Source organism: Sorex araneus, chromosome 4 (assembly GCF_027595985.1).
Source record: "Sorex araneus isolate mSorAra2 chromosome 4, mSorAra2.pri, whole genome shotgun sequence".
NCBI lineage: Eukaryota > Metazoa > Chordata > Mammalia > Eulipotyphla > Soricidae > Sorex > Sorex araneus.
The window spans coordinates 217,335,278-217,610,549 of record NC_073305.1 but is presented as its reverse complement, the minus strand read 5'-3'; the positions used below and the strand labels follow the sequence as shown (position 1 = coordinate 217,610,549).

Below are 275,272 nucleotides of genomic sequence, written 5' to 3'. Positions count from 1 at the left end.
CTGGAGGAGCGTAAACTTCTCATTTGGGGTGGGGAGTTTCTAGTGCATGCAACCGAGCCTAACTCTAAGGGAGGTGTTGCTTGAAGCCAACGCATCGTCCACAAATCCCTTTTGGTCATTGTTGCCATCAGCCGCTGTTGGGGATGAGACCAGGTGAGTGGCTCCTGGCGTGGCCCTGGAGGTTCGAGGAGAGGAGCTGGAGAAGGGGGACTCAGGCCGCTCGCTCTGCTGAGCACGCCGAGCCCCGGGCCCACGCCCATGTGGCTGACTCTGTGATGAAACTTGGTGGGGGTCTGAGCCCTGTGCTGCGGGGGCTGGCAGCAGCCCCGCCCTCTCACCCAGAAACACCTCCTCCCCCCGCGCCGAGACACCGGCAGCATCTCCACGCAGAGCCAGCTGCTCCCCGGGCTGCGGGGTGGTGGCGACATCGCCCCCGGCTTCAGGAAACCCCCTGAGACGAGGCCAATGGGAACCCAAGACACCTCCCTTAGCAACTGCGCCGAAAACAGACAGAGACACTTGGGTGCCAAGCACAAAACGCAGGGGCCACGTGCCTGGGACGCAGGGTGCAAGACAAAGATGGAAGGTGAACGGGCAAAGCCGGGGGTACAAGGGCCCCCCGGGCACGAGCTTCCCGTCGGGGCTGATGAAAATGTTTGTTTGCGCATGGCTAGAAAGGGAGCAGGTTGTGGGGGGTATCTCCTAGAGACAGTTGGGGGGGTATCTCCTAGTCCCCGTAATCAAGGTTCTTTTGCTGACTTCCCTCTCTAGATCCACCTCCCCACCCCCTACTGCCGACAATCAGACAGGGAGCCTCTGAGCCTCTGTGCAGGGTGTCTTAGGAACCCCAGGCATGCACGAGTCCATCCACCACCCATCCACCCACCGATCCATCCACTCATCCATCCACTCATCCATGCATCCATCCATCCATCCATCTACCCATCCACCCTTCCATTCATCCATCCACCCACCCACCCATCCATCCATCCAACCACCCACTAATTTACTTATTCATTCACCATCCATCCACCCATCCACCCATCCATCCATCCATCTATCCATCCATCCATCCATACATCCATCCACCCACCCATCCACCTATCTATCCATCCATCCATCCATCCATCCATCCATCCACTCATTTACCCACCCACTCATTAACCATCCATCCACCCACCCATTCATCCATCCATCTACCCATCTACTCATTTACCCACCCACTCATTCACCATCCATCCACCCACCCATCCACCCATCCATCCATGCATCCAATCCTTCAATCCATCCCTCCATCCACGATGTATCCATCCATCCATCTATCCACGTTCCTCTGTGTGTCCCCCCACCCTATACCCACCCGTGCACTAGTGCATCTATCCGTCCACCTGTGTGTCTATTCCTTCACCCCTCAGCTATCCCCCCAGCCAGCCATCCTTGCCTCCACCCATCCCTCCACACATCTGCTATGAGCACCACCAGGAATGAGCCTTTGGGCACCACCAGGTCTGACTTAAGACCTCCCAACGAAACCAAAGATGAAACAAATAAAACTCAAACCTCAACGCCAAGAAAGCAGGACTTCTTGGCCCCCGTGCTGTTGACATTGGCGCTGGCTGGCTATGGTGAGGCCCCGGGCTCTGGAGGAGGTTTAGCCACATTCCTGGTCTTACCCACTAGATTATTATCGCCCCAGTCCCCACCTGCCACGGTGTAACTCAAACGTCCCGTGGAAGGGGCTGGGGCTCATGGCTGTGCTCCAGCCCACTGTTACTCGGTTATCTGGTGGGAGGGGGGCACAGGTTCCCCTAATCAGAACAAGACCCCCGGCCCCTGAGATTCAAATACTGGTTCTTCCATTGGCTGGCCTGGGGAGGGCTATTTATTTATTTATTTGCTTTTTGGGTCACACCCAGCCGTGCTCAGGGGTGACTCCTGGCTCTATCTACACTCAGGAATTACTCCTGGCGGTACTTGGGGGATATATGGGATGCTGGGGATTGAACTCTGGTTGGCTGCGTGCAAGGCAAATGCCCTACCCACTGTACTATCGCTCCAGCCCTGGGGAGGACTGTTTAGATCAATCCCTGTCCCTTATTTTCCCATCTGTAAAATGGGACTATTGAGGCACACACACACACACCCCACTCACAGGGCTGGAGAAGAAAAAGATGATTTTAGCGAGAAAAGGACTTTGAAATCAAGCCCCTGGATCCTTGGTGCTTAAGATAGTTTGCCTCTTCCTCCTTCTCCCTGTGACAGATTGGCAGCCCAAGGCACGACCTACGCCCTCACAGCTTCGGGACACAGCAGAGGGCAAACCGCAGGCCCCCAGAGCGGGCGAAGGGCGCGACCCTCACTTGAAATATCTCGGGGCCGTACTCGGGGAGTGGAAAGGCGTGTTCCAGGGCTGCCTTGGATCCAAGCGCCCCGACTCAGCGGAAAAGTGGCCCAAACTTCCATTTCAATCCAAAGGCTTTCTGGAGGGGCTGTGCTGGCTGGGCGGGGGGGGGGGTTGGGGTGGGGGGGTGGGAGGGGCGGTGGGGGGTGGTTTGCCCTGGAAAGTTCTGCCCGCGTCTCGTCTTGTGACACCGAGCGCCTCCCAGGCCAGGAAACTATTTTTGATGTGGAGGGGAAAACGGACTTAGCAGTTCCAGGGGACTGATTTTTGGCTTCTGAACGCTTTGTGCAACTTTGCAAACGTATTGTTTTCCAGAGCGCCCGCAGCCAGGGGTTTCCAAGGCGACGTGGGGCTCTGAGCAGTTTTCGGGAAGGGAGAAGGCCGCCTGGAATCCTTTTTCTGGTCAAGGGGTGGAAGACTTTCAAGTGTGAAGTGGTTTTCGGGAGCTCTGGGCCAGCAGCAAGGAGGGGGAGGCGGGGGCAAAGTGGGGGGGGCGCGGGGGTGGGACCTGGTGAGACCTGCAGGGAATGTTCCGGAGTGGGTGCTCCCAGCTGCACTCTCCCCCCTGGGCACGGACCCCACGGCTTCCCGCAGCCTCTGCGGATTCCACCCACTCCCCGGTCCCGACCACCAAAACATCTCCACACAGTGCAGACCCGCTCCTGCAGCGGAGTGACGCGGGGGGAAGCCAGCTCCTGGGTTCGAGGACACCCAGGAAACAATAAATGGGGCCAGAGCGGTAGTACAGTGGGGAGGGCACCCGCCTGCCTGCCAGGAGCGAGCCCCCAGGGCCTGAGCACGGCTGGATGTGGCCCAACAAACACACCAAACAGAAGACACCACAGCCGGTGCAACCTCGAGGGATGAGAAGCCCTGGGGGGGGGTCTCCGGATGGGAGGGGGCGGCTAGAGGTGGGGTCCCCTCTGCTAAAGGGCGCTTCTGCGGTCCTGGGGAAACTCACGGTCCTCCTCTGGGTTTTGTGGGTCCCCTCCTTAACTCTTCACAATCCTTTGTTTGTTTAGGGGGCCACACCCGGCAGTGCTCAGGACTTACTCCTGCCCTGTGCTCAGGGATCCCTCCCGGCGGGTCTGGGGGACCCCATGGAGGGGTGCTGGGGGTGGAAACGGGTCGGCTCTGTGCAGAGCAGGCGCCCTCCCCGCGGTGCTACCCGCCAGCCCCTGTGACAAGACCCCCGCGAAGCATCGTGTCTCTGCTTCCTTTTAGAAATGGCTCCCCCTGCCCCCGTGGAACGGGGACGCCCCGAGAGGGTCTCACCCTAACCCAGAGGCTAAGGGTCCTCTGTCTCAGTGAGGGGAGGGAGCGGGCGAATGTCTGGTGCCCCCTGAGCCCAAACACCTCTGGTGCGCTTGTACCCCCCTAACCACCACCACCGCCAGAGCTGAAGATGTAGACAACCTCGGAGGGGCCTGGACGGGTGTTGGGGGACGGGGCACAGAATCCCGGGTGTGGACTTCTGCTCCTCAGTCCTGGCCGCCCATGGGGACCATCTGGGGAGCTTCTCAAAGGCGTGTGGCCCTGACAACTTGTGCATCTGACAAATTAGGAAACAGATTGAGGGGAGTTTGCTGCTTCCCCCAAGATCCCTGGGGGGAGGGGCCTGGATCCCACCCAGATACCTGGGTCCCGGGGAGGGCGGGGCTTGTTCTTCCTGTCTCGTTTCCCCCTCTTCCTAGCTCACTCATTCAACTGGGCATCAGTGGCTAGTGAGCTCAATCTAGATAGACAGGGTGTCACCACAAATCTTTGCCCCTTTCGACAGACGGGGAAACAGAGGCACAAGCGGTGGGCAGGCAGACAGCCGCGGAGAAGCCGGACACGGGGGCGCCTGGATTGAACCCAGACACCTGCGCAGCTCAGGCCCCGGGTGCGTGTGGTGGGGGTGGGGGGGTGAGGACGGGGTTCGGATGGAAGGGTCTGAATCGGGCTGAAGCCCAAGGGCCAGAGAAGGAGCAATGTCCAGCGTCAGTAAGACCCACGCTGGCCAGCAGCTCCAGAGCCAAAGATGGACACATGGCAATGAAGGAGAAGTTAGGAGACGAAGAAGCTGGACCCGGCCTCGGACTCCCACCCGCAACCAAGAGATGCCGACTGCCTGGCCAGGCTGCAACTTACACACAAGAACGGCCCAATCCCAGTGATCGCCCCGCCCTCTGCTTCCAACTAGGGCATTCTATTGGCTAATGTTGCAGAGTGACAGCTTTACTCCAACCCAGCGCCAACAGCCTCACCGATGCTCAGGCCGCCCGTACCAGCGGGCCACGCGGACGCTGGACATCGCTCCTTCCCCCTCTCCTGTCCAGCCCTCCAGCTGCTTGTCCTGCTCTGGCCCTTGGCTCGGCTTTTCTGCGTCCAGCAGCCCTCTAAGTTTGCGTCCGCTGGACAGAGCAGCACGCAGCCCCCACATCCCTCCGCCCAGCCTGGGGGCAGCACTGCCCGCGTCGGAGCCCTGGCAGACCCAGCCCGGGACACCCCTGCCCCCGGGTATAGCGGGATTTACCCACCGGGGCTCGGATTCCCGGGGTGACCGAGGTGAACGTCAGGATCAGAGGCGCATGAGGGAGGGTTCACCTGCCCGTAAGCCAGGCACCGTTGGTACAGCTACTCAACATGGTCTTCCAACGAAACCCCCGTAAGTGAAAAAACGAGGCTTCCTTGCCACTAACAGGAGGCAGCGAGCTTCCTGCCTCGGGGGAATCCGGAGGAGTGAGGCTGAACGGGAGCCTGGTCCCTCGGGTAGCACAGCAGGGAGGGCGTTTGCCTTGCATGCAGCCAACCCAGGTTCGATTCCCGGCATCCCATAGGGTCCCCGGAGCACCGCCAGGAGTAATTCCTGAGTGCAGAGCCAGGAGTAACCCTTGTGCATCGCCGTGTGTAACCCCAAAAAAAAGCAAAAAAAAAAAAAAAAAAAAGAGCCTGGCCTCTCAACAGTGCCCCACCGGCTCTGGGATTGGTGGCTAGAGGGGACAGTGCAAAAGAGAGGCCAGGGATGGGGCTGGAGTGATAGCACAGTGGGGGGCATTTGCCTTGCACGCGGCTGACCCGGGTTCGATTCCCAGCATCCCATATGGTCCCCTGAGCACCGCCAGGGATAATTCCTGAGTGCAGAACCAGGAATAACCCCTGTGCATCGCCGGGTGTGACCCAAAAAGCAAAAAAAAAAAAAAAGAGAGGCCAGGGAGCCTGGACTGGACACTGGCACCATTGCTGGGGCCAGACGGATGACGACAAGGACCTTCCATGGATATGCTAGACTGCCCGCTGCCCCCTGCCCGCCCACGGCTGTGGCCAGCTGGGCCCGTTTAAGAAACCCAGGCTGTGGCCGGAAGACGTCCTGCTGCTTGCCAGACAGGAAGCATTTCCGGCCGCACAATGGGGTCCAGGCCCGGCGGGGCAGACACCCGCTTCTGGCCAGGCCTGGCCTGCAGGGAAATGGGGGTTCTGCTGGCGCCCGCAGGCCCCCCACTGTGTGTATGGGGGGTGGAGCTCTCGGGCTGCGCCCAGGCGCTCACCTTGGCCAGCTGTATCTGCAGCTTGTTCTTCATGTCCATCACCTCGGCGATGCGCGCGCTGAAGGCCAGGTTGGTGTTGGTGAACTGCTTCCAGAGCTGATCCGACAGGCTCTCGAAGAGGTTCTCGGCCTCCTCGCGCACCCGGATGGAGTTGGCCCGCATGTTCTGAGCGTGCCTGATGTTGTCGTTGCTGAACTTGGCCCAGGTCTCGGGCACGGAGACCCTGCAAGGGGGCCGGTGTCCTGAGCACCCCTGGGAGGGCGGTGTGGGGTGGGAGTTGGGGGGGGGGGCTGGGAAGGAACCGCAGTTCCCGTGCCGCCCACCAGATGGCAGCAGCGCCGCCCTCCAAAGTGTTGGCGGACGTTGGCCCCAAGACCCTTGCAGGGCCGTGCACGGTGGCCCCCTCACCTCGTCCTTCCAGCGAGAATGTCCGACTGATCAACCCATTCCAGGTAAACTGTGGTAGGCCGAGACCACGTGGGGAGAGGTGGGCGGGGCTCTCTCTAAAGGCTCTGTGCCGCCACCAGCAGAGACCACGCAAGCATCAGCCAGGGCTGGCTGCACTGATCGGGGAGGTCCCCCTGGCTCCCCCACGGGCACGCGCGCGCCCAGGCCCCTCGCCCTGTCTCATTGGTTCTTTGAACGCTGACTGCCAGGCACGCAAGCTAGCGCCCGCCCTAGGGAGGAGCAGACGTCGCTGTCTTATGGCCACTCAATCCCCACTGAGGGGGAGAGAGCGCAGGAGAGAGCCACACCGGGTGTGCCTTGGGAACCCCCCCCCCCAGAAGCTGGGGGAAGGGGGAGTTGATGAGAGCTGAGAGGACAGCTGAACCCGGGGACCCAGCCTGGGGAGGGAGAGAGGGCAGGAAAAGTAAACACAACATCTTTCTCCTCCTGCTGGCTCCGTTGTGATCCCAACTGGCAACTAGATATGACAAGCCAGAGGGTAGCCTTGGAGCAGCCTCCCCCATCAGACCCGCAGTAGGGCAGCTGCAAAAGACTCTTTTAAGCTGCGGAATGGGGGCGGGAGATGAGCCATACTCAGCACTGCTCAGAGCTGACTCCTGGCTCTGTGCTCAGGGGTCACTCCCGGAGGTGCTCCAGGGACCCTATTCCATGCTCAGGATTGAACCCGTGTCAGCCTCGGGCAAGGCCAGCGCCTTGACTCCCACGCAGCCCCCGCCCCTCCGCCTGGTGGGAATCCCGTCTAAGCTGCCAGCGGCGCTGGTGGACGGACGTGAGTTGGCTCTGAGTGGCCACACACCTCTGGACACTGAGTCCTGAGCCCCAGATGATGGTGGTGAGCATGAGGTTGAGAGTGATGCTAGCCCGGTCCTCGGGGGTCCCTCGCTAAGCCCACCCATCACCTTCTCCTGCTGGACCTTAAGCAAAATGAATGATCTGATGACACAGCTGATTCGCACCCCCGAGCCCTGGCTCCTCCGAGGGGCCGGTGCTGGACTCACATGCCGTCCATTTTCTCCATGCCGTGGAAGTAGCTGATGCAGTCTGACGTGTTCCTCAGGTTGAAGCATTTCTCGTCGATGCACTGCGCCGACTGCTTGTCCTCGATGTCCTTCTCCAGAGCGTGTTGAGCGTCTCTGTTATCCCTGTGCGGGGCCAGGATTTGTCTCTGATGGTGCCCTTGGGCAGGGCCATGGCTGAAAGCCAGGCTCAGCTCTTGTCCCACCTCATGGCCCCATGACTAGTGCCGGGCCCCCACCCCTCCACCCTGAGCAGACCCCCGAGGCTTTGTGGGTCAGACTGTCTCAGTGTCAGGGACACAACTATGCCCGGAAGTACTCACAGATACTATGTAATTAATGGGTGGGTGGCGTTTCAATAAAACTTTATTAAAAAAAAAAGTGGTGGGCCAGGTTTGACCCTCTAGCTGTAGCTTGTCAACCCGACTTAAAAGATAGCAATGTACACTTTGGATAAAGCCTGCTAGGAATTTAAATCAGTTCGCAAACCTTTGTGTCTGACCCCATAGACCAGAGGGAAAGGGCAAGGGGAGAACCTGGTCTCTACTTTCAAGTTGCTTACAACGCTGAGTAAAGAATGGTGTAAAAATACAAATAAGCAAGGGTTTGAAAGGGAACCGAGTGACGGGAGGGAATGGCAGGGGAGGGCGGGCTCCTGAGCTGGGTTTCCACAATAATACAAGCATGAATTAGGAATAGAGATGGGTGGGAAAGAATGTATAGCGGAGGATACATGCCACAAGTGCTACAGCCGCCTGGCGTAGGGGCTGTAAGCAGATCACTAAGTCTAGACAGGTAAGATACCAGACCGGGTCAGCAATTGCATCCGATAGCCAGGGGCTGGGAGGAGTCCGCAACAGGGTAGGGTCGGGATTGGCTGGAGCCAGGGGCTGGGAGGAGTCAGAAATAGGGTAGGGTCGGGGATTGGCTGGAGCCAGGGGATGGCCGGAGTCCGCAACAGGGTAGGGTCAGGGATTGGCTGGAGCCAGGGGCTGGGCGGAGTCTGTAACAGGGTAGGGTCGGGGATTGGCTGGAGCCAGGGGCTGGGCGGAGTCCGCAACAGGGCCCGGTCAGGGTCGAGTGCATGAATGTAAGGTTCATACAGTGGGTGGGTGCCCGGGCTGGAGCCAGCACGAGATACCTGCAGGGCCGATAAATTGGCTAAGAAGCCTAAGACCTAAACACCTCTGCCAAACTTCAGACACTTGAGAACCACTTTCATGATTCTTGGTGTCTTCCCAGAGTACCGAAAATACTACATCACTTTCAAGATAGACGGAAATGTATTCTCCGAGGAAACTCTCGTTGTCTTTAAAGAAAATTCAGCGATCCTTGCATTAATAAAGTCATCCCATTGATAATCTGCGGAGTAAACAGCAACAGAATCCCAGCTAGAATCTTTGGTCTCTGGAAGCTTCGGAGTCTGAGCTTCTGTTTTCTTGACAGCTCAAAGGAGATTAGCAGATTCGAGAGACAGCCCTAGGCTGAGACTTTGGAAGTGCGTAGAAGAATTAAGAGCGGAAGAGGCAAGAGGGAATGCCGTGGAGCTAGCTCGAGTCCGGACACCCGCTAGAGTTCCTGCTGCACGGTGTCACTGGGCTCTTGCCCCCGTCCTGTGTCCCCCGGTCTCTGTCCCTCTCACTGGCGTGGTTTCTCTCTGTCTTGGGGTCTCAGCGAGTGCATCTCATTTTGCCTCTTCCTTTTCCTGCCCCGGACACTGGGGAGCCCGTGAGGGTTTGCAGCTGGCTGGGAGTGTGGGAATGAGATCCTGATGGCCAGCTCCCACCCACTGCAGTGACCCACTGCAGCCAGAGGAAGCATCCGGAAGCCCTGGGGGTCTTCTGAACGGTCAGAGCCACAGAGAACAGAAGACCCCACCCAGGTGTGTGACTTCCCAAAACGCAGAAAAGAAAGAAGCTTTAAAAGAAGGGAATGGGGGGGGGGGTTGGGTGGGTCTCGAAGTCCCCGCTCAGTTGGCCCAACCACTTGGCCCTTGCTAATGCAGTCCCAGGGAAGGAGGGGTCATCTGTCCCCGCTTCCTGGGTCCAGGACAGAGACTGGTCGGCCAAGGCTTCCCGACTGTCCTGCACCCGCAACAGTGTCAGTCTCCACACAGGAAGAGGCTTTTCTTCCCTGCCCGGTTGGGTGCCTCGTCAGGTGAGCACGTGCTTGTTTAGAAAACTCCAGACCAGCCGCTGAGTTTCTGGACACCTGGACAGGCCAGCGGCAGGCAGAGGCCAGCCGGAGCCATAGCACAGCGGGGAGGGCACTTGCCTTGCACGTGGCCGACGCAGGTTCAGATCCCGGCATCCCATAAGGTCCCTCGAGCACTGCCAGGAGTGATTCATGGAGCACAGAGCCAGGAGTAACCCCTGAGCATCACTGGGTGTGTCCCAAAAAGCCAAAAAAGAAAAAAAAAAGTAGGACAGAGCCCTGCCTGGCGACTGGGACTCCGGCCGGCTGTGGGTTCCGCTGGGCTCAGTGGCGTCGCCTGCGCCTCGGGAACAGTCTTCCCTGATAATCGGGCCGCTGCACGGTCCAGCCGCCTCTCTGGGTGGTCTGTGGGCAGAGGGGCAGCTGTCCGCCTGCCCGATCCTCTCTGCCTCGGCCTCAGCTCTGGCCCTGCTGCGAGGCCCGCAGCCCCTTCTCTCTCGCCTCTCTCCGCTCCCCACCCCTCCATCCTGCTCCCGGCTCTCCCTCAGGGCCCCTGCCCGTGCCTCTGCCTCCCCCGCCTCCTGCTTCAGCCCCGGGGGCGGCTCACGGCCCGACTCTCACCCCGCCCCAGTCTCCAAACCTGGGCTCTGCTCCCGCCAGCCAGTTTCCGGCAGACAGCAGAGCCAACCGGGGTGGTGGCCGTGGGGGTGAAACGGTTGCCAGCCGGGAAACAATCTCCTGGGACCAAGATGCAGAAACCCCCAACACCACCCACTTTCGTCACCCAGCTGCCGCACCCTGCAGATGGCCCCAGTCCCCACATCCCGCATCCCCAGGGTCTCCCCGGCTTTGAGCTACAGACCCGACCCTGGTGCTGTGGTCTCCAAGTCCTGTTTGTTTACCCATGGTACAGCAGGGTGGAGGGGCTGCCGTGTCTGTGTGTGTGCGTGTGTCTGTGTGTGTGTTTGTGTGTATATGTGTATGTGCATATCTCTATTTGTATGTATGCATATGTGTGTGTCTGTGTGCATGTCTGTGTGTATGTGTGTATGTGTGTGGGTGTCTGTCTGTGTGTATGTGTGTATGTGTGTGTCTATGTGTGTATGTGTATGTGCGTGTCTGTGTGTGTTGTGTGTGTGTCTGTGTGTCTGCGTGTATATGTGTGTGTGCGTGTCTGTGTGTATGTGTGTGGGTGTATGTGTGTGCATGTCTATGTGTGTGTGCGTGTCTGTATGTGTCTGTGTGTCTGTGTGTGCATGTCTATGTGTGTGTGCGTGTCTGTGTGTGTCTGTGTGTATGTGTCTGTATACGTGTCTGTGTGTCTGTGTGTGTGCATGTCTATGTGTGTGTGCGTGTCTGTGTGTGTCTGTGTGTACGTGTCTGTATGTGTGTGTGTGTATGTGTGTGTGTGTGTGTGTGTATCTCTGTGTGTGTGTGGTACTGGAAGCCAGGGTACCATGTACCACAAACCTATTTGCAAGCTCTGATCCCTTAAGCATCCCATTCAGGGCCCAGTAAGATAGCACAGCAGGGAGGGCGTTTGCCTTGCACACAGCTGACCTGGGTTCAATCCCTGGCATCCCATAGGATCCCCCGAGCACCGCCAGGAGTAATTGCTGAGTGCAGAGCCAGGAGAAACCCCTGAGCACCGCCGGGTGTGGCCCAAAAAGCAAAAGGAAGAAAACCCATCCAGGACACCCTCTTGCACCCCCCACGCCCCCACACCCCCGAGGTGAGCGGTGGCGGCCGGTCAGCCTCTCGCTGAGTCAGTGAGGTGGAACAGTGCTCTGCAGACGCTTACGGCGGACGCCCGGCTCAGGGGCCAGGCAGGGCGGCTGTGTCCCGGGCACCGCCAGGCACGAGGGCCTCGCTGCGGGCTCCAAGCTCCGTAAAACCCAGGCTCCCTTTAATTAGGAAGGGGCCTCCCGGCCCGGTGGGGGCTCAGTTGCACAATCCCAGAAAGCCGCTTCCTTTTGAAGCCTCCGGGTGGAAGGCGCGCCCTGGGCCCCAGGGAGCTCCCCGGCGCCACCCACCCTGCCGGTCCTCTCAAGGCCCGACCACGGGACATGCTCGAGGCTTGGGTGCAAATCAAAGCCACCAGTGGAGAACAGGGGAGAGACTTGGTCAGCTGTGCTGGTCTCGGACGCGCCCCCCCCCCCCCCGCCCCACCATGCAGGAAACGTTTAAAGCACAAGAACTAGGAAGCGCTCAGCAAGTCAGGGTTGGTCCTTTTTTTCTTTTTCTTTTTGGGTCACACCCGGCGATGCTCAGGGGTTACTCCTGGCTCTGCACTCAGGAATTACCCCTGGCAGTGCTCAGGGGATCGTATGGGATGCTGGGACTCGAACCCGGGTCAGCCGCGTGCAAGACCAGCGCCCTCCCCGCTGTGCTATCGCTCCAGCCCTGGGCTGGTCCTTTCTTAACCTCTCCTGTTTCTGGGAGCGCCCCCTCCGCCCTCCCCCAGCGCTTACCAGTATCCCCCAGGCCCCAAGAACCATCTAGGGGCATGGGGACCCATTTGGAATCTGGGAGCCCTCCACGGGCACGTTACCGTATCTGAGTCTCCATCCTTTGGGCCAGTTTTCTCATTTGTTCTTGGCAACATTTTAGCAAATCTACTTCCTGCAACCAACAACGGCACAGAGAGTCCCCTTAGGAGCCCACCTCCTCTCGCCTCCCAGATCAAGCCCCCCAGCCCCACCCCCCGTCCACTAAAGTGTCACAGTGTGGGGGGGTGGTTCGTCTCCTGTCCCAGCCTGCGGTGGCTGGGCTAGGTAGCTAAGCCTGGGCTGAGGCACCCGATCCTGGTCCTCCCTCCGCTCCTCGTCACATGCTCCCAGACGGCGATGCGGCCATGTACCCGCTTCCCTGGGCCAGGGAGGCCACGGGCGGGAAGTGGCACAAGGCACACAGAGGACCTACTTGGTGCCTGACACGTGTGAGCCTGACTGCGGGCGGGCGGGGAAGGCTGATGCACCTGTGCCTGTTTTTTCTTCCTATTCCTGCATCTCCCGCCCCCCCTGCCCCCCACCCGCGGTCGTCTGAGTCTCGGCTCCGCCTGGGATGGCGTGTGTGACCATAGAAACTCTCCCCGCTGCCCCCTTGCCTGGGCGCTGGGCAGCCCACCCCGTACCTGGATCAGGTTCTTCTCCACGCTGTCGTGGACCAGATCCGTCTCAATCCTCTTCTCTCGCTGGTATAGACACTCCAGGGCCACCTGGCGGGGCAGAGAAAAAGGCGTGTTCTCGCCGCCGCTGCTGCTAGTGTCCCCCCCCCCCCAGTGATGGGCTACCGCAGGGGGCCAGGCCACTGCACTGGGGCGGGGCTCTGCCCCCTCCCCCGCGGGGCCTGCGGGCCAGGGCCCTGGCGGGGAAGCAGGATGCAGCCGTGTTCTGGAGGCTGACGTGGCGTTCAGGGTCCTTCTTGGCGAGCGGCGATGGGGCTGGGACAGACACCTGCCCCCTCACAGACGCTATGACGGATAGGCAGAGAGGGCCCCCGAGAGGTGAGGTCCCTGAGCCCTTGTACGTGCCTCAAAACCCGGCCCCACCTTTGCCCCCTGAGCACCGCCAGGGGTCACTCGCGAGCACAGAGCCCGGAGTAGTGCCTGAGCAGAGTTGGGTGTGCCCCAATCCCCCAAGAAGAACCGTCCACAATCACTTCTGTGCAGAGGGCACTGGCTCGGGCTGGAGCGATAGTACAGTGGGGAGGGCGTTTGCCTTGCATGCGGCCGACCCGGGTTCGATCCCCAGCATCCCATAGGGTCCCCCAAGCACTGCCAGGAGTAATTCCTGAGTGCAGAGCCAGGAGCAAACCCTGTGTATCGCCGGGTGTGACCCAAAAAGCAAAAAAAGGAGCTGGAGGGGCTGGAGTGATAGCACAGCGGGGAGGGCGTTTGCCTTGCACACAGCTGATCCGGGTTCGAATTCCAGCATCCCATATGGTCCCCTGAGCACCGCCAGGGGTGATTCCTGAGTGCAGAGCCAGGAGTGACCCTGTGCATCGCCGGGTGTGACTCAAAAAGCAAAAAAAAAAAAATAATAAAACAGAGAGCATTAGCTCTTGTCCCCAAATGCCCCATCCTGGATCCGACGGGTCGCCCAGAACAGTCCCCTGTGCATGATACTGACAACTACCACCAGGGGGCGGCAAACCCACATGGACCTGGAAGAATCTGAAAGAGGCCGTGCCGGGTCCTTCCCGCTTCCCAGCCAGCACTGGGGGGTGAGGCTGGAGGGAGGGAAACGGTTGCAGCCCCCAAGCCCTGAGGGGCTGGCTACACTGACAGACACTCCGGGCAAGCCTTTGCTCTCCTTTTGCGAGCACAGCAACCAGTTTGGAATGATTTGCTAGTATGTTTATCATAGAATCTAATCTCATCTCCACAATGTTGGTTTTTAATTATTATTTTTTATTCCGAATACATTTTTCCAGCTGAGGAAGGTGACAGAGAGACGGTTTATGGAGACTAGACCTCCAGACCCGTGTGCTAGAGACGCGGGACTCGTGTCGCAGGACTGGGCTGGTGAGGGGACGCAGTCTCAAGACGAGCTCCCCCCAGCCCTCTGCTTAGCAGCGGCCCCAGCCTCCTTGTAGCTTATTCTGGGGGCCACATCTGACAGTGCTCGGGGGTGACTCCTGGCTGTGCGCTCAGGAAGTAGTCCCGGTGATGCCCAGGGGAGGGACGCCAGGGATGGGTCCCGGGAAGAGATGGGGACACCTTCGGGTCGCACTGTCACTCCGGCTCCCTCCGCGTCCACTGTGTGTAGAAACTCGCACCCGCAGCTCCTTTGGCGGAGAGCGCCTCCAGCTCTGAGCCCCCGGTGGACTCAGCGGCGCAGTTTGCTCTGCGTCCTGGGCGGCCCCTCCTGGCCTCCTGCCCAGGGGAATCACGGCGTGGTCCTGCAGGTCGGCCGTGGCCAACGGCTTCTTGGCGAACCTGGCGAGAGCCCCCGGGACTCACCGCTCACACGGGAGGCGGCTGGAGCTCGGCGGCTTGTTCTGTCCGGGTCGGCGCCTCCAGCTGAGTCGATGCCTGGGCTGGTGGGACCCCTCGGGGGTGACTGCAGTGACCGCGGCGAGGTCGGCCGCCCGGATCAGACCCGCCTCCCCGCTCGCTGCCCTGAGGGCCGAGACACGAGGACCACCCAGACCCGACCCGCTGTTTCCTCTTCTGGGGGTGTGGCGCTGGTGCCCCTCCCTGGCCAGGGCTGCTGGGGGTGGGGGTGGGGTGGCGGTGAAGCCTCTGATCTCGGCAGAGAGCACTTGGCACAGAGTCAGCGAATATTCGGCCCGAAATGCCCCCACTCAGGGGCGTCTTTAAATGGGTGCTGTGTGGCATGGGGAGGTGAGCAGAGCCAAGGAAGGCCGGAGCCTGGAACCTTCCGCTGTTTAGGGAATGTGAGCAGCAGGCCCAGGCTAGAGAACCAGGAGCGGTGGTGAGTGGTGATTGGGCCACTGGCCTTCGATGTCACAATGAGCCTCGGGAGCCGCTGGGAGCAGGGCCCTTGGGTCTTGTGTTAGGATGAAGACGCCTCGGGGAACTGAGATTCTTCCCAAGCATGGCGGGTGCCCCTTCTCCGCGTCAGGCCTTGTTGAGGTCGAGGGAGGCCCGGGGGAACTGATGAGGAGGGGATAAAGCAAAGTCCCCATTTCTGATTTTGATGGGAAGCACTTGGGACGGGCGAAGCTGCAGGGTGCTGGCCAGCACCTCTCTAAGGAGGTGACAGGGTTGTGAGTTATACCCAGGTACCAGAGAACTGAGACGAGGGCTCTGAGAGATGGCAGAGCATGTGCAAGGGCCCTGTGGTCAGGAGCAGCAGCCAGGCAGCCATAGGAACTGGGGTGGGGAGTAGGCCGGAGGGTGGATGGTCCAGGATAGAATGGGGGCTGTGACCAGGGATCTAGGTGCTGACTCGGGGCATTAGGAAGCCACGGTGGGTGTGGGGAGCATCCAGCACCGTATTTAAAACTTCCTCTCCTGACTGCGGTTTGGAAATGGCTCAGAGGGGAGCGGGCTGAGGAGGGCGGGAGGGAGGGAGGAGCCCCTGGTCTTGGTGAGAGGCAGCGTGTGGTAAGGGGAGCCGGGGTGGGGACATGGCAGGCTGGTGGCACCATTCATGGCACCGTAGGGTGTCCCAGCGGCCGTGGGAGTTGGCAGGGCAGAGTGTCGTAGAGAGTTCTAGACGCCCTCCTGCTGCTGCCCCATCTGGAGACGGAGGTCCCCGAGCCAGGCCGTGTCCAGCCGCAGGCTCTGGGTCCCCAGGGCTCCAGCCGGAGCAGCATGGGGAGCAGCATGGGGGCGGGGGTCAGGATGTAGGTCAGGGCAGGTGTGAGGCCCTGGGTTCGATCCCCAGCACAGCAACACAAGAGTCTCGTGTGGCCCCTTCGCAGTCCTGCACAGCCTCAGCCTCGGGCAGCCCCGGGACAGCCGCAGCCCCGCCCCCCTCAGTCCCCCTCAGACCACTGAGCTTCCCTCCCCCGCGCCCTGCTTTCCCCTCCACCAAGGGCCTGAGTCCCTGGGCACCAGCCAGAGGTGGCCGCCGTGTCCTCGTCCCTCTGGAATCCTCACTGGGACTGGTGAGGCCGCACTGGACCGTCCGGCGTCCCTGGCAGACGCAGAGACTCGGGCCCGACGGCCCCGGAGACAGGGACCCCCGTCCCACAGGGTGACCAACACACCCACACACTCCTCCCTGGAAGGGGACGGCAGCTGCTCGGGTCACTCCCCGCGGTGCCCGGGGACCATGCAGCGCTGGGCTTTGGGCCCAGGCCAGCTGCACGCGAGGCCAGTAACCGCCCCCCCACCCACCCCCGCCCTGTACCGCCTCTCTGCACGCCCCGTTTCCCCGGGATCACATCCAGCTCATTATCTATTGTACCATCATGTCGCTTCTCACTTGGGACTTCGGGCTTTTTATTCGGGGGCCACACCTGACGGTGTTCAGGGTGCCTGAGCCCTGCGGGGGCCAGTCCTGGGGGGCTCAGGGGACTCCCCCGGGAGGCCAAGGATGGAACTTGGTCAGCGTGTACACGGCAAGTGCCCTGGCTGTTGTCCTGTCGCTCCTGCCCCTCCTTTCCCGAGCAAAGTGGGTGTCCAGGCCCCTCCCCCCCGCACCCGCCCAGCCCCCGCCCTGGGCCATACTCAGTTGGTGTTTGGGGTTTTTTCCTTAAACACTGATCACCGATGATGATGCAGTACCCACCCCCGCCCTGTGGGTGCCCTCCCCTTGCCCAGGCCTCCTGGTGGATGTGAGCCCCCCGCCCACGCCCCCCAGCACCTGCAGCGGGCAGTTCATCTCCTGCGCCGCGTTCTCCAGCCGCCGCCGGGTGCTCTCCATGCTGTGGTTCTCGTTGAGCAGCCGCTCGAGCTCGTGGCTGAGCTCGGCCTTCCAGAAGCCGATGTCCATCAGCCTCTGGCCCAGGTTCCGGGTGGTGCCCTCCTGCGTCTGGCGCGTCAGCTGGGCCTTGTCCTGCATGAGCCGCCCGGTGTCGCCCCCCATGCGGCCGGCCCACAGGCGCGAGGCGTCGTTGGCGCGCAGCTGCAGCTGGCTGGACTGCTCCCAGTCCCTGGCGTCCGAGCGGCTGAAGAGCGTGGAGCGGAGCATGGGCAGGCTGACGGGCGGCGGCGGGCCGCCCTGGCACTCCCCGGGGCACTGCGCGCCCGAGACCCGGTACAGCACGCTGGGCCTCCAGGAGGCGGCGTCGTGGCGCCCCGGCAGGGAGAAGGGCTGGTAGCACTCCTGGGTCACCAGGGGCGGCGTGCCCACCTGCGGCGGGGGCCAGGCGGCCACGGGGGCCAGCGCGCTGAGGCCGCAGTACCTCCTGGGCCTGCAGTAGCTGGCCGTCTGGGTGGTGCCAAGGAACTCCATCGCTTGCCACCAGCCCAGCAAGGACAAGAGTCAGCCCGGAGCTGGGGCCTCCCTCAGGGACCTCTGTGACTCGGCTCTGTTGTCACAAAGCTCAGGGCCAGGGCCAGAGCTCGCTCCCATCCAGGCTGCCCGGGGCTGAGTTGGCCAAGGGACACACAGACATGCAGGCACACACATGTACACATGCGCACACACGCACACACACACAGCACACACAACACACAACATGCATGAGCACACACGTGCACACACATGCACGCACATGCACGCACACACGTGCACATGCACGCACACATGTGCACAACACGCACACATGCACATGCAAGGCATGTACACATGCACACACGTGTGCACATGTGTGTGCATGCACACACACATGCGTGAACAGACACACACGTGTGAACATGCACACACAAACACACACATGCACACAAACACATACACGCAGTCACACACACCACGCATGCACACATGCACTCGTGCACACACGTGTGCAGGCACACACAACACACATGTGCACACACGTGCACACACATGTATGTGCACAGGCACACGCACACGGAGTGAATCTGACTTTCTCCTTTCCCCTTGGTTTTGGGGCCACATCCGGCAGTGCTCAGGACGTCCCCCTGGCTCTGCGTGCAGGACTCCTGGCGGTGCTCAGGAGGGAGCCCAGGGGACCCCACGTGAAGCTGCCCGCCTTACCCCCGTGCTACCGCGCTAGCCCCAGGAGGCACTCATGTTCTAAAATGTACTGTTCCACTGAAAGGAGAGACAGTCCATTGCTCCGTTCGTGCGGGGTCTGCTCCCTTTCCCAGCGGCCGTGGAGAGCCGCTGCACGGAGCTGCACAAACAAGGCCTTACGTGGGCTTACGTGGACGGGCGTTCCCAGCCTCCCGAGCAGAGCCCTGGGGCAGCTCTGCGGGGTTTCTGCGGGTCTCCTGAGTCTCCAAGGGCCGCTCCGAGTCCCTTACTGTTAAGGCTGGCGCTGATTCTGGAGACCCCCAGCCTGCTGGAGCAGACGGCTGGACTTCAGGGTGCCGTCTTTGGGGGGCTACTGCCTCCTCTGCCCACTTCCTGTTACTGTGGGGTGTTTTTATTTGTGTCTAGACTACAAAACAGCCGGCGCAGCATTTGAGTGGTGAGCTGTGATGTTTAGCTTGGAAAGCGGGCATCTGGGTTAATGCAAGTAATCTTTAACCGAACCCGGCTTCTAAACTTGAACTAGGATCTCCGTATCGGTCGAGTGGACCGGAACGGCAAAGCTAGCCGGGAGCATCATCATCCTCAGACATTTTTGGTGGAGATTAAAGAAAAGAGTTCAAAATGATCTCTTGAGGTCATCATCCTGGCCCCTTTAGAGACCCTCCAGGGGCTGGAGCCATAGCACAGCGGTAGGGCGTTTGCCTCACACGCAGCCGACCCAGGTTCGAATCCCAGAATCCCATATGGTCCTCTGAGCCCCACCAGGGGTAATTCCTGAGTGTAGAGCCAGGAGTAACCCCTGTGCATCAGCAGGTGTGACCCAAAAAGCAAAAAAAAAAAAAAAAAGAGAGACCCTCCAGCTACTAAAAGATTCTTATTTTCCATCTCTTTTTTTTTTTTTCTTTTTGGGTCACACCCGGCGGTGCACAGGGGTTCCTCCTGGCTCTGCACTCAGGAATTACTCCTGGCGGTGCTTGGAGGACCCTATGGGATGCTGGGATTTGAACCCGGGTTGGCCGTGTGCAAGGCAAACGCCCGACCCACTGTGCTATCACTCCAGCCCCTTTCCATCTCTTAAAACATGCTAATGGAGGGCCAAAGAGAAAGTACAGGGCTAGGGCACTTGTCTTGCACCAAGTTGGTCTCCAGTATACTATATATGGTCTTCTAAGCACCACACCAGAGTGACCCCCAAATACAGAGCCAAGAATAAACCCTCAGCCCCGCCAGGTGTGACCCCAAAATGAACCCCCAAATAAACAAAAATAAAACCCATGAATGGAAAACTTCTCTTTCTGAGTTCTCTGTGGGAGGGGTATAAGCGGTGCTAGGGGTGTGTGTGTGCACATTGCCTTCCCCAGCACCCAGACTGTCCCCGGAGCACCACCAGGTGGCCCCCAAGCCCTACTGGGGTGACCTGGGGACTCTACGGCCTCTGAGGCATGCCTAACGCTTAACGATGTGTGCTGTATGCTGACGGGTAAAAATTAAACTTTGGGTTTTTTTGGGGGGGAGGAGAGGGATTGGCTTTGGGTTCACACCTGGTGAATTTGGAATGCTCAGGGGTTACTCCTGGCTCTGCTCTCAGGAATTACTCCTGGTGGTGCCAAGGGGACCCCATGGGATGGCGGGATTCGAACCCTGGCTGGCCGTGTGCAAGACCAACGCCCTCCCCGCTGTACTGTTGCTCTGGCCCCGAAAAATAAACCTTTGTATCACATTGCAAAGGTGCCAAGTCATAATGTCATATACCTGAAATTTACTTCAGTTATAAATGAAGAAGAGGGGGACGGAGAGAGGGTGCCGTGGGTAGGGAGTTCGCCGTGTACCCCGGGCTCTGCAAAGGATCCTCAGCACCACCAGGAGTGACCCTTGAGCACAGAGCTGGGAGTAATCCCTGAGCACAGATAGGTGTGTGTGCCTGCCCTCCAAAAAACTTGTCACTTGTCACTTGTCATCCCGTTGATCTGTTGATCTTTGTTTTGCTTGAGCGGGCGCCAGGAACGTCTCCCTTCATCCCGTGCTAGTGTAGCCCAATGGCATCTGCTTGCTCCAGGAACACGAAGAGCCTCAATCCGTTTGTTCAGGGTTTTGAGGAAGAAGCCTGACCATCTCGTAGGTGGGCGGCCAAAAAACTATTTTTAGGAAAGGGAAGATTTTCTACTGCTGATCTTATTTTCCACTTCCGCCTATTTGTGGTCATAAATTGGGGAAGAGTGCCACCTATGGGCAGAAGGCGGGAAATACCGGCGCCCCTGGCAGGGGCATGGAGGTCTTATTTATTTATTTATTTATTTATTTTTTTGCTTTTTTGGGTCACACCCAGCGATGCACAGGGGTCACTCCTGGCTCATGCACTCAGGAATTACTCCTGGCGGTGCTCGGGGGACCATATGGGATGCTGGGATTCGAACCCGGGTCGGCCGCGTGCAAGGCAAACGCCCTACCCGCTGTGCTATCACTCCAGCCCCGCATGGAGGTCTTAGACGTGGGTGTTGTACCGCATCTTGTGCCCTCCACCCCCAAAGGGAAGGTGATGCCTGCAACCTGAGTCCCTGGCCCCTGCAGCTGCCGTGGAAACTGTAACTCTGCCTCTGTGTCCTGCCCAGACACCCAGCCCCAGGCAGACAGGACGGAAAGACTGTGGATCAGCGATTTTTCTTTTCTTTTCTTTTTTTCTTTTCTTTTTTTTTTTTTGCTATCAGGTCCAGCCTGCTCACATTCCTTCATCCTTTCTTTCCCTAAGCTGACCCTGCCTTTGTCCCCTTGTCCCTTGATTTTCCCTGTATCATCAGGACATCAGCAGCGCAGGCGGGACTCTGCTCGTGTCTGCCTGCATGGGGCAACATCCGTGGAAGGGAGAGCTGTGTCCGGGGCAGCAGCGGTCTCCAGGGATGGCGTCTGGCGTATGTGGGTGAGATGGATGGCGGGCAAGTCCCACCAGGAATGGGGAGGGGGCGGCCGTCCCGCGCCCATTATTGTCCAGCTCTGCTTGCAGCCAGCAGCCAGACCCCTGTGCTGTGGGTGAGTGTGGACACTGGAGCTGGACAGCTCCAGCTTGTCCACCCACCGTCCTGTTCCTGCTGTCTGAGCCCTTGAGAGGGGAGCCTAGACATCAAACAGGGCAGAGCTGGCCAGTAGGACAGCTCACCAGGGAAACAAACGAGATCCTAGTTTTTTTTTTTTTTCCTTTTGGGTCACACCTGGCGATGCACAGGGGTTACTCCTAACTCAGCACTCAGGAATCATTCCTGGCCATGCTCGGGGGACCCTATCTATGGGATGCTGGAAATCGCACCCATGTCAGCTGCGTCCAAGGCAAACGCCCCACTGGCTGTGCTGGAAACGAGAGCCTTCACCCACCAAGCGAGAGCGAGAGGTTGACGGAGACCAGGACGCTCACGTGACCTCAGTCTACCACCGCAGCAATCCAGATCAATTTCCCATGAACGGAGGTGTTCTTTGGAGTCATGCTCAGGACTCTGCACTCAGGGGTCCCGCCTGGCAGGCTCGGGGAAACCATGTGAGGTGTTGAATTGAGTCTGGGTCAGCTGTGTGCAAGGCAAGAGCTTTCCCCGCCAGACTCATGCCCAAAGGTGTGATTCTTCCCTCTTGCCCTCCAACCAAGCGCTCCCGCCCCGCCGCAGATCAGCGACTCTGGAATCGGTTGGTAATCCACGCCTCAGGGCGGTAAAATTGCTCTGCGCTTTAACTCAATGGTGTTTTGCTAAAAATTTAACTTGAATCTAGTATCGGTCAGGGGGCGGGGTAGGGGTGTGGGGAAATTACAGTCAAGATAAGAAAAAGTTGGGGCCTGAGCCTAGTACAGTGGGGAGGGCGCTTGCTTTGTACACGGCTCACCCAAACTGGATTGGTGGCAGCCCATCTGGACCCCAGAGTCCCAATGAGGAGTGAGCCCTGAGCATCGCCAGGTGTGGCCCACAACCCCCAAAAAGGATTTTAAAATATTATAAAAGCCAATCGGCCTGAAGCACTTAGTTATTAATATCAATGAAAGACAAGAGGGGGCGAGGGGCAGAAAAAAAAAAAGGAGGGGAGGGGGCTTTTTTGCCCTGAGCGGTACACGTTTGCTCTACGTGCGGAATCGACATCAAGAGATGTCAGAAGCGTAATTGTTTGGCAGTAGGACCGAAAAAAAGAAATACAGGGAAGGGATGAGGAGGAGACAAGGGCTGTTCTGGGTGGAGGGAGAATAGAGAGAAGGAACGGAGGGACCAGGACTGCAGTCCTGTCTCGGACAGTTGGCTGAGCCTGAATGTAAAGCGCATATCGAGCATTTTGCATCCGCAGTGAACGTCCTGGGCCCGGAAACGGTCTTGGAGTCGCGGGGATCTGGGAGACGCTCCAGCAGCTGCGCTAGAAAGCGCTCAGAGCGCCACCCCCGCCCCTCCCAACGCGGCTCCCTGCAGGCACCGGGCTCGCGCGTGCGCAGAGCGCTCGGCCGCCGAGACTTATTCCGCGCCGCCACCGGCGCTACCCCGCGGAGCGGAAGTGCGTAAGGGCGGCTTCCGGTTGCCCGCGTCGGCGGCCTCGGCGGCGGGATGGAGGAGGTGCCGCAGGGTGAGCGTGCGGCGAGGGGGGCGTGGGTGGCGGGGCCCGGAGCCCGAGAGCTACTCTAACTGTGATCTCGCCCCCGCGCAGACTGTCCCGGGGCCGGCAGCGCCCAGGCGGGCCGGGGAACCTCCTGCCAGGGCTGCCCCAACCAGCGGCTCTGCGCCTCGGGAGCCGGCGCCGCGCCGGACCCAGGTGAGGCCTCGCGGAAGTGAAAGGCGCGGAGCCGGAAGGGGCGGGGACTGCCGCGGAAGGGGCGGGACGGGGCGGGGCCTGGCTGGCGGAGAGGGTGGAGTCTCCGGGGCGGGCAGGGGTGATGCTAGCGCGGCAGGTGTGGTGACCCGTGACCCGCGGTCGTCTCGGGGGAGGCCACCAGGGGAGGGGTCGGCACTGAGGTCTGGGACCCGGACTCTGCCGCCTTCTTTGGACACGCTTGTCCTCATGCGGCAGCCGCCAGTTACCATTGCCCGGCGCTGGGACAGGTGGCGGGCGGGTTAGCAGGGGGCACCCGCAGGACGTGGGGGTGACACGGAGGGACACGGGCCCGAGCGAGAGTACATAGGGGTGTCGGGAGCTTGCCTTGCACACAGCCGACCCTGGTTCCCAGCCCGGCATTTTCTGTGACCCCTGAGCTGGCCCAGAAACAGGATAAAAAAAAAGCCAAAACAAAACAGGAGAGGGGGCTGGAATGTGGGTCCAAGGTCATGGTTCAGCCCCTGGCACCCCATACACTCACCGTACTCCACACTCAGAATCCCCACTGTGGCCCGTGCAATAGTAGCAACCAGGAAAAAAGAGTGGGTTTTTTTGTTTTTGTTTTTTTATTATTTTTTATTTTTGCTTTTTGGGTCACGCCCGGCGATGCACAGGGGTTATTCCTGGCTTTGCACTCAGGAATTACTCCTGGGATGCTGGTATTCGAACCCGGGTTGGCCGCGTGCAAGGCAAATGCCCTCCCTGCTGTGTTATCGTTCCAGCCCCTGTTTTTGATTTTTAAAGAAATCACTGAAGACTGGGCAAGAGCTTATTTGTTAGTCTGGGGGCCAGGCCTGGCACTGTCCGGCGGTCACTGGAACTGCTCAGGGTTCATTCCTAGTCATGCCCAGGTACGAGGGCTGCCAAGATCGAGCTCAGTCTTGTGCATGCCAGGCAGGCGTGGAACTGTCCCACTGGCCCTGGGAGAGTAATTTTGAAGTTCAGGAGAGAGCAGGGCTTGGTTCCCGAGTCCGCTGTAAACAGTGTGACCGTGAGCAAGAGTTTTTACCCTGTGTGACCCTCTGTTCTCTCCCAGAATGGGGGAGGGGCTGGAGAGAGCAGGCCTAAGGCAGTTAGTTGACCTGCAGCTGGCCCAGCTTTTGTTTCCTCCTACCCCCCCACCCCCCAAAATCTGGGCACCACATATGGTCCCCCAGACAGGTGTCGTCTCTGAGCAGAGCAGGACTAACCCCGAGTACTGCCAGGTGTGGCAGGAGGCACCTGACCCACCACGGCTTGTTTCAGGGATTTGAAGGAAGATGCACGTTGGAGGGACCGCGCTTGTGTAGTAGATGTCCAGTGACTCTCTGTCCGCCTCAGCTTTGTGGACGGTTGGGCCCGGGTGCTTCTTAGCCTTGGGGACGGCCCACCTTGTGCCTTCGTGCCCCATCCGGTGGCGGCTGACAGTGTCCCCAGACCTTGCCAGGTGTCTCCTGGTTGGCGGGGATCTGTTGCCCAGCACAAAGCTCTGCCTTCGAGCGACGACGCTACCGAGACCACCAGAGCCCAGCTCGGTGGAACTCTGGCTCTGGGGGGGAGGAGAGATGGTCCCGTCACTGAGAAGGCCGCCGTGGTGGCCGTGGTCACGCAGGAGCCCCTGAGATGTCTCCCGGGACCTTGCTCCTCCCGGCCATTGGTGGCGTGCCGTGGGGCTGTGGGGTGCGGGGCCAAGGGAAGGCAGGGGGGGGGCGGGGGAGCGGGGCGGGGTGGGGGGGGCGGGGCGGGGTGGGGGGGCGGGTCATGGCCCTGGGGACATTCTCACCTGCCCCGTTTCTTCTGCAGCCATAGAGGAAATCAGAGAGAAAATGAAGACGGTGAAACACAAAATCTTGGTGCTGTCCGGCAAGGGCGGCGTGGGCAAGAGCACCTTCAGCGCCCACCTGGCCCACGGCCTGGCGGAGGACGAGAACACGCAGGTGGGGAGCGGCTGCGGCCGGGGTGTGTGGCAGCCCCTCGGGCTGAGTTGGGCAGGGCGTGGGTGCCCCTTCCCTGCAGGGCTGTTTCCGGTCTCGCCCCCGGAGCTGGGGGCCTGCACAGACTCCCCGCGTGCTGCCGTCTCTCCCGCCAGGCCCCCACTCCTCTCTCCTCCTTCACCCCGTCGGGACTTTCTCTAGGCTCAGGCCTGTGGCCAGAGCCTGCCCCTGGGGCGCAGGGAAGGGTTGGGGGCGCACACAGCCTCGGTGGGGCTTCCTCACTCCTGGGGGGCTCAGATTGGGAACATAGGTGGAGCCGAGGATCTGGTCTGAGTCCGGTGCGTGTAGGACAGACTCCCTAGCTCATGCCGTCTCCCCGCCCGGGCACTCTGCTGCTCACGTGATGAAGGTTGTTCTATGTTTCCTCCATGGAAAAGGCGGACAGTTGTGTGTGGCAAGGATCCAGCCTACATTCTTGACATGTTCTCAGTATTCTCTCTCTCTCTCTCTCTCTCTCTCTCTCTCTCTCTTTCTCTCTCTCTCTCTCTCTCTCTCACACACACACACACACACACACACACACGAAGTGGGCCCACAGAAATCTCCCCATTATTCAAGGATTCCAGGCATCCATTTGATGTTTTAAAAAGTATAAGCACCTGGCACGCTACCCGTGGCGTACTTGATATGTCAAAAACAGTAACAACGACAGTCCTCGTTCCCTGATCCTGAAAGAGCCCCCAATACGCCATCGGCTACAGTAGCAGGCGACAGGGATGAATGGAGTCGTTACTGGTGCCCGCTGGAGCAAATCAACAAACTATGGGATGATAGTGATGATGATAAACATCTTAAGTTTTTCAGTTTAGTGCACATGGAGTATCGTGTAAATGTCAGGTGTGCACTGTCTTACTGATACTCTTGTGTATATGATTGCCAGCCTTTTTTTTTTTTTTTTTTGGCTTTTTGGGTCATACCCGGCAATGCTCAGGGCTGACTCCTGGCTCTGCACTCAGGAATCAATCCTGGCGGTGCATGGGGGACCATATGGGATGCTGGGAATCAAACCCGGGTCGGCTGCGTGCAAGGCAAACGCCCTCCCCGCTGTGCTGTTGCTCCAGCCCCATGATTGCCAGTCTTACCTAAAGCATTGTGCTGGGCATAAGATCCCTAGTATTCTTTGTTTTGGTTTTGGGGCTACATCTGGTGATGCTCAGGGCTTACTCCTGGCTCTGTGCTCAAGGATCACTCCGGGGGGCTTCAGGGGGCCATAAGGGGTGCCAGAGGTGCAGCCTGGGTTGGCCACGTGCAAGGCGAGTGCCCTCCCTGCTGTCCTATCTCTTCAGCCCAAGGGTGGGCTGCAACAGTAAATCCTTCCAATTGTGCGGGTTCTGGTTTGTAGCAGGAGCCTGGTCTGGGGCCAGACAGAGTCCAGATGCGGGGCCCTGGCCTCACATCCCGGCCGGCTGCACACGGCCACTGGGAGGGGCCTGGGAGCAGGGTCGGGGGTCAGGCAGCCTGAAGGGATGGGTCCCCAGGCTGCCACGGGGTGGCCCCCATGAGCCTGTCTCCCCACCTTCCACAGCAGGCGCCCCCCTCTTACCTCTTAGCACGGGCTGTGCAGGGCCTCGGAAACGTGGATCTGGGGCAGGAGCGAGAATGCCACAGGTAGAGCACGTGCCTTGCACGCGGCTGACCTGGGGTTCGGTCCCCGGCATCCCGTACGGCCCCCTGCGCACCACCAGGGGTGATTTCCGAGCATCGCTGGGTGTGACCCAAAAACAGGAGAAAAAGAGTGGATCTAGTCCGCCAGCGGGAGGCCCTGGGAAGTGTGGCCAGGCCCAGGCTGGGGGCATCGGGGTGGGCGCCGGCCTGCCCGAGGTTGGAGAGGCGCTGGCCGGGGTCAGTGGGTCAGTGCTCCCTGTGCCGTCGGGCCCGGGCGGCCGGCTGGGTGCTCCGCGCGGGCTCCGGCTGCGGGCAGTGGGCCCAGGTGGCCGGGAGGGCCGGGAGGGCCGAGAGGGAAGCCAGTAGGGCCGGTTCCCAAGTTCCCTGGGGGTGTCAGCGTGCAGGGGTGCGGCCGGTCCTCAGAGGGCTCCTGCAGGGTCGGAGGGAGGGCCCGGGGCTGCCTGGGCACGAGAACAGGTTTTCTAGTGTCCTCGGTTTCCGTTTCTTCCCTGGGGCTGAGCCTCAGCACTGTGAACTTTGGGGCTGCAGGAAGAGGGTCCACCCTTGGCCTCCTCCCCGGGCCCTGGGGGTGGGGTTTGGGGACTGCAAGGGGGTTGCCCTGCCCCCTCCCTTCCAACCAGCAAGAGGTACGACCTGCCCTGGCACGAGGAAGGGGCCTGACCGGAGCCACCACGTGGCCCACGTCCCCAGGGTGGACCTGCGCCCAGCCACATGCCTGAGAGCCCGCCGGGTCCTGTCTGACCCGGAATCTTTTTTTTGGGGGGAGGGGGCCGTGCTCCCAAGTGGTGCTCAGGGGACCTGGGGTCACTCCTCGCTGATCAGGCTGCTGGTTCAGTGTGAGGCTCCCAGGGTGTAGTGCAACAGGGGCCTGGTGGTCCCGGGGCTGACCCAGGGGCCTCGAGCCTGCACCCAGCCACGCTCGGCGGGCCCTGTGGTTCGGGGTGCCGGGTCGGGCCTGCGCGTACGTGGATTAGCTGCTGGCCCGGCCCGGCCTCGCCCCCAGAGCTGCGTCTCTGAGCCATCACGTCAGAGGGTCCCTCCCGTCTCACTGTCCCTCCCCTCCGCAGGTGGCCCTTCTCGACATTGACATCTGCGGCCCGTCCATCCCCCGCATCATGGGACTGGAAGGAGAGCAGGTGAGGCCGCCGGCCCGGCTCGAGGCCAGAGCAGCGTCGGTTCCGTCGGTTCCGAGGCCGCCGGAGCGGGATGCAGAAGCCCGAGCCCTGGGCCACACTCCGGCGGGGGCTGGCCAGTGACTGCTCCCCACGCGGCTGCCAGGCGTGGGGACGTGGAGCCCGGGGGCCGCTCGCCCAAAGGCCCGGGGCTCCCCCGTCTCTCTCTGGGCCGGGGTGGACGGGCGGCGTCTGGAGAGAGTGAGTCTCGGATTAGCGTCCGGTGCTCGGGGACAGCAGGCCAGAACTGACCCTTGGCCACCGGCCGGGTGGCTGTGTCCACTGCACGCCCCCTGCCCCTCCTGGCCCCGGGTTAAAATGTCTCAGACCCCGAACACAGGGGGGCTGGGGGGCCGGGGCAGGGCCGCCCTCCCGTGACGCCTCACTCCGTCCTGCAGGTGCACCAGAGCGGCTCGGGCTGGTCCCCCGTGGTGAGTGCATGTGCGCAGGGCGGGGGGGGGGGGGGGTGCGACCTTCCCTCCCCCTCCCCACTGTTCAGCCCCCAGACACAGCCAGGCGGCTGTGGGGCGCGTGGGCCCGAGTCAGACCGGGGAGGGCAGACGTGTCCCCTCGGGGCTGCGGCCGTGTCCCAGTGAAATGGGAGGGGGCAGAGGGACGACACCTGCCGTGGCAGGCCACGGGGCTCGGACCCCAGACAGGGCCGGGCGGTCGCTGTGCTCACCAGGACCCCCTGCTGCCCCCTGCAGTTCCTGGAAGACAACCTGGGGGTGATGTCGGTGGGCTTCCTGCTCGGCAGCCCCGACGACGCCGTCATCTGGAGGGGCCCGAAGAAGAACGGTGCGTCCCCCCGGGTGCCCCGTGCCCCGGCCTGCCTGCAGCGCCTTTGCTCCCGCGCCTGGGGACGCCTGAGGGGCGGGGCCTGTGGGCTGCCCCTCGCACGGTTTCCAGGGGGCGGGGCCTGTGGGCTGCCCCTCGCACGGTTTCCAGGGGGCGGGGCCTGTGGGCTGCCCCTCGCACGGTTTCCAGGGGGCGGGGTGGGGGGTGGTGGGCGCCGGGCGGGAACGGGCACAGCCACGGCTACTGTTCCCCCCTCCCAGGCATGATCAAGCAGTTTTTGCGCGACGTGGACTGGGGGGACCTCGACTACCTCGTCGTGGACACGCCGCCGGGGACATCCGACGAGCACCTCTCGGTCGTCCAGTACCTGGCGGCGGCGAACATCGACGGGGCAGTGGTCATCACCACGCCGCAGGTGCGGGGCCGGCGGGCGCGTCGTGGGGCGTCTGTGCCAAGGAGCCGGGGGAAGTGGCGGGCGGGCGGGCGGCCTGCTCGGACTTTCCCCTCGGCTTCGCTGTGACCTAATCTGCCCCCGAGTCTGTTCGGAACGGGCAGAAATGGAAGTGGCCTGAGCCCATCCCCGGAGCGCTGGGGAAGAGGAAGTGGCCAGGAGCTCCCCCGGCTCCCTGCCGGGGCCCTCGCCCGCCGGGGCCCCTGGGGGACGGCTTCAGGCCAGGTGCCCCCAGCCCCGGCAGCCCCCCGGGGCCTTGGCTGAGGAGCAGGGATCAGCCTGTGATTTGCTCGGGTGCCGTTGGTGCCCGGAGCGTGTGAGGCGGGGCCGAGCAAGGGAGAGGAGAGGGACGCCGGCGAGCCCCTCCTCTGTCCACCGAGGCTGCCTTCAGCTGGCCGGGGCGGGGCCGGAGCAACAGCACAGCGGGGAGGGCGTTTGCCTGTCAACCCATCAGCCAACCTGGGTTTGATCCCCGGCATCCCATATGGTCCCCTGAGCACTGCCAGGAGTGATTCCTGAGCACCACTGGGTGTGACCCAAAAGCCAAAAACTCCCCCCAGAAGACCAGGGGTGGTGGGCGTCCAGGAGGGCCGCCAGTCCCTGTGTTCACCGAGGCACGGAGCGCCCCGGGGCGTAAGGGCCGCCCAGGCCGGGCCCAGGACTGTGGCCGTCGGGGCGTGGAAGGACACCCCTGGCGCCCGGGCTTGTCCGTCGGGGCTTTGTGGGGTGCAGATGCGGCCCCCGGCCCCCCTGAGACGAGGCTCCCTGCACTCCAGGAGGTGTCGCTGCAGGACGTCCGCAAGGAGATCAGCTTCTGCCGCAAGGTGAGGCTGCCCGTCATCGGCGTGGTGGAGAACATGAGCGGCTTCGTCTGCCCCAAGTGCCAGGTGCGCTCGTGTGTGTGTGTGTGTGTGTGTGTGTGTGTGTGTGTGTGTGTGTGTGTGTGTGTGTGTGTGTGTGTGTCCACCCCGCCGGATCCTGCCTGGACTCACGCCTCCCCCCTTGTGATCTGCCTCACAGAAGGAGTCTCAGATATTCCCGCCCACGACGGGGGGCGCAGAGCCCATGTGCCAGGACCTGCAGGTGCCCTTCCTGGGCAGAGTGCCCCTGGACCCACACATAGGTGCGCGCCGGTCCACAGTGGGGGGGGTGCCTTGGCCGAGCTCACCCTGCAGAGGAAGGGGACAGGACGGGGTGGGGTGGAGGAGGCTGGGGGGATGGGATGGGGGAGGCTGGGGGCACAGGAGGGGGGGCAGGAGGGTGTGGGGGAGGCAGGTGGAGGGGGGGACAGGCGGGGCCGGGGAGGCTGGTGGTTCAGTGTCTGGCCCCCACATCCAGACCCCATGGCCTCGGCCTCCCACCCACCCTGGTCCTCTCTGCTCCTCTCAGGGAAGAGCTGTGACAAGGGCCAGTCCTTCATGGCGGACGCCCCCGACTCCCCGGCCACACTGGCCTACAGAAGCATCATTCAGAGTGAGTGTCTGGGGGGCCACAGTGGGGAGGGCAGGAGGGCGGGAGGAGAGTGCGGGGGGCCGGGCACACACCCCACTGAGAAGCCCCCACCCGAGACAGGCCCACCGCAGGGCTGAGGAGCCAAGCAACGCTGGGAGCGATCTCCAGAAGAAATGAGAACGTTCCGGAAAACGGCTTCAGGGAGCGAAGCAGACTCCAGGCGGCCTGCGGGGGCAGCCCCGGGTCCCAGCCGGCACCTCTGCCGGGAAAGCCCGTTGATGGGGGGGCGAGGGTTCAGGACTGGTGGCTGGGCGACCCGGCACGCTCACGGATACGCTCAGGAGCACCGTTGTCTTCCAGGAATCCGGGAGCACCTGACTCCACAGCTGGCCGGGGCGAGCCCCCCCGGGTCCTGAAGCAGGGCGCAGGCCAGGCGGCAGGGGCGCGGGCGGCCAGAGACGCCATGGTCATCTGCTGGCACTGGATGGACGCGCTTCCTCCAGCCTGGCCCGCGGCCGCCACGTGCCGACCCGCTGCGGGCGGCGACAGGACGGTCTGAGGCGGGTCTCGGGGTCTGCGGGAGAAGCGAGGGCCGGGGGTGCCGCGCCTTCCCCCCCCTCGGTGCCCCAACAGTGGTCTCCAGCTGAGGGTGGGGCCGAGAAGACATTCAGGCAGGGAGGGAGCCGGCACCTCCGGGTGCCCGTCCTCACCTGGTGAGCCACGGGGAGGGGGGCGTGCCCGCCCTTGGGACGCTGCCTTGGGAGATGCTGTGAGCTGGGCAGAGCAGCTGGGCACAGCCCCCGTCCTTCCCTCCCGCACCCCCGAGTGCAGGGGGACTCCCAGCACTGCTCACTCCTTCCTGCGTCTCACCTAAGGCCTCCGGACCTCCAGCCCCTCCAGGCCAGCCTTCCGGAAGGTGCTGGGGCAGGCCTGCAGGGGGCCTGCAGGGGTTGCCACCACTCCCGGGAGTGACCCCCGTTCTGCCCACTCAGGCCCAGGCAGGCCCAGAAGCCGAGGAGCTGGTTGCTCGGGTGACGGGAAGCTGCCTGGTCCCACTCGGAGATGGGGCCACCGTGCCGGGGGGGCGGAGGGGGGTGTCTGGTCCCTCCTGAAATGCCTTTGCACACCGTTGGGCCGGGTCTGAGAGAGTTCTGTGGTTCTTGATTCTGGAGCTTTTATAAAGTCATTGAAAAAAATACGATGGCCAGTCACGGGGCTTCTGACCCGCGTTGCAAATGCTGCGTCCTGGGTTTGGTCCCGGCAAGGCCGAGGGGAGAACGATGCAGGGAACAGAGACGGGCACCGAAGGGCAGAGCACGAGGGCTGACTCCACTGATGGGCCGGGGGCGGGCCCCAGGGGTCCCTGGACAGAGATACCGGGAGGTAGCGTGGGGCTGGACCCCGGGCCGGGGATAGCACGGAGCACACGGAGGCCGGCTTGGCCCCCAGCACCCCACGGCACCCACGGCGCAGGTAAAGCAACGGGTTCGAGAGTCACGATTTTGCAGATATTTAGAGAGATGGGAGATGCCCGGGTGGGTGGTCAGCCACGGGCACGCAGGGACGAAGCCCGTGCAGGCTGCGGGTCGGGGACGTGCTCAGGGGGTCGCCGTGCGGAACACTGTCGGGGACAGCAGGGCGGCTGTGACCCGGCCGACGTCGCTGTCGTCCCCCAGCTTGCAGAGGACGTAGCCGTAGAGGTTCGCAGCCTGCAGGGAGATCCCGGCGATCACCAGCGCCTGCGTCGGGAAGAGCAGAGGGTCGTGTTCCGGGGGGGGGGGGCGCGTCAGAGCCCCCTCCCCAGGCAGCCGCAGCAGCGGGGCCTCCGTGAGCCCCCACGGTCACACCCCCCAGTCCCAGAGCCTGTCTTCCTGCCCCCGACGGCAGGGAAGGCTCCCAGCTGCTCTCGGAACCACCCAGATCGCGGCCACAGTGGGAGAGAACCGCAGAACACGGGCCGGCCTCGCCCTGCGCGCACGGAGTTCCCCGTCTGAGCCAGTGCGTCCTGTGCGCGGTGAAAAACAACCTCTCGGGCCACGGGGCTGGGCGCACGCTCGTGGGACCCCCGAGGGTCCCTCTACAGCGTGGCCCGTGGGTGTGTGGGGTGGGACCCCGCTGCACCACTGCGGCCCGAGCAGACAGACACACAACCCCTCGCAGTGACCTTACTCCCGGGGGCCAAAGGCAACAGCGCCGGCTGTTCAGCGGGTGAGTGGGGAAGTGGCGGGGCGGAGCCCCAGCCCGGAGGGCCAGACCCGCAGCCCCCAGGGTGCCCACTGGGATGTGGGAGCCCCGAACAGCAGGTCCTGAGACACCCGGCCCGGGATTCTACCAACCTAGGGAGTGGACACAGGGCTGCGGGTGACCCTAAAGGGCCCTTTGGCAGGCGGGAAGATGACCTAAAGCCAGGGTGGTCACTTGAGTGAGTCCTCTCCAGGGAGGACAGGCCGGGGTCAAGGTAGCCGATGCAGTCTGATCCCCGAGCACTGCCAGGAGTGAGTCACCTCTGAGCACTGCTGGCCATGGCCCACACTGCAAGAGCACACACACACACACACACACACACACACCCCACACGGGCCCTGGGACGCCGTCAGCCTGCTGGCTGTGGCCCACACTGCAAGAGCGCATACACACACATGCACACGCACACGCGCACACGCACACACGGGCTGGGTGAGGCCTTACCAGCCACTTGAGCCGCAGGGAGAACAGGGTGCTGAAGAAGAAGACCACCCAGATGAGCGGGCAGATGACGAGGCCGAGCCAGAAGACGCGCACCTCGGCCTCGGTGGGGGCCGAGTGGTGTGGAGAGGCCTGGGTGGGGCACGAGAGCGGCTGCAGAGGGTGGGGGTCTCCTGGGGCTTGTCCCGTGCCACGCGTGCACTGAGTCCCCCCTGTCCCAGAACCACCCACGTGGCTCCTGGGCCGCCGTCCTGCCCCCCACAGCCCCCCGCGAGGCAGGTACCTTCCTGGCCTCGAAGACCCAGTGGCTCTTGCCGTCTTCGTCGATCTGGTTCCACCAGCGGAGCCCCACCAGGACCCTCCCGGTGACGTTCTGAGGAAACGGCGAGAGCGGCCCCGGCCCTGTCACGGAGAGCACCAGCCACCACGCCACACCTGGCGGGGCCCAAAGTCAGCGTGGAGCCTCGCGACCCTTCACCGTGGCGGGCGTGTGCCCTCCTGCACGGCCCATATTCTTTTCATTTCTTTTTTTTTCAATTTTACTTATTTAGTCTTTTGGGGTCACAGCCGGCAATGCTCAGGGGGCTTACTCCTGGCTCTGCCCTCAGTAATTACACAGGGCGGTGCTTGGGGGACCTTATGGGATGCCGGGAATCGAACCCTGGTGGGCCGCATGCAAGGCAAGCGCCCTCCCCGCTGCTCTATCGCTCCAGCCCAGCCGCGGGCCACATTCAAAGCTTCCATAGCCCCAGATTAAGCACCGGGGCAGATGTCGGCGTTCCCCAGAACCCTCAGCCCCTGGGGTCCGGACACGCAAGAGGCAGATCAATCCCGGCCGTTTTTTCACACCCGGCTGTGTTTTGCCTGCAACTGGCTTGGTTTGAGGCCACAGGGGCCACTCCCGGTGGTGTTTGGGGTTTTTCCCTGTGGTGTCGGGGTGGAATCGGGGTCGGGCTGGTGTGGGGGCGGCGGGGGGGGGACGGGGACAGCCTGCAGAGCCAGTGCTCCGACGCCTCCCCCGAGCCCCCAGCTCAGCCCTGAAGAGCCCCAGACTCACCTTCACGGACCAGAAGTCGAGGGAGAGGAGGAGCAGCACGGTGACGAAGCAGCCCACGAAGCTCCTGCTGAGCCAGTCGCAGCCCACGTAGGTGACGGTGGCGCTCACGCGGAAGAACAGGTGGAAGAAGGCGGCCAGCGGGTGCCTAGGCAGGGGCCAGGGGGCCCGGTCGCCCGGCGGCTGCGGCTCCCGCGCCCCTTCGAAGAACCCAGTACTTCCCCCCCGCGAGAGTCCCGGTGTCCGAGTATCAGGATGTCCTTTGGCGTGGTCGCGCCGAGGTGGAAGTGGCTCCCCCCAGCGGCCCCCAGCGGCCTCCGCGCCCGGCCAGTTCCCCAAAGGCAAAGGTTGGGTCATTCCGCCCGTAACCGACGGCGCGGCCGCAGGCAGAGGGGACCCACCAGCAGCCAGCCGGGGAAGGGCCCCTGACCTCGAAGAATCCGACACCCCGGGGGCTAAGGCACTGGCCTTCCGCCACGGCCCCACGGCATCCCCGGCACTGCCAGGAGTCGCCCACGTCCGGAGCCCGGGGGAAGCCAGACGCGCAGCCCCGGCCGAGGCCTCCTGAGCGCCCCCACCCAAAAGGACTTAGAGGGACCACAGACAACCTGCCAACCTAGAACGTTCCAGAAGGAAGGGGTCTGGGAGTCTGTGCCATAGCCTGACTCTTCATCCAGTGCTCCGAGGGCTAGAGACCGTGTCCGGGCAAGTCTGGGCCCGGGGCTGCGGGTTCCCGGGAAGCGTCCGTCACATCCAGCCTCGGCCTGAGTGGGTGGGGGGTGACCGGAAGCTGGCGTCCTCTTTGCCGGGGAAGTCGTGAGAGGCCCAAGCGGGGTGACCAGCACCGGGCTGGGAGTGACCACCCGACTAACCTCCCCACACACTTGTCGGGGCTGTGGCTCCCAGATACGATGCTGACAATCCCCGTTGCTGGAAGGTTCCACACGGGTCCCGGCTAACGGGGCAGAGGCCTGACGCCACCCAGTGGAACTGTGCCACGAAGACCACCAGGCCGGGCCCGAGGGGAGGAGACTGGGCAAGGGCAGCATCTCTCAGCCCCTCTGGACGCCCACCTGCCCACCCACTGGGCACCGTACGGGCCCCGAGACCCTCCTCCCACGCCTCCTCTCCGGGCACCCACCCTCGAGACCTCCCTGCTGGCTGCCTCCGTTTCCCCTTCTGTGCCCCGGGAACGCCACGGGCTGCTGCTGCTGACAGACCCCCGGCCCCGGCCCTGTGAGCAGCTGTGACTCCCGGGAAACTTCCACTCCCAAGCGTCCCCGAGGCCGAATTCCCCCTCTGAGCACGACTTTCCCCCATGCCCAGGGATCCCCCCGCTGCACGCCTGAGCCTTCCTCTTCCTCCTCCTCCTGTTTCCCTGTCTCCCTCGAGTGCCCCCCTCCCCCGAGCAGCACGGAGTGACACAGCGTAAGGAACATGCCAGAAAGTCCTTTCCTCTGGGCTTACTAGTTCTAATGCCAAAGCACGAATAAAAGCGGGCGGGGGTGCCTCCATCCTTGCCTTGCACCCAGGCCCTGACGGGCTTCTAAACTGCTCAGAGCCTCAGTTTTACCATCTCTAAAGTGGGAGAGTAACAATGCTGTCAGCCCCCTGAGGCCACCCCGAGTCGGCCCATGCAGGACCCCAGGCCCACTCCTCCTTGGCCCCCATTTCTGAGGGTGGCGTTGGACCATGGGGCTCTCTGGGGGTGTCCTCCACTGGACAGAGGGCTCCCGCCATTGTTAAGACCTCTGGCCAGCGGGTTCACTTGTCCAGGCAATACTCACCCTACCCCGGGACAGGGTGAGCACACATACACACACACATGCACACACATGCATAGCCACACATTCCTGCACATATCCACACACATTCATGTGCAAGCTCATGCCCCGCACACCCATATACATACACACGTGCTCTCAGGCACACAAACATACGGACACGGATAGAGGGCAGCCCGCACCCCTGGGGTAACGGGGGGGGGGGTAGGGCACTCTGGCTGCACCCACCCCTGCCCACGGGCTGCCTGCTAGGGAACATCCAGGGCGCTCGTGGCAGGAAGGGCCCCCGAGCCTGCAACTCGTTCCCCCGCCCTCTGGGGAGCCGCCGGGCGCCCCGGTTTATGTAATCCCACTCACGTCAACGAGAAATGGAAACGGGAAGTGAAGACGCCGGCAGGGGCGGCTGTCAAGCCCCGAGACCCGGGAGCCCGAGCAGAGAGAACCGAAATTCGGCTGGTTCCTGGATTCTGCGGGCACCTTTCCTGGGTAATCAAGAACTTTCCCTCAAGCGAAGTGCGGGCCTGGGAGTGGGCCCGGCTTCCGCTCCCCACGGCTGCACCCCCCCAGGGCCTCCCGCGTGGGGAGGGGGCGCGGGGAGGGGCCCGGAGCCTACGGGAACAGACTCTGGGGGAACAAAGGGAACCCGGAGCGGGTCTCCCGGGGTGGGAGGTGTCTGTGCCCTCGCGGCCTCTGGGGTGCTGTCAGGCGAGGGGGTGGGAGGGCCGGGGACCCCCAAGTGCAGACCCACAGCCAAACCCCTGACAAAGAACGGTGGAAGCCAGAGGTGGCGCCGTGAGCAGGGCGTCTGCCTGGCGTGTGGCTGGCCTGGGTTTGATCCCCAGCATTGTCCCCGAGCCCCTCCCGGAGTGGCCCCTGGGTTCCCAGCCAGGAGAAAACTCCGAGCACTGGCGGGTGAGGCCCCCAAACAAGAGAAACCAGGACTTCTCAACCAGGGGACATTCGGCCCTGGATGAAGACAATTTTGTTTTGTTTTGTTTTCAGTCACACCTCGAGATGCCGGGAGCTACTCCAGGCACAGTGCTCAGAGACCCTGTGGTGCCAGGGATGGAGCCTGGGCTGTGGCAGAGTCAGTGCTCCAGCCCAGTGCTCCCCTTCGCCGGCCACCGGAGAGACCATTTTGTCACAGGGTGGGGTGCTACTGGCACCTCAAGGGTGGAGCCTGGACAGAGCACAGATACCAACAGATCCCGGCTCTCAGCCGTGGGGCAATTTTGCTCCCACAGGCCTCTGGGGGGGTGCAAAGTGCTCCCCAGGGCACCCACACAGTGGTCCCTGCAGGGGGTCTCTCCGGGAGGCTCCTGCTTTGACTTTTGTTTCTTTGTTTTGTTTTGGGGACCGCAGCTGGCAATGCTCGGGCTGACTCCTGGCTCTGCACTCAGGACTTACTCTTGGGGGTGCTGGGGGGCCCCATGGGGTGCCTGGAATGAACCTGGGCAGTGTACAAGGTAAACAACCCACGTGCTGTCCTGTCCTCTGGCCCCCGGGGGGCCCGCTGTGGGTCAGTCACTGGCACGAAGCACAGTGTCTTGAAGGTGCAGGCTGGGGCTGGGAGGGGTGGGCACAGGGTCAGGCTCGTGCCCTGCGGGTGGCCCGTTCTGGCCCCGAGCCCAGCCCCACTGAGCACTCAGCTCGAAGCCAAGCCCTGAGCACCACCGGGCTTGGCTCCCAAACCAAAAAGTCAAGGCTGGGGCGATCGTATGTACTTCGGGGAGGGGGCCTGCCTGGCATCTGGCTGACCCGGGTTCAAGCCCCACACTGCGTAGGGTCCCCTGGGCACCAGCAGGAGTGACCTGAGCCCAGAGCTAGGATGAACCCTGAACATCGCCAGATGTGACCCCGCCCCCCCCATAAACCAAGATGGAACTAGGATGATTTCAGGTGACCCTAGGTTCCTCTTCCTGGGATCCTGGGGTTCTTTCAATGTGTTTTTTTTTTTTTTTTTTGCTTTGTGGGTCACACCTGGAGATGCACAAGGGTTACTCTATGGTCGCTCATGAATGGGTCCCCAACATCCTGGGGATGGGCAAAGGTCACATTAAAGCGCCAAAGAGGGGGCTGGAGCGATAGCACAGCAGGTAGGGTGTTTGCCTTACATGTAGCCGACCCAGGTTCGATTCCCAGCATCCCATATGGACCCCTGAGCACTGCCAGGAGTAATTCCTGAGTGCAGAGCCAGGAGGAACCCCTGTGCATCGCCAGGTGTGACCCAAAAAGAAAAAAAAAGGGGGGGCCAAAGGGACTTTGCAGGTGCAACTCAGCTGCAGGTACCGAGGCTGGAGGTTGACTTTCCATTGTGTGAAGCAGTAAGTTCAGGTCAGGGGGTTCAGCAGCGCTGGGATGGACACAGGGTCCCCGGGGGAATGGGGGCCCAGTAGAGGGTCTGCGCACTCCAGCCTCTGCGCCTGCGCGCTGGTTCTGGGGTTGCCCCCAGCCCATGCTGTGTGTCGGGGGCGGATGGCTGACTTGACCCAGGACACCAAGGCGGTCTGTCTGTGCGTCCGGAGCTGAAAGGGGGAGCTGAGTACAAACCCCTTCCCGGGCGCTCCCGCGGCCCCCTCCACCAAGCTCAGTGACCGCCCAGCCAGCAGCGGGCAGGGCCTGTCTGCGGGCTGGGGGCCTGGAAGCCGGCGCCTGTCTAGTGGGTGAATGAATGAATGAATGAATGAATGAAGCAGCCAGCGAGAGGGTGGGCGGGGAAGGGCGAATCTGCGGCTCTGGGGGCTGCGCGCCCCCCAAAGCGCTCACGTACCTGATCCTGGCTTTCTGGAACGCCTGCTCCTCCTCGTTGCCGAAGTCCAGGGACACATCCTCGGTGTCGTCCACCAGGGCCTGCGGGGACACCCCCGGGCAGCATCCCGGCCCGTGCCCCGCCCCGCCCCCAGGCGCGCTCCACCCTGCAGTCCCGCGGGGGTCAGCCTGGCCCCGCACCCCCCCCCCGCAGCCCCTCCCGCGGCCCTACCTGCTTCATCCTCTCCCGCAGCGCACCTGGCGGCCTCCCTGTCCGCGGGGGGCTCCGCCCGGGCTGGGCTGCAGCGGGCGCGCGGGGCGGGGCCTGCGTCCTGCGCGCAGGTGCGGGGTGCGGCGGGTGCGCGCACGGCGCAGGCGCGCGCGGAGGGGGAGGAGGGGAGGGTCGCGGGGACCCCTGGGCGCGCTCAGGACCGAGCAGCGGCTGGAGGGGCCCGGCGTGCGGGGAGCAGCGGTCCCCGGGAGGAAGGGAGAAGGTGGTGGGTGGCCAGTGTTGGACTCGGCCGGGGTCCCCCCAAATCTCACAGCCCAGGAGTCCTACCAGCTGCGCCAGGAAAAGAGCTCAAGGGCTGAGCACTGCCCTGCTCCCCACCCAGCCCCCGTGAGGGAGGCCGGGGGTCGAGCCCCAGCACCCGCATGGTCCCCAGTTGGGCGAGTCACTGGCCCGCCCGCGATGACCCAGGGTGCCCTGGTGCGTTCAGGGCTGATCACCATCCCCCCCGCCAGCCGACAGCCATGGACAAACCAAGGGACAAGGGACACTAGGCTGGTTGGTGAGCATGGGCCGTTTTCAAGTCTCACAGTGTTAGTTCTAGAGAAAATCACGAAGGGCTGGGGTAGCAGTTGCACATAGGTGTGGGTGAGCGGTATAAATAGTGAACAGAGGTAAAGCCCTTCCTTTGGGGCATTTACTCCAGGGCAAAATCTCATGTAAGAGCCCAGCGCTCACGGCTAGAGCAGTAACACAGCGCGGAGGGCGTTTGCCTTGCATGTGACCGGCCCAGTTCCATCCCCAGCATCCCATAGGGTCCCCCTAGCACCGCCAGGGGTAATTCCTGAGTGCAGAGCCAGGAGTGACCCCTGTGCATCGCTGGGTGTGACCCAAAAAGAAAAAAAAAAGTTGGAAAAAAAATGGAGCTCAGCACTCTAGATTCCTGCCAGGAGATCCGCCCAAGGGCAGGGTTCCATCTAGGGGTGCACTGCTTTCCTTAGCTGGGATCCATTTAAACTTGTATCACTTGTATCACTTGTCATCCCGCTGATCTTCAATTTGCTCAAGCGGGTGCCAGTAACGTTTCCATTTGTCCCTGTCGCGTGCTAGTGTAGCTCAATGATATCTGCTCGCTCCTGGCACAGGAAGAGCCTCAAACCGTTCATTCAGGGTTTTGACGAAGAAATCTGACCATCTCATTGGTGGGTGACCACGCGATCTTTTGACGTCTTGTGGAATCCAGTCGGTAACAGCTCTAGTCCAGCGGTCGTCTCTGAATCGCATTACATGTCCGGCCCATCTGGGTTTTGATGTCTTGGCAAACGAGACAGCGTCCCTGATTCTTGACCGTCGACGGAGGTCAGAACTCCAGATTCCTTCTGTCACTTGAGTGAGATGTGATACTCCAGCATAACTCTTTCTATTCCTCTTTGGGAGACCCTAATAGCGTTCTCATCTTTTTGCGTAGGGCCCAGGTCTCTGAGGCATATGTTAGTGCAAGAAGAATGGTGGAATTGAAAAGGTGTGTCCGGAGTCAGAGGTTCTTCGTCCTCTTAACCACTTCTTCGACGCTCTTTTTTTTTTTTTCTTTTTGGGTCACACCTGGCGATGCTCAGGGGTTACTCCTGGCTCTGCACTCAGGAATGACTCCTGGCAGTGCTCAGGGGACCATATGGGAAGCTGGGAATAGAACCCGGGTCAGCCGCGTGCAAGGCAAACGCCCTACCCGCTGTGCTATCACTCCAGCCCCTTCTTTGACGCTCTTGAAGGCGTTCCACGCTGCTCTCTTCCTCCTGCGCAGTTCTGGTGCCAAGTCATTCCTCATGTTGAGTTCTCGACCCGGGTACACGTAGTTGCTGCATTCGGAGATGTTCGTTCCATTGAGAGCAAATGGAGCTTCAGGGACCAGTTAGTTTTTCATGAGCATCGTCTTGTTGAGGTTCAGATGCAATCTGACCTTTCCACACTCGCAGTCCAAGTTGGCCAGCATTTGTGCCACTTGGCTAATGTTTGGCATTATGAGAACGATGTCATCAGCAAAGCGGAGGTGGTGTAGTTGCCGACCGTCTATCTTCACTCCCATTCCTTCCCATTCCAGTTGTCACATGATGTTCTCAAGGGTGGCACTGAAGAGTTTCAGTGAAATGGTATCACCCTGCCGAACCCCTCTCTTTACGTCAATGATCACTTCCTTGAAGAATGGTGAGATCCTGGTGGTGAATCCATAGTACAGCTTGCGGAGGATCTTGATGTACTAAGTTTGAACACCCTGTTTGCTTAGGGCTTCGATGACTGCTTCAGTCTCAGCAGAATCGAAGGCCTTCTTTAAGTCGATGAACGTTAGACAGAGCGGCATCTTGAACTCTCACGAAACTTCAATGAGTTTGGTCACTGTGTGGATATGGTCAATCATGCTGAATCCTTTTCGGAACCCGGCTTGCTCGCATGGTTGTCCTTTGTCTAGTGTTCTGCCTATTCCATTCAGGATGACATGAGTGAACAACTTGTAGACAACAGATAGCAGGCAGATTGGGCGATAGTTGCCGATGTCGTGGGTGTCTCCCTTGTACAACAGAACGGTCCTACTGGTTTTCCACTGGGACGGAACCTTGCATTCAGACAGGTAGTGTGTGAAGAGCCGAGCCAGTGTATTGATGAGTACTGGCGGCAGATTCTTCAGGTGTTCGGGTCTAACCTTGTCCGGACTGGGTGCTGTATGCGTCTTTACCAATGAAATGGTGGATTTCAGAAGAGAGGACGTTGGGAACGATAAATCCATCTTGTGAAATTTGGTATGTGGGCAGGTAGGCATGGCTGTGAAAGAGATCCAAGCAGAAGTCATGAATAATCCTCTCCTTTGTTTTTTTTTAACTTTTTATTAAATCACCATGTGGAAAGTTACAAAGTTCTCAGGTTTATGTCTCAGTTATACAATATTCAAACACCCATCCCTTCACCAATGCCCATATTCCACCACCAAAAACCCCAGTATCTCCCCCCACCCCCAATCCCCACCCCCTACTGTATAACTAATGAATTTCACTTCATTTTCTCTTTACTTTGATTAAGTTCCATATTTCAACACAAAACTCACTATTGTTGTTGGAGTTTCCACCCAAGAAAGACAGCCCTACTACCAAGGAAGCATTTGATAGTTAGTTTTCCATTGCTGGGAATGAAGAGATATGGAGCCCCACTGCTCCAAGTACATAACTCTTTTTTTTTCTTTTCCTTTTTTTTTTTTTCCCTTCATCCCCCTTCCCATGCCTCATAGTATGGTGTACGCCACGCTCCCTGAAAATGGGAAACAACCTGGAAAGAGGGATATTTCCTCTTCTCGGCCGGTGTGGGGTTTTGCTTAGTTCACAGTCCATAGAGGTGGCTGCTACATTAATAACCTTCAATATTTCAACAAAAACTTACTGTTATTATTTGGAGTTTCCCCCCTAAGTCAGACCTGTTCAAAACGAACCGTTTCACATTGTTGACAATTATAGATGTTAAGTCGGTTTGGGATTTCTGTATAAAGTCCAGGGGAAATTCTGCCAGAAATTGCATAGCCCAGCTCATAGTCCCAGTGCATTGCTATAAGACTATAAATCAAAGTCTTTAGGCGCAGAGGGTCCGCTTCACTCTCAGCAGCTCCGAATTTATTTGGGCCGAGGGCGTGCTGGTTACACCCCCTTCCCATCATAATCCTCTCCTTTGCCTTTCTGGAAGATGTGATAGATCCATCAGGACGTCGGAGGGCAGTAATCTTGGTCTTGTAGTTGACGAAGGACAGGCGAGCATTGCAAGTATTTTTCCTGACTTCTGCCACATTGGCCAACACTACTGCTCTTCTTTCTTTGAGGTCTTCCTTTACTGCTTCTCTGCACATCTTTGCAAGCTCAGACATTAGCTTGTGATTGCCTGAGGCTCACGCCAAACCACGTTGACGAATGAGCTCGAGAGTTTCCAAAGACAGGCATCTCTTTGTGGCTTTCGCACTCTCGGCATTCTTTGCGTAGTCATGGAGGTGCTGAACCAGTCGATCGATCGTATTCCTTATCAATGTTATCAAGGACGGCATCTTCCCACGTTGCCGCAATAGTGCCAAAGAGCTCCCAGTTGGTGGTCATTCTGGGAGTTTGTTGGGGGCCGAAACCCTAAACAAAGATTAGCCACCAGGATATTATGAAAATATATGCGTTGCAAGATAATAGCTGAACCATTACAGAGACAGACATCCTGTGCTGGGGACAAAAAAGCACAGACAAATCATGCTCCGGCCTGTCATGTCCCCTTATGCAAATACCCCTGGTGACCCCCTCTGGACCCCTGTTCCGGCCTGCCCTACAGCTTATATATTCTGTATACTTTCCTTCAATAAACAAGACCTTGACAACAGTTCCTTGCTTGGTCTCCCTCTTCTTTCTCACCCTTGCTATTTCAGGTAGCGCCTCTTCAGACCCTGGAATAACTTGGTCCCTCGGGACGGGACAAGTGGCGCCCAGAACAGGGACCTGAAGCACGGCCATCTACTGGACGGCGCCAGCAACGGATTGGAGGCCCCCGAAGGATCAGTGCTGCCCGAGTGATCTTTGGAGGCCGGAACATAAAAGGTATACCTATTCATATGCCGTCCCATTCAGCATGGGCCATTTGTTATTTAAGGAACAGAGCTTTATTAAGGAGTTCAAGAATTCATTCAGGGAAAGAGGAGTACGGGTTAAGAAAAAAGATCTGGTAAAATTTTTTAGTTATATTGATGCTTGTTAATATAAGGACGAAACGGTCACTGGCGGAAAGGCTTGAATTCCCTTGTCTTGTGTGTGTGTGTGTGTGTGTGTGTGTGTGTGTGTGTGTGTGTGTGTGAGTGATTGTGCAGTCTTGGACGTCCTTGTCCTTGTACTGAGTCTGTGGCTCCACGACTTGGCATCCTTAAGATCCCTGTAAGGTTACGGAGTCCAATTGGGCTGTCTGCAATTCCACGAGGAACATATGGCCTAGGGTGGTGCTGGTTTAGACACTGGTCGCAAGTCACCTCTCAGGCTGATCCACCATGGCTAAGTTCCTCACCGGCCAGACATGCATCTGAGTGATTTGTTATGAGTGTCCCTGTCACCCCCATCCTTCTTGTTTATTTCCGTCGAGTTAGAGAAACAGCCTACCAGTGACCCTTTCCTTTCTGTGTTCTCATTTCTGTCGAGTTGGCAGAAACAGCCTCCCAGTGAAGACAGTCACTGGTGGAAGGTTGAATCCCTTTGTCCTGTGTTTTCATTTCTGTGTCCCCAAGTCTGATAAGAAGATACTAGTTCCCCGCCTCAGAACTAGTCTTGACCAAGAAAGAAAAATGCTAGCATCTGACCACTTTAGGTTTCAACAATTTTGAAGAGGTTTTGCCGGCTTATATCAACAAAAGTGCTTTCTTGACCCATTTTTAATAAGCAGGAGACTGGCTGGTCAGGCAGGGAAACGGGGAGCAATATTCCCAATCGGCCGACAGGGCTTAACTTTGCCCTGGGGACTGCTCCTTCCTATCTCAGTCTGTCAGTTTTCTCCCTGCCTTTTCTGAAGGGTCAGATCGAGAGATCAACTACAGACGTGTGCACATGTACGTGTGATGTTTTTAGTGAACTAATTTTTAGTGAACTTATTGTCTGTCAGTCTGTCTGTCTGTGGAACACTCGAGTGTTAGAGCTAGTTTGAAGTCAGTAATTCTTAGACCTGGGCAAACAAAATCAAGGGAGATCAGAGTGATATGAAGCCCAGCAATTTAAAAGATCTAGGTATCTTTGGAACTTGTTAGATCAGGTTTAAACAAAGATTTCTAATTAGAATGTGGTGCCTACAATGAAATTGAAAGGTTTTTTGTTTTTGTTTTTGTTTTTGGGTCACACCTGGCGATGCACAGGGGTTACTCCTGGCTCTTCACTCAGGAATTACCCCTGGTGGTGCTCAGGGGACCATATGGGATGCTGGGATTAGAACCTGGGTTGGCCGCGTGCAAGGCAAACGCCCTCCCCGCTGTGCTATTGCTCCAGCCCCCGAAATTGAAAGTTTTAATCTAAATTTCTTATTGGAAGAACATTAATAGTTATTAACAGTTGAAATTCTTTTGAATTCCAGTATCTGTACTATCTAGATACAGAACTAGAGCCAGAAAACTAAAAAGTGAAATAAGAATTCAGAAAGTGCAAGGCTTTATCTTACAAGCCTCAGCCAATTTTAATGAGGAATTTAGCTGTTTTTCAAGCAACAGAGGTACAGAAACCCTCAAAATAAACAAAGTTTTCTTATGTTTCCATAAACATTGACAGTCCAAATGTTTTTTTTTCTATGCTATTATCTAAGTTTGGTTAAAATATATATACCCAAAGGGCTCTTTCTGTATTTGAAAGCATGTTTGTATTGTAGAATTGTTAAAGTTAGAAAGCTCATGATTTGAACTAAAGTACAAAAACTATCAAAATTAAGTCAAAGAAGGTTTTACCGTGTTTCACAAAAATTGATGGTCCAAAGGTCTTATGCTATTATACCAATGTATATATTTGTATCTGCACTGGATTAGAATTATTTGACCTAGAGAATCTTGTGAGTCGAAATAATTGTGATCTATGAAAACAGGTTCAAAGAGTAATGCTTCAGTTTAAAATATTATTTTCTAGAGTTGCAAAATTGGTTGAAAAACTTATTGTACCTGTGTTTTATTTGATCTCCAAGACTTCTGGTAACTAAAATTTTTAAAGCTACTTAGCTTAGGGTTATAAGGGGTTAATCTCAGATGTCAGCTTGGGAGTTTTTAAAGATTTTCCCTGGATCCACCCATCCCCCTGCATTCCCAGCTCAGCAAGCTCTGCCTCAGTCAGACTGGATATGAAGACCCTCCCTACCCTCAACAGTGAATTCTAATCACACTTTTGCCCGGCAGATAAGACTTGCTAATTTAGTTTCTCAACTCTTCCAGGTATCTGGTTCTTGCAACTTTGTAAATGAGAAAGGGCTTGGGAAACAACTGATCCTTATATTTGCATTAAAATCTGACGAACACACAAAAAAAGAAATGGTGGGAAACCTCCTTGTAAGAGGAAAAGTCTCTGCTTATATTTTAACAGACGACAGACCTACTAATACATTCTGGATCCTGCTATGGCCTCATCTGGAGTAAAATTCATCCTCCTGGCTCAGTCTCCAGACCACCTGAGACTCCAACCCTCCAAACTTCAGCCCAGAGCAGATCTCAGCTGGAAGTCACAAGAAAATCTGAAGAAGACTCAGCAAAACAAAACCCGCATGGGGAAGCACAGGCTGAATTGGCCTGAGGACTTAGTCTGGGATTTACGGTACCAACCTAATCCTGAACCTCAGAGAACTTTGTACACTAGTATAGAATCCTTACTGTTCCATTGTAATCTATGAGTGTTTTAATCCTTAAAAAGTGTTCCTAGAAATCAGAACTCTAAAGATGTCTCCAGGTTAATATATGTTGTAAGAACTTTAGTTGTGAGTATCTTTAAAACTTTTTGAAAATCTATAAGAACTGATATAATGTTTGTGACTGCAGAATAGTTTTGCCATGTTAAATAAGATGATTGTCAACTTGTGTCCAAACTTGTGAGATCATGTTGTACCAATTTCAGTGAGTTTAAACTTGTGGAATGACTATAGATGTATGTCTTAAGTCAGAAAGATAATGTATGGAGATATCATCAGTGAAAATTAGAAAAGCAAAGTGTAGTTGGTTTGGAAATGGAAAAGTTACAGGATGTAATGGATGTAAAGGAAGTTTGAGGTTGTGTTTTGAGGAAAAGAAACTAATCAAACTATATTGTTGTAAAACTCTTTAAATATATCTGCAGAATTGCTCTAGTATCCAGACTCCTGTTACAGTGCTCTTAGATCATGGAAAAATCAATGTTTTCAACATGGAACTATATAAATTTTATGTGATGGTCACTGTGCTTCCCTGAATCCTATACTATGAAGGAGACTCTATCCCCACAGGTAACCCATCATCCCATTCAGAAGAGGAAGGTGATATCCACTCTGACCATAGCCATGCTGTTTGGAACTGGACTGGCAGCTGTTTGGAACTGGAATCAATTCGCTTGCAACTCAGTGGAGCGGACTCTCATCCCTTCGAACAGCTACTGATGAGGACCTGGAGAGGATCGAAACCTCCATCAGTCATCTGAGACATGCCCCAGTTCCTGTCTGAAGTGGTGCTGCAGAACAGGAGAGGACTGGACTTATTATTGTTACAAAAGAGGGCGGACTCTGTGTAGCCCTTAAAGAGGAATGCTGTTTTTATGCAGACAAAACAGGTCTAGTACAGGATAGCATCAACAAGGTCAAAAAGAGCCTGGAAGAAAGGAAAAGGGCTAGAGAAAAACAGGAGTCATGGTATCAAAATTGGTTTTCCACTTCACCCTGGCCGTCCACGTTACTGCCCAGCCTTTTGGGACCTCTCGTGGGTCTCCTGCTACTACTGTCCTTCAGCCCCTGGGCCTTTAGTCGCTTAACCTCTTTAATTAAGTCGCAGATCGACTCGGCTACCAGAAGCACGGTTGCTGTTCATTATCATCGCCTTGGGCCGATTCCGCCTCCTGAAGAGGGAGTTCCCGACCAAGTCCCAGAGACCGACCGGCTCAACTTCTCCCCATTAGCTGAGAGATTAGGGTCCCCTTGGTACCATAGGCTCTGGGCTCATTTCCCAGGAACACGGCACCCTGACATCCCCTCTCCCACTCCGGGTCAGCTGTGAGGTTAGCCTATGACGGGATATAGTGCAACGCCAGACCCGAGTAGGAGCAGCAAGGGGTCTCCATGACGGGAGTGGTGTGAGGCCTTACCTCTTGGGTCCCCATCACATTCTCAGTAAGCGCTTACTCTGTGCAACCTCCCCTTAGCTTCACCTCGGGGGCGGCTGGCAGGAGAGTAACCAAGTGCCACATATGGAAGCACAGTGATGGCGAGAGTAAGAATCCCCTCACATAGCCCAAGACAGAGCCCCTGCCCCCTCGGGTCTGGAGGCACGTTACACAGCCTAAGACACGGCGCCTCACCAACCCAGGCGGCTCTCAGTAGCCCTCAATTTTTCATATATAAACACACAGGGGGAGATGTTGGGGGCCGAAACCTTGGAAAAGAGAACTTGGCCTTTCCCTAAACAAAGATTAGCCACCAGGATATTATGAAAATATATGCGTCACAAGACAATAGCTGAACTGTTACAGAGACAGACATCCTGTGCTGGGGACAAAAAAGCACAGACAAATCATGCTCCGGCCCGTCATGTTCCCTTACGCAAACACCCCTCGTGACCCCCTCCGGACCCCTGTTCCGGCCTGCCCTACAGCCTCTATATTCTGTATACTTTCCTTCAATAAATGAGACCTTGACAACAGTTCCTTGCTTGGTCTCCCTCTTCTTTCTCGCCCTTGCTATTTCAGGTAGCGCCTCTGCAGACCCTGGAATAACTTGGTCCCGCGGGACGGGACAGGAGTTGCCTTCTTAAACTTAAACTTTGCAGACCTTTCTCCCTGCTCTGTGAAGTAGAATTTTGCATGAAGGAGACGGTGGTCCAATCCCATTTGGAATTTTGGGCCAATAGCGACATCAGTCAGGCAAAACCGTCAATTGAATATGATGTGGTCAGTTTCATTGTGGAACTGTCCACCGGGAGACTCCCATGTCCAGCGTTTAGATTCGGCCTTCTAGAACCATGAGTTACCATGGGTGGTCTTGGTAGACATGATGAATTCAGACAGTCTCTCACCCTGATCATTCCATTCTAGGCCGTGGGTCCCAATGTGGAGTTCTTCAGCGGCCTTCTCGGTCCTATCTTGGCATTAAAATCACCAACAATGATCTTGTAGAAGGTGTGGTCTTCTTTATAGAACCTTTCCAGTTCCATGTAGAACTTCTCAATTTCTTCTTCATCGTAGCTGGATGTTGGTGTGTAGATGACGAAGATAGAAACTGCCAGCAGTGAGCCACATCTATTCAAGCGTAATCGTCCGATTCGGGTTGTTAGGCATTCAGATGAATCAATGCTCATGGCCAAGTTCATGTTGACAAGGACACCGACACCACTGACACCTCTGTTGCCGAATGTTCCAAGGAACAATTCTTCTCCGGTGTCGAAAATGGCGTGATGTGATCGATGTCTTCTCGTTTCAGTCAGACCAATGACATCGTACTTGATCTTCTGTATTTGCACCATCAGGTCCTTGATGGATGTTTCCAATGCCAGCGTATGTGCGCTGAAAGTACAGACAGTCATTTTAGTCTTTCTCTGTTTTGGCAGTCTAGTTCATCCCTGAGATTTTTTTCAGCCAGCCTCTCCTTGCTCATCTTTCTTCACGCTGCCGTCTTGGGGGCTCTTTCGTTGTCAGGTGAATGAAGCCCCTTGTTGTTACTGTTTTTGGCATATCGAATACACCACGGGGAGCTTGCCAGGCTCTGCCATGCGGGCGGGGTACTCTCGGTAGCTTGCTGGGCTCTCCGAGAGGGATGGAGGCTTTTAGGGCGACCTTCAATCACCCTTAGAGGTGTTCCCATGGTTCATTTAAACAGTCACCTTATATTTACTTAATATTTCTCGTCATTTTTGTACGGACACAGTAAGAGCTATATTAAGCTTACAGGTCGGCCCTTCCTGGGGATGGCTCACTGTATATCCCAGACCACAGTCCTCAGGGCAGGTCAGTCTTTCCTGCCCCCAGCAGCGTCCTTATTCAGTTACTTCCTTTTGGGTCATGACAGAGTTTGTTCCATGACTGTGCTCCTAACTTATTCTACTTCTTACGGCGCTTGGCCTGTCCTTTTCCATGCCAGGGTAGCTTACGCTTTGCCCTGGGTCCATCCAAGGCCCTTGCCAAGACCCTCCTTTTATTAGGCAGTAACAGCAACTGAGGCTTCAGTAAATACGAGATTGCCCAGGAGTAATTTTTTTTTTTTTTTGCTTTTTGGGTCACACCCAGCAATGCACAGGTGTCACTCCTGGCTTATGCACTCAGGAATCACCCTTGGCGGTGCGCAGGGGACCCTATGGGATGCTGGGATTTGAACCCGGGTCGGCCTCGTGCAAGGCAAACGCCCTACCCGCTGTGCTATCACTCCAGCGCCCCAGGAGTAAATATTATTCAGAGTCAACTGACTCCATGTTACACGGCATAGCAGCAACTGCCTTCCTGCATCTATACACAAAGGACATTACTAAACCACGTGAAGGACATAGAGGAAAGAGGAAAACAGTTATTTCACTTTCAGGTACAAATCCAGAGCCCTCAGAAGAAGAATTCGACTTTACAAATGACAGGGCCTGATTTAGGGATGTTAGTGATTACCAGATAGGTGAAGAGGAGCACCAGGGAGATATAAAAGGTAAACACAGAGGAATGGGTGTGCCAGATGGAATTGCCTGTGCCTTGGGAGCACTGTGGTGGGAGTAACTCAGTAAACCTAAGCTCCCTGCAGGGGAAGAAAGGACAAACCAAAGCAATCCAACAGTCCCCCTGCAATGAGGCGGGGGCAGCCCTGGAACTTCCGGGGATGGATTCACACACCCCTAGGGACCCCTCCCCGCTTCGGATTTCAGGGCCCAGAGATTCAGAGAGTGGGAGTGACCAGTGACCTGTAGTGCAGAACAGTCTACACTGCAAGTAGCCGATCCGCAGTGTTACTGTCGGGGGCTCCTGCCTCACCCTGGTGACCAGAGAAGGGCTTCTGGTCCCCAGGTCCCTGCCTGCAGTGTGCCCAGGAGCGGAGCTGCCCGGCCCCTGAGTGCAGACCCTCGTCCTTCCCTAAACTCAGCCTCCAAAGGGACCCCAGTGTCCGACATACTCGGGGTCTGGGGAGTCCCGGGTGGCCGCCTCGTCCCGCTCCCCATTTCCACTCTCAGGGTTACCTGGCGAGACCCAGAGGGGCTCCCCGCACACGCTCAGAGGCTGGGGAGCCCCCCTCCAGCTTCTGAGGGGCGGAGGAAGAGTCCCCGCGGAGGCCAGGTGAGGTGAGCATCCAGGGGCTTCCCCCCAGAATCAGCAGCGGTGGCAGGTTAAATCGGGGTTCAAAGAATCCCCAAAGCTGTGAGGCAGGAAAGCCCCCCACCCCCCCGTGAGAGCCCCAGCGGGGACCAACAGTTATTCTCAGCCCTGGAGGTGGCGGGCGTGCTCGAGGGAGTCACAGCTCCTGCCTTCCGGGGGATGTGGGCTCCCATCCGTCCCACCACCTGGCCTGGAGGCCCCCTCCAGGAGCAGGAGCCCCCTCCCTCACACCAGGGGGCACTGGCTCAGGCCTGATGCTGGGGCCCGTGTTTACCGTCTCTGAGCCCCTGGGGCGGGGCCAGTGAGTTCGCCTCCTTAGGGGCCATGGAGGCAATTCTTGGCATCAAGGGAGTGGGGGGGAGTCACTGAGCTCCCCTCAGACTGCCACTGGGATGGCCCCAGGTGACAGGGACACAGGTTATCACGGGCTGGTCTTGGCATGGCGGGGGCGGGGGACGGGCCACTGGGGAGCGGAACCAGGAGCATCCTTGATTCAAACCCTGCTTCCAGACCCCCGGGCCCCGGCCCAGGATGGCCACTGGCCTGGCTGGACCTTCTCTCTCCTGTGGGGAAGCAGCTGGCGGGGGTGATGAGACGCAGAACTGGGGAAGATCTGAGCCCCTCCCCAGCGCCCCCGCCAGCAGCCACGCCTGGCCCTCACTCAGCCTGGCACGGGTGGGTCCCTGCGACCCTTCCACCTGGCACCTGGCGGCGGGCCTACCGTTCCCCAAGTAGGGGCCTGGTGGAGCAGGTGAAAATGTGGGTGCCCGTTCCGGTGAACCTTCAGAAAGCAAAAACGTTCCTTTGTGTGTCACCACTTCGCGGGAGTGTTTGCAGCTGCAAGGCCGGGGGCTCCCAGCCTGGCGTCTGCGCAGAGACCCTGACCTCCTACCCTTCCTCCTCACCGCACCCTAGTCCTGTCCCCCCAGCCAGGAAGTAGTGTTGTGTGTGTGTGTGTGGGGGGGGTCTCCTGTGGGCTGACCCGGCGGCCCCTCCGCCTTGGGGGCGTGTGAAAGTGGGGCTCATCTGGGCCTGCGCCTCCGTCCCCCGCACTGTCTGATAGGGGACAGCGTCGTCCTGCACATTCTGGGGTGTTGCATCCCGCACCCCGCCCCCCCTCCCCTGGGCGCCTGTGAGGTTCTGGGCACAGGGATCCTGCAGCTGATGCATCCAGGAGCGGGAGGCGCTGACTGTCCTGAGCTGGGAGCCTGCAGGGTTGTGAGGTGCCGTCTGCCTTGGCTGCAGGCGGCAGCTGGCGGAGGCTTGGGGTGTTTACCTGGGCCAAGTCCTCCAAAGCCCCGCCCCATCCGCGGCCCCGCCCATTCATGGCCACGCCCACTCGCGCACCGCCCTTCTGCAGCCCCGCCCACCCATGGCCACACCCACCACGCTGCCCCGCCCCGCCCCTGTGGCCCCACCCACCGGTGACCACACCCACCCGTACCCGCCCCTCCCATAGTCCCGCCCCTCCACAGCCCCAGCTTTCCCCCCCTGCGGGGGGGCGGGAGGGTCGCTCCTGGCAGTCCCAGCCCTCTCTTAAGCCGTGCTCACTTCTCTGTGCTCCATGAGGTTCTGCCCAGGCCAAGGGTCAGGGGTAGACTGGGTGAGGCCAGCGGGGAGACACGTGAGGTTGCAATCCGACTCCCAAACAGGGGTACCATGTCCCCCAGAAATGGTGCCCCCTGCCAGGGTGGAGGGTTGGCAACGCCTGGCGAGGGAAGGAGAGGTGGACCAGGAGGTCGGGCAGCGCGGGCGGCCCACCTGCGCCCTCCGTGCACAGCTCCTGGTGGGGACTCAGGCAGGACGGGCTGTTTGGAGCCCCGGATCTGCGCTGCAGGACCCTCAGCCCGCGGCCTCCGGCAGTGGTTCTCAGTGGCCCGGGCTGGCCAGAAGGAGGAGGCCAGCGTGTGCTGGCCACTGGCCCTGTGGCTCGGGCAGCGGCTCCCGTGACTCAGGCTGGCCCAGGTATGTCCTGACTTTGTATGTCTCAGCCAGCAGGCGATGCCAGCAGGGACCCATGGCTTACGGGAAATGGCCCGCTTCGCAGAAAGGGCGCCGGCCGTGCCCCGTGCTGGACGGGGGCCAGATGGGTGAGGAAGTCTGAGCCTCCCGGGCCTGCAGCTGGGTGCCCGGCCAGCCCCGGAGAAGCCCTGTGTATACAGTCTCGCTGCTCCCCGGGGCTGACGGAGCCCCTGACCTGCAGGGGGACGACTGCAGTGTGTCCCCCCCCCCCCCCCCCCCGCACAGGGCCAGTGGCCAGCACACGCTGGCCTCCCCCTTCTGGCCAGCCCGGGTCACTGAGAGCTGCTGCCAGAGGCCGGGGCTGAGGGTCCTGCAGCGGCAGATGCTGGGCTCCAAACAGCCCGTCCCACCTGAGTCACTTGTCTCCTGTGACCCGGGCCGTTATGGCCCCTGGCCCCGAGTTCAGGACTCGGCTTGCACTCTGGGGCGCGGGAGGTTGCGATTTAGAAGACAAAATCCACTCGGCGAGGCCGAGTCCTCTCCAGATCCAGGAGCACGGGACGCCGAGCCGGCCCCTCGGCTCCCACTGAGGGGGCTGACCCCAGGGACCCCGGAAAGGGCATCTGCACGTTGCAGACCAAGTTACACAACACTGGTGTAGGGACCAGAGAGACACAGCACAGCGGGGAGGGCGCCTGCCTTGCACCGGGCCATCACCCCATAGGGTCCCCCAGCACCGCTTGGTGTGTTTCCCGAAGGCCGAGTCAGCAGGAATCCCTGAGCATCGCCAGGTGTGGCCCCCAAACAAAAATAGCATTGAAAAAAAAAAAGAAGAAGTGCTGGTTTAGGGTACAGAGCCCTAAGCCAGTGGCTGAGGGGCTGGCCTTGCATGCGGCTGACCTGGGTTTGATTCCGGGGACCACATGTGGCTCTCTAGGACCGAGCCCTGAGTGCAGAGCCTGGAGTAGGCCCTGAGCACAGCCGGGCGTGGCCCAAAGCCAAACCAAACCAAAAGCAATCCCGGGGTAGGCAGAAGTGGGGGGGGGGAGAGGGATTTAGGGCTCAGGCCAGCTCAGCGTGGCAGGCGGTGTGGGACCAAGACCAGCCCAGGAAGCCCAGGAAGTGGGCAGTACCTCCCGGAGAGATGTCCAGGGCCAGGGTGAGAGGTCCTGGGTGTCAGAAAAAGGGGGCAGGGTGGCAGTTGGGGCGCAGGGCTGGGTCAGCTGCTGGGGGCGGAGAGGCCGTCTCCTGGCACGGGAGGTCCGAGTCTACGGAGGAGCCGGGTTTTCTCACGCGGCTTGTGGGCATGGCAGATTCATTGTGAGAGTCTTTGGGGTCAGAAGCCGTTTGTCTCCTTTCCCAGGGCCTCCCAAGGCCTGCAGGAGCCCGGTGATCAAACACGGGTTGGAGACATCACGGCGTGCAGGGAACAGACCGCTCCCGCGGGGAACAGCAGGCGTCACCAGCGCCCCCAGAAAGCCTGCCACGCTCCGGCAGGCCGCCCCATGAATGCCTGGGGTGGGGGGTGTGCTTGCTGACGGACCAGGGGAAAACGCGCCGACAGCTTCTCCGAGGGAAGGGAGATGTCGACAAGGGAAATGGTGATCGTTTCTCCCCCACCCCCACCCCAGGGTCTTTTCAATTCCGGGGCCAGCCGGTGGGAGTTTGGAGGGGTATAGAGAAATACACCGGAGAATTTTCTGTTGGTGTCTGCCCTGTTAGTCAGCTAAACACTGCCTGTAGGGGCTGGAGTGATAGCACAGCAGGTAGGGCATTTGCTTTTGCACGCAAGCCAACCCAGGTTCGATTCCCAGCATCCCATAGGGTCCCCCAAGCACTGCCAAGAGTAATTCCTGAGTGCGTGAGCCAGGAATAACCCCTGTGCATCGCAAGGTGTGACCCAAAAACCGGAAAAAAAAAACCCTAAAGACTGCCTTTAGAGGTCTATTCTGCAGGGAGGAGATGGTCATATGACCAAGTTGGTACACGTCATGTGTGCTCCTCCGGGGCCACAGCTTTCTCTCTGGGGATGTGATTATAATGGCTGGAGCTGGAGCAGCTATTTTGAGTCATGAAGTGGAAGCCACAGGTGACTGTAGAGGAACCATTGAAAAGACCCTGGGTCCCCACACCCAGGAGTCTCCTGGACAGTTCCGCAGGGCTTGTGCTGTGACAGGAGAGACATAGATTTGTTCCGGCAGCCCCAGCTACGCCACCTCTTACCATCCAGCAGTGCGGGGAGCGTCACGCATCCACCGTGGAGGTGGTGTTCGGCTTTAAATATCGGTTCCCTAGCCCAGGCTAGGGGGCCGCCCACCCTCAAGTCGCTTGGTCTGCAGGGGAAGCAGGTGATGGGGGGTCTCGGACAGCCAGTGAGCGAAGGGGCAGGACCTGCGTCCTCCCCAGGGCCACCGGCCGTGCTGTCAGACTCAGTCCCTGGCTCGGCGCCTCAGAAGCAAACACTGGCCCACTCACGAGCCACTTCCCAGTCAAGCCAGGAGGTCAAGTGGCTTGGCACTGGCCCCGGGCAGGTGGCAGAGCGGGGCTCAGTCCATGCACTGGGGTCCAGTCCCAGCCCGGGGGCTTCGGCTGCCCCTGCCCAAGGGTTTCTCATCTCGTTCGTGGGCCTCATGGGGCAGTGCTGTGGGGACCATTTTGGGGGCCATGCAGTGCCAGGCGCCACCCCCCCAGCCTGCTCTCCAGCCCTGCATGCACACCTGAGTCACACAGGGAGACCCAGTGTCCTGGGGGTCCGGGCAGAGAGGGGTGAGCCAGCGGGTCCTAGAGAGACCCCGGGGACTCGGGACGGAGTGGACCAGGGGCAGGTGTGTCCAGCTGCAGATCCTTCAGCACCCCACCCCCGGCCCAACTCCGGGTTTCTCAGCCCAGATGTTGGCAGACGAGCACTTCGGTGGTGGTGAAATGAGGCGACCCTGAGCCCCAGAATCATCATTGCAGGGCCCGGGGGGAGAGCGCAGGGGTGAGGGAGCTGGCCCTGGAGGACATGCCCCACCCAGCTTCTATCCCCGGCAATCCCTAGGGTCGCCCCAGCCCTGAAGGAATGAGTGGTCCCTGAGCTCAGAGCCAGGCCTAAGCCCTGAGCCCCCAGATGGAAATTAAGGGAGCTGGAGCGATGGCACAGCGGGGAGGGCGTTTGCCTTGCACGCGGCCGACCCGGGTTCAAGGCCGACCAGCGTCCCCTGTGGTCCCCCGAGCACCGCCAGGAGCAATTCCTGAGTGCAGGGCCTGGAGTAACCCCTGAGCATCACCGGGTGTGACCCAAAAAGCCAAAAAACCAATTTTTTTTTAAATGGAAACTAAAACTAAAAACAAAACCAAAAACAAACGGTTGGTGCCAATGAACAAAGGGGGAGCGGGGGAGAGAGGATGAAGAGGGGCCCAGAGGGGCCCAGGACAGGGAGGAGGGGCCTGGGCACGTCGTGCTCTGGGGACGGTGACTGGGGACACTGATGCGAGAAACTCCAGCAGTGACCAGAGCCCAGGTCACAGGCGCAGCAGCAGCAGCATCCCCGCTGGGCGCAGGCCTTGCCCGTCCCCGCAGCCTGCCCCGTTCACGGCCAGGGGTGACTCTGGTGGCCCCAGTGCCCTCGCATTGCTCCGTCGACCGTGTGGGCTGAGAGTCACCAGGAGAAGCCCCGGGTCCCTGAGCAGCGCTTGGGAATCCCCTGCCAAAAAAAGAGAAAGAAATAAAACAGGCATTTCCAGCCCTGGCCCCCGGAAGACACCCCCTCCCCAGCCTGGGCCGGGGGAACTTGGCCCTCCTGCCCTTGGCCACACTTTCATTTTCCTTTCTGGGTTCCCTGTTCCATCTCCCCCGTCCATGGGGGGAGGGGGCGTCTGTTTGTCCAAGTGCTTGGCCGCCCCCCCACACACCAGGGTTGAGAGCCCACCCTACCTCACCTGCCTGCAGTTCCTGCCCGTGGTTCTCCAGCTTTCCGGTGGGAAGCTTCTAGAAGGACATGCATTGCCTGTGTCCTGGTAAGAAGCCTGCAGGGGGGTGGGTGGGGGGCGGGCCCAGGTGGGGATCACACCTGCTGACACGTGGAGAGTCACCTGGGGGCCGGGGGTCTCCTTCTTGCAGCCCCTTGAGCCTCACCCCCTTGCCTGGTAGGAGAGTTGGGGGGTTTCCAGAGGTTGCAAAATGACTGGGGCGGCCTCGCACTCAGGCGGAAACCGGAAGTGGGGCCTGCTGGCGGCGTCTCTGGGCCAGGGTCAGGTCCAGCCTGACGCCGTCGATCCAGAACTGAACCGGGGCGAGGAGGGGGTGTTCGGAGGTGCACCTGTGTGACGGCACCCCCTCCCCCTGCTCTCCTCCTCCCCTTCCCCTCTTCCTCCTTCCCCTCATCCCCCTTCCCTCCTTCTCCCTCCCCCTCCCCTTCCCATGCCCTCGCCCCCCTTTCCCTCCTCCTTTCCTTTCCCTCTTTCTCTCTCCTCCTCCTCCTTCCCCTTCCCTCCTTCTCCCTCCTCCTCCTCCTCCCCTTCCCTGCCCTCATCTCCCTTTCCCTCCTTTCCTTTCCCTCCTCCTCTCTCCTCCTCCTCCTTCCCTCCTTCTCCATCCTCCCCCTCCCCTTCCCCGCCCTTGCCCCCCTTTCCCTCCTCCTTTCCTTTCCCTCTTTCTTCTCCTCCTCCTTCCCCTTCCCTCCTTCTCCATCCTCCCCCTCCCCTTCCCCGCCCTTGCCCCCCTTTCCCTCCTCCTTTCCTTTCCCTCTTTCTCTCTCCTCCTCCTTCCCTCCTTCTCCATCCTCGCCCTCCCCTTCCCCGCCCTTGCCCCCCTTTCCCTCCTCCTTTCCTTTCCCTCTTTCTGTCTCCTCCTCCTTCCCCTTCCCTCCTTCTCCCTCCTCCTCCTCCCCTTCCCTGCCCTCGCCTCCCTTTCCCTCCTTTCCTTTCCCTCCTCCTCTCTCCTCCTCCTCCTTCCCCTTCCCTCCTTCTCCCTCCTCCTCCTCCCCTTCCCTGCCCTCGCCTCCCTTTCCCTCCTCCTCTCTCCTCCTCCTCCTTCCCCTTTCCTCTTCCTCTTCCTCCTCCTCCTCCTCCCCCTCCATCCCCCCCCCCCACACACGAGATGGCGGTGACGGGCAGAGCAGGGCAAGAGCACCCCGGGAGCTGGCAATGAGCGATGCCAGCAGGCCAGAAGGTGTGCACGGAAGGGGGAGCATGAGAACAGGAGCAGGAGCCCCCAGACACCAAGAGCACTCCCAGGCGGGCAACGGGATCCCAGTGCTGAGAGAAGCTCGCTCTGGGCACGCAGGGATTCCCGAAGGTCTGGCATCGGGGGGGGGGGGGGGGGAGACGCCGTCCTTCCCCGCATCATGGGGCACGGCTAGAGTGGAACCAAGGGGGCCTTTCTGGCTATAAACGCTTGCGTCAGGGAAAGAGAGACGAGAGCGGGAGGAGAGTTCAGCAGGGCGGCTGAGTCAGGAGAAAGCCCCAAGCATTGCAGAGTGTTTTTTTTTTTTAATTCTTTTATTAATTCACCATGTGGAAAGTTACAAAGCGTTCAGGTTAAAGTCTCAGTTATACAATGCTCAAACACCCATCCCTTCACCAGTGCACATATTCCACCACCAAGAATCACGATATACCTCCCCCCTCCTCCCACCTCCCCAGTCCCCCACCTTGCATGTGTAACTGGTAAATTTCACTTTACTTTCACTTTACTTTGATTACATTCAATATTTAAACAAAAAAAATTCACTATTATTGATTTGGAGTTTCTCCCCCCTAAAGTCGATCTGCTGAAAAGAAAGCATTTGGTAATTTGTTTTCCATTGCTGAGAAGCATGGCAGAGTGTTTTGGACCAAGGACCCAAACACAACTGTCGCACTGTCACTGTCGCACTGTCACTGTCACACTGTCACTGTAGCACTGCACTGTAGCACTGTCATCCCGTTGTTCATCGATTTGCTCGAGCGGGCACCAGTCACGTCTCCATGGTGAGACTTGTTGTTACTGTTTTTGGCATATCGGATACGCCACAGGGAGCTTGCCAGGCTCTGCCGTGTGGGCGGGATGCTCTCGGTAGCTTGCCGGGCTCTCTGAGAGGGATGGAGGAACTGAACCCGGGTCGGTCACGTGCAAGGCAAACGCCCTACCCGCCGTGCTATCTCTCCAGTCCACCCAAACAAAACAAGACAGAAAACGAAAAGAAGTGAAAATTAAAGAAGAAGGGGCCGGAACGATAGTACAGTGGGGAGGGCGTTTGCCTTGCACACATCCAACCCGGGTTCAATCCCCGGCATCCCAGAGGGTCCCACAAGCAAAAATAAATAAATAAATAAATAAATAAATAAATAAATAAAAATAAAAGAAGGATCTCAACAGGCCGATTTTCTGATTTAGGGAACGAGCACGAAAGAAGAGAAAACTGAAGCGAGAGCTGGCAGAAAGGAGGTCCGGGGCGCAAAGGTGAGAGAGAAGAGGGAGGCCGCGGAGGCCATCTGCTGCGGTGGAGCTTTCTGTCTGAAATGGGACTGGCCCGGGATGCCCGCAGTGCCCTTGAGACCCCCCCAAGGCCACCACTCCCGCTACCGCGGGGTAGACGCGCCAATGGAACTATCAGGTGGGAAGAAGAAGGAAACCATTCGCAGGAAAGGAAGAAGTAAAGAATCTCTGTATGGAGCCCGCGCGGCAGAGCCTGGCAAGCTCCCCGTGCCTATTGGAGATGCCAAAAACAGCAACAATAAGTCTCTCAATGAGAGACGTTACTGGTGCCCGCTCAAACAAATCGATGAGCAACGGGATGACAGTGACAGTGACAGTCTCAGATGATACCATCCTCTTCTTTTTTTTGCTTTTCGGGTCACATTCAGTGATGCTCAGGCACTACTCCTGGCAGTGGTGCTTCAGGAACCGTAGGGAAGGCCGAGGATTGAACCCGGGCCAGCTGCGAGCAAGGCAAATGCCCTCCCCACTGTGCTATCGCTTCTGCCCCCCTCTTCTTATTTTCCTTTTTTCATTTGGGGGCCAAAGCCTGCGATGCCCAGGGGTTGCTCCTCACTCTGTGCTCAGGAATCACCCCTGGGGGTGTGGAGGTCGATGTGGAGGTCTCGTCCTGTTCAGCAGGGAGAACCCTTCGTGGGGCTGAGAAGGGGACGCAGCCAAATGAACAGACACAGAGCCAGAAGGAGGAGGAGAGAGAAAGAGCGTCTATTCTATGGCAGTTACAGCATGTATACCTCCCTGCCGGGAGGAGGTGGTATGGTATGCATGCCGGGACCCCCAATAGAAATGCAGGGTGTGGCATGGGCATTAGTGAGTGATAAACAAATGGTGATAGGATAAGATCAGTAAGGTAAAATGGCTCCCAACATGGGGGTGCTCAGAGGACCCTACAGGATGCCGAGGATTCAACCCAGGTCAGCCACAAGCGAGACAGGCACCCTCCCCGTCGTACCATCTCTCTATCCCCACGTGATATGATCTTCTACGGAGAAAATCCTGACATTTCCACCATGAAACTTGGGATTAGAAATGGTTCCAGCCAAGGAGCAGGACCCAAAGTTAACTAAAGAGAATCAATTGTATTGTTCGGGGCAGAGAAGGCATTTGCCTTGCACAAGGCAGACCTGGGTTCGATCCCTGGGATCCCATAGGGTTTCCTGGGTCTGTCAGGAGTGATCCCTGAGCACACAGCAAGGAGTAAGCCCTGAGCACCGCCAGGTATGGCCCCAAACCTCAGCCCACACACACACAAAAAAAATCAGTTTTATTGCTATACAATAACAATGAGAACCCTGAAAGGGAAATGAAAAGAAAAAGGCTCCGTTTACATAGGAGCAGAGGAACAAAATACGTAGGAATTAACGCAGCCAAACGGAGGCGAAGGGCTTCTACAATGAGAACTACGTAACCTGGCTGGAAGAGATCAGAGGAGACGTGAGTCATTGGAAATACATCCCGTGTTGGTGGATGGTGTCACTCAAGTCGGTGAGACATCGAATGGTCCCAAAGCATCTACAGATGCCATCAATCTCCGTCAAGAGACCCGTAGTTCTTCTTTTTCTTCGGCAATAGAAACATTGCATCTTAAAGGTCATATGGGACCACAAGGAGCCCAAACAATCTTGAAAAAGGAGAACAGAGTTGGAGAACTCACACTTCCTAGTTTCAGAAGTTCCTATGAGCCAACAGCAAGCCTAAGTGGACGCTGACCTAAAGGCAAGATGTGCAGCCTTGTGGGTACAACAGATGCCGAGAAAGAGAGCTTCACACGAACGGTCAAGTGACTTCTGGCAGGGGACCAAGGCTCGTCCAAGGGAGAAAGAAGCGTCAAGGAGCACAGCGTCCTGGCCTTGCTCCCGTTCTCAGGGGGAAAGTTCTTACCAAATAAACAATCTCTGTTACTTTCCTCTTCTTTATTGCTTTCACTTTAATCTTTAGCCTGACCTCCTTTTCTGCCAGTTTTCGGTTTAATTTCCTCTTCTTGTGTTCCTAGTTCCTTAAGTTGTTCTTAAGGAATATTGACCGTGCCGAGAAAGCTGGATGTCCATGAGGGAAAGAAGAGCCAGCCCTGACCTCACCCCATAGACCAAAAAAAAAAAAAAAAAAAATTCAAGTGGAGCAAAGAGCCAGATGGAAGAACTAAACTTACGGCATTCGGGGCTGGAGCCATAGCACAGCGGGGAGGGCGTTTGCCTTGCACCCAGCCCACCCAGGTTCGATTCCCAGCATCCCATATGGTCCCCCAGCACCACCAGGAGTTATTCCTGAGTGCAGAGCCAGGAGGAACCCCTGAGCATCTCTGATGTGACCTGAAAAGTAAACTTACGACATTCTTGGAAGGAAACATAGGGGGAAAAGCTTCATAGCACTGAATCTGGAAATGATTTTCTGATTTGACACTAAAGGACAATGGCCAAAATACAGACCATTGGATTTCGTGGAAAAAAACTTTATTTTTTGGGGGGGCTTTTTGGGTCACACCCAGCGATGCTCAGGGGTTACTGCTTGCTCTGCACTCAGGAATGACTCCTGGTGGTGCTCGGGGGACCGTATGGGATACTGGGAATCAAACCTGCGTCGGCCGCGTGCAAGGTAAACGCCCTATCCACTGTACTGTCGCTCCGGCCCCAACTTTTTTTTTTTTTTAATGTGCCACAAAATAAACTACCAACTAAGACAACCCATGAATGGGAGGAAATACTTGTAAATCATGTGTTTGGAAAGGGATTATTGGAAAGCTCTTAATACTCAGCAATGAGGAAGCAACATCTTAATCCAAAATGAGCAGAGGATTTGGACATCTCTGAAGAATACCTACAAAGGGCCTCGAAAGGAAATGCAAATGAAGGAAATGCAAGTTCAAATGATACTGAGAGGTCACCTGAACCTATTAGGATGATTCCTATCAAAACAGAAGAAGCCCGGCAGGGGATGAGAGTGGAGCCCGAGGGAATGTCCAGTGGAACCCGCCTGTAGAAAGCAATATAAACATTAAGCCTGTCAGGGAAGCAGAAAGAGCCAGAGCGGTGGAGAGAGGAAGCTCGCCATGCTCCCTGTTGCTCTGAGTTCCATCCCCGGCACCGCTTATGGTCCCCTGAGCTCACAGGGTCACAGGTGTGATCCCTGAACACAGAGCCAGGAGGAAGGCCTGAGCCTAGCCAGTGTGGCTCCACAGCCATAAAAAAAAAAAAAGAAAACAGGGAACGGAGCGATAGCACAGTGGGTAGGGCGTTTGCCTTGCACGCGGCCGACCCGGGTTCAATTCCCAGCATCCCAGATGGCCCCCCAAGCACCGCCAGGAGTAATTCCCGAGTGCAGAGCCAGGAGTAACCCCTGAGCATTGCTGGGTATGACCCAAAAAGCCAAAAAATAAAAAATAAATTAAAAAAAAATGAAAACATAAAACTCCGAAGCAATCCGGCAATTCCCCTGACTCCCCTTCTGCTACAGAAGGGCTGAAATCCAGCTCTGAGGAGGTATTTCCAGCTACTGTCCATGGAAGGAGAAGAAGACCACCAAAATGTGGCACAGGTCTATCGTAGAATAGCATTCCAGTGTCAGGAGTTAAGTCAAGGGTGACCTCAGGGGACCCAAGTGTTTCAACCCACTCCCGTTTGACCTCTGTCATTCCCACAAGCCTCTCCAAGGGCCCCATCTCAGAACACTGTCACCCCCTGAAGAACAGGGGCTGGAGTGATAGCACAGCGGGTAGGGCGTTTGCCTTGCATGCGGCTGACCCAGGTTCAATTCCCAGCATCCCAGATGGCCCCCTGAGCACTGCAAGGGGTAATTCCTGAGTGCAGAGCCAGGAGTGACCCCTGTGCATTGCCAGGTGTGACCTAAAAATCAAAAATAAAATAAAATAAAATAAAGAACAGGGCCTTTGCACTTCTGTGTGGGAGCGAGGGAGATGGGGGGAGGCCTGGCCTCCCTCGGCCTCTACCGACCGCACATCCTGGGTCACGGGCCCCAGGTCCCTTCCTGACCACCACCTCAGCCTCACAGAATGGCCGTGCGGTGCCTCTGACCCCAGGGAGGGGTGTGGAGAGAGGAGCGGGGGGGGTGGGAGCCGGGCTGCGCTCTGCATGGACGAGGCCGGCTGGGCGGGAGCGACGCGGAGGCTTTGGAGAAGCTGGTGCACGTGTCTGTTCGGAAAGGAGAACTCGGGGCTGCGGTTTCTGCACCATGGCAGGAAGTTCCGTGAAAACGCAGAACACGCCAAGACCCAACTCGGCTCCAAGACATTCTTTCTCCCCAGACGTGTTCAGTGCTTCGAATGCATGCTTGGAGGGGTCACATCGGGGCTCGGGGACCGGGCCGGGCCGGGCCGAGCGCATCTAGCATGGCCACTTAGCCGCTCTGGACGCAACGGCTTCAAAGATGCACTAATTGTGCTCCTGCTGAATGCAGGATCCCGGGCAGAGGCGGGACAGGGGGATTCTGTGAGGGCTTCAGAGAAGCATTAATTGTGCTCCTGCTGTATGCAGAGTCCTGGACAGAGGTGGGAGAGGGGGATGGAGAGGCCTGGGAGGTCTGAGAGAGGAAACGGGGTGGGGCTGGGGTCCCTGAATTGCATGCTGGGAGCCCCTGAGCCAGGGGCTTGGCCTCCTCTGGGAGCCTCAGTTTACCCCCTATGCAAGGAGGAAGCGAGAAGCTAGAAAGAAGCTGGCGAGGCTCATCCCAATTGAGGGGATTCGGGGGTGCATTGTCCCTGAACCCAAGGCTGATTCAGCTGAGTCAGGCCAGAGTGATGCCCTTCCCCTCACCTGAGGCTCATCGCCTGCTGAGTGCAAACAGAAATGGGATCCCTGGGGGGCCTGGAGTGATAGCACAGCGGGGAGGGCGTTTGCCTTGCACGTGGCCGACCCAGGTTCGATTCCCAGCATCCCATATGGTCCCCCTGAGCACCGCCAGGGGTGATTCCTGAGTGCAGAGTCAGGAGTAACCCCTGAGCATCGCTGGGTGTGACCCAAAAACCAAAAAAAAAAGAAAAAAGAAAATGGGATCCCTGGGAGATGCGTGAAATGGGGCAGAAAAGCAGGAGATGGCAGGGGGGCGGGGGCACCCCGAGTTCTCCCTCCACCTGTAAGCTCCCCAAATCCTCCTCCTCCTCCTCTTTCTTTTTCTCCTCCTCCTCCTCTTCCCCCTCCTCCTCCTCCTCCTCCTCCACTTTCCCGAGTGGCTGCCTTGCCCCTTCCCAGACAATAGCAACAGCAACATTAACAACGAGACTAAATTGTGTCAGACCCTTCCCAGCCTCCCGGGTGCCCCAGACCCAGGTGCTGATTCTCCCGGAGCCCGCGAGCCCAGCTCACAGGTAAGGGCGCCCGCATGTGGGAGCCGGGCTGCAGCCACAGCAGAGCCGGGGGTGTGGGGGGGTGTGGAAGTGGGGAGCGGGGGTGGCTGAGCCCAGACGCCTCCCTGGCCCAGGCGGATGTGAAATCAGCAGGACGCGGGCAGGCAGCCAGCAGGTAGGGCGGCATACATAGGCACGCGTCGGTGACTGTGCAGGGGGGCGTGGGAGAGGGACAGGCAGGGACACAGAATCCGCCAGCTTCAGGGGCCAGAAAGAAGCCAAGGACGGTGTAAAAACGGACATTCCCCACTGTGCCGAGGGGCCCCCGCCACCCCTCACCTCCCCTCCCAAGCCCGAGACTCGGCTGTGCAGAGGTGCTGGCTGCAGGTGACCCACGGGGCCGTGGAGGTGGCTTCGCCACCAGCTGGACTTTCCCGAGCACACCAGCCCTGAAATCCCCCCAGCCTTGCTCACTGACCCGAGAGTGGGGGGCAGGGAGGGGCTTTGGGTCCCCACCAGCTCCCAGAAGCCAGAGTGTCCTGCAGACAGACTCCACCACCTGTGGCAACGGAAATGCAAAGTGAGTCGCCTCCAGAGGGGGCCTGTGGGCATGGCCCTTCCCAGAACCCGGCTCGGCCCAAACCCACCTGCTCTGTCTCCCATCACAGCTTCCTCCGCCCACTGTGATTCAGTCAGAGACTTCCAGGGTGGAAACCAAGTGGACAATCCGTCCCCAGGCCTTAGGGCACTGACAGTGATTTATTTTGGTGTTTTTCCTGTTTTTGTTTTTGTTTTTGCGTTTTGGGTCATACCCGGCAATGCACAGGGGTTACTCCTGGCTCTGCACTCAGGAGTTATTCCTGGCGGTGCTCAGAGGACCCTATGGGATGCTGGGAATCGAACTAGGGTTGGCCGCATGCAAGGCAAATGCCCTACCCGCTGTGCTATCCCTCCAGTCCCACTGACAGTGATTTAAATAAATCACTATCAATCAAAAAAGGGGGGGAAATAATAATAAACTAATAAAATTAACATTCAGAATAAAAATTTTAAAATAATGTGTTCATGCGCAATTCAATCAGCTTAATCAATGGCTGAATAAATAGCAGCACTTCTACATTATCACTGTATCACTGTCGTCCCATTGCTCATCGATTTCGAGTGGGCGCCAGTAACATCTCATTAATCCCTGTTGTGCTCAGGATGGGGGAATGTTACTGTTACTGTTACTGTTACCATTATTGTTACTGTTTTTGGTATATCGAAAATGCCATGGGTAGCTTGCAGGCTCTGTTGTGGGAGATTCTGCATCACTCTCTTCCAGGAGCTTTGTTTTATAATCTCTGGATTTGGGCCGTTGATGAGATTACATGGCGCCAGGGTCAGTTTGTGGGTGTGGCTGCCAAGCTACTGGAAAATGGGGGATCTGGGTGGAGGAGGTCCAGTCCCAGTCCGAGCAGGCTTGGAGATCTCAGCCATGGGTCCCGCATACCTGGGTTCCTCTGACTGTTCCTTCATGGGTGAGGCTTGTCCAAGCATGTGGAGAGTGGCCTTGAGCATGGTGTGGCTGGGTTCTGGAGGTTTTCGGCTGCCAGAGCTCTGCTTGGGGCAGGGAGGGAAACTCAACCCACCCCCCTCCAAGGTGCCCTGGTGAAGACAGCCTGGTGCGGGAGCAGGAGATTCTGCTTACATTATAAATAAATAAATCACTATAATTTTGTCCAAGGATTTAGGAAAAGATTCCCCCATTCCCAGCCAACGGTGAGATTTGTGCTTGCCTCTGGAAGTAAATGGCATCATGATAAGAACATCACAAAGGAGTCACTAGCCACTTGTAAACTCCAGTTCTGATTTAAAAATTTTTTCCACTTTATTTAAACATGGTTTCCATAAAATGGAGAGTTGCAAGGTTTCCATGACGCGGTTATTCATCATGCATGCATTTGTTACAGGCATTCAGTATTCCATCACCAATCCCACCACTCATGTCACCTTCCCGCCACCACTGTCCAAACCACCCCCTCAGTCCTGCTCCCTTAGCGGGTCCAAATAATTTCTTTTATATTGCTTATTGTTACTGAATGACTAATGGAATTATCAAAAAGAATACTTCAATAAAAGAAAATATGTGAAAGTTGGTATATCTCACCGTGGGGACATTAACTCCTTGTCTGAGGCGTTTTCTAAGTTGTTGTTTCTAGTTGAGCCTTTTGTGTTAATGCTTTTTATGAATATTAAGCTTAATTGGCATCTATGTTGCTTTGCCATCTGATTGGCTGTGCTCCACTGGGCTGTCAGTCTCTTAGAGTTTGGAAATATTACATGGCTGTCAGTACAGCCGCACTCTCCAGAAACTCCAGAATATTGAACTGAGCAGTGAGCCTGCATGCTGGTGGTGGTTGGGTTGTGAGTGGCTGTTGGCATTTCTGGGAGTAGGGTGGGGGAGACTTCCCCACTCTGAGAAGACCCCAGAGTTCTCAGCCCCAAAACTGGTGTACCTGAGATTTTCAGCAACTTGGCATCTCCGCAGGACAAAGCTGTGAGTCGTGGAGTCTGACCGTTGGCGTGGCAACGGCTGTTGGGGTGTGAGTGCAGCTGCCGGGCCTTCAGCAGGGTGTGGACTCAGCCTCCCATCCTCCGAGGGCGCCCCAAAGTTTTCACCGTTTAAAATTTAATCTGGGGGCTGGAGCGATAGCACAGTGGGCAGGGTGTTTGCCTTGCACGCGGCTAAATTGGGTTCGATTCCCAGCATCCCATAGGGTCCCCTGAGCACCACCAGGAGTAATTCCTGAGTGCAGAGCCAGGAGTAACCCCAGTGCATTGCCGGGTGACCCAAAAAGAAAAAAATTAATTAAAAAATAAAATAAAATTTAATCTGTAAGTTTAATTTTCATGTACACAGCCTCTGTGTTACTTCAGACTCCTATTAGCTGTGAATTACTTCTGTGACCCAGGAAACAAACATTGGCCCAACTCAGTATCTGGTGCACGGAACTTCTCAAGGTGGTCCGACTCTGTCCACTGCGTTTACTTCATCTTTCTTGGTCTTAGTCCATCTCTGTATTTGCTACTATTTGCAAAATAGAATTGTCATCCTTGCACAGTCACAGAAGGTCCTAAATTGTCAGAAGGGATGTTGGAGAATTACAACGTTCCCTCCAAAGGCAGCAACAAATGAGCACCTGGCTGACTCGATGCCAGGTGAGACCCATGCCCCCACCCCATGGGGAAAAAAAAGGAATAAAATGCTACCATCAGATGTCCTCGGTGTCACAGCTCTTTATTCCCAGCTCTCGTAGGTATATCTCTGTGGGCTGACTCTTCAACGGATTTTTCAGCATTAGCAGTAACAGCAAACTCCACATTCGAGACAGCAGCCCCAGAAACTGTTTCTCTCCTGCTTCTTCCGTCTTTCCTCTTCTTCCTCTCCTCATACAGTGATCTATCGATCATCTATATCAGACATATCTCTTATACAGTGATATATTTATTACTATCTCCGCTGATTGGTTATGTCCGATGTGGTTATCTGATTGGAAAGACCAGTTGGATCACATATATGTAAATGAGGGCACGTGGGATGATTGTGGGATGACCAATCAGATTGCACTCTCCCTAATAAGGGTTTCTAAGGTGAGTAGCATATGCCTTTATGCAAATGAGGATTTGTCAGATGGCCAATCAGATTGCAGATGCCTTAATAAGGGTTTGTAAAACAACGAATTGCATCATGAATACATGTAAGGGACCAATCAAAGGTCTTGATTGTCTGGTCCTTCCCTCCTCCTTTCACTCAGATGAAGGCTGTGTAGGAGACTAGATAAGATATGAGGAGGATTTAAAGAAGGGGTATAATTTCCCTGGAGGAAGGTGGATGATGGACTCTAGAACCCCTTGACCATATAAACAAATATGAACACACTGTAAAGAGGGGGTTGCACGTGGAAGAAGGTGAACTCCAGGTTTTTGACCAGGAGGCGGGTTGCGGGAGGATCATTCATTACAGGGCACCAGGCAGGAGGGGCAGTTTGAAGCTGCGAGTGGGGCTGGCTTGGAGCATGAGTAGAAGAATTCAATGCCACGTAGTAGTTAGCAGCTTTATCTTTAGGTCATAAGGGTTTTCTTAGTGCAGGTTTGTCATAAATAGCTGCAGAAGGAACCCTCGTAACAAGAGCCACGATCGCAGTGCGGGAAAGTATGCCAGTGTTTTATGATCGGAGGGACGATGAACCCTGTTCGAGGAGAACGACAACTGAGATAAACACTCTGAATAAACGCCACCGCCTTGAAGTCCCGTATGTATTAGAAGTATTAAAGAGACTTCTGGGGCTGGAGCGATAGCACAGTGGGGAGGGCGTTTGCCTTGCACGTGGCCGACCTGGGTTCGAATCCCAGCATCCCATAGGGTCCCCTGAGCACCGCCAGGCGTCATTCCTGAGTGTAGAACCAGGAGTAACCACTGTGCATCGCTGGGTGTGACCCAAAAAGAAAAAAAAAAAAAGACTTCTAATAAAAAGTAGCAGAATGGGACACTAACACCCAGGAATAGTAGAGATAAGAACCAGGAGGTCTGCCCCACAGCTTGGAAACTGGCCTCACATGCTGGGGGGAAAGGAAGGCAGCAGAGACAGAGAAGGGAACACCTAGAACACCTAGTAGAGAATGTTGGGAGGACCCTCTCGGGTTGGAAGCTGCGTGCCGCAAAGTAGACTATAGACTGAACATGATGGCCACTCAATAACTCTATTGCAAACTACAACACCCAAAAGGAGAGAGAACAAAAGGGAAGGCCCTGCTGCCGCAGAGGCAGGGTGGGGTGGTGGGGGTGGGGGTGGGAGGGTGGGAGGGATACTGGGAACATTGGTGGGGGAGAATGGGCACTGGTGGAGGCATGTAAACCAAATGAAAACATGAAAGTTCATAAGTTTGTAACTGTACCTCACGGTGATTCACTGATAAAATAATAATAATAATAATAATAATAATAATAATAATAATAATAAACACCCAGAAAATCTTCCGAGAGGGAATAAAAGATTTTCAGGAATGTCTTAAAATACCTGCCCCACCTTGAGGTAAAGGCAAGAGAAGAAAAAGCAAAACCCAGTCCACAGACAGGTTTGGTCTCCCCAAACCAAAGTTTGGACTCATGAGGAAGACAAAGAAAGAGGCGGGATTTTAAACAAAACCTGACATGAATCATGAAAAAATTAAAAATAAATAAATAAATAAATAAATAAAAAATAAAGAGACTCCTAATTACCGCCCTTGGGAGGATTAGATACCCTAATTTCCTGCGCACTAGAGCTGCTAAACTACTAGGCAGAATACTTGCTGGTGTCTGTTAGATACAGCGTGTGGAAGTACAAAAGGCTCAGAGAACTGGGCGGCAGGGAGACAGCACAGCGGGGAGCTGACCCGGGTTCAATCCCTGGAATCCCAAGTGGCCCCCCCAGTACGGCCAGGAGTGATTCCTGAGTGCAGAGCCAGGAGTGACCTTTGAGCATTGCTGGGTGTGACCCAAGACAAACAAAAGAAGTCTAAACACTTGATAAAGAAGGGGGGGGGTGGGAGAGCCAGGTGGTGAGTGCTCGCCTGGGCCAGCTCCCTCCACCCCACACACTTTCTACCAAACTCTGGGGAGCTTGAAACTCCCTTTTTATTTATTTTTTATTAAATCACCATGAGATAAACAGTTACAAAGTTGTTTATGATTGGGTTTGTCATACAATGTTCCAACACCCACCCTTTCACCAGTGTATGTTTCCCACCACCAATGCCTCAGTTTCCAGTTTCCCTCCTGCCACCCCTCACCCCATCTGCCTCTATGGCAGACGCTTCTCTCTCTCCCTCTCTCTCTCTCTTTCTCTCTCTCCCTCCCTCCCTCCCTCTCTCCCTCTCTTTCTTTCCCTCCCTCCCTCTCTCTCTCCCTCCCACTCTCCCTTCTCTTTCCCTCCCTCTCTCTCTCTTTCTCTCTCTCCCTCCCTCTCTCCCTCTCTTTCTTTCCCTCCCTCCCTCTCTCCCTCTCTTTCTTTCCCTCCCTCCCTCTCTCTCTCCCTCCCACTCTCCCTCTCTTTCCCTCCCTCTCTCTCTCTCTCCCTCTCTCCCTCTCCCTCTCTCCCTCCCACTCTCCTTCTCTTTCCCTCCCTCCCTCCCTCCCTCCCTCTCTCTCTCTCTCTCTCTCTCCCCCTCCTTCCCCTCCACCCCTCTTTTGGGCATTGTGGTTTGTGATCATTTCCAACTGTCATTGTCATCATTGTCATAATGGTCTCTTCTCTATCCCAACTGCCCTCTCCCCCTCCCCCTACTTGTGACAAGCTTCCAGCTGTGGACCAGTCCTCCTGGCCTTCATTTCTATTTCTGTGGGTAATAATAGTCTCATACTGTGTTTTTTATATATTAAAAAAAAGAACTTCCTGGAGCTGGAGCGATAGCACAGAGGGTAAGGCATTTGCCTTGCACGCGGCCAACCCGGGTTCGAATCCCAGCATCCCATATGGTCCCCCCCTCCCCAGCACCGCCAGGAGTAATTCCTGAGTGCATGAGCCAGGAGTAACCCCTGTGCATCGCCGGGTGTGACCCAAAAACAAAACAAAACAAAACAAAACAAAAAAAAGAACTTCCTGCTTCAAAGGTGGCAAAGGGTGTGGGACAGGAGATAAGTCTGGGGCATGCACAGGGGAAGATCTAAGAATTTATCCCTTTATGGGGGCTGGAGTGATAGCACAGCGGGGAGGGTGTTCGCCTTGCATGCAGCTGACCTGGGTTCGATTCCCAGCATCCCATATGGACCCCTGAGCACGCCACGAGTGGTTCCTGAGTGCAGAGCCAGGAGTAATCCTTGTGCATTGCCAGGTGTGACCCAAAATTTAAAAAAAAAAAAATGTATCCCTTTACAGAGGGGGTTTCTGCAGTTCTGCAGGACCATCTCCTGCCCGCCGGGCTGAGCAGAAACAGAGCAGGCCAGGCGGGTGTCAACTCTGGACCATGCTTGTTCCAGCCTTTGGAAAGAAAAAGAGTCTTATCTGTGATTGCACAGGGTTGGGCCCCAGACTCACGGTACCTCAGCAGAAAAAAAAAAAAAACACACACTCACGTAATTTAATTGAGAGATGTTGGAAGTTGCGGCCGCAGGGACCAACAGAAGTGCTGTGACTGTCAGCTCTCCCTAATGGAGCTCTGCTCCACACCGGGACCCGAAGCTCATGTTCAACAACGTTCTAAAGGAGCAGACGGCCGCTTTGAAAGCGTATCACACCTGGGCGGAGAGCCCAGGGTAGCAGGGTTTATTCTGCCGCCTCCCCACGGTTGGCTTCCCACGCACGGCTCCTCCCAGCCTCCCCCCCTCCCCCCCTCCCCCCTCCCCCCGCCCCCCCGTGAAGACCAGGTGTGGCCCCGGTGGCCCCAACGTGCTGCTGAGTGGCCAGGTGTTGCTGCGAGGGGGCCTCCAGGTCCCCCTGAGCACTGCTTGAGAGCCCTTCTCTGCCCCCCCCCCCCAAAAAAAAATTACAGGGAAAAAGAAAGCATGGCCCGGTGAGTAGAAGCCAACAGAAACAGCAGACTGTGGAGACAGACCCGGGCTTCGGCTGCTGTAACGTGAATGCCAACATGTCTGACGGAAGCATGAGCTCAAGAGAGCAAGCGGGGAGCAACCTTCCCTAACTCCGTCACTGCTGATGCTTTGTTAGAACCAGCCACGGCAGGGGTTGGCAAGTGGCTCAAGGTATCTGTTCATTTATTTGTTTGGGAAAGAAAACCAGTTGTTACTCAGTAAAAGGTCACTGAATATATATATATATATATATATATATATTCTTTTTGGGTCACACCCAGCGATGCACAGGGGTTACTCCTAGCTCTGCACTCAGGAATTACCTCTGGCGGTGCTCAGGGGACCATATGGGATGCTGGGAATCGAACCTGGGTCGGCTGCATGCAAGGCAAACGCCCTACCCACTGGGCTATTGCTCCAGCCCCACTGAATATATTTAAAGCTTAAAAAGAAGTGGGGCTTGCAGCACTATTTACAATAGCCAGAATCTGGGGGGAAAAAAAGACTGAGTGCCTGAGAACAGATGACTGGTTAAAGATACTTTGGTACATCTACCCAGTGGAATACTATGCAGCTGTTAGAAAGGATGGAATCATGAAATTTGCCTATGTGTGGATCAACATGGAGAATATCATGCTAAGTGAAGTGAGTCAGAGAAAGAGGGACAGACAGAGAATGACTGCACTCATTTGTGGAATATAAAGTGACAGAATGGGAGACTAACACCCAAGAATAGTAGAGGTAAGGGCCAGGAGGATGGCTCCATGGCTTGAAAGCCGGCCTCACATGCTGTGGGAAAAGGCAGCTGGGATAGAGAAGGGACCACCAAGTCAAGGATGCTTGGAGACCTTTCAGCATTGCATGATTTGACTCTGGCAGCTGCAGAGCACTTTGGGCCCGAGCACTAAAGTCCAAATGATCAGGCTGAGTATTGCCAAGAAATGGCCCTAGGTCCTAAGCAGAGCTTGGGGTCCTCTGAAAAAAAAAAGTTAAAATTGAAAAATGCATCTAAGGGTGGAAACTTAATAGGCAAACAACCCATTAGCATATTTTTTAAAAAATATTTTTTATTGGGGCTGGAGCGATAGCACAGCGGGGAGGGCGTTTGTCTTGCACGTGGCCGACCTGGGTTTGATTCCCAGCATCCCATATGGTCCCTTCAGCACCGCCAGGGGTGATTCCTGAGTGCAGAGCCAGGAGGAACCCCTGTGCATTGCCAGGTGTGACCCAAAAAGCAAAAAAAAAAAAAAAAATTGAGGTACTGTAATTTACAAAGTTATTCATAGCTCCCACCTTTACAATCAGCCAAGATCAAATTCCGTATGTATGGTTCACCCGACCTCAGATCTCAACCTCATCACACCAGTACCAGAAATCACACCCGCCTGGGCTCTGGGGCCATCTGGGGTGCCAGGGACCGAACCCGGATCAGCCGCATTGCAAGGCAAACGCCGTAACCGCTGTCCTATCACTCTGGCTCCATTAGCATTTTTTTTTTGGCTCATTCTGACAAGATGTGATAAGATTCCCACACCCTGACACTTTCTAATAGACTAGAGTCCCAGAATCAACAGTGGAAAGAGGAAATGTAAGAAATACAAGGGCGAGAGCAATTCCAGGATTGTTGAAAGATGCCAAACCTGTAGGGAGCTCTTTGATTCGGGGCTGGAGCGAGAGCACAGCGGGTAGGGCATTTGCCTTGCACATGGCCGACCCGGGTTCGAATCCCAGCATCCCATATGGTCCTCCGAGCACCGCCAGGAGTAATTCCTGAGTGCATGAGCCAGGAGTAACCCCTGTGCATCGCCGGGTGTGACCCAAAAACAAAAAAAAAAAGAAAGCTCATTGATTCCTCACAGGGTGAATGGGAGAGAAATATAGATCCACAAACATAAGAAGGAATCTTGAAGTCAGAAACAAAAGACAGGGGCCAGAGCCATAGGACGGCAGGGAGGGCACTTGCCTTGCATGCAGCCAAACTGAGCTCCATTCCCGGCATCCCAAATGGTCCCCCGAACCCATCCTGGAGTGATCCTTGAGTACAGAGCCAGGAGTAAGCCCCGAGCATCACAGGACGTGGCCCCGAAACAAATAAACAAACAAAAAGAAAGAAAGGTCATGTTTGCCAAGGCCAGCGATTAGTCTGACAACTTTTTTTTTTTTTTTTTTTTTTGCTTTTTGGGTCACACCTGGCGATGCACAGGGGTTACTCCTGGCTCTGCACTCAGGAATCACTCCTGGCGGTGCTCAGGGGACCCTATGGGATGCTGGGAATTGAACCCGGGTCGGCTGCGTGCAAGGCAAATGCCCTACCTGCTGTGCTATCACTCCAGTCCGACAACTTTTTATTCAATAGTGATATGGAGACCAGAAAAAAAAAAACACACACACACAGTGAGGGATTAGTTGGGAGAGAAAGAAAAGGGTTAGGCAGGTCACCCCTCCCCCACATGGCTGTGGCGCCCTCAGATCAACAGGGGCCTGGAGAGACAGCCCAGCCCGTGTCAGGTCCCCAGGGTCTAGAGCTGTGTGATACCAGCATCGGTCATTACCTGAGATGACCTGGAAAACACCTGGCATTGTCCCCAACGAGCAGGCAGCACATGGCTGACCGCGGGCGCCGGCCGCTCCCTGTGCCAGGTTCTTTTGAAGGGAGCTGGGTGACTCGTGCCCCGGGCCCCCAGCCTCTGTGTGTGTGAAGGGCGTGTGCTCCCCTGACCTTGTGATGGACTTGGCGGCAGAGACGTTGATCACCTCCTGCCACGTACTCGGGTGGGACCCTGCGGGGACACGGGCCTCAGGAGCCCTCCGGAGCGCGAGGCCTGTCGAGAGCTGTTTGGCTCCTTCTTCCTCCACGGCACTGACTTGCTGAGAGAAACAGACGCTGTTCCCAGGTGGGACCAGGCTCCACATCAACCCTGAGACCCCGTTAAAGGTATCAGCAGGTCGGACCCGAGTGATAGCCCAGCAGGGAAAACGGTGATTGCCTGGCACACGACTGACCCGGGTTCGAACCCCGGCATGCCGTAGAGTCCCCCGAGCACCGTCAGGAGTGATTCCTGAGTACAGAGCCAGGAGTCCCCCCGGAGCATCGCCGGGTGTGACCCCCCCCAAAAAAAAGCCTCCAACAATTGCAAAGTGTTTCGAGGAATCCCCGAGGCATGGCTGGCCTCTGTTTCGGGCTTCACGGGTCATGGCGGGAGTGAGAGCACTCAGCAGAAGTGCAAAAGTAGATGGCATTTGGCGGGATAATGCTCAGAGGAAGTAATGATGCTAAGGGGGTGGTCAGGCTTCCCTTGGCGGAGGTGAAGCCGTGGAGGTGATGGTGGCGGTGAAAATGTGAAAGCAGGAGCTGGCGGCTGGGAGAAGCAACAGAGCTGGGAGAGAGGAGGGGGAGGGGAAGGCGACAGAGACCGTGGAAATAACAAGGGGACGATGGAGGGATGGAGTGGGTAGGACTGCAGGGGAACGGGAGGAGAAGGGGAGAGGGCGGTGGTGGTCCGGACTCCAGACGGACGGGGGCGGGGCGAGGGGGGGAGGTGCTGGGATGGTGCGGGGCAGGGGGTCAGGACGGCAGCGATGGGTTGGAGATGGCGGTGGCTGTGGTCCTGGGGGTCGTGGTAACGGTGGTGGTTCCGCCAACGGTGTGGGTGCCGTGCAGGTGGTCGTGGGCGCGGGGGGAGACCAGTAGTGGTGGTGTTGGCTGCAGGGGTGACACTGGTGGCTGTGAGGATGGTGGCGGGGGTGTGGAGGTGGGAGACGGAGGTGGCGCGGGAGGTGACGGTGACGGTGGATGATGAAGGAGACACCGAGTGACTGTGTCAGGGCGCGGGGCTGGTGGCCGAGCCTTCCTGGCGCCATTTCCGGCCACATGAGTGGTGCTGAGTCAGGGCACCAGCCCCTGGACGTGCCAGCCCCTCCCTGCGCCCCCTGGGACCCGCACGGCCACCCGTCGGGCACAAACTCCACGGGTCCTGGGGAAAACCCAAGACGCCAAGGCAGGACTCCACAGCCCCGAGCGGTGCTCAGGTGACTAAGCTGAGACGCAGAGGGACCGGGCTCGGGGGCGAGCACGGAGCCCAGCCCGCGTCCCCACTCCCAGGCCCGCCCGGAGTGCTCCCTCCGCCACTCGGTGTGGTGCTCCCGCGCGAGCTGCTGAGGGCTCGTCTGCAAAGTGAGACGGCGAAGGCATCCCTGGCGGCCCCGGGACAGACGGACAGACCGTCAGAGCAAGCGCCCGGCTCCCCGCTCTTCTCGCCCAAGCGCGGCCGAGTGGGTGTTCTGACACGGCCTGGTGGTCGTCATCCTCGGCCCCTTGGGCACTGACTGTTGTCACTGACGCAGCCCCGGGGGGAGAAGGACAGGGAGAAGGTGGCTCCAGCCCCCTCGCAGGTAAGGACCCCCAGGGCCACTCGAGTGCTGACCTTGCTGCTGAGGTCGAGGATATTTTGTCTCTTCTCTCTGCACCAGCCCCCACCTTTCGCTTCATTTGACTGTGTCCAGAAGCGTCACCCAGGACGGGGAACCCCTCAGGCATTGCCTGAGGCCGGTGCGGGCCTGCCGGTGCGTCTGTCCTCTCTCCGAGAGGCGTGCAGGAGCCCCAGGCACCGTCCCTGGGCAGTGGCTATCGAGAGTGACCCGTCAGCTCTGTAACAAAGCTCGGGTCAGCTCCGGGGACACGGCCTGCAGGGGCCGGAAGGCAAACTCTCCCGTCACCTGGCTCGGCTCCTTCTGCCGGGGCACCCTGATTTGGCGCCTTTACCAAACAGACAGTATTGAAAGATGACGCTGTTCAAGACATAAGGACAGTAGTTTTCTCTACAATTACTTTTTTTTTTTTTTTTTTTTGCTTTTTGCTTTTTGGGTCACACCCAGCGATGCTTAGGGGTCACTCCTAGCTCTGCACTCAGGAATCACTCCTGGCGGTGCTCGGGGGACCCTATGGGATGCTGGGAATCGAACCTGGGTCGGCTGCATGCAAAGCAAACGCCCTCCCCGCTGTGCTCTCGCTCCAGCCCCTACAATTACTAAGTTCTTTGCTGGGGGGTGGGAGGAGCCTCCCAGGTGCTTCCCGGAAGGACCAGGGGCCCCACCAGTGGGTCTCAGCCAATGGGGTTGTTGGTTCCATGCCAGAGCCCGAGGATGCAGCAGCTGGGCTGGAACCTGGGTCAGGCTCATGCTCGGTTTGTCCCCTAAGGACTGCAGCACTGCCCGGCCCCCAAAACGATTCATTTTTTTTTTTCCATGGGAGTGCACTTAGAAAACCCGGGGATCACGTTCCTTGTGATGATTCTGGAAAGAACTGCAGGAGGCCCCCATGAGTGACTGGGCCCCGGGGGTGAAGGAGGCTCCAGCAGCCGAGCTCAGGACCGTTGCTGGGAGTTCAGAGTCTAAATTCAGAACCTCGGGAGCCTGCCTTGAGGGTCATGGGTGAAAGTAGAACCATCTCGAGATCTCTCAGCTTCCGGTTCCCTTTCACACGTAGCCCCCTGGGGCAGGGAACCCGGAGAACACCAGAAACGCAGCCATTACGCTCGACCTTATCCCAGTGGGCCCCTGATTGGGCGAAGTCCATCTCCTCCCTGTTACCCTCCCCCTTGACTGTGACGATGACATTGAATCCGTGAAAGCCACAGTTTGGGTGACGGGGCGGCTGAAGAGAGGGTACAGCAGGTCGGGCGCTTGCTTTGTACGTGGCTGACCCAGGTTCAGTCCCCAGTGCCCCAAATGGTCCCCTGAGCACCACCAGGAGTGATCCCTGGGCACCACTGAGTGTGGCCCCTGCAAAATAAAATAACAAATAAAGCCACAGGACTACAGAAAGTTGATAAAGATGTGCGCATGTGTCCCGGTGTTGATTTTTCTCTCTGGGGGCTTTTTTAAATCTTGCCATCACAGCACTGTATCACTGTCATCCCGTTGTTCATTGATTTGCTCGAGGTGGCACCAGTAACGTCTCTATTGTGAGACTTGTTGTGACTGTTTTTGGCATATCGAATACGCCATGGGGAGCTTGCCAGGCTCTGCCGTGTGGACGAGATACTCTCAGTAGCTTGCCAGGCTCTTTGAGAGGGATGGAGGAATTGAAACCGGGTCAGCTGTGTGCAAGGCAAATGCCCTACCCACTGTGCTACCAATAAGAAACCTTCCTTCAGCACCCTGCCCCGGGCATGAGCTCCGAGGGTTCTGTGTTCTTCCAAATTGCTAATCCAGGGGTCTGCTCCGGGCTCCATGAGCCCCAGGATGGCAGGCCCCTCCCCTCCTGCCAGCTCTCTATGCTGCTATGAGGGTTTCAGGACCACTTCCTCACCCTCAGCCCCTCCTCATCCTCGCTGACTGCCCCTCCCTGCAGTTTTGGGATTAGACACGTCACCAAGTTCAAGAACTGAATTAATTCAGTGTTTCTCAAATGGGAGGGGGTGTGCTATATCCCCTCCCCAAGAGTCCCTGGATATTCCAAGGGGCTACAGGTGAAAAAAAAATCACATAAGGAGGGTTATGGCAGGAGACTAGGGTACCACGAGCAGAAAAGGGCTGAGAAACCCCAATCTAAACGTCCACGCTCGCCCAGTGGCACCCAAATGATCCCTGAGCACCACCAGGAGTAATTCCTGAGGACAGAGCCAGGAGGAACCCCTGAGCATCGCTGGGTGCAGCCCCCCCCAATATCCTCCCCAAATGGTCCATACTCTCCTTCTGCCTTCCTGGTGCTGGCGGCCCAGTTGCCAACTTGACCTGATCTGACTCTGCCACAGTGACGAGCACCCCGTTTGTGAGCAACGGCGTGAACGCGCCCAGTGAGAGCCAAACCTCGGAGGCGGCAGAGAGCCGCGTGCCTGTGACTCTGAGTGCTCGAAGCCTGCCCGGGCCCCCACAAAGGAAGCTGGGGGTCGGGGTAAGGGGTGGGGGGAGCGGCACAGGGGACAGACCCCCGGGGACGGTGACCGTGCAGGGAAATCTCAGCGTTCTGCAGCCGTCGGCATCCCCGGAGTGAGCCGCTCCCACCGCTGAAGGAAGCGCCAGCCCCGCTGAGCTGTCTGCTCTCACAGGGGCAGAAGCGGGGCCCAGAGGAAGGAAGGAAACGCTTTGCCCACGGCGGTTCGGTGACTCAGCGACGGGTGCAGGCTGCCACCGAGGTTTTCCCCCTGGGTCAGGGACCAGCTGGCAGCGGATTCCCAGGAAAGAGGAAGGGAGGGAGCGAGGACTCGGAGAATCCGGCCGATGTCCAGAGCCGCTGTTGTTGCTTCATCTCCGCAGCCCTGCTAGGGCTCGGGACTGCCCCGGCCACCCGCGCCTCCGCCTGGGATACGTGATGGTTCTCTTTTGTTTCATCTGGCGGTGCTTAGGGGTTGCTCCTGGCTCTGCGCTCAGGCGTCACCCCTCCCGGAGCTCAGGCAGGTGTGCGGGAGGCCAGCCCCTCCCCTGCCAGCCCACCTCTCCGGCCCAGCCCAGACGTCTGACGGCTCTCATGGCTGTGCTGCCCCTCTGACGCCAAGCACCGCACGCTGGACCATGGAAGAGGCCGAGAGAACCCATGACACACGCAAGAAGCAGCGTTGAGGACCCGGCCAGATGCAACCCTGCTTGCACGTATCATGGATTCTCTTGGCCTCTTCCGTGGGCCAATGTGCCCTGCATCTGGCCAACACAGGTTCGATCCCCGGCACCCTGTATGGCTCCCTGAGCACTGCCAGGAGTCATCCCTAATTGCACAGCCAGGAGTAACTTTTTTTTTTTATTTAAATTTTATTGAATCAGGAGTAACTTCTGAGCATCACTGGGTGTGGCCCCCAAACGAACAAAAATTGCTGTACTTGAGAACACATTTTCCTTACCATATATCCCTCCAAGCAAAATCCTGCCGACGTGGGCTGGGGGAGACTGTCCGCCAGGCAGAAGTCTGCATGCCAGCTATGGCGTCTGCTAAAACTCTCTCTGGGTCCCTCCTTCCCTAAATTCAAAGTTCTCCAAATTTCTTTTCTTTCAGGGATAATTGACAGCCTTACTTCCTTGTTCAAGAAATTGATGGGGAGGGGGGGCTGGAGGGATAGCACAGCGGGGAGGGTGTTAGCTTTGCATGCGGCCAACCCGGGTTTGATTCCCAGCATCCCATATGGTCTCCTGAGCACCGCCAGGGGTAATTCCTGAGTGCAGAGCCAGGAGTGACCCCTGTGCATCGCTGGGTGTGACCCAAAAAAGAAAAAAAATTGATGGGGGGTCCTGAGCAAACTAGCACAAAGGGGAGGGTGTTTGCCTTGCACGTGGCTGACCCGGGTTCAATCCCCGGCATCCCACAGGGTCCCCCGAGCACCACCAGGAGTCATTCCCGAGTGCAGAGCCAGGAGTAATCCCTGCGCATCACCAGGTGTGACCCACAAAAGAAAAAAAAAGCGTTGTCTTCGTCTGAGCGTCGGCTGTCAGACCTGGCAGGAATCGAAGACTGTCTTTGAGCAAAACCTTGACAAATCCCGAAGCTCTGTTCTGGGAATTCACCAGCGACATCCACGTCCTCTGCTGACCGGGATCCGTCCTTCTCCCTGCTTGGCTCACTCTCCGGGGTCTCTGCCTTGTGGCTTCCGGAGCCCGGAGATAGTACAATGGTCACGGCGTGTGCTAGGCACGCACCTGGCCCAGGTTTGATTCCTGGCACCACCTGGTCCCCTGGACATCCTCAGGTGCATCCCTGGAGGCCCCCAGGCACCACTGAGGTAACCCAGGGAATCCACTGCACCGCAGGGTCCAAAGAGACCAGGTCTCGGGTCCTTGTATTGAACTTCCGGTCTGGTTGGTTGAACATGGCCAGCAGGCGCCCAGGTCCCCTGAGTACCTCCTGGAGCACTGGACCCCCCAAAAAAAAACCAAACAGTAGTTCTTTTCTGTCTCTGCGACCAGGTCTATGTCTGTCCTCTGTGGAAGAGTTGGTTGTTTAGTTCATTTCTGAGCCACCCCTGGCATTGTTCAGGAGTTACTCCTGGCTCTGTGCTCAAGGATCACTTCCGGTCGGACCATATGCGTGGTACCAGGGATCGAACCTGGGTTGGCCATGTTTATTGCCTGCTGTTGTTTTAATATGAGAATGTCTGTTTTTCCTGTATTCCTAAAGGATAGTTTCACTGGATTTAAGACTGGGTTCATACAGACACACACACACACACACACACACACACACACACGTTATATAATATATATTATATATATCATATTATATATTTATATTATGTGTAATGGACTAGAGTGATAGCACAGCGGGTAGGACATTTGTCCCTCTCAGAGAGCCTGGCAAGCTACCGAGAGTATTTCACCTGCACGGCAGAGCCTGGCAAGCTCCCCATGGTGTATTCAATATGCCAAAAACAGTAACCACAAGTCTCACAATGGAGAAGTTACTGGTACCCGCTCGAGCAAATCGATGAACAATGGGACGACAGTGCTACAGTGCTATTATGTGTAATATAATATATATTATGTGTGTATGTATGTATTGTGTGTATATATATACATATATATATATACATATATATATATATATGCATCTGTGGGGACCCAGTGCCCTCTCCGCTATATCACTGCTCTGGCCTCAGAGTTGGCTGTTTTGGGCTGTCAGCCTGCTTGGGGTGGAGATCTCTATTTGACTCCTTGAATTAGCACCTCCAGGGGGTGCCTCTGAGGGGCCCCCGCTGGGGGGGGGGGGAGGCAGAAGGCAGCTCCTGGTTTTCAGAGGAAGGGCAGCCAGCTGTGAGTTTGTTTTTTCACTGGGGCTAGGATTTTTTTTTTCTTTTTGGGTCACACCGGGTGATGCTCAGGGGTTCCTCCTGGCTCTGCACTCAGGAATTACTCCTGGCGGTGCTCGGGGGACCCTATGGGAATCTGGGAATCGAACCTGGGTTGGCTGTGTGCAAGGCAAACGCCCTCCCCGCTGTGCAGTCGCTCCAGCCCCGGGGCTGGAAATTTTTACAATAGATTTAAAAAACAAACCCAAACAGGTTCCTTCCAAGTGCATACAAAGCACTGGGAAATTGGGGGTACAATTAATAATCAGGCGTGTTCACCCACCCCTGCCTGCACCTACATTCTTTCATTCATTCTTTCTCTCATTCTTCCTTTTTTTTTTGCTTTTTGGGTCACACTCAGTGATGCACTGTGGTTACTCCTGGCGGTGGTGCTCAGAGGACCCTATGGGATGCTGGGACTCAAACCCAGGTCAGCCGCGTGCAAGGCAAACGCCCTCTCCACTGTGCTGTCACTCCAGCCCCTTTTCCTTCTTTCTTTTGGGTCCCACTGGCTACGCTCAGAAGTCACTCCCGACTCTGCACTCAGAAATTGCTCCTGGCAGTGCTCAGGGGGACCATATGGGATGCCGGGAATTGAACCCAGGTGGGCTGCATGTAAGACAAGCGCCCTCCCTGCTGTGCTATGGCCCCAGCACCTGCCTATGTCCTTTTCTTTTCTTTTTTTTTGCTTTTTGGGTCACACCCGGCGATGCACAGGGGTTACTCCTGACCTTCACTAAGGAATTACTCCTGGCGGTGCTCAGGGGACCATATGGGATGCTGGGAATTGAACCCGGGTCGGCCGTGTGCAAGGCAAACGCCCTCCCCGCTGTGCTCTCGCTCAGCCCCATGTCCTTTCGAGCATCCTCACTCTCAGTACCCGAGACGACTCCCATGGGGCAGTTTATCAGGAGGCCTCGTGGGCTTCAACCCACCGAGTCTGCGAGGAGCGTGACCCCTCGATAATAACAGTGATGCGGCCAGAGAGGAAGCACCGGGGCGAGGCACTGACCCCACGTGTGGCCGACCCGGGTTCGATCCCTGGCACCCCACCTGGTCTCCCAAGCACCACCAGAGGGGCCGGAGCGATAGCACAGAGGAAAGGGCGTTTGCCCTGCACATGGCGGACCCGAGTTCGATTCCCAGCATCCCATAGGGTCCCCTGAGCACCGCCAGGAGTCATTCCTGAGTGCAGAGCCAGGAGTGACCCCTGTGCATCGCCGGGTGTGACCCAAAATACCAAGCACCACCAGGAGTGATCCCTGAATGCCGAGCCAGGAGTCAGCCCTGACCACTGCCAGGGGCGCTGCCCTCCCAAATGCCAACCATTCCTGAGCCCTGGGGTCCCCACTCTGGCTCTTCACCCCCCTTCACCCTCCAGTACCCCAGGGGAGCATCGCCCTGATCCTGGCTCCACTTTTTCAAGAGGAGAAACTGAGGCGGGGATGGGGGACGCTTTGTGATGTGCCTGGAGGCAGGTGATAGATCTGGGGGGTGTGAACCCGGGTATGTGACCTTCATTCTCACCCCCACACTGCAAGGCCTTCCCGAGAAGCCCCGAGGACCACACGACCCCACGGACAGGCCGCCTCCCTCTCGGCGCATGCGCGGTAGGCCGGGCCCGCGATGGGCCAGCCAGGCCGGGCGTGGGGTCCCAGCCAGCCGCGGTGCATCCCGACCAGCCCAGCCCCCGCTCGCAGCCCTGCGCCAGGAGCCCCGGCCGCCCTGGGCCAATGAGGGAAGCAGGAATCGGCGTCCCCCAAACCCAGCGGTTCCTGCATCCCAGTTCTCACTTCATGTTTTAGATGCTGCAGGCCAGAGGCGCGCAGAGATTCCGGGCTGCGCGGCCATGGACCGCTTCCAGGCCATCCTGCCCCTGGTGCGGGCGCTGCTGTCGGGGCCCGAGCCCAGCCCGGCGCGGACCCTCCTGGACCGGCTGCTGGAGGAGCACCTGCTGTCCAGGGAGTACCACCGCACGCTGACGCAGGAGCGCGACCGCGAGGCGCTGGCCAGGAAGATCGCCCTGACCCTGCTGGACGAGCCTGACCCCGACGTGGCCCTCCTGGGGTGGGCCTGCAGCGAGGGGCAGCAGGCTCCCGGCGCGGAGCGGGACCCGGGCGACCAGGGCCAGGCTGGTGAGTTGGCATCCCCTGGGCTCTGACCGTCTGCGGCCACTGAAGGGCCAGCCCAGCCATCACCGAGGTCCCCGGTGGGGGGGACACCTGGCTGGGAACCGGGGAGTGGCAAGTGCATGAAGGACTGGGGGGGCAGGAGGCCGGCACCCCTCACTTGCCAGATTGGCCAGGGAGGCGCTGCCCCATGCCGAGGGGGCTGGTGGTCCGAGCTGCCCCCAACGCCAGCCCTGTTCGAGGCGCTGGCTTGCAGGGTAGCGTGGGGACCGATGACAGGGGTGTGCCTGTCTGCGGGGACGACGGAGGACCCAGGCACAGTGCGCAGGACTTCACGGTGGGAAAAGCAGGGGTAGGGAGGCGGCTGGGGGGGGGGCAGAGCACCCACCCCGCGCGTCTGAGGCCTGGGCTGGTTGGGGCCCCGGCAGTGCACCCCAATAACAACAACAAAAGTAAAATGGAGAAATTGGGTGCAGCTGGGAGGCGGGGCAGAGCCGCAGAGAGGAAGAGGCAGCAAGTACACATGTGTGTGTGTGTGCACAGGCGTGTGCATGCAAGGGCATGTGTGCATGTGTGTGCATGGAGACGGTGCGGGGGGAGAATGGAGGGAGGGAGAGGAAGCGGGTGAGAGCAGGAGCAGGGGGGCAGGGAGAAGGTGGCTGCCTGCCTGTCCCTGCACACACCTGGCAGTGCTCAGGGCTGACTCCTGGCTCTGTGCTCGGGGATCCTGGCGGGCTCAGGGGATCTTACAGGGTCGGGGATTGAGCTTGGGTCAGCCAGGTGCAAGGCAAAGGCCCTCCCCGCGCCCCGGGGCTTTCTGAGTGGCATCGGTGAGGCGCCTCGATGGCATCTGCCCCCAGACACGCGGGTGAGGGTCCCCCCGTTCCCACCCACGCTCCCGACTCCCCCCGCACTGCCCCCCCTTCCCTCCCCACGCACAGGGGGCAGGTCTCGCTCTGGTGCGGAAGCTCTTCCCAGAGACGGGACCCGTCCCAGCCAGCGCGTCCTGGGGGCCTGAGCTGGCCTCCCCGCCCCTGCCCTCGGGCCCTGGACGGTGTCCGGCCACTTCAGAAAAGTGGAACAGGAAACCGAGCGAGCCTTCAGCACACTCGCTTTGCACACGGCCGCCGGGCTCAGTGCCCCGCACCCCAGATGGCCCCCCTGGGCCCCCCCAAGAGTGCTCTCGGGGCCTAGAGCCAGCACCCCTGACACCCCCCTCCCCAAATTTAAAAAAAGCGAGACAGTCACCTGGAAAAGCTCTACCTGAGGGCTGTGTGTGTGTCACACCCTGAGACACCCGCCCGCAGCTTGCAGGAGGGGGACACCCAGTTCTCCCCCAATTCTCCCCCGTGCAGGCCACAGCGACCCCGGAGCAGCAATGGCGCTTTCAGCCTCAAGGGGGCGTTAAAGGGGACGACAGTCTGCATGGGCTCTTCTGCACCCCAAGGGCAGGGGGCTATTTCTAGAGCTTCCTGCCAGACTCCTGTGGGTGGGGTCTGCATTCCGCCCAAGGCTCCGTTCTCAGGGGGTGCGCCGGGGACCCCTCAGGCTCCTCGAGCAGCCCCCTCCCTGCAGACCTGGGCTGGGGCAGGTACATGCCCCCACCCAGCCACCCCCGCGCCCCCCTCCCCGTCTCCCCGACTTCTCCCAGGTGTGCCAGTGCAAGCCAGGGCACGGGCCAGCCAGGGCCAGCGGGAGACCCTCGGGCTTCCTCTCTCCGCTGGCCCACCCGCGGGCAGGCGCCCTCCCCCCTCGCATCATCCGCGCCCCTCCTTTCTCTCCGCGAGTGTGGGTTCCTGTTATTGCGCCCCGTTTCCTCCCTGGGGATGCCGTGTATTTATTTCTGACCCCTGCGATGGTAAAAGGGAACTGGGGGTGAGGTGTGGTCCCTGGGGGGCAGGGCGCTGGGCATCTTTGAGGCCCCGCCCCTCGCTTCTCCTGGGACCTCCGGGTCAGCTGCCCTGGGCTGCGTGAGCCAGGCCCAGAGCAGGGCAGGGGTGTGGAGCTGCGAGGGGAGGGGGGTTGAGGGGGGGCAGGTGTGAGCCCAGAAGCACTCAGGATGGCGGGGGGGCAGGGAAACTTCCTGAGACACCCCCACTCCGCGGGTCTCGGCCTCGCATCAGATCCATGCCTCTCAGAGAAGGGACCCCCCCAAGTTATTTATTTACCACAAATCAATGCGGGCAGTGGCCCGAAGCCCTGCCCCTCTCCTGGAGCTCCTGGGCAGGTCCCGTGGCCCTCGGGGGTCTCAGCGTTGCCTCCACCCTGCCCAGAGACCCCCGAGCCAACCTCCGCATGCCCTGGCTCAGCCCAGAGGTCAGCCCAGAGGTCAATGTCTCCCTGACACGCCCCCAGGGGTCCCGTGAGAATAACCAGCCCGGGGGCACACACTGACAGGCCCCGCTGGCCTCCTCCCCTGCACACAGGTCACAGCCGTGTGTGGGGCCGGCTGTCCCCCACCAGGGAAGGGATCTGTGGGTGGCCAAGGAGGCGTCCCCGCAACCCCCCTGGTGATGGCAAAGAGGGAGTGTGAGGCCTGGGCACCAGGGTGGAGGGGGGGAGGAGGGAGGGAGGAGGGAGGGAGGGAGAGGAAGGGAGGGAGAGAAGGAAGGCGGGAGGGAGGGAGAAAGGGAGGGAGGGAGAGAGTAGGAAGGAGGGAGGGAGGGAGGGAGGGAGATATGGAGAGAGGGAGGGAGGGAGGGAGGCAGAGGGGGGAGGGAGAGAGGGAGGGAGATATGGAGAGAGGGAGGGAGGGAGGTAGAGGGGGGAGGGAGAGAGAAGGAAGGAGGGAGGGAGGGAGGGAGAAAGGAAGGAGAGAAGGAGAGAGGGAGAGAGGGAGGGAGGGAGAGAGTAGGAAGGAGGGAGGGAGGGAGGGAGGGAGAAAGAGAGGGAGGGAGGGAGAGAGGGAGGGAGGGAGAGAGGGAGGGAGGCAGAGGGAGGGAGGGACAAAGGGAGGGAGATATGGAGAGAGGGAGGGAGGGAGGGAGGGAGGGAGGACGATGGGCAGGAGGGTAGAGGGAGGGTGGGATGAGGAGGGAGGAGGAGAGGTGGAGGAGGAGGGAGGGGAGAGTGGAAGGGGGTGGGCCATGGTTGGTCCACGTGCTCCGTTATTCTCTCCTCGAGCGGAGGCGGCGGAGACCCAGAGAGGGTCAGTGATGTGCTTCCGGGTCACGGCCCGTGAGCAGCCGAGCCCCTGAGTCCAGGCCTGGCCGCAGTTTCTGCCCAGCCCCGAGGGACTCTGCCGGGCTCTGCGCGCTGCAGGGTGGCCGGTGGCTCCACACTGCCATAGCAGGATGACTCACCTCCAGGTGCTCCGAGATTCTGCAGAATCACCGCCCCTGAGGCAGCTCGGGGAGTTTCACGGCACCCGCAGCCCTGGCCAGCTGGCCCGGAGCTGGGCAGCCTCGAGGGGCCCCGGAGCACGTGCCCAGCAGCCTGGGCTCTGGGCAGCCCCAAACTGCCGCTGACAGATGGCGGGGCCGGGCCGACGGGCCTCCCTGACCCTCAGTCTCCTCTTCTCGAACACGGGCTGTGTGTGTGTGTGTGCAGGGGGAGGCGGGCTGGCCTCCAGGGAACATGGGCAGGGAAGGACAGGGCAGGGACCGGGTGCTGAGTCAGTACCTGGCCAGGTGCTCCCCGCCAGCTGGGTGCTCTGGGCCCGAGAGCAGAGTCCTGGCCCCCGTCGCCAAAGGCGGCCCCCTGACTCCAAGGGGGCTGCGAGCACGGCCTGCGACCCTTGGGGGCCTCAGTTTCCCCTTCGAGAGCACCGAGGCATCTAGAGAGTCTTCTGAGGTCCCGGCAGGGGTGGGTGAGGTGAGCAGAGCCGGGGGCAGCCCCCGCGGCCTCGGGTTTGTGCTGGGAACGAGGTACATCTGCTAGCTGCAGCCCTCCTCCGTGCCCCGCTAGGAGGTGTGCGGGTTGGACCACACGTGTGGGTGCTCAGGGGCTACTCTTGGCTCAGTGCTCAGGAGAGACCCTCGGAGCATGGCGGGTGTCAGGGGTGGAACCGGGCGAGCCCCTTGCGAGGTGGCATCTGCCCAGTCCTGCGCCCGCCTGTTTGGGCACGTGGGTCTCTGCCGGGAGGACTCTGAGGACCCCAAGGGACCCTGGGCGCAAAGGCTGATGTCAGCGGCTCAGGCCGGCCGCGTGGGAGGCTCAGGCTGCAGACCTCCCGCCCCGCCCCGCCCCGCCCCCTCCTTCCCGGGCTCGGCCCCCCTCAGGGCTCAGCCCAGGGCGGGCAAACACTCACCTTCACACCCAGCCGCGGGCACGCACCTGCACCCGGAACTTGGCACTTCCTCGTGGGTTTTCCCAGCCTGCTGCCACTTGGCCGGACTCCAGTCCCAGTGCCCAGCCCGGCCCGGCCCGCCGGGGCAGTTTCTGTTCACTGCTGTTATTATTTTTTCCTTGAGCAACTCTCGGGCGTCCTTCTGCCCTTCTCCCCCACCCGCCCCGTCCACCTACCCCCTGCCCTCTCTCTCCTCCCCTCCCCTCATCTCTCTTATTTTTATTGTCTATTTTATTATTGACAGTGCTCAGGGATCACTCCCGGCAGTGTTTGGGGGACCAAGCGCCTTAAGCCTCCACCCATTTCCCCCAGCCCCAAAACCCAGACCATCTCCCCCCCCAACCCATCCCTACTTCTTGATCACCTACTTTGGGTCTATTAGCAGGTGATTCGAACACGAAACACCCTAAGAAAAAGCAACTTACAACTTACACGTCCTTCCAGGAGAAACTTGCTTTGGCCACACTCTTGTTCCAATTATTCATTCAAACATGCTTGGAGTCGTGTGTGTGTGTGTGTGTGTGTGTGTGTGTGTGTGTGTGTGTTTGGAGCCAGACCCAGCGGTGCTCAGGGCTTACTCCTAGCTCTGCACTCAGGCGGGCTCTTCTGGCAGTGCTCGGGAGACCGTATGTGGTGCTGGGGATGGAACCCAGGTTGGCCGTGTGCAAAGCAGGCGCCCTCCCTGCCGTCCCGGGGCTCTGGCCCTGGTGTGTCTTTTATTTTATTCTAGGGGACCCTCGGGGGTGCTCAGGGGCTCCTCCTGGCTCTGCGCTCAGGAATCACTCCTGGCGGTGCTCGGGGGACCCTATGGGATGCCGGGAACTGAACCCGGGTCGGCCACCCACCAGGCAAGCGCCCTCCCCGCGGTACTGTCGCTCCAGCCCCCGGCGTGTCGTTTGTAAGCCAGAGAGTAGAGCACCAACACTACACGGGCATGAATGAAATAGGAAGTTCGGGGGGGCTAGAGCGATAGCACAGTGGGGAGGGCGTTTGCCTTGCACGCGGCCGACCCGGGGTTCAAATCCCAGCATCCCATATGGTCCCCTGAGCACGGCCAGGGGTAATTCCTGAGTGCAGAGCCAGGAGTAACCCCTGTGCATCGCCGCCAGGTGTGACCCAAAAAAGCAAAAAAAAAAAAGAAAGAAATAGGAAGTTCAGTGCGTGTTACCAAATACGGAGCCACACGTTTTTCTGAAAGTGAGTAGGACATGAGGTGGCAGTTTGCCGGCTGGCGGCAGGCGGTGGAGGCGAAAGCGCAGTGGGGAGGGAGGTGGGTGGGCTGGGGTGGGGGGGCAGGCGCAGATCCCCAGCGGGGAAGGTCAGGGGAGCCAGAGGTGGGGCCGGAAGTGTCATGTGCCTTTTGAGCCCTCTCCGGGCTGGGGCGTTAGGTGGGTCCCTGGTGCTCTCCCGGGAAATTTGGGGAAACGGGGGGTGGGGGGACAGCTGTTGGCGGCCGCTGGCCCCAGCCCCGTGCCGTGGCCACCCCCCACCACACACCCCCGCCACTGTCGCTGTGCAGGATGTCTGCCCCCACCCTGCCCCCGTGAAGTTGTCCTGCAGACAACCCAGAGCTTCTGTGGCCAACCCATCCGCTCACAACAAGGAACTGAGATCGACACCGGAGGGAGGGCGAAAGGGAGCGCGAGCAAATAAAACTCCTCCAGGCGACAGCGACAGCGGCCGAGCGAGCGGCTCGGGGCCACCCCGTGGGGAGGGCTTGTCGCTGTCGCGGCTGCTCCTGGCTCGGGGGCCGGGTCCTGGCGGGCAGCCTGCCTTCCATGCGTGCGTGCCAGGCTCTGTGATGCCGGCGCCTGCTCCCCAGCCTGGCGCTCCTGAGCCTCCTCGGACGGGCTGAGGACACCCGGAGCGGCCACGGACCTGGGGACGCCCCTTCCCCTGCCATGCGCTGCCTGGTCCCACGTGCCGCGGGCACCTGCCGGCCAGAGCCCCAAGGTAAAAGGGAAGGGCTGGAGCCACAGCACAGCGGGGAGGGCGCCTGCCTTGCACGCCGCTCACTCAGGTGTTCGACCCCCGAACCCCCGTAGGGTCCCCCGGGGACCGCCAGGAGTGTGATTCCTGAGCACAGAGCCAGGAGTCAGCCTTGAGCATCGAGCACAGAGCCAGGAGTCAGCCCTGAGCATCGCCGCCGGGTGTGACCCAAAACAAAGCAAAAGAAAGGGCAGGGCGGCGGGCTGAGCGTGTGGGTGCGGTTGGTCCTGTGCCGCTCGGAGAGGTGGGGGGCAGAGCAGAGGGGGCCCCTGTCCCGCAGGAAGGAGGGAGCTGACTGGCCAGCTGCGGCCGGGCGGGGCAGTGGACCTGGAAAGCCACAGGTCTCACCAGCGCTGGAAGGTTCTAGAAGCGGAGTGTGGTGGTCGTGGTGGGGGGAGCGACTGCTCTCCCAGTGCTCACTGCCTGGCCAGCTGGACCACGAGGGTCTCTCACTAGAGGGCAGGGCCCCCTCCCCCGGGCAGCAGGGCACCGCAGGGGGGCCGGTCCCCTGAGCACACACCGCCCCCTCCCCAGCTTCCAAATAGGGTTTATTTACATTTTTTTTGTTTTGGTTTGGGGACCACATCCAGGGGTGCTCAGGGATCACTCCTGGTGAGGGTCAGGGGTGCTGGGGGCCAAACGGGGGTCAGCTGCATCCCAGGCAGGCAACTTAATACCTGTGCACACCCCCCCATAGTTTTGTGAAGAAGCGGGGGGGGGGGGCGAGTGTGGGGGAGGGGGTGCAGCACAGAAGCAGATCGGGACCCCGCCGGGCGGAACCCTCGGCTGCTGGGTCCTGAATGAGATTTGAGACCAAACTTGGGGACCAGGGGGGGCACAGGGAGGGCTCAAAGCCATCAGATCCAGGGCGGCTCAGGCTGAGCCATGTTGCCATGGTTACGGAGAGGGGAGGGTGAAGCTGCTCCTCTGCACCCCCAGATCCGGGTCAAATTTCTAGCCCTGTGGGGGGCGGCAGGGGGGCTCCTGAGGGTGAGGGAGGGGTCCAAAACGTGAGACCCCAACCCTTAACTCTGCTTTGGGCCACAGCCGGCAGTGCTCAGGGCTGGCTCCTGGGTCTGCGCTGGGGGAGCGAGGGGGGGCCTGTGGGCTGCCGGAGTTGAACTGGTATCAGTCACATGCCAGCGAGCCCCACCCCCTATACCTTCGACTCCCCAGGGGGAGCTCACGGAGCTGGGGGTTCCCCCCCTCATGCCCCCACCCACCCAGGTGGATGAAGGGCAGCCGGTGGCCCCGGGGCTCTGGGGAAGGGCCCCAGGAATGCCTGTTCCCCAGGGAGCCAGTGGCTCCTCCTGGCATCGCCCGGGGGCTTTGTCACCTTCCCGGTCTGGCGGGAGCCACCAGGAGGACGTCCGGCCCGCGCGGGAACTCGGGGTGCTTCTAAGAAAGCACGAGGTGGGCGGGGGCACTGCTCACCCCCTCCCCGACTTGCGCCCAGAGAAAGTGAAAGAGATAAAGTGCCACGGGCGGCGAGGCGAGGTGGGGGTTCCCGAGGGCCCGCGGCCGAGCACCCAGGGCGCGGGGAGCCGGCGGGAGAAGGAGAGGACCGTGCACCCCGGGAGCAGCGGTAAGGGACGGGGCTTCTCCCGGCACCCCCGGGGCAGAGCTGGCCCGGACGCCACAGGGGGCACCTAAGGGCGGGGGTGGGGGCTGAGCGAGCCCCCTCGTGGCCTGAGCAGCTGAACAGGGACTATTTGGGGGGTGTCGGAGTCATGGGCAGGGGCAGCCTGCAAGGACGCGGGGTGCCGGGGTGGGGGGCAGTGCGTGCTCACCTCTCACCTGGGACCCCAGTCTCCCTAACATCTCATCCCAGCTTGCCGCGGCTCTGGGGCTGGGGGGGGGGCGTCGTGGGGGGAGGGTCCTCTGCACAGGAAGTGCTTTGTGGAGCTGACCTGTTAGCGAACGTATTGGAGAAATTCTGGCTTCTCCTTGGCCGCGGCGGGGGTGTGGGGGCTCCCTGGTAGCAGCCCCCCTGCCTCTGGGGTCGGAGGGGCGCCAGCTGCATCCTGCAGGGAGAGGCACTAAGTGTCCCGAGACTCGTGCGCGCGGGAACCCCAGAGCGCGGGGGTTGCAGGGGCCGCGGCCGGCTCTGTCTGCAGCGATGCTCACTTTGGGGGCGATGCTCACTTTGGGGGCGTCCTCCGGCGCCCCGCAGCCAGGAAGAAGCCGTCAGAAGGGGGCGCGCTCCTCGCTCCAGTGGTGCCAATCACAGCCCTCCCTGGCAGGCGCTGGGACTCCCGCAGCGGGAGGAAGGGGGTCCTCGAGAAGGACCGGCCAGGCGGGAAGCCCCTCTGCAGGTCGGCGGGCCACGCCCCCTGCTTTGACTGAGCCTGGGCGGGGCGCCGGCGGCCTTCCAGGGAGGGGTCCAGAGGTCACCGCCGCCCGGCCGCGCGCAGCGGCACCTGTGTCGGCTCAGTGTTGCCAAACCTCCGAGGACTTCCCCGAGGCGGCGGTTTTTCCCTCCCCCTGTGTGCTGCAGCCGCTGGGCCTGGCCGGCCCCCGGCAGGCATGGGCCAGGGGGTTGCTGAGCTGGAGGACCCTGGCGGCCGGGCACGTGGGCACCGTGGGCGCCCAGCTCAGAGCCCTGCGTGTGCTCCCAGCCGCTGAGCCGCCCCAGCGCCCAGTGGAGTCAGATTAATTTCTTTTTTCCAGACAGAGTTAAAAAACGGGTTTTTCTTTTCCTGCTGCTGCGGATCGGATCAAGCCCTGCGCCTCACACATGCGAGGCAGCTACCTAGCCATGGAGTCGCGCCCCGGCTCCCGGCTCGGCTAGTCAAAGGTCACACAACAGAGGTGACAGCAGTCAGGATTAAAGCCAGGTCCCTTAAGAGCCCAGTCTACACTGAGGGTTAGTGCATGAGTGCGTGCATGTGTGTGCATATGTGTGCATGCATGTGTGTGCACAAGAGTACATGCATGCATGTGTGTGCACAAGAATATGTGCATGCCTGTGTGTGCACGAATGTGTGCATAGGTGTGCGTGCATGAGTGTGTGCATGTGTGTGCATGTATGTGTGTGCGTGTCTGGGAGTAATGCACTCATGTGTGTGCATGAGTGTACGCATATATGTGTGTGCATGTGTACGTGGATGTGTGCGTGTGACCCTCTCCAGCACAGGGAAGGTCTTGGCTAGTCAGTAGACTTACTGATTTTTTTGTTTTGGGGCCACACCCAGCGATGCTCAGGGCTGACTCCTGGCTCTGTGCTCAGGAATCTCTCCTGCCAGTGCTCAGGGGACCATACAGGGTATCAGGGATTGAACCCGGGTTGGTCACACGCGAAGCAAGTGCCCTCGCCACTGTCCGGGCCTGCTCCTGAGGGTCACCGGGTCAGCAGGCCCGGGTCTTGCACGAGTCCTTTGCAAACTGTGGATCAGGAAAACTCCCCGTCCCGTCCCGGTGAGCTGGGCAGGGAGTCGTCAGAGAGGGCGGGGAAAGCGGCTGGCTTGGCCTTCAGCCTTTCTGTCTCCCTGGACAAGCGGCGCCTCTCAAGAGCGGCTCTTTGGGTGACTCACGGAGCACTTTGCCAAAACCCACCCAGGCTCTGCCTCAGGCCAGCAGGAGCCGGGTGGGGGAGAGAAACGGCTTCAGCCTGCAGCTGAAACCGTTCCCGCCGGTCCCTGAGAAAGTTTGGCAGCCACTCCTCGATCCGGCAGATGGGCGGTAAGCGACCGTCCCTTTGGAGGACACGCCGGGCGTTTCTGCGGGCCCAGCCTGGCGGTTCTCAGGGCCTGGCTGCCGGGGCAGGGGGGCGGGGGGCGGGGGGCAGGTGGAGCACAGACCTTCCTTCGTCCTGTCACCCGTGGACGGATACTCGGGCCACGGCGCCTGTGCGCTGTCCTAAGCACTGCCGCATCCGTCCCTACTTTTACTTTCACGTTCTCTTGTTTTCCCTTCGCCCTTTGGGCCGGCCGCAGAGGACCCTCCGGTGCAGGGGACCGAGCCCAGCCCCCGCCAAGCCCCCCTCTGAAGGCAAAGCCTGTGTTCGACCCTCAGAGCCATCTCTCTGGCCCGAGGACGTTTTCTTACGGAAGAAATAGGGCGCTGGAGTGGTGGGACGCGGGGAAGGCGCTTGCCTCGCACACGGCAGACCTGGGCTCCAAACCCCGACAGCCCGGGTGGTCCCCCAAGCACTGCCAGGAGTAATTCCTGAGCACAGAACCAGGAGTGACCCCGAGCATCATCAGTGTGGCCCCGAAACAAAGAAAAGAAGGGAAAAAAAGAAATATATGATGGCGCTAAAGAGACAGTGCAGGGTTAGGCCCTTGCCTCGCCTGTGGCTGACCCCCGTCAGACTCCCGGCACCGCTAAGACACGTTTGTTTTAGTTTGCGGTTCACACCCTCAAGGATCAGGGGTTCGTCCTGGCTTTGCGCTTAGGAATAACTCCTGGCGGTGATAGGGGGACCCTATGGGATTCCAGGGATCGAATCCTGGATGGGAACTTACAAGGCAAACCCCTCCCCTCTGTGCTATGGCCCCACCCCCTCTAGGGGCCAGTCCTGAGCACAGAGCCCAGAGTGGAGCCTGTCGCGCTGGAGGGGCCCCGGGCCCCACCCCAGTATGCAGGGGCCGGGGAGAGAGTACCGGGAGCAAGCGCGTGCGGGCACTCGGCCCAGCCCCTCTCCCTGCGAGCACACCCCGAGCACTCTGGGTGCAGCCCCCAAGGCCTTGAGCACTGCGGGTTGCCCTGTGAGCCTCGGCACGGCAGGACACTGCACCCGCACTTAACTGAGCGTCACCAGGAGTGGCCCCGCACCCCCCCCCCCCCGTCCCCAATGCGGAGATTCCTCACCCCCACCCACCAAAAAAAGGAAGTATAAGTCGATTTTTCAGAAGTCCATTTAAGGAAAATGCTTCGGTGAATCCTGGGCCAGTGAGTGGGTAGAGACGACCAAAGGAGGCAGAGGAGAGCCTGGGGTGGGGTGGGGGACCCACCGCGGGGGAGACCTGGGCCCTATCTAGTCCCCGGTGGGCTGGGGGCTGGCGCTGCGAGGCCAGGCGGCGGCAGCAGGGGGCAGCAGAGAGCCTGGGAAGGGAAACCGGCAGCGCTTACTGCAGAGGGGAGGGCGGCAGGAATGAGGGTCTGGGGGCTCTATTGGGGGGGACACGTATCCCCCCACCCCACCCTCGTGCTCTCAGCGCTGCTTCTTAGCCTCTTTCCCAGCAGGGCTCCCTTGGAATGTTCCAGGTGGCCATGTGACCCGTAGTTAAAAAAGGCTGGTCTAAGGGCCACTTCCCTGGGGGGGGCGGGGGGGCACACGGGGGGCGCACAGAGGGGGCGCACAGGACTCCCAGCTCTGCCAGAGATTGCTCCCTGCGGTGCTCAGGGCCCATCTGGTGCCGGGGCTCGACCTGAGTCATCTCCCCAGCAAGCCCACTCCCCTCTTTGCTTTATTCTGTTGGGGGGTGGGGGGGTGAGGCTCCGGACTCACTCACCCGCCGAGGCTCCAGACTCACTCCCAGCTCTGCTCTCCGGGTCACTCCGGGTGGTGATCAGGGGACCATAGAGAGTGGGCGGGGGGGGTCACGCGGAGCCAGCCATGTGCAAGCGTGTGTGTCCCAGGCTCTCTTTTGCATGAGCTTCTTAAACCGGAGGTCCTGGAGCGTGGCAGAGAGGGGCTTGGGGAAAATGTGGCCACAGCGAAATGTGTCTGAACAGGCGGGGACCAAAACTGAATACAAAAGCCACCGCGCCACGAATCTGGGCGTGTTGGCAATGCTCGTCCGGGGAACATTTGAGTATTTCAGAGTATGTGTGTGTGTGTGTGTGTGTGTGTGTGTGTGTGTGTGTGTGTGTGTGTGTGTGTGGTGTGTTGGGTAGCAAATTCCAGTGCGGGGGGCAGGGTTGTGTGTGGGACGAGTTGCAGCCCCGAGCGTTACAGGGGCGACGGTCTGCTCGGAGCTGGACCCGGGAGGGCCCTGGGCGTCAGTGTGGTCTCCATTCTCAGGCCTGGACAAGGTTGGGTGTCAGCCGGGGTGCCGGGAACTGCTCATCCAGACATCCAGATTCCCGAAATGCTGGGGGGGTGGGGGTGGATATTGGGGTGTGGGGGGGCTGCTGCCCAAGCCACAACATCCTCATTCCCCTCCATCCTCAGCAAAAAAAAAAAAAAAAAAGAAGAGATTCAAATTCCCTTCCTGGAAAAGCCGAGAGACTCTGTTCCAGGCGGCTGGACGTGGCTGTCCACGTTGGAGCTTGCAGGGACACTCCGGGCGGGCGGAAGCAGGGGCTCTGAGGGTGAGCCGTGTCTAGACCCGCCCCGAGGCCCCCACCCCCTCCCCGGGGCAGCCTGTGCGTTATTCCTCCCCGCCCCCTCGTGTTCTCGGGGCTTGGACGCACACGCCAAGGTCCTGGGGCTGAAGACCAAGATGCTGGGAGACGCCGTGCAGACGGGTCACGGTCTGAGGCTCACGCCTGGCCTCGGTGTGTGTGTGGGGGGGGTCTTCAGAGGGTTCTGGGAGGGTTTCCTGCTTGGGGAGAAGTAGAACGAGGGGCTCTCAGGAGCAGAGACTCGCCTGCAGGTGTGTGTGCGGGGTTGGGGGGGGCAGAGACGCGGCCGGGCCCTGAGCTGCCGCGCTGGCCGGGGATGGCGGGGGACCGGGACCCCCGCACGGCCCCCGCACACCCAGAGCCCGGCTGCAGCACTGGGGTTGTCAGGGTGGGCGCGGGCCCCACCCCACCGCCCTCTGGAGCTGTGTCCCGGGTGCTGGTGGGGGTCACGCGTGTGAAGTGCTGCTCCCTTGGGGGGAGGGGGCAGGGTGTGGCCCCCGGAGCAGCACTCGGGACCCCTGAGTGAGAGCCGCGCCTTAGACCCGCCGAGAACCAGAGAGGGAAGGGGCTTCCCGGCTCACACAGCCCGGCCCGGCCACCCACAGCAGGGCTCAGGGCTCCTGCCCGCACGGCGGGGCCTTCACGCCCTCGCCACAGTGCTCAAGAAGCCCTCCGTGGGGCGGGGGGAGGCCCCTTGTTTTCATGTCCCTCGTGCCTGCTCGGAGGGGCAGGAGTGGGGGAGGTGGGGGATACTTTGGGGACCCAGGTAGTACCCCCCCAGACACTCTCCCTCTCCTCTCTCCCTCTCTCCCTTTCCTTCTCTCTCCCCTTTCTCTCTCTCCCTTTCCCTCTCTCTCTCCCTCTTTCTCTCTCCTCTCTCCCTTTCGCTCTTTCTCTCCCTTTCCTCTCTCCCTCTCCCTCTCTCTCCCTTTCTCTCTCTCTCCCTCTCCCTCTCCCCCCTCTCTCCCTTTCTCTCTCCCTCTCCCCCCCCTCTCTCCCCCTCTCTGTCTCTCTCCCCCCCCTCTCTCCCACTCCCAACAGTGCTTCTGGCTCTGCAGTCCCGGGGGACCCACGGATGCCGTGGCAAAGGGACGGTGGGGCACACAGGGCAGCCCCCTTTCACTGTGGGGCAGGAGAGAGTAGAAGCGTCTTTCCCCGCACCCCTGCCCCATCACTCACCCCCCTGCACCATCGCCTCTGATCAGGCAGAGGAGACATGTAGAGGGTCCTTGAGCTTATTCCTGAGGGCCGTGGACAGTGGGCGGGGGGCGGGCCGTGGGGAGCAGCCGGTGGGGCGGGGCTGAAACACTCCCAGGGGGCTCGGGACGCTGGGGCCCATGGCCTGACCTGCCTCGTCTCTGAGCCCAGAGCCCCACCAACGCCTTGTTGGTCAGATGGGGCAGCTGAGGTCAGAGTCGGTGCCGAGGCCAGAAAAATTCCCACACGGGGCCGGAGAGATAGTACAGCGGGGGAAGGCGTTTGCCTTGCACAGGGCTGACCTGGGTTGGATCCCCGGCATCCCATAAGGCTCCCCCAAGCTTGTCAGGAGTGATCCCTGAGTGCAGAGCAGGAGTAACCTGCCGGTGTGGCCCAAAACCAAAAATAAACCAAAAAACTCCTATAGACCTCCAGATCTAAAGCCTGATGCCCCATGTCAAAAGCACACGCACACACACACATACACACACATGCACTCATATATACATACACACATGCACATAAGTACACATATGCACACATACACATACACACATGCACACTTACACACACTGCATATCTGTTCATACAGATGCACACACAAACACTGCACACATACACATTTGCACATGTACAGAAATGGATATGCACACCATGTGCATGCATGTGCACACAGCATGGAGTCTCACACACACACACACACACACACACACACACACACACCCTCTCTGCCTTGATGTGTCCCCTTGACATGTCCACCTTCCAGCCCTCCCCCCTCGCTGGGTCCCTCTGTCTCCGCTGCCTCTGTGACAAGCCCAGCAGGAAGTGAGAGTGTCGAGTTCCCCTGACGCTCGGCGTCCTCTCGTCATCTGTCTGTCTGTCCGGGACGCCCACGCCGGCCGGAGCTCTGCTGTGGGCGCAAGGCCTGGCCCTCTCCTGCCCGCTGGGCCCCGTGTCCCCTCTGAGCTCAGCTCTGCTCGCCCCCAGCCCTCCCTGCCCTCAGCTGGTGGCAGCAGACGCGGGACCCTGGAGGTGGCCCCGTGGAGTCTGGGGGGACCTGGTGGGAAAGTGCGGCCTCCGCAGGGCAGCGGCCAGTCCACAGGGCCCTGCTCCTCTCGCTGGAAGCTGCAGGCGCTAGTCGGGCGCCCTGGGCTGTGTCCGTCTGTCTGTCCGCAGGAGCCCTGTCTCCGTTCCTTCCCGTTCCAGCCCGTCCAAGGTGCAGGGGCTCTCGGCTCCGGGAGCCTGCCCTGTCGCCAACAGCCCCGTGGCCCCCCTTGCCCCACCCACCCCCTTAGCAAGCCTGCCCTCACGCTTCCAGGGAACTGGGTCTGCAGTGGTCCGGACACCGCCACTTCCTGTTCTGCGAATGTTAGCAACCACTTCCTGTTTGGTGTTGATTTGGGGGGGGCCCACCGGGGTTAGCTCCCGGCAGTGCTGGGGACACCAGGTAGTGCAAGGGATTCGCCCCCGACCCTCGACTCTGCTCAGGGTCCACCCCTCCCCCCAGGGTCTGCCCCGCAGCCTCCACCCGCATCCCCCCTGGGCACCTGGGGGGGGGGGCTGGCCGCAGCCCCAGGGCACTTCGTGGTGCTCCCGAGGACTGAGCCACTGGCCTGGTGGGAGGGTCACGGTGCCCGGCGCTCTGTGCATGGCCCCTCCCCCCGGGACTCCTCCCCCCCCGCCCCCATCTTCATTCTCACCTGGGGGACCAGTGCCAAGTGCGGTTGGCGCTTTCCCTTGGGGCAACGGGGTTATGATGCCACTCCCGGCAGATACCACGATAGGCAAGGTGTGGTGAGGTCAGTGCCCACCGCCAGACCCGCAGATGACACCGCCCCAGGCAGCCGAGAGGCTCAGGTGGGCTCACCCAGGCGAGGTCGGGACTTGGCCCTACAGCTGCAGCTCCGCCCGGCGAGCCGTGAGGGTGGGTGTTTGTCCTTGTCCTGCGACGTTCTTCGACAGCGGGGAGGCCCTGCCCGCGGCTGAGCCAGGTTGGACCCTTGGCATCCCCGTAGGGTCCCCCCACCCCGAGCACCACAGGAGGGATCCCTGAGCACAGAGCCAGGAGTCAGCCCTGAGCACCGCGGGGTGTGGTCCAAAAACCACAAAAAAGAAAGAGAGAAAGACAAAAAAAAAAAAAAAGAAAAGAAATCTCAGCTGTGGTCAATCAGAGCAGCGCCAGCCGGAGAAGTCAGTTGCCAGCCGGCAGCATCTGGGCCCCGACTTCAGTGGTGGCACTCTGGGTGCCCCTCGCCCCTGCTGTGCAGATGTTCCTTGGAGGAGGAGGAGGAGGAGGAGGAGGAGGAGGAGGAGGAGGAGGAGGAGAGGAAGAGGAGGAGGAGGAGGAGGAGGAGGAGGAAGAGGAGGAGGATGAGGAGGAGGAGGAGGAGGAGGGGAGGAGGAGGAGGAGGGGGGGAGGGGAGGAGGAGGAGGAGAGGAGGAGGAGGGGAGGAGGAGGAGGAGGAGGAGGAGGAGGAGGAGGAGGAGGAGGAGGGGAGGAGGAGGAGGAGGAGGAGGAGGAGGAGGAGGGGAGGAGGAGGAGGAGGAGGAGGGGGAGGAGGAGGGGAGGAGGAGGAGGAGGAGGAGGAGGAGGAGGAGAAGGAGGAGGCATCCTTTCCCTCTCCCCGCTGCCCCGAGCACAGGCGAGGGCAGAGACGGGCTCCGGCGCTGCCCCAGGGCCCTGCCCTCCCAGCTAGGAGCTGGGGGAGGGGGTGCTCGTCGCCTGCGTCTTCCCGGCCCCGGAGATGACAGGAAACCGTTTCCTCCCAGGCTCTGGGCAGTGCAACCGCCATGGAGCTGGGGGCCCTGGAAGCGGCTACCTGGAGCTCCTCAACAGCAACGCCGACCCCCTGCAGCTGTACCACCTCTGTGACTACTGGACCTGGCGGGAGAGGAGACCGACGTCTGCTCAGGTGGGCTTGCTCCCCTCCCCTGCCCCCCTCTCGCGGTGGGGCCAGGAAGCAGGGCGATCCCCGCCCAGCACCATGGACAGCTCCGAGGTCCCAGCCTGTCCTTCCGCGGGCAGTTTCTCACTGTCCCCTCCTCCCCCAGAGCCCGACAAGGACACCATCAACTGTGAACAGCTCCACAGGCTCTTCTGTGACATAGAGGATGACGAAGAGACCAGGAAGCTCTATAACAGTATCGGTGAGGAGATGTTCGGGTCGGGAAGGGGTGGGCAAGGCTTTATTCTGTTTTCTCTCTTTCGCTGACGGCATCCCCTCTCAGCAGACCCCCCTCGCTCAGGAATCAGGGCAGTGGGCCAGAACAATGGTCCAGTGGGGAGGGCGTTGGCAAGGCACACGGCTGACCCGCGCTCAATCCCCGGCATCCCATAGGGTCCCCCGAGCACTGCCAGGAGTAATTCCTGAGTGCAGAGCCAGGAGGAAGCCCTGTGCATCGCTGGTGTGACCCAAAAAGAAAAAAGAAAGAGAGAAATCAGGGCAAGGTGATGCAGAGCAAGTGCCCAAGGCTTGGAGGTGCCAGGGGAGAATCCACCCATCCAGTGACATGGGCACGAGGGGAGGCTGGCAGCTCCTTTGACAGGAAGTGGTGGTTTAGAGGGTGAAGGTGGCACCAAGGCCACGTCAGACGGCAGTGGCAGGTCCGAAATGCCAGCGAGATCCTTCTCGTTTCAGTCTTATTTTCAGCCACAAAAAGGAAGTCTAGGGAAGGCCACGTGCTGCAGTGCTCCGAGGGGTCCTGCCAACAGTGCTCAGGCCTCACGGGGGATGGGCACACACTCCAGCCCCTTGAGCGCTCTCTTTCTCTGGCCCCAAAAGGAAAGCACTGGAACGGGAGGTTTGCTAAGGCTGGGTAACAGCTTTAAAGATTGCCCTGGGAGGGCCGAGGGCGGGAGCCATAGCACCGCAGGAGGGCATTTGTCTTGCATGCGGTTGACACGGGTTCGGGTTCAATTCCTGGCACCCCATCTGGCCCCCTGAGCCCTCCAGGAGTGGCCCCTGAGCTCAGAGTCAGGAGGAAGCCCTGAGTATCACCAGAATTCCTGGCACCCCAAAACCAAATAAAATAAATAAAATAGTTATGGGGGGGCTGATGAGCTAGTACAGGGGTTAAGGCACTTTCTGGTTGCCTGTGGTCAATCCCAACACAATCTCTGACACCCACATGGTCCCCTGAACACTGCCAGGCATGATCCCTGAGCACAGAATCACAAGTAAGTCCTGAGCACTGCTGGGGAGTCTCATAGAGGGGAGGAACTGGTCCAACATCACACAGTCAGTTCGGGTGAAGGTGTGGGGGTTGGTCCAGCCTGACCCTGGGTGTAGCGCCACCCCTTGATGCACATGTTTCTATGTGTGTCTGTGTGCATGCACATGTGTGTGCGAATGTGCATGGATGTGCATGTGTGTTTGCATGTGTGTATGAGTATGTGTGTGCATTCCTATCTGTGTGTGTGCATGTGGTGTGTGAATGTACATGTGTGTGCATTCCTATCTGTGTGCTGTGTGTATGCATGTGTGAGTGTGCAGGAGTGTGCATGTGTGTACATGTGCGCATGTGTGTGCATGAGTGTGCATAAGTGCACGTGTATGCATGCATGTGTGCATTTCTATCTGTGTGCATTTGTTTGTGCATATGTGTGCATGTGTGTGCATGCTTGTGTGCATTTCTATCTGTGTGCATTTGTTTGTGCATGTATGTGCATGTGTATGCATGCATGTGTGCACTCCTATGAGTGTGCATAGAGTGTCCATGTATGTATGTGTGCATGTGTATGCATATGCGTGTGTGCACATGTGTGTGCATTCCTATCTGTGTGTGCATGAGCATACATGTGTGTGCATGTATGCATGCATATGCACGTGTGTGCATGTGTGTGCATGAGTGTGTGCATGTGTGCATACGTACATGTGCACATGTGTGTGCACGAGTGTGCATGCATTCCTATCTGTGTGCATGTGTGTGCATGCATGTGTGTGTATTTCTATCTGTGTGCGTGCGTGTGAGTGTGCATGTGTGTGCATGTGTGAGCCCGCACACCCTCTCACAAAAAGAAGCATCCCTGAGGTTGGCATCCCCTCCTTGTCCGAGCCTTCCTTGTTCCACAGACATCCACTGGGCACTACTGTGTGCCAGGCCACCTGGGGCCCGTCCAGGCCGAGGCCACACACGGGGTCCCTGCTCACAGCTTCCCTTTGTTGTGCACAGCGGACCTGGATTCCTACGTCTTCCAGGACTCCCAGCCGGACAGCTGGAGCAGAGACGCTTTCAGTGAGTTGGGAGCTCCACCACCCTGTTTCCTCCTCTGCCCCTGGGGGGCCCACCCTGACCCTCCCCCATGGGCACAGGCCAAGGGGGCTCTCCAGGGGCGTCCACTCAGAGTGAGCACCGTTGTCTGGCTTTGCTCCCAAGGCAAACACATGGGCATGGAAGACAGCCTGGGAGAGAGCGGGAAGGCCCCGGAGGAGGCCGGGCAGAGGGGCCCAAAGAGACGTAAGTGACCTCCCCGGCTGACCCCCCACTTCCATGAAGTCTGGTCTGCCCTGTCTGGGGTTTGCCCCGCCCCCTTCCTGGTGACCCGAAGCCCACCCGCATTTCCTGGCTCCTCTCACCCCCACCCCCCACGTGGGCAGCAGCTGAGTAGGGCCGAGCTGGGCTCTGCTGGCAGTGCTCCGTGTGACGGTGGCGCCACCTGTCCAGCCCACCCCCCCACCTCACCCCCTCACTGCACAGACAGCAGACTCCCCGTGGACACCAGACCCGTGCCCGGTCTAGGGCCCCTCCAGGGGGATGGGATCCACTCCCGGGGCCTGCTGACAGGATGTTCTCTCTGCAGCCTGCCCCGAGGAAGCGCTGCCCGAAGACCCCAAGCACCGGAAGCTGGGTGAGGAGGGGGCGGGGCAGGAGGGATGCAGAGGGCAGCTAGGCGGGGTGGGGGCAGGGCTGCACTGCCTGGGCGGGGGAGACTTCAGGGCAGGAAAGAGCCCCCTTCATATGTGCATAAACTGGCCTTTGGAAGAGTGAGTAAGGCACAGACAGTGACATTTGTCCCAGGTCACACAGCAGCACCAAGAGATTTGAAAGCAAGACCAGGAATCCCTTACAGGCTCCTCGGGGAGATTCTACTTCTTTTATCCCCCAACCAAAAAAAAAAAAAAAAATAGCTAGCCCTTCCCACCTTTATTTTGAGGGTTTTTTTGGTTGAATGTGAGGCCCGAATCCCGTTCCTTTCACCTCCACGCGCACTGGCCCTTAGGTGTCCAGGTCCGGAGTCCTAGACCTTCCTGCAGCCTCTCCCCCCAACTCACCCCCCCATCCCATCCCAGGGGTTGTTACTGTAACGGCAGGGAGACCGCCAGCCAGGTGAGAAAAGGCAGTCTGCTGGAGGAAGTCCCTGACTGATGGCAATCCCACGGCCCTCACCTTGAAGACCCCAGGGAGGGAGGGAGGGGGTTCCTGTTTGTCTGATGGGTGGCTCTGCCCATGAAGACCCCAGTGGGAGGAAAAGGGAATCTCTGACTCCCCAAAGCCTGGAGTTAGCAGCGGCTAGACTGAGAGCCTCAGTTCCGGGAAGCCCCCCTCCTGCTTGGGCCTCAGAGCCCAGGGCCAAGCTGCAGAGGGTGGGCGAGGCTGTAGCCAACACGCCCCGCCCCGCCGCCCCATCCTGCCCCCCAGCTCTCCATACAGAAAGCTCAGGGCGGCAGTGCAGGAGAGGGCTGGGGGCCAGGGGTCTGCTGGGGTCAGGTCTGATCAACCCACCTTATCAGGCAGAGGAGAGGCCACGCCCCAGGCCCCGCCTCCCTGAGCCTCCCTCGGGCCCCGCCTCTCCAGGCCCAGCCTCTCCAACTCTCCCCAGACTCCGCCTCCCCTGACCCCGCCTCCCAAACCCTCCCTAGGCCCCGCCTCCCTAGGCCCCGCCTCCCCGAGCCTCCGCCGGCCCCGCCTCCCCGGCCCTCCCCCAGGCAGGCCGGCCTGTCTCATGCAGAGATGTCTCTGACCCCCCTCACAGCTGAGCCACCCGCGGTGCCAGTCCCCGAGCTCCTGCCCCAGCCCCCCCTGGTCCCGCCCGGCCTGCTGAGCGAGGAGCCCACATCTCGCCAGAGCCCGCAGGAGGCCGTCCTGGTGCCAGGTGAGGGGGGTAGGGGGGCGGGGCGGGTGAGGACCCCCAGAGACAGGACCCCGCAGCCCCCGCCACCCCCTGCCACCACCGCTGCCCCCGCTAGAGCCATTCTCAGGGTCCCTTGGCGCCCGGGAGGAGCAAGACCCCGTGGCAGGGCCGGGCCACCTCCTGCAGCGGGCGCCCAGCCCCGCGCCCTCCTACATGGCACTTCCCCTGCCGCCTCTGGGGGGACACCGAGGTCCTCACAGCCGGGGAGAGCAGGAGAGAATCAGGGTGACTGGGAAAGGGGCAGGGACTGAGCCCTGGCCTGGCATTGCGTATTCTCCCAGCCCCCCTGGACACTGGCCTGGGCACGGTCCTAGGTGCGAATCTGGACTCAGTCCTGGTGGCCCCCGAGCTCAAGCAGCACCCGCAAGCCTGTCCCCTGGGCGGAGAGGCACTGGGGTGATGCTGGCAGGGCCGGAGGGAGGGGGCGGCCTCCAGGCCCACCATGGAGGCCAGAGCGTCACACCCTCCTCGCCCGCCCTCCCTCCCTCCGCAGTGCTCCCACTCCCCACTGACCCCCAGACGTGCCTGCACCTCCCAGCCGGACCCCTTCAGCTCATCCCCGCGATGCCCCAGACGCTCTGGCAGATCTCCGCGCCCGGAGCAGGCACCCCCGGCATCCTCATCTACCAGAGTGAGTGCCCGCCCCCGCCCGCCCCGCCGGGCCCTCCTCAGGACCTCCCCGCCCCAGAATCCCCCCAAGCCAAAGTGAGCATCAGAGCCCCCCAAGATGGTCCGGGTGAGTGACCCGCCCCAGGGCTGAGTCTCCCCAGCTCCCCACCCCCAACCCTGGTACTCCAGAGCCGAGTTTCTCTTTCAGAATAAACTGCCTTTAAAAAGGAGGGGACCGGGGCTGGAGCGATAGCACAGTGGGGAGGGCGTTTGCCTTGCACGCGGCTGACCCGGGTTCTAATCCCAGCATCCCATAGGGTCCCCTGAGCACCGCCAGGGGTAATTCCTGAGTGAAGAGCCAGGAGTAACCCCTGTGCATCGCTGGGTGTGACCCAAAAATCAAAAAAAAAAAAAAATAAGAGGGGCCCAGTGGGGCTGGAGCAATAGCACAGCAGCGTTTGCCTTGCACACGGCCCACCCGGGTTCGATTCCCAGCATCCCATAGCATCCCCCGAGTACCGCCAGGAGTAATTCCTGAGTCCAGAGCCAGGAGGAACCCCTGAGTGTCGCCGGGTGTGACCCAAAAAGCCAAAAAAAAAAATTAAAAAAAGAAAGAAAATCCCCTCTCTGGCCCAGGTGTTCCCAAGCCCCCTCTCTGCTCTGACTCCCCGTGGCCCGAGACGGCCCTGGAGGGGGGTCCTCCTCACGGCCCTCTCCCTCGCGGTGTAGGTCAGGTGCCCCCGGCGGGCGGCAGAGCCCCTCCCTGCAGCCCCGGAGTCCAGAGCCTCCCCCAGTCTCCGGGCCGGCCGGGCTCCACCAGCCCCTTCGCTCCATCTGCCTCTGACCTCCCGGGCCTGCCCGAGCCCACCCTGACGTCGCGGGCCCCCACGGCAGGTATGTCACAGGCCGCGCCCTCGGGTGCTGGGGGGTCAGAGAGCCCAGACGGCACGGCCTGGGGCCAGACCTGGAGCCTGACCGGGGAGGCCCCAGCCCGCGGAGGGAGGAGTCGGCAGCCCTGCCTCGCTCCGACAGACGCTGCTTCTCCAGAGGACTCGGCCACCCCCAGCCCCGGCCCGGCAGAGGCCAGCAAGCCCCCAGCATGGCCCGGTGAGTTGGGGCAGGGACCCAGCTGCGTGCCCGGGAGGACTCCATTCACTCATTCATTCATTCATTCATTCATTCACTCAATGCTTACCTATCTTCCCTCCCTCCCTCTCTCCCTCCTCCACTTTCTCTCCTCTCCCTCATCTCCCTCCCTTCTTCCCTCCCTTTCTCTTTCCCTCCCTTCCTCCCTCCCCATTCCTTCCTTCCTTCCTTCCTTCCTTCCTTCCTTCCTTCCTTCCTTCCTTCCTTCCTTCCTCCCTCCCCATTCCTTCCTCCCTCCCCATTCCTTCCTTCCTTCCTTCCTTCCTTCCTTCCTTCCTTCCTTCCTTCCTTCCTTCCTTCCTTCCCTCCCTCCCTCCCTCCCTCCCTCCCTCCCTCCTTCCTTCCTTCCTTCCTTCCTTCCTTCCTTCCTTCCTTCCTCCCTTCCTCCCTTCCTCCCTTCCTCCCTTCTTCCCTTCTTTCTTTCTTTCTTTCTTTCTTTCTTTCTTTCTTTCTTTCTTTCTTTCTTTCTTTCTTTCTTTCTTTCTTTCTTTCTCTCTCTTTCTTTCTTTCTTTTTTCTTTCTCTTTCTTACTTTCTTTATTCTTTTCCTTTTTTGACTTTTGGGCCACACCTGGCAATACTCAGGGGTAACTCCTGGCTCTGCACTCAGGAATAGCTTCTAGCAGTGCTCAGGGGGCCCTATGGGCGATGGAACCCGAGCCTTACCCACTGTGCTATCTCTTTGGCCCCGTTCTTTATTTTCAAGCTGATTAGGGCTGTGATTTACAAAGCGACTGATAGATGAGTCCCAGGCACACATTATTCCAACAGCAACCCCACCACCAGTGTCAGCTTCCCTCCCCCAGTGTTCCCTGATCCCTCCTGCACCCTCCCCCCTTCTTTCCCCTGCCCGTTCCTCCCCCTCCCCCACCACCTTGACAGGCATGTTTTAAAGATTAGGTGTTTGTGGTTTGAGCGTCTTGGTTTCAGTTGAGTCTGTGCTTTGGGTCTAGAAATGCACCATTTCCACATCCCGGGTGTAACGAGCCCTGGACCCCCCACCCCTATTTTCCCTTTCTCTCCTTGCCTCCTCTCTCAATTTCTTTCCTTCTCTCTCCTCCTCCCTATGCTCTGAGGTCAAGGGTGGTCTAGTGACCCTCCTGTGCTCTGTGTCATTTCCTTGTCCGTTTATTTTTTTTCTTTTTGGGTCACACCCAGCAATGCTCAGGGGTTCCTCCTGACTCTGCACTCAGGAATCACTCCTGGTGGTGCTCAGGGGACCCTATGGGATGCTGGGATTTGAACCTGGGTCGGCCACGTGCAAGGCAAACGCCCTCCCCGCCGTGCTATGGCTCCAGCCCCCCTGGTTATTTCTTAACTTCTTTCAACAGCACCCTGCTTCCTTAGCTCTCTCTGCTGTTCATTTACTTACTCGATTCTAACACCCACTCGGCCTCTCTCCCTTGGGAAATGTTTATGAGGGGCTGGAAAGAGTTTGTGGTCTGGGTGTTCGCCTCGAAAGCAGCTGCCCGGCTCAGTCCCGGGCACCGCCAGGGGTCACCCCTGCCCAGAGCACAGAGCACAGAGCCAAGAAGAGCCTCTGAGCATGGCTGGGCACGACCCAGTCCCCCTGCGAAAAAGACAAATGTTTCCACTATGGGCACGTTTCTCCAGAACCCCGGGAGGTGTTTGCTAGAAAGGACCGAGGAGTAGGGGGGGGGAGGGAGGGACTGGCAGGCGGGAGCCAGCATGAGAGAAGGGGAGAGCGCGGAGAAATGAGGCTGCGGAGAAGAGTGACCCAAAGGACGCCCTGCTCCGCCCCAGGGGACTCCTGAGCACTTTCACCATCTCCAGTCACTGGCATTGCAGCCAGCCCTGCTTTGACTCACAGGAGGAAACTGAGGCATGGGGGGTGTACTCAGACCCACCCGTGGCAGGACTAGGACTCGAACCCAGACACACGGGTTCTGCTCCCCTATGATCCTTGGTGGGGTGCAATTGAGCACCCGCGCGCCACTCCCAGGGATATCTGGCCACCTGGACCTTGCATGGACTTGGGGGGGCCCTCCAGGGCGACCCCCTGTGGTGCTGGGGGCGGGGCGTAGGCCCTCAGCAATCAGACTGGGGGCCTTGTGCACGCTCGGCGGGTCTCCCAGCACCCCCGATCTCAACTCACTGCATCCCTGCAGACGGACAGCGGGCTTGGGAGCGAAGGCAGGGGTGGAGGGTGGAGGAAAAGATGAGTGAGCGTGCTGATGGGTGGATGGACGGATGGACAAATGGACCAGCAGATGGAAAGGTGAGTGGACGGATGGGTGGATGGATGAGCCTGTGAATGGGCAGGTGGATGGATGGACAGATGGATGACTGGATGGATAGATGAGCTGGTGGGTGGACAGACGGATGGATGGTTGGGTGGTGGACGGACAGACGGATGGATGCCTGGCTAAGCGAATGAGGCTGCTGGTAAAGACGGCTCCCAGGGTCCGAGCAATAGCACAGTGGGCAGGGCATTTGCCTTGCTCACGGCTGACCCGGGTTCGATTCCCAGCATCCCATAGGGTCCCCCCAGCACCGCCAGGAGTAATTCCTGAGTGCAGAGCCAGGAGTCACCCCTGTGCATCTCCAGGTGTGACCCAAAAAGCAAAAAGCAACAACAGAAAAGGTCTCTGGTGGACGCCATATAAGTAGATGAAAAAGCTGGACAGGCCCCCAGGTGCCCTCCTGGTGGCCGGTCCTGCCGCGCGTAACCTCCCCCACCCCCTTGACCTCTGCAGAGAGTGTGGAGCGGTTCCAGCGCTCACTGCGGGACAAGTACCAGGCCGAGCCCCTGGGCCCGGAGGACTTCCTGGTGGAGGTGGACCTGGTGAGGGCACAGCTGGAGAGGAGCAGCATCAAGAGCCAGGAGCGGGAGCTGGCCGTCCTGGACTGGACAGAGCGGCGGCCGGCCCGCGGGGGGCTGGCGGCTATCCTGCTGGCCCCCGGGGCCCGCCGGCGGCCCCAGGACACGCAGGTCATCGCCGTGCTGGGCAGGGCCGGCCAGGGGAAGAGCCTGTGGGTGCGGAGCGTGGCCCGCGCCTGGGCCGGCGGCCAGCTGCCCCAGTACGACTTCGTCTTCCTCCTCCGTGGCCACTGCGTGGATCGTCTGGGGGACCCCTGCCGCCTGCAGGACCTGCTGTCCCTCGCGGCCGCGGGGCCGCTGGACGCCGAGGTCCTGGCCCACGTCCTGAGGCAGCCGCACCGCGTCCTGCTCATCTTGGACGCGTTCGAAGAGCTGGAAGCCCAGGACGGGACCCCCCCACGGGGCGGGCGGACACGCGTGGGACGGAGCCCTGCTCCCCGCGGGCCCTGCTGGCCGGCCTCTTCCAGCGCAAGCTGCTGCGCGGCTGCACCGTGCTCCTGGCCGCCCGGCCCCCGCGGCCGCCTGGCCCTCAGCCTCGGCAAGGCCGACGCCCTGTTCGAGGTGGCCGGCTTCTCGGCCCGGCAGGCCGAGGCCTATGTGCGGCGCCACTGGGAGCGCCTGGACAGGCCCGAGCTCCAGGACGAGGCCCTGCGGCTCCTTCACGCTCACCCCTTCCTGCTCGGCCACTGCCGCACCCCTGCGGCGTGCCGGGCCGTGTGCCGGCTTGCGGAGACCTGCGTGGGGCGGGCGGGGGAGGCCGGCCCACTGCCGTCCACGCTCACTGGACTCTTCGTGGGGCTGCTGGGCCCGGCGGCCCGCGGCAGCCCGCCAAGGGCCCTGGAGGACCTGGCCAGGCTGGCCTGGGAGCTGGGCCGCCAGCATCACAGCACCCTGCAGGCCGGCCAGGTCCCGTCCGCCGAGCTGAGGGCCTGGGCGGGGGCCGCGGGGCTGCTGCGGCCCGTGCCGGACTCCGGGGAGGCCGAGCTGGCCTTCCCCAGCTTCCTCCTGCAGTGCTTCCTGGCGGCCGTGTGGCTGGCCCGGAGCCCCCAGGTCAAGGACAAGGAGCTGCCGCAGTACCTGGCCCTGACCCCGAGGAAGAAACGGCCCTACGACAACTGGCTGGAGGCCGTGCCCCGATTCCTGGCCGGGCTGGTCTTCCGGCCGCCCGCCCTGGCGGCCCTGGTGGGGCCCGTGGCGGCCGCCGTGAGCAGCCGGAAGCAGAAGATGCTGAGCCGGTACCTGAGGCGGCTGCAGCCGGGCCTGCTGCCTGCCGGGCGGCTCCTGGAGCTGCTGCACTGTGCCCACGAGGCCGAGGACCCCGGCATCTGGCAGCACGCGCTGCACGGGCTCCCCGCCCGCCTCTGCTTCCCGGGCACCCGCCTCGCGCCCCCCGACGTGCACGTGCTGGCCCGCGCCCTGGAGGCCGCCGGCCGCGACTTCGCCCTGGACGTCCGCAGCACGGGCATCGACCCCCCCGGCCTGGCCACCCTCGTGGGACTCAGCTGCGTCTCCTCCGTCAGGTGGGGGCAGGAGCCCGGGCAGAGGGTCTCAGGGCCCTCGGGGGCTGATGAGGCGGGCGAGGCTCAGAGAGGGGGACGGCGGCTGGTCCCGGGGCCCACAGGCGGGGCGGGGCAGCCTCTTCCTGTCCACCCCTGGTCAAGGGCGAGAGACCCGGATTTGAATTTGTTTTCCATCTTCTTCTCATCAAGCCCCAGTTTCCTTCCTTCTTTTCTTCCTTTTTCCTTCCTTTCTTCCTTCCTTCCTTCCTTCCTTCCTTCCTTCCTTCCTTCCTTCCTTCCTTCCTTCCTCCCTTCCTTCCTTCTTTCCTTCCTTCCTTCCTCCTTTCCTTCCTTCCTTCCTTCCTTCCTTCCTTCCTTCCTTCCTTCCTTCCTTCCTTCCTTCCTTCCTTCCTTTCTTCCTTCCTCCCTTCCTTCCTTCCTTCTCTTCTTCCCTTCCTTTCTTTCTCTCTTTCCTTCTTTTTTTTTTTCTTTTGCTTTTTGGGTCACACCCAGCGATACTCAGTGGTTGCTCCTGGCTCATGCACTCAGGAATCACCCCTGGCGGTGCTCTGGGGACCCTATGGGATGCTGGGAATCAAACCTGGGTTGGCCACGTGCAAGGCAAACGCCCTCCCCGCTGTGCTATTGCTCCAGCCTCCCCCCCCCCCTTTTTTTCATGGTTAGATCCAGGCCGCCCGGCCACTGTCCCAAAGGACTGAGCTTTCGTGCCAGGGCTCTGGTGATTGCCGGCACCTCAGGGTCTCCAGGTGCTGCTGGAGCACAGAGCCAGGAGTAGCCGCGAGCACTGTTGGGCTTGGCACACACAAAACTTTCTTAAAGAAAATAGATCGGGCCAGAGGGACAGTACGGTGCTTAAGGCGCTGGCCTTGCACGCGGCTGACCTGGGTTCAATCTTCGGCATCCCACAGGGTCCCCTGAGCCCAGACCTTGACTCTGACCCTATCCCAGCCCCTCTTGACCCTCCAGGGCCTCTTCCTGCTCCCATCCTTCACCTGCTGGGTTCAGTGAAGCCCCACAACCCGCTCGGTCCCTTCACCCCCACCTTTATTATTTTTTTTGGGGGGGGGGGTTTGGGTCACACCCGGCGATGCACAGGGATTACTCCTGGCTCATGAACTCAGGAATTACTCTTGGTGGTGCTCAGGGGACCATATGGGATGCTGGGAATCATATGGGATGCTGGGAATCATATGGGATGCTGGGAATCGAACCAGGGTCGGCCGGGTGCAAGGCAAACGCCCTACCTGCTGTGCTATTGCTCCAGCCCCTTCACCCCCACCTTTAAAGTAGAGGCGGGTGGACCTGCCCCGGGACCCGCCTTACCCAGGCCGGGGGACCCGACACCACCACCACGGTGGCTCCATCAAGGCTCAGCAGCGAGGGCCGGAGAGATGGTCCAGTGGGGAGGGCGCTGGCCTTGCACACGGCCCACCCCGCTTCCATCCCCCTGAGGCCCCTTGAGCCCCACCAGGAGTGATTCCGGAGACAGAGAGCACAGAGCCAGGAGTAAGCTCTGAGCACTCCTGGGTGTGCCACAACAACAGCAACAACAACAACAACAAAAGAATTTAGCTCTGAGATAGATTCCTGGTAGCCAAGGAAAAAAAAAAGGAAAGTCAGTCTTTGGGGAGCAGGAGGGTGAGAGGGGTGCAGGGAAAGAAGGGATGGAGACGGGAGTGGTCCGGGAGGGCTTCCTGCAGGAGGCACGCATGGCCCGCCCTCCACCACCCCCGCTCTGAGGCCCTCCCCCCGCCCCCCAGGGCTGCCTTGAGCGACGCGGTGGGGCTGTGGCGGTCGCTGTGGCCGAAGGGGCAGTCGGGGCTGCTGCAGGCGGCTAAGGACAAGCTCACCATCCAGCCCTTCAAGGCCGAGTCCCAGAAGGACGTGGAGGACCTGAGGGACCTGGTGCAGCTGCAGAGGTGAGGGGGGAGGGGAGGGAGGGGAGGGGAGAGAGGGGCGGGTGTCCCCACCTGTAGCTCGTCCTCCCGCCCCCGCCGCCCCCTGGGGCTTGGTCCGGCCTTGGCCTCAGGGAGAGGGTCTGGGGGGGGGGCGGTCGGGCTCAGAGACGGCAGGACCCCAACCCCCGCTAACACCGCCGTTCCCTGCAGGGCCAGGGGGACCCCCGGGGACGCCGTGTTCGGGGAGCTCCCGGCCGTCCGGGACCTGAGGAAGCTGGAGTTTGCGTAAGTCGGGGCGGGGGTGCTTGCTGGGGTGCCACACGCTGTTGTCTCCAGCAGCACGGGGCGGGCACCCCCGGAGCCATCCCTACCCTGTCCTCCCCCAGCTCAGGGGCGGGGAGAGGGCAGCTGCGGGCAGGCGGGGGGAGCCTCCCGGAGGAGGTGACGGAGGAGTCGAGAGGCACAGAAGGCATCAGCCTGGAGGGAGTGGGAGGCTGAGGAGGGAGAAGGTTCTCCGAGGGGGCGGGGGGCTGTCTTTGGAGGACGCCCCCCTGCGCACCCCACGGGGGCTTCCCCAACGCACCACGGATGCAGCACCTGTCCCCGTGCCCGCTCGTGTGTGTGTCCACAGCTGGCCTGAGGATTTCCCCACGTAACTCCCCCTCCAGGCCGCCTCAGACCCCCAGAGCAGGGGTGCCCAGGCCCCTCCCACCTGAGGCTCAGAACAGGGACTCCCCCCACCGGGGGGGCGCTCCAGGAGCTACCTAGCAGGGCAGCGCAGAGCCGAGCACCCTCCGCCGAGTACCCTCGGGCTGGGGAGGGTCCGATTCTGCCCCGAGAGTCTGATGCGCAGGCAGAGCCCCAGCCCCAGGCTGACAGGGGCCATCGGCACCCGGGTGTGGCCAGAGCTGCCAGAGATGGGGGCGGGGGACAGCGGCGGGGCCTGGGGGCCCAGCTGGGCCATGACCAAGAGGCGCAGCACCGGCCTGGGTGCCCCGGGGGGACAGCAGCGAGGCTCAGCACACGGGCGGGACACCCACACCCCGGGAGCCTGGGGAGTCCCTCTGGGGGTCACCACCAGCTCCCCCAACAGGTGCAGGCACTCAGGCGGCATGTCTGTCTGTCCGTCCATCTGTCTGTCTGTCCGTCCATCTGTCTGTCCATCTGTCTGTCTGTCCATCTGTCCGTCTATCTGTCTGTCTGTCTGTCCATCTGTCTGTTCGTCTGTCTGTCTGTCCGTCTATCTGTCCGTCTGTCTGTCCCTCTGTCCGTCTGTCTGTCCGTCCACCTGTCCACTATCTGTCTGTCTGTCCATCCATCTGTCCATCTGTCCGTCTGTCTGTCTGTCTGTCCGACTGTCCGTCTGTCTGTTCGTCTGTCTGTCCGTCCGTCTGTCCATCCGTCTGTCCGTCTGTCTGATCGACTGTCCGTCCGTCTGTCTGTCCGTCCATCTGTCTGTCTGTCTGTTCGTCCAGCCGTCTGTCTGTCCATCTGTCTGCCCATCTGTCTGTCTGTCTGTCCATCTGTCTGCCCATCTGTCTGTCTGTCTGTCCGTCTGTCTGTCCGTCTGTCTGTCTGTCCGGCTGTCCGCTGAGCCCAGCTCTGCCCCCAGACAAAGACACAGGTTGAATCTGTGCGTGGAGCTTCTCGGGGCTTTGAAACCCCCTGGGGAGGCGGAGCCGGTGCCTGCCGGGCCCAGGATCACCCCCAGTTTACACTCGGGGGAACCGGGGGGCTCTGGGAGGCCCCAGGCCCACAGCTCGCCACCCACTGCTGTCTGGCCCTCCCGATCCGACGCTCCCCCCACCCCCTCCCACCCCCGTGTGACCCCGCAGAACCCACAGGTTTCTTATTCGGGATGGAAACCGGCGTGCAGGGGCGAAGGGGAAGCGGGCGGGGACAGTCAGGCCTCGCCGGAACCTCAGGCCCGGGAGTATTTTCAGCCTGAAAAGCCCCGAGCCCAGGGTGGGAGCAGCTCTGGGGAACAGCACCTGTGGGGTGGAACAGCCCGGAACGGGGTGGGGGGGCAGGAAGGGCCCGGGCAGTGCTCTGGGGGGGCTGGAAGCGGGGGCTGCCAGGCCCGGCCGCTCACACCGTGCAGGGGCTCGGCTGGTCATCGGGGACCCCCTGCTCGGGGCCCACCCGCTTCCTGCTCCGTCCTGGCCGCGTTCCAGGCTCAGGCACACGGCGGGGACGCAGGGGCTCGGCCTTGTGCCCACGGTGCTGCTGCCCAGCTCTGTGCCCCCCGCCCCGCGCCCTCGCATCCCCCGACGGTGCTCACGGGGACCCTCTCAGCCGCAGCCCCCGCGGCCCTTAGCTCCTGCCAGTTTCTTGGGTCTCAGGCGTGTCCACTGGCGCCTGGGCTCTGCCAAGGCCACGCGCCTCCTTCATTTCCGTTAGATCCGCCCCCACGGTGGCACGTGGGGACCCGGCGCCTCTCCCCAGGTCCCTCAGTTGGCACTTGGGGCCTGATGGCCCAATGGTCAGGCACAGTCGGGGCCCACTGGCGCCGCCCTGGGTGGTGCTGGAGGTGGCAGGGCGGTGGCGGGGACCCATCTCAGGCCAGACCCGCCTCCCCCCTTCAGGCCTCCCCACCCCTGAGCCCGGAAAGACCAGAGCAGCAGGTTTCTGGACAGAGAAGGCAGCTCAGGGGGCGTCGCCAACCCCCACTCCAGAGCCCACCAGCCCTCCCCCGTCTGTGCACTCTCAGCCCGGATGGCTGGTGCCCTGTGCCTCAGTTTCCCCTCCTCTCGGAGGGCTCTGAGCTCAGATCCCTGGAGCTCTGCCCCCTGGGTCACGGGGACGGGGGCCAGCCTCCGGACCCACTTTTCTGGGGTGTCAGAGTGAGGATCAGCCCCCCACTGGAGATGAAGCTGGTTTGTCTGGGGGCTTCGGGGGCCCAGGGGGAGAGGGCGGGTGGGCAGGCACCCAGGGGTGGAAAGGGGCCTCGGCCTCTGTGCCCCACCCGCCCCTCCCGGGGTCTTGACTGTTTCCTCTTTGTCTCCCAGGCTGGGCCCCGTGCTGGGCCCCCGGGCCTTCCCCACGCTGGCCGGGATCCTGGAGGCCTTCTCCTCCCTGCAGCACCTGGAGTGAGTAGGGGGCCCGGGACCCCCGCCCTGCTGCTGGCCTCTGCCCTCTGCCCTCTGCCCTCCCCATCTCTGCCGCCTGCCGGGGACCCCCATAGTGAAAACACTGATCCTTCCTATGGCAACTTTGAGCTCTCCCCATCCAGGGGGCATCCCAGCCGCCCCCCCAGCAGACCCCCGAGGCACAGGGAGGCAGGAACCCCCGGGCAGTTGGTCCTCAGGGGCTCAGGAAGTTGTCCGAATTCCTGGAACTCTCCAGAAACAGTACCGGGAGACGCGAGTCCCTTGGGAGTCTGAGCCTGGTGTCCTAGTTGGCCTTTGGGGACCGTGTGTGGGAGGAGTTGGGGGGAGGGGAGACTGTCTCGGGGGTACTGGCTGATGTGTCCGCTCTCCCCCGCCCCCGCGCACCCCTGCACCGTCTGATTCAAACCACAGCCTGGACTCGCTGAGTGAGAACAAGATCGGGGACAATGGTGTCACTCTGCTCTCGGCCACCTTCCCCCAGCTGAAGGCCCTGGAGACGCTCAAGTGAGTGGGCCCACCCTCCCACTCCCCCCTCTCGTTCACACGCTCGCTCGTCCACTCCGCCACTGACCCAGTCATGGCCTAGGTAATCACTCCTCATCCGGTCATCCCTGCCGCCCTTCACTCACTCCTGTCACCCATTCAGTCATCCATCCATCCACTCACCTGTCCGCTCAGCCATCACTCATTCATTGATCTTTCTACTCCATTATTTCTATCCAGTTGGCCAGCCATTCACCCAATCATCCAACTGTTAATCGCCCATCCATCGACCCAATCATTCACCAAGTTATCCATCTGCTCATTCATTCATTCATTCACCCAAACATCCACCCATCCATCCATGCATAGATCCATCAATGCATCCATCTACCCATCTATGCTTCCACCCATCCACCCACCCACCCATCCATCCATCCATCCATCCATCCATCCATCCATCCATCCATCCATCCATCCATCCATCCACCCAATTAATTCATTTACTCACTCATTTTTTGGGGGGGTCACACCCAGCGATCCTCAGGGGTTCCTCCTGGATCTGCACTCAGAAATTACTCCTGGCGGTACTTGGGGGACCTTATGGGATGCTGGGGATCGAACCCTGGTTGGCCGCTTACAAGGCAAAAGCCCTCCCCGCTGTGCTATCGCTCCAGCCCTTACTCATTTCTTTACCATCTATTCTACCAGTCATTTCTTTGTTTTTCTTTTTTTTCTTTTTGGGTCACATCTGGCGATGCACAGGGGTTACTCCTGGCTTTGCACTCAGGAATTACCTCTGGTGGTGCTCAGGGGACCATATGGGATGCTAGGAATCGAACCCGGGTCAGCCGCATGCAAGGCAAATGCCCTACCCGCTGTGCTATTGCTCCAGCCCCTCTACAAGTCTTTTTTTTTTTTTTTTTTTTTTTGCTTTTTGGGTCACACCTGGCTCTGCACAGGGGTTACTCCTGGCTCTGCACTCAGGAATTATCCCTGGTGGTGCTCAGGGGACCCTATGGGATGCTGGGAATCGAACCTGGATCGGCCGCATGCAAGGCAAACGCCCTCCCCGATGTGCTATTGCTCCAGACCCTCTACAAGTCATTTCTTAATTAATATTTAAGAATCATGTACCAAGAGAAGACACCATTTTTAGGCCTGAAGACCCAGATTTTAGGACATATCCCAGTTCTTGGGCATCTTCTAGCAAAAAGACACAGTCAAAAAGTGAACTCACACATAACCCCTTTGCTGCAAAGGAGGCAGCAGTGAGAGCCAGCGATGCTCACTGAGAGGTTACAGACACGTGGGTAGCACTGTCGCACTGTCATCCCGTTGTTCATATTTGCTCGAGCGGGCACCAGTAACGTCTCCATTGTGAGACTTATTGTTACTGTTTTGGCATATCGAATATGCCACGGGGAGCTTGCCAGGCTCTGCCGTGCAGGCAGGACACTCTTGGTAGCTTGCCGGGCTCTCCGAGAGGGACGGAGGAATCAAACCTGGGTTGGCCACGTGCAAGGCAAACGCGTAGGGGTGGGAAATAGTAGATTAAGATTTATCAGTAAAACATGATTGTCAATATAGGACATTTTATTTTATTTTATATATATATATATTTTTGCTTTTTGGGTCACACCCGGCAATGCACAGGGGTTACTCCTGGCTCTGCACTCAGGAATTACTCCTGGTGGTGCTCAGGGGACCATATGGGATGCTGGGAATCGAACCTGGGTCGACCGCGTGCAAAGCAAACGCCCTACCCGCTATGCTATTGCTCCAGCCCCAAAAATGGGACATTTTAAACATTTAATTGCTTGAGGTTTTGAGAAAGAGATATAATATTATGCATAATACATAATTATTATAGGACTGGAGCGATAGTACAGAGGGTAGGGCGTTTGCCTTGCACGCAGCCGACCCAGGTTCGATTCCCCCGTCCCTCTCGGAGAGCCCGGCAAGCTACCGAGAGTATCCCGCCGGCACGGCAGAGCCTGGCAAGCTACTCGTGGCATATTCGATATGCCAAAAACAGTAACAAGTTTCACAATGGAGACGTGACTGGTGCCCGCTCGAGCAAATCGATGAACAACGGGACGACAGTGCTACATAATTATTATATATAATATATATATTAGATATACCCCAACGAGCAGCGACGTGCTCGTCTGCTCAGCCAGGCGATGCTGTCAGAATCTGCCCACGTTTCTCTGTGGCGCGGCTGAAACAGCCCCTGGATTGGCCACGACTCACTTAGGGATCCTCCCTGGCATTCGTCTCGCTCTGGGCAGTTTCTCCCCCTTTCCCCTACCCCGGCCCCATCCTGACCTTATTTCTTTCCTGTGACCCACTGGTGCGATTTGCACCCACGTCCCCTCGGTCCTGGCTTGGGGTGTTGCTGCTCCAGTCACCACTGGACACACTAGGTTTGCCTCCCTCCCCGGCCCCCTCCGGCTCTGCCTCCCCCTGTCCTTCCCTCCGCTCTCCTTCCCCTCCCTTCCTTGTTCACGGCCATGTTTATTGAGCTCTGGGGCCCGAGTGATAGCACGGTGGGGAGGGCATTTGCCTTGCACGTGGCCGACCCGGGTTCAATCCCCGGCATCCCATAGGGTCCCCCCCAGCACCATCAGGAGTAATTCCTGAGTGCATAAGCCAGGAGGAACCCCTGTGCGTCATTGAGTGTGACCCAAAAAGCAAAAAAAAAAACAAAAAAAACCCCACGTTTATTGAGCACCTACTGTGCATTTAACACTGCACCCCAGTGCTAGCACAGGGGTTCCCGGATTCCCAGCTCCTGTCAAAGGAGTGTTTCCTAGCTGGCTGCGGGGGCAGGAGGTGTGGGTAGGGAAGGAACAGTCCCCTCACCGTGCTCCCCTCACCGTGCTCCCCCAACCATGCTCCCCTCAGCATGTCCCCTCACTGTACTCCCATCGCCATGCTCCCCTTACTGTGCTCCCCTCGCTGTGCTCCCCTCACCATGCCTCCTCCCCGTGACCCCACAGCCTGTCCCAGAACAGCATCACTGACGTGGGCGCCTGCAAGCTGGCCGAGGCGCTGCCCGCCCTGGCCACCTCCCTTCTCAGACTGAGGTGAGCGGGGCTCAGGCGGGTGGTGGGGGGCTGAGGCTAGCTGGGGGGTGCACCTCCCACCCCCCAGGGTTGGTGATGCCCCGACAAGAGGCCGATAGCAGGACCTGGGGGGGACACTTAGCCAAGTCGCTCGGTCATCCTGAGAACATTGAGTCATCTGGAAAATGTGAAAAAACTCCCCAGGGACTGGCCGGATGAGCTTTTTCCGGGGTCCCCTGCGCTGGGTTCTCAGCTGACCCTGCCGGGTCTACACTGCCACCTCCTGGCGAGTTTCGGCATAGCACCTCTTGCCTTCCAGGGCTTCCCGCCCTGTTTTACCATTGGGGCACTGGTAGGGGCCGAGAACTTGGAGCCTACGGGGCCTGAATCCTCTTGGCTGCAGTGTAGACCCTCTGCGTTCCCACCGGCCCTGGCTTGGGCCTGGAATGGAGTCACGGCCAACGGCCAAGCCGCAGCCCTGAAATTAGAGCCAGCTTGGCCGGAGGGCACCCAGGGGCCCCTGAGCCCGGCTCTGGCTTCCACGCAGCCTGGCCCTGCGGACTCTGGGCGCCTCTGCCCCCTCGACGCCACGGACCGGCCCCCAGCCCCCATAGCCACAGCTCAGCCCTGGCACTGCATGACCCCCAAAGCACCGCCAGGCGTGCCCGCCCCGCAGAGCCCGCGTGAGAAGGACCCCGCCCCCCACGGGCCCCTCCCCACAGTGTCCCAGTGCCCCACGTGGCGGGAACGTGGCTCGTGAAGGCACCAGGGCTGGAGCCTGAGCCAGAGTGTCCCTTCCTCTGGGGCCAGCTGCCCTCCCCACGCCCAGGCCCTGGCCCGGGAGAAGCAGCGGCACAGAGGCGGGGCCGGTGAGCCCGGCTGACCCCTCTTTCCCGCAGCTTGTACAACAACTGCATCAGCGACAAGGGCGCCCAGAGCCTGGCCCACGTGCTGCCCGAGATGGGGACCCTGCAGGAGCTGGAGTGAGTTAGAGGGGGGAGGGCCGGGGGGGGGCCTGCGGGGTGGTGCCGGGTCTCCTTCCGGCCTCCGGCTAGCACTGGCGGGTCCTGAGCGCCGACCTCTGTCCTCAGCGTCCAGTACAACAAGTTCACGGCGTCGGGCGCGCAGCGGCTGGCCGCCAGCCTGAGGAAGAGCCCGCAGGTGAAGAGGCTGGCGTAAGTCCCGGCCACCAGGGGGCGCGCGCGCGGGCGGGCCAGCACCCCGCATCACCTGAAACTACTTAGCCTCCTTCCTTTTGGTCTTCCCCCCTTCGCCCCTGTTTGTTTTGGCCATGCCAGAGAGCGAGCCCAGGTCTCCTGCACGCATGCCCGGGGCTTTGCCGCCTGAGCCCGCAACCCAGCCCCTCCCTCAACACGTTTTAATGACAAAACTGGCAATTTTCTTTTTTTTTTTGCTTTTTGGGTCACACCCGGCGATGCACAGGGGTTACTCCTGGCTCTGCACTCAGGAATCACCCCTGGCGGTGCTCAGGGGACCCTATGGGATGCTGGGAATCAAACCGGGGTCGGTCGCGTGCAAGACAAACGCCCTCCCCGCTGTGCTATCGCTCCAGCCCCAAAATTGGCAATTGCAGATGTTTCACGTTTACCCGTTTTTCCTATCACCATGAGTCTGAGGCCTAATACACTTTACTCTGTTCCAAAGCACTTTTTTTTTTTTTTTTTGCTTTTTGGGTCACACCCAGAAATGCACAGGGGTTACTCCAGGCCTTACACTCAGGAATGGGCTCAGGGGACCATATGGCTGCTGGGAATCGAACCCGGGTTGGCCACGTGTAAGGCAAACGCCCTCCCTGCTGTACTATCACTCCAGCCCTGCCAAAGTACTTCCACATACCGAATCCTTGGATTCTTCTAAGGGCCTGGCTCTCAATTAGCCCTTTTCACAGATGAGGAGAATGAAGCACTGAGAGGTTGGTTAATCTTTTTTGAGGTCACACAGCCAAAGTCAGCAGCGGGGGCCGGAGAGATAGAACCAGTGGGTCAGGCATTGGCCTTGCATGCGGTCTATCTGGATTCACTGCCCAGCACGCCACGCCCTGCTGGGTGTGCCCCACCCCCCAAAAAAGTAAACGGCAGACGCAGGCCTCAGGACCCGAGTCCCGCGTGGCGTGAACCCACTCCCCACGGCCCTCCCCCTGCAGGCTGTGGACCCCCACCATCCCCTTCGGCGTCCAGGAGCACTTGCAGCTGCTCGACTCCCGGATCAGCCTGAGGTGACCCCGGTAGGACAGGGACGAGGTGAGTGGCGCCGGAGAGGGGAGGCCGTGGGGGCCTGGGGCCTCACACCCAGAGACAGTGGCGGGGGCAGCAGGTAGAAACTGGGGGACCCTCCCCGCCCCCGTGCTGTGTGGGCCTGATGGTCCCCACTTAGGGGGGCCTGGAGTGGGGACTCGGGGGTTGCACACACCCCGGCCCTCCACTCTGGGCAGCTCTCCCCTGGAGGGCTGGAGGCCGTTCCCGTGGCCACTTCCGCCCGGGGCCCCCTGCTGGTGGGCAGGGCAGGAGCTGGGCCCCCCAGCCTCCCTCCAGGGGCCCAGACACTGTCCCCCAAACTCTGTGCCGCTGCCTCCCTCCTCCCAGCCCTTCCCTACTTAGCCTCAGCCCCACCGTCAGGGGACGTCCAGCTGCCCCCACCCCCTCATGACCACCCCTCTCTCCCCGCCCCCCCAGCATCTTCTCTGGAGCACGCGGGCCCTTGGCTGGCTGTTGGCTGACTCAGCACCGCCCGGTCAGGGCACCTGCCGGAAGCAGGAAGGGCCCAGTCTGGTTCCGTCGCCTGCGGCCCAGATGGACAGACGGAAGGATGGACAGATGGATGGACGGACAGCTGCTCCCCTGGTGGCCAAGGCCACCCCTTCCCAGGCGCCCCGAGGCATTGCCTGGAGCTTGGGGACGAGGCAGGAGCTGGCCAGGGACGGAGCCAGCCTGACTGGGCGCGCTCGGCTAAGGGGACCCCCGGGGACTCCCCCCGTCTGCGACCTGCTAGTGCAGCTGCCTCTGTCCACAGACTCACGATTTGCAAGGCCGGCCGGCCGGCCGGGTGCCCAGGACACCCGTGTCCCGCGGGGCCTGTATCTCAGCACTACATCTCTGACGCCTTCGGGCGTCTCGCAGCTCTGTGTCTGAGTCTGATTCCCGCCCCGACTCCCGCCGGCTTCCTGGGGCCCCGCCGACCGCAGGCACCAGAGCCCACCCAGACAGCGCCCGTGCCGGGGCCACGGTTACTGCCTGCCCGCACCCGGGGTCAGCAGGACAGGCTCTGCCTGTGCCTCGGGGTCCAGCAGGCGGCTGCGGGCGGCGGCTCAGAGGTAGAGTCTGTGCCCTGCATGCACGCGGCCCTGGGTTCGATACCCGGCATTGCATCGGGTCTCCTGAGCTCTGCCACAAATCACTCCTGAGCACAGAACAGTGTGACCCCAAACACACACACACACACAGAAATATACACACACAGACATATACACAGAAATACAGACATATATGCACATGTACAGACACACACAGACACACGACATACAGACATACAGACATGCACACATACAGCCACACAGACATACAGACATACACACAGACACACGGACACATAGACATAGACATGAACGCATACAGGCACACAGACATACAGACACACAGATACACACATAGGCACAGTCATACAGACACACACAGACATACAGACACGTAGACACACAGATGTACACATACACAGACATACACAGACACATACACAGACACACAGACATCAGACATACGAACACAGACAGACACACAGATACACACGCACACACACAGACGCACAGACATCAGCCCTCAGGTTCCCGGTGCATCTGGCAGGGCCTTGGGCCCCGTAGCGCCCTCAGGGGTGACGCAGCGGGTCCGTCACCTCACGGAGCGGCCTGTGGCGTCCCACACCGTCACCGCTGGCCTCTCTGGCCTTTGGGGCATTGCTCCTCCCTGCACTGCGCACACACGTACACACACACACACACACACACACACACACACACACAAACACGCTCGCGCACACTCACAGGAACACGTGTGTGCACGTTGATCTACATGCACCCGGAGGGTCTCCCCTGGGCTTCCCGGGGGGTCCCTGGGACGGCCCCCACCTGGGTCAGTGAGGCCGGAGCCTGGAGCTCATTGTGGGCCCCCCGCTGTCCTGTCAGCAGGAGGGGCTGGGCCCCCGCAGAGCTGCCCGCTGGGCCCCTCGCGTGAGGCCCCAGAGCCGGGGGCGGGGGTCTCCTTGCCTCGGCGCCCCCCCCTCGGAGAGGCTGCAGCCCGAGTTCGTCCCGAGTCCCGGGCACCCCACACCACGGCCCCTCTCAGGCCGACTCTGACAGCTGCTGCCCGGCAGTGGGGGACGGGCCAAAACAGGCCGCTTGGGGGCCACCGGGGGAAGAAGGTGGTTTCAGCCAGTTGGCCGTGCCCCTACTCCCCTCCCCACCCTCCGCTGCTGGCACGAGGTGACAGCGGCTGCTGTATGCCCAGCGCGCTCCTCAGCAAACGCCTCTAAGGGCTGGCTGGGGCCAGCGAGAGCACGTCCTCGGGCACACGGCTTCCCTGGACCTCAGCCTCCCGGCCTGTGGGATGGGCCTGGACACGGCCCTGCTCCAGGGTGGCCTGGAGGGAGCTGGGTCACTCTCGCTCTCCCTGGATACTTCTCCCAGGCCCCCGAAGGGCGACCCCCTGAGGTTAAAGGTCAGCTCCTGGGGAGGTCCGCCAGCCCCCCTGGTGATCCCAGCACCCCCCGGCCGCCCTCCCTTCCCGGCCTTTGGCCACTCGGCTGACATGTCTCGTCCTGGGCGGTCAGGCGCGTCGCTGCGTCCCTGCGGCCAGTGGGTGTCCGGCAAGGCCCTGAAGGCGCAGCCCCCACATGGCGCCCCAGGGAAGAGGCTTCTGGGCAAGGTCGGGCCACACCGGGAGCTCTGGGCAGCGCAGGGAAAGGGAGAGGGCGGGAGGGCGCTGCGGACACGGGCAGGGAAGTGGACACTCGCGTCTGAAACTCGGTCGACACTCCGGAGATGGCGACGCTTCCGTTGAAAAACACGGAGAGAGGAAAGGAAAGAGGAGGAGGAGAGGAGGGGGAGAGAGCCCGGCTCCCTGGGCACCTGGGCGGCGGCACAGTCTGGGCACTGCACGGAGGCCCCGAGGCCACACGCAGTCGCCTGGCACCGTGCCCCGTCACAGAGCTGACCTGTGTGTGTCTGGCCGCCCAGGAGGGGGGCGAGGTGACGGGACCTGGAGATGCCGGGTCCAGGGCGGCCCTGGTGTAGGGAGGGAGAAGCCGCGAGGGGCGGGGTCGGGACCCCCGGCCTGAAGTCAGTGGGGGGAGTCTCAGCGCCTCCCTGGGGGCTGGCGCGAGGGCCCCGGGGGCCCCCCTCCCGCAGGCCCAGGCAGGACGGGTGTTGCATATGCTCTTTAATGGGAGAGGCGCCCCTCAGTATTGCTTTACAGAGTCAAGTATCTGCGCCCCTGGTCTCCCGACCCTCCCGGGCAGAGGGGCGGCGGCCGGGGAGGAGGACCAGAGGCGACACGAGGTCTGAAGTGAAGGGGGCTGGCTGGGCCCACCCCCCAGACGCCCACCCTCCTTCTCAGCGGCCCCCTGGGTCTCGAGGCTGGCGGGGCAGGCGGGGGGGGGGGCACTAGCTCAGGCTGGCCCTGGCGTCAGGCATGGCGGGGAGGGGCTTGGCGTGGGGGGAGGCGGCCCCGAGCTCGGCAAGTCCTCTCCGGGGCGAGTGCAGGGGGGCGAGGAGCCGGGCGGCCTGTAAACATCCCTGCGGGCGGCGGGGGCGGTCTCGGGGCGGCCCGGAGAGGGTCTGGCCACCCCGGCGAAAGCTCAGTCTCTGCGTCTCTGTCCCCAGCTCCGGACAGGAGCCCCTCTGTTGGCACGAAGCTTTTGAGGAGAGCAGGCCTGGGGGGAGGAAGAGAGGGGGCGTTACTGGGATGGACACGCTGACCGGCCGCTTTCCGCTGGCGGGGGTGGGGGCAGGCCTCAGCACGCTCTACAGGGGGACTCTGCCTCTTGGGGACCCCAGACCCAGGCTGGAGACAGTCCTATCATTTCTATTCACGACCCCTCGTCTCTTCTTTCTTTTTTTGGGGGGTTCACACCTGGCGATGCTCAGGGGTTACTCCCGGCTCTGCACTCAGGAATTACCCCTGGCGGTACTCAGGGGGCTATATGGGATGCTGGGAATCGGACCCGGGTCGGCCGCGTCAGAGGCAAACGCCCTACCCGCTGTGCTATCGCTCCAGCCCCGACTCTTCTTATTTTTTAACTCAATTTGTCGTATTCCTTAAGGCCCTGGGCTGGCTGAGCGGCTTCCCTGGCGGGGACAGCTGCCCACCGAGAGGGGACAGGGAGAAGCACTCAGGGGTCTCCCGTGCTCACCCAGAACAGGCGCCACAGCCACCTAGGAAGCCTCGGCCAGAGCGCCCCCTGGTTCAGACACCAGGACCCCCAGTTCCCGTCTCTGTGCAGGCGGGTGGGGGCGGGGTGTCTGCCCCGGTGAGCCTCTTCCTGGCCCAGGGTCTGCTCTCTGCCAGGCCTCCCTGTGCACCCGAGCAGGTCCCACCCACCCGGGACAACCTCTGACGTGTGGGAGCTGCCACCAGCCGGGAACACCCGGCCCCCTGTCCCACTGCCCAGGGCACACCCAGGACCCCCGTCCCCACCAGCGGGTGCCCGGCTGCTTCTGTCCCAAGTGCTGGTCTGGGGGGCCAGCTTCTTCTTTTTTTTTTTTTTGCTATTTGGGTCACACCTGGTGATGCACAGGGGTTCCTCCTGGCTCTGCACTCAGGAATCACACCTGGCGGTGCTCGGGGGACCCTCTGGGGTGCTGGGGCTCGAACCCGGGTCGGCCGCGTGCAAGGCAAACGCCCTCCCCGCCATGCTGTCGCTCTGGCCTGGGTGGGGGGGGGGAAGCTTCTAATGGGGGCCCCGGAGCTGGTTTTCCTTAGGGCGGGAACAGATGAACCCCCGGCCCCGTCCCCATGGTCTCCGGAAAGCAGCCAGGCGAGGAGCCGTACAGCACGGAGACGCGTCATGGTCGGGGAGGCCGGGACAGGCGTGAGAGGGGAGGGCCCGGGAGGGCCTCAAGCCGCCCTGTCCCACAGCAAGCCAGAGACACGGCTGAGGGCCGGGCCTGGGGCCTCCCCTCCGAGCTGTCCCCCGAGCTCGTCTCACGGCAAGTCCAGCCTGGGGGAGAAGCCGGGGCAGCCAGTGTGAGACTCTCCAGCCTGTCATCTCCACAGGGACCCATCTCGGGGGCCCAGGAGGGCTCAGGGGGGCTCAGCACGGGTACAAGGCCACGGAGCTCACGCAGGCCAAGTGGCACCGACCAGGTCTGGGCCCAAAGTTTTAAGATCTGCCCCCACTGCTGCAGTTCATCCCCGTCCGCGGGGGCGTCCGAAGCCCCCAGGGCTGAGAAGCGTCTGGGGGGGGGGCCTGGGGCACCAGTATGGGTCCTCCGCCCCCCCACCCCCTTCCTGTCTCTGGGTGGGACTGCGGGCCGCGCCCTGGAGCTGGACAGGGTAGCTGGGCTGTCCCCAAGAGGCAGAGGTGGCTGGGAAGGAAGCAGCTGCCCGTGGGGGTGTGGGGGCAGCGCTGGCGGGGGGGGTGGTCTCTGGATAAAGCTGAGTTCCCTCTGGGCTCCTCCTGCAAGCGCGGGGCCGGCCCGGGCCCAGGCTCCGTGAGGCCCGACCTGGCCGGGCTGTGTGGGGGTGTGGACAGGCCTGGTGCCCGGGACCTGCAGAGGTGGGGGGTGGGGGTGGGGGGGGTGCCTCGGCTCCCGCCTGCTTCCTGGGGTGACGCTCAGGGGAAGCCAGGGCGATGCCGGGCGGGGCGGCTGTTTCTGACACCCCGCCAGGCAGGAATCCCAGGAATGGGGCCCGCCCTGTGTGGGGGGGGGCGGAAACAGTCCCTGGCACCCCGGGCTGGGGCTGCGGCATCCCAGAGGGAGGACTCCGGGAGGACTCGGCGTCAGCCTCTGGGACGCTGCCCGAGTAGACGCCCCCAGGACAGCGGCTCCGGGGAGGAGGAGGAGGAAGGCTGCCTCCCCCATCTGACCGGCCCTCAGCGTCACAGCCGCTCCCCAGAAGGGCTGAGTCCACCTGCCTTCCCGTCACGGGCTGGCACCAGGCTCCCAGAGAGGAAACTGAGGCTGGGGGCGGGGCCTCCTGCCCAAGGTGTGGGCACAGCCGGCACTGAGGGTCACGGCGGGCGACTAGCAGGCCTGGGGGCGGCAGGCGCAGGGGCCCGGCAGAGTCTTAAACACTGGGGCTGGGGGGGACGGAGCCAGAGTGGGGGCACTTCCGGTCCTCGGTGATGCGGTGTGTCGGGCGGGGGGGGCACCCCGAGGCCCTCAGGGCTGACTCCTGGCTCTGTGCTCAGGGCTGACTCCTGGCTCTGTGCTCAGGGCTCACTCTTGGCAGGGCTTGGGGGATCCTCCCGGTGTCAGGGATCAAACCCAGGCCCGTCACATGCCAGGCAGATGCCCTCGGCGTACCGTCACTCTGGCCCTCGGCACCCGTGTGAGCTGGGGTCCGGCCGCCCAAGCCCCTGTGCTTCAGTGGTCAGCGGAGCTAACGGCTTTGGCGGTCACTATTTTTATCCCCGCCCAGGCATGCGGGCTTACCTTTCCAGACCCTAAGACCCTAAGACCCGCGTCCACAGGGCTCGGGGAGACGGGGCCGGGGGGGAACGGGGGGCTTGCCCTGCAGGCAGCTGGCCCTACTGGGTTTCACCCCCACGCCACGGACGGTCCCCTGAGCACTGCTGGATGTGGCGCCCTCCCTCCCCCTCCTGAAAATAAAAACTGCATTTCAGAGAGCAAAACGCTCAAGCCAGCGGCCCTACCTCTGAAGGGAGAGGGGGCAAGTAACTGCCCGGTGGGAGACGGGCAGAAACCCTGCCAGCTGCCCCCACGCTCCCGAAGCCGTCCCCAGCCCTCCCACGGCCCCCCTCTGTGGCCCCCCTGCCAAAGGCTCCCCCTCTGACCCTCCTCTCAGAGGAAATGCCAGCCCAGCTGAGGGCCATGCTCCAAAGTTCTGGACTTGAACTCTTGGGAAAATTTTGGCCAGTGTGTGTGTGTGTGTGTGTGTGTGTGTGTGTGTGTGTGTGTGTGTGTGTGTGTGTGTGTGTGTGTGTGTGTGTGTGTGTGTGATGTGTGTGTGTGTGTGTGTGTGTGTGATGTGTGTCTGTGTCTGTGTGTGCAGACGCCCACAGCCTGCACCCCTGAAGTTCAGTGGGGGTCCCCAGGCCTAAACACCCCCTCTGGGTCTGGGCATCTCTGTTTTTGAGGGCGCTGATGGGACCTGCCCCAACAGTCACCTTGAGAGCAGCCCTCTGGGTCCTACCCACAGACGCCACCCCAGAGTTGCGGAGGGGGTCTCCAGGAAGCAGCCTCCAGTTTGGGAGTGGGGCTGAGACCCAGTCAGGGGTCACCTTTCAGAGGGGCAGCCAGGGCTGGAGCGACAGCACAGCGGGGAGGCATTTATTGCACACAGCCGAACCGAGTTTGATTCCCAGCATCCCATAGGGTCCCCCAAGCACCGCCAGGAGTGATTCCTGAGAGCAGAGCCAGGAGGAACCCCTGAGCATCACTGGGTGACCCAAAAAGAGAAAAAAAAGTGGCAGCCATGGCCTGTGGAGGTCACCTGATTCTCACCTGGATGACGCCCCCCCACTTCCACAGCCAACCTGCCCCCCGAGCCCATGAAGGTCTGGAGCAGGGCAGGGACACGTCCAGCTGACGACACGGGTGACCTGGGAAGGTGGGTCTGGGGACGGCGGTGCCGCAGGGGGCTCTGGGGACCCTTAGGTCCACACACCCGGTCCCCCCCGGCCACGCCAACACTGCGGTGCCACCCGCCGTCTCCTGTCTCCGGCCCGGCGGAGCCCGGCTCCCTGCGCCCGGCCCCATGCCAGGGGAAGCTGGCAGGCGGCGCCCGCCTGAGGCACTGGGACAAATCAATCTGGCCGAGCGACCTGCCTGGCTTAAGGCTCCCTGGCTCCGGGGCTGGTACCGCGACCTGCACCCCGAGAAGGGGACAGCCGGGCCCCACTCCTGCTCCCGGAAACAGTGACCAGAAAAGCTCGGAGCCGGGGCTCTGCAAGGACCCAGCACGTGAGTGTTTGGGGGGGGGCCTTTAAGGAGGGGGACACCTGGGGCTGGAGCAATAGCAGAGGGGAGGGCGCTTGCCTTGCACGCGGCTGACCCGGGTTCGATCCCCAGACATCCCCGAGGGTCCCCCGAGCACCGCCAGGAGAGATTCCTGAGTGCAGAGCCAGGAGTAACCCCTGAGCATCGCCGGGTGTGGCCCCCAAACAAAACAAACCCCCAGGCAGGGAGACAGAAGCGCAGGGAGGCCCAGGCCCGGGTCAGCCTGGGACAGGGCCTGCCCCAGGCCACTGGGAACGAGGGTCCCTGCTCGGCACGACACGAATCAGTCTTGCCTCCGCGAGGAACTGAATCACGCGGTGGGAGCTGGCGCTGTCCCCTGCGCCGCCCTGCCCACAGCCAGGGGCACCCCACCCCCTCTGAGCAGGCAGGCGCTTCCTGGCCCGGCTTTGTGGGGCGCACGAGCGTGTCACATGAGCGTGTGTGCGGGAGAAGGAGGGGAGAAGAGCGTGACCCGCCGACCCGCCCCGGGCATCCGTGGCAGGCGCGCCCTGAGGCGGGGCCGGGTTCCGGGGGCCCAGACTTTCCTCCCGCTGGTTTGGGCCCAGGGTGGCCAGCGGTGGCCGGTGGCTTCCCAGCCACAGCCCCGTCCCCCTGAACCGTGCCAGGGTGTCCCCGAGACACAGCTCCTGTGTGTGCTCAGTGCTCGCGGCCAGTGTGGGCCTCGCTGGAGGGGGAGTGTCGGTGTGAGGGAAGAAGGAGCAGCCGCCCTGCCCCGTCCTGCTCTGCGGGCAGGGACTGGCCTCACAGGGACTCGGTCTCCAGGGCGGGAGCCGGGATTGAGACCCGGGACGGGCTCTGAAGGGCCCGCAGGGGCCTGGGGGCTCAGAAGGGGCTTCTCCCTCTGGGCGAACCCAGCCTCCAGCTGGCCTCGGGTCCCGCTGGACGGGGCAAATGAACAGTCCCGAGCCGGCATGGCCCCAGGACTCTGCTCACAGCCGTCTCCACCGAGGGGGACATGAACAGGGCTTCCCCGGCCTCAAACCGTGGCCTCCAACCACCCTTGGGGTCTGCCCAGCCCCCTCCCCCAACCGGCCACTCCGTCTGAGGCTGGGGTGACCGTCTCTGACCACCCAGCTGAAGCACCGGCCCCTTCCTCTCTTCTGCTCACTCCAAGCCCTTCACCAGGCCCCTCCGGGGCTCGGGGCGCTGCTCAGGGAACAGACTGGGGGGCGCCCCGTCCTTCTTTGGGGTCTTCACAGCACCCCGGACTCTGTGGTCCTTCCCGGTCAGTGCTCCCGTCTCTCGGGCTCTGCCGGCATCCTTCCCCCCGCGCCCGTGGCAGACAGAGCTGGCTCGGGGCGGGCTGCAGCCTGGCCCATGCGTGGCTCTGGCCAAAGCTCTGGTTCTCCTTACGGGAACCCCTCTGTCGGCCCCTCCGCGGGCCACCCGCCCCCAAGCGCCCGGCCAGCAGGTCCTGCCCTGCCCCACCTGGCCCTGACTGTGCCCCTCTTGGCAGCGAAGGACAGGGGTGTGCTTGGGCAGATGGATCAGAGCCTGTTTTCCAACAGGGGCCCTTAGCCATCACTGCCTCAGCGGGGGGGTGGGGGGCTCAGCCCAGGAGCCCCTCTCAGCCCTCCCTCCCTCCCTGTTTCTCTTCTTGGCAAGTTTCTCTCCTGCCTGGACCTTCCTATCCCAGCTCCGGCCCGGCTCCGACAGCAGTGGGGCTGGGCCCAAAGCTCCCAGCCAGCAACCCCTGGGTTGGGGGGTGGGGGGAAGGGGCATAAATACGGTGCCACCCTGGGGGGCTGAGGGCAGCCCCCACGCCCCACCGCAGGCTGGAGCTGCCCAGGGTACCCGACCTCCCGCCCCGCACCCTGGCAGCGGCCAGCACAGGCCCGGAGGAGTTTTTGCCCATCACTGCCTGGGCGGGAGCCCTCACTCCCTGCGCCCACCGGGCCCCCCGGGCACGGGCCAAAGGGAGGGGGTCCGTGCCTGGCTCCCTGCCCCCCGGGATCCCTCCCAGCCCGGCTCCTTCCAACCACCCCCCAAATGCCAAGGTCACCACCGAGCCCGGCTGAGGATGGGGGAGGAGCTGCAGGCTTCGCCTTAAAAGGATCCGGGGCGCGAAGGCTTTTTCCATTAGCCGTGGCCGGAGGCGCAGCCCACGGCCCCCAAGGGCCCGCGCCGGCCTGCCCCCTCCCCTGGTCGGTGCCCCGGCAGGGGGAAAACTTTTCCGCGCCCCCCTGCTAAAAACCTGAAACAGGTCGGGCTCTTCCTGGCGGCCGGCCGGGCCGCAAGGACCTGCAAGGGGGTGGCCGGAAGGAGGAGGGGGTCCCCATCTCCGGCAGCCCCTAACCCAGCCCGCCCGGGGGGACGCGCGCACTTACAGGCCTGGGGGCGGGGGGCCGGAGAGGGCTTCGCCTGGGGGGTCCCATTCCGGGCGCGGCGGCGCCCCCCCCGCGGCGGCGGCCGGGGCTACTCCAGGTAGCCGTCGAGGACGTCCAGCTCCGAGTCGGTCTCGTAGAGGCCCGAGCCGGGGTCCGAGAGCACGCCGAGGTCCACGAGCGCCTGGTCCATGTCCTCGGGCAGGAAGACGAGGCCCACGTTGAGGACGATGTACTCCATGAGGAAGGCGTAGTAGAGGATGAGCACGTTGACGAAGAACAGCCCCACGTAGAACATAGAGGGCGGCGGCGCGGAGGGGACCAGGGGGCCCAGCGCGTCCAGGTGGGCCGCGACCCGGGCGCCGGGCATGCGGGGGGCGGCGGCGGCGGCGGCGACCCCGGCCCCGCGCTCCGGCCCGGCTCAGCCGCTGCGGCGCCCGGGCGGCCGGCGACGGCGGGGCCACTCGGCCATCCAGGGCCGCCCGCGCTGGCCCCCGGCGCTGGCCGCTCGGCCCCCCGCCACCCCCGGCTGCAGATGGCGCTCCGGAGTCCCCCGAGCCGCCGCCCGCTCCGACGGGTCCCCGCTGTCGAGTGACCGGCGGCTGCCCGGCTGCCCGGGGCTCCCGGCTCGCACTCGCGGGCCCCCGGCTGCTCCGGCGGGGAGCGCGGCGCCGCTCAGCGTCGAGGGTCCGTCCAGGCGGCGGCGGCGGCGGCGGCGTCGCCCGCCCGGTGCGGTCGGTCCTCGAGCCCCCTCCGCAGCCCCGCAGGCCCAGCGCCCATCGCTGCGGCCGCCGCGTCGCCCTCGGGGCGGTGCTCCCGGCCCCGCCCCCGGGGCCGCCCAGCGCTCATTGGTCCGCTCGGCGTCCGCGCTCATTGGCCCGAGCCCTCCGGGCGGGGGGAAGGGGGGCGGGGCGGGAACCGCCTCGCCGCCATTGGCCCGAGCCCCAGGGGAGGTGGGGGGGCGGGGCCCTGAACGCCCCCATTGGCCCGAGCCTTCCCAGGGGCGGGGCCCGGCTCGTCGCCATTGGCCCGAGCCTTCCTGGGGGGCGGGCCTCGGAGCCGCTTTCCGGGTTTGGAGCTCCGCCCCTCTTCAAATCTAATTGGCTCTGGGGAAACCGCCCCCTTCCCGAGCCGGAGTCGGCTGCGTGGAAAACTACTCCCGAAACCGCCGGGGTCACTGCACCTCCCAGCCGGGAGTTGAGGTGAGGGTCTCGCGCTACCGTCTTGGGACTCAGTTTACCAGTAAAAAAATTAAATAAAAAGGTGAGGGGGGACTGGAAAGTAGAAATGTTTCGTAGTGGGTGGTCGGGGAAGATCGGCGTTGATTCACCTCTAAATTCCGGCTGCCCGTTGGAAACTGTAGGTCTTTTTTTTTTTCTTTTTCTTTTGTTTTGGGTCACACCCGGCGATGCACAGGGGTCACTCCTGGCTCAGGGGACCCTATGGGATGCTGGGAATCGAACCCGGGTCGGCCGCGTGCAAGGCAAACGCCCAGAAACTGTAGGTATTGAATGAAGAGTTCCACCTAAGCCGGACGGTCAGCCCTAGACTGCGTTTTGTTTCCCTTTTCTTCGTCATTATTATTATTATTATCAAGTACTGCAGCGTAGGGATCCAACCCAGAACACAAGGAAGATAAATGCTCTACCACTGAATTATACCCCAAGTATTAAAAACAAGACAAAACCAACAAAACAAAACAAAAACAAAAACAACTCTAAGTCATGTTTTAAAGGAATAAAACTGCATGCAGTCAAACAAACAACTAAGAGGTATGCGGAGAAGTGTGTTTCCCTTCCTCTTCTCCCTTCTTTCCGGGCTACCCTAGAACATCTTTCTGGAGGCTGATCCTACCCAAAGCACTTTCTAAAGCAGTTGAACAAACTTTAAACCTCAGACCACACAACATTGGGAGCGTTACCCATTTTGCTTTAGTGGAGTGCCACGGAGTGTTGATTTTATAGATGGAAAAAAAGAGACTGAGACCAATGGAAAAAGTCTAGCCGCTGATGGACCTGTGTATATATATATTCCCAGGCTAGAACCTTTCTCTTTTGTCACTGTAACTAAATTTTAGGACAAGCCATTAAGTTCTACTAAGCTCTCTCTCTCCCATCTGCTGATGGTGAGGCAGGCTGGAGTTCATTCATTCACTTTGTCAGTGTTTGCTGAACACCCTTAGGCACAAGCCCTGGACTAGGCACTAGGGCACATTGGCACCTGTTCTGTCCTGAGCCCAGGTAACAGGACTCAGCATTCTTGGATAACTATGAGATAGAGAAATGAATGAGCGAATAAATGATGAACAGGTAGTTTTTACCACCGCAGTTTTCTTCTCCTAATCTAGGAAAGAAATGTACATGAATCTTCTTGACTTATATAAGAAACTTTGGGTATATTAAGATGTTTCCTTCCTTCCTTCCTTCCTTCCTTCCTTCCTTCCTTCCTTCTTCCCTCCCTCCCCTTCATCCCTTCCTCCCTCCCTTCCTTCCTTCCTCCCTCCCTCCTTACCTCCCTCCCTCCTTACCTCCCTCCCTCTCTCCCTTCCTTCCTTCCTTCCTTCCTTCCTTCCTTCCTTCCTTCCTTCCTTCCTTCCTTCCTTCCTTCCTTCCTTCCTTCCTTCCTTCCTTCCTTCCTTCTCTTCCTTCCTCCCTCTTCTCTCCTTCCTTCCTTCCTTCCTTCCTTCCTTCCTTCCTTCCTTCCTTCCTTCCTTCCTTCCTTCCTTCTTTCCTTCCTTCCTTCCTTCCTCTTAGAAGTGACAGGCATTGGGGCTGGAGTCATACTATAGTGGGTTTTACCTTGCACGTGGCCAACCTGGGTTCAATCCCTGGTACCCCATATCATCCGAGTCCTCCCATAATCCCCAAGCTCAGAGCCAGGGGTAAGCCCTGAGCACACCGGGTATAGCCCAAAAACAAAACATCAACATCATCATCATCATCATCATCATCATCATTCTGTTGATCGTCGATTTTCTCGAGCGGTCTCAGTAACGTCTCCATTCGTCCTAGCCTTGAGATTTTCTATTCTTTTTTCTTTTTCTTTTGCTTTTTGGGTCACACCCGGCGATGCACAGGGGCTACTCCTGGCTCCTCCACACTCAGGAATTACTCCTGGCGGTGCTCAGGGGACCATATGGGATTCTGGGAATCGAACCCAGGTTGCTCGGGTGCAAGGCAAACGCCCTACCCTCTGTGCTATCGCTTCAGCCCCCTAGCCCTGAGATTTTAGAAGCCTCTCTTTACTCGTCCTTTCCAATGGTGCCACACTGGAGGCTCTTTCAGGGTCACAGGAATGAGACCAAAACAAAACAAGCAAAAAACAAAAATGGTGGTGGCCTGGGCTTGGGGTGAAGACTGTCCCTGAGAGAAAAATCCCTTGGGAGAACAGAATATACCTTTGGGGACATTGTTGCTTGAAGGTTTTTTTAATATTTACTTATTGATAAGAATCAAACCCTGGGCCTCACATATCCCTGTCCCAATATTTATTTTTTAATGGGGGAAAAAATAGAGCACGAGGACAAATAAGTCTGATTTGGTGCAGTGTGGCATATCGAGGGATAAAAGTAAGGGTGCTGGAGTGTGAACCTTGGTCCCGCTGCTTCTGCAGTGCAAGACCTTGAACAACTCAATCTCAGTGTGATTCAGTCTGGGAAATGGGGATAATAGCAATACTCAACTCCTAAGTCAGTGTGAATTCTGTAGCCTTATATATAAAGTGCTTAGGTCAGAGTCACATAGTAATGCGTCCTACAAAAGCTCTATTTTTTCAGCTTATAAAATAAAAATGCTTTCTATTTATTATAAATAATACATATTTTGGGCTGGAGCAATAGCACAGCAGGTAGGGTGTTCGCCTTGCACGCGGCCGACCCAGGTTCGATTCCCAGCATCCCAAATGGCAGTGGTCCCCTGAGCACAGCCAGGAATAATTCCTGAGTGCAGAGCCAGGAGTAGCCCCTGTGTATCGCCAGGTGTGACCCAAAAAGATAAATAAATAAATAAATAATACACATTTTTATTTATTTATTTGATTTTGGGGCTGCTCCCAGCAGTGCTTAGGGCTTACTTCTGGCTCTGCGCTCGGGGATCACCCCTGCAACGCGTACGTACGTCCTACTCGCTTTCCTATCTTACCGGCCCCAGCAAAAGCTAATTTTCAAGTTGAGGGAGGTGGCCCCCCGGTACTCCCGGGTCCCGAGGACCGTCCCCTGCATCGCTCGCAAGACTGCTGAGGCAGGGATCCAACCCCGGGTTCCGTGGACGCCAGGAATGCGCCCCAGCGCTCTGAGCTAGCTCCCAGACCCAACAAGCGTTCGTCTTCGTTTGCATTCTTCAAACTAAGAATTGCTAGCGTGGGGCTGGGGGGTGACTCGCCTCCGCCCCTCCCTCTGCCCCCTGCGGCCGGCGCTCCGCCCCCTGAAGTTCCCGGGACTGCGGGGCTCGCCGCCTCCCGCCCCGCCTCCCCGCGGGGCACGCCGGGGCCTGTAGTTCCTGCGCGGAGTCCCGCGGGCCGGCGCCTCGCGGCCAGACTCCAACTCCCGGCGTCCCCCGCGGCGGCGGCCGTAAAGCGCGGCGGCGAAACGGCCGGTTCCGGCTGAATGTCAGTGCGGGGCCGCGGGCCCGGGAGGTCGGTGCTGCTCGGCGCTGCCTGGGCGCCCCCACGGCCGCTGCCTGCTGGGCTGGTGCCGTCGCCGCGGGCCCCGGGCCGCCCGGGCATGAGGCCGTGAGGCGATCGCCGGCACGGGGCCGCCGACATGTTTGGCCGCTCGCGGAGCTGGGTGGGCGGGGGCCCCGGGAAGTCCGCCCGCAACATCCACTCCCTGGACCACCTCAAGTGAGTGCGGGGGGCGCGCGCGCGCGCGGGCGGGGGCTCGGGCGGCGCCGGGCTCGGACCCCTGACCCCGGCGCCCGGCGCTGTGTGACCTTGGACCGGTCGCTTGGCCTCTCGGAGTCGCGGTGTCCCCGGGCAGCTCCGGGCTCGGGGACGGGCATTCCCCCCCGCCGCCTCCACCCCCGCCCCGGGGGTCTCGGGTGCGGTTGCGGCGGGTGTGTGGCTCGGGGGGGCGGGGGGGCCACTGCTGTCCCGGCGGTGTTTGCGGGGAGCCGGGCAGGTGCCTGGAGTCGGGCTGGAGTTTAAAAATAAGCAGCTTTCGGGGCCAGGGGGCGGAGTCTCCGCGGGGAGCCCCAGAAACGGAGCCGGGGGGCGGGGACCACCGGGGTCCCCCGGAGCGCCCGGCAGAGCGACTTTTCCCGCAGACCCGCTTGCAAGCCCCCCGCGCGCCGGCCCGCGGCTTGGGGCCCGGGGCGGGAATCTTCGCCTCCCGGGCTGCTGCCGTGGGCTGCAGCGTGTCCCCCCCCGCGCCCCCCAGCCAGGGTCGTTAGTGGGGCCGGGCCTCCCCCACCCCACGGCCGCGCCGCCCCCGTGCGTCTCCCGGGGCTTCCCCTTGCGCCCGGCCGTGCCTCCCCAGGGCCGGCCGCTCCGCCCTCGCGTCTCCGCGGGCAGGGGCGCGGGCACCTGTGCCCCCCACCGCCCCCCGCTCTGGGCCCGCCGCTCAGCGGGTCCCCGGGGAGCTCAGGGGGTGGCCGAAGGGGGGCGGGGTGCAGCGCCTGCACGCGGGGGTCCGGCGGGGCCCGGGACGGGAAGGTGGGGAAAGGCTTCGGAGGGGCGGAGAATGCGGGCCCCTGGGGGTGTGGAGGGCCGGGGAAGGGGCCGGAGGCCGGCCAGGGATGCCGAGAAGTAGGCCGGCTCGGGGAGGGGGCTCCTGACATGCCCGGCGGGCGGTGGGGGGGACCGAGCCCCCCTCGGAGCGGTCTTGGGGGTGTTGCATCTGCCCCAGGCCTTACTCCAGGTGGGAGCGTCTCGGCGAGTGGGGGCTGGTGATGTGTGAGGGGTGGTTCGGGGGTACAGGTGAAAGGGATGGTTTGGGGGTACAGGCGAGAGTCTCCGGCCAGAGGGCTGCCCAGGGCCCGGGTGGGTGTGTGGGCAGCTGGAATGTGCGAGGCAGGCAGGCGGGAAAGGGAGCGGCAGGCGGGTGTCAGTCCCCTCCCTCCCCCCGGGGTCAGGCCTGGGGCCAGCCTCTGGCCACCTGCCACTTCCTCCCGGGCCCTTTTCATTCCTTGGGTATCTCCTGAGCCCGCGTCCCGCCTCCCCGCGGGGCGTCGGAGAGACTCTTGACTGTTCCTTTCCAGACACTGAGCTTCCGGGTCAGACTCGCGTGTCCCGAGGGGGACACTGCTGAAAGTGGGGACCCCCGGGTGTGACTTCAGACCGTGCGCTCGGTACCCCGGCCTCCCCAGCCCGGGAAGACCGGTGGGGGCATCTCTGCCTCGGAGCTGCCGAGGGCCCATCGTGTCCTGTGCCAGTGGCCGTGGGGCCTTGGCGGAACCCCGGCTGCGTCTGTGGGTCAGGCAGAGCAGCCTCTAGAGCCCCGGGAACCCGGCGATGCGTGTGTCGGTGTGGGGGGAGGCCCTGGGCAGCGCGTGGCCGCAGCCCTGCCGTCACCGTCGCGGGCCCTGGGTCTGCGGGTGCAGGACGGCCCCTGCCCCAGGGAGTGTGCAGGTGGTACAGGAGCTGTGGCTGTGCGGTGAGACCACCTGTGTGCCCACACAGCCCCCGCTGCTGTGGCGGCCTTGGCAGTGTTCCTGGCAGGCGGTGGGGGCGGGGGCGGGGGAGGGACACGGTGACTGTCCAGTGCGCCTGGGACTCAGGGGCTGTCAGTGCTGGACCTCGAGAGCCCTGGGCTGTGGGTACGAGTTGTGAGGGAGTCGCGGTTCTGGTGCCACCGTGCCTGTGCCACTGTTTTGATGCCACGGTCCCGGGGCCACAGTTCTGGGACCAGAGTTCCGGTACGTTCTGCCCTTGACCCACGGCGTTGTGGGGCGTGAGGAGTGATCGAGGTATTTCACAGGATTGAGAAGCACCGTGTGTGTGTGTGTGTGTGTGTGTGTGTGTGTGTGTGTGTGTGTGTGTGTGTAGCGCACAAAAGGATCTGGGAACCCTGGAACCTCCCCCCCCCCTTTTAAAAATAGACACATTTTTTTTTAAAAAAGCACAGTTCGAGAGTCATAGAATAATGAGAAGATAATGAGGTGCCGGGGAGCCCGTTTGGAACCGCAGGATCCCGCATCTCATTTCAGCTGTCAGCCAGGGAGCTGTCTTCCTGCCTGGCACGCCTGCAGCCGGGCCGCGGGGGCCGGTGCCCCCCAGCTCCTGAGCTCCGGGAGCGAGTTGGTGACGTGGCTGAGCAGAGGGAAGCGGGCCCCCCCCCCCCCCGACGAGGCAGCCCCGGGCACCCACACCCCTGGGCAGCTGGAGTGTGCGGATGGGTGGCCTCTACCCGGACCTGCGCCCCCTGGACCGCTGCTGCCAGCTCCCGCTGTGCCCGGGGTTCTGTTGCGTTTCCCCCGGGCAGGCGAGGGCCAGAGAAGACCCACCTGGGCCGGCCTGAGCCCCGGGCGGAAGCGCTGGCCCCGTCCTGGAGGTCTGCCCTGGCTCTGCTCTTGGGTGCCGGGGGCCTCCAGCTGCCCCCCCACGCCCTCCCCCACCAGCTCTAGGGAACAGAGGGTGGGGGAGAGTGGGCTCCCCGGGACCCTCCAGCGACAGACCCCAGTGTCAGCGTTGGCATCGGCGGCCACCTGCTCCCAGAGTGGGGGCACGGAGTGGCGCCACCTCGCCACCCGCCAGCTGCTTCTCGGCTCTGCCCCCCACCCCACCCCTCCTGCCTCTTCCTACCCGTGGTGCCCGCCTGGGCCCTTGAGGCACGGCTCTGCCCTGAGACGGCCCTGCTGTTGTCACTGCCCTTGGCGTGACTCACGGGTCCCTGCGTGCGCCCGCCCCGTCAGCGCCCACGGCCCCCTCTCTCCCCGTCAGACCGGCTCCGGGCCCTGGCACCCTGCCCCGCCCGCTCTGCCCCGCGTGGGGTGACGGCACAGGCGCGTCCTCATGCTGTGCCTGTGGTCCGACTGCGTCACGTGTTCCCGCGTCTCCCAGCACGCACGTGGCCTGGGGGGGCCTGGCGGGGTCAGGGGTGAAGAAGCAACTGTCCCCGGAAGACGGGACAGAGCAGCCGCTTCTGGGGCGGGAGCCCGGGACTCCCTCTTGGCTCGGGAGTGCTGAGGGCCCCGAGCACTGGCGTCACACTGGCGTCATACTCGAGTCCTAGGAGCAGCCCCGCCGGGAGCACCTCCCTCGCCCTGATCTGGGGTTCCTCCCCCCCATCCTCCCGTCCCACAGTTCCTCATCCTGCCCGCCGGGCTGGCCGCTGGCCAAGGGAGGTTTCTGCGGTGCAAAATGAGGTGCCTGGGGGAAGTTCTGGGGAGTGGCGGCCCCTCGGACCTACCCCTCGGGCACTGTTAATATATTTTTTTGTAACTTTACTAAGCCATCAGTTTGGTTATGGACATTCAATATTCCTACACCAATCCCACCACCATTATTTCCAATTTCCCAGCCACCCCTTAAGCCTGCCCCCTTAGCAGGCCGTCAGTAATTTGTTATATGTTGCTTGTTATCTATAATTTGTTAGAGGGTGATCGGAAAAGATTTCTGTAGAAGAAAGTTAGTGAAGATTGTTGGGCCTCACCACGGATGGCGCCTTTAACCCTCGTGTAAGAGCGTACTAAGATGCGAGAGGGTAAGCCAGCTGTGCTGATACCCGTGGTGGAGATTGGTTGCTTCTGCGTCACAGCCCACCCTGTCCGGTGTGCTGCGCCTGGTTTATCAGTGTTGTAGAGTTGAGATCCAGGGTGTCCAAAAATTTTAACGGGGACATGCCCGTGATATAGCTGGAGTTAAGTTTCTAAGGGTGGTGGCTCTGGGGTGTGGCTGTGAATGCGGGGGCTTCGGGAAGCACAGGGAGATGGGGTGGGGGGAGGTAGCCCATCCCCGACTCCGTGAAGGCCTGGAGATTTCAGTCACAAAACCCGCATCCCTGAATTTTTCAACAAATTGGTTTGGGATGAGGCTCATCTGAGCCCTGGGGCCCTGCCCGGAGCAGGGCGGCGGCTGTGGACTGTGGAGAGTTTTCAGCCTCCGCCGGGGTTCTGTTTGGATGGGCGCAGAACACTGTGATTTGGGGGGTGATTTGAGAGGACGGATGGATGGTCCCCTGGTCTCATCACTGCTCTCTTCCCCTGACTCTGGCCTGCCTGCGGAGGAGCTTCGGGGTCTTCCCGCGGGGGGTGGGGGGGGCGCCCTGCGAGTTTACACTCTGTCCCTCTGTCCTCGGAGGAGGGGCGTATCTCGGGGGAGGGGCGTGACTCCCAGAGGAGGGGCGTGTCTCCTGGAGGGGGTCTTGTCTCCAGGAGGGGCGTGACACCCGGGGGAAGGGGCGTGTCTCCGGAGGAGGGGCGTGTCTCCGGAGAAGGGGCGTGTCTCCCGGCGAAGAGGCGTGTCTCCGGAGAAGGGGCATGTCTCCCAGAGGAGGGGCGTGTCTCCCGAGAAGGGGCGTGTCTCCGGAGGAGGGCGTGTCTCCCGGCGAAGAGGCGTGTCTCCCGAGAAGGGGCGTGTCTCCGGAGATGGGGGTGTGTCTCCCAGAGGAGGGATGTGCTGGCATGGAAAAATCTGTCGCTCAGTGATGATCCTCCAGGGGCTTCAAGGCTCCGGGTTCCGCCCGCGGGCATTTCCGATAAGGGATTAAGGGACCAAGTGCCAAGAGCCGCGTGTTTCCCAGGGAAGGACCTGGGGCCCGCTGCAGGGTCCCCTGCGGCTCAGGTCGTTGTGGCTGTGTGTTTCCTTACAGGCTGGGCCTGCCGAGCCTTAGGCCAGTGTGTGGCCATCAGTGGCGTGGGCCACATTGTTTGCACTTCTTTCATTTTCTTCTTCTTCTTTTTGGGTCACACCCTGCGATGCACAGGGGTTACTCTTGGCTCTGCACTCAGGAATTGCTCCTGGTGGTGCTCAGGGGACTCTATGGGATGCTGGGGATCGAACCCAGGTCAGTCGTGTACAAGGCAAATGCCCTCCTTGCTGTGCTTTCGCTCTGGGCTCCCGCGTTTTTGTTTTTGTTTTTGTCTGGGGGTGGCTCTAATCCTGGGATGGGGGTTAGAGGCCGCGAGGTGTGGGACGCTGGGCAGGGCCCTGCCTCTGGAACCCCAGAGCACCCACCTTCTAGGGAGCCTGGAGACTCTTGGGTGGGGAGTTGTTCTGAAGGCGCTGCCCAGGTGCTCACAGCCGGGCCCTGCAGCTGTCCTAGGAGGGTATAAAAATATGCACCCCCGGCCCTGGGAGGTGGTACAAGTGGTCACGCCCTTGCCTGGTATGTGTGACCCCTGAGTTCCATCCCTGAACACACACACACACACACACACACACACACACACACACTGAAGTGAACTGTGCCTCCTTGACAGTTCAGAGACAGGCCCCGCTTTGCATGCGGGATGGCCCCGTAGCAGTGCCCACCCTCTGCTGCTTTATTTAACTTCCATTTTTTGGTGTGTGGGTGTTTTTTTTTTTTTTTGCTTTTTGGGTCACACCCGGTGATGCACAGGGGTCACTCCTGGCTCATGCACTCAGGAATCACCCCTGGTGGTGCTCAGGGGACCATATGGGATGCTGGGATTCGAACCCGGGTCGGCCGCGTGTAAGGCAAACGCCCTACCCGCTGTGCTATCACTCCAGCCCCGGGGTGTGTTTTTTAGGCCACACCTGGCCATGCTCAGGGCTTACTCCTGGCTCTGCGATCAGGAATCGCTCCTGGCAGTGCCTCAGGGCAGGAGGGGGGGAGGGGCACACACCCTGCGTCATGTTGGGGATCGGACACCTTACTAACCCCCTAAACCAGAGTGTCCTGGAGTGTTTGGCCACCCACCCGCATCTTAAAAATGACCCAACTCTGGGGACCGGAGCGATAGCACAGCGGGGAGGGCATCTGCCTTGCACGTGGCCAGCCCAGGTTCGATTCCCAGCATCCCATAGGGTCCCCCGAGCACTGCCAGGAGTCATTCCTGAGTGCAGAGCCAGGAGGAACCCCTGAGCATCGCCAGGTGTGACCCAAAAAGCAAAACAACAACAACAACAACAAAACCCAGCACTGCCCTGGCAATCTGCTTACTCTAAGCCAACAAGCAGGTGTCCCGCCCCTCCCCTGGGTCATTCTCGAGGCTGTGACACTCTCCCACCAGGGTTCCAGCAGCCCCCGGGGGACATCACCTGCTTTGGGAAACCCTGCGCTCCCCGGGGACGCTGTCAGCAGAGCAGACCTCTGCAGTTTCCCCTCGCGGTGGCCGTGCAGGCACCTGGAACTGGGGAACAGGAGCAACAGCTGCTTTGGTTCCATCTGGACGTGGGGCAGAATGTGGGCCTTCCTTTGTCCACGGTGGCATTTATTTTTGGAGCATTGTCTTGATCCGGAAGTTCTGGAGTCTTTTTGGGGCTGAATCACTAAAGTTAATTGCACTTTCGAGGGTTTTCGAGGAGAGGAACTCCGTGGGCAGGGGTCCAACCTCCTCAGGGTCTACTGAAGGTCTTATCAGGTCTGTTGTTTTCCGTATCCGCAGAGTGGATCAGTCTTAAAATTTTTCTTTCCAGAAGTTTTGTGGACCTAAGTTTCATTGCCGAGGGCCTTTCCCTGTCTGCCTGCCTACATCACAGGCAACCAGCGCGGGGCTTCGGGCAGCGGGCACTTCCGGGCAGGCGTGGTACACCGTTGCCGTTGCTCTTGGCTGTTGAAATGTCCAGCCTCCCTTCAATGAGTGTTCGGTTACCATCGGGACATGGTCAGGGTCTCTCCGGGCAGCTGCGTTTCTGACCCTCGCGGAGCCCAGGATCGGGCGCAGCGTCAGACCTTGACCGTGACTCCGTCCGGTCTTCTTTCCTGGGCCCTACCAGAGCCGGGCGTTGTGGGGCCCCAGTGAGGAGCCAGCCCCCAGGGGAGCAGGGCAGACCCGGAGAGCGCGCGTGGGGTCTCTGCGGAATATCTAGGCCCCCCACCCCGTGCAGCCAGGAGATGGGGACCACACGTGCTCCCTAGGAACCAGCCGCACCCCTCCCCGCTGTGTCACTCCTCCTGAGTGAGGGCAGTCCGGGGAACTCCCCGCCAGCGTCTCTCTGGGGACGCAGAAGGTGATTTTTTTTTTTTTTTTGGTTTTTGGGTCACACCCGGCGATGCACAGGGGTTACTCCTGGCTCTTCACTCAGGAATTACCCCTGGCGGTGCTCAGGGGACCCTATGGGATGCCAGGATTAGAACCCGGGTCGGCCGCGTGCAGGGCAAACGCCCTCCCCTCTGTGCTATCGCTCCAGCCCCAAGAAGGTGATTTTTAAATCGATATAGAAATGCGAAGGGTTCAATGCAGCCAGTGTGATGAGGAGAGAACTGGAAGGAAGGGCTAGGGGGCTCGCGTGTTCCGACGGCTGCGCCCAGCTGACGGCACGGGGCTGTCACACGCAGGCGGGTCAGAGACCACCTACAACCAGGGTGACACTGATGGGCACTGGGGAAACGGCCTTGTCGGTCCCTAGGTGGGGTCCCCTGGCAGAGTTTGGGCCAGTGCCTCAGACCGAATGAAAGCCAGGTGCCGGGACAGTCTGGGTCACGCGAAGGGAAAAGCAGTTGATGCTTTAAAATAAGAAAACTGGGGCCGGAGTGATAGCACAGCAGAGAAGGTGATTGTCTTTCACGTGTGCGACCTGGGTTCGATCCCCAGCATCCCATAGGATCCCTTGAGCACCACCAGGAGTAATTCCCGAGCACAGAGCCAGGAGTAACCCCTGAGCATTGCCAGGTGTGACCCGAAAAAAAAAAATAAATCAAATAAGAAAACAGCCTTTCTTCGAGACCTTGGCAGTAGGGATTTCTTACACGTGAACTAAACGACGCTCTCCGAGGGGAAGACAGACTGAGAACCTGGATGGCATCGCCGTTGGGGCCCGGGTGTCAGAGGCCAGCGCTGGATGGAGAGACCGAGCGAGCCGGGTGTGCCTCCCCCCAGGGGGAGCGGGAAGGGCTCGTGCTCAGATCCCGAGGCCCAGACAGCTGCCTAGACAGTGCTGCCCCGCCAAAGGCCCCGAGCCACTCGGGCCGAGCTACTGCCTTGCACGGTGGAGCCTCTGCTTAGACCCAAGCACGGCCCGGAGCGACCCCCGAGCACTGTGGGGTGTGGCCCCCAAACAGAAGGGAGTCCCTCAGCCGCGCCAGCCCCAATGCAGACCCGTGTGCGGGACGGCCGCGTTCCCAGCCGCCGAGCAAAGGGAGCTGGGAGACCGCAGGACAGTGGGACCCCGCAGGCGGCGCCTCCCAGCCCCTGGGGGTTCTGAAGAGCCCCCGGCCCGAATCCCGAGAGACTGACTCTCAGCAGGGATGGGTGGTCTCTGTCAGCCTGCTTCCTGGGAACCCTCAGTGCCGGTGGGCGCTGGCGTTGGTGGGTGGCGGGAGCCCCAGCTGCTGCCTTGGGGCCCCGCCCACCTGCCCCATCCCTGCCTGCGCCTCTGCTCCCGAGGCCTGCGCTCTGCAGCCAGCCGTCCTGCCCCGCCAATAGTGGGGAGATATGACAGGGGCGGGGGGGGGGGGCAGGCACGGCTCCCCAGGTGATCTTCCTGCACGCCGGGGTTCGAGGATGGCTGGTGGCCTGCAAGGGGCCGACGAAGCTCTTGCTTCCGTCTGGGGGGCTTCCGGGCCCCCTTCATGGCCCAGGCATCGTCTGCTCTCGTTTGGCCCCTGAGGCGCGTCTCGCCCGCCTGGGAGACGGAGGGATCTGAAGTGTCCGGACTGTGCTGACCCCTTAAACGGCACCCAGGGCCGCTGGGCCCGCCCCCCACCCTGGCCTCCGCTGACCCCTCTGCTCTCCCGCCCCGCAGGTACCTGTACCACGTTCTGACCAAGAACACGACCGTGACGGAGCAGAACCGGAACCTGCTGGTGGAGACCATCCGCTCCATCACCGAGATCCTGATCTGGGGCGACCAGAATGACAGCTCCGTGTTTGAGTAAGGGCCGGGCCTGGCCCCCGCGCCCCGCGTCTCTGCCTGCCAGGATCCCCGGGGAAGGCAGCCGAGGAGGAGGGAGTTAGGGCAGGGAGTGCGGGGACAAAAATCTGAAAATAGCCGAGATTGTTTTTCCTGGGGTGGGGGCGCGGGGGGGGCGTCTCTGACCCTCCCCAAGGAGGGAGGAGCGGCCGTGGTGGGGGCAGGTTCTGGGGTGCAGGAAGGGTGCCCCAGCTGTGCCACTGAGGCCCACAGCAGACTCTCGCTGAGCCTGGGGCCAGGGGGCCTGCTGGGTCACCCCGTGCCAGAGCGGGGGGACAGTGCTCAGGCCCCAAGCCCCGGGGGGCGGGTTTCTTCCTCTGCCCTGCATCCGAGGTGAGCTGAGTGCGGCCAGGTGCTCTCTCCGGAATGCCCGAGCACAGAGCCAGGAGCAAGGCCAGAGCGACATTGGGTGTAATCCCCAAACCACAGTAACAAAGTGTGTCACTAGGGGACTGTCCCGTGAAGCCCATTCCTGGAGCCCCGCAGGTCTCTGCCAGGTGGTTTGGGTTTTGACAACCCCTAGATGTTGTTTTTAGATAATGCCATAATGCCAACAAGTTTGCGTTGACTTTTTTTTGCTGAGTATTGAGGCTCTCGACAAAGCCCATCTAGGGGGTCAGGGAGGTGGCCTTGCCTGAGGGGAGCCTGGAGGGGGGCCGGGGCCGTGGTCGGGATAACGCTTTTCCTGACCATCCGTGTTTTCCTTGGCTCTGGAGGTAAAGAGCGGGCGCGTGCTCCGGGGCAGCCTGCACTCATGCTTTCAGCTCCCGGGCATCCCTGGGGCCCCTCGCGGGTGGGTTTTACGGCATCTGTTTTGGGATGGGAACAGCCACTGGACTTAAAAATGAGAAACTCGGGGCTGGAGAGAGAGCACAGCAGGTAGGGGGGCTTGCCTTGCACGTGGCCCACCTGGGCTCCATCGTGAGCCCCGCATATGGTCCCCAGGGCCCCGCCCGGACTGGCGCTGGGCCCAGCTGTGGTGCTGGGGTCACTCCCAGGTTGGCGCAGGCACACTTGCACCCGACCTCTGCGTTACCTCGTGTTGCCCCGCCCCTGCCCCGGAGTCAGCCGTTTCCCCACCGAGTTCCCGAGTCCCTGGGTGTGTTTTAAAATCCAGGCTCCACTGTACCTCACGGTGATTCACTAATAAAGATTAAAAATAAAATGGAATAAAATAATAAAATAAAATAAAATCCAGGCTCCTGGATTTTGCATTTAATTTCCATCGATCCCGCGCAGGACCCAGGGACTGGCACTTCCGCAGGCTCCCGAGTTGGCGGTGTGGGTGCTGTGGGCAGCCCAGGTCACTGGACACAACTCAGGGGGCGGCAGGGGGAAGGACTCCCAGAGCTGGACTAGATGAGGGAGGTTCTGTTAGGTCATTTCTCTTCATTTCCCCGCCTGGAGTCACACGGAAGTTTGCAGGTGCCAGTTGTGAGCAAGTGCCAGACCCATGACCCTGCCCTGGGCGCCGGCAGACCCGCTCAGATGCGTGCCCCAGTCGGGCAGTGCCCGAGGGCTGACCTCAGCCTGCCCACGAGCCCGTGGGAGCAGGAACAGGGACGGTTTCCTATGAGGAAGGGCATAAGGGACGGCCTCCTCCTGTTCACAGTGCAGATATGGCTGCACCCCCGAAGTACAGTCCCCCAGACCGGAGAGCAGCGCATCCTGGGCGCCAGCCACGCCCACCCTGCCGGCTCCGCCTCTTTCCTTCTAGCCCGGCAGCTACAAACCTGGCAGTTAGGGAACCGGCGCCCTTTCAGCAGGTCCAGGTGTTAAGAGTTTGGGCTTTAGGGGCCTGGAGCGATAGCACAGCGGGGAGGGCGTTTGCCTTGCACGCGGCCGACCCGGGTTCGATTTCCAGCATCCCATAGGGTCCCCTGAGCACGGCCAGGGGTAATTCCTGAGTGCAGAGCCAGGAGTGACCCCTGAGCATCGCTGGGTGTGACCCAAAAAGCAAAAAAAAAAAAAAAAAGTTTGCGCTTTTGTGGCCACACCCAGACCTGGGCAGGTCCCTGGGGGCTCCCGCCGTGTGGGGGGCCATGCGGATGGAGGTGGGGCCACCTGCACCCAAGCACATGGTGGGCAGAGGTGGGGTGCGCTCCTGGGCGGGGAAAGCCCGCTCACCCGGCCCTGATCTGGATGGCCCGTGGAGCAAGGCGGGGGACCAGTGCCATGGGGGACAAGCGGTCCGGCCGATGGGTGGGCTCGGGGTCGCCAGCGCTCAGCAGGAGCCCCCTCCCCGGCCCCACGGCGCTCGGGGCTTCCTCGTGGGGAAGGAAGACGCCCACTGACGCCGCCCCGTTCCGTCCCCAGCTTCTTCCTGGAGAAGAACATGTTCGTCTTCTTCCTGAACATCCTGCGGCAGAAGTCGGGCCGCTACGTGTGCGTGCAGCTGCTGCAGACCCTGAACATCCTCTTCGAGAACATCAGCCACGAGACCTCCCTCTGTAAGCAGCGGCCCTCTGCGGGGGCGGGGGCGTGGCCGACAGGGTGGGCGTGGCTCATAGATGGGTGTGTCAGACACGATGGGCGTGACCTCCATCTGGTGGGCGTGGCTTATCGATGGGCGTGCCGTGGCCTCTGAGTGGGCGTGCTCTCCATGCCTCGGCTCAGGAGTGGCCTACCTGGATCCGAGGGGGTGGGCGTGCCGACCATAATGGGCGTGCCCTCCATTTAGTGGGCGTGGCTTCTATATGGGCGTGTCATCCTCGATGGGCGCGGCCTTTCCGAGTGGGCGTGGCCTCTGAGTGCTTGTATTCTCCATGCCGCGGCTCAGGAGTCGCCTACCCGGGTCTCCATGTACTGGGCTGCGAACCCTCCATCAGGGTGCATTTGGGAGGCTCCCCCTCTCGCCCCCCTATTGCTGGCCTCTCTTCTCCTGGCCCTCAGCAGGGAGCCTGCCACCCTCTTTCTTGGGCGTCAGGCCCTGCCATGGCCGTGTGGGCCCTTAACCTGTCCCAGCCACCTTGGGGTTGTAGGCTTTTCAGCATCTGAGTTTGGGGGGTCACAGTTTGGTCCACGGCACCCTGTGCGGTCCGGGAAGGGGGACTCTCCTGGCTTCGAGATCGAGGGGTTGCAGCCCTTCTTTGCAAACGGGGTTGTGAAAGACTTGGGGTCGCAGAGTAAGCATTGGGACTGGCAGGGGGTGGGATGGGGGCTGCCCCGCCTGCCCCAGCCCCCAGGCTCCCCTGGCTAGTGGTTCTGCCGCGGGGGGCAGCGACCCCAGGAGGCCTGCTCCCATGCTTAAGCCCCTGGTGTTCGGGTTTGTGGCCCACGGGAGCAGCTCTGGCCTGGCTGCTGTCGTCAGGGCTCAGCCCTCGTGCTGGGGTTCACAGGGCATTGCCAGCATCCGGAGGCATTTGGGTGGCAGTCATGGGGCTGGCGGAGGGCACAGGAGCGGGGAGGGGGCCCACCCCAAAGGATGGTCGATCCCCAGCCCCCGCAGGGCCGGGGGGAGAAGCCCCAGCTGGGCTCCCGGCCCCAGCCTCTCGCAGGAAGTGGGCATACAGCACAGAGCCCGGAATGTCTGTGTCAGAGCAAGTGGGGGTCCCGGGTGCGGTTTCTGGTGACTGGTGGGTGTCGGCCCCTCTGGAGGAAGGAGCTGCTGGCAGCTCTGGGGAGTGGCCACTAGAGGGCGCTGTGGGCCCAGGTGTCCCCCGCCAGCCTCTGCTGCTGGCGTCCGGGCCCGGGTGCCTGATTTCCTGTCGCTGGCTTTTGCTAGGTTGGCTCTGAGTGACCTGAGGTCTGAGAAGACCCAGCCAGGGGTGTAGGGACTGGCCCGAGACCCCGCCAGGTCCACCCATGCTTGTACTTAGGGAGCAGACTCCCCACACAGCACAGTCCCTGAGGCGGAGAGAGCACCAGTTCCGGGGGGCAGGGGGGAGGGGGAGCGTGCTGAGCCCGGGGCTGGCAGGGGGTATTACCCCGTGCTCCTGGGGGCTCCCTGGGTCCACACTCCCCCAGACCCTGGCTCGAGTTACCCTCGCCAAGTTGTGCCGGACACAGGGCTGCTTCCGCCGTCTGGAATCACTGCCCGCTCGCAGAGCCCGGGCTGGTGCCGGCGAGGGGGAACCAGGACCTTTGGTTTCTCCCTCCATCAGGGGCGAGAGAGACCCGATTGTAAAGCAACGGCAGCCACTCAAGGGTTAAAACCCGCTGCGACTGGAATGAACAGCAGCGGTGAGGGCACTTGCCTTATACACGGCTGGCTTGGGATCAACCCCAGCATCCCATAGGACCCCCTGAACCCCGCCAGGAGTGAGCCCGAGCATCGCGGGATGTGCCCCCTCCCCCATGCTAAAAATAGGGCCCAGGTTTCTCCAGCCGGGTCCTGCCACCCGGGAGCCCCTCCCCAGCCCCCCAGTTGGTTTAGGACTTTGGGGTGCCGGGAGAGCTCATGCCACTCAGCTGTGGGCATCGCCGTGGCCTCCAAGCTTCTGCCCTGGCCAGCCACCTCCTCCCCAGTGTGCCCACAGCCCCTGGGCCGGTGGCCTGCATGACAGGCCTGAGGGGTCGAGGACACTTCCAGATGCTGGGGCTGGCGTGGAAGGGGAACCACAGATAGTGGGTCACACCAGGAGGGCAGTCGGGAACCCCGGCTGCTCCCTCACGCCCCAGGGCCAGAGCTGGAAGGCCACCGTTGGTCTTCAGCTGACCGCGGTTTCTGGGCCCCAGTCCCCTGCTTGCTGTTACTGGTCCCGACTCGTGATGCTGATAGGCCGGTGGCTGAAACCCGGCTTTGACAGCAGACTGCAGTTCGAATCCCACCGTCCCGCCGCTCACCTGCAGGCCGGGCCGGGCCGGGCGTGCTCTGTGCTCTCGTCCCCCGTGTGGGCGCTGGTGCCACAGGGGAGGTGGCAGAGCCACCGCCAGCCCCGCCTCCTGCCAGGGCGGAGGGCTTGTTCTCGGTGTGGGCGGGACTCTCGCCAGGCCCGGCTCTGGCCTCGCGTGGGGTTCCTGGTGGTGGCGCCCAGGGGCCCCTCTCCCCGATGGCTCGTCGGACTCCAGCAGCCCTGGAAGTGACTGCTGGTGCTCGCGTGTCTCCCCACACGCGTGTCTCTCTCCTCTCCCGCCCGCCTCCCCTCCAGACTACCTGCTCTCCAATAACTACGTGAATTCCATCATCGTCCACAAGTTCGACTTTTCCGATGAGGAGATCATGGCGTATTATATATCCTTCCTGAAGACGCTGTCGCTGAAGCTCAACAACCACACCGTCCACTTCTTTTACAACGAGGTGAGTCCTGCCAGAGGCAGGGCCGGGGAGAGGAGCCTAGTGGTCAGGGCGGCTCCGTCCAGTGGGGCAGTGCATCTGCTTGTAGGCCTGCTGTGCCTCGTTTCCACAGCAACGCCGTTCACCCTGCGCCTGCTTCATCAGTGATTTTAACGTGTTAACTAGTCCGTTATTCTCCTCAGCTGTAATTGTGCTGCCTGAGTCTGTCGTGCGTGGCAAGACCCAGTGCTCAGACTGTTAACTTGGGGGGCTGGAGCGATAGCATGGTGAGGAGGGCGTTTGCCTTGCATGAAGCTGACCCGGGTTCAAGTCCCAGCATCCCATCGGGGTCCCTGAGCACCACCAGGAGTAATTCCTGAGTGCAGAGCCAGGAGTGACCCCTGAGCATCACCAGGTGTGACCCAAGAAGCAAAAAAAAAAAAAAAAGATAAAAGAAAAAAGAATATGAGTCGGGGGTCTTATTTCTCGGTGAGGGGAGAGAGAGGCTGCAGTTATTCCCGGCTGGCCACTTCCTGCCGCCCGGCCTTGGGAGAGCCCAGCGCTCTGAGCCTCAGTGGCCTCCTCACCTGCAGGAAGGTGTTGGGTCTTCCAGAGATGAAGTAGATGACGGTCCCATCCTCCTGGCCCATCCCCTGGCTCCCTAGAATTGTCACCACGCGGTTTTGCTTTGTTTTTTCATAAGCTGACGTCCCCGGTGCTTCTCCGGGAGCTTCTCCCGCCACTTGAGTAACCCATGCTGCTCTCACGATGGGCGGGAGCCCGGGGCCTGCGGGATCCTCGGCACCGTGAACCCCCCGCAGCGCAGTGACCCCCAAGCCCTGAGCCAGGCGTAGCAGCCTCTGGCACTGCCGGGTGTGGGCCCCAGACGCAAACCAAAAGCGGCCCCCAGCGTGGAGCCCGGACAGCAGGGCCGAGTTGTGTGCAGACCGGAAGGGATGGAGGGTGCCGGCTGCCCCCGGCCGGGCTCGTTGGTGGCACCACCTTTACTGGGGACCCCGGCCCCAGGCTCAGCCCCTCTCGACCTCAGGCTGGTCCCCCAGCCGTGGTTCCAGCCATCACATACTCATGCAGGGACGTCTCCTGAGGTCACCTCCCTTCTCTGTCCCGGCTCCCCGACGCCCCCTTCCCCAGAAGCCTCCCGGCCCAGCCCCTGGGACAGAGCAGGCCATGCTTTGGAAGTGACCGCCACAGGTCCAGGTCAGGGCAGGAGGACCCATTGGCAGGCCTGTGGTGTCCTAAGAAAGGATGCAGGGGGGCTGGAGCGATAGCACAGCGGGGAGGGCGTTTGCCTTGCACGCTGCCGACCCGGGTTCGATGGCCAGCATCCCATATGGTCCCCTGAGCACCGCCAGGGGTAATTCCTGAGTGCAGAGCCAGGAGTGACCCACGAGCATCGCTGGGTGTGACCCAAAAATAAAAAAAAAAAAATTCAGGAAGCCAAGGCAGTCAGCCCCGCCCCCGCCCACATGCATCGCCCCTGCCAGGCTACACGGGCTGCGGGGACCCCTGGGGGAGAGGGAGCCCAGGGGGTGGACCCAGGAGAAAAGGGACATCGGGCCAGGCTGTCCTTTGGGTTTTTTCTACTTCTTCTTCTTCTTCTTTTTTTTTTTTTTGCTTCTTTGGGTCACACCAGGCCATGCTCAGGGGTTACTCCTGGCTCTGTTCTCAGGAACAGGAATTACTCCCGGCGGTGCTCAGGGGACCCTTATGGGATGCCGGGGATCGAACCGGGTCAGCCGCATGCAAGGCAAACACCCCCTCCCCACTGTGCTGTTGCTCCAGCCTCCCATCCTGTGGGTTCCGACTGGCACCACGGCCTGTGTCCGGAGCCCGCCCAGTCCCTGCTGTGCTGGGTTTCGTCACTGTCCCCCCAGTTGTCCCCGGGCCTGAGCTGGGGAGGGCTGGCCATCTCCCACGTTCGGTAGCCGTGGTCGGGCCCTGGGGGGCGACGTCGAGTCCCCCAGGCCTCTCCCACCTTACGGTGGCCGCCTGCTGGGTGCCGGCCTCCTGTCCCTCCAGGGGCAGCCGGGCCCGAGGCGGAACCTGGAGTGTCCCCCAGGGGACTGGCTCGTGCTCCCGGGGCCGGGTCCAGGTGATGGTGGCTTCTCCCCTCACCTTGTGGCTGTGAGGGCCGGAGGGACGCTCGCCAGAAGGGGGCAGCAGAGGAACCCCGTGGGGCCCAGGCCTGGGCTCTTCCCCTCCAGCCTGATGAAATGTATCCAATTTTTAATGGTTTTTGTTTGTTTTGTTTGGGGGGGGTCATCCCCAGCGGTGCTCAGGCCTGACTCCCGTCTCTGTGCTCAGGGACCGCGCCTGCTAGGCCTGGGGGGCCATATGGGATGCTGGGGCTCACACCCAGGTAGGCCGCACGCAAGGCAAACGCCCTCCCCGCTGTACCATCACTCGGGGCCCCCGGTGGTCTCTTTTTAGTGGGAGAAGACCCCCAGCACCCTCGGCCTTCTGGGGTAATGTTGGCAGTTTCAGTATTTATACATCGAGAAGTGGAGCCGGGAGTGTTTCGGTGAGAGCCTGGTATAGTGGGACTCTGGGAACAGTAAAACCTGTCCCTTGGGTCTCAGCGGTGGAAGCCACAGCTGATAACTGTGGGGTGGATGGGGGGCACCTGGCCTCCAGGCCCGAAACCGTCTCATTTAAAGAGAAAAACGTTGAGAACGCTGGAGGGTCTGTGATGTCCAATATTGTTAATGATGATCGTTTCCCCACCCCACTCACCAGTGCTCCCCACTCCCTCTGCCCAAAGCCTCTCCCCTTCCACAGACACATCGCCTTTGCTTTGCTCTTTTGGTTTGGGGGCCACACGCACCCCAAAAGTTCCAGGTTCGGGCCAGAGGATAGTCCAGCGGGGAGGGCGTTTGCCTTGTATGCAGCCAACCCGAGTTCAATCCCGGCATCCCATAGGGTCCCCCAAGTACCGCCAGGAGTAAGTCCTGACTGCAGAGCCAGGATGAACCCCTGAGCATCGCCAGGTGGGACCCAACAAGCAAAAATGAATAAATAAATACATCATCATCATCATCATCCCGTTGATCGTCGATTTTCTCGAGCGGTCTCGGTAACATCTCCATTTGTCCTAGCCCTGAGATTTTAGAAGCCTCTCTTTACTTGTCCTTCCCAATGATGCCGCATTGGATGCTATTTCAGGGTCGGGGGAATGAGACCCAGCATTGTTACGGGTTTGGGCATATGAATACGCCACAGGGAGCTTGCCAGGCTCTCCCATGAGGGCAGGAAACTCTCGGTAGCTTGCCAGGTTCTCCAGGAGGGAGAATTAGGCTTCCAGAAGCTTGGTTTTATAGTCTCTGGGTGTTGGCCCTTGATGGGATTACACGGCTCCAGGGGCAGTTTCTGGGTGTGACTGTCTAGTTACTGGAAAATGAGGAATCTGGGCGGAGGAGGCCCAGTCCTGATCCAAGCAGGCTTGGAGGTCTCAGCCCCGGGTCCTGCACACCTGGGTTCCTCTGCCAGTTCCTTCATGTGTGAGGCTCGTCCAAACGTGTGGAGAGGGACCTTGAGAATGGCTGTGGCTGGGTTCCAAAGGTCTTTGGCTGCCGGGGCTCTGCTCAGGGTCAGGGGGGGGGCAGGGAAACTCAACCCACCCCCTCCGAGGGGCCCCGGTGAAGACAGCCGGGTGCAGGGTCAAGAGACTCTGTATTTAGCATACCCTCAGAAAATCCACTCTAAAGTCCCAGAATGTGAGCATACAGAGCAGGATGAGAGAGCAGGGCAAGACCTGCACGTGTCTGTCGCCTGTTGGGGACCAGAACCCAGAATGCTGGAGTCCAGGTGTGGAATGCTGCCAGGGAAAGCTGCCCCCCAATGGGTGTCCTGTTCTCTGCTCTGTCTCTGCTTCCCTTCCTGAAAGAATTTCTCCTCAAAAAAGCTCTTCACATCTACATTCGCTCCAATAAACTGAGACCCTCATGTGTGTAAACGTCTCCCCAGATAGATCAAGAGAGTGAGGCACCTGACCGGAAAATATTAACCTTCTTTCGGTAATCACTGGTTCCAAGAAATAAATACTGTACATGGAGAACAGTCGGGGCTCTCAGTCCACAGGTCCTTAGGCCCCTGACCCCCTGCTTTTTCTTTTTTTTTTTTTTTTTTGCTTTTTGGGTCACACCTGGCTCTGCACAGGGGTCACTCCTGGCTCTGCACTCAGGAATTATCCCTGGCAGTGCTCAGGGGACCATATGGGATGCTGGGAATTGAACCCGGGTCGGCCGAGTGCAAGGCAAATGCCCTACCCGCTGTGCTATCTCTCCAGCCCCTCCTGTCTCTTTTCTTGACACTTACACTGACCTGCTCCGAGCCTGTTACCAAAGAGAGTCACGGCAGGTACAAAAGCAGTGCTCAGCAATTGGAATGTGTGAGAAACGTGCTAGACCCAAAAACTGTGACAGGACTCAAGGCATAAGAAGTAAAGGCCAATAAAAAGGCACCAAAGGCAAAAATACAACTGCGGCAGATAAAAGCACACCAGGCGTGCCCAAAATGTAAACTTCAAAATAACGATTCAGAAAAATCTATGACAGACACAAGTACCACAAACAGCCGAAGTCAGATAGCCTCACAGATGCACGCGCACCCATCTTTCTACCAGCATAAGGGAGGGCAGGAGAAATTCAAAGGTCACGAAGTGGAGCGAGGAATGAAAGAATATGACTTTACAAAAGAAAGTCAAGGAACATGTCGACTTGTATGATCCTTGTAGCTGTTACGTGGACTGATAGGAGAAAGAGAAACACACGATACTGAGGCATGTCGAGTTGACTCATCGGGAGTCAGGAAGCAACACAGGAAAATAAAATCACAGGTCATGATGGATCAGTATGCACCATCTCAATGCAGTCAGTAACAGTGAAAATGCAAAAGAAAGTAAAAGCACTTCTACCCACCAGGGCTCAGGAAAATCACCCAGATATGTGCTCTGCATCATACATTAAGTGCCAAGAATACTGGACCTTGGGGCTGGAGCGATAGCACAGTGGGGAGGGCGTTTGCCTTGCACGCGGCCAACCCAGGTTCGATTCCCTGCATCCCATAGGGTCCCCTGAGCACCGCCAGGGGTAATTCCTGAGTGCAGAGCCAGGAGTAATCCCTGAGCATTGCTGGGTGTGACCCACAAAGAAAAAAAAATTAAAAGAATACTGGAACTTCTAAACTGAAAGCATGAGCTATAGGTCAGTCAGATATACCTCTGGGCCTTCACTTATTTGAATTTTAAAAAACCACCAGCGTCGGGGCTGGAGTGATAGCACAGTGGGTAGGACGTTTGCCTTGCACGCGGCCGACTCGGGTTCAAATCCCAGCATCCCATATGGTCCCCTGAGCACCGCCAGGGGTGATTCCTGAGTGCATGAGCCAGGAGTGACCCCTGTGCATTGCTGGGTGTGACCCAAAAAGCAAAAAAAAAAAAAAAGCCACCAGCGTCTGGGTATAGCAGGTCAGGCATCATGAAGGCTACGGGGCAGCAGCTGCACATAGCTGTGGTGGAACATTTACATAAATAAATAAAAAAAAAGTTCTAGGTTCATTCCTGGCTCTGCGGTCCCCTAGCTGGCTCAGGGGACCGTGTGGGGTGTCAGGGATCAAACCAGGAACCCTCCCCGCTGCCCTACCACTCTGATCTCCCAAGACATCTCATTGGCCCAAAAGGACCCTGGAGGGGCTGGAGCAATAGCACAGCGGGTTGGGCATTTGCTTTGCACCCGGCTGACCCGGGTTCAGCCGGGTGCAAGGCACCTGAGCACTGCACTCAGGGGTAATTCCTGAGTGAAGAGCCAGGACTGACCCCTGTGCATCGCCAGGTGTGACCCAGAGAAAAACCAAAAACCAAAAAACAGAAGGACCCTGGAGAAGGGAAGTGATTCCATCGTTGGGGTGAGGAACAGGGGTAGGAGCCACTCGGGAAGGAGGGGTTGGTCCCAGCCTTGGCTCTTGCCCTGTCTCCTCCTTCCCGGCCCCCGTCCTGCTGGGCCCAGAGGGTCCCTCCTGGCGCTCTTCCTCCGTTACTGTCTTTATTTAAACTGAATTCTGATTCCTTGGGGCTCGGGGTGGGGGGTCGCCCAGTCCTGGGGTCTGGAGCTGACTTGGGGGGGACTCGCCCCTTCTGTCCCAGCACACCAATGACTTCGCCCTGTACACGGAAGCCATCAAGTTCTTCAACCACCCCGAAAGCATGGTCCGCATCGCCGTGAGGACCATCACGCTGAACGTCTACAAAGGTGCGTGTCCCCGCGGGCGCGGCCGGCTCTCAGGTGCAGGAATGGGGCAGGGGGGCCTCGGGGACCCTGCATGCCGTCCTCGGGGGCCCCCAGGGGCCTCCCAGGGTCCCACCGGCTGGCTCAGCTCACGCCAGACCTTTAGCCCGCCGCCCCACCTTCCTCCCACCCACTCAGCCCTCGGCGTGTGAAGACACCCCAAGAATTCTCCTCGGGGCCCCGGTAACTGGTCCCAGCCCCGTGGGGTGGGACTCTGGGCTCCCGGCGGGCGCTGAGGGGTACACGGGTCTTTAGCACTTCCTGGCCAGCAGGGGGCAGCATTGTATGCTCCACCTGCCGGCTGGCTCGCTCCGACGGAGGCCGCTGGACGCCTGAGCCGGAGATGCACCCTCCCCCCCTCCCCTCCCCCCCCGCCCCTCCCCCCTCCCTTCCCCCCCTCCCCGGGAAGCGTTCTCTGGCCCTGGCCACCTCCTCAGCCCCAGCCTCTGCCCACTGGCATGGGCCCGTTTTCTCCACGCCAGGCAGCTCTGCCCTCCAGTGTCCGTGTCCCGGGTGTGGGGGGTCCCCCGTAGCGGGGGGGAGGTGGGTGCTCAGGGGCTCCCTGCAGCCCCCCCATCCCCGCCCAGAACCCCTGGAACCCAAGAAGAGCATTTCTCTGAGAGCGGGTCCCGCCTCCCGCGGGGCCTCCCGAGCTGGGGTCCTTGGGGGCGGGGGAGAATTCCGGTCGGGAGAGCTCGGCTCCTGCGCGCATGATCGATCGGGGAAGGTGGGTTTCGCTCCCCTGAGGTCCTAGGGCAGCCCAGCGCTGCCCACTGAGCCGCGTGGGCGCCAGCAGCCTCGGCGTGTGCGGCCGGGCCCAGCCCCAGCCCCGCTGCCCTCTGTGCTCTGTCCTTTCTGTCTCCTCTCACCTGATCCCCCCCGGAGCGGGCCCCGGGCCCGGCTCCCCGCCCCGCGAGCCTCCCGCCCCGCTCGGGTCCGACCCTGTTAACTGCTGTCTGTTTTTGCCTTTCCTTCACTGCCGATTCCCGCCTTCCTTATTCCAGTGTCATGTAAGTCACTCTCCTCTGATTTTCCGCTTTCTAATCTCCCCCTTCCGTGTGAACCCGGTGGCCTCGCGTGCACGCGGGGCCTCCTCCTGGTGGCCGAGCTGCCCGCGCCGCCAGCCCCCCGGGCTCTCGGGCCCGCTGTTAACCCGTTGCCCGAGTCGCCGGCCGTCCCGGGCCCCCGGCAGCCCAGACCGTCTGGGTCCTGTGAGCGAGGCCGCCCCGGCCCGTCTTCCTGGGAGAGACAGGAGGCTCAGCCCACGCGGGCCTTTGCCTGTGCTTGCGGGGGTGGGTGCGTGTTCCCCCCCGCCCGCGGCCAACACGCGCCCTCTCCCCCCTGCACGCCCGCCCAGTGGACAACCAGGCGATGCTGCACTACATCCGCGACAAGACGGCCGTCCCCTACTTCTCCAACCTGGTCTGGTTCATTGGGAGCCACGTGATCGAGCTGGACAACTGCGTGCAGACGGACGAGGAGTGAGTGGCTGGGGCCGCGCGATAGGGGCGGGCCTCTTCCTCCCAAGGTCCCTCTGCTGGGTTTTGATGGCGGGGGGGGGGGTGCCAGCCACACACACAGACGCCTCCCGAGGTTGTGGGGAGGGCGTGAGCTCCAGGTGGGGGGCAGCAGACAAGAGGGAGCCTGCGGCGCGGAAGGACACACGTGGTGTGAGTAAGCGAGGCACGTCTTGGAAAAGAGCACAGAGGCCAGCTGAGGCCAGGGAGCCAGCTGAGGGCCTGGAGCCAGCTGGGGTGATGGAGCCAGCTGGGGCGGTGGAGCCAGCTGGGTGATAGAGCCAGCTGAGGGCCTGGAGCCAGCTGGGGTGATGGAGCCAACTGGGTGATGGAGCCAGTTGAGGTGATGGAGCCAGCTGAGGTGATGGAGCCAGCTGAGGTGATGGAGCCAGTTGAGGTGGTGGAGCCAGCTGAGGTGGTGGAGCCAGCTGAGGTGGTGGAGCCAGCTGGCTGATGGAGCCAGCTGAGGGCCTGGAGTCAGCTGGGGCAGTGGAGCCAGCTGAGGTGATGGAGCCAGCTGGGGTGATGGAGCCAGCTGGGGTGGTGGAACCAGCTGAGGCGATGGAGCCAGCTGAAGCGATGGAGCCAGCTGAGGGCCTGGAGCCAGCTGAGGCAATGAAGCCAGCTGAGGTGATGGAGCCAGCTGGGTGATGGAGCCAGCTGAGGGCCTGGAGCCAGCTGGGGTGACGGAGCCAGCTGAGGTGGTGAAGCTAGCTGGGGTGACGGAGCTGCTGAGGCCATGGAGCCAGCTGGGGCGATGGAGCCACTGAGGTGATGGAGCCAGCTAGGGCAGTGGAGCCAGCTGAGGTGGCGGAGCTGCTGAGGCCGTGTGTCTGGCTGGGGATCAGTCGAGGCTGTGGCGCCCCTGCGCGGCCGCCAGCAGGTTCCGTGGAAGCTGGGGGGCTGCCGTGGAGGCCACGCCACAGAGGGGGGCGAGAGGGGGTGTGGCGGGCACTGGCGCTGCTGAGTTCCGTCAGGGACACACAGGTGACCCCGTGTCGGGGCCGTGGCCGGCCCCTCTGACCTCTGCGCTCCTTTAGTTCCTGCCCCGCTGGAGCAGCGGCAGGGCCCAGCGCCAGCGTCTTCCTCCCACAGTGCTCCTCACAGCCGAGCTCTGGGGAGGGGACGCCGGCCCCCAGCGGCTGGGGGTCTTGACCTTGGGGAGGGTGGGACCCACCTGCCTGGCCGGATGCTGACAGCTCCCGGGGTGGGGGCGGGGGCCCGTCCTGGCCAGAGGCCATGGGCCTGGCCTGGTCACTGGCCGGGGGTCGCTGTCCCGTCACCCCGCTTGGAGCTCGGCCTCTCACCGCGTCAGCCGGGGCCCTGGGCTGGGCTGCTCGGAGCCCAGGTGGGTTTGTTCTGGGCCAGGGGCGTCCCGAGGAGCTTGTAGGGCCCTGCTGTCGGGGGGGGGCTGATGGGAGTGAGCCCACCCTGCCTGGGGGCGCTCACTCTCCCTCCCTCCCTCCCTCTCTCCCTCTGTCTCTCTCCCTCCCTCTCTCTCTCCCTCCTTCTCTCTCTGCCTCCCTCTCTCTCTCCCTCCCTCTCTCTCCCTCTCTCTCTCCCTCCTTCTCTCTCTCTGCCTCCCTCTCTCTCTCCCTCCCTCTCTCTCCCTCTCTCTCTCCCTCCTTCTGTCTCTCTCCCTCCCTCTCTCCTCTCCCTCTCTCTCTCCCTCCCTCTCTCTCTCCCTCTCTCTCCCCCCTCTCTCTCTCCCTCCCTCTCTCCCTCTGTCTCTCTCTCCCTCTCTCCCTCCCTCTCTCTCTCCCTCTCTCTCTCCCTCTCTCTCTCCCTCTCTCTCTCCCTCTCTCTCTCCCTCTCCCTCTCTCCCTCCCTTTCTCTCTCCCTCTCTCCCTTACTCTCTCCCTCTCCTTCTCTCTGTCCCTCTCTCTGTCCCTCTCTCTCTCCCTCTGTCTCTGTCTCCCTCTCTCTCTCCCTTTCTCTCTCTCCCTCTATCTCCCTCCCTCTCTCTCTCTCCCTCTCTCTCTCTCCCTCTCTTTCCCTCTCTCTCTCTCTCTCTCTCTCTCCCTCTCTCCCTCTCTCCCCCCCGCCCTCCCCCCCACAGGCACCGGAACCGGGGGAAGCTGAGCGACCTGGTGGCCGAGCACCTGGACCACCTGCACTACCTCAACGACATCCTCATCATCAACTGCGAGTTCCTCAATGACGTGCTCACGGACCACCTGCTCAACCGGCTCTTCCTGCCCCTCTACGTGTCCTCGCTGGAGAACCAGGGCAAGGTGGGCGCGGCCGAGACCGCAGCGGGAGGGCGGGGCGGGCCGGCACCCCGGAACAGTGCCCACGAGGCCCCGCGTCCCACCCAGCGGCGGGCCCCGGGTCCGCGGCTCCCAGGGGGTGGGGTGGGGGTCTCTCCGCTCCCCGGGGCAGCGCGGGGCCACCCCCTGCCTCTCCCTCCGGGCGTCCACTGCGGATCTGCCCCAACGTCCTTCCAGCCTGGAGCGCGCGGGAGCGCCTCGGCGCCCGGGACAGACACGGGGGTTCCCCGAGGCCGAGTGCCCAGGCCCGTCACTGCAGGCGGCCCTGCTGGCGGGCAGAGCCTCGTGGGTGACGTCTCAGGCGAAGCGAGGCCCGCGCGGGTGCTGAGCGAGTCCGGCTGGGGGTTGATTTGCAGCAGGATGACCTGTGTTGGGAGCGTCGGTGGGAGGGGCCCATTGATGCAGGGCCCCAGGGCCAGCCACGGGGTCCCAGCACCAGCCACGGGGTCCCAGCATCAGCCGTGGGATCTCAGTGCGTGTGGGGGGAGGGGCCCTCAGCCTCCCCCTCTGGCTTCGTGCCGCTCACTCTGCCTCTCCCTAGGGAGGGGAGCGGCCGAAGATCAGCCTGCCTGTGTCCCTCTACCTGCTGTCCCAGGTACGTCTGGGCTCTGGGGCGGGGGGCGTGGCCGGGTCGCCCCGAGGTGCTCTCACACGCTCAGGGCTGGGCCTCTGAAGACTCGTGGAAGGGGCTGGAGCAATAGCACTGGGGGTGGGGGGAGGGCATTTGCCTTGCACGCAACCGACCCGGGTTCGATCCCCAGCATCCCATAGGGTCCCCGAGCACCGCCAGGAGTGATCCCTGAGCATCGCCGGGGGTGGCCCCGAAAGCAAAACAAAACAAACAAAAACAAACATAAAGACACATGGAAAATGCATTCGGGCACAGTGAGGGCTGGGCGGTTCTAGAACCTTCCTCACACCCTGGGCGACAAACTGCAGGGGTCCCCATTTGGGGCCCCAGACTGCGGGTGCCCCGCGTGCATCCGTCAGCCCCGCTCCGTCCGGGCCCTGTCCCTGGAGGGCTTCTCGGCGGCTGCGCCTCTGGCAGGGGGCTGCGCTTCCTCCTCAGGACTAATATTTACCGGAGGGGAAAAGCTCCATGGCGACCCGCTTACATAACTCGGCAAGTATTTTCACTGCGCGCAGCCCCGGCCTGCGCTGCCCCCGCGGGGACACGCAGACACCGCGGCCCCTCCCGCCAGTCCCGGCCCTCGCACCCAGACAGTGCTCCTCCCCCGGGGCCCCGCCAGGGGTCTCGTCCCCTCGGCCCCCTGCGGCTCCTTCCAGCCCCTTCCCCATGGGGCAGGCCGGGCAGGGGCGAGGGGACCCCCAGTCTCCCTCTGAGGCGCGTCCCCTGGTCACGGGCCCAGCTCGGCCCCCGCAGTTTCGGCCGCGGCAGCTCACAGAGGCGCCAGCTTGTCGGACGCTCCCCCGGGCTCGAGTGCGAGCACTGAGACTCGAGCTTCCCTGGAGCTTTAGTGCAGCCTCCGGGCTGGCACGGGGTCCTCTCGCCCGACATCTGCGTGTTTGGGCCCCGAGACCCAGCCCTCGTCCGACTGAGACAGGCTTTGGCCTGTGGCCCGCGCCCACTGCCGTGTCCCCGCAGAGTGTGTGTGTGTATGTGTTGTGTGCACATGTATGTGTGTATGTGTGTATGTCTGTATATGTGTGTATGTCTGTGTGTGCGTGCATGTTAATGTATGTGTGTACGCATGTGTATATGTATGTGTATGTCTATGTGCATATGTATATATATGTGTGTATGCATGTGCATGTGTGCATGTATGTGTGTATGCACATGTATATGTTTATATGTGTGTCTGTGTGTATGTATGTGTATGTGTGTATATATGTATACATGTGTGTATGTATATATGTGTGCATGTATGTATGTGTGTATGTATGTGTGTATATGTATATGTGTGTGTATGTTTGTGTATATGTGTATGTGTATATGTATGTGTGTATGTTTGTGTATGTATGTGTGTGTATATATTTATATATGTATGCATGTATGTATGTGTGTATGTATGTGTGTGTTTGTGTATGTGTGTATGTGTGTGTGTGTGTGTCCGTGTGTCTCTGTCCGCCACTCCCCACCCCAGCCTAGGGGTGACCCCCACGTACTGCATCTGTCCACAGTCGAGAGTCGGGGCCCCCCGTGCCGGATTCTCGGCAGGTGCTCCGTGAGCACAGGAAGGAAGAAGAGGCGCGTCCAGGCCTGGCCCAGACACGGCACGGGAGGCTGCGTGACGGCTGCAGGCTCCATGGCCGGGTTGTTGGTGGGCTCCGTGTGGGCCAGTCCCACCCCCGTCCCCCTCACTGTGTCACCGTCTGCGCCAGCAGGACCCCGCCCAGGCCTCTGTCTGGGCCCCCCACACCTGGTCTCACGCTGGCTCTCGGGGTTCCTTCTTGTCTCAATGGAACTTTTGTTTTTGTTTAATTTGGGGCCACATGGCGATGCTTGGGGCCTACTGCTGGCTCAGTGCTCAGGGGTCACTCCTGGCGGGCTCGGGGGACCCTATGGATGCCGGGGTTGAACCCAGGTAAGCTGTGTGCAAGGCAAGTGCCCTCCCTGCCGTGCCGTCTCCGGGCATTTCCGGACAGAGTGGCAGGGTGGGGGTGGGGGTGAGGCCCCAGCTGGCGGGCCGGGCCCTTCTCCCGAGGGGCGCCGGCTCCCAGGTGCTGACGGGCCCGCGTCCTCCTTTCCCTGCGGCTGGAGCGTCCGCTTGGTGACGCTGTCGTGGGGGGTGGGGGCCGGGGGGCGCCGCTGGCCTCCCTCCACGTGGCCACACGCCCCATTCGCTGTCAGGCAGACACGAGGGACAGTCTGGCTTTGCCGCCCTTCCTGCCGCCCGCTGGCCAGGCGCCTGCCTCCACAGAGGGGCCTGGCCCCGGAAGGGGTGTCAGGGACCCCGGGAGGGCCCCGCTTATGCCCGCCCTCGCCTCCCCCAGGTCTTCCTCATCATCCACCACGCGCCGCTGGTGAACTCGCTGGCGGAGGTCATCCTCAATGGGGACCCGTCGGAGCTGCCCGCCGAGGCCGAGCAGGACGTCCCGAGAAGCGTAAGTGGCCGGGGCCGGGGCCCTTTCTGCGCCGTGACCCGCGGTCACTGCTGCTGCTGCTGGACCCCGGGGCCTCCGGAGCAGCAGCGCGGCCGGGGCTCAGCTGCCACGACGGTGCCGGCCTCCAGGTGGGAGCTGGACGCGGGAGCAGGGCCCGCCCCGCCTGGCCCTCGGGCTCTGCGGCGGGTGGACACGGGCACCGGGACGGGGCACAGGTCAGACTGGGTGGGCCAGAGGACGCGCGGGTGACAGCGGCCCCTGTGGGAGGCAGGAGGGTGGGGAGGCAGCAGGGGCATGGGGGGGCGGGGGCACGTGGCATCAGTAGAGGCAGTGGGGGGCGGGGGGGCAGGGGCGGTGGGGAGCAGTAGGGGCATTGGGGGGGCGGGGGTGGGGGGGCGGGGAGCACAGTGCGTGTGAGTAGCTGCAGGCTGGACACGGGCCGGCTGCAGTTCTGCCTGGCCCCTGCACCGTCTCCGGACACGCTTGTCGCCCGACTGCGGTGGGAGGGCAACCCTAGGGGCTGCGTGTGTCGCCCAAAGCCTGGCCCGGCCCAGCTCCCAGCCTGCCCCCGGGTCCTGGGCTCGAGGCCGCCCTTCCGCTCCTCCTGGCTCCTTCCCTGCACGCGGGTCTCAGCTGGCCCTGAGCTGCTGGCGGAGGGAACAGGCGGGGCAGGGGTGGGGGGGGCAGGCGGCTGCCCTGCGCGGGGTCTGCTGCTGGCTCTGGGGCAGGACTGGTAAATAAGGCGCATGGGACGGGCACGGCCTCGCCCCCACCCCCCACCGCCCACCGTGCCCTCTGGTCGTAGCTGTGGCCTGCGCGGGGCTGGCCCCTCTGCTCTCCGGGACGGCAGAGCCCAGGGCCTTGAAAAGGCTGCCAGGCCCGTGATCCTGGGTGGCGGCAGCATGAGATGGGCTGGGGGGATCGGGGGGAGGCCGCCACCAGCCCAGGGGACACGCCCTGCCGGTGTCTCTCTCTCTGCCTGCTGTGCCCCCGGTTCTGCTTCGCTCTGTCACCCCTGTCCTCATTGTGCTGTTCTGGGTGTTCTGGGCACGTGCAAGACCCCTCTGGGCACGTGCAAGACCCCTCTGGGCACGTGCAAGACCCCTCTGGGCACGTGCAAGGCCCCTCTGGGCACGTGCAAGACCCTCTGGGCACGTGCAAGACCCCTCTGGGCACGTGCAAGACCCTCTGGGCACGTGCAAGACCCCTCTGGGCACGTGCAAGACCCCTCTGGGCACGTGCAAGGCCCCTCTGACAGTCCCGGTGATGCTGGAACTCGCCCTGTGACACTGGAGCCAGGACCCCCCCAGGCTCCGCAGACAGTGCTCGACCTAGGAAACCTCCACCCTCCTGGGTTCTGCAGGAGGAAGCTGGACTCGGTGACCAGGGCTGACCACATTCTCTTTACAAGGAAATGGCTAGAAAATGGGTTGTGATTTGATGTTTTGGGAACCGCTGATTTTTAATTTATTTACTTACTTTTTGCTTTTTGGGTCACACCTGGCGATGCTCAGGGGTTCCTCCTGGCTCTGCACTCAGGAATTACCCCTGGTGGTGCTCGAGGGACCCTATGGGATGCTGGGAATCGAACCCGAGTCGGCCGCATGCAAGGCAAACGCCCTCCCCGCTGTGCTCTCACTCCAGCCCCACCACTGATACTTCTGGCAGGGGTGGTGGTGGGGCTGGCCCCAGCCTAGTGCCAGGGGAGCACTCCTAGCAGTGCTCAGGGGACCTTGAGGTGCCAGGATTGAACCCGGGGCCCCCCTTCGCATGCAGAGTCCCCATTCTCGCCCTTGAGCATCTCCTCGGCCCTTCCTTTTTTTTCCTTCCTTTCTCTTTGCAATGCCCTGAAGCTTTTCTTGAGTGGAGGCGGGGGGGGGGGGTGAGGAGCTTCCCAGGGGCCCTGGCACGCCTCGTTCCCCCCTGCTGGACAGTCCAGCCGGGTGCCCGCCCCGCAGGGCACAGCCCGGCTCCGCAAGCTTCTGGTTTGCTTTTCAGCACGTTCGAAAGGGACATTCAGAAGCCGTGGGCTCTAACGCTTTGGGCGTTTCTCCCCCGATGCTGTCTTGGAGCCTGTCCCGAGCCGGTCCAGGGCCTGTGTGCGGGCCGAGGCTCAGCTCGGGGGCGCGTGCCGAGGTGCTGCTCGCCTGCCCGTGCCGTGTCCCGGAGCTCAGGCCCCCAGAGCGCCACCCCCCAGAGGACAGGCCCCGCCGAGGTCAGCCCGGGAGGTGTGCACTCCAGACGCTGCCCCGCCCCCACCCCCGCCGGCACGTTCACGTATTTGCCTTTTGGTTGAAGTGGACAGGCGTGTGGTCACCAGGACGGGCCCAGAGCGGTGCCAGCTGACCGCAGATGTGTCATGGTCCCTGAGTTTGCGAGTCACAGAAAGCGCCACTTCCCAGCGTCAGACGCCCCTGTTGCCGCTTCCCTCTAATTAGGGGTCCTGCAGGGTGGGGGGCGGGGAGAGGCCGGGAGAGGCCGGGAGAGGCGCAGCAGCGGAGAGGAGACTCTGAACGGGGAAAGGAGCCGCCAGCCCAAGCGAAAGTGTCAGCTTTCTGCTTCCGGTGGGGGCCGCCTCTGCCCGCGTGGGAAGCCGGGGTTTGTTGTGTTCTGCTCTGAGCCCCTCTGGGGTCCGGGAGGGGCGTGGGGCCCTGGCGGTGGGCGCCGCCCTCCCCTCCAGGGGCGCCGGCTCCTATTGTTTCCTGCCGAACTCGGATGTGGTTTGGTCATACTTGTTCTGAGTGTCTTGGTCTTTTTTAACCTACTTTCTCCTTCCCGTAATTCGTAGATAAGTTCCTGGTACTGCTCCGTTCTCTTTACCAGCAGACCTTTCACCAAACCAAACCAAAATTGGAGAGCGAGAGGCCGGGGGAGAAGAGAGTTATTTGGAAAGTCTGTAATTTAGGGTTAAATTTAAAGTGCGGCGGCGAGGTCAGATAAGCGTCTCTGCAGACCCTCTGCTGCCCGCTCGGGGCCGCGCCTTCTCGCGGGGAGGCAGAGAACCCGGTTCCGAAGCTGTGCCGGGCTGGGGGTCCGGTCGCGGAACATGCATGTGCGAGCCCGTGTTTAAGGGGCCTTTCCACCCTTGGCCTCTGCGCTCCATCCTCCATGTCTCCCAGCGCAGGGCGGTGTTCTGGAGAAGCTGCGTCTCTGTGCTCGCCCCACCCCGAGACAGAGTCTGGGAGCTGCCTGCGCCCCCTGAGCTGTCGGGTCTGGCCAGCAATATGGGGGGTGCTCCCTGCAGGAGTGCAAGGTGCTCCCTGCAGGAGCATGGGGTGCTCCCTACAGAGCATAGGGATGCTCCCTGCAGGAGTGTGAGGTGCTCCCTGCAGGAGTGCTCTCTGCAGGAGTGTGGGGTGCTCTCTGCAGGAGTGTGAGGTGCTCCCTGCAGGAGTGCAGGAGTGCTCTCTGCAGGAGTGGGGGGTGCTCCCTACAGAGCATAGGGATGCTCCCTGCAGGAGTGTGAGGTGCTCCCTGCAGGAGTGCAGGAGTGCTCTCTGCAGGAGTTCGGGGTGCTCTCTGCAGAGCATAGGGGTGCTCCCTGCAGGAGTGTAGGGGTGCTCACAGCAGGAGTGTAGGGGTACTCCCTGCAGGAGTGTGGGGTGCTCTCTGCAGGAGTGTGGGGTGCTCCCTACAGAGCGTAGGGGTGCTTCCTGCAGGAGTGTAGGGGTGCTCCCTGCAGAGTGTAGGGGTGCTCCCTACAGAGTGTAGGGGTGCTCCCTGCAGAGTGTAGGGGTGCTCCCTGCAGGAGCATGGGGTGCTCCCTGCAGGAGCGTGGGGTGCTCTCTGCAGGAGTGTGGGGTGCTCTCCGCAGGAGTGTGGATTGCTCTCTGCAGGAGTGTGGGGTGCTCCCTACAGAGTGTAGGGGTGCTCCCTGCAGGAGTGTGGAGTGTAGGGGTGCTCCCTACAGAGTGTAGGGGTGCTCCTTGCAGAGTGTAGGGGTGCTCCCTGCAGGAGCATGGGGTGCTCCCTGCAGGAGTGTGGATTGCTCTCTGCAGGAGTGTGGGGTGCTCCCTACAGAGTGTAGGGGTGCTCCCTGCAGGAGTGTGGGGTGCTCTCCGCAGGAGTGTGGAGTGTAGGGGTGCTCCCTACAGAGTGTAGGGGTGCTCCCTGCAGAGTGTAGGGGTGCTCCCTGCAGGAGCATGGGGTGCTCTCTGCAGGAGCATGGGGTGCTCCCTGCAGGAGCGTGGGGTGCTCTCCGCAGGAGTGTGGATTGCTCTCTGCAGGAGTGTGGGGTGCTCCCTACAGAGTGTAGGGGTGCTCCCTGCAGGAGTGTGGGGTGCTCTCTGCAGGAGTGTGGAGTGTAGGGGTGCTCCCTACAGAGTGTAGGGGTGCTCCCTGCAGAGTGTAGGGGTGCTCCCTGCAGGAGCATGGGGTGCTCCCTGCAGGAATGTGGATTGCTCTCTGCAGGAGTGTGGGGTGCTCCCTACAGAGTGTAGGGGTGCTCCCTGCAGGAGTGTGGGGTGCTCTCCGCAGGAGTGTGGAGTGTAGGGGTGCTCCCTACAGAGTGTAGGGGTGCTCCCTGCAGAGTGTAGGGGTGCTCCCTGCAGGAGCGTGGGGTGCTCTCTGCAGGAGTGTGGGGTGCTCTCCGCAGGAGTGTGGATTGCTCTCTGCAGGAGTGTGGGGTGCTCCCTACAGAGTGTAGGGGTGCTCCCTGCAGGAGTGTGGGGTGCTCTCCGCAGGAGTGTGGAGTGTAGGGGTGCTCTCTGCAGGAATGTGACGTGCTCCCTGCAGGAGTGTAGGAGTGCTCCCTGCAGGAGCATGGGGTGCTTCCTGAAGAAGTGTGGGGTGTTCCCCGCGGGAGTATAGAGTGCTCCCCGCAGTCAGGGACGTAGGTGCTCTCTGCAGGAGCGTGAGGTGCTCCCCGCAGGACTGTAGAGTCCTCCCCGCAGGAGCGTGTCCGGCGGGGGTGTGGGTGCTCCCTGCTCCTCCTGAATGTCCTTTACGACTCTGGGGGGGCAGAGGCCAAGTCTGCCCCCCGGGACCCCTCCTCTGCCCAGAAGCCGGCTCAGGGAGGGCTGCGGCAGGCTGACCCGGCCAGTTGGTGCCCCTGCCCAGGCCCCGCTTCCTGCTGCTCCCAGGGGGAGACCTACGCGGGCGCGAAGAAGGCGCCCGGAGCACAGCACCCACGGGCTGCGGGTCGGAGCTTCCGTCTTTCTGTGCGCCATGAGGCCGCACTCCTGGCGCTGTGCTCAGGGCTCCTCCCGGCGGGCCCGGGGCCACCACGCCTGGTGCCTGGGGTCCGACCCAGGCCGTCCTGTGTCACAGGGTGTGTCTGTCCCTGGACGCTGCCTGAGCTGACCGGCACCCGGACCCGGACACGGGCCCCGGCTCACGGGGGTCGCAGTGACAGGCTCACGGCAGGGGCTGCCCGCAGATCCTGCGCAGGGACCAAGACCCCTGGCCCTGGTGTTGCAGGAAGTGACCGGGTGGGGACGGGGGCGTCTGCGGCTGATTCCTTGAGAGTGAGGCTCTGCGGACCCCGTGCCTCCAGGGCCGGACCCTCTGCCAGGCCGGGGCGGGGTCAGTGTGGAGGGCACCATGGCCCGGCGCCTTGGAGCTCAGGCTTTGGGCCACTGCCAATGCCCGGGTGGAGGAAGAGGCTTCTGGACACCCAGGGTCTCGCTGCCCGGCGGCCTTCCAGGACTCACGCTGCGTCCCCCATCTGGGGGTGCAGGGGGTGGGCCTCGGGGGCCTCGGGGGGAGCCCCTGTGTGAGGCAGTTCTCGCTCATGGCGAGGGTCGGGCAGACCGTGCTCCAGTGGCGTGGAGGGTCCCGGGGAAGCTGACCCCGTCGTGCAGAGACAGGCCAGCGCTGAGGGGAGCCCCGGGGGCCGGGCTGGTGGCGTCAGCCAGGAGTGGGACGGGGGGGGGGGGGCGGGCGAGGAGCTCCCAGGGCACTCTGGGTGGACAGGCGGGCAGGCAAGGGACAGAGACCCAGAGACGGCTCCGCGGGCAGGGGTGGGAGTGTCGCTGAGGGGCCGCAGTGGGCACCTTTGGCTTCTGTCCTGGCGGCACTGCCCCTTCTGCCCTCAGCCCGTGTCCAGCATCAACCCGCACTCCTCCCTGGACGTTGAGGGCTTTCTGGTGTTTTTTGTTTTTGTTTTTGTTTTTTTTTGTTTTTGCTTTTTGGGTCACCCCCGGCGATGCTCAGGGGTTCCTCCTGGCTCTGCACTCAGGAATCACTCCTGGCGGTGCTCGGGGGACCCTATGGGATGCCAGGGATCGAATCCAGCTCGGCTGCGTGCAAGGCAAACGCCCTCCCTGCTGTGCTAGAGCTCCAGCCCCCTTACTGATGTTTTTTTTTTTGTTTGTTTCTTTTTGGTCACACCCGGTGATGCACAGGGGTTCCTCCTGGCTCTGCACTCAGGAATTACCCCTGGGAGTGCTCAGGGGACCATGTGGGATGCTGGGAATCGAACCCAGATCGGCCGTGTCCAAGGCAAACGCCCTCCCCGCTGTGCTATCACTCCAGCACCCCCAACTAATGTTTTTAAGTGACTTTTTAAACACTGGGAGTGGGGGCGCGCCTGGTGCTGAGTTTGGAGACAGGATAGTTGTTGTTTGGGGCCACTCCTGGCGGTGCTCAGGGATCTCGCCTGACTCTGCACTCGGGGTGGCCCTGGGAGGTGGGGTGCGGGGTGTGTGTTTGAGTCTGGGTCGGCCTTGTGCTAGGCACACGACCTGCCCCTTAGACTGTTGCTCCGGGCCCCCCCCCACCGGGGCCGTCTGATTACTGGGGGTCAGACCCCAGCTCCGGTGCTCGCTCCTGCCCCGGCGCCGGAGGTCTGTGAGCAGACGTCTCGGTCCTGGCCGCTGTGTCGGTGTGGTCCGGTCGCCTCTGCAGGTGGCTCCCAGGTGGACGCTTTCCCCGGCGCTGCAAGGACTCGACCCGTAGTTTAGGGGGCCCGGAACCAGAGGGTCCCCAGCCCCCGGGTCTGGCATTCCGGGCCGGAGACAGCCAGCGACGGCGACGGGGATCTGGGGAGGGGCACGCGGTGGGGAGCGGAGGGGCGACGGGTGCCCTGGGGGGCTGGCGGTGGCCCTCAGGACTCAGCGGAGGCTCAGCTCGGGGCGGGGGTCGGAGTCTCGGGCGGGAGGGGCTGGACGGGGCCGGGAGCAGGGGCTGCTGAGGCCAGCGAGGGGCCCGGGCACGGTCCCGTCCGCTCTCATTCACCGGCTTGCACCCAGCCCCGGACGCCCGCGCCCCGTCTCCATCAACACCGCTCGCCCTGCCCGCTGAGCTGCAGACGGAGCACTGTCCCCCCCGGGCAGAGGGAGTCCCCGAGCCCTCCCAGCTGAGAAGGAGAAGCAAGGCTGTTCCCTAGAGAAACGCCCCTGTGCCCCGCCCCCACCCCCGTGCCTGGGGTAGGCGAGGAACTCGGGCCCTGGGCACAGGGCAGGGGCACCCTGGCAGCTCGGCCTGCTGCTGGTCACCTGGTGGCCGGCCCCATCCCGGCCCCTCCCTCCACACCCGCTGGGGTCCTCCCAGTCTTGGGGTGGCGCCGTGAGCGGTCTGTGTCCTCCGAGGCCTAAGGCACCGGGGCTCTCTTGTTTGGGTTGAGCTGGACGGGGTCTCTGGCCCCAGGGCCGTGGGCTCCTTCACCGCGAGGAAACACACAGGACGTGGCTCCCGTGGCAGGTCCACGGTCCATCTGCGTCCCGTGCAGTGGCTGGGCACTGACCTGTGGCAGCTGACCTCTGGGTGGGAGCAGGGCCACACAGCCGGCCGCGGCCTCAGCACGCAGCTCCCGGGCCTCACGGGGCGGGGGGGGCGCTCCGGGGGCCACAGGTGGTCCAGGGCTGAATGTGGGCCGGCTGCGTGCAGGGCAGGTGCCTCCCCCCGAGTCCTGTCCCTGCCTGCTGTCCCACTCTGCATCCCGGGCTCGTCCTGCGTTCGCCCGTCACTCGGAGAAGGACGCAGGAGAGCACAGGCGTTTAGGCACTGGCCTCGCACACGGCCAACCTTGGCTGGGTCCTCAGCACCCCGGAGGGTCCCCTGAGCACTGCCAGGAGTGATCCCTGAGCACAGAGCCAGGACTCAGCCCTGAGCACTGCCGGGAGTGAGCCCTGAGCACTGTTGGGAGTAATCTCTAAGCACAGAGCCAGGACCTAGCCCTGAGTACTGCCAGGAGTGATCCCTGAGCACAGAGCCAGGAGTCAGCCCTGAGCACTGCCGGGAGTGATCCCTGAGCACAGAGCCAGGAGTCAGCCCTGAGCACTGCCGGGAGTGATCCCTGAGCACAGAGCCATGAGTCAGCCCTGAGCGCCGCCGGGAGTGGCCCCCAATCAGATCAGACCAGTGAGAATCTGGCCCCTGAGACATCCGCGTGGCTTCCCACGCTGACCAGCTGGAACCACCCACCGCTCCCCGTTGACGGGCATTTAGGGTATTTCCGCGGCTCCCCGCATGGTTGCGTTTTAAGTGTCTGAAGTTCCCCGGTGGGCACCTCCCCTGCCCCTGCGACTCCCTTGGCACGTTGCTGCTGCCAGCGGCTCACGCCCCACTGCTCTGGGGACCCTGGCCTGCCGTGGGCCGGGCACGCGCCCCCGACCCTCCCCCTGTGCTCTCGCTGCAGCCCCCCCCCGAAGGAACTGTGTCTCGGGGCCCGTGTCCATGCCTGCGTCTGTGCCTGGACGTCCCCGAGCTAGGAGACGGCTGTGGTGCGTGGCTGCGGGGACCCGTCTCAAAGGGCCCCCTGCCCCCCTGGTGCGCGGCGGGTATGAGCCCGCGGCTTCCTCGCGAGAGCCTCTGGCGGGCGGCGTCTCCCGGCGTCGCGCTCGGCCTTCTCCCCTGCCGGCTTGATGGACGGCGGCACGTGGCCCGCTCCCCGCGAGGAAGGGGCCGCAGCGGCCGGCCGCTCCATCTTCATCTTCTCCCTCCCCGAGGGTCCTTCCAGGAGGTGGGGGGGGCGCCAGGCCGCGTCCCTCTCCCCAGGTCAGGCGGGGCCCAACCCCCCCTCCCCCCTCCCCCCCACAGGCCGCTGCCAGCTCTGGGCTCCGGGCTGTCGGCCTCGTAATGAATCTCTGGTTTCCGGGGCCTTCGGAGTAGAGCTCAATTTACCTGTCATTTTTTTTTTCCCTGTGTGTGTGCGTGCATGAACGAATTCATGGCGGGCGAATAAAAATGAATGTTTGGATTTGGATGCTAATTTAGCTTTCAATTAGGTTTCATTTTGAGCGTTATTGAAATTAATCTGTGTTCCCGAGACCATCTGCTTATTGGCAAGGGCTGTGGGGCGGGGGGGGAGGGGGGGCGAGTCGCCGGGGCGGGGGGTGGATTCAGAAGATGGATCGCCGGCATCAGGGGGACGGAGACGTCCGCTTCCAGACGGGCTCCTCTCTGTGCCGATGAAGTCACGACTGGGCGGCCCCTGGGCCCCGGGCGGGAAGGTTCGGCTTCCGCCTCGGGCCTGGCGCGTCCTGGCACCTCTCCGCGCCTGGGCACCTGGGGTCTCCCCCCCCCCCCCCCCGAGGGAGAGCTGGAGCCGTGGGATGGGCGCTCGCCTCGCACGCGGCAGACCCGGCTTTGGTCCCCGGCACCCCACACGCCCCCTGGGCCCCCCCAGGAAGGATCCCCAAGTGCAGAGCCAGGAGGGAGCCTTGAGCACCCCGGGTGTGGCGCCCAAACTAAAGAACAAGCTCCCCCACATCCCACCTCTGCGTCACTGCCAGGTGACCCTGGGCGGGTCACTTCTGGGTGGGCACGTCCAGCCCCCCCCCCACCCCCGTCTCATCCACTGTGGGTTTTTATTTATTTTTATTTATTTATTTATTTTGCTTTTTGGGTCACACCCGGCGATGCCCAGGGGTTCCTCCTGGCTCTGTACTCAGGAATTACCCTCTGGCAGTGCTCAGGGGACCCTGTGGGATGCTGGGAATCGAACCCTAGTGTCGGCCGTTTGTAAGGCAAACGCCCTCCCCTCTGTGCTGTCGCTCTGGCCCCTTTTCTGCCATTTTCATAAGCAGAGGGTACTAGTGTTCCACGGGTAGGCAGGTTCTTTTGAAATAAAATTAAAGATTTTGTTGGGGGGGAGGTGGGAGCCACACCCAGCAGTGTTCAGAGCCGAGTTGTGGGTCTGTGCTCAGGGCTCAGTCCTGGTGGGCTCGGGGACCGTACGGGGTGCTGGAGATGGAACCTGGGTCTGCTGCGTGTCAGGCAGGCGCCTTATCCCTTGTACCTGTCCCTTCCTCCAGTCCCTTCAACAATTTTTTTTTTCTGCATCACACCTGGCGATGTCCAGGGGTTCCTCCTGACTCTGCACTCAGGAATTACTCCTGGCGGTGCTCGGGGGACCCTATGGAATGCTGGGAATCGAACCTGGGTTGGCTGCATGCAAGGCAAACGCCCTCCCTGATGCTCAGGGCTTCCTCCTGGCCCTGCACTCAGGAATCACTCCTGGCAGTGCTTGGAGAACGCTATGAGATGCTGGGAATCGAACCCAGGTCGGGCGCGTGCAAGGCAAGCACCCTACTTGCTGTACTATCGTTCCAGCCCTCAACAAAATTCATTTAAGGAGTTGGGGTGGGGGGACAGCTCAGGGGGCTAGCACACCTGCTTTACATGTGGGAGCCTGGTTGGGTCCCGGGCACGACATGGTCCCCCCCGAGCACCGTCTAGGGAGCAGCCATTGAGCACCGCCGTGTATGACCCACGTCTCCTGCCCCCCAGAGTCACAGAATAGGTGTCTCAGGGGGCTGTGGGGCTCGGGAGGGAGCACACGTGGTCGAGCTCGATCCTAGCACGTGCAGAGCCCAGAGCGAGCCGCCTGGCACCGTGTGTTCAGGGGGGCTGCCTGGTGGGCCCGAGCACTGTGGGAGCTTGCCCAGGCCCCCGCCGCCCCGGCACGTTGGCTGAGCTGTAGCAGCAGTCGGCTCATCTCGCTGGACGTTACGGGCACCCAGGAGCAGCTGGAGGACCCCGCTCTGCCCCCTCCGGGCCGGCGCCCAGCCCTCCTCGGGAGAGACCGAGCGTCACGGCGGAGGGAGAGGCTCAGGGCGGGGGCGCCGGCGGGAGCCCCCGGGTGCCGTCCCCAGGACCCCGTGGGCCCCCCAAAAGAGACCTGAGAATGCACCATGGTCAGGGTCCCCAGAAGGGCCTCTCACCCAGATGCTCGCCCTTCGGTGCTCACAGCGGCGTGGGCCCACTCGGGGTCAGACCGTGGTGGCTGGAGGCTCAGCCTCCCGCCCGCTCCTGTCCCCCCCGCAGGCCGCGCCCAGCATCCGGTGCTTCACCAAGCCCGCCGAGTCCCTGGAGCGCTCCCTGGAGATGAGCAGGCACAAGGGCCGGCGGCGGCTGCAGAAGAGGCCCAACTACAAGAACGTGGGCGAGGACGAGGACGACGACAAGGGCTCGGCCGAGGAGGGCGCCGAGGACGCCGAGAAGGCCAAGGGCCCCGAGGGCCCCAAGGGCAGCAAGGCCAGCGGGGAGAACGAAGGTGAGCTGGGGGGGGGGGGTGTGCGCACATGCGTGTGTGTGTGTGTGTGTGTGTGTGTTTGTATGTGCGTGTGGTTTGTGTGTGTTTGTGTGTATATGTGCTTGTGTGTTTGTGCGCATGTGGTTTGCACGTGCGAGTGTATATGTGCACGTATATGTGCACGTGTGGTTTGTGTGTGTATGTGCAGTATGTATGTGCCCATGTGTGTGTTTGTGTGTGTTTATGTGTATGTTTGTGTCTTTGTGTATGTGCCTCTGTGTGACTGTCTCTGTTTGTGTGTCTGTGTGTTTGTGTGTGTATGTACCTGTGTGTGTATATGTTTTTTTGTGTTTATATCTTTGTGTATGCACTGTGTATGTGCTGCCTGTGTGTGTGTTTGTGTATGTGCCTGTGTGTTTCTGTGTGTTTGTGTGTGTGTATGTGCCTGTGTGTGTGTGTGTGTGTGTGTGTGTGTATGTACATGCTCATTCGCTTGCATGCATGCAGGTTCTGCTGCGGCCCCGCCCTCAGACTCGGGCAGCCCCTTGTTCCAGTGCTCACCCTGGCTGGCAGCGGGCGGGAGCTGCACCATCGCCCCTCGGCGGAGGGTGGGGGCAGCTGGCCTGCATCAGGCCCGTTTCTTTGAACACGGACCAGCTTGTCGTCCGGGAACTTCTCCCGGTGGCAGCAGTGAGGCGGGGGCGTTCGTGGCGTCAGCCTCGCCGCCTGCCCGCGCCCGTCCTTACTCTCGGGGCCTGACGCAGGTCCCCACCCGAAGGTGCTTCCGATGAGACTGTCTCGGGGCCAGAGCAGTGGTACAGCACGTGTGACGCTGGCCTTGCACGCAGCTGGCCCAGGGTTCGACCCTGTCGGGCCCCCGGAGCACGCAGGGAGCCTTCTGGGTCGGGGAGATTCGGGGTTTGGGGCCCTTGTCTGGAAGGGGGCGCTCGGGCGGGGTGGGGTGGGCCGCCCGGGCCCAGCCCCGCTGGCCTGTGGCTTGGGGCGTGGGGGAGCGCAGCGTCCACACTGGCCGCGCCACCCTGCCGCCGCGCCCCGCCCGTGCTCTGGCCGGCCCGTCTCTGGTCTCTGTCCCCCTCATGGCTGGCCCGAAGCTGATGGGGCTGGACGGGCCCGGTGTGGGAGGAGCTGGCGCCGGGGGCTTTGGCGGCGGCCGCCCGTTCAGGCTCCCGGGGCGGGGATCAGCGGCAGAGCCCCCACCGGGTCGTGGTTCGGTCGTTCCTCGTCACGCTCGCGCTGGGAGGCGGGTTGGGGTCTGGCCTGTCGCTGCCTCCGCGGGGGTCTGGGGGGCAGGGGGCAGCGGGGAGGGGAGCCGGCTTGAATCCTGCCTCGACAGCGTCTGGGCTCCATGAGCGCCCGGGAGGGTCTCTGGCCCCGGACACACACGCCCGCCCCGCGCCCCACCTGAGGCTGAGCCGGGACGTCTGGCTTGCGGGGCGGCGGGGGTCAGACGCGGGTCCGCTGGGGCCCTGGCCGCGGGGCCCAGGCGGGTTAGAACCTCAGACAAGGGCCTGAGGGAAGGAGATGCGCGGGCCAGGGCTGGGCTCCGCTGGGCCCTGCAGGGGGCGCTGTGCATGGGCCCAGCCTGGACCCCGTGGACCACCGAGTCACACCTTGGCGGGAGGGCGTGGGGTGCTGAGTCGGGTCTCAGACTACCCACCCCAGCCCTGCTTTGCAGAGACACCCCCTTGGAGACCCGTCCTGGAACCTGAGACCAGCTGGCGGCCCCCGTGCCCCTGGCCGCGGCTGGTGGGCTCTCGGGCCAGAGTCCGGTGACGGGCTGGCTGGAGCTTGTCTGTGGGGACTCAGGCCTTGCTCAGGGCCCGGGGGGAGCGGCCTGCGCGGCAGGGGCGAAGCAGCCGGGCTGGCTGGAGCCGGCCGTGTTGGAGTGAAGCCGCGCCTGGGAGTTGGGCCCACGCTCTGCTGCTACTTCGTTTCGGGACATGCCCGGGGAGGGGGGAGGAGGCCCGGCTGCCCCCTGGCTTCCGGCGAAGGCCGTGCCGAGCCCGGGCCCAGAGGGGCTTCCCGCCGACCCTCAGGGTGCGCCAGCCGGGTCCGACCTGGGCATGCCGTCCGTCCGGCTCCCTGTGCCCCTCTGCCTCCCTCCCTGGGGTCCTGCCCTCGGCCCTGCCCTCCCCGAAGGGTGGCGAGCAGAGGGGGGGCGGGCGGGCCGTGGGTTTGCTGGGGGGCTGTGTTGGGGAGGGGCACCTTCCCGGGGGTCCCGTCTCTCAGTAGGGGTCTGTGATGGGGTGGGGAGAGTCCAGGGCAGGGTGCAGCCAGCCCCGAGCAACCCCTGCTCCCACAGGTGGTCCCCAGAGACCCCTGCCAGGCCAAGTCCTGGGGCCCTTGCATCCAGTTAGGGCCAGAGGGGCTGAGCACTGCCAGACGGGCTCCCCGAGCCTCCTCAGCACCTCTTGGAGCAACCCCCCCATCAGAAGCTGACAGCAAATGAGAATGTGTGCGAGTGTGTGTATCTGCACGTGTGTCTACGCCTGTCTTCATGTGTGTGTGCACGTTAGCGGGAAGGAAGAGAGGGAGAAGGACCTTTAGACTGGGCCCAAGCAGCAAGATTGGAAGTGATGTTGAAGGTGAGTGTAGGAGGTGAGGAAGGTGAGTATAGGAAGTCAGGTTTGGAGGTAAGTGTTGGAGGTGAGGGAGTGTAAGAGGTGAGGGAGGTGAGTGTTGGCATTCAGTGTAGGATGTGAGTATAGGAGGTGAGTATGAGAGGTGAGTGTAGGAGGTGAGTATAAGAGGTGAGTTTTGGAGGTGAGTTTTGGAGGTGAGTTTTGGAGGTGAGTGTAGGAGTGAGTGCTGGGGGTGAGTGCGGGAGGTGAGTGTCGGAGGTGAGTGCAGGTGATGGAGGTGAGTGCAGGAGGTGAGTTAGGAGGTAGGAGGTGAGTGCAGGTGATGGAGGTGAGTGCAGGAGGTGAGTGTAGGAGGTGCAGGAGGTGAGTTAGGAGGTAGGAGGTGAGTGCAGGAGGTGAGTGCAGGTGACGGAGGTGAGTGCAGGAGGTGAGTTAGGAGGTGGGAGGTGAGTGCAGGAGGTGAGTGCAGGAGGTGAGTGTAGGAGGTAAGGGAAGTGAGTGCAGATGACGGAGTTGAGTTAGGAGGTAGGAGGTGAGTGCAGGAGGTGAGTGCAGGAGGTAAGGGAGGTGAGTGCAGGTGACGGAGGTGAGTTAGGAGGTAAGGGAGGTGAGTGCAGGAGGTGAGTTAGGAGGTGGGAGGTGAGTGCAGGAGGTGAGTTAGGAGGTGGGAGGTGAGTGCAGGAGGTAAGGGAGGTGAGTGCAGGAGGTGAGTTAGGAGGTGGGAGGTGAGTGCAGGAGGTGAGTTAGGAGGTGGGAGGTGAGTGCAGGAGGTGAGTGTGGGCAGGTCTCCCGAGGAGCATCTCCCTGAGTGCTGTCCTGAGTCCACTGTGGCGCTGCCCGCCAAGACTGGCAGGGAGCACAGTGCTCAGCCCCAGTGCTCTCGCCTGCACACCTGTGGTGCCGCCGTGCTGTCCGCGCTGGGCCCTGAGCCACCTGGCTCTCCCTCCCGCCGCCCGGGTCTGCCCGAGGGGCCCGGCAGGCGCTGCTGCTACAGGCGCTGGTTCCCAGGTCGCCTTAGGCCGGGACGCGCGTCACCCGGCCCGGCTGGTGGGTCGCTGGGTCACTCCCAACGACTCACTTTGAGAGCCGTCCCGTCCGCCCGTGCCCGCCACCGCCACCCCAGCCCTCACCTCCCCACCCGAGCCCGGTCCAGGAAGTGGCCGCTCCCGCCCCGCCCGGCCCTGTCTCTTGGGGGTGCGAGCAGCTCCGGGGTCTCCGTGAGGCGGACGTGGGGGGTCTTCGCGGCCCTGACCGAGGCTCCCAGCTCCCGGCCCTGTGGCCGCAGCCTTCCTGGGTCGGGGGCTTTATTTCTGTCCGGGGGCCACACGCGGTGGTGCTCAGGGCTTCCTCCTGGCTCTGTCCCCAGAAGTCAATCCTGGGGGGGCTCAGGGTCCCACACACACGCCCACCTCCCCCTCCAGCCCCCCTCGTCCCAGTCTCCCCCGAATAGCGGCCCAGGTGTGGCTGAGGGGCAGTTTGGGATGGACCACGGGACCTGGGGACAGGGGGGCTTGGTGGCCCTCCTGCCTCCCGGACCCCTCTGGGCACACGCAGCCCCACGCCTGCTGATCCACTCTCTGCGTCTTTGCGGTTACATTTCTGCTCTCCCCGGGCCTGGGCTGCCTCGGGCCCCTGAAACACCCGGGACAAGGAGCACCTCTGCCCGGGTGACCCTCTAACCGCCTCGCCCGTGCCCTGCTTCTTGCCTTGCGCCCTCTCTGGGTGACTCTGCTGCTGGACAGGTGCCGCCCCTCCCGCCTCTTCCCTCGGACCCCTGCGGCGGGTCCCCGGGACAGCCCAGGGTATCCCCGCGGTGCCGTGGCCGTCGGGCCGTCGGCCTCACGCTGCCCTGCCCCCCTCCACTGGGCCGGGCCTCTACCCGCCGCTTCCCTCGCTGGACCCTGATGTCCGCAGCTGCTGCCCTTGGCAGGGCTGGTGTCCCCCAGGCCTGCCGAGTCCCCCGCCTGGTGGGGGCGTCCGGGAGACGCACAGGAAGGGCCTTGATGCTCCCTCCAGGGGAGCTGCCCTGCCGTCCCCACTGGGAGTGACAGTCCCCAGACCTCGTCGGCCTCCTCGCCCAGGGGTCTCGCCCCTGGACTCACGGCAGCCCAGAGGTGGCCATGGAGAGCCCCTGGTGGCCGCCGCGCGGGCCTGGTGGGAAACCCCGTCCTTTCCCCAAACGCTCCTTCGCTTTCCTTTTCTCCGCCCGGGGGTGCACACGCTCCTGGCTCTGCCCTCCTGGTGGTGCTCGGGGGCCCCCGTGGGATGCCGGGACCGCACCTGGGTGGGCTGCCCGAGACAGCCCGGCCCCTGAGCTGCGCTCTCCTGACTCGCCGTTTTCGAGTCTGCCCGTGGGCAGCGGGGCCGGGGGCCGGGCTCTGGACGGCCGGGGTGCTCTTTGCTCCTGGGGGCGCGGGCTTGTCTCGGGGCCGCTTCGGGGCCAGGACAGGACAGGAGGCACACGCGTGTTTGTAGAGTGCTCCCAGAGGGGCCCGGGCCGGAGCACAGCGGGGAGGGCGTTTGCCTTGCATGCAGCCGACCTGGGTTCGAGTCCCAGAATCCCCTAGGGTCCCCTGAGCACTGTCAGGAGGAACCCCTGAGCATCGCCGGGTGTGACCCAAAAAGAAAATAAAATAGAATGCTCCTGGAGACATGCCTCCATGCACGCACACACACACACACACACACACACGCACGCGCACACACACGCACATGCACGCACGAGCGCGCGCGCGCGCGCGCACACACACACACACACACACACGCACACACGCACGGCCGCACCCAGGCCTGTGTAGCTCCGGCCCTCCAGGCACTAACCAAGGCAGGTCTTTACCGAGGGCCCCGTCCGCAGACGTGTCCCTCCCGCCGTCCCTCCGGGCTGTCCCCCGCCTCCGTAGCTCACCGGCCAGCACGCTCCTGCTCTCCCTCTCCTGTGCTCGCCAGGGGCAGCCGCGCTCTTGGCTCTGCAGCCCTTTGCCCTTTGCCCTTTGGCCCGAACCTCCCTCTCCAGGCCCTGCACCCGGTCAGCCCACACCACGCTCCCACGTGCCCCTGGGCTGACTCAGCTGGTGCCTGGACACTTAGGGGCTTTCCAGCGTTTTGCAGACGGTGCTGCCGTGAATTCCCTGGGGCGTGTGCACCCCTGCGTCCGCGGGGGGCGGTCTCCAGAGACACCAGAAGCAGCGGGTTTGGGGGGCCGTCGAGGGAGCGTGCACGAGGGCAGACCGCAGCTGGCCGGAGCGCGGGCGGAACTGGGCCGGGTCTCTGCGTCTTGGGGGGGGTGGGGGTGGAGGCTCGGATGGAGCCCCCTGGAAACGTTCACCAGTGCCGGGACCCGGTGCCCACCTGCCGGCCCGGCTCTGCTTTCCCTGGTGCCCTGGCCGGGAGAGGCCTCGCTCAGGAGCAGCAGCCCAGGACCACCCTCGCCCCGAAGCCTCTCCCCGCCCCCCGTCTCCATGTCCACGAAGTGTCTCATGCAGGGGCAGGGCGAGGAGGGCCGGTGCCCAGATAGGCTTTGAGAGCCAGGGGAGGGGAGAGGGCACCGCAGACCCCTGTAGCGGCCCCGTCCGGCAGCCAGAACTTGCCCCCCGACCCCCGTGAGTCCCACGCATGCAGGACCGGGCCCGCTGCCGCCTGCTTCGAAGAACAGAGTGGAAGTCGAGGCAGAGCCCCTTCCTCGGGAGGGCCTGGAAGGGCCTTCCCCGCTGGGGTCTCCCCAGCCTGTTATCGGAGAATCAGACCCGCCCAGGTTGGCGGGACCTTCTGCCAAGGATCCGAGGGCTGCCCTCTGGCGACGCTGGGGAGGGGGACGGGACGGTAGTGGGAGAAGGGAGCGGGGCAGGAAGGAGGCGGGCTGGGGCGGGCAGGCTGCCCAGGCCCACTTCAGAGGGACAGAAGCAGAAGCAGGTGCGGGGCTGGGGTCTGCGAAGGGGCAGGGGTCAGGGGTCGGAAAGGGCTGCGAAGACGGTGTCTCCGGGCGACCTCTGCTGCGGGCGCCCATCAGTGGTGAGGAGGGACGTCGAGGAAGAGGGAAGGAGAGAGGACCGGGAGACTGGTGGGGGGGGCTGGCATCAGCCTTTCTCCTCTGCGTGTCTCCCTGGGACGGGGGAGGGGAGCTGCCTCCTGAGTGTCCAGCGGAGGTGGGCACAAAGGCCGCCCCCCTTCCCTGGAGGGCGCGCTCAGCCTCCTCCCCCCCGCCCCCCCCCCCCCCGTGCGCACCACAGGGAAGGGAAACGAGGTTCCCGGCCCCTTGGTGCCTCCCGGGAGGGCAGGGAGGCCACCAGGGTCGGGCTAGTGGGTTTAGCCCCCCGACACTCCTCCTGCTGCCCTGTCCCCCCCCCCCCCCGCTGACCCCCGTGTCTCTGGCAGAGATCGAGATGGTGATCATGGAGCCCAGCAAGCCCCCGGAGCCGGCGGTGCAGGAGCAGAACACCACCGACGAGGAGAAGAGCGCGGCGGCCACGGGCGCGGGCGCGGAGGGGGCGCTGTGGAGCAGGTCGGCCGCTTCCCGGGCTGGGGGGGTGCTGGCGGGGGGGGGGTGTCTCTGCTTCTCCCGGCCCCGCCCTGCTGTCCCGAGGGCACAGGCTGCCGCTGCCCCGGTTCTCCCAGGAGCCGGCTCTGCCCGCCTCCATCCCGGCTCCCCGACACCCACCGTCCGCAGGGCCCCTGGGTGCACCATCCAGTGCCGTGTCCACCGCCCACCCGTGCTGGGGGGTCCATTCGGGGATGACCATCACGGCTGCCGCCCGTCCCGCCTTCCAGGCCCCCTGCTCAAGGGGCTGGGCACACCCTCCTTAGACGGACCCCCCGACACCGATCATTGGTGCTCCCGTCTGTCTGCAGGGGCACGGGTGCTCCCCTCTGTCTGCAGGGGCACGGGTGCTCCCCTCTGTCTGCAGGGTCACGGGTGCTCCCGTCTGTCTGCAGGGTCACGGGTGCTCCCGTCTGTCCGCAGGGGCACGGGTGCTCCCCTCTGTCCGCAGGGTCACGGGTGCTCCCGTCTGTCCGCAGAGTCACGGGTGCTCCCTCTGTCTGCAGGGGTCACGGGTGCTCCCGTCTGTCTGCAGGGGCACGGGTGCTCCCCTCTGTCTGCAGGGTCACGGGTGCTCCCGTCTGTCTGCAGGGGCACGGGTGCTCCCGTCTGTCTGCAGGGGCACGGGTGCTCCCGTCTGTCTGCAGGGGCACGGGTGCTCCCTCTGTCTGCAGGGGCACGGGTGCTCCCGTCTGTCTGCAGGGGCACGGGTGCTCCCTCTGTCTGCAGGGGCACGGGTGCTCCCGTCTGTCTGCAGGGTCACGGGTGCTCCCGTCTGTCTGCAGGGGCACGGGTGCTCCCTCTGTCTGCAGGGTCACGGGTGCTCCCTCTGTTGCAGGGTCACGGGTGCTCCCCTCTGTTGCAGGGTCACGGGTGCTCCCGTCTGTTGCAGGGTCACGGGTGCCCCGTCCCTCGAGGGCTCCCCCCCTCACCAGCACCCAGATCTCTGGTCATGAGAAGTTAGGCTGGACACAGGGAGGAGGAAACATGCTGAGGGCTCGGCCCGGCCTGTCTTGAGTCTGGAGTCGGAGAGGCCGCAGGTGACTGGCCCCGGGCCACCGTCCAGCAGACGCAGGCTGTGCGCGTCCAGTCGTGGCTGCGCTCTGAGCAGGCTGTCTCGGGGCGTGGCTGTCCGCACCGAGCGGGAGGTGGACGAGACCGAAACCTGCTCAGGACATCCTGTCTGGAAAAGCTCGGCCAGTTTAACAGAGTCATTGCACATGTGAGGCCCTGGGCTTGGTCCCTCGTGCACACACACACACACACGCACACACACACACATGCACACATGCACACATTCACACTCACACTCACACTCACACACACTCACACCCTCACACACACCTACATCACACCCTCACACATACACACTCACACTCACACACACTCACACCCTCACACACTCAGACTCACACACTCACACATATACACACACACTCAGACATACACACATTCATACACATGTACACACTCACATACATATACATATACATATATACATACTCATACACACTCCTACCCACACACCCACCCACACACTAACACATACATAAACACCCACACACTCACACCTCACACACACTCACACTCATACACACTCATACACACATGCACACTCACACACAATCTCCCACAGACACATTCTCACACACGCACACTCCCACCCACACACCTACACACACACTCAAACACACAGACACGCACACACGCACAGGTGAGGTCTGGCCGGCTGGCCCTCGGCTGTCTCGCGAGAGCGGCCCTCACTCACGCCCCGCGTTCCTGACGCTGCCGGTGTCGCCTCCGGCTGTTGTTTTCTTCTTCCCCTGTTGTGTGTTGGAGTCGGGCTGTGTCTGTCTGTCCCTTGCTCTGCCCCTGGCTTGGGCTCTACAGCCACAGCAGGATGTTGGGCCTGTGGTGTCAGGACACCAGTGAGTGCTCGCGAGTGACTGACCTGTGAGTGCTCGCGAGTGACTGACCTGTGAGTGCTCGAGAGTGACTCTGACCAGTGAGTGCTCGCGAGTGACTGACCTGTGAGTGCTCGCGAGTGACTCTGACCTGTGAGTGCTCGCGAGTGACTCTGACCAGTGAGTGCTCGCGAGTGACTGACCTGTGAGTGCTCGCGAGTGACTCTGACCTGTGAGAGCTCGCGAGTGACTCTGACCCAGTGAGTGCTCATGAGTGACTCTGACCCAGTGCTCACGGAGTGACTGAGGCATCTGTTCCTCAGTTTCCCCCTGAGAGCAGCTTCCTCCAGCTGGAGCCTGGCTCTCTCTTGCGGGGCCCCCATTGTGCTGTGTCCGCGGGGCGGGGGGGTGGGTGCTCACTGTGTGGCCCCTCTCCAGGCCCTTCCTGGACATGGTGTACCACGCCCTGGACAGCTCGGACGATGACTACCACGCGCTGTTTGTGCTCTGCCTCCTCTACGCCATGTCGCACAACAAAGGTAGGCGGCCTCGGCGTGACACGGTGGCTGTGACCCACGCTCAGGCCGTGACCCCTGCTGCTGTGGGAGGGACGGCAGGCCGGGTCCCTGAGGGGCGGCCGGCGGCGGAGCCGCTTACTCTGGCAGGGAGGGGGGCCGGGGCTGAGTGTCCGGGGGCTGGTCACCCCGGCTCGTGCCCGCCCCTGCTGGGCGGCTGGCAGGTGGTGACCTCCCTCCTGACCCGCACCTGACGTCACTCACACCTCGCCCGGGTCCCGCTATTTATAGCCGTTCTCTCTTTCTGTCTCTCTGTCTCTGTCTCTGTCTCTGTCTCTGTCTCTGTCTCTGTCTCTGTCTCTCTCTCTCTCTCTCTCTCTCTCTCTCTCTCTCTCTCTCGGCGCAGAGCTAGCCCAGACCCCGGGTGAGGGCGGGGCCGCGTCACTTCCTTTCCGATGAAAGGTGTGGCTGTCCCGTTTCCCGGCCCTGCTGGGTGGGGGCTTCGTGGGGATTCTTCTGTCACTCCCGCGGGGACAGTGGCTTGGCCCCACCTGGCCTGATGCTGAGAGTTCTGAAAGCCCGTGAGAGACTCTCTCCCTCTCTGTCTCTCTCTGTCTCTCTCCTCCTCCCCAGCCTTATAATCCTCCCTTTGCCTCGTTGGTCTGTCTCTCCTCGGCATCACAGTTCCATCCCCTCCCGAGCGTCGCAGTTCCACCCTCTGTGTCATGGTTCTTCCTTTTCCCCCCAGCAAAGCCAGTGGCAGCATCATCTCTGCCGGTGTGACCCGCGCTGGGCAAGGGATCAGTCGCCCACGCCCAGACCCACCCATCCCATTTCCTTTTGCTCCCGGGTGCCAGACTCCGCCGTCCGAGTCTGTGCCTCCCGCCAGACTGATGTCACTGTGAGCGGGAACAGAGACCGGGACAGTTTTCGTTTTCGGCCTGTTCTCCTGGGATGCTGAGGTGGCGACGCCCAGCTTGTCACCAGCTGTTTTTGAGTCGCTTATCTCAGGCTTGGTCCTTGCCAGCCCCCAGCCTCGGCGGCCTGGCCGGGACCCGGAAGACAGAAGTGGCTGTGTTGGCCGTTGTCCTCCTCCCTGCCGCCGGCCGCCTCAGCACTGGTGACACTGAGGCCCTCTCGCCGCCCCTTTGTCACGCGAGGAGGAAACTGAGAGTTGCCTCCTGGCCCCCGGCTGGGCTGCACCCCCGGGGCTTGGCTGGCACCGGGGGAGCCTCTGCAGGACTTTCTTACGCTTATCAGAGTGGGCGGAGTTGGGTTCCCCCCGGACTGCCATGATTCAAGGAGTTACAGAAAGCAAACACCCAGCCTTGGGAAGTGTTTGTTATCGCAGAGCCGCGAGTGGCAGAAGTTGGCAAAAGGTCAGACCGGGGAAAAAATTCCCCCTTTGTCTCCCGGCTTCCCCGGAACCCGCTCAGATGTCCAGTTTCTGGCTGTTCCTTTCTGCTTATCTTGGGGCCACACCTGGAGGCCCTGGGACGGCTCCCTGGGAGAGACGGTGTGCTGCTGGGGGCTCGGGCGTCAGCCCATTTTCCACTCCTGCCTTGCCCCTGCGCCCCCACCTGACACTGCCCCCCCCCACTGAGAGACCCGAAGGCCTTAGCTGACGTTCCCCGCGGCCCACGCCATCCCCCGCTGAAACGGCTGCAGCTGAACCAGGTTCCGGGCCCCCGGGACGAGAGGCTGGGAGGGAGCGAGTGATCTGGGTGACCCTGCCAGGGCCCGCGCCGCCCCCATCCCCCCGCGCTCTGCCCGTGGCCCTCACCCTGTCGGGCTGCTGAGCGCCCTGCCCCCGCTCAGGCCCCAGCACCCCTTTCATCGGCCCTTGGTTCCGGCCCGAGTGTGTGCAGTGTTGGACCTTCCGGAGAGAGACCCCCCACGGCCGCTGCCCGGAGCTGCCCAGACCTGCCCGGACTCGGATGTTCTTGAGGTCACCAGCTGCCGAGGCTGCCTCTCGGGAACCCGCGCTGGGGGCCCACAGGGGCCTGGGCGTGGCCGGGCGGCCCTCGGGGCCCCGCCTGGGCTTCCCGCAAGTCTTGGCCGGGGCGTCTGTCTCGATTCGACTCGGTTCAAGGCCTAGGGCGGAAGATCTGATCTTCCCATCTCCTTGCCTCATGTGTTTCTGGAACAGTCTGTAGCGGCCGGGGTCAGGGTTCCCGGGAACGGCTGTGTCTGTGGAAATGTTTCCCGGGAAATGAGCTGCTTTGGGCAGGGCCGACATGCCCGTCCACCCGCCTGGTGTCCGCTCTGCGGGCCCTCCTGCCCGTGTCTCGTGTCCTCTCTCCGGGCCCTCCTGCCCATGTCTCTGTGTCCTCTCTCCGGGCCCTCCTGCCCGTGTCCTCTCTCCGGGCCCTCCTGCCCATGTCTCTCGTGTCCACTCTCCGGGCCCTCCTGCCCATGTCTCTGTGTCCTCTCTCCGGGCCCTCCTGCCCGTGTCTCCGTGTCCTCTCTCCGGGCCCTCCTGCCCGTGTCTCGTGTCCTCTCTCCGGGCCCTCCTGCCCATGTCTCTGTGTCCTCTCTCCGGGCCCTCCTGCCCGTGTCTCCTGTGTCCTCTCTCCGGGCCCTCCTGCCCGTGTCTCCACTCTCCGGGCCCTCCTGCCCGTGTCTCTGTGTCCTCTCTCCAGGCCCTCCTGCCCGTGTCTCCTGTGTCCTCTCTCCGGGCCCTCCTGCCCGTGTCCTCTCTCGGACCCTCCTGCCCGTGTCTCGTGTCCTCTCTCCGGGCCCTCCTGCCCATGTCTCTGTGTCCTCTCTCCGGGCCCTCCTGCCCGTGTCCTCTCTCCGGGCCCTCCTGCCCATGTCTCTCGTGTCCACTCTCCGGGCCCTCCTGCCCATGTCTCTGTGTCCTCTCTCCGGGCCCTCCTGCCCGTGTCTCCGTGTCCTCTCTCGGACCCTCCTGCCCGTGTCTCTGTGTCCTCTCTCCGGGCCTTCCTGCCCGTGTCTCTGTGTCCTCTCTCTGGGCCCTCCTGCCCGTGTCTCCTGTGTCCTCTCTCCGGGCCCTCCTGCCCGTGTCCTCTCTCGGACCCTCCTGCCCGTGTCTCGTGTCCTCTCTCCGGGCCCTCCTGCCCGTGTCTCCTCTCTCTGGGCCCTCCTGCCCGTGTCTCTGTGTCCTCTCTCCGGGCCTTCCTGCCCGTGTCTCTGTGTCCTCTCTCTGGGCCCTCCTGCCCGTGTCTCGTGTCCTCTCTCCGGGCCCTCCTGCCCGTGTCCTCTCTCGGACCCTCCTGCCCGTGTCTCTGTGTCCTCTCTCCGGGCCCTCCTGCCCGTGTCTCTGTGTCCTCTCTCCGGGCCTTCCTGCCCGTGTCTCTGTGTCCTCTCTCTGGGCCCTCCTGCCCGTGTCTCGTGTCCTCTCTCCGGGCCCTCCTGCCCGTGTCCTCTCTTGGACCCTCCTGCCCGTGTCTCCGTGTCCTCTCTCCGGGCCCTCCTGCCCGTGTCTCGTGTCCTCTCTCCGGGCCCTCCTGCCCATGTCTCTGTGTCCTCTCTCCGGGCCCTCCTGCCCGTGTCTCCTGTGTCCTCTCTCCGGGCCCTCCTGCCCGTGTCTCCACTCTCCGGGCCCTCCTGCCCGTGTCTCTGTGTCCTCTCTCCAGGCCCTCCTGCCCGTGTCTCCTGTGTCCTCTCTCCGGGCCCTCCTGCCCGTGTCTCCTGTGTCCTCTCTCCGGGCCCTCCTGCCCGTGTCTCCTCTCTCCGGGCCCTCCTGCCCGTGTCCTCTCTCGGACCCTCCTGCCCGTGTCTCTGTGTCCTCTCTCCGGGCCTTCCTGCCCGTGTCTCTGTGTCCTCTCTCCGGGCCCTCCTGCCCGTGTCCTCTCTCCGGGCCCTCCTGCCCGTGTCTCTGTGTCCTCTCTCCGGGCCCTCCTGCCCGTGTCTCCTGTGTCCTCTCTCCGGGCCCTCCTGCCCGTGTCTCCGTGTCCACTCTCCAGGCCCTCCTGCCCGTGTCTCCGTGTCCTCTCTCCGGGCCCTCCTGCCCGTGTCTCCGTGTCCTCTCTCCGGGCCCTCCTGCCCGTGTCTCCGTGTCCTCTCTCCGGGCCCTCCTGCCCGTGTCTCCGTGTCCTCTCTCCGGGCCCTCCTGCCCGTGTCCTCTCTCGGACCCTCCTGCCCGTGTCTCTGTGTCCTCTCTCCGGGCCTTCCTGCCCATGTCTCTGTGTCCTCTCTCCGGGCCCTCCTGCCCGTGTCCTCTCTCCGGGCCCTCCTGCCCGTGTCTCTGTGTCCTCTCTCCGGGCCCTCCTGCCCGTGTCTCCTGTGTCCTCTCTCCGGGCCCTCCTGCCCGTGTCTCCGTGTCCACTCTCCAGGCCCTCCTGCCCGTGTCTCCGTGTCCTCTCTCCGGGCCCTCCTGCCCGTGTCTCCGTGTCCTCTCTCCGGGCCCTCCTGCCCGTGTCTCCGTGTCCTCTCTCCGAGCCCTCCTGCCCGTGTCTCCGTGTCCTCTCTCCGGGCCCTCCTGCCCGTGTCTCCGTGTCCTCTCTCCGGGCCCTCCTGCCCGTGTCCTCTCTCGGACCCTCCTGCCCGTGTCTCTGTGTCCTCTCTCCGGGCCTTCCTGCCCGTGTCTCTGTGTCCTCTCTCCGGGCCCTCCTGCCCGTGTCCTCTCTCCGGGCCCTCCTGCCCGTGTCTCTGTGTCCTCTCTCCGGGCCCTCCTGCCCGTGTCTCCTGTGTCCTCTCTCTGGGCCCTCCTGCCCGTGTCTCCGTGTCCACTCTCCAGGCCCTCCTGCCCGTGTCTCCGTGTCCTCTCTCCGGGCCCTCCTGCCCGTGTCTCCGTGTCCTCTCTCCGGGCCCTCCTGCCCGTGTCTCGTGTCCTCTCTCCGGGCCCTCCTGCCCGTGTCTCCGTGTCCTCTCTCCGGGCCCTCCTGCCCGTGTCTCCGTGTCCACTCTCCAGGCCCTCCTGCCCGTGTCTCCGTGTCCTCTCTCCGGGCCCTCCTGCCCGTGTCTCCGTGTCCTCTCTCCGGGCCCTCCTGCCCGTGTCTCCGTGTCCTCTCTCCGAGCCCTCCTGCCCGTGTCTCCGTGTCCTCTCTCCGGGCCCTCCTGCCCGTGTCTCCGTGTCCTCTCTCCGGGCCCTCCTGCCCGTGTCCTCTCTCGGACCCTCCTGCCCGTGTCTCTGTGTCCTCTCTCCGGGCCTTCCTGCCCGTGTCTCTGTGTCCTCTCTCCGGGCCCTCCTGCCCGTGTCCTCTCTCCGGGCCCTCCTGCCCGTGTCTCTGTGTCCTCTCTCCGGGCCCTCCTGCCCGTGTCTCCTGTGTCCTCTCTCTGGGCCCTCCTGCCCGTGTCTCCGTGTCCTCTCTCCGGGCCCTCCTGCCCGTGTCTCCGTGTCCTCTCTCCGGGCCCTCCTGCCCGTGTCTCGTGTCCTCTCTCCGGGCCCTCCTGCCCGTGTCTCCGTGTCCTCTCTCCGGGCCCTCCTGCCCGTGTCTCCGTGTCCTCTCTCCGGGCCCTCCTGCCCGTGTCTCCGTGTCCTCTCTCCGGGCCCTCCTGCCCGTGTCTCCGTGTCCACTCTCCGGGCCCTCCTGCCCGTGTCTCCGTGTCCTCTCTCCGGGCCCTCCTGCCCGTGTCTCCGTGTCCTCTCTCCGGGCCCTCCTGCCCGTGTCTCCGTGTCCTCTCTCCGGGCCCTCCTGCCCGTGTCTCCGTGTCCTCTCTCCGGGCCCTCCTGCCCGTGTCTCCGTGTCCTCTCTCCGGGCCCTCCTGCCCGTGTCTCCGTGTCCTCTCTCCGGGCCCTCCTGCCCGTGTCTCCGTGTCCTCTCTCCGGGCCCTCCTGCCCGTGTCTCCGTGTCCTCTCTCCGGGCCCTCCTGCCCGTGTCTCCGTGTCCTCTCCGGGCCCTCCTGCCCTTTTCTCTATCCCCGTCTTACCTGTGGCTGGTCCCTCCCGGGGCCTGCCCAGGGGCGCCTTTCCTTCCTGCAGGCGACGCACCCTCGGGGCTCAGCGGCAGGAGCCTGGCGACCCCCTGGTGCTGGCGCCTGGGGCTGACTCCACACCTGCTTTCTCGAGGACGTTGGTGCTGGTCCTGCCGTAGTCCTCCGATAGGACGGCTGGGCAATTGGCAAACGGCTGTAACGGGGGCGAGGGAGGCATGTGGGGGCACTCGGCAGGAAGCGGATCCCAGCCCCGGCCGACATGGATGGAGTCGGCTGGCCACAGAGACAGATGCGGACATGGGGGTTCAGTGAAAGGGGCCCCTGCCTCGGGGGAGCCGAGGAGGGGGCGCAGGGGGCGGGATGTGGGCTCGGGGCTGCTACTGGCCGTCAGTGGTGACTGCCGGGTTGGACCCAGCGGGCAGGGGATGCCGGGGCCTGGGGGGGCCGAGAGCTCAGGGGTGCCTCTGGGGCCCGGAGTCCCCATCTCAGGGGGCAGGTCCAGCGGGCGGTCTGTGTGGCCGGCTGCGGTCAGCCCCTCACGGCACCGTCTCTCCGATACATTGGTCTCCACCGACGGGTTTAACGTAAACGCAGCGTAAACGCAGCGTCAGTACGAACCAAACGTCGGCCCACGTCTTCCCGTAAATCCTGACAGTTGCCGAGAAATAAGCGGCCCCCAGGGAAAGGCTGACAAGGTGCAAGGAGGCACGCGCGCTCTCTCTGTCTCTGTCTCTCTGTCTCCGTCTCTCTCTGTCTCTGTCTCTCTGTCTCTTTCTGTCTCCGTCTCTCTGTCTCTGTCTCTCTGTCTTCGTCTCTCTGTCTCTGTCTCTTTCTGTCTCTGTCTCTGTCTCTCTCTGTCTCTGTCTCTCGGTCTCTCTGTCTCTCAGTCTCTCTCTGTCTCTGTTTCTCTGTCTCTGTCTCTGTTTCTCTGTCTCTGTCTCTTTCTGTCTCCGTCTCTGTCTCTCGGTCTCTCTGTCTCTCAGTCTCTGTCTTTCTGTCTCTCTTTGTCTCCGTCTCCCTGTCTCTGTCTCTCTGTCTCCGTCTCTCTCTGTCTCTGTTTCTCTGTCTCTGTCTCTGTTTCTCTGTCTCTGTCTCCATCTCTGTCTCTCGGTCTCTCGGTCTCTCAGTCTCTGTCTCTCTGTCTCTCTCTGTCTCCGTCTCCCTGTCTCTGTCTCGCTGTCTCTTTCTGTCTCTGTGCTGTGCCTGAGTTTCAGGTCCCCAACTGTGGAGAGACCCAGTCCACACACGATGATGCGAAAGCAAAGAACTTGATTACCAGCCCGAGCCGGCGCTAGCCCGATCTAGGGTCCGAGTATAACACAGGGGAGTGTTGACAAGGACCCCGACTCCACATCACAAGCAGCTTCTATAGGGGTCAGGATTAAGGGCAATTTATATCCTGGTCTGTTCTGAGCATTGGCCCTATTGCGACAGTGGTCAGCAGTGAGACAATGGCCGGTAACAGTTTCCCAGGGTACCGTGACCCCTCGCGACGGGCCGGACCCAGCTGCCCAATTCCTTATCTGGGCAAGTGACTCAACTGGGAGTTTACCAGAAGCTGCAAGTCCTGCTCGGGGGAAACAGAAACTGAGGCCTCGTTGGACTTGATGTTGGCAGCCGCCTGTCCTGGCTTCTGAGGAGCCTGCCTGGGGCCTCCCATGTGTCTCTGTCTCTCTGTCTCTGTACCTCTGTCTCTGTCTCTCTCTGTCTCTCCATCTCTGCCTCAATCTCTCTCTGTCTCTGTCTCTCTGTCTCTGTCTTTGTCTCTCTCCATCAGCTGGGTCGAGGCATGTATTGGCTCCTGGTGTGGGTGAAAAGGCGGAGGGGGCTCGGGGGGCTTTTGTTCCTGCCGTATTCGTTGAGGTTCTCCTGCTCCACCCCACACACCCCTCCTGGCCGCGGTTCCCATTGTTTGTCCAGGAAGAATCTGGGGTTTGGGTTTGGGGCTTTTGTGTTGCCAAGAGAAGTTCCTGGAACATGGCGAGAGGTGTGGGAAGGCTGAGAGGTGATAGGACACATCACGGCGCGGGCCGGCGGGCGGGCGGGCGGGCGTGTGCTGGCGCCGGGCCGGCCCTGGTGGGTGTCTGTGACGGCTGTCGGCAGGTGGGGACGGTTCACCTGCTGCTCCCCCGGCTCCTGACCCGGTGCTTTGGCGTCTACTGATTTATTTTTTCGGGTGTCGGGGGCCACACCCGGCGATGCTCAGGGTCTGCTCCTGGCTCTGTGCTCAGGGGTCACTCTTGGCGGAGCTTGAGGAACCCTCCGGGGTGCAGGGGGCCCAGCCCCCTCCCTGCTGGGCTGTCACTCCAGCCCCAGATTTGCGCCCGTTTGGTCGGGGCCTTTCCCGGCCATTCCAGAGTGGGGGGGCCCCCTCCTCGGGCAGAACCCGGAAGTCAGAACCGGGCGGGGCCCCCATAGCTGGTTGCTGACCCGAGGGGGCCCCGCCCCTTCCTCCTTGGCCCATGGGGCGGCTGCAGGCCCTGCCCTGTGGTTGTGGGGTGGCCCCCGGCCGGTGTGGGGGACCCCGACCCCTCTGGGCCGAGGGGCAGGCCGGGAGCCGGAGGGTCCCGTGTGGGTCGTGGGTGCTGTGTGTGTCCACATCAGCAGTCAGGGCCGGGGCCGTCCGGAAACCCGCCCGGACCTGCGGACATGCTGCCTCCCCCGCTGTGCTGTCTGCGTGTCCGTCCCTGTGACCCCCAGACGTGTCACCTTCCCTCCCTCCGTGCCCTGTCGGCACCCCCCAGCCCCCATGTGGTCTGCACCTAAGGGGGTCTGGAGCACTTGAAGGTGGGAACCAGGGACCAGGGGAGAAGGATCCAGGCACCGAGAGTGTCTCAGTGGCCCTGGGCGAGACAGAAACGGGAGAAATGCCCGGGCCCTGGGGAGAGGGTGGGGGGGGGGATGAAAGGGAGTTAGGAGATGTTCAAAGGGGGATTTGCTCTCTTGCTTTGAAGCCACGCCGGCTGCTCCAGAAACAGTGCTCGGGTGATCCAGGAACAGTGCTCAGGGTTACTCCCAGCACAGTGCTCGGGCGTCTACTCCCAGTGGTGCTGTGGGGACCATGCAGTGCTGGGGGTCGACCCCGAGCTCCCATGCGCAAAGCCGTGTGCCCCCACTGCAGCCCGGCTCTCCAGGGGGGTCTACAGGCGAGGTGTGGAAGCGAGCCCGCCCCAGCCCCGTCTCCCCCTGCACCGTGTCTGATGAAGGGAAAGAGCCGCCACCTGCTGACAGGCTGGGGAGCACTCTGGGAGCACGCGGGTGGGCAGGGTTCCCTCCTGCCAGCTGCCTCCCCGTACCCCTCGCCCCAGAGCTCGGGGCAGCGCCTTTGGGCGGGTCTTGCCGGGTCCCGCCTGTCCTCCTCACCTCCTCCTCCCTCGAGTCCATGGGTGACACAGAGCCGGGGATGGGGTGGGGTGGGAGGGAACGGACCCCAGGCGGGGACTCAGCCTGCCGGCCCAGAACCCATCCTGGCACCACACGGGACCCCCCGAGCCCTGCGGGTGCCGCCCAGAAACCAGGCCACGAAATCACACCAGGAGCCCGAGTGCCACCCAAGTGCCACCCTAGTGTCACCAGGCTGTCTTTTCTGCTGGTCCCTGGGGCCGCGGGGGGCTGTGTCCGAGGCGGCTCAGGTGGCCGTGGGTCTCATGGTGAAGTCGGTCCAGGGATGGGTCACCGGGTGCCCGCCGGTCGGTAGCTGCCAGTCTCTGCCCCTGCTGCACCGGCAGAGCCCTGGGACTCACTTGGCCTCTCCCAGCGTCCTCGGTGCCGGCCAGGCGCCCGGCCCGAGGGAGCAGCGGGTGGGGCGCAGGCGGCCCTGCCCCGGGGGCTTCCCCGCAGCCCCCCACCCAGCTCACGGCATGTCCCCTGCAGGCATGGGCCCCGAGAAACTGGAGCGCATCCAGCTGCCGGCGCCCGGTGCGGCCGACAAGAGCAGCTACAACCACCTGCTGGCCGAGCGGCTCATCCGGATCATGAACAACGCGGCCCAGCAAGGTGCGGGCGCCGGCTCGGGGTGGGCGCGCCCGGGCCCGTGTCGGGGGCCGCGGCTGGAGTGGATGGGTCAGGCCGGGCGCCTGGACGGACGCTGCGTCAGCTGAGGCGTGTCCGGTGTCGGGGGGCAGCGGGGGGTGGGGGTGGGGGGCTGCTACGGTGCTTCTCGGCTGGGGGCAGCGTTGAGGGACCCCGGGGGTCTCGTCTGAGACCCTTGCGGTCTCAGCGATGACCCGCGGGCCTGGGAGGGACGCGGCCAGGGGGACTCCCGGGCAGCTGGTGCTGCGGGGGCTGTGGGAGCCGGAGCCCCCAGGGAGGGGCTCGTGAAGGTCGGCAGGGCAGATGTGTGAGGACCGGGGAGGGGGCACGGGCGTGGCACTGGGGTCGCCAGAGTGGGGCACAGCGATGGGGGTGGGGCCCAGGCCGAATGCCCCCCGGGGTTCCACGTGGTGGTGGGTGCCGGCTCTGTGGGCTGGGGGGTGGCTCAGACCGTGAAAGAGTCGCTGTGGCTCGTGATCTGGGGGCTCGGCCGTGTCCAGGGAGGGGGTGGGGGTGGAGCACGCCCCCATCTGGGAGGGGAGAGCACTGCATGCCCGAGTCTGGGGGGCTCCATCCAGAGCCGCCTGGGGCTCGCCTCGGCCCCTGTGTTCCCGATTAGCCGCAGTCGGGGGTCTCCACACCCCACCTTTCCTGAGGCCGCGGCAGGGACCTCGAGGGGGCAACGGGCGTGGCTGGCGGCCACACCGGGGGGCTGACGCCGTGTGTCCGCAGACGGCAAGATCCGCCTGGCGACGTTGGAGCTGAGCTGCCTGCAGCTGAAGCAGCAGGTGGTGACCGCTGCGGGCTGCGTCATCAAGGACGTGCACCTGGCCTGCCTGGAGGTGAGGCCCCGGGCCCGAGACAGCGCAGGGACTCCCCGGTGGCGGGGACCAGACCCACAGCCCGGCCCCCGGTAAAGGGCTTGCACCGCCCAGCCCCGCTCCCTGTGCTCGGAGCCCGGGGGCCGCAGCTCTCTGTCCCGGTGGCCACTGACGCGTCCCCCTGTGGGCCCAGACACACCGTCACTCGCACGTGGCCCCCAGTGACGCCTCTTCCCGAGAGACTCGAAGTCGGGGCCCTCTCGTTACTTTCCCGCGCTCTGCGCTGCCCCGCCCCTCGCACGGGCCCCGCGTCCAGCCCGCGCGGGTCTCAGGCTCGTCACGGTGACCTGCTCTGCTTTCCTCTCCCCTGAGTCCCCTCACGCCTCCCCCCTCCCTCCCTCCCCAGGGCGCCCGCGAAGAGAGCGTCCACCTCGTGCGGCACTTCTACAAGGTCAGTGGCCCAGACTCAGCCACCGAGTGCGCGGGAGTACGTACGTGTGGGCCCGTGGGCCATGTATGTTTGCACGTGTGCGCGGATGCGTGTCCACCGGGGGTTCTCTCAGCGGATCCCGGCCTGGGGGCCTGAGCTGCAGGCGTTTCCGTGTCTCCAGTCACCACCCACCCTCACGGGCGCTGAGCAACAAGCATGGTGTGTCAGCACCTGCGGAGGGACAGGCGGGCCACGCTGCCCAGGCGGGGTGGCACCCCCATGGCCCACACCCCACCCCTGAGCACTGACCCGGGAGTAGGCCCTGAGCACTGCTAGCTATGAGGAAGGGAGGAAGGGAGGGAAGGAAGGAAGGTGAAGAGCAGGGAACAAGGGGGCTGGAGCGATACCACAGTGGGGAGGGCGTTTGCCTTGCACACGGCCGACCCGGGTTTGATCCCCGGCATCCCATAGGGTCCCCCGAGCACTGCCCGAGTCATTCCTGCATGCAAAGTCAGGAGGAATCCCTGAGCATCGCCGGGTGTGACCCAAAAAGAAAAGAAAAGAAAAAAGAGGGCCGGAGCGAGAGCACAGCGGGGAGGGAGTTCACCTTGCACACGGCTGACCCGGGTTCGATTCCCAGCATCCCATAGGGTCCCCCAGTACCGCCAGGAGCCAGGAGTAACCCCTGAGCATCGCTGGGTGTGACCCAAAAAGAAAAAAAGAAAAAAGAAAAAAAAGAGCGGGAAGGAGAAGAGAAGAGGAGGGAAGGGTGGGGGGAGCCCTGCTCCCAGGGGGGTCCCGTCCCTGGCGGCTCCGAGAGGTGGGGGTGGGCTTTGGCCCCCGAGCTGGGCTCGGACCCACAGTGTGGATCTGAGGGCCGCATCTGGGCCGGCCCCCCTCGCCCTGAATCCTCCCCGCCCTCCGGAGGAGCCCCCCACAGCACCCCAGCCAGGGTCCCCGTTTCTCCAGCCGCCCCGACGGAGCCCACCCTCCAGAGCCACCCCCGTTCCCACGTCTCCGTTGCACAGTGCTCTTTCATCCCGCTTCATTCTCGTCCGCGACAGGAGACACTGTGACTATAGAAGCTTTTTTCAAAAACGGAGAAAAATGTTGCAAATGCAACTTGATCTTGGGCCCGTCCGTGGGGCAAGCGTGTCCGGCTTCACGTGTGCGCTTCACTTCCTGGTGATTTACGAGAACTGGAGAAGTCGCTAATGGGAAACAGATGCCCCAAAGCCGCGAGCTGGAATTTATAATACTCTGTTGTTTATGGAAAAAAATAGGCGTAATCGGCTCCTTTCCTCTCTCTTCTTTTCTTTCTTTTTGTTTTTCTTTTTTTTGTTTTGTTTTGTGTTGTAGGGAGAAGAGATTTTCCTGGACATGTTTGAAGACGAACACAGGAGCATGACGGTGCGTGCCAGGGCGGCGTCACCCTCGTCTCTGCCAGCCCTCGTCTCCTCAACTGGCCGGGCGTCTCGCCCACTGGGAGAGAGTGGCTGAGTGGGGCTCCCCCCGCGGCCGCCTGCTCCCCCCTCTGGGGGCGGCCCCTCCTCCCCTGAGTCCACCGTGCCAGCCCGGAAGTTCCCCTGGCAGGGGAGGGGGCAGCTGCAGAGACACACACGTCCCCACCCCCATTTCTGCAGGGCTCCCTCACATCTCTGCCTCCTGCCCCTCACCAGAGGGGACAACGTGGCCCTTTTCACGCCCACGGCCCACCACGACTCTGGGAACTCTCCTCTGAGTGGAGAGTGGCAGGCGGATAGCAGGCAGATGGACAGTAGGCGGCAGCGGGCAGGCGGGCAGCTGGCAGGCGGGCAGATGGACAGGCAGTGGGCAGCGGGCATGCGGGCAGCGGGCAGGGGACAGGCGGGCAGCAGGTGGACACTGAGTCCGGGCCCTGGGCCTTTGCACAGAGGCTACCTCTGCAGACCTGGGCCCAGGGGACGCCTGCGTTGGGCAGTTCTCATCTGCGAATGCCCAGCGGGAGGCAGGCCACAGCGTATGGACTGGCCTCTGACCCCCAGCCCCGCCCGAGCAGTGTCTGTCTTTGCCCCTGGCCTATGAGAGGCCTGGAGGGGCTCCATGGTCATCCGCCACCACTTCCTCTGGCCCTTCCACACCCTGGTCCTCCCGTTTGCTCCCCGGGGGGAGGGCGAGGCTCTGGGGCTGCCCCACCTCCCTCCCCTTCCCCCGGCCCAAGCCTTGGTTTTCCCATCTGTGAAACGGGCCCCCAAGCCCAGGGCTGCCCAGACAGGACGTGAACCAATGCTTGTTTCTCTGCTCTGTCCTGCCCCACGCCTGGCTCTCCGGGGACTGTCCGAGGAGACTCGCGCCCCCACCCAGGGCCCCCCAATGACGCCACAGAGGGGAGGGCTCTGGGGCTGCAGCCGCCGTGACTGGGCAGGGCAGGTGGCCGGGCCTCGCCTCGGTGTCAGCCCCCCGTGCCCCGCGCACGAGCTTGCACATCCCGGCCCTCCCAGGCAGGCGCCCGGTCAGTGGCCCCAGCCCATCGTCCCAGGCTCGGTGAAGAGGGGACGAGGAAGGACAGAGGGACGAGGGTCGGTCAGCGGAAACCAGCTGCCCGAGAATCCATTTCCCAGAAGTAGATTAGGGAACCCCCGCCCCCCAGGGGGCTCCCACCCCGTGAGCCGCCCCCGAAGACGCTGAGCGAGGGTCCGGGGCGGGAGTGATTCCCGAGCTCAGAGCCAGGGGTGGACCCGGGCAGCGCCCGGTGTGAGCCAGGAAGCAAAAATAAAGATGGGCAGGGGTGCAGCCGGAGAGAGAGTCGGGGGCACAGCCGGGGAGAGGGGGGCTGCAGCCGGGGCTGGGGGGCAGCAGCTGAGCCATGGCAAGGGAGGCGAGGGCAAGGCAGTCGGGCCGAGCCCCGGCTTTTCTCTGGGAACTGGCTCGTGCCTCGGGTGGAGGGTCGTGGGGCCGGGGGAGGGACGCAGGGCCGGGAGGGGGGAGTCGTGGGGGTGGCGGGGGTGCAAGGGCTGGGTGGGGGCGTGGTTGGGCTGGGGGGGCCACCCACTGAGCCCCCCCCCGCGTCTCGCAGATGAAGCCCATGAACGTCGAGTACCTCATGATGGACGCGTCCATCCTGCTGCCCCCCACGGGCACGCCGCTGACGGGCATCGACTTTGTGAAGCGGCTGCCCTGTGGGGACGTGGAGAAGACCCGGCGGGTGAGTGAGCGAGCAGGGTGGAGGGCCCCGTTGGGGGGGGTGGACAGGGCCCTGGAGTGTGGGTGCCCCACCCCGGCACCCCCCGGAGCAGGCCCTGGGCGTCAGCCATGGGGCTCAGACACACACGGGCTCACCGCGCGCGGAACCTTCCAGACGCCTCCACCCGGCCTCATGCGGGGGCTGGAATCCCGCTGAGCCAGCAGCCGTGCTCCGAGCCCCAGGCCCGGGAGGGAGGGAGGGCGAGTCGTCGTGTGAGCGCCGCCCCCTCGGGGGACGCTGGCGTCAGGGTGAGGTCACACAGGTGAGGTCGCTGGCAGCAGCCTGCAGCCCGGGGGCTGACCGAGTGTCGGGGCGTGTGTCCAGCCTGGGCACGGAGGTGGAGCAGGCCCTGGGTGGCCCTTAGGCCCAGCACCCGCGTGATGTCCAGGGACCTCATGGGCGGCCCGAGTCAGCGAGGCCAGTGTGGGCAGGGGTGAGAGTGGACAGGTTACCCTGGGGCCCCAGAGCCCAGTGAGGAGCCAGATCCCCGGTGTGGATCCCGGACACTGGGCCCTGCGGGCCGGGGCCAGACAGGCTGGGCCCTTCGAGGACAGGAGGGGAGGGCAGAGGGCAGAGGCCAGGGGCCCCGTTTCTCCCAGGCCTGCTGCCCTCCTCTCCCGGCCTGGGCCCCCGAGCCTGGTCGGGATGAGCCTGAGGTCCCCAAAACTGCTTTGAAACCTCCCCTGCCCCTCCCCGCCAAAGAAGTTCCAACTTCAAGCACTAACTCACCTCGGGCCTGTGTCTGGCTGGGTGGAATCTTCCAGAAGCTGTTCAGCCCGTCTCAGGCAGCAGGACACACTGGTGAGCTTTGAGTCCGCCGGAGGAAGCGGGTGGTTTAGCCATTGAGGGCTCCTGCGGTTTGTTTCAAGTTCTGTGCTTGAATCCAAAGAACATTCCATTTCTTCCTTTTGGATTCAACAGTTCACTTTCCTTTTTTTTTTTTTTTTTTAATTTTCCACCAACTAGTTCTGGTTTTTTTTTCCCCTGTCGGGAGGTGACCCTCTCCAAGAACACGCCCTGAAGTCTTCCTTGCCGCAGAAACCCAGACGGCAGACCTCACGGGAAGTCACTGCCCACTGGTGAATTTTCCCTTCACACCTTCGTCAGATTCCTGCTCCCTGCCGAGGGCTCAGCAGGAGCCCTGGCCTGTCACGTGTCCTGTCACGCGTGAGCCGGGTCCTGTCTCGACAGCGGGCCGCAGCCCCATTCCTTCCTGTCCTGCCGTGATACCAGTTGCCTTGTTCGTGGCCCGCCCAGGGTCCGATCCCTGGTGGCCCTCTAGGGTCCCCCGGCCCCCACCTGAACGCAGTGATCCCCGAATGCAGAGCCAGGAGTCGGCCCTGAGCACTGCCCAGTGAGGTCCCCCCACCCTTCCCCCACCAAGAGAAAGAACAGACAGTCAAGGAACCCTCGGAGAGAGCAGCATGGCCTGAGCGCCATGCCCCTGCCCTCGAGGACGGAGGTTCCCCGGGAGGCGAGAGGCCGGGAACTGGCAGGCAGAGGACAGGAAGAGCCCCAGGGCAGGGGGACGCGCTCGCTTGGCCCAGGGCCGGCTCGGGCTCCATCCCCGGCGTCCCAGGTGGCCCCCAAGCCCTGCCAGCAGTGATCCCTGAGCAGCACTGGGCGTGAGCCCACCTGCTGTGTGGCCCCGAGCTGAGCCGTAGGCCCCCGTGAGTCACCCCGGCCTGGCCCAGTCAGGACCCGCCTCATAGCAGTGCCGCTTCCCCCCGAGCTGACACCGACCCGCACGCCAGGTCTCCTCACCGAGCCGGGTCTGTGAGCCTGAAGTGAGCACCCACATCCTCCCCGGCTCTCCCTCGGCCCTGGCAGGGCCCAGCTCCTCCCGACTCACGCAGTGAGCAGGTGGCCTCAGGGACGCACGAGGAGAATCCCGCAGAGACACGTGTGAAGGGACACTGTCTGCAGGGGGAGGATCCCGCAGTGACATGCATGAAGGGACACTGTCTGCAGGGGGAGGATCCCACAGAGACACGTGTGAAGGGACACTGTCTGCAGGGGGAGGATCCCGCACTGACACGCGTGAAGGGACACTGTCTGCAGGAGGGGGATCCCGCACTGACACGCGTGAAGGGACACTGTCTGCAGGGGGAGGATCCCGCACTGACACGCGTGAAGGGACACTGTCTGCAGGGGGAGGATCCCACAGCAACACGCGTGAAGGGACACTGTCTGCAGGGGGAGGATCCCGCACTGACACGCGTGAAGGGACACTGTCTGCAGGGGGAGGATCCCGCACTGACACGCGTGAAGGGACACTGTCTGCAGGGGGAGGATCCCACAGCAACACGCGTGAAGGGACACTGTCTGCAGGGGGAGGATCCCGCACTGACACGCGTGAAGGGACACTGTCTGCAGGGGGAGGATCCCGCAGCGACACTCGTGAAGGGACACTGTCTGCAGGGGGAGGATCCCGCACTGACACGCGTGAAGGGACACTGTCTGCAGGGGAGGATCCCGCAGTAACACGCATGAAGGGACACTGCAGGGGGAGGATCGTGCACTGACACGCGTGAAGGGACACTGTCTGCAGGGGAGGATCCTGCACTGACATGCGTGAATGGACACTGTCTCCTGGTCCTAGAGGGCGCTGGGCCCTGGTGCCCACCCTTTCCTGCAGCAGGGAGCTGGCCCAGGAGTGCCCGGCCGGCTGAATCTGAAGTGTTTGAGGGGCCCCACAGGGCGGTGCCGGGGGTTACCCCCGAAGGACCACATGTTGCTGGGGAGGTTCGGGGGCAGCCAGGAGCCAGGCCGGTGCCCCAACCCCAGGCCCGTCTCTGGCCCTGAATCCAATTCCTTACTATCACCTGCCGCCTGTCCCGCCCACCAGCGGGCATCTGGGTTGCCCCCAGCATTGGATTCTGCCCCCCTCTACTGTCCGAGCGGCCCCCGCTGCAGCGTCTTCTTTCCTTCGACCCGTTTCTTTAGGGGCAGTTCCCAGAAACGGGCTGTGTGGCTCGCGGGGTCTGAAGGGCTGTGTGCGACACGCCCTAGTGCCAGATGTTTCCCACGGGCTCCCCCTGCCTGGCCGCTCTCTCGGGAGCGACGGGCGGCTCGGCCCCTGCCAGGTGCACCCGGGGGAAGGTGATCGTCCGGTCCAGGGCCTGGCCCTGAGCTCAGGTGTCCCCTACCCTTGAGCCCCGCTGAGGTTCCCGGTTCCCCAGCGGGACTCCTGCAACCCGCCTCAGTGCTCTGTGGAACCGGGGTCCTCCTGGGCCCTGCCTGGACTGTCCCAGCCCCCCGGAGCCCTGAGCTGGGCGGCCGCCCCTCTGCCCCCCTTCCCGAGTCCCCTGCAGCCCCAGGGGGAGTCTTCCTGGAATTCCCTGCTTGCTTCTGACAGAACTCTCATCCCCGCTTCCTTTCCAGTAATGCAGCCTGATCCCGCCTCTTCAGCAGAGCAAAAAAAAAAAAAAATCAAGTGAAATGAGCCAGACGGTCACACCTGGGCCCACCTGCCGCCCTCCAGGGTGGGCTCTGCGGCTGCTTACAGCACAGGCAGCCCCCTTGGGCGGGTAGAGCCCATCGTAGGCAGCAGGGCTGGTGGCCAGGCCCTCCAGGGCATCTGCTGGCCACTGTCCCCCGCACCCCCTGTCCCCAGCAGCCTCTTGTGGGCAGGGAGTAGGAGTGGGGGCACGTCCCGTCCCACCGAGAAAAGGGGACGGAAACTCAGGGATTTCAGGGCCTGGCGCAATCACGGCCCCCCCGTGGGCCTCAGGCACGGGGCAGCGGCCCCAAAGGTGGATCGTCAGGGCACAGCGGACCCGGGTGGAAGGAGGTTTCCTCCTGCTCGCAGATGGCCACACCGGGCCCTGCCCAGCCAGGTCCTCTTCCCTGGCCAGGAAAGCCGGTGCTGGTGACACCGCTTCTGTCCCCACCGGGCACACTGGGAATTCTGATGTCGCGGCACCTGCCAGGGGCCAGTCACACAGCTCTGTCAGGCCTAGGGCCACCATGAAGGGGTTTCATGGGCTTGGGGCCTCTGAGGCCACTGGACTCTTCCACAGGGCTCGTGTCCTCTCTGCGGTTTGGGTTTCGAGGCTGTGTCCCCACCCCCCTGGGTCTTGCAGAGTGGTCCAGCGGGGTGACCAGGCACCCCCGGGGGAAGGTGTTGGCAGGTGACAGGGGCCCCTCTGGGGTTCCGTGGCCAGGGCCTGCACCCGTGGACGCCCGCTCCAGTTTGGTCCCTGGGACGCTTCTGTCTCGCACTGGACCCCTCCAGCCCCGGCTGGCAGGGGAGGCTCCGCAGGCCTCCAGGGACAGAGCGTGCCTGCTGGTGACCACCCTCCCTCTCTGCCCTCTGCCCCGTGTCCAGGCCATCCGGGTGTTCTTCATGCTGCGGTCCCTGTCGCTGCAGCTGCGCGCCGAGCCGGAGACCCAGTTGCCGCTGACGCGGGAGGAGGATCTGATCAAAACGGACGACGTGCTGGATCTGAGTGAGTGGGGCAGGCGGGGCCGCGGGGCAGGCGGGCCGATGCACAGGGCACACGCTCCCCGGGCCGTGGGGCAGCTCGTGGGGCAGCCTGGTCCCAGCAGCCTCCGAAGACAGGGCCCCCGGCTCTTGGTGCTGGGGCTCTTCCCCTGGAGCCCGGGTGGAGGTGTGCTGGTGTCTGGGAAGGACCCCACCTCTCGGGTGCAGCTGAGCATTGCAGGGCGATGCTGGTGCTTAAAGGGAAGCGATCTGAAGGATGGCTGGTGTAAAGGTGTAGCGGGAGCTTGGAGGCCAGCCTGGGACCTCAGGCTGTATTGAACCAGGGACTGAGATTTTGAGAGGCCGTGGGTGTGAGCCGTGACTAAAACTAGATTCGCATAGCTTTGCCTTTCTTCATTTGCTCTGCGGTAGTGCGCGCCGGTGCCAAGATGGTTCGGGTCTTGCAAGCATGGTGGAGGAGTCGGACTCTCTGGTTCCAAGAGACAACCCAGCTTGGATGGCTTAGGATGATAAGTTCAGGAGTAGGGCTACCTTCAGGTACGGCTGGCTCAAGGCGCCCAAGCAGAGAGTCACCACCTTCCGTCTCTCAACTCTGCTCTCCTCTGCCCTGGTGTCACCCTCTGGCACATTCTCTCCAGGTAGTGAGGATGGCCACCAAGCGTTCAAGAGCTGCTAAACCTGCCGCGTGGTCTGCCTACAGCCAGAACTTCTCTTTCCCCTGTTATCGGTACAGAACTCTGGGGAAGATGCTCATTGGCTTGACGCTGGCGGTCAAAAGAATGTTCTGTGTGATTGGCTGGGCCAGGTCACATGCCTGGCTGAGTTGGGAGGTGGAGCCAGCCCTTCCCTTCACTCCGTGGCCTGTGATTGGGTAGAGGTGGGGTGTGCGGGGCCTAGACACCAGCGTTTTTGCCTACTCTTCACTGTGTGACCCGTGATTGGGTAAATGTAAGGTGGGCGTGGCTTATCCACCCAACTCTTCACTGGCCTGTGGTTGGTAGAAATGGGATAGGCGGGGCTTGGGTGCTGAGTTTTCCCGCTCTTCCTTGTGTGGCTGTGATTGGGTAGAAATGGGGTGGGTGGGGCTTGCAGAAGTGCCTCCCTGCTGTGCTTGGCTGCCTTGGGCGTCTCAGCAGTCAGGACGGAGTCACCAGGATGGCCCTCCGCCCTCCTCCCTGCCTCTCCCTTAGCTCCTCCCTTTCCTGGAGCGGCCTGGAGTGTGGGACCCCTATCTTGTACCTGTCTCCTTTGGCACTTGTCCCTGGCAGTGTCCAGCCAAAGACAGCAGCTTCCCCTGACTTGATTCAGGGACAGAGAGGGCCACTGTGAGCATTAAAGAGGGACCATTCCTGGGGCCAGAGCCATGGTACAGAGGCTCGGGCCCTTGCCATGCTTGTGGCCCACCAGGGATCCCTGACATCTCAGAGGGTCCCCCCTAGTCCCTCCAGGAGTGATTCCTCAGTGCAGAGCCTAGAGTAGCTCCTGAGCACAACTGGGTGCAACTCAGACACACACACACACACACACACACATACACACACACACACACACATAAAATGAAAAGAAAATAGGGACTGTTTCACCGGGGCAGCCGGAACGTTCCGCCTCTGTGCCATGGGATTAAATTCTGTGCTGTGAATTCACACCTCTTCCCTCCTTCCCCGGGAGCTGCCTGCTGAAATGAAGGTGGCCCGTCGCTGGCTAACCAGTGCCGATCCGGTAGGCCTAGTTGAGATCACTGACCGGGCCTGTTTGGGGCGGCCAGCCAGCAGGCACGCGTTGGCTGTCTGTCTTCTCCCAGCCGCGGTAACCATGAAGGCGGGCGCTGGCCCTGAGCAGTGACAGGCGTAACGAGCAGGCGCTGCTGGGGAGGGACACGCGTGGCCTGTGCGGGTCCTGTTGGGGGCCGAGTGTGCCGTGTTTGGCTGCAGAGGTGGCACCCGCCGGGGCAGGTCTGAGCAGGCGTCCTCGCGTGCGGCTGGAAGGCAGCGGCCGTTTCCGAGCAGCATTTTGACTCCGGGCCTTGCTCAGCCTCCCTCCACGGGAGCGTGGCTCAGGGATGACCCGGCTTTTGCTCACCGGGCTGGGAAGTGCCGTCAGCATGGCCTCCGAAGCTGTGCCACCCCCCGCCCTCCGCCGTGACCGGGGCCCAGGGTCAGGCGTGGCAGGGCGGCCTTGGGGGAGCACCAGGGATCCCGGAAGAAGCCAGCTGTGCTTCAGACCACGGTGCTCTTTCTTGGTGTTTGTGCCAGAGAGGAGAGAGGTGTGCGGGCGGCCGGGCGCAGGGCTGGGGAGGGAGAGGGAGTGGGGAGAGGAGAGAGTTGGGCTTTCGAGTGGAAATCACGACTCCCAGATGGGCCGCCTCCCCTCCCCCGGCTACTGCCCTTTCGCCCGGCATCCTCCTCCGTGGAGGCAGATGGAGCAACTTGTGTCGCTGCCGTGCTGAGTGCTCGCCGGCTAAGGACTCCGGGTTCCTCCTCCTCCTCCTCGTGGCCACCTGCCTGCCTGCCTGGAGCTGCCCCAGCTTGGCGACTGCTGGGATTGGGGCCAGGGGACTGCCCCCCCCAAGAGGAGCCGAGCCCCCCTGCGTGCTGTGCATCCCAGGTTCCTCCCGCCGCCCCCCAACCCCTGACCCCTGGCCTCTGCTCTTCCTCACGCAGTCGGGATCCTCGGCCATGGCCCGACTGAGGCTCTCCAGGCTGTGAGGCCCGGGTGGTTCTGGAAGACTCTGCCAGGTACTGTTGGGGATCTGCCGTGGGACCCCCCTTGGTGCTGGTGATGGCGTGCCTGCTGGCTGCATCCCTGCAGCTGCCGGACAATGGGGGCGGGGGAGGCATCAGGGCTCTACAGGGCTCTAAGGGGCTGGCCTCTTCTCCGGGAGACGTCTGCCAGGCTGTCCCCAGGTTTCCAGACCCCGGCCTGTGGCCCCCCCCAGCCCAGCCCGTCTCGTCAGCGTGCCCCGGACTTTGCTCCTTCCACTTGGGTTCCGTCAGAACTGAGGTGGCGATTCCTCAAAAAAAAGAGTTTTGCGGGGCTCAAGCGATAGCACAGCAGGGAGGGCGTTTGCCTTGCAGGTGGCCGACCCGGGTTCGATCCCCGGCATCCCATAGGGTCCTTGAGCCCCGCCAGGAGTCATTCCTGACTGCAGAGCCAGGAGTAACTCCTGAGCATCGCAGGGTGTGACCCAAAAGAAAAAAAAAAAGAGTTTGGAGGCTGTGTGTTAGAATCCTGGGTCAAGTGGTGTGCGAGAGAGAGCCCCTGCCCCCTTCGCAAGCCCCCAGAACGCCACCGGTGAGCAGGCCCCGGGCTTCTGGTCTGACTGACCTACCAGGGGCCGGGGCCTGGCGTGTGGCCAGCACGGTTGGTGCCCGGTGATTCCCCAGTCCAGTGAGAGGCCTCTGGGCATCGGGTTGCCCGCTCGTGCTCTCAGAGAGGTGCTCGACCAAGCCCAGGCGTCCTGCTCTGCCGTTTGCTGGACAGGCCAGGTTGGTGGCTACCGAGCAGGAGGCTCTGTCCGGGCCGACCGGCTTCTCCCAGGGTGCCGCGGGACGCCGCAGCCCCGGCTCATGTTGGTGACAGGAGCCGCTCTTGGCGGGCGGCGGGCGTGGGAGGCAGCGCCCAGAGGTGGGAGTCAGGGCCCGGGGGAGCGGCTCCGCCGTCGAGCCACAGACCTGGGACGCGTGAGGCTCCGTGCAACAGTCAGCCGGCCTCGGTGCTGGGGGCCCAGACCCCCACGCCCTCGGGTACAGCCGGGCTCGCGGCTCTGCAGCTGCTGTCACTGCAGCCCCCGGGGACTGTGCTGTTCCCGCTGCCCCGGGCCTGCCCTCCCGTCCCCTCCCCTGGCATTCGAGTCCCCGAGCTGGTGACGGAAGAAGGTGGCACAGGGGGGCCCAGAAAAGCCCCGTGTCGGGGGCCCCTGGGACAGCTCTGTTGGCGTCTCGTTTCTCGCTGGGAGCAGAGAGCGGCGACCAGTGTGGGGACAGGGGCCGCCAGCTGCTGGCCCTGGGCAGAGCCGGGGGACGGGGGGCGGGGAGGATGCCCGGGAGCAGGTTCCGCGTGGTCAGCCTGGGCTGGTCTGCGTCGGGGGTCCCCCGTGTGCCTCCCTAGTCGACCTGGGCAGAAGGGGGGGGGCTGGCTCCCCAAAGCCTCCTGGCCTGAACCCACACTCGGCGCACACCAAGGGCCAGGTCCCGCCCGGGGGCCCTCAGCTCCCCACAACTGCCCCCCCTCCACCTCTGCGCCGCCGGCAGGAGCCCGAGGCTCACCCTGACCATCTCTCCCTCCTCAGTCCCACATCTACTTTGTCTCCGTGTAGCCGGGCCTGACCCGCCCTCCCCACTGCCGGCGGCTCTCACGGGGCGGGGGGGGGGGGGGTTGGGGGTGCAGCGGACTCTTAACCGGGCACTGGTCCGCTTTATCCCCCAAGGCAATGTGCCCGCTGTCATCCACTTAAGCCCCGCCTGGGGCCAGAGAGCCAGTAAGCAGGTAAGACCCCCACCTTGCGTGCCGCCGGCTTCTGGCTCCGCCCCCAGAGGCAGTCCCCCGAGCACCGCCAGGCCTCGCTCCTGAGCACAGAGCCTGGAGTAGTGGTGGGCCTTGCCCCACCCCCGTCACCCCCCCCCAAATAAGCAAAGCCAAGGCAGCTGGCAGCCTCTGCCCTGCGTGGCCTCCACTCGGCCTCTCTATGCTGTCACAAGAGACCCTCAGAGCCCGGCCCTGCGGGGCTGAGTCCCCCCCACGCCCCCTGTTCTCACTCCCGGCCGGGGGACTGGTGCACGAAGGACCCAGTGAGCGACGGGTGCTTCGAGGGCCCCAGGCCCCCCCAATTCCAAGCCCCTCCGCCTGTGCTCCTTTCATGTGGACGTGAGCGTGACTGTCTCCCTGGGCCCCGTGCCCTGCACGAGCGGGCGAGCACTGTGGGCCGGAGCGGGCGGCGGCCTCTGTTGCCAGGCGCGTCTCCAGCGGGCGCGTAATGGAGCTCCCCGGGCAGGCGCTGCGGTTGACTGTGAGTCCGCGCAGCGCATTGATCCGCTGCTCTCCCACGGCTAACGGGGGGCCTTGTCACCCCCCCTCCCCCTCCTCCTCTCCCCGCCCCCGTCCATTCTCTCTGCCATCTCACCCGGCTGCTGAGTGCGCGTGGCAGGTGGAAAAACCACCAGGAAAGGCAAGCCCGGAGCTAGAAGGGATGGTCTAGAGGCCACTTGGATGAGCCCCTGCCACTGTGAGGCCGGGCTGGGGAGATGCAGAAGCTCCGTCCCGCCCGCCCTGCCCAGGGCCACGGGCCTGATCCCTGGTGCCGCAGGGGTCACCCTGTTAGCCCAGCACCCCCCTCCCCCCAAGAATAATACCAACAGACGGTGTAACGGGGGTCTCCGAGGCCCAGGGCAGCGGGCGGGGAGGGGGCGGGGCCGTGTGTGCCTGTGCTCTGCTGCACATTTTGCCACACTTTGAAACTTTTTAGAGAAGAGCTGAAGAAAGTGTCAAGAGGCAGTTCAGGGGCTGGAGCTATAGCACAGCGGGGAGGGCGTTCGCCTTGCACACGGCCAACCCGGGTTCGATTCCCAGCATCCCATAGGGTCCCCCTGAGCACCGCCAGGAGTAATTCCTGAGTGCAGAACCAGGAGTCACCCCTGAGAATCGCCGGGTGTGACCCAAAAAGCCAAAAAAAAAAAAAAAAAGGGCAGTTCAGTCCTTGAAAACCAACCTTATTGTGAACTGCTTCATAAAATAAATAAATAATAATAATACAAAAGAAAAAGAAAACCAACCGTTCGCAGAGGGCACGTGCAGTGTGAGGGCCCGAGCCGGCTCTCTCGCCTGTCCAGCGGGACCCGAGCGCCTGCGGCAGGAGCCGCTCGCGAGCCCGGGATCTGACCCATGAGGAGGGAGAACGGGCTCAGCGCCGTTCCAGCTTTCCAGGAAGGGCCGCTGGGCTGGGCGGCTTCAGCAGACGGGTCGGGGGTCAGCGCCCTGACCCTGACCGTCTGCGGGACACGCCGGGACACGGGCACTGCTCCCGGCTCCCGGACGCAGGATGACGTGCAGGAAAGTGGGTGCTGGCCGGCGGCAGGCCTGCTGGCTCGGCCGGGAGGCCCGGGGTCCCTGGAGAGCCCCGCGCGGTCGCAAGCCCTTCCGGGTCACCGTGTCGTGTCGTGTCGTGGGCGATCACCGGCCTGCACTGCCCCGGGGCCTGGCCCTTCCGAGGACGGAGAGTTCCCCTCACCCGTCACCCCCATCTGCCAGCTTGGAACCACCCCTGTTCGCCTCTGACCCCGGGGTCTTCGGGGGTCCCTAGCCAGGCCCCGCTCTCAGCTCAGCCCTGGCCTGGGCCCCCGGGGTGCCCTGTGCCCGGGCACGCCTCCCGCCTGCCATTTCTCACCGCTCAGCCTTCTTGTGGTCCGTTTGGCTTTGGGCTGGGGCCCCAGCGCGCCGGGCTTGCTCACTCCCAGCTCCACACTCAGGGCGCACCCCTGGCAGACTCGGGGATCATAGAGGGATCGAACCCCCGTCAGCAGCGTGTGAGGCTCGCGTCCTGCCTACCCACCACGCTCTCACTCTGGGCCCGCTGCCTGCCCTCTGCCGCGCCACACCAACCCCTCCCTCCTCGCTGTAGCTCCAGGAGCCCGTCCTGTGCCCCCCAAACCCTCCACAGAGCCCTCTCCAGCCCCCGGGGCTGGCACAGACGGAGCCTTTGGGCCGGGCAGTTGCAGGGGGGCAGAGCCCGGGGCTTTCATTAGTGCCAGCCGGAGGGGGCCTTTGCACGTGTCCTTTGAGTCACAAAAGCCTGTGCTGGTCATTGGTAGATTCGGATAATTGGGTTCTCAGTGCACCCCTCCACTTTTTTTTTTTTTTTTTTTTTTTTTTTTTTTTGCTTTTTGGGTCACACCTGGCACAGGGATCACTCCTGGCTCTGCACTCAGAAATTACTCCTGGTGTTCGGGGGACCATGTGGGATGTTGGGAATCTAACTCGGTTCGGCCGTGTGCAAGGCGAACGCCCTCCCCGCTGTGCTATCCCTCCGGCCCCCAGAATCCAAAGAATCTTTTTTTTTCTTTTTTTAAAACTTTTTATTTTCATAAAGTTGTTCACAATAATGGATTAAATTCAATATTTCGACATCAGTCCCACACCATCACACCTTCCCACCACCATTATTTTGAATTTCCCACCACCGCTCAAACCTGCTGAACAGGCAGATGCTAGATAATTTATTTGTATTTCCCGCTATGAATAACGTAGGATGTCATGCGGTTGCGAGCTCCTAGAAATCTAAAATTCTAGATAATTTGGATTTGAAGAAATCTCTGCAGGGAGCTGCTCAGTTCCAGGAGAATCCGAAGAATCTTAAACCCACTTGAGGGCTTTCTCAAAGTGGAGATGATCTTTACTTCCGCCATTGAGCTACCCCGTTTTTTTTTTTTCCTAAAGGACTAGGATACTGTGCTCTCTCTGTCTCTGTCTCTGTCTCTGTCTGTCTGTCTTGTCTGTCTGTCTGTCTGTCTCTCTCTCTCTCTTTCTCTCTCTTTCTTTGAAACTAGGACCTAGGACCCCGAACCAGACAGCCCGGAATCAAATCCTGTTTGAATTAAACCATTGATTCTCCCAGGGAAAGTATGGAATTGGCAGCCCTCCCCCGCCAGGTCCCCCGTGAGTTCGCTGTTTCTCCGTGGGCTCACGGCATGACGCCGCTGGCCCCTTTTCAGAAATGAAGTCGAAATACGGAGAAATGAAATTTGTATCTCGTCGAGTGACTGGAAATGTGATTATAATACAGCTGTCAGTTTTGTTCAAGTGGAAAATTTTTGAGTAAATCCAATTGCAGCATTATTTGGTTTCCTTAAAGCGGGGCGATGGAGCTGTTTCCTGCGTATTGATTATTTGATTGGTACCTGTCTGCTGGACCTTTTTTTTTTTTCTCAGTACCGCTCATTGATGTGGTTTAATGTATATTCCTGTAATCTGGCCCTGTTTTATAAACTTACCATCATAATTGAGCTACATTAGAGACACGTGCTCCCTTGACCTCCCAAGGTCACCTAATGGCTCTGCCTTTCTGGGGGCTTTCGGATTGAAGTTGTTGTTCCTCGTTCTGAAAAGGGCAGAAACGAGCATTTCCTTCCCGCCTCTGCAAGGCAGAGTTCCTCGATGCCGTTGCAAGCATCGAGAAGACTCTTTGAGTTAGCAGAAATGAGGTCGGGGCTGGCCCGGTCCTTGCCTCTTAATTGCCATTTTCTGTTCGTGGGACTTGAAGCTCACATTTCCTGGTTTGCGTTTGGAATGGGACACAGGTTCGCTTTCTCTGGTCGGAGGGGACTGAGGGGCTCCGGCGTGCTCAGGGACCCCCTTCTACCCTTGGAAGACTCCTCTGGGGTCCGGGCAACACGGGGCTCAGGCACGGCCCCTGGCGTCTCTGGTGTGTGCACGTTGCCTCTGTGTGTGTGTGTGTGTGTGTGTGTGTGTGTGTGTGTGTGTGTGTGTGTGTGTGTGTGTGTCTGGGGGAGGAGCTGCCTCCACTCCCCAGGGCGAGGGCCCCAGGTGTTCCCAGCCAAGCCTAGAAGACTGGCGGCTGTTTCCCACCCAAAGCCGTCCTGCTAGCAAGCTCTGGGTACATCCTGCCGGCCCGCCAGGTGGATCCAGAATCTGACCCTGCCCCATCTCCAGTGACCTCCCCCCAGACCCCGCCCTGTCTCTGGTGCCCCCACCCTGCCCACCCTGCACAGGAAACTGCTGTGACCAGGGTCCGCCCACGGCTCCCCTTGGCCCGTGACTTAGGGTCTGGCAGTGCCTCCCCCGCCCCCCAATCTTTGCTCCTTCCTGAGCCCTGGACCACATGGGGCTGGCTTGGGGTTCCGTTGAATCTCGAGTCCTCCCTGGCCGCGGCCCCTCTGAGCTGTCTGCTCTGCCCACCCAGGGGCCCCGACCCCGAAGTCACCAGCCTCCCCCACCCCTCCTCCCCGACGCCTGACAGCAGCCTGGGACAGGGCGGGGGAGCAGGCACTCACTTCACTTCCGGCCTTGGGGGTTTCTCATCCACCACCTGCGACCCAGGACCCCGAGAACCCCCTGCAGGGACCCTGAGGCCGCCCCAGCCCGGGACACTGTCCTCTGCCCAACTCTCCACCGCCCCCTCCTGCAGCCCCCTGGGGAGGCCCTCACCCCTGCCCAGCCCCAGAGGGTGACTGGGAGACTATTCTGTGGAACACCAAGAAAAGGTGGGCGCTTAGATGAGGGTCAACCAGGAGCCTGTCGGGCACCCCGGGGAGGGCAGGGTGCGAGGCCAGGGTGCCGACACCGGGGCCTCTGAGCTGACATGGGTCTGTGGGCTCTCAGCTACCCCGGCTGGCAGGAGGGACTCCAGGCCCTCGGGACTGGTCCCTCAAAGGCACGTCGGCTGTGTGCTGTGCTCAGCGCTGTCGTGGGATGTGCCCCGGCTGTGCTCAGCCGCGGCAGACCGCGGGGTCCCCTCTGGCCCTGGCTGACCCCGGCGCCTGGGGACTGATTTCACTCGGAATGCCAGCTGCCGCCGTGTGAGCCGTCTGCCCCACAAATGGGGCCCTGGGTTTTCTGTCTTTCCCCTGCTCCCTGGGGGAGCCCAGCTTGTGGCCAGTGGTGAGAACCACAGGATTAGAGGGTGAGGAATGTTCTGGAAGTCTCACCCCTCCTCTTTCCAGGAGTTCCAGCTTCCGCTCCCATCCCCTCTCTCTTTTAGTTTGTTTTTGTTTGGGGCCAGACAGACCTAGCGGTGCTCAGGCGCACTCCTGGCTCTGCGCTTGGGGCTCACCCCTGCCAGGGCTCAGGGGACCTTGTGTGTGGCCGGGGGTGGGATTCCGGTTCCTCCCCCTTGGACCCCTCCATGCCCATCAGCCAGCCCCTGCCGGGTGCGCTGGCCGTGGTGGCCTGGTGTGACGGCCCCCTCTCTCCCGCTGCACCCCGGGGCTGAGCAGGACGAGTGCTGTGGTCTGTTCGCTTTCCAGGCCACCAGGATGAGAGGGTGTGTCCTGCGTGGCGTGTCCTACAGGGGCATAGCCTGCGAGGGGTGTGTCTTACAGGGGCATTCCTATGGGGCGTGTCCAACAGGGGCGTTTCTATGGGGCGTGTCCCGCCAGGGGGCGTGGCCTGCGAGGGTGTGTCCTACAGGGGCATTCCTATGGGCGTGGCCTGCGGGGGCGTGTCCTACAGGTAGTCCGGTGTTTCTCTTCAGCAGGCTGGTAGCATCCTCGCCCCAGTCCTGGTCACTGTGCTGGGGAGGGGACACAGCTCCACCGCTGGGGCCGGGAGCACCTCCTCAGAGACTGGCAGGGCCTCCGCCCCTCCCCCGACATGGACTGACAGACTCCGTGTGCAACCTTGACTATAGACCTGAGCCGGGCACAGGGTCCCTCTGCAGCGTGGCGCGCGGCCCGCCCCAGCCCCTGGGAGCTGCCAGGTAGAGGTAGAGTGGGCAGCTAACCCTGACCCCCGCCCCCCGCCACCGCCCCTGTGCTAGAATGAAGCACAGTGCTAGAATGAAGAGCCCCGAGTCCTCTCTGCCCCCTTTTCCTTTCCTTTTCATACCAAGTTCAAGTCCCTCTCAAATCCGAGAACAGCCCCTGCTGGCCGGGGTTCCCACCGGGCACCCCCGAGCTCCCTTTTGCGTTTTCCTGGGTGCGTCGCCCTTCCCGCAGCCCTGGAGCCCTGCGGTAGGCGGCCGGGCGGGTGTTCTCCGTGCACTGGGACTTTCCACAGAGCTGCAGACTCAGGACACGTGGCGGCTGTTGAAAGGGCTCCAGCTGCCCTTTGCCCCGGAGCTGGTGGCCTGGCAGGCTGGCACCCTCCCTCCTGGCGGAGAGCCAGCGGCCCTGTCCAGCTGTCCCGGCCGCACACGTTCCCACGCGCCCCGACTCTGCTCCGCCTTGAGACCAACCCCAGCCTGGCAGGGGGCCACGACTTCAGCCACACCCCTCCTCCTCTGCCACCCACCCCGCTGGGTTCAGGGGCCGCCCCCTCGCTGTGCTCGGGCCTCTGCCCCCGCATTGCGCCAGGGCTGGGACCCAGGCTTCCTGCTGGCCACACCAGACCTTTCCCTGGGGCAAGCTCGGTGGCCTCAGCTCCTCCACCCGACGGGCCGGGGGGAGGCAAAGGCCAGTGCGGGAGAGTGGCCAGTCCTGCTGAGCCAGGACTCGGGACTCGGAAGGCCAGGCTGGACCCGACTCCAGGCGGGGACGGTGCCCAGTTCAGGCACTCACGCCCTAGAGCTGCCACCGGTCTGTCTGCACCAGGGCCCGCTGGGCCTGCGGGCAGTGGGCAGTGCGGGGTCCTGGAGGGGGCCGCACCCCAGCTGCCTCCAGGGCATCCACGGGAACTTTGGGGGAGGGGCCTGGGACTGAGTGTTCTCGAGGGGGCTTCCCACAGGTGGGGGCCCCGGGCCTGGGTGCAGGCCTGGGCTCCCTGCAGCAGATCCCGGTGACCCCGTCCGCACCCACGGAACACGGCTCGGAGGCGAGTCAGCCCCCAGCCCCTGCCCTGGGGGGCTCCCCTCTTTCTGCCGTGAGACTGTTCGCCGGACACAGCGGGCAGCCAGCCCTGCTCCCCCAGTCTGTGAAGGATTTCGGGGAGCAAAGAGGCGCCTCCGTCTCCCAGGGCCCTGCCTGCAGCTGGCCTCTCAGCCTTGAAAGAAACGTTCGCACAGGCAAGGGCCAGTCTCGCTGGCGGCTAGGCCGGGCAGCCCTGCTGGGCGCGTGGACCGACCTGGGGGGGCCAGAGAGCACGTGTTCGGCCTCTTCGGTCTCGTCGATCGGCTCTGTTGGGGCAGGCGAGGAAGCGGGGGAGGCCGGCTCTCCACGGGACGGTGGCGTCCCTGTCTGCTCGGGAGAAAGCTGGGCTTCCCGGGTCCTCCTCCCGCCAGCCTTCACCTCAGCCTCCTGACCCCGCGCCCCGCCACAGCGGTGGCACCCAGAAAGCGGGTCAGAAATTCTGCAGACCAAGGCCCGGGCCAGAGCACAGCAGGGAGGGCACTTGCTTGCACACGGCTGACCCGGGTTCGATCCCCAGCGTCCCAGGAGCGATCCTGGTGTGCAGAGCCTGGAGTCACCCCTGAGAATTGCAGGGTGTGACCCAAAGGCAAAACAAAAAAATTCTGCAGACCCCCTCGGCAGCCCACGGTTCTTGGAGCAGGTGAAACCCCACTTGGGGTGGGGTTGGGGGTCCCAGTCAGCCCTCCCCCCCGCCAGTCCAGCCCTGATGCACCAGGGGAGATCAAAAAGAACCCACTTTGGGGCTGGAGTGATAGCACAGTGGGGAGGGCGTTTGCCTTGCAGGGGGCTGCCACGGGTTTGATTTCCAGCATCCCATAGGGTTCCCCGAGCACCGCCAGGAGTAATTCCTGAGTGCAGAGCTGGGAGGAACCCCTGAGCATCATTTTCCAGGCGGGAAGACTCAGATACTGGTCCACCCCTGCCTTTTCCCTCCCTGCCACAGGCAGGGCCCTGGCCGGGCCCTACTGACCACACGTGTGGACTGCCGCTGACCCAGGCTGACCCCAGTCCTTGCGACATTCTGCCTCTGGGCTCCCTGCTGGCCTTCGTGTCCTTCCAGCTCCTCCCTGACCCCTAGTCTGCCCTTCCCGCCCACCTCCCCTGCCCGCCCGCGCTTCCACCGGAGTCTCCGGTGCTACCCGGCGCCCGAAGGCGGGCGTGGCTCAGGGCCCACACCTCCCGGGGAGCCCGGGCCGAGGAAGCGCCACCGCGACCGTGAATGAATGGGAAGGACGGGGAGAGCCAGGGAGGGCCGCGGGGCGTAGGAACCTTGCCCAGAATGGCTGACCAAGCCCCGGGCGTTCCCGTAACCCGCCGTGTTCTGACAGAGCTCTGACATATGCCGCTCGCGGGGGCCTGTCCCTGCACCAGGAACTTGGAAGCGGGTCAGAATCCAGGCGGCCGGCCCAGCCTCCCCGCCGAAGCCGCCGCCTTTCTGAGCCGCTCCCTTGCGGAGAGAGCCGGGAAGCTCTGAAGGCCGCTCAGGGCGTCGGCACCGGCGGTAAATCAGGCCGGGCCTCAGCTGGGGTCCTCCCCGGCCCCCCGAGGGGGCTGCCCTGGCCGGGAACCTCCAAGCACGTGCAGCCAGGCCCGGCCACCGGCCCCAGACACGGCGAGGGCAGCAGCTAGAGGGCTGCGCTGGGCTGGACTCACTCCCCACCCTGGGGTCCCAAGGTCGGGGGACGCCCCCACCCCCGCCCCCCGTGTGTGACTCAGCCTCCCTGTCGGGACAGCAGGCAGGAACCACGTGTTGGCCTCCTGTGCCTCCACTGTCCCTGCCTAACTGACCCCGTGCAGGCTGCCGGCCTCCGGGGCAGGGGCGAGGGGTAGGAGGGTGTGGGGGACTCTCAGGACCCTTAAGGAAACCTGGCTCACCTGGAGCCCCCCGCAGGCTGGACTCCCCGGGGCCTGCCCACCTGGCGCTGCAGCCCGCCTCTCTCTTTCTACATGCCGGGGTTTGGGTCACCTCTGGGGGTCCCCGGGGGACCCTGTGGTGCCAGGGTTTGAATCCCAGGGCCCCCGTGTGCAAAACACTCACCCCCGGGCAGGGTATCTCTGCATGACCGGGACCCCCAGCAGGCTGCGGTCTGTCTCAGCCCAGGGGGCCGGGTGCCACTCAGCTACTGCAGGAAGCCCCCGCTTGTAGCCTTGTCTTGGGGGTTCTGGCGTGGGCCCACATGTCCCTACTGCACGGGGCTGGGGCCAGCGCCGCCTGGCGCAGCCAACATCCCTGGGAGGGGCAGTGGAAAGGGGCTGTCCTGCACCCTGCTCGCCCACACGCCCAGGCCAGGGCAGGGAGCACTGTGGAGGGAGTCCACATGTGCTCACACCCCTAGAGTCCCCTGTTCCACCAGGACTAGTGTCCTGGCCAGGACCTGGTGAGATGTGGGCTGCCGGGGGCCACAGTGGCCACAAGACTGCCCCCCCCTGCAGAAAACGTCCCCTTCCCCTCCCCCTCCTCTCCACTGACCACTGTCCATGCCCGGCTCCTGCAGGCAGAGCCTCACCCGGCACGGTCAGCCGCTCTCCTCTGTGCCGGGCTGGTGAGCGGGCACCAGCCAGGGCCCACCCCGAAGGGTCCCGCCAGCTCGGGGACGGCTCCGCGCACGCCAGCCTGTCAGGGACAGCTGCTCCGGCCGTGCCGTCCCTCCCACTCGGCTGGTGTCTCGAGACACACGCCACCCCCCGCCCCCTCAGCACCCGTTTATTCCAGATCGGTGCCAGAAGGACGTGCGCTGTGTTCCTTGGGGCTCGGCCAGGTCCCCTTGGCGTGAGAGCACTGCGCGGCACCCCAGCCCTGCCGCCTCAGACGAGCCCAGAGCCGGCACCTGCTCGGGGATGGGCGCTGTCGGGTCCCCGCACCCACGGGCTCCCGCGGGCGCACACGCACCCGTGCCTGGGCCCGGCTGCTGGGCCCTCCCTGCCTCCCTCCCTCCCGCCTGCCCGTGTCCGCGTCCGTGGAGTCAGGCGGGCAGTCTGTGCCGCGGGGAGCAGAGCGGAGACCCGGGGGCTGCTGGAGGGGCCGGACAGCCCCCCGGACCCTGGCCGCCGCGCCCGCTGCTCGCCAGAGACGAGGTAAGCCGCGTCCTCCGGCTGCGGCCAGGCCCCCGCTCTCCCAGAGGCCGGGTGGGCCTCGGGGCCGCTCGGGGGACCCAGATCTAGTCCAGGAGGTCGGCGTGCTGGGCGGGGGAGGAGGCAGTGTCGAGGCGTGTGTCCTGCCTGCCCGCGAGAGTGGAGTGGCGCTCTGGAGAGCGGGAGCCTGTGTGCCAGGGGGCAGCGCCCGCCCCCTGCTCCCCCTGCTGCCATGAGGCACCGGTGCCAGAGGGACCCTGTGTGCTCCCTCCTGGACTCGGGTCTGAGTGCTCGTTCCTGGACTCGGGTCTGAGTGCTCCCCCTCCGGGAACCAGAACTGCTGGGGAGCCCCCATCCATCCCAGCACAGTGCCTGAGCCAGTCGGCCTCCAAGGGGCGTGGACTGAGTCTCCGAGGCCACTCAGTGACTGGAGAAGCCCCCAGGAGAGCAGGCCCGTGGGCTGGTCCAGCGGGCGGCACTGACCCCGGGGTCCTCTCTCGGCTCTTGGGCACAAGGCCCAGTGTCCCCCGGCTGGCGGTGCTCACTGTGGGGTCAGCTTGGCCGGGCCCCCCACATGTCTCAGCTGTCCCTGGGCTGGCGGGCGCTGCATCCCCCGGAGGGCGGTTTGGTGGACCCCAGGGGGGGACTGTGTTGGCTTCAGCTCTGCCCCAGAAACATGGTCGTCTTTCCCCTTTGGGTCCGTTGCCTTTTCCCTGCCTGAGCACTGTGGGAGGAGCATGCCCTGGGCTCCGGCTGGCTTGGGGCTGAGGGCGCCTGGTCCCCTCTGCTGTGTGGCCCGTGGCTGAGGTCTGAAGCGCAGACCCTTTTCCTCTCTGTAAAACGGGGCGGGCGGCTGGGGACACCGAACCCCCGTGCCAGAGCCTTCCCAGTGTGGTGGTGGCTCTCATCGGACAGCTCTGTGCGGGCGGCGGTCACTCTTGGTGACTGGTCCTTGGCCACCCTGTGCCAAGTGGGCAGTAGGCCTAGAAGCAGGTGGTGACCCCCTCCCTCACATACACAAACACACGCACACACACAAACACACATGTGCACACACACATGCACACATATGCATACATGCACACACACATGCACACATGCATGTACGCGCCTGCAGCAGTGTCCAGAGAAGCCAGACCCATCCGTGTCCTGTCCCCTGAGCCCCTTTCCCCCTGCCCTGTCCCCCAGGACACTTCCTGTCCTGACCCCCTGCTGCCCTGCCCCATCGGGGCTCCCGGGGGCCGTTGCCCACTGCGGGCCTCTGGGGCGGGGCGGTCAGGCCGGGCCAGGCCCGAGTGCAGACGCTGTGTCCCCAGCACCTGGTGTCCTGGTCACCAGCCGGCTTGGGGGCGGGCGGGCCAGACACCAGCCTGTCTCCCCTGCATGGGGGGGGCACACGGGAGGGGGCAGGGGGCAACCCCGGGATCTCCCGCAGCCAGTCCTCAGGGAGACGTGGGCCAGGCGCGCGACGCGGTGTAGGGAGAGGCCTGAGCGCTGGTAGGGGTGAGGGAGGGGAGCGGAGGCTGCACTCGGCCCGGCCCAGGGAGAGTGAAGGGGCCCGAGTCGGTCTCAGAGCGAGGCCCAGACCGTCCAGGCTGTCCCTCGGCTCCCGACTGGGAGGGGGTGTGTGCTGGTGGCCTCCTCCCCCCCCCCCCCGTCACACAGGGTCGCTCCTCCCTCCGGCGCTGGCTGACACCCCCACCCCCGCCTGGCATGTCCTTCCTGAGAACTGACCTCATGCGCCGGGTTCTGCAGAAGTGGCCCTGCCCTCTCCTCGGTGCCTGTCCCCTCTCGGGCGCCGTGAGAAAGCCAGCTGTGTGGGGTGACCGTGGCGCGGCCCCAGCCACGCCGACACCCCCAACGCCAGCAGGGCGCCCGACCTGTCCCTTCTGCGCGAGAAAGCGGGGCGTCGTCGAGGGCCACCCTGTCCGGTGGGAAAAGCTGCCCCGAGTGGACCCCCCTCCGAGAGAGCGCGTAACCTTTGCCACCCCGGCTTCCTCGGCCCAGGTGGCCTCTCACGTCCCTGCCGGCTCCGGGTGAGGTGCGGGCGGGCGCAGCCCGGCCCCGTCAGAGTTTCCATGACCGGTTTCTCCTTTGAGGGGCGGCTCGTTGCTCTCCTGTCCCTTCCCTGCTGGAGCTGGTAGTCTCTTAAATGGCATGCCGTCTCCGGTGCGCCCCGGCGCTTTGAGGTAAACAGGCAGGAAAAGGTGGGTGGCCGGGTTCTGGGCTGGGGAGCCCCGGGCTGCACGAGCAGACAGGAAGGGGCGGGGCAGGGGGCGCGTGCGAGAGCTGGGGAGGTGGGGGGGGGCAGAGGGGTCAGATGGGACCAGAGAAAACCCGCTCACACACACACACACACACACACACAGGACGGACTGTGCCCCCCCACACACACACACAGGACGGACTGCGCCCACACACACACACGCACGCGACGGGCTGTGCGCACACATGCACACACACATGACGGACTGTGCCCACATACACACACACACACACAGGACGGACTGCGCCCACACACCCACACGCACACGACAGGCTGTGCGCTCACACACACGCACACACACATGACGGACTGTGCCCACATACACACACACACACACACACACAGGACGGACTGCGCCCACACACACACACACACACACAGGACGGACTGCGCCCACACACACACACACACACACACAAACACAGGATGGATTGCGCCCACACACAAACACACATGACTGGCTGCACACACTACAGCTGTGCGCACACATACACAACGGGCTGCGCGCGTGCACACACACATACACAACGGGCTGCGCACACACACACACACACGACGGGCTGCACACACACATATACACACACACACGCACACAAAACAGGTTGCGCGCGCACACACACACACACACACACACACATCGCGTCAGGCTCGGGGCCGTGGCATCCCCGCCAGTCCCTCCTCGTCAGCCAGTCCAGGCCTTTCCCACAGCTGCTGCGCCCTGGCAGACGGCAGAGCCGCCGCGGCCTGGTGTGACCCGGCCAGGGCCAGGGGCAGGAAGGGCAGCACATCCTGGGCTGCTGCGGGCGGAGCTAGTGCCAGGGCACCCCCGTGCTTTTATTCATTTCTTCATTTTTGCTTTTTGGGTCAAGAAAAGGGCTCTGCACTCAGGAATGACTCCTGGCAGTGCTCGGGGGACCCTATGGGATGCTGGGACTCGAACCCGGGTCAACCTCGTGCAAGGCAAATGCCCGACCCGCTGTGCTCTCGCTCCCACCCGGAGGCCAGTGTTTGCACGGACTCCCACCCACGCCCCGCCAGCCCCTCCCGCGGGGAGCACCGGGTGCATCTCCCAGACCCCTGGAAGCCCAGGGGTCCCGGGCTGTAGAAGACCCCCTGCCTGCCCCCCAAAGTTCTCTCCAGTCTCTGCCTCTGGATGAAAGTGTGACCCGTCCGTCAGAGCACGGACAGGAGCCGCCCGCTGTGACTGAGTCGAGGTCACCCCGTGGCTCGGGTGCCGCTGCCCGTCCCCTCTCGTCACTCTCCAGAAAGGGGTGCCAGGGTGGTCCCGGCCGTCCCGAGCAGCGGTTCCCGGTGGTGCTGGCGCTGTGGCGGGTGCGGTGTCCACGCACCGGTCCCTCCTCCGTGGGCAGCCCCAGCCGTGCTGTGCTCGTGTCCACCCACAGCGCCACAGGGCGTCGGAACCCGCAGGGCCGGGGCCTGGCCTCGGGGACAGTCCTGGCCGGGCCACTGTTTTCCATCCTCTTTGCAAATCGACTCTTCGCCGGCCCAGACGCTTTCCCCGGCGGCCTCAGACTTGCCCTTGACCCCGGAGTTTCCCATAGCCCCGCGGCTCCCTCCCACCCCGTCTCCTCCACCCACGGGACCCCGAGCCTCTGGCGACCTGGGCGTGGGCCAGTGTGGCGAGAGGCTCTCCCGCCTCCTGCCAGGTGGCCCTCGGGGAAGGCCGGGCTCACAGCGGCCGGTGGGGGGGGCCCTGGGCCCTGACCCACCTGCCCGTGCCGTGGGCCTGGCGCCCCCTGTAAGCGCCTTCTCTCATTTCCGTTGTGTGTGCGTATGTGTCTTTAATTTGATACACCTGGAGCGACAGCACGGTGTGTTGGGGGGGGGGGGGGGCATTTGCCCTGGCCGGCCCGGGTTCGATTCCCAGCATCCCAGGCACAGCCAGGAGTAATTCCTGACAGCGGAGCCAGGAGTCACCCCTGAGCAACGCCGGGTGTGACCCAAAAAGCAAAAAAAAAAAAAAAGAATTTGATACACCAGAAATATTTTCCAAGGCCTTAGATCAGTTCATTTCCCCACCCTGCGCCCTTCTCTACCGGAATCGTCCGGAGCCAAGGAGCACAGCAGCGCCAGTGACCAGCCCGTGCCCGGGGGTGTGACGGACTCGCCCGGACGCTCCTGTCCGGCCTCCCTCTAGTGAACGGCCCGAGGCCTCCGGCGTCTCCGTGTGCAGAGAGAGAAAAAACAGATTTTGTGTTTTGTTTTGCTTGAAATGTGGGCCAGGCAGTGAGTCCCCGGGCGGGTCCAGCAAGGCCTGAGCCCCGGGGCCGGGAAGGAGGACGTTGCCCCCCCACACACACGGTGATGCCACAAGGCCTCCTCTTGCAGTCGCCCCCCCCTCCCAGTGCCCTCGGGGTGCCCTGGCCCGGCCACACCCTGGGCCCTGGGCGTGAGACAGGCCCAGCGGCACCAGCCATCAGAGGCTTCTGTGGGCGGTCAGCACTAGGAGGGCCCGCAGAGCCTCTGTCCAGACCCGCAGCCCCCCTCCCCCCAGTGCGTTCCCAGACCCAAGAGCCCAGTGTCGGCGAGCCCTGAGGCGGGTCCCCGGAATCTCCCCCGCAGGATGGGGCTGTGGCACCCGGGCGGGTGGGAGGACCAGGGCCCGGGTTGGGGCTGGGCCGGGAGGTCTCTCCGGCTCCCCCCTCCCCACCTGGGGGGCTCCCCACTTTCTGCCCGTGTGCCCCTGCCTGAGAATGGCGGATGGTCCTTGGAGGCCCGGCCCAGAGCAGGGCTGGACCGGACCCCTCAGGGCCGCCACCGCCCGTCCCCGCCCCGTCTGCCTGGGTCCCTGTGGGTGGGTTTCCCAGGCCAGAACTTGGCCAGGGCAGCTGCGAGCGGGGGTGGGGGGGTGGGGGGGGGCGGGGAACTGCCTCCCTCGGGCCCCGCCCAGCCCTGGACAAAGCTGTGTCTCAGCTGGGGGGTCCGCGCCCCCTCCCCAGCGGATCCCAAGCAGAGGCCCGTGGAACCCGCCTACAGGATGGGGGCTCCGGTGTGTGGAGGCAGGACCAGCTGGGGGGGAGCAGCGGGGGGAGGGTGCCCTGCTGGACCCCAGCTTTCCCGTCGGACACCTGCCCATGGCCGTGCTCCTCCCTGCAGGCCTCTGTCGTGCTCCCTCCGAGCCATCCGCTCCCCAGCACACGGCGGGGGGGGGGGCGCTCTGGGGGCCTGAAGCCCCCGTGAGGCTCTGCAGGCTCCAGCCCGTGTGGGGGATGAGCTGACGTGTTTGTGCCCGCGGTGCTGGCCCAGAACACGCCAACAGAACTCCACGTGTCTTCTCGGTCCGCCTGCAGCGTGTGAGCGGCACGGGTGGGCCAGGGGTTACGGCCCCTTCTTTCGGACCCCCCCCAGTCCTCGGTACTTAGTGGGCACACGCAGTATCGGGCAGGCTCGTTAATCAGGGAAGGGGTGGGGATGCCGGTGGGGTTTTCGGATCCTCAGTGGATGCCCCGCTTTTGGGTTTTCCACGGGGAGTCAAAGTCCCTGACTGCGTCTTAATTACAAACTTCTGTTCAAAGACCTGGATTGAGTTTCCATCTGGAACCTTCCGTTGCCATGACAACCCTCCCTTCGCCCCCTCCTCCTCCTCCTCCTCCTCGCTGGCTTGAGTAAATAGCCCTTCCCGGGGCCCCAACATCTGCAGCCTTGCCGCCCCCTCCCCTCTCGGCCCTCCCGCCTGCACGCACACGCGCCCGTCCCACCCACACGCACCCCTGCCCGAGACACGGTCCTTCCCCTGCCGGCTTCAGGCCAGCCTCCAAGGTGTGCGGGTCAGCCTGGGCCCGCCCTGAGCGACTGGAGGGAAGGATCAGTGTGGAGGGGGTGGGTGGAGTTCCCTCTCTCGCTCTCTTCGTGGACCTGATGAAACAGTATGAACCCGAGTGTATTTACTTACTTTTGTGCACGGCCAGGGCTGACTCCTGGCTCTGTGCTCAGGGCTGACTCCTGGCTCTGTGCTCAGGGCTCACTCTTGGCGGGACTCAAAGAACCATATGGGGTGCCGGGGATGGAATCCGGGTCAGCTGTGTGTAAGGCAAACACCCTCCCCACTATGCTACCCCTCTGGCCCAAAGTATATACTTTTGTTTTGGTTTTGTGGCTGTTTTGGGTCACACCCGGCGATGCTCAGGGGTTATTCCTGGCTCTGCACTCAGAAATTACTCCTGGCAGTGCTCGGGGAACCCTATGGGATGCTGGGAATCGAACCCGGGTCGGCCGTGCGCAAGGCAAACGCCCTCCCCGCTGTGCTATCGCTCCGGCCCCACAAAGTATATTTTTAAAGAGAGAAAAAAATTGGAAGGGAAACAGCTGAGCGTCTCCATGTGATCCCCTTTGAAACCCCGACTCATCAACTAGAGAAGCCCCCGCTGGCCGCGTCGGGCTGTGTGTGTGGGGGGGAGATAAGATTGGCCCTGGCAGCGGTGCCCGGGTGCCACGTGTTTATTGCCGCCCTGTGCGGGCACCGGTGACGCGTGTGATGTGTGGGGCTCCAGTTTGGGGCCGAGGTGTGACCCGCGCCCGGCAGAGGCCTCCCGCGTGTTACTGTTACCGTCTGAAGTGTTCTGGCTTCCCGTGTTACTGTTACCGTCTGAAGTGTTCTGGCTTCCCGTGTTACTGTTACCGTCTGAAGTGTTCTGGCTTCCCACAAGCTAATTAAAAGCCAGACTGCTGTGCCGGTAAGCGTCCACTCTGGACTCCTTCTGCCAGACGGCCATAAACGTGTCCCCTGGTAGGAAATTTAGATGTTCCTTCCCATCAGGTGTCCCCCCCCACCGTCCCCCACCCCTTCATTTCAGAGAGGAGGAACCGATGTTTGGGAGGGAGCCGGCCCATCCCTGTGCCTCCCGCCTGGCTGTCACACACACGCACGCGCACACACACACACACACACACACACACACACACGCACGCACGCACACAGGCACGGAGATTTTCCTCCCCCCTGAACAGGGGGTGGTGGGCGGGGCCAAATAAATCAGGAGGTCTGTGCCCCCCAGGGGGCAAGGCGGGTGCCCGCCCACCCGCGGAGAGAACTCACAGCCTTGCCTGCTGCTGGCACGGCCCCTCCCAGGCTCTGCTCGACGTGAGTCTGAGTCCGTTTTCCAGATAAGGAAACTGAGGCACAGAGAAGCCTGCCCCTGGCACTCCGTGGCGTCACCCAGTGCCCATGCCCGGGGTAAGAGCTGCCAAGACAGCGCCATGGAGAAGTGACGGCAGAGAAAGACCTTGCTGGGGTCCTGGGCGCCCGGCCCCGTCCTGCCGAGGGGCTGCGAGCAGGGAGGGGGCGGCACCGAGTGGGGGGATCCCCCAGACAGCGGCACGTGCCCCCCCCAGGCTGGAACTCTGCAGCCTGCGGGCTGAAATCAAGAGTCAGCGCCCCGCCCCCCGGCCCTGAGCCTTTCAGATCTTTTCTTGGAAATCTCCAGTTTTCCACTCAGCTGCCTCCGGCTAGGTGACTGCGCTCGAGAGGGCCCTGGCGGGGAGGAAATTACGCAACGTCCCTATGCAAATACGGGGGGCGGGGGGCTGATAAAGTCATCTGCGCGTCAGCGGCCGATAAGGCCCTACTCGGAACCGCGCGCACGCTCACGGGGCCTCGGTTTCTGGTAATCGCCGGCCGCCGCCGCCTCTCCGTGAATTCAGCTTCTGGAGAAGGAGGAACTGGGGACCCCGCGCACGGCGGGTGGAGATGGGGGGCAGCGAGTCCCCCCGCCCTGGCTTGCACCTCCCAGAACCCCCTTCCCGGAAAGTGGGGCTCAGCACCCACCCCCGGCCGCGGGCACCCGGTCTGCAGATCTGCAGATGCCGCTGGTGATGCCAGCACCCCCCGCACCGCAGCCCCCACCAGCCCCCTCACCCCCTCGCCAGCCCCCCCACCCCCCCCTCAGCCCCCCTCACCCCCTGCCCCCGATGCACCCCCACCCCTGCACCCTCGGCTGCCTGAAGCCCTGCATGTTCCTCAAAGGCTTTGATGGACACTTTGCTTTTTATGCCACACCCAGCCCTGCCCAGGGCCTGCTCCCTCTGGGGGTCCCCTCCACGCCGGACTCTCACTCCTGCCTCGGGAGGACTCCGCTATCACCAGGCACGTGCCCACGTGTGCAGACTTTTTTTTCTCTCTATTTGGGTCCCACCCGGCAATGCTCAGGGGTTACTCCTGGCTCTGCACTCAGGAATCATTCCTGGCAGTGCTCAGGGGACCCTAATGGGATGCTGGGAATCGAGCCGGGTCAGCTGCATGCAAGACAAATGCCCTCCCCGCTGTGCTGTCGCTCCAGCCCCCATGTGTGCAGACTTGCACATACACACATAGGCACACGTGTGCTCACACACATAGCCATGTGCGCATCCATACGGACACGGATGCCTGTATTCATGTATGCAGGCATAGATAGGCACCCCTGTACACGCTTATCTCTCTCCCCAGGACTATGCACATACGTGCTGTGTGGAAGGTCCCACACATTGGAGGGGACAGAGCCTGAAGGGGGGATGCCCCCAGTCCGCCCCCAGGCTCACTCGACTCTGGTCTCTGAGGTCACTGCCCGCTCAGGAGGTGGCACGGCTCCTGTGCCCGCGCGGCCCCTCAGCCGTGCACCAGCACCCAGGGGTCTACACCATGGCCGTGGTGGCCGCCCACAGGTGCAGCCCCAGTGTCCTGCCCCGGCACCGTGCACTGAGCACGCGCTCATCTCGCTGGGCTCAGGAGAGGGTCTCACCCGGCCCCCTCCTTTCCCGCCCTCCGCCCCGTCCAGGAAGCCCGGTGCCCCGGTCCCCTGCTGGGAAGGGCGGCCTCAGGGAGCTTCAAAGAAGACAGAGTAATTGATTGCTCCTTGCAGCAAGTAACCCGTGAGCTGTCGCGGGGCTGGTGCAGAAACGCTTATTTAATTTTCTTCTCGGGATTGATCTGGGCGGCAGGAGGGGTGGGGGGGGTAATTGAATGGGCCCATTCACACCCTGCGGGGACCCACCCACCCCGCCACCCAGCTCGGCCTCCAGAAAGCCCAGCCGGCCTTGCCAGCCCTGATGTGGGTCGGGAAGGTTGAGTGCTCCTCGCCCAGAGCCACCCGCCCCCCTCGGGGGTCCCGCAGAATCTCCCAGGGCCCCCACCCTGCACGGCCCTCCCCAGGGAGTGGACTCCGCCCCTCCCAGCCCCCTCCCTGCAGCCCTAGGTCCCTGGGCCAGCTGAGGAAGGCTCCCCGCCAGCTCCCAGAGACCCCCAGCTCCACCGAGTGACCCTGGCCCCGAGGCCAGCAGCCCCTGCTCCCCTGCCCCCCAGTCTCCCCGAGATCGGGGCAGCCCATCTCAGAGGAGCGCGAGGACAGGTCCCCTCTCCAGTGACAGGCCTGGGCAGCTGGGAGGGGGAGGCGGCACCCGGCCCTGCACGTCACCCCTCACTCGGTGGGGAGGGGGCGGTCCTTGGGAGTCTGCGTGGATGGACACAGGACACAGAGCGGGCAGCAGGTCAGGGTCAGTTGGGTGGGACCAGCCCCCCGGCAGGCGGACGTGGTGGCTGGTCCGAGGCCCTGCCGTGTCCCCCCCACACCCCGTCCCCGGGGTCGACAGCAATCGTGGAGGCCAAGAGGGGTCCGGGGCTGCCGAGGGCTGGCCCCCGGGCTGAGCCGCGTCCCCCACCCCCCAGGAAGCCGAGGATCCCCCTTGGCTCCTTGTGCCCGACGGTCTCATCTCGGGCTGTTGACGGAGTTGCTGCCCTCGACCGAAGCTGGCCATGCCGAGCCAGAGTGGGGGCTTGGGTGCGAGAGTCCAGGGTGCTGGATCTGGGGGGCGCTGGATTCCGGGGTGCTGGGCGTCGGGGCACCTCCTGGTCCCTGCTGGGACACGCCTGGGCCCTGTGCCGGCCGCTGGAAGGGCCAGGCCCAAGTGCCTCCCCGCACCCGCCCCACCCCTCCCCTCCCCGTCCCAGGTGCCGGCTGGGCAACCCCAGATTCAGGATCTGCAGGACGTGGAGAACAGGAGAGCTTGGGGCTCCGTCGGGGCAGCTGGGGGGCAGGTAATGCTGCTTGGTGCCACCAAGGATGAGGGTCCCGGGCCTCTCGGAGCTGCCCCTCGCCACCCCGGGACGCCACAGGACCTTCCAGGAAGCTCCTGAATCCAGATGCTCTTTCTCCAGAAAGCACCCCCCCCATCCCCCCCAGTCAGGGCCTGGGGCCAGGGAGTCTCGGCTGCAGAGAGCCACACCCCCCAACACAGCTGGCCGGCCACCAGGCCCAGGCAGGGGGACAGGGCAGGGCCGGCCTCGCCCCTCCCGAGTCCTGCAGGGCTCCTGTTCTTCACCCCTGTGCTGGGCCTGCAGGACCAGCCCGTGTCCAGCCACTGTGGGAGTCCTGGGGTCAGCACTCCCTTGAGATAGACCGTGAACCCCGGGGCGGGAGAGACAGGGCAGCAGGGAGGGTGCTGGCCGGGCACCCGGCTCCCCACGATGGTCCTCTGAGCCCACCGGGACTGACGCCAGGAGTGAGGGGGAGGCAGGAGTCAGCCCTGAGCACTGCCGGGTGAGCCCCCAGCCCCCCACCAAACAAAAACACGCAACAGCTGGGGAGGAGGAATGAGGTGAGTCATCTGCAGCCGTGACACACGCCCCACAACTCTGCTGTGCCGGATGGTGCCACACCTGCTGGGGCTCTGGGGCTGCTCCCAGCTCAGTGCTCTGGGGCCCCTCCCCCAGCGCCTGGGGTGGACCCCGGGGCTGCCCGTGATGCCCGTGAGCAGCCCCGGGGTCTGTGCGTGTCCCTTCCCGTCTCGCCCGCACCTTTGCGTGGGGCCTGCAGCCGCCCGGGGGACCCCGAGTCGTGGGCTCCTGCCCCGCCTGGCCGCCTGGCCCCCGTGCCGTCCTCCCCTTGTCCCTCGTGTCCAGGCAACGTCCCCGCCCCCCCGGCCTAAGCAGCGTCCGTGCTGTCTGCGCCCAGCCCTGCTCGCCCTTCGGGGCTGGTTAACCGGGCGCTGACCGGCCCTCGGGGCGGCTGTACCCGCCGAGTCTCCTGCCGGACCCGGAGTGCAGAGCTCCTGCTTCGCGCTGGCACCAGATGCCACCGGACCTTTGCAGTTGCCAGCCAGGGGCAGGAAATTTCCCGGGCTCCCGGACAGTGGGCGCCTCCCTGGGCACAGACCATGGGCGTTCGTCCCCTCGCCCCTCACGGCTCCGCTTCTCCCAGACACTGCGGCCTCCTCCCTCCCCTCTTCTCCCCCCTCCCTCCCCTCCTCTCCCTCCTCCCTCTCTCCTCCCTCCCCTCTTCTCCCCCCTCCCTCCCCTCCTCTCCCTCCTCCCTCTCTCCTCCCTCCCCTCTTCTCCCCCATCCCTCCCCTCCTCTCCCTCCTCCTCTTCTCCCTCTCTCCTCCCTCCTTCTCTCCCTCCTCCCTCTCTTCTCCCTCCTCCTCTCCCTCCTCGCTCCCCTCTTCTCCCTCCTCCTCTCCCTCCTCCCTCTCTCCTCCATCCTCCTCTCCCTCCTCCCTCCCCTCCTCTCCCTCCTTCTCTCCCCTCCTCCCTCTCCCCTCCCTCCTCCCCCTTCCCCTCCTCCTCCTTTCCTCCCTCTCCTCCTCCTCTCCCTCCTCCCTCCCCTCCTCTCCCTCCTCCTTCTCCTCCCTCTCCCCTCCTCCCTCTCCCTCTCCCCTCCCTCCTCCCCCTTCCCCTCCTCCTCCTCCCCTCCCTCTCTTCCTCCTCTCCCTCCTCCCTCCCCTCCTCTCCTCTCCCTTCTCCCTCCCCTCCTCTCCCTCCTCCTCCTCCATCCTCTTCCCTCCCTCCTCCCCCTTCCCTCTTCCTCCTCCCCTCCCTCTCCTCCTCCTCTCCCTCCTCCCCTCCCTCTCCCCTTCTCTCTTCTTCCCTGTCTCCCTCACTCTCTCTTCTTCCCTCCTCTTCCCTCTCCTTCTCTCCTCCTCCCCTCTCTTTCCCTCTCCCTTCTTCCTTCCTCCCCTTCCCTCCCCTTCCCCCTCCTTTCCCCCCCCCCGCCTCCCCCCTCCCTGGCTATCCCTGAGCAGGGCACCCCTATGCTGGCCTGTCCATCAGCCTTAGGTTTACTTCCTCTTCTCTGTAAACTCTGTCCTGCCGAAGGCCCCCCGGAGGTCCCCTGGGAGCTCAGGCCCCCTGTGGGCCCCGGGACATCCAGAGGTGGGGAGGCACAGCAGGAGGTGAGGGGGCCAGCTGGGAGGACAGCAGGGCCACAGGAAGCGCCCAGTGGGAGGAGGTGGAGAGACAGCCGCATCTCTCGAACCCAGGCCCCGCGGCTCCGGCAGTGAGGGGGTAGCTGGGGGACCCCAGTTCAGGCAGCAGCTGATGTCCAACCTTGTGGAGCCCCCACGCCTGCTCAGGGCTGGCGAGGAAGCCCACCGGCCCGCCCGCCCGCCCGCTGGGACTTTCCCACGCCCAGCAGGCCAGCGCCCCCTATGGCCTGGCGGGCACTGCCGAGAGCCCGGGGTCCGGGGCCCAGAGGTGGCCCTGGCCCAGTCAGCCTCCCCGCAGCGCCGGGACAAGGCCGGGGCTTCTCCTAACCGCTCCTCCGCCCCAGGGCCCTGCCCCCTCCCCAGCGGCGTCCCACAGCCTCTGCCTCTCAATTTTCCTCTGAAACCCGCCCAGTTCTCACAGCCTTTGATGTCTCAGTCGTGCTTCTGAAAGCTTCCTCTTTGGGGTTTGCTCTTCCGTTCCTGTTCTTGGTGGCCCCAGCCGGGTCTTTCGGGCCTTTCTCCTCCGAGAGCCCCTCGGGCTGGCCTGCCCGGCTGGGTTGGAGGAGAGACGGGGAGGGGGGGAAAGGGAAAGGAAAGCCCCCGGCAAGCAGGGCTGAGTTCTGTTTTCTGTTTTGGAAAAGCTGCTCATTGAGGAGAATGTCTTAGAGATCAACTAAAGAAAATAAACTCCCTCCCACCCTACATACACACACACACACATACACACACGCACACACATACTTTTCTAAGAATAACTTTGACTGTGGAGACAAAAGATCTATAGATTCTGCGTGAACTCGTTCTAGAAATTTTTTTTTTCTAATTTGAAAAAAAAATGGGGGAGGTGGAAAACGGATCCTGTCTGACAGCGCTCAGGGCTTAGTCTGTGCTCAGGGGTCAGACCCAGGCTGTGGCGTGCAGGGTGAGCCCCTCCCAGTGCCCTCTCTCCCGCTTCCAGACATTTGAATTGTTGGCAAGGGAGGCATCCAGCTCTCACCCTGAACCAAAGACGCCCAAACTCTTTGCCAACTGCTCTCCTTTCTTTTTTGGGGGGGGGAGGGGGTCACACCTGGCGATGCTCAGGGGTCACTCCTGGCTCTGCACTCAGAAATCACTCCTGGCGGTGCTTGGGGGACCCTATGGGATGCTGGGGATCGAACCCGGGTCGGCCGTGTACAAGGCAAACACCCTACCCGCTGTGCTATTGCTCCAGCCCTGTCCCCCTTTCAAAAGGAAAAATCACTCATTCACTCAGTGCCTAGTGGCATCCAGCGACTGACTGAGCCCCTCCAGGGATGGAGTCAGACAGGAATCCCCGCCACGGGGCGAGGGGCTTAGCCCCTGAGCTGTCTCTCCAGCTTGATTTTTTTTTAATTTTTTATATTTTTTTGCTTTTTGGGTCACACCCAGCAATGCTCAGGGGTTACTCCTGGCTCTGCACTCAGGAATTACTCCTGGCAGTGCTTGGGGATTGAACCCGGGTCGGCCGCGTGCAAGGCAAACGCCCTCCCCGCTGTGCTATCGCTCCGGCCCCTGTCTCTCCAGCTTTAAAAACAAACACAAACCAAAAAGCAGCCTGGGGGCTGCAGCTGAAGCTTTACTTACAGAGGATCCAGGTCCTACCCCCCCCCCCATATACACACACCCCAAGGTCCCGCAGGCACCCCCTAAACCCCACCCCAGGGAACAGCCCCCTGAGCACCAAGCCAGGAGGAGCCGGAGCCCCTGGCACCACTGGGTGTGACTCGAAAACCAATCAGCCAGCCAGTAAATTTCAAATGCCCTTTCCAGTGTCATCACACTGGTCTGTCTGCATGTCTGGGTTTTTTTTTTTTTTTTGCTTTTTGGGTCACACCCGGCAATGCACGGGGGTTACCTCCTGGCTTTGCACTCAGGAGTTACTCCTGGCGGTGCTCAGGGGACCTTATGGGATGCTGGGAATCGAACCCGGGTCGGCCGCGTGCAAGGCAAACGCCCTCCCCATTGTGCTATCGCTCCAGCCCCTGCATGTCTGGTTTTTAACGGGGCTTTTAATATGCCTTTCAAAGCGTTTTCTGCACTGTCTTCCCTGCTCTCTGCTAAGGCCGAGCAGCCAGTGGAAGGCAGGGCAGGAGGTACAGCCCCAGCCGGGTGGCTCCCTCTGCACCCCCCTCCCACGGGCTGTCCTCCCCTCCCCTCCACTCTCCCAGGGCTGAGGGCTCAACAGGGCTCTGGCGTCCCACGGGGTGGGGGGCCTTGGGGTTGGTTCCTGCTTGTGCTGTTTCCTTGATCAGCCGTGTGGGCCAGAGAGGCAGCTCCGAGGGCCAAGCCCCCACCCCCTTCCCTCCGACACCGCATTTGGCCTCCTGAGCACCGAGAGCGGGAGCGATGCCCTGCTCACAGAGCCTGAGTGCTCCCCAGTGCTCCCTGCCTGCTGGGGGCCTCTGCGGGTAGCTGCATCAGGGCACATGTGGGGTGTGGGCCCTGCTGGGACCCAGGCCGACCCCTCGCAGGGCTCAGGGACAGCCAGGTGTGGGGGTGGGGCCCGGGTCAGCTTCCGTGGAGGCCTTCGGGCCAGGTCCTGTGCTCGGGGTCCTGTGCTCCCAGCCCAGTGCCCCTGGCCCAGTGCTTCCATGCTGATCGCCGAGCAGACACGCTGACGTAGACGCCGAGACGGGGGCTGCCTTCCTAGCGTGTGTTCCGGGCACTCGCATGCTCCTTCTTCCACGCCACCACCTGCCACCCCACTTCCTGGCCCAGGGCCTGGACCCTCGCCGCATCCTCGTCTGTCTTGGGTTTGGTTTTGCTGCGGCCGAGTGTCAAGTGCTTCGTCTCCGTCGGTCCCCACACGTGGGGCCTTTCTCAGGCCAGGGACCCGGCGCCTGGAGAGGTTGGAAACAGGCCGAAACATAAAGCAGCTGCCCAGGGCCAGAGAGACACAGGCCCAGGGGTGCAGGCGCTGCCCCTGCCCCACACGGGTCCCCGAGTACAGAGCGGGGGCCGGAGCGATAGCACAGCGGGGAGAGCGTTTGCCTTGCACGCAGCCGACCCGGGTTCAATTTCCAACAATCCCATAGGGTCCCCAAGCACCGTCAGGAGTGATTCCTGAGTGCAGAATCAGGAGTGACCCCGAGCATCGCCGGGTGTGACCCAAAAAGAAAAAAAAAAACGAGCTCAGAGTCGGGAGCACACGCACGCACAGGCATGCACACTCACATATACACACGTGTACACACATGCACACACATGTGCTCACATATACATGCATGTGCATTCACACCCATGAACAGACACACGCACACACGTGCCCACATACACATGCACACACATACTCACGCACACACGCACATGCATGCATGCCCGAGTGGTGTCAGGCGCAGGCGTGGGGCCCGAGCGCGCGGCCTGGGAGGCGGGCGTGCTGCCACGTCTGACGGTGCCACGCTCTCTCCACAGACAACAGCGACCTGATCGCCTGCACGGTCGTCACCAAGGATGGCGGCATGGTGCAGCGCTTCCTGGCCGTGGACATTTACCAGATGAGCCTGGTGGAGCCCGACGTGTCCAGGCTTGGTTGGGGCGTGGTCAAGTTCGCCGGCCTCCTGCAGGTACGGCCGTGGTCAGGGGCCCTCGGGACGTGCTGGCGCCTCGAGCACACGGGACGGGGGTCTTCCTTCGGCCCGGCCCGCCGCGGTTGCTTTCTGCGGCACCACAGCCGGCAGCAGGGGCCGCGGCATCCCCCAGCCGCGCCTGGCAGTCCCGACCAGCTGCTCCGGCCCAGCGCTGCCGGGGACCACCAGGGCCAAACGGGGCATGAAGTCGGCCACGAGCTGCCCACCAACGCCCTGCCGGGGGGCCGGGCACACACAGTATAGCCGGGAGGGCATTTGCCTCTCTCCCGTTACCAGCAGGATTCTCCCAGAACTGGCACCCTGCTACATGCATGCACAAGTCCAAGTTCACAGGCTCCTTTCAAGTGGGGGTGCACATGTGTGTCAGCGACAGTGTCCCTGTGTGCCACACATGTGTAAGAGACCGTGTCCCTGTGTATCACACACATGTGAAACTGTCCCTGTGTGTGAATGTCCCTATGTGTCACATCCGTGAGTGTCCCTGTGTGTCATGCATGTGTGAGACTGTCCCTGTGTGTCACACGCATGTGTGAGACACCGTGTCCCTGTGTCCTCGGAGCTGCGGTGGCCGAGATGCGGCCCGTGGGGTTTCCTGCCGCAGGTTCCGGGCGGCACATCCCGCCCAGCCTGTGCGTCCTTGGGCTCCGGGACTCGGGTTTCCCGAGCAGGCAACGCGCAGGCAGCTGGAACGGGCCCATTTTTAGCAGACACGAATCCTGCCAAATTCCTCTCGAAAAATGATTGTTGGCGTTGGCGGCTGTTGAGGCTTCCCTTGTCCTCACCCCACTCTGCTCTGGAGTGCCAGACACCGACTCGGGGCTTGGGTTTCCCTGCGTCCCCGTGGCGGCTAGCGCCAGCTCACAGGACCCACCGGCCCCGGCCCCGGGTGCCCCCAGGGCATGCCAGCACACACACACACACACACACATGCGCGCACATATACACACGCACGTACATGTGTGCGCTCACATGCACACACACACAAACACATGCACACACACTCATATGCACACACACATACACACTCACACATGCGCGCGCACATATACACATGCATGTACGTGCGTGCGCTCACACGCACACACACAAACACATGCACACACACTTACGCGTGCACACACATACACTCACAAACACACATATGCACACATATGCATGCGCATGCACACACTCACGTGCACACACACATACACACTCACAAACACACACGTGCACACATATGCATGCGCACGCGCACACACACACACACACGCTGCTCCCCAGAGTGACCCCCCAGCTGTCGGCCTTTGCAGCTCTTTCTCCCCTGCTCAAGTCCGCATTTCCGAGACCCGCCTGGCACTGAGTGCCCGCTGCCCTGTGCCAAGGGCGAGGGGAGACACGGCCGCAGCCAGGACTCTCTCGTCACCGAGACGGGGAGCGGCCGCCGTCCGTCTGTCACGGGGCTTGGGCTCCTCCCGCGTCAAAGCCGCTGGTCAGTTTCCGTCAGGACCTGGGCCTCCCCGGTGTTAGGAGAGCGTCTCTCCGCCCTGGGAAGATGAATGCGTGTCCTGCCAGGCGTGAGAGCCACAGACGCCTCTTTATTTATCTTTTCCCCTTGGTTGTCTTCCAATCGTTACTATTTGTCATTCTGTCGCCGTGTGCCAAGTGCTGCAGCCCAAACGTGTAACTGGCCTCGATTCCCCACTGCCATGTCGTCACACAGGTGTTTCTTCCAGGGACCCTGGGCCAAGTGCTTTTTTTTTTTTTTTTTTTTTTTTTTTGCTTTTTGGGTCACACCCAGCGATGCTCAGGGGTTCCTCCTGGCTCTACACTCAGGAATTACTCCTGGTGGTGCTGGGGAGACCCTATGGGATCCAGGATCAAACCCAGGTCGGCTGCGTGCAAGGCAAATGCCCTCCCCGCTGTGCTGTCACTCCAGCCCCAAAGTGAACCTTTTTGGCTATTTTTTTTTTCCCTCCAATCTCCCCTAGCTCTTCCGGCTCCGGCCAGGAACCAGTGATTCTCGGTGGCCCTCAGCTCCCGCCCTCGAGGGAGACAGCTGCTCTGGGCACGGCAGCCCGCAGGCCGTCCCCGGACAGAGCAGGGAAGAGACAGATCAGTGGCCGAGGGACTGGTCTAAGATCGTGCCAGATGGCACCAGGAGTTTTGGCCCATTATCTCCTGATTCTTAGAATCAAGAATCATTGTTGGCAGGGGCGGGAGCGAGAGTACATCGAGGAGGGCGCGTGCCTTGCGCGCAGCTGGCCCGGGTTCGATCCCCGGCATCCCACAGGGTCCCTCCAAGCCTTCCAGGAGCAATTCCTGAGTGCTGAGCCTGGAGTAACCCCTGCGCTGATCGCCGGGTGTGACCCCTAAAACAACAAAGAGTCTTTGGGGGTTGACTGTTGCCTTACCCCCATCTTGTGTGAATTTTACTCTCCAGCTGACAAATGCTCGGTGGGGGCGGGGGTGGGCCTCAGGCCCCCTCAGTCACCATTGGCTGCTCAGGGGGACGCCTTGCTCCCCACGCGCCCCCGTGTCTCCTGCTGGGGCCAGCCTGGCCAACGGGGCCAGCGCACCCCGGGCAGACCTCTTGCCCTCGCACGCAGCTGACCCAGGTGCGATTCCCGGAACCCCAGAGGATCCCCCACGCCTGCCAGGAGTCACCCCTGCCTGACCATCTCTGGGTGTGACCCCAGAACAAAACCAAGCAAAAAGGTAGTTGGAGCGATAGCACAGCGGGCAAGGTGTTTGCCTTGCACGCGTCCGACCCGGGTCCGATTCCCAGTATCCCATAGGGTCCCCCGAGCACCGCCAGGGGTGATTCCTGAGTGCAGAGTAAGGAGTCACCCCTGAGCATCACCTGGTGTGACCCAAAAAAGGAAAAAAAAAAACACATAGTTGAGTCTGGTGTGGCGGGGGCGGAGCTAGCTGCTCTCCTAAGACCGGCCGTGACACGCACCCCCGCCTCCCGAGCCCGCCGCAGACAGGCTGCCTTTGCCCCCCGCAGGACATGCAGGTGACGGGCGTGGAGGACGACAGCCGGGCCCTGAACATCACCATCCACAAGCCGGCCTCCAGCCCGCACTCGCGGCCCTTCCCCATCCTGCAGGCCACCTTCATCTTCTCCGACCACATCCGCTGCATCATCGCCAAGCAGCGCCTGGCCAAGGGCCGCATCCAGGCCCGCCGCATGAAGATGCAGAGGATCGCGGGTGAGCGGGGAGACAGCCGGGCTGCAGGACGGGGCCCAGCTTCCCAGGGGCAGCACGGCGCGGGGGCCGCAGCACCGCCCAGTTGGACTCACGTCCACCCCCTCGCCGGAGGTCAGGAGGGCACGTTCTGCCCCTCCGCAGGGGTGTCCACTGAGGTGCCGCCAGGCAGGACCGGACGTGGACCCTCCTGCCCCGGCGCGCCCCTCCTCTTCAGAGTCCAGCCCCGCAGCTGGGCTCTGAGGTGGGTCCCATGTCTCGGGGGTCTCTGGGCAGTTCCCAGGAAGCTGCCGCTGCCGCCGCCCGGGACCAGGAGGGTCGGCCTCCTGAGAAGCGGCGTCCCAGAGGTGCGGGGGCCGGAGAGGTAGCACAGTAGGTAGGGCCTGTGCCTGGCACCCGGGTGACCCGGGTTCAGTCCCCAACACCCCGTGCACCGCCAGGAGGGCTCCCTGAGTGCTGAGCTGGGATTCGGCCCTGAGCACCGCTGGGTCCTTGTGGCCTGAGCACCGGTGAGCGTGCTGCAGGGGTGTGGGGACTCGTCCTCGCCTGGGCAGCTGGGGGACAGCGGCTCACAGGCCCCGCAGGGCCACACCCGCATTTCAGTGACAGGCGGTTCTGCCTCTGCCCGCCGCCCAGGGCCTGCTCATCGCTCGCTGGCTGAAACTTGGCCTACAAGATCATTACAGAAGCAGCTTGTAATGTGCAAAGTGACTTAAATCATTCAGTCCTTTCCCTGAAGATTTATTTTCAGTTTCTTTCTTTTTTTTTTTTTAATGCAAAGCGATTTCTCACTGCTGGCATGAAGGCTGAATATTTCATTGGGAAATTGAGAATTATGCTGTGAAGTGGCTGCTGGAACGAGTGGCCTGGGTGTCTCTTAAATTGATTTTAAAAGCCCCTCCAAATCGCTCTATCAGGAGATAGTTGCGTGTGTGTGCATGGATGGGCGGGAGGGACGCGGGGGAGCGGGGGAGCGGGGGAGGGCGTCTGCGTGCCCTGCGTGTCCGGCGGGTCCCGCGTGACCTTCCTGGGCGAGTCTCTGTGAATCTGTGAGGCCGGGCAGCCCCCCTGCGCCCCCCACCCCCGGCTTTGGGATCTGGTGAGGGAAAAGTGTGTGGTATGTGGAAGCCGAGACTCCAGGGAAGGGGCTGGCCCCCCACCCGCTCCCGAGCCCCCCGGACACCAGGGCTGAGCTGAGCCCCGGGCGAGATCTCAGGGGTTATGCTGGGGTCCCCAGGTGCCTCGGTGGCACGTCCCAGATGGCGTGTCAGTGAGGGCCAGGCCGTGGGCCTCAGCCACTCCCATGGGTCTGGTGGCCCGTGCCACGTCATGTGGTGGGTCTGGTGGCCCGTGTCACATCGTGTGGTGGGTCTGGTGGCCTGTGCCACGTCATGTGGTGGGTCTGGTGGCCTGTGCCACGTCATGTGGTGGGGTCTGGTGGCATGTGCCACGTCATGTGGTAGGTCTGGTGGCCCGTGCCACGTCATGTGGTGGGTCTGGTGGCCGTGCCATGCGGGAGCAGCCACTACAGTGTTGTTTGACCGCAGCCCTCCTGGACCTCCCGATCCAGCCCGCCACGGAAGTCCTGGGCTTCGGAGTTGGCTCCTCGTCCTCGTCACACCTGCCTTTCCGCTTCTACGACCAGAGCCGCCGGGGCAGCAGTGACCCCACCGTCCAGCGCTCGGTGTTTGCGTCCGTGGACAAGGTACCAGGTAAGCCGCCCACCCGCCCGGCGTGCACACCCTCCTGGCTGCAGCAGCGTCTGGGCTTCCTCCTGCAGGCGTGGGGGCCCGCGCGGGCGTCTCCCTGCGCTGAGGCCGCAGCTGCCACGGAGCCCCCCTGGGAGCCCCCCCCGCCCCCCTACCCCGGTTCTCAGAATCGCGCTAAGCCCTGAGCGAGGTGCCTCCTCCCAGCCCCCGAGAGAACCCTTGGTGTCGTGCCACCCGGGCTCGGGTTCCCAGAGGCCTCCCGGGGCTGGGAGCCTTTTCTCAGAAGGGAAACTCGGAGGCTTCTCGGAAATTTCTTGGAAATAGGAAGATCATCAGTGATGTGGTTGCGGGGAGAGTCGTTTCCTTCTCCCCGCGAGACGGCCAGAGAGAGCGGGTGTGCGCGGCCCCTGGGGGCCCTCGGCTCCCCCAGTCCCCAGAGAGAAGCTGGACAGGAAACTCCAGCAGCGCCCGGTCCGGCCCTGAACAGCCTCCCCCTGGCTGACAAAGACTCAGGAAAGCCCCCGCTGACCCATCCAGCCTCACCGTCACTTGGCACTTGGCACGGCCGTGGTGGAGAGCAGGTCCCCGGCCCGCGGTCACTCGGTCTGCCTGGTTCGTTTTCAAAACACGGACGGAGGCACGTGGCTTTAAGACCCCAGTGGGCGGGGGAGGGGGCAGAGTGATGGTCCAGCCGGGGAGGGTGCTGGCCACCCCACAGGGGCTCCCAAACCCCCTAAGAGTCATTCCTGAGCCCCCTCCCCCCCTGCAGCCCCCAGAACAAAACAAAGCCCAGTGGGGGAATGGAGAGATGGGAGGGGCGTGAAGTGCCCCCCTTGCACATGGCCAGCCCAGCCCCATCCCCCACACCACCGGTCCCGGGCACCCACGGGTGCAGGTCACAGGCTGATGGGTGTCCTCAGAGTCACGGGAGGTGGGAGGGGAGCAGAAAGGGAGAGAGGAAGTGAGGGAAAGGGAGAGAGGGAGAGGGAGAAGGAGAGGGAGAAATAAGAGGGCGGGAGAGATGGAGAGGGAAGGGGAGGGAGGTCTCGGGGGCGCGTGGTGCTGGCATGGACCCGCGTGTGCGGCATGGACCCGCGTGTGCGTGAGGCCCGGCCTGCTCGTGGCTCCGGGTCCCTGGGGCGCCCCCCGGACTAGTACCCGGGACCCTGCGTGGGCCCCGGCAGGTTTCCCTCCGCGCGCGTGTGCATGCTCGAGCCTGGGCCGGACTGTCTCTGTCACGCCTCTCCAGGTCGTGGACTGGGCGCCCGGCCCTGGTGTGGCTGAGCCGGGAGGGCCGTGGCCCCTGACCTGCTCCCGCTGCCCGCCAGGCTCCGGGCCCTGCCCTGGCTCTCGCCTGTGGAGCCTGAGATGCTCCCGGGGGACCCTCTGTTCCGCACGCTTGGGAGTCCCGCGAGGCGGGCACTTGTCTGGCCTGCAGCCCACCTGGGCTCCACCCCTGCACCCATTACGGGCCCCTCCCCCGAGCGCCACCAGGAGGGATTCCTGCCCCCGAGCATTGGCAGCGGGTGTGAACCACAAGTATTTAAAAAAACTCAGACCTCCTACGGCTCACCGTGCACGCGGGGCCCCTAGCTGTGGCGTCTCCAGGCGAGGCCGCCCGAGCAGGCTGGTCTGCGGGCTGCGGGCGCGCAGGGGTTAAGGCGCCCGGCAGGGGGCGGGGCCCGGCTTCCGCTCCGCCCTCTCTGGCACCGGGCGCGTAAATAAACACTGGCACAGATGTCACATTCCTCCCCTGCCTGCTCCTCGCTCTGTAGGGCTTTCTAGTGACTTCTCCGTGTGGTGCAGCCTGGGGGGGCGGGGCAGGGACCCTCGGGGCAGCGGGCAGGGCCGGGAGGGCGGCACAGCAGGCAGCGGGAGGCCGGGCCTGCTGGGGGCTGCGTGGGTCTCCCCTGACCACTTCTGCAAGTACCGCTCCCCGCCCCGTGGCACACGCCTTCTCCCTCTCGATCACCGCCCCCCACTGGACCCCTGGCCCCACACCCCCTGGCCACCCAGCCAGGAGGATCTTTCTAGAACACCCAGCAGAGCCAGGTGCGACGTGTCCCTCCCGGGCCCCCGGCTCCTTCCGCTGCCCCTCAGTCCCGCCCGCTGGCCCGCAGACCCCTCAGCCACACCCGCTCTGCCCCCCACCCCCCCCAGGGCTGGCCTCCTGGTGTCCTCTGGGTCATGTTTGTGGAAGCTTCCGGTACTAGGCTTAGGCTTCTCTTGGCCAGTCACTGCAGGGGCCGGGGACACCCGCCCCCTGCACGCAAACGCCGAAGCTCCTGGGGGGAGGCGGCTCTGCGTCCCACCCGTGTCCCCGCCAGCCCCCGTGCAGAGCCCCAGGCTGCCCGTCCACTCTGCGGTCACCCCGTGGCCGCGTGGCCTCCGGGAACCTGTCCACACTCCCGGGAGAGCCCACGGACAGGGGAGACGCCGCCGTGACAGTGTCCACTTTGGACGCACCCGGGGTTCCCCAGAGCCCCCTTTGAGAGTCCCCCTGCCCTTCCTCCCGAGAGCTCGAGGGGAAGCAGGGCGGGTCCGTCTGTCCCGCCGGGGCACAGGCCCGCCACCCCAGGGAGCAGAGAGGACGCCGGCGCCTTCCGTCTGACCCCCGGGAGGCCGGAGGATTCCCCGGGGGCCAGGGCCGGGGACTCGCTCTGTGGGGCCACAAGGCACGGGGCCCCTCACAGAAGGACTCGGGGTCCCCGGGCCAGGAAGCGCAGGGTGAGACGGGTGGCCGGACGCCCACACGCTCCCCTGAGGGTGGCCAGTGACCGAGGTGCAGGCACGGCCCTGCCCCGTCTTCTCTGCTGTCCCACGGCCCTTCCCGCCCTGCCCCACCCCTGGTCCATGAGATGCCCCCACATGTGGCCCCCCTCCCCGCTGTCGTGGCCCTCGGCCCAGCTGTCCCGGGGAGGGGCCCCACCCGGCCCCCGGCCCGCTCTGCTCCCCAGGGGGAGTCTGTTTGTCCATCGAGGGGAAGTTCAGGAAGCCGAGAGCAAAGCGTTCAGGGGGCCGCCCTGTGGCGTGGCTCCCTGCATCACAGCCTGCTGCCGCCGGGCCCCTCCCGCTTCCAGAATGTTCTCGCCATTGGATGCCGCGCACACCCTCTCCCCGTGGCCAGGTTTCCTTACTCCGAGGACGGCGCCTGAGGCCACCACAGCACCACCCGTCCCCAGGCGTCTGGCTGGCCCCGCACGGGCTCCCCTTCCCCGAGGCTCTCATCTGCCCAGGCGGCCTCGGTGGCCCAGAGACCGCCGAGCTGTCCAGTGGCCGCGAGGCAGGTGACCAGGAGAGGCCCCGGCCCACCGCAGACATCCAGGAGGAAAGAAAGGAGGAGAGAGAAGCAGATGTTTCCCCTTCGCAGAGCCCCATCCCGAGCCCTCTTGGGGGCTCTCGCAGCTGGTGGCCTCCCCCAAGCCGATTCTTTCTTATTTCCGAAGCTCAGACTGCAGCTCACTCTCCGCCCGGCTCCCCGAGGCCAAAGGCTGCCCTTTGGGCCAGGGCGAGAAAGCGGGTAGGACACGCGTGGGCACTCCGGGTTTGGTTCCTGGCACGCCACACAGTCCCCTGAGCCCCCGGGCGCGATCCCTGAGCTGTGCCAAAACAAATAAGACACTTTCTAATTTTTTTTTTAATTTGCTTTTTGGGTCACACCCGGCGATGCTCAGGGGTTCCTCCTGGCCCTGCACTCGGGAATTACTCCTGGCAGTGCTCGGGGGACCCTCTGGGATGCTGGGAATCGAACCCAGGTCAGGCGTGTGCAAGGCAAGTAAATGCCCCACCCACTGTGCTAGTGCTCCAGCCCCAATTTTTTTTTTTTTTTTTTTTTTTTGCGATGCTCAGGGGTCACTCCTGGCTCTGCACTCAGGAATCACTCCTGGTGGTACTCGAGGGAACATATGCGATGCCGGGGATCGAACCCGGTTGGCTGCGTGCAAGGCAAACGCCCTCCCCGCTGTGCTATGGCTCTGACCCCAGACACTGTTCGTTGTGGGGGGTCCCTGGGCAAGCGCATTCCCTGGCCTTCCGCGCACTGAGACAGGGTTCAGTGAGCCCGGACCCGCCCCGCCTCACACTGGGTCCTCATTGGATCTTCCCGCCACCTCCCTCTGGCCGGACCCGTCAGCCCCCTCCAGCCATCCCGGACCTGACACATCTGGGTTCTGGAGATCCTGGAGATAACGGCCTCCTGGAGGCCGCCAGAAACCCTGCTGGTCTGGGGCCAGGGCGTCGCCCGGCCCCGCCCCTGGGCACGTTCCAGCCAGAGAAGAGTCTATTTCTGGACGCCTGCACTGAAGTGGGACTGGAAGCATGAACTGTTCCCGGGCGCCTTCCTGCAGTCGCGCCGGGAGCCGGGGGGGCCTCAGCCCTGCTCCCCAGCCCCCAGCCCCACGTCCACCCCAGGGGCTCCAGCCCTCGAGGCAGAAAGAAGGAAGCCGGCACTGTTGTCCCTGCAGGCAGACACGGCTCTGGGCGCTGGGGCCTGTGCCCAGCCTACGACCCTGCCCCCAGCACAGCCGGCTCCCAGCCCCACGGCGCAACGGAACCTAGAACCGGGCCGGGAACCATCAGGCCCACTTCCTCGGGGACACCCCAGGCTGTGGCCCCGACTTGGGCCCCGAGGATGCTGCTTCCCACAGAGCGGCGCTGGGGCCCCCCAAAACACGCACGCCCGCCCTTGTTTCCGAGGAGCCCCCTCGGCGAGACGGTGCCCGCACGCAGGGCGGCCGTGCCCGGCCCAGCCCCCAGGAGAGGGAGGAGGTCGCGGTTCCTGGGACTCGAGTGTCCTTCACCGGCGGGACGGCAGCCACCAGCGTCACCTGCCCCCAGCTCTGCCCGGCAGCTCCGTGCCCATCGGTCACTCGCTGGCTGGCCATCAGTCGGACATCGGGGTACAGCTGCCCCGTGGGCGGGCCAGAGAGGCAGCACAGTGGGGATGGCGTTGGCCCTGCACACCGCCGACCCGGGTTCGAGCTCCGCCGTCCCATGTGGTCCCCCGAGCACCACAAGGAGTCATTCCTGAGTGCAGAGCCGGGAGGAGCCCCTGAGCACTGCCAGGCGTGGCCCCAGACAGCCACGGCCACCACACGGCCGCCCGCCGCCCGCCTCGAGCCCGCTGCTCCTGTGGTCTCTGCCGCCGGCGAGCGGGGCAGCGCGTCCTCCCCGGGCCACTCACCCCGGGCGGGTGGGGAGCGCGTGCCGCCCGCTCCGGCCGCTCCTCCCGCCACTTTCCTCACCGGCTTCTCTGCCGCTGCGCCGGGCACTGCCGTGGTCTGCCGCCCTTTGTAGTGGCCCCACTCGGGTGCAGGGTCCACGCTCTCCCCCTGCCGCGCCCTCAGGGGCCTTCAGCGTGGACGGGCCGGGGGAGCCGGTGCCCACAGGGCACAGCCCCTGCCTCGCCCCCGGCCTTGCCCCTGTCCCGGGCTCTGGCTGTGGCCGCGTAGACACCCGAACCCTTGGCCGAAGCCTGGGCCTTGGGGGGAAACGCTTTTTTCTTTTATGGGCACTGGGGGATCCCGTCTACTGGTCACCACCCCTAGGACAGCGTGCAGGGGACACAGGGGTGCCAGGGTGGGGCCTGGCATCCTCTGTTCTTCCTGCGGGTGCCCCCCTCCTCACCGGTCAGCGTCACCCGGGAGATGCCCAGGGGTTGGCCCCTCCCACCCTGGGTACCCCGAGACCCTTAAAGGGGACTGGCCAGTTCTTAAAGGGCCAGAGAACGAGTGGTGAAGCTTTGCAGCCTCTGATGGGTGCCAGGACAGTGAGAGAGAAAGGGAGAGAAAGAGATGGAGAGGGAGAGAGAGAGGGAGAGAGAGAGAGTCTGCGTGTTTCCTGCTGAATGTCCGGCATGATACTTGGAAAGGGAGGGGGGAGGGACGAGGAGTGATGGGCAGGTGACTGTGTGCGGTGGGGAGGGAGTCTGAGGGTGGGTGGGTGCTAGATGATGAGTGACGGGTGGATGGACAGATGGACGGATGACGGGTGAGGGACAGAGGACGATGGGCTGGTAGGTGGAGCGGCTACCCCTTCGGTGCCCCTTTGTGCCCTCAGCACTGGTCACTCGGGACTCAGGGGGGTCCTTTCGGCTCTCAGCACTGGGCACCACAGACAGTCCAGAGCTGCCACCGTGAGGGGACCCTGAAGAACACACGTGACCCCGACCCCCGACCCCTGGAGCTGGGGTCGTGGACCACAGAGGGACCCGCAGGCAGTGAGTCCAGGAGGGTCTGGGAGGAGGGAGGTGGCCGCTGCAGCTGGGCAGGAGGACACTGGCCAGCCAGTGGCCACGCAGCCGGCAGAGCTGGGCAGCCCTGACGCCCTGGGGAGGAGGCCCGGGTCCCCCGGGACCCTGCAGCCCCCAAGCAGACTCAGAATCCCCCTCGCTGCCCCTCTGGGGCCCAGCAGCCCAAGGTCCCGGGTTCCAGGAAGGTGCCAGGCGCCGCTCTGTTCCCACCACGCCCCCTCCCCTCCCGTCAGCCGGACGCAGCGAGGCAGAATGTGACCCTGCACATCTGATGAATTCGGCTGGGAGGGAGAGTTCTTGGGCTCGAGCCTGATGAGAAGAGAGAGGTGATTTATGACTCAGGAGCGGCCAGCTCAAAGTGTGGGTGCGCAGTGCCGCGTAAATCCAGGAGGAAGTGTGGGAATCGGCCCCAGGTTGCAGTCAGGGCCAGCCGTGTGTGTGTGTGCACGTGTGCATGTGTGCCTGCATGTGTGTATATGCACATATGTATGTGTGATTGTGCACGTGTGTGCATGCATGTGTGTATGTGTGCATGTGTATGTGTGATTGTGTGCGTGTGCATGCATGTGTATGTGTGCACATGCATGTGTGTGCATACGTGTGTGATTGTGCATGTGCGTGCATGTGTGTGTGCACGTGTGGATACATGTGTATGCATGCATGTGTGGGTACATACGTGTGTGCGTGCATGTGTGGGTATGTGCATGTGTGTGCATGTGTCTGCATGTGTGTGCTCATGTGTGGATACATGTGTATGCATGCATGTGTGGGTACATATGTGTGTGTGCATGCATGTGTGGGTACGTGCATGTGTGTGCATGTGTGTGCGTGTGTGTGCTCATGTGTGCACGTGTGAGCCTGCAGCCCTTGTCTTGCAGTTTGTATGGCTGCGGACACGGCTCTCTCTAGCCGGTACCTTCCAGCGCGGGTGTGAGTCCGTGAGCTCTGAGCATGGCAGGCGGCCGCGGGCTGTCACTTCCAAAGCCCGGATCGTCTCCTTCCTGGGCGCCCCGCTTTGGTCGTGAAAGAATTCAATTCATGCAGCGTTTTCCTGGAAGCCGGCCCAATGGGAAGAAGGGCCCTTGGGTGCGGCGGCGTGTCCCCGGCCACGTGGAGGCTGGGAGGTGGCCCGGCCCCCCTGGCACCGGCCTGTTTCCCTTCCTCTGGGACGGGAGACAGGACGCTGTTCTCGCGGGCAGAACAGGCCCCTGTTCCCCTTCCTTTCCTGTAAGCTCTGCGATCTGCCTGCCCTTCGCTCCTTTCCAGAAGCCTCTGTGGACTGTGGTCTGACCTCAGAGGCAGGACGCTGGGGAAGGGCAGGTCCTCGGTGCTGCTCGCTCGGGGCGCAGGGCGGGCCCGGGAGGCAAGTGGCAGGAGCTGTGTGCGTCCCTGCTGGGGGCCGGGGGGGGGGGGTGGCGCCTGGTGCTGACCACTCGGGGCCGCCCTCAGTGCTGGGACCCCATCACACCCACCCTTGTTGGCTGCCCGTGACCGCGGGCCAGCGTCACTCCCCGGCTCCCACGCTCCTCAGCAAGGAGGCGCATGTCGCTGTTCTGTTCCCCGGAAAATCCAGGCCCACCTGAACCCCCCACCGCGTCGCTCCAGCCCCCGCCCGCAGTCCCGACACTGAGCCCGCCTTTCTGCCCCTCGTGTTCACACTGCCCCCCCCCCACCCGGGACAGTGGGGGGGCACAGCACTCTAGCTGCACAGACAGCAGCTCCCCGACCCCCCAGGGGCTAACTGACGGGGGAGGGGGTGCCCCGCAATGCCCACTCCCGAGGCTGCGTCTGGGGGCGGGGCGCGCTGCAAAGACACGCTTGCACGGTCATTTATTAATCGAGAGAGGGAAGGGAATGTAGCAGCGTTTCCTGGAAAGGGACATGAGTTCAATATGATAAACTCCCGAAAAGCAATCAAAGGCCAGAGGGGGCAGAGCCGTAAGGGACAGCGGCCCCGGGAGGCGCTGAGTCAAACGGGTTGGGGGGGGCGGGGAGGTGCCGAGGGGCTCCTGGACCGTGTGGCAGTAGGCGTGGGGGGGGCGGGGTCGGAACCGTCCCCTGGGCCCCCCTCAGGGCCCCCACGCCTTGGGGTGAGCTGGTCCCGAGGGAGAGTGTTCACCCACGTGTAGGAGGTCAGAGGCCAAACCGTGGGAGCCGGCGAGGGAACGGGCCCGTCCCACCGCCCCCAAGACAGACGTGGGCCGCGTTTCAGTTTAGTTCTCATGCGTCTCCCTTCTCTGGGCTGTTTGCTCGCTTTATTTCTGGCTATTAGTTACTAAAAAAAATAAATGAGAAAAGAGGAAGGCCAGAGCCGTGGGACCGCCGGAAAGGCACCTGCCTGGCGTGCCGCCGGCGGGGGCACTCCCCTGGGGTGGCCCGAGCGCTGACAGAGTGACGTCTGGGCACAGAGCCGGGGCGGGCCCTGAGCATCCCTGGGGGTGGCCCCAAACCAAAGCTAATACAAAGTAGGTGAACTTGGCTGTTCATTGTTTTTAGAACTCAGGGGCCAGAGACGGCACGGCGGGGGCGGGGGGGGGGGCACGTGCTTTGTACGGGACAGACCTGCTTGTTGTCCCGGCATCCCACAAGGCCCCCAAGGCCTGTCAGAAGGGGTGTCCGGTCTGCAGCTTCCAAGAGTCACAGGTACCGTTCACCGTGTGTGTGTGTGAGTGAGTGTGTGTGAGTGAGTGTGTGTGTGTGAGTGTGTGTGTGAGTGTGTGTGTGTGCGTAAGTGTGTGTGTGTGAGTGTGTGTGTGTAAGTGTGTGTGTGTGAGTTTGTGTGTGTGAGTGTGAGTGTGTGTTGTGAGGAGTGTGTGTGAGTGTGTGAGTGTGAGTGAGTGTGTGAGTGTGTGTGTGTGAGTGTGCGCACGTGCACGTGTGTGTGCACGTGTCTTTCCTGCAGACATGTGGCATGTTTGACCTTTGCTGCCTGAGGCCCGCCGAGGGCCCGACTCAGTGTATCGTATGTCCGGGCTCCCTGGCAACCGAAGCCTAACGCATTCAAGAGTCCAGGGCTGGGGGACTCGAGAGCGCCGGCCACCACGGGCAGCCCTGGGCCTGAACAGAGAGACGGTCAAGGCCTGAGTCACCCCCGGGGGCCCCGTGGGCAGTGGGGCCGGAGCGATAGCACAGCGGGGAGGGCGTTTGCCTGACACACGGCTGCCCTAGGTTCGGTCCCCGCCATTCCATAGGGTCCCCCAGCACCTCCAGGAGTGATTCCTGAGTGCAGAGCCAGGAGGAACCCCTGAGCATCACCAGGTGTGACCCGAAAAGCAAAAAAAAAAAAAAAAAAAAGGTTTACTCCTCGCTCTGCTCTCAGGAATCACTCCTGGCGGTGCTCAGGGGACCCTATGGGATGCTGGGAATCGAACCCGGGTCGGCTGTGTGCAAGGCAAACGCCCTCCCCGCTGTGCTATCACTCCACCCGTCCCCCGCCCCCCACCGACTCTCCATTTCCCTTCTCCTGCCACCAAAGGAGGTTGTCCGGGTCACAGCACCCTGGAACCCGGGGTGTGCCCCCCACCCCAGCGACCCCTCGCTCCCCGGGGCAGCTGGACCAGAGAGAGGAGCCAGTGCCATGTTCTGCCGTTTCCCGCCACCCGCCACAGCAGGGGCACACGGGGGAGGCTGGTGGGGCGGGGGTCCCCCAGGGCCAGGCCCTCTGAATCTGCCCAGGGTGGCTGGGGGGGGCCAGAGGTCAGCTCGGCAGTGCTTGGCGGGCAGGACAGTGCTCAGCGCGGGGTGCGGGGGGGATACAGAGAACAAAGCAGCAGCCTAGGCACTGCGGGAACCGGGGGCTCGGGCTCACCCCCTCCAGGCGCAGCCGCTCCCCTCAGCCCCCGCAGCCGCCCCGAGCTGCAGGGAAGGATAAATTTAGCCCCGGTCCAGGGGCCAGCATTGATCTCAGATGGAGTCCTGCCTTGCAGAGGCCAGTGGGAGCTGGAGGCGTGTGGGACGATTTCACTCCAGCGACTGAAAGCCCAGTGGGGGGAAAGGGGAAAATAAGCAAATAAAAGCTTGGAGCCCGTTTCCCCTGCGGCCGGCCGGCCAGCGGGCACGCCCCAGGAGGCCTCTCCCTTTTGCGAGGCCTCTCCATTTTTCGGGGTGCAGGGGTGACAGGGGGTGCTGCTGTTTGGGGGCCGGGCACCCTGCATAGACCATCCTCCCCCCTGCCACCCCACCCCCTTATCTGTTTCCCAAGGCAAAGTGCTGCCTTGTCCTGGGGAAAGACAGGAGGTTCCTGTTCCCAGCACCCGGCACTGGTGCCCCTGGGACCTCACACGGCTGCTGGTACCCCCCTGGGCCCCTCCCCGCCAGCTTTGAGCTATCCCCGGCAGCTTTTGAACGGGCCCTGACACCCCCCACCCCCCCCCCACAGCTCCGTCCCGAGCCCACAAGATTGAATCCCGAGGAGCAGGGCCCCCGGCGACACTTCCCGAACCCTTTCCCTCCCTGTGTGACACGGCCCTCCCCCAAGCCTCCCCCGACCCTGCACCCTTCTGTAGGGGGGTGGGGGGGAGGGCGTGCAGCCTGTCGATATTTGGGGCACCAACCATCTGCCTGCGGGCGCCAGGGGTCACGGAGAGGCTGAGACGCTTCCAGGAACTGCAGCTGCGAGCACGTGGGGCTGACCGTAAAGGGGAGGAAAGAGAGAAGGAGAGAGAGAGAGGGAGAGAGGGAGAGAGAGAGAGAGGGAGAGAGGGAGAGGGAGAGGGAGAAGCCCCAAATTCCCCCCCACCCCCCCCCCGACTCCCTCCTTGCGGCCCCAGCATTGTCCATTGTGTCTTGGATTCTCGGGAAGAAGCGAGGCCGGTTGTACGCGGCGATGCGGGTCCGAGTTAATAATAAATGGGAGGAAGGAGCGAGGGTGTTCAATATTTAAGTGTTTCAGAGCCTTCGCCCTGCGCCTGCTTCCTGCCCGGGCCGGTCCAGCGAGCCAGAGGGAAGCCCGGCCTCTGCGTGTCCTCCCGGCTCTGTGGCCGTCTCCATCCGGGGGGGCAGGACTGGTGGGGGGAGAAGGTTTGGGGAAGGTTTCCTGGTGCCACGCCTGGGGGGAGCCGGGTGGGGGCTGGGGGGGTCCCGTCGGCACCGCCCTGTCCGGCTTCTAGGGACGGAGCCCCCTGCTTCATTTCGTTTCATTTCTTTTGGGGGCCACACCCGGCGATGCTCAGGGACTTCCTGACAGTGCTCGGGGGACCCTGCATGGCCCCGGGGATCGAGCCAGCAGGGGCCCTCCCCGCCATGCCACCGCCCCGGCCCCCCGAGCCCCCCGCTTTAACAGAAGCGCAGTGCCTCGACGCCGAGGCCTCCACGGCCAAGCCCGCCTCCCAGCTCCGCGCCGGCATCAAAGTTGCCTGCAGTGCAGGACTTGGCGAATCAATTCCTTTCCTCTTCTTGACACACATTATATAAAAGGCAGAGCAGTCCTTGGGGGGGAAGGGGGAGAAAACATTTGGCCCCAAGACATAATAAAATCATGCTTAAGGATGCAGCAAACTTTAAAGTCTCTTAGTTAAAGGAAATCAATACTTTTATGATGAAATATTAATAATACTTAAAAAAAAATAAGTCAAAACTACAAATGCAGACCCGCGGGCGAGTCTCCATCAAGCCCGCTAGCTCCGCTCTGTCAGGCACGGATGGGGAGGGGGTGGGGCAGGCTGGTCAAGGGAGCCCCTCCAGCTGTGCACAGCCCCCCGCCTGCACTTTCCCACCAGGGAGCACCCCTGTTGTTAGATGAATCGAAGTATGTGTGCATGCACATGCAACACACATGTACACACATGACATGCATAAACATGTGGTACATGCAAAAAGCACATGCATAAACATAGCACTTTCATGAGCACACAGCACATACAGCACACATAGACACAGCACATACATAAACATGTCACACAAACATAACATAGCACACAAACATAACACAGGTAGCACAGTATATTCATGAGCAACATGTGCCTCAGCATAGCACACATGGCACACACAACACATGTAAACATCTCCCACCAGCACACAGAGCACACATGCACCCACAGAGCACTACACACACTTACATGCGCACACACACGCAGCACACTTCCACAGCCCTTCGAGTGCACACAGGTAAACACAACACTTACATGCGCACATGCAGTGCATGCATGCACACACGCAAACAGCACACTTCCATAGCACACTTGCATCACATGCGTGCAGCACACAGACCGCACGGGGCGCCACGGAGGGAAGGCCCTAGCCAGGGTCCAGCCGGCCGTTGCTCCGGGCCGGGTCCTTCCAGAGAGCCCCTGATACTGGTGCTCCGGCCGTTTCTCTGTTCCCCGTCACCCCGTGGGCTGGCAAAGACAGATGCTGGAAAAGGGAGGATGGTCGCGTGGTCTTGGGCTGGCACCCGGGGCGGGAGGCTGACGAGCCGGGGGCCACCCCCAGAATCCCGTCCTGGTCCCCACTTGCACGTCCAGCTGTTCCGGAAGGCTCTGTCCTTCCTCCCTGCCGGCAGGATTCCGCTCCTGGCCAGAGTTTCCCGGGGCTCCCCCTCGGGCCAGGAGGGTCGGACCCCTTGTGAGCTGGGGGTCTAACCACGCCCCTCTCGCTTCTCCTTCCCCAGAGGGGCAGCGGGAGCCGGGGCTGCTGGCCGCGCTCGTGCTCGGGCTGCGAGACTGGTGCCTCTCGCTGTGGTCGCTCGCGTCCCAACGGTAAAGCGGGCGGGCGCGGGCAGGGGCCGGGCCCCAGAGCCAGCCTGTGACCCGCGACGCCGGGGGGCAGGGCCCGGGGAGGGCCGCCCCTGAACGCCCCTCTCTCCTTCCCGGCAGGTTTGCAGAGCTAGTGCTCAGAATCCGAGTGGGTTCGGCCAAGAAGGAGCACCTGATAGGCTGAGAGGCTGCAAGTTCCCCCCTATTTTTATACTCCAGTGTATGACCCCCTTTAACACAATCAGAAATAAAAGTCTTGAAGCATTTGGCGGTGCAGCTAGTTAGTGGCTGAGGGGCGGGCGGCGGGGGCCAGAGGAGCCGAAACACCCGTTTCCCAGGCTTACCTGTGGGCGCCTCCTGGCTCTGCACGAGGCCGGGGCGGCGGGGGGGGGGAGGCGCCCCGGGGTGGGGTGCGGGTCAGCGGGTGCTCGGTGCAGGGAGCCGACATTCTCCATCACTCAGGCCTCAGCGACGAGTGTGGGGGCTGCAGGGGACCCCCCACCCGGTTCCTGCAGCCCTGCCCTCCACCCCCCCCCCCGCCCTGGGGCCTCTGTCGCCTCCAGCCCCTCCCGTGCTCCCCTGACTCTGGTGTGGCCGTCCCCTCCTGGGGCTCGGGTCTCAGGCAGCCTCTGAGGGGGGGGGACCAGAAGGTTGCGGGTCCTGTGCCTGTCCTGCTCAGCCGCCCTCCCCGGCCCCCTGGCAGAAGCCCGAGAGCAGCCGAGGCCCACGCTGGGTGGGCTTCAGTTTTGTGTGTGAGGTCGCAAGGCCAATTGACATTTTATTTTTCCTGTTTCACAGCATCAGGGACTGTGGATGCTGCAGCCTGCAGGCCAGTGGCCGCCCAGGTCCTCCCTGCCAGGCGGCCACCCTGGTCCTGTGCAGGGCAGGACTGGACGGAGCGTCTCTGGGTGGGTGGGTGGGTGGGTGCGGGTCGTGGAGGAGAGAGGCCCGGCCCCGGCCCTGGCCCCACCTTCTGTCTCCTCCTCCCTCCAGCTCGCTCCCGGTCCAGGAGGCACGTCCCAGGCCACGCACTACGGCCCAGCGTGACCTGGGGATGCGTGCGCAGCCCCTGGCCGGGCACAGGGGCCCCTGGCTCCTCTGCTTCTCGTGAAGGAGCAACATTGTAGCAAAGTGAAGGAGCAACATTGTAGCAAAGTTGAGCATAGCTGGAATAGCACAGCAGGGAGTGCGTTTGCTTTGCACACACCGACCCAAGTTCGATTCCCATCATCCCATAGGGTCCCCCGAGCACCGCCAAGGAGTAATTCCTGAGTGTGGAGCCAGGAGGAACCCCTGTGCATCGCTGGGTGTGACCCAAAAAGCAAAAAACAAGCATAGCTGCCCGGGGTCTAGGGGCGGGGTGGGGGGCAGCACAGGCCGTGTCCCGCAGCCCTGCCCAGCCCTCTGTGCGTCCCTGGCTCCCCTGGCTGACAGGGCCGGGTTTGAGTGTCCACTCCTGACCCATGGGCCATTCGCTCAGAGCCCGGGTCGCTGTCCCACAGGAGGAAGAGGTGGGGGCCTGTGCAGCCCCCTCCTTGCTTCATGACGAGGCCCAGAGCCCCACAGGGACCCCCCCCTCCGAGTTTGCCGCCCGTGGGCACCACAGGGTTTGTTCCCGTGGCCACGCCCAGCATAGACTTGGGTGCGAGGGGAGAGGGCCTCATGGCGCTGTGCCGTGACACTGCCTCTCGGGAGACAGACGGACGGACGGACGGATGGACAAGTGGACGGACGCCGTCATGGGGCAGGAGCCTTGAGTGTGAATGAATCGGTGGGCAGCAGCGACGTCCAGGGCCGCGGGGACACTCGTGCTTGGCATCTGAGCTCCCGAGAGGCACCAAGCCGAGATGAGCGTCCTCTCTGCTCCCTCCTGGGGTGCTCGGGGGCTCAGTACTCCCCCCTCTCTGGCGTTTGGGCGAGGGGGTGTTTGTGGTGGGGGCGCCGTGCCCTGGAAGCGGGTCTGTGGGAGCAGTGGCCTCGCTCGGCCCCCGGGGTTGGGACCACGGCGGGCACGGTCCTGTCCCAGGGTCTCCCCAGAGGGCTCAGGTGCGAGACACGGACGGTCCCCGTCCAGGCCCCGAGGAGCCGCAGGGCCGGGCACACGCCAGCCCCCGTCTGCCCTGGCGGCTTCCGGCCAGGCCCCCTCTGGCCCCGAGAACGCCGGCACCTTCGGGACGCAGGCGTGTGTGGGGAGGGCCGGCAGCACCCGGCGGGGGGCAGCTGCCTTGCACGCGGCTAGCCCCAGCTCCATCCCCGCGGCCCCGAGTGGGTCCCCGGAGCTGCTGCGAGAGACCCCTGCGCAGCGTGGGGTGCACGGCCCAGAGACCAGGCACTCTGGGCAGCTCCGGGCCCCCCACTTTGACCCCCGCGCCCCCCCTTTCCCCCACAGGGACCCGAGGCCGGGAGCGGGTGGGGCCTTCCCAGGTGCAGCTGGGCTCCAGGCCCCCGGGCCGCCCCCACCCCCACCCCCACTCACGCGCCCCCTCGCCCCCAGGCTTCGCCGTGGCCCAGTGCCTAAACCAGCAGAGCGTCTCCACGTCGCCGCCGTCCGCCAGCGGGAGCCCCGGCAGCAGCGGGACCACCAGCCACTGTGACTCCGGCGGCCCCAGCTCATCGTCCACCCCCTCGGCCACCCAGAGCCCCTCAGGTACTGGCCGCAGGGCACAGTGGGGGAGGGAGGCACGGGGGTGCAGTGTGGTCCAGCTCCTGGCACGGGCCGGCCCTCCCACCGTGGTGGAGCCAAGTACCCCCCCCACGGCCCCCTGATCACCCCATCTCAGGCCCCCCCAGCGCGGCTGACCGAAGTCTCACTCTCCCCACAGTGACCGGCCACTGACCACTGTCGGCGTCTACACTGGGCAGCAGCCTCTGTGGCCCCGGGGGGGTGACTTGGGGTGACCGGGGTGCCCCTGCCTCCCCCCCCCACAGGCCGGGCCCATGAGCCACATCCTGACCCCCCGCCCCACACCCGGAGCTTACACGAGTGCCACGACCCTGTGAGCGGGGGAGGCTGGGGTGGGCCTGGGGGCGTCCTGAGGAGCCACCACACACACGCACACACACACACACACACACACACACACACCCTAGAACCCTTCCCAGGAGGCAGGTGACCCCAAGTGACACGCCCCAGCGTGTGGCCCCTGCTTCCGAGTCCTGACTTGATCCAGCCCAGCCTGGGGTCCGTCCCCCAGGGCAACAGGCCAGGGGAGCCCGTGCTGGGGGCACGAGGGGCCTGGGGGGCAGAGGTGGGGGACGCCCACACCTCTCTCTCCAGCGAAGGGTCGACCCAGCCTGGCTGGGGGTCCTCAGGGCACCCCCTGCGCCCCCTCTGCCACCCTCAGACCCCGCCACTCAGACCTGGCTCTTTCCCTGGGCCCTGCCCTGGGTGACCCCCGCCCCTGGCTGTGTCTGAGCCCCCCCCCCGGCGGGCGAGCTCAGAGCCAGGCTGTGTCGTGTGCCCGCGTGCCCGTGCTCTGCCGCCTGGTCTCGTCTCTGTCTGTGTGCTGTGTGCCAGACGCCCTGTCCTCACCCCCGACGTGCCTGTGTCACCGAGTCACCCGAGAGGCGCGCCACCAGCCCCGTGTTTCTTTGCCTGAAGTGGAGCCGGCCCCGCCCTCCTCCCCCAATACCACCACAAGTGGCCAAAATAAATAAACAAATCAACAAAGACCCTCGTGATCCAAGCGGGCTGTGCGTGCACCCTGCCCCACCCCCGCCGAGGGCCTGAGGGTGACAGGGGCTGCAGCATGTTGGAGCCCCCATCCCTGTGCCCGCCTCCCCCACACCCTGCCACCAGTGTGTCCTCTGTCCCGGAGACACCGGGGCCGGGGCCTGGCAACTCCTGTCTAGCCCTGACTCCCAGGCCCTGTCCAGGGTCCTTCCCTCCCAGCCGGTCCCTGGCAGCTCTCAGAGGCTGGGGGCCGGGGGTGGACACCCGTGTTTTATGCAGTGACAGCCAAAGCCTGAGGCCAGTCTGCCTGTCGGATCTCTGTAGACACCAAAATATCTCACCTCGGCCAGAGGGTCCCTGTCGGGCCGTGAGCACAGGCATGAGTCCGAGCCCCTCCCCGCCCACCACTGCTGGTGGCCTTCCGCCCCCCCCCCAGGACCCTTGGGAAGCCACATGGGGGTCCCCACAGTCTCTGCAAGAGCAGAACTGGCTGCTTCCAGCACCTTCTGCGCCCCTCGTCAAGCCCCACCGGGTAGGGAGGGCTGGCAGAGGAGACAGGACCCCTCCCACCACTTCCCTGCTGGGCCTGCACCCAGCGGGTGGCCCAGGACCCCGTCACTGTGGGCAGGATGACCCCGGGGCCTTTGTCCCGAGGGCTGTGTAGACACCGCCATACCCCATCTGAGTTGCAGGCATCCCTGCTCGGGGGGCAGGGCCAGGTGGGTGGCTGGCTGAGAGGTCTCCCCCAGGGAGCGAGTCACCCCACTTCCCTCAGCTCTGCCCCACGTTTTGAAGTCTTTGGTGGCACATGGAGGCCCCAGAAGCTCCGCCATCACGGGGCCCAGGCATGTGCAGACCTGGGAGCCCCTCGCCCCCGCCGGCCCTGCCTCACCCAGCAGGCCCCCTCCCCAGTAGGGCTCAGACCCCCAGGGAGCACCACGGGTGCGGACGGGAGCACTGCCACGATCCCCACTCGGGGGGCCTCCCCAGCCCCCGAGCCGGGCTCCTCTTGGGCCTCCAAGGAGCACCGTGACCTCCCCTCGGCCCCAGCTCACCGGGACAGGGACGTGCCCAGGCGGCCTCTGCCCGCTCCCTGGTGGGCAGCAGCAGGGCTGGACTCACTGCCACCGGCGTGTGGTGCTTTGGAAAGGCGACAGCAGTGAGCTGGCCCAGGGCGCTTACGGAACCTGCCCCGTGGCTCCCGCGTGTGCGCCCATGAGGAAGCTCACACACTCGCACACACAGGCCCCCACACACTCATACATGTGTACACAGCTGCTCACACGCTCATACACGCATGCATGTGTACATGCTCATTCATGATCACACACACACACATGCACACAGGCTCATGCCCTCACACAGGCTCACACATGCCCCCTCCCCTGGCAGTGCCCAGCGCCCTCTTCTCCCTCCATGTGTAGACCCCAGCCGCTGGAGACCCCATGGGCAGGGGCTGTCAGGCATGGGGCCCTCTAGGCGTCGCCCCGCCCCTCTGGATCTCAGGCCCTGCCCCAACGGCTCTTGGCTCCGCCTGTCTAGCTCTCAGCCCCGCCCCTCAGGCTCTCGGCCCCGCCCCTCGGGCTCTCCACCCCGCCTCTCGGGCACTCAGCCCCGCCCCTTGGACTCTCAGCCCCGCCTCTCAGGCTCTCGGCTCCACCCCTCAGGCTCTCGGCTCCTCCCCTTGGGCTCTCATTCCCCACCTCTTTAGCTCTTGGGCTGCCCCTCTGGATCTCAGCCCTGATCCTCAAGCTCTCCGCCCCGCCCCTCTGGATCTCAGCCCCGCCCCTCGGGCTCTCCGCCCCGCCCCCAGGCTCTCGGCCCCGCCCCTCCGCGCTCCTCTCGCTCTGTGGTCTCTGACTGTCCTGTGCTTCCCTCTAGTCAGGAGTGGCAGGAAAGGACGCCGGCGCCTGTTCAGCCTGTCGGAGGCCGACAGCCACGGCGGCCACTGGGTTTAGTGCTTCGACCGCAGCCGCCAGCACCTCTGCAGCCTCTGTGCAGGCAGGTGGGGAGCCACGGGCGGGCCCCTCCCCCCCGCGCGCCCCGACGAGGCCCCCCGGGGCTGGCAGGAGGATTTGCGCTGAGTTTCCTTCTTTTCTTTTCTGTTCCCTCCTGACACCGCTCAGGTCCCAGAAGGGTTTAGGTTGGGCCCCAGCAAAGTGCTTACGAGGGGCCCTGGTGGGGCTGCCCGCAGCTCAGGGACCCCCGGCTCCGTGTTGTCTGTGCTTGGACGTCGCTTCCTCCGTGCTGTGCTCGCCTCCTGCAGCTCCCCTGCACCCTCCCCTCCTCTGTCTGCCCTCCGGAGCCGGACCCGCCCTCCACCAGCCCCGGTGTGGCCACAGGGACCCCCCTGGCTCTGTGTCCACGCAGGCGTCTCCCTACAGAGGCATCAGGAACTCCCCCTCCTCCGCCTCCATCCCGCACCTGAGCCACGGCTGCTCCCCACCTCCTGGACCTGGCGCAGGGCACGACCCCACCTGGCCAGAAGGTCTAGCAAGCGTGGCTGGGTCACGTGGCGGCCTGGGAGAACCCAGCAGAGCCCTGAACCTGTCACCCACGGTCAGGAAACAGCTCCAAGTTCAATGTGGGACAGTCGAGGGACAGAGATGAGACAGCGGGAAGGGCGTTTGCCTTGCACACCATCGGCCCGGATTCAGTCCCCAGCACCCCATAGAGTCCCCTGGAACCCCCAGGAGTAATTCCTGAGGGCAGAGCCAGGAGTAACCCCTGAGCATCGCCAGGTGCGCCCACCCCAAAAAAAAGAAAAAAGAAAACGTAATGGGACTGTTGGGTGGAGGGGTGAGGCAGCTTTTTTTCTTTTCCTATAAAAACTAGAGGCTACTTAAAGGGGCAGAGAGATAGCACAGCAGGTGGGGCGCTGCCTTGCCTGCAGCCGGCCCAGGGCTGATTGCTGGCACCCCAGATGGGCCCCCAGCACCGCCGGGAGTGGCCCCTGGCACAGAATCAGGAATCAGCCCTGAACACCACCAGGTGTGACCGAAAAACAAAGTGGAAAACCAAGCCGGCTTTGTGTGTCTAGCGCTGCTGAGTGATTAACTTTGTTTTAAATATGGGGGTAAATCACTCACCTCGAACGCAGCCAACCTGGGTTCATTCCCTGACACTCCACAGGGTCCCCCGGCCATCCCCCCAGGAGGGATCCCTGAACAAAGAGCCAGGAGTCAGCCCTGAGTCCCGCTGGGGTGTGCACCCCCCAAAAAAAATAATAACGTCCCCAGAAGCAGGTCCCAGGAACTGTTCCTCGGCTCCAGTTCTTCCTGCTCCTCGGAGCCTGGCTGGGTCCTTCTCCCGCCCCTCGTCCTGCCTGCCGCCGGCCTGCATTTCCAGCCTGCATTTTGCTCTTCCAGCTTTTTGTTCTGCATTCCCTTTGCGTTACCATTTTGTTTTGGCTTCTAACATTGGGGGGGAAAAAAAAAAACACACAAAAAGCAAGCTGGCTCTCCAGTGGTTCCAGAAGACACAGCAGCCTTCAGGATCCGGGCTCAGAACCTGACCCCCACCCCACCCCAACCCCGATACACTGAACTTGGCTTCCAGGTGAGAGGCCCTCCCCCTCCTCCCCGTGACCGGAAGTGGAAGCTCTAGGTGGTTTGTAGTGATTACACCTGTCCCCCATTCTGCTGGACCGACCCTGGGACGCATTGGGCGGGTTCTGTCCCCTGCCTCAGAGTTGGGGGGACACAGGTTCCAGTAGCCGCAGCCTCAGGCTCAGGTAACCCCCACTCACACACCCTCCGGACGCTGTGGGGACCCCCACCCTAGTGCTCCCGTGGGTGCTTATTGGAGCTGGAGATCAGCTGCATCCAAGGTTCTCTTTGGGTTTTGCAAGCTAAAGGTTCTGGAGGGTATTTCGTTAAATTCTCTCCTAAGACTGCGGGGGCAGGTTCCCTGGGGCCAGTGCAGATCCAGGGCCTCGCCTGGACCCCAGAACACAGCCAGGAGGCCTGGTCTTCATCCCGACCCACACCCGGGGGAAGCCGGGCCCCCTCTCAGCCCGGACACGCCCCCTAAGCCCTGCTGGGGACGAGCCTGAGCTCCCTCCAAGTTTCTCCGCTTGTCCCAGGGCAGGGTCCCTCCCGGTGCTGCCCCCAGACCCAGGGCAGGCGTCTGACCCAGCTTCCCACCCCCCCCCAGATCAGGAGGAAGTGGACGGGTATGTGCACCCCCTCACACCCCGGGACCCGGGCCTGAGCCCCCGTCTCTGCTTCTCTCCCCCCCAGATGAAAGCACGACTCCAGACCAGCCCGCCCACCTCGCCGACCAGCTGCTGATTGTCCACGAGGGGGGAGCAGACGCCAGGCCCGGCCGGCCGCTGGCCCGGGGCTCCGAGGCCGAGCCCGCCCACCTGTCCCCCAGCCTCCTCCCCACCCAGCAGCCCACCATCTCGCTGCTCTGCGAGGACGCCCCCAACGCTCTCAGCGCCGAGTCGCCCACCCTCGTCCCGCCCGTGGACCCCCATCACCTGCGCACCCTCACCGGGGCCCCCCCACCGCCCCCCACGCCCACCGACCCCGGCACCACCAAGGCCCCTGGTGAGGAAGAGGCGGCCCCGGCCCCTGCAGAGCACTGAATGGCCGAGTCCGGGACCGGGGACCCCCACAGAGAAGGGTCCAGGCTGCTGACCCCAGCCGGAGATGCACAGGGCGCCAGCAGTTCTTCAACACCCCCTCACCGTGGCCCCCGCGTCACCGCGTCCCTCCTTCTCGTGCAACCTCAAAGCCCAGGAGTTGGGGCTCCCTCCACCTAGCCCCCCCCCAGTCTCCAGGGCCTCTGTCACTCCCGCGGGACACAGGCCGGGCGCGGACGGGCCTCTGGGAGCAGTGTCCTGTGGGGAAAGAACTTAACTAGCACAGCTGCGCCTGCAGTCAACTCGGGCTGGGCACAGCCGCTGGGAAGCGCGGACGCAGGCCAGCGAAGACGCCCGTCAGGGTCAGCAGAGTGGCCGGGGCGCTCCTGTCCCCCCTGGCCCTGGCCGCGCTCTCCGTCCCTCCGACGCGGCCCTTCCACCCCCCAGTGCCCTCTTGCCCTCTCCGAACTCGCTTGCACTGGCCCTGCCCACCCTGCCCCAGAGTCGCCTTCTGGACACCTGAGATGACTTTTGAAGCCAACGCGCGAAGGGGCCCTGGACCTTGTCAGGGGCCCCCTGGCCGGGAAAGGCTATTCCTTGGCCCTCACCCCACCCCTTCATTTCTCGCCTCCCTCTTCGTCCCCAGACTTTAACTGGGACTGGAAAGGCTCCGTCTCCGGTGGGCGCGACTGCAGCAACAAAAGCTCCGCCCCCGGTGGGCGTGGCCACTGGACCAAAGGCTCCTCCTCCCGTGGGCGTGGTTTTGGATATACTGATTGGCAGGTGCCATGCCCTGCCCCAGGCTAGGGGCAGCTCCGTGGGGCTGGAGCTGCAAACACACCAGCTGGTTCCCTTCACCATCCCCCCTTCCCCCCACCCCGCGCCGGACTGAACCCCAACTCTGCCCCAGCTCCAGCTCCCTGCCCAGGCACCCCGGCGGCCCCCTCCTCTCGCTGCACAGATCTGCAGGGTGCCGGGTGCACACACTGTCCTCGAGACCCCTCTACTCCCTAGCCGAGGGTCATCCGCCCTCCCTCAGGCCAGCCGTGCAGGCCGCAGCCCTCCAGGAACTCTACCCCCACGGCCTCAACTGCACAGACCCAGCTCGAAAAGGGGGGCAGGCCAGACACGTCAGCAGGCTCCCGGGGGGCCCGGGGGAGGGGCTGTCCCAGGCCGGGGCGTCCCACTGCCCCAGCAACCAGCACGCTACTGTCTCCCCCAGCACCCCTCAGGGCCCCCCAGAAGGAACGGGGGAACAGGACAGTACTGACTCCCACTCAGCCCAGTGCGGCCAGAGGGTCTGGGTTCGCAGGAGGCGGGCCTCTCTCTGCCCCCCTCTGGAGAAGGAGCACCCCCAACCCTAACTGCGGGGGGCTCAGCCAGTAGCTCCGGTCTTCCTGGGCCCCGTGAAGGAGAGCCGGCACCCCTCAGGGAGGAGGGGGCGGGCGGGCGGGGCCAAGGGCCGGGCTCGGGCAAAGCCACCAGCTCGCCACAGCCCCACCCCTGCAGCGCCGCGCACCTCTGGCCCTGGTGTCCACCCCACGCAGGGCTGAGCTGGCCCTGCCCCCGCCAGACCAGGACCCTCCAGTCCGGGGGCGCTGGAGTGGGCCCTTGGGGTCCCACTACAAGTTCAGGAGCTCCCGTCCCCAGGAGAAGCGGGGGGACCCCAGAGCCCCCACCCATGCGAAGGGAACGTTCTCCCCGACGCCCGGCGCCTCCGAGTCCCTGCAGTCTCCAGGCCCCCGGCAGGGGGGAGACAGCTCATACACTGGATTTTTTCTCTCCCTGCTCGGGACCGCCCCCCCGTTTCACCACCAGGCGCAGCCACGGCTCGCCGCCCCCTCCACGCAATAACCGAAGCCGTGGGCACCGCCACGCCTGCCCCAGCTGCACGGCGCGGTCCCCGGGCAGGGGCGTCCAGGAAGCCCCAGGCCCGGGCAGGTTCAGGGAATGACCCACGTGCCGTGGGTGCCGAGCACGAGGGCGGAAATGAAAAACGGCAACTTCCTTGCAAATCGGAACTTGGCAATAAAAAAGTTACCAGAAAGCAATGGGCTGTTCCTCGTGGGGCCGGGACCACGGGACCACTGCAGTCGGGGAGGGCCCCTTGGGCCAGGGGGCTCCCCATTTCCCGAGGTGGGCGGGGCGGGGGGAGGGCAGCAGGCGGGTCCCGCCCAGAGCGCCCGTCCCCCTCGGCCGGGTGCTGGCTCGGGCCTCCTCTGTTTGCACATCTCTGCCCCGGAGAACGCGGCCCCTGGAGGCGTGGGGCAGTGCCACAGAGCCGGGCGCTGCCGGGAGGATGCCCACCCGCGACAGGGCCCCATGAGGTCCCTGCCAGAGTGGGTGCTGGCCCAGCACACATGGGCGTGGCCCAGGGCGAGCCCCTGAAATGGGCTCAGCGGCTCTCGTGAAACGGGAAGGCAGCGTGCAGTGCACAGGGCGGTGGTGGCCTCCCCCCTCCCCCGCAGACCCCCACGGGGGTCGGGACCACGCGTCCTCACCCAGCATCTTCAGTGTCGACAGCTTGCTGGAAGAGCCTCGTGCTGGCCCAGGCGAGCCACAAGCCGGTCCTCCGGGGGTGGGGGTGTCTCTTGTGAGGGAGGAGCCCCGCAGCCCCTCCTGCAGCACAGGTGGGGGCGCTGAGGGCCCCCCCAGCCCCCTGTGCTTGCTGCTCACCTGGGGGAGACAGCCCCCTCCCGCCCTGGCAGCTGGCAGCCCCAGAGCCTCAGGGAGGGCCCCCGCCTTCCGCCTCCCGCTGCCAGCCGCCAGTTCTCAGGAACTGCTTGGAGCCCATCCACGGGCATCTTCCCCCGAACCCGCTTATCTCTGCACGCTATGGACTGACATGGGGCTTCCCCACAGAGCCACCAGGGCAGGGCGCGGCCCACTGCGGGGACGGCCGAGCCCTGACTCCAGCCCCTCCGCAGGAGCAGGTCAAGGGCGGGTTCTCCTCCCGCCCCGGCGGGCACCTACCGGGCCCAGGCTCAGAGCTGCAGACACAAAGGACCAAGAACGCAGGGGCCAGGGTGCGGGTCTTGAGCACACCAGGACCCGAGTCCCGTCTCTGGCACCTCAGGCACCGCCCCCATCTCCCCACCCCCCCCCGGGTCTGAGCCATGCCACATTCCCCGACCCGAGCACTGGACCGTTCAGCCCAGCAGGTCCAGATGCCCTGAGCACTGCTTTGGGAGTCATTTTGCTAGAAGCAGGAGCTCTCAGGCTTGGGAATGCAGGCTGGCATGGGCCCCCACCCACGTCCTATTCCACGTTTCTCACAAAGCTGAAGGGAGCCCGTGGCACCCGGCCTGCTCGCCCCCCGGGGGTTTAGGTCGGGATCAGGAACTCGGCCCACGTGGCTTCCAACTGCACGTGTGACTGTTGCCCAAGCTGTGACTTGGGCTGGGACTGAGGCCCACCCAGAGGTGTGTCCCACCACAGGACACCCTGCGTTTGCTCCCCCCTCTCCGCCGCCCACACCTCCGGGTTCCAGCGAGGCAGGATCCGAACCCAGGTCTCGGTCCACATTGCATTCTTTAGTTTTTCTTTTTTATTTTCTTTTTGGGTCACACCTGGTGATCAGGGGTTACTCCTGGCTCTGTGCTCAGGAATTACTCCTGACTCTGCACTCAGGAATGACTCCTAGCAGTGCTCGGGGGACCCTATGGGATGCTGGGAATCGAACCCGGGTTGGCTGCGTGCAAGGCAAACACCCTCCCTGCTGTCCTATCGCTCCAGCCCCCTGTCCCTGCATTTCAGTCCTGGCCAGAGGGTCCGGCCACCGCTCTCCGTATAGGACAGAGCCCCACCCCCACCCCCCAGCCAGAACTGCCGGTTCCCTGGACACGCGTGTCCCTGCGGCACTGTAGGAAATTGTCCGCTCCCGTCTTCACTTCCCAAAAGCGTCGGCTCAGAGTGCATTCATGGGCGGGGACGCACGCTGTATGCGGGCACCTGGGCCAGGGGTACCCCCCGGCTCCAGCTGGGCACCCCCCCCCACCCATCCACCCAAACCAAACAATAAAAATAAAGACCAGTGCCGCCAGCACCATCAGGGGCCGAGAGGAGAGAGGAGAGAGTCGGTGCACAGGGCCGGGAGCCAAGGGGCGCCCGGCCCAGCCCCTCTGGAGACCGCGTGGAGAGAGCTCCGGAATGTCACAGGCTGCGCCAGCGGAGAGACACACCTTGCCCGAGGGAGGCCCCCTGAGCCCGCCCTGGCACCGCCAGCAAAGGCCAGAACGTGTGTCTGATCTGGCAGCCCCTCTCTGGGCAAGCGCCCGCAGCCAAGGCGGCGTGTCCTTGCAGGAGGAGCCCCAGGCCTGGCTCAGAGCTCACGCCCACGCCCGGGGACACAGCAGACAGGGTCCCCGCGTGACCCACCGCCCGTAAGTTACCCTGTGCTGTGGGGCGCGATTGCACCAGAAGGAGAAATCCCGCCGCCCTCACCGGTATGGGCCGAGGGCATGGAGCCACGAGATGGCACAGAACCAGGACTCCGTCTCACGACTCGGTGGGGGCAGAGCGCCAGCTGCAGCCCCGCAGCCTCGAGCTGGGACCCTGCTCGGGTTCCCCGAGACCTCCAGCAACAGTCACGAAGGGAAGGGACGCATCGATGCTAAGAGCCAAGTTCGTGGGGCCGGAGCGATAGCACAGCGGGGAGGGCGTTTGCCTTGCACGCGGCCGACCCGGGTTCGATCCCCGGCATCCCATAGGGTCCCCTGAGCACTGCCAGGAGTAATTCCTGAGTGCAAAGCCAGGAGTAACCCCTGAGCATCGCTGGGTGTGACCCAAAAGAAGCAAAAAAAAAAAAAGAGCCAAGTTCGTGGGAGGCTGGAGAGGGCACAGGAGGCTGGGCACTTGCTGGCAGCCAACGCTGGTTCAATCTCGGGCACTGCATATGCCCCCCGGACCCAGCACCTCCACGAGTGACCCCTGAGCACAGAGCCAGGAGTACATCTGGAGCACCACTGGTGTGACCCAACGAGACAAAACAAAAACAGCAAAACCGTCATGCAGACCCCGTGGGAGGTCAGCAGGCGAGGAGAGACTCAGCCTCGCCTCCGGGTGCCCCGGGCAGGCTCAGGGCTGCCCCCTAGCCTGGCCGGGGCCGGCACGGAGGACAGAGTGCTGGGTCAGGCCTGGGAGCGGCCAGCAGGGGCGGGGCCCGCCTGCTTCTTTGAAGGAAGCCTCCTGGCAGCCGGTTCCTAGAAGGAAGAGCCCTGCCCGGTGGTTACATAACAGACCTGCCGCGGTCACCGGCTGTGGGGCCGGAGCAATAGGTGAGGGGCCAAGGCACACAGGGGTCACGGACTCGGGGACTCCCCCTACCCCCGTCACACCTGGGTTTCCCCATCTGAGCCACCGCCTGCCCTTGCTTCCTTCCTGGAACTGCACCGCCGGGCTGCGGGAGCAGCCAGGAGGCTAACAGCCTGCGGAGACGGCTCCCTGCACACTCACCTACAAATGGAGCTATGTTAAGAACTTTATTACTAATTAATTTTTTTTTTTAACTTTTGGGCTGGAACGATAGCACAGTGGGGAGGGCGTTTAGCCTTGCACACGGCCAACCCGGGTTCGATTCCTCCCATCCCTCTCGGAGAGCCTGGCAAGCCTCCGAGAGGATCCCGCCCGCACGGCAGAGCCTGGCGAGCTCCCCGTGGCATCTTCGAGATGCCAAAAACAGTCACAACAAGTCTCAGCATGGAGACGTGACTGGTGCCCGCTCGAGCAAGTGGACGGACAGCAGGACAACAGTGCGACAGTGCGAACTTTTGGGCTACACCCAGTGAAGCTCAGGGTCCCAGTGGTGCGCTGGGGACCAAGCCGGGTGCCACGGATCAAACCAGGGCTCCAGCGGGCAAAGCCAGAGCCCAGCCCTGTGCCCTGTGCCCCCTCCCTGGCCTTGGCAGCTCCAGGGAAGCAAATCCCAGATCAGCCACGAAGAGGAACAAGGGGCCTGGGGCGGGGGTGGGGGGAGGCTGGGGGTGGCTGGATGGCCTGAGCCGGGCCAGGGCAGAGCGGGCAGGTGAGGCGCCGGCCTGCAGAGCCCAGACCCTAACCATCACCCCAGGAGGCCCTGGCACGGCACCTCCGAGTGGTTCCCGCACGGCTCCGCCGGGTTGCTGGAACCTCAGGCCGAGGCGTTGCAGCTTTGTTGGTGCGAGAGCCGGTGGTGGGGCCGGAGCGACAGCACAGCAGGGACGGCGTTGGTCTTGCTTGCGGCCAACCTGGGTTCGGTCCCCGGCATCCCACAGGGTCCCCTGAGCCGGGAGTGATCCCTGTGTGTGACCCTAAAACAAAAGACGGAGGGTGGACCCTGGGCCCCCGCACTCCCCCAGGGCCCCGGGTGAGGGGCGCGCTGCCAAGCTCAGAGACCACAGGGAAGCCATGGCTTGAAGGAGGGCCCTCGGCCACCTTTGATATTCCGGAACATTCCACGGCCTGGCATCCTGTATTGGTTTGAAGTCATGTCTCTTCCACGCCCAGTTGCCCGCCCCCTTCCCAGGGCCCCCTTCCTGGCCCCCAGCTTGTGTGGTCCCGCCTGGGAGAGGGGGTGGTCTGAGCAGGGGGTGCTGGGCCCCATTTCTGCCTGTGGTCCTGCTGGAGGGAGGGGCAGCCTGTCGAGGTCCCCGAGATCTGGGGGTGCCAGAGCAGACTCGGATGAAGGGGGGTATCCTTTGTGGCCCCAGGGGACCTTCACCTTCTGGAGGCACAGCCCCAAGCTGGTACAGGGGCCCTGCTGGGTCGGGGGTGGGGGGGGGGGGTGGTGAGGCCAGCCTCGGCCGTGGTACCTTCCCCCACAGTGTCCATTTTGGGGTGTCCTCAGGCTCTGCCTACGGGGGGAAAAGGCCTGACTCCGTGAGGGACAAGTGGGTGCGCAGCTGTTCCGACTCCTCGTGACTGTGCCTCAGTTTCCCCCTGGATCATGGGGGTCATTCTAGGCCTGCCCTGACCAGGTGGAAGCTGCCTGGCGGGGGGTGGGGGCTGGGGTGCTGCTTATTACTAATGAATGAGGGTGAGTCACCCGGCATTGATTGGCCTGGTGAATGGGCAGGAATCAATGGCGGGCGCGGGGGGTGGGGGGAGCAGAGGCTGCCCTGAGTCAGATCAGAACTGGCGGGGCCCGTGACACCCACTGACTCACCCCAGGCCTGCCAGGACCCCCCCCCGCCCCTCCCCTCGCCGCCCTGCTGGTACCCAGGTCTGCGCCCACCCCCCAGCCTCAGCCTGGGGAGGGCCCCCCCCAGTTCCCGCATGGCACCAGGGCTGCTGCCGCGGGGCTGACCCCACCCCCCAAGTCCCTCTGTGCTGCTCCGGCAGCCCCCGCACTCCCGAGAGCCTTGGCGTGAGGCAAAGACACCGTTCCCGTTCCCTGGTGGAGAAGCGTCTGTGAGCAGAAGCGCCAGCCACAGGGCCTTTGTCTGGCACGTGTGATCAGGCCCTGGGTTCGATCCCTGGCCCCGCAGGGGCGGAAAACACCGTGGGAAGAACTGTCCCATGGAACAAGTGGCCAGACTCGGCGAACCCCCACAGACCCACCAGCTCACCCTCTGGCTCTGGTCGGGGAGCGGGAAATCAGGGGCCCCTCCCTGCTGGGGGCGCCAGATCTGAACCCCCTTTCCTATCGGCACCTTCGTGATGAAAGCACACTTGTTTGGGGTCCGGGGGGATAGCACAGCGGGGAGGGTGTTTGCCTTGCACGCAGCCAACCCGGGTTCGATTCCCAGCATCCCATAGGGTCCCCCGAGCACTGCCAGGAGTGATTCCTGAGTGCAGAGCCAGGAGTAACCCCTGAGCATCGCCGGGTGTGACCCAAAAAGAAAAAAAAAAGCACAATAGTTTGGGGGTTTCTTGGGGTTGGTGGAACTGCCCCCAAGGTCTGGATTGGGGGGGGGTCGAGTAGGAAGGTGACGTCCAGCCAGCAGGGAACCCGCCCCGCGGTCAGACCCATGGGCCCCCCAGGTACTCGCCCGGCCCCCCAGTTCTGACCAGGCCTGAGGAAGGAAAGGGGTCCTGGGCAGCAAACAGAGGCGCAGAGGAGGCGGGGGGCGGGGGGCGGGCTCCCGGGGTGTGGGGGGGGTGAAGGCGGCCGGAGGGCCTGTCGGGAGCAGGACTGGGGTGTGAGCAGGCCCCTTCCTGACCAGGTGCTGCGCCTCCCTCCCTCCCTCTGTCCCCAGGGGCCACCCAAGCGGCTTCGGGGCCTTGTGGGTGCTAATTTGTTTCTGTTTTGCTTGCTTGGGGCACACCTTAGGGTGCTCGAGACTGTCTCCTGGCTGGGGGGGGGGCAGGGACGGAAGCCAGGTGGGCCGTGTGCAAGGCCAGCGCCTTCCCCGCGGTCCTTCCGCCCCGGGCCCAGCCCTGCCGGCTCTGGCTGAGAAACTGTGCAGAGACGATGCCCAGAGAGTGGGCGAGCGAGCCCGTGAGGTGCCCGCAGAGGCCTGAGTGGGGGAGCAGGGGCGTAGCGGGGAGGCACAGGGCCAGCCCCCCCTGCTGCGTGGTGCCCTCCCCATGCTGCAGAAGGGGCTCAGAAACTCCCACAAAGAGGGGCGAAGGCTGTGTCCAGGGGCCTGGGCTGGCCACCCCACCGCCCTCCCCATGGGGGCTGTCTGGGGACGCCCCAGCTGGCCTGTGCCTTCCTCCCAGCCTCTGAGAGGTGCAGTCGCTGCCGGGGGCTTCATCTCTGCGGCCCCCGCGCCTCCCGGGAGGCGGGCTGTGCAAATGTAGAACCCGAGTCCGGGAGGGAAGGCCGAAACCCAGTGGTGGCAGCTCCGGGGGGCCCTTGTCCAGAAGACCCCGGAGGGTGCCCCAACTCCCTCTCTATTTTTTCTCTTCTCTGCGGTTCTGGGTGCGAGGGATGGGCTCCAGGGCCACACACCTGCACTCCACACTGCGCCACCTCTGTGCCCCCCCACCCCCGCCCCTGCAGGGCGCCTAAGGCCGGGGCTCCCGGAGAACAGGGGCTCCGGGCCGGGTCCCCGCCCTGCCCTGTTTCTGCTCCCTGCTGGCCCCGAGGTTCCAGGCGGGCAATCCAGGGGCACAGGAAGTCCAGGGCTTCATCCCCGGCTCTGCCCCCCTCCCCCCTTCCCCGGCTTCCAGCTTCAAGTCCCGTCGGTCGGGCTCTGGGGGACGGGACGAAGCCAGGAAACGAGGGGCCGGGAAACGAGGGGCTGGGTCTGCCCGCTCGCCCTCCTACCCCACTTCCTGCGCTGCGGGGCCCTTCTGGGAAGCAGGCAGGGCAGGAGCAGAGGCACTTTGACCCCGGGGCGGGGCGTCCAGCAGTGGCTGCGGACGTCCTGTCCTTCCTGCCTCGGAGCCTCCTTGTCTGACCTCCAGGTGTGTCTCTGCAGCCACCTGTCGGGCGGCTGGCCAGGGCGGCCAGCTGGGGCTTGCGCAGAGAGGGAGGATGGACAGCCTGGGTAGGGCCCTCTGAGCTGGCCGGTACCCCCCACGCTCCGCCCCCCCAGGGCCAGTGAGGCACCATGAGTCCTACTTCCAGTTACTATGCAAATAGGGGAAGTCGGGAGCCTCTCCTAGGCGGGCTTCCCGGAATGCTGGCATCTCCGGCCCGTCCCGGGGGGGCCCCCTGGAAAGCCGAGGGTGTGAACGGCCCAGACACCCCAGGGCCCCCGAATCTCTCCCTGCGGGCGGGCTCGGGAGCCAGCCCCCGCCCCGCCCCCACCCGTGTGTCCCTGTGGAGCAGCTTCCACTCCCCGAGGTCCAGCCGTGTGCGGGGGCCCCTCCAGCCGGAAGCAGGGAAGGCCCTGTAGGCGTCCTCCTGTCCCGGTGAGCACCACGCCCCCTTCTCTTCACAGATGAAGAAACTGAGGGTGCTGGCAGGACTGGGACTTGCCCAGGGCTGGCTTCTCTCCCACACAGCAGCGGGCAGCTCCTCCTCGCCCCGAACCTGCCGGGCCTCGGGGGGCCTCCTCTGCCAGTGCTCCGCCGGGGAGGGGGTGGGGGGGGAATCTCACCTGCTGGCGTCCCGCCCCCGCCCGAAGGGGTGTCTCTAGCTTCCAACTGACAGTGCCACATGGCCGTCAGAGCCCCCCCACCAGCGCAGCCTCGGCTTTTAGCAAACCCTGCCTCCCCTGCCCCCATCTCTTCGCTGTCCCCAGGGCAGGCCAAGTGCCCGCAGGTCCCCGGGAGCCTCACTGGCTTTGCACTTCCCCAGGGGCTTGGTCTTCCCACCGTCACCACCTTGTCCTGACTTCCCTTCATCCATGAAGACTCGGCACTGTCACCTCCATGCAGCCCTCCTAGATTCCCCCAGTAAGACCAGGCATTCTCCCCACCCCGGGGACGCCCTCAGCCCCCGTGGGGACCCCCGTCCTGACACGTGCCATACTAGGCTATCACTGTCCTGGTAGGTTTGGCAGCTGGCCCAGAGACCGTGGAGGAGCTGCGGGAAGCAGAGGGTGTATCGGGGGAGCCTCCCGTGCTGCTGACCCGGCTTTGATGCCCGGAGTCTCGTTCAAGGGGACCCCTGAGCACAGAGCTGGGAGTTAGCCCTGAGCATCGCTGAGTGTGGATAAAAGACCAAAAAAGAACCCCCTTGCCTTAGGCCCCAGAGAGGTAACAGAGAAGAGGGGGGTACCCCAAAGCTTGTCCCCTGGGCCTCTCCCACACTGAAGTGGGGGAGACACAGGAGCCTCAGCCGCCCCATCCCCTGAACCCCCTTCACTTGGAAACTCAGCACCCACCCACCTACCTGGGACCAACAGCCCCAGGGGAGGAGCTTAAACAGGCCACGCCCACTGACTCGGGGGCGTGGCTGCATGCACGTGACCTGCACGCGGTGGCCAATCAGCGATGCTCCCGCTCCGGCCCCGGAAGTCCTGCCTCTGCGCCTCGTGGAGGGCCAGCAGCACCGGGGCAGGGGCGGCCCGAGACGGGCAGCGCGGCCCCGTCGCTGATTTCCCGGCAGTGTCCGGTGGGTTCAGCGAGGAGCCGGGTTGCGGGGGCACTAGGACAGGCGGAGGCCACCTGCCTGGCGCGTGGCCAGCCGCTCGGTCTTGGCTGCATGTGGGCGCCCGGGGCACCGCCTCGGGCCTGTCCCGCGTGTCACCTGGACCCCGAGCAGGCCACAGCCCGGCCCCGAGGGGACGTGACACCGTGTCCTCAGGACTGTCCGCAGTCAGCGCATGCGCTGGAGAAGCAGATGGGAGCCCGCCAGGGGTCGGGCGGGGCAGGGGTGATGGATGCAGATGGGCAGGAAGTGGACACTGGCCTCGGCCAGGTTGGCGCGCCACCCGCCGCCTTTTGCTCTTGGGTGTCGCGTCTGCCTGCTGGCCGCGGAGACAAGCGGGGGACGCCGGCACCTTGCCCCCCACGTGGCGCCGGTGCTCCGTCCCATGGCAGGAAGCCGAGGTCCAGCGCTGGCCCGCGGTTCCTGGAAAGCCAGCCGGGTTCCCCGCAGAGATCAGAGGAGCCCCCGCGGGCCGGACCGGGCCACACGCCCCACCCCGGACTCGGGTGACACTGCAGTCTCGGGGCTCGGCTTGTCCCAGAACAGCGAGTCCTGGCCGCGTGATTCTGGGTAGCCTGGGAACAGCCTGTCCCCCGAGCTTCCTGTCACCTCCCGCGCTGCTGGTGACCACAGGGCTGCCACCCTCCGCCCCACCCCCAGCAGGAGGGCGTGTCGCGATGCAGGTCGCAAGGCGCCACCGAGCCTGTCTTGAGCAAGCGTGGGACAGGATAACCTGCACTCGGGGACACCTCCTGCCCGCTGGGCAGGACTCCAGCAGGACAGGCCTCCCCCCACCTCTCCCTCCCTCTCCAGCTCCCTCCACACCTCCCCCCTCCTCCTGCCTCACTCTCCCTCCCCCTCCTGCTCTCTCCTCTTTTCTCTCCCCACTCCCCCTTCACTCCTCTCCTCACCCTCCTTCCATCTCTCCTCCTCCCTTTCCTCCTTCCTCCTTTATACCAACCCTCCTTCTTCCTTCCTTTTTTTTTCTTTCTTTTTTTTTTTTTTTTTTTGCCTTTTGGGTCACACCCAGTGATGCTCAGGGGTTCCTCCTGGCTCTGCACTCAGGAATGACTCCTGGCGGTGCTCAGGGGACCCTATAGGTTGCTGGGAATCGAACCCAGGTCTGCTGTGTGCAAGGCAAATGCCCTCCCCACTGTACTATCGCTCCCGCCCCCTTTCCTTCCTTCTCTTCCTTCCCTCCTGCCCTTGCTGTTCCTTCCTTCTGCTCTCCTTCCCTTTCCATTCCTTCCCCGAGCCTCCTCCGCCCCGCAGCCCTCCCTCTCTCCCCCCTCCAAACCCTTTTTTCCTTCACTCCTTCCTTTCCTCCCCCCTCCCTTCCTCCCTCCCTTCCCTCCTCCCCTCCTTCCTCTCTCCTTACCTCCACAAGCACTTATGAAGCACCTGCTGTGTACTCGGCACTCATTGCTCTGAGCACTGAGGCGTTCCCCTACTTTTCCGTGCCTGCATGCTGCTGGGACTTTCCGTGTGTCTGTCTGTGCATGTCTGTGAGTGTGTGTGTGTGTGTGTGTGTGTGTGTGTGCGCGCGCGCATGTGTCTATGCATGTGTGTTTGTACGTGCATGTCTGTGAGTGTTTGCACGTGTCTGTGCGTGTGTGTTTGTGTGTGCGTGTCTGTGTGTGCATGTGTCTCTATGCGTGTGCGTTTTTGCATGCATGTCTGTTTGTGTGCATGTGTCTCTATGCATGTGTTTGTGTGTGCATGTCTGTTTGTACTTGTACATGTGTCTGTGTGTGTGTGTGCATGTCTGTGTTTGTGTGCATGTCTATGCGTGTGTGTTTGTGTCACCCCCATGTTTTGGGGTCCCTGAGTCAGCTCCTCCTCAGCATGCTCCCCAGAAGTAAGCGAACTTTGCAGAGGGCCCAGAGAGTTGCAGTGGCTTGGCGAAGGCCACACAGCCCCGTGCGGGGGGAAGCTGGTCCTGGGGCTCCGGTGGGCCTGGGAAGAAGACCCAGCGCCTTTCCCCACCCTCTGTCCCGGCCCCTGCAGTGGGCAGGGCGGAGCAGAAATCCCGAGGGTCCCTCTGCCGTGTTCGGCCCCTCCCCCCAGCCTCCTACTTTCTCTCGGTCTTCACCACATTCCGGCCCTTTCACTTTCTGCTCTGCCTCTTCCTGCCTCGGGGGTTCCCCAGGCCCCCCAGTGGAGCCAGGGAGAGGGCAGTGCAGGCGCAGTGGGGTCTGGGTGCCGGTGCCCACGCCCGCCCGGCCCGGCCCTGTGTCCCCCTCCCCTCTGGGCCTCACGCCCACCTGGAAACGGGCGCTGCTGTGCCCACCTGCAGGGGGGCCAGGCCCGGGGACCGCCCGGATCGCTGCCTCATCCGGCCAGCCTGGAGGGCGCCCAGAGCATCCCCAGTGTCCGGCCTCGCTCCCACCCCGGGTGCCGGAGAGACGCAGAAACAGCCATCGGGGGTTGGGGGGGTTGCAGCCCCGAAGGGGCCCAGCTCTGTTCTGCCTCGGGCGCCATCTCCCCTTCCGGGAAGTGGAGCAGCCGGCCCGGGGCCACCGGGCAGCGCTGCAGGCGGAGCTAGGGGGCGCCCGGGGCCCCTGATGCTGCGTCTCAGGAGCAGCGGCAGGTGCGAAGGCCCGGCGGCAGAGAGAAGGGGGACGGACCATCTGCACATCTGCAGCGGCCTCCCCGGGCCGTGCTGCCCGCCCGTGGGTGGGCACGGCAGCCGCACAGGCCCAGACGCGGAAGGGAGTGTGGGAAGGTGTGGGCCGGAGGAAAGAACAAGCCACATTTCCTGTCCCCCCGCCCGGATCGGGCGTCCCCGAACGGGGGTGCTGCGGGCAAGCGGCTCCGTGGGCCTTGCTCTGGCCCCCGGACACCCCCAGAGGAGCTGTGGCGGTGCAGAGAGCGGCCTGGGCCGGGCTTAGCCGGGGGTCTCTGGGAGCTGCCCCCTCCCCCCTGTGCCCACCCCCCAGCAGGCCAGCCCGGCCGGGCCACGAGAGGAAGCCAGGCCCCTACCGGACAGCCCCGGGGGGCAGGGACCGGCCCCCTGCACTTACTCCCGCCCCCCTCAGTGAAGGCCCCTCGCGTGCCCGGGCCAGGGAGGGGGTCCCCATGCGGTGACCAGGTAAGTGGACGGAGGTCCTGGGAGGTGGGGCCGGGCAGAGAGGGGGCTTCTGGCCTCCTGGAGGTCACCTGCATGTCCCCTGCGGGGCCAAGGGGACGGCGGAG

General features: G+C 62.7%; 6 protein-coding genes and 1 long non-coding RNA gene across 10 annotated transcripts in view; 4 read left to right on the top strand and 3 right to left on the bottom strand.

The window, feature by feature from the left end:
• TEKT5 (tektin 5) overlaps nucleotides 1–17,440 on the bottom strand; it is a 24,980-nt gene extending 7,540 nt beyond the window's left edge. The window contains exons 1-5 of the mRNA XM_004604345.2: nucleotides 16,850–17,440; nucleotides 12,703–12,786; nucleotides 12,121–12,191; nucleotides 7,398–7,541; nucleotides 5,932–6,154 (exon numbers count right to left, since the gene is read on the bottom strand). Coding sequence (XP_004604402.1) covers nucleotides 5,932–6,154; nucleotides 7,398–7,541; nucleotides 12,121–12,191; nucleotides 12,703–12,786; nucleotides 16,850–17,440 — 1,113 coding nt within the window. The remainder of the gene's footprint in view (nucleotides 1–5,931; nucleotides 6,155–7,397; nucleotides 7,542–12,120; nucleotides 12,192–12,702; nucleotides 12,787–16,849) is intronic.
• Nucleotides 17,441–22,625: 5,185 nt separating this feature from the next.
• On the top strand, nucleotides 22,626–31,806 carry NUBP1 (NUBP iron-sulfur cluster assembly factor 1, cytosolic). Its single transcript, XM_055135645.1, has 11 exons — nucleotides 22,626–22,726; nucleotides 22,808–22,912; nucleotides 24,755–24,888; nucleotides 27,639–27,707; nucleotides 28,142–28,174; nucleotides 28,451–28,541; nucleotides 28,802–28,956; nucleotides 29,769–29,879; nucleotides 30,013–30,115; nucleotides 30,382–30,465; nucleotides 30,805–31,806. Exons 1-11 carry the CDS (start codon nucleotides 22,708–22,710, stop codon nucleotides 30,858–30,860), a joined length of 960 nt encoding a protein of 319 aa, XP_054991620.1. The 5' UTR covers nucleotides 22,626–22,707; the 3' UTR covers nucleotides 30,861–31,806.
• A 132-nt stretch (nucleotides 31,807–31,938) lies between these two features.
• Nucleotides 31,939–39,087, bottom strand: TVP23A (trans-golgi network vesicle protein 23 homolog A). The gene is made up of 6 exons (XM_004604343.2): nucleotides 38,948–39,087; nucleotides 38,738–38,817; nucleotides 34,187–34,331; nucleotides 33,413–33,502; nucleotides 33,133–33,261; nucleotides 31,939–32,183 (listed from the first exon to the last, which is right to left on the bottom strand). Exons 1-6 carry the CDS (start codon nucleotides 38,954–38,956, stop codon nucleotides 32,043–32,045), a joined length of 594 nt encoding a protein of 197 aa, XP_004604400.2. The 5' UTR covers nucleotides 38,957–39,087; the 3' UTR covers nucleotides 31,939–32,042.
• LOC129404244 (uncharacterized) lies at nucleotides 34,955–48,332 on the top strand. Its single transcript, XR_008629785.1, has 3 exons — nucleotides 34,955–36,453; nucleotides 43,380–43,548; nucleotides 46,042–48,332. It is a non-coding gene; the product is annotated as an uncharacterized LOC129404244 (long non-coding RNA).
• A 45,698-nt stretch (nucleotides 48,333–94,030) lies between these two features.
• On the top strand, nucleotides 94,031–122,347 carry CIITA (class II major histocompatibility complex transactivator). The gene is given in 22 exon segments (XM_055137049.1): nucleotides 94,031–94,100; nucleotides 100,677–100,778; nucleotides 100,781–100,819; nucleotides 100,959–101,054; nucleotides 103,080–103,142; nucleotides 103,284–103,364; nucleotides 103,708–103,755; nucleotides 104,881–105,000; nucleotides 105,533–105,670; nucleotides 106,378–106,542; nucleotides 106,696–106,755; nucleotides 109,511–110,023; nucleotides 110,026–110,144; nucleotides 110,146–111,155; nucleotides 112,916–113,074; nucleotides 113,264–113,338; nucleotides 116,062–116,142; nucleotides 116,575–116,667; nucleotides 119,649–119,735; nucleotides 120,614–120,697; nucleotides 120,806–120,889; nucleotides 121,879–122,347. Coding segments are annotated over 22 exon segments (3,300 nt in total). The 5' UTR covers nucleotides 94,031–94,093; the 3' UTR covers nucleotides 121,955–122,347.
• A 2,797-nt stretch (nucleotides 122,348–125,144) lies between these two features.
• Nucleotides 125,145–132,632, bottom strand: DEXI (Dexi homolog). The gene is made up of 2 exons (XM_055137050.1): nucleotides 132,255–132,632; nucleotides 125,145–125,654 (listed from the first exon to the last, which is right to left on the bottom strand). The coding sequence occupies exon 1, from the start codon at nucleotides 132,619–132,621 to the stop codon at nucleotides 132,343–132,345; it is 279 nt and encodes a 92-aa protein (XP_054993025.1). The 5' UTR covers nucleotides 132,622–132,632; the 3' UTR covers nucleotides 125,145–125,654; nucleotides 132,255–132,342.
• A 4,199-nt stretch (nucleotides 132,633–136,831) lies between these two features.
• CLEC16A (C-type lectin domain containing 16A) lies at nucleotides 136,832–263,159 on the top strand. 4 transcript variants are annotated; one of them, XM_055134572.1, is made up of 24 exons: nucleotides 136,832–137,090; nucleotides 146,055–146,183; nucleotides 148,539–148,672; nucleotides 151,313–151,461; nucleotides 157,598–157,703; nucleotides 159,097–159,220; nucleotides 161,316–161,490; nucleotides 162,068–162,121; nucleotides 164,482–164,592; nucleotides 175,801–176,029; nucleotides 182,983–183,109; nucleotides 185,488–185,588; nucleotides 195,279–195,401; nucleotides 196,170–196,279; nucleotides 196,665–196,709; nucleotides 198,048–198,098; nucleotides 199,744–199,872; nucleotides 204,242–204,362; nucleotides 234,836–234,987; nucleotides 238,001–238,205; nucleotides 239,750–239,914; nucleotides 255,348–255,500; nucleotides 258,412–258,531; nucleotides 260,768–263,159. In XM_055134572.1, the coding sequence occupies exons 1-24, from the start codon at nucleotides 137,011–137,013 to the stop codon at nucleotides 261,115–261,117; spliced, it is 3,243 nt and encodes a 1,080-aa protein (XP_054990547.1). In that variant the 5' UTR covers nucleotides 136,832–137,010; the 3' UTR covers nucleotides 261,118–263,159. The 4 variants fall into 4 exon arrangements, with proteins under 4 accessions (XP_054990547.1, XP_054990546.1, XP_054990545.1 ...); XM_055134571.1 differs by having other exon boundaries at nucleotides 258,408–258,527; nucleotides 260,768–260,903; XM_055134570.1 differs by having other exon boundaries at nucleotides 258,408–258,531; nucleotides 260,768–260,903.
• The last annotated feature ends 12,113 nt before the right edge of the window (nucleotides 263,160–275,272 follow it).

Coding starts and splice junctions, on each gene's coding strand:
- TVP23A (XM_004604343.2), bottom strand. Junction 33,503..34,186: donor TCGACTTCTGGTCCGTGAAG/GTGAGTCTGGGG, acceptor CCGTTTCCTCAG/AACGTCACCGGGAGGGTCCT. Junction 33,262..33,412: donor GGGTCTTCGAGGCCAGGAAG/GTACCTGCCTCG, acceptor TGCCCCACCCAG/GCCTCTCCACACCACTCGGC.
- CLEC16A (XM_055134572.1), top strand. CDS start 137,011: ATGTTTGGCCGCTCGCGGAGCTGGGTGGGCGGGGGCCCCGGGAAGTCC. Junction 148,673..151,312: donor CAGCCACGAGACCTCCCTCT/GTAAGCAGCGGC, acceptor CCTCCCCTCCAG/ACTACCTGCTCTCCAATAAC. Junction 183,110..185,487: donor GAGGGGGCGCTGTGGAGCAG/GTCGGCCGCTTC, acceptor GCCCCTCTCCAG/GCCCTTCCTGGACATGGTGT.
- NUBP1 (XM_055135645.1), top strand. Junction 29,880..30,012: donor TCGTCTGCCCCAAGTGCCAG/GTGCGCTCGTGT, acceptor TCTGCCTCACAG/AAGGAGTCTCAGATATTCCC. Junction 30,466..30,804: donor CTACAGAAGCATCATTCAGA/GTGAGTGTCTGG, acceptor GTTGTCTTCCAG/GAATCCGGGAGCACCTGACT.
- DEXI (XM_055137050.1), bottom strand. CDS start 132,621: ATGCCCGGCGCCCGGGTCGCGGCCCACCTGGACGCGCTGGGCCCCCTG.